Source organism: Nyctereutes procyonoides, unplaced genomic scaffold (assembly GCF_905146905.1).
Source record: "Nyctereutes procyonoides isolate TBG_1078 unplaced genomic scaffold, NYPRO_anot_genome, whole genome shotgun sequence".
In the NCBI taxonomy this organism is placed as follows: domain Eukaryota; kingdom Metazoa; phylum Chordata; class Mammalia; order Carnivora; family Canidae; genus Nyctereutes; species Nyctereutes procyonoides.
The window spans coordinates 72363129-72620668 of record NW_026575146.1 but is presented as its reverse complement, the minus strand read 5'-3'; the positions used below and the strand labels follow the sequence as shown (position 1 = coordinate 72620668).

At 51.6% G+C, this 257540-nt stretch overlaps 9 protein-coding genes across 16 annotated transcripts; 6 read left to right on the top strand and 3 right to left on the bottom strand.

Annotated features, from left to right (window-relative positions):
* Positions 1–18023: 18023 nt before the first annotated feature.
* Positions 18024–117903, top strand: MYH14 (myosin heavy chain 14). 6 transcript variants are annotated; one of them, XM_055310862.1, is made up of 43 exons: positions 18024–18099; positions 35671–36081; positions 40259–40415; positions 44139–44166; positions 44303–44405; positions 45018–45038; positions 46437–46529; positions 46878–46941; positions 49026–49124; positions 50113–50253; positions 61700–61795; positions 64023–64141; positions 65386–65538; positions 65656–65829; positions 66153–66326; positions 68444–68558; positions 70373–70471; positions 72019–72206; positions 75528–75649; positions 77274–77343; positions 77457–77617; positions 78701–78809; positions 81735–81866; positions 82858–83064; positions 85199–85336; positions 86945–87068; positions 87670–87841; positions 89802–90014; positions 90525–90669; positions 91482–91688; positions 95535–95639; positions 95734–95886; positions 96732–96980; positions 99678–99890; positions 102019–102231; positions 103027–103188; positions 104851–104979; positions 105553–105641; positions 105728–105851; positions 111879–112087; positions 114964–115072; positions 116830–117002; positions 117140–117903. In XM_055310862.1, exons 2-43 carry the CDS (start codon positions 35674–35676, stop codon positions 117288–117290), a joined length of 6111 nt encoding a protein of 2036 aa, XP_055166837.1. In that variant the 5' UTR covers positions 18024–18099; positions 35671–35673; the 3' UTR covers positions 117291–117903. The 6 variants fall into 6 exon arrangements, with proteins under 6 accessions (XP_055166837.1, XP_055166832.1, XP_055166833.1 ...); XM_055310857.1 differs by lacking the exon at positions 70373–70471 and having other exon boundaries at positions 18025–18099; XM_055310861.1 differs by lacking the exons at positions 18024–18099; positions 70373–70471 and adding an exon at positions 30856–30905.
* A 920-nt stretch (positions 117904–118823) lies between these two features.
* On the bottom strand, positions 118824–134220 carry KCNC3 (potassium voltage-gated channel subfamily C member 3). The gene is given in 6 exon segments (XM_055311707.1): positions 118824–121848; positions 126013–126118; positions 126120–126139; positions 126415–126606; positions 128080–129187; positions 133336–134220. Coding segments are annotated over 6 exon segments (2448 nt in total). The 3' UTR covers positions 118824–121711.
* A 4244-nt stretch (positions 134221–138464) lies between these two features.
* On the bottom strand, positions 138465–147800 carry NAPSA (napsin A aspartic peptidase). Its single transcript, XM_055309585.1, has 9 exons — positions 147497–147800; positions 143755–143896; positions 143543–143666; positions 143229–143347; positions 142691–142890; positions 141170–141292; positions 140713–140857; positions 138978–139076; positions 138465–138768 (listed from the first exon to the last, which is right to left on the bottom strand). Exons 1-9 carry the CDS (start codon positions 147571–147573, stop codon positions 138529–138531), a joined length of 1269 nt encoding a protein of 422 aa, XP_055165560.1. The 5' UTR covers positions 147574–147800; the 3' UTR covers positions 138465–138528.
* A 12554-nt stretch (positions 147801–160354) lies between these two features.
* NR1H2 (nuclear receptor subfamily 1 group H member 2) lies at positions 160355–167040 on the top strand. Its single transcript, XM_055312068.1, has 10 exons — positions 160355–160488; positions 160601–160734; positions 161327–161388; positions 161470–161601; positions 161957–162247; positions 162325–162593; positions 162807–162986; positions 163636–163735; positions 165634–165842; positions 166445–167040. The coding sequence occupies exons 3-10, from the start codon at positions 161346–161348 to the stop codon at positions 166589–166591; spliced, it is 1371 nt and encodes a 456-aa protein (XP_055168043.1). The 5' UTR covers positions 160355–160488; positions 160601–160734; positions 161327–161345; the 3' UTR covers positions 166592–167040.
* A 1375-nt stretch (positions 167041–168415) lies between these two features.
* On the top strand, positions 168416–197187 carry POLD1 (DNA polymerase delta 1, catalytic subunit). The gene is made up of 27 exons (XM_055311415.1): positions 168416–168453; positions 180429–180674; positions 181070–181183; positions 182897–183043; positions 183123–183248; positions 183320–183488; positions 183574–183655; positions 183727–183856; positions 184363–184529; positions 184856–184960; positions 186983–187123; positions 187207–187317; positions 187752–187943; positions 188118–188206; positions 188279–188395; positions 188593–188706; positions 189016–189163; positions 192225–192320; positions 192432–192569; positions 193703–193878; positions 194212–194364; positions 194505–194607; positions 195456–195588; positions 195680–195793; positions 196179–196231; positions 196318–196415; positions 197009–197187. Exons 2-27 carry the CDS (start codon positions 180473–180475, stop codon positions 197112–197114), a joined length of 3324 nt encoding a protein of 1107 aa, XP_055167390.1. The 5' UTR covers positions 168416–168453; positions 180429–180472; the 3' UTR covers positions 197115–197187.
* A 3967-nt stretch (positions 197188–201154) lies between these two features.
* On the top strand, positions 201155–203757 carry SPIB (Spi-B transcription factor). Its single transcript, XM_055311416.1, has 3 exons — positions 201155–201220; positions 202123–202273; positions 203459–203757. The coding sequence occupies exons 1-3, from the start codon at positions 201155–201157 to the stop codon at positions 203755–203757; spliced, it is 516 nt and encodes a 171-aa protein (XP_055167391.1).
* Positions 203758–207296: 3539 nt separating this feature from the next.
* Positions 207297–233196, top strand: MYBPC2 (myosin binding protein C2). The gene is made up of 28 exons (XM_055310408.1): positions 207297–207442; positions 208478–208570; positions 209113–209199; positions 209413–209561; positions 209967–210084; positions 210773–210821; positions 210997–211056; positions 213149–213342; positions 213630–213762; positions 216167–216291; positions 216385–216490; positions 217631–217803; positions 219859–220024; positions 221404–221510; positions 221850–221879; positions 222151–222290; positions 223372–223531; positions 223616–223720; positions 224173–224361; positions 225209–225343; positions 226851–227018; positions 227179–227267; positions 227353–227548; positions 227782–227921; positions 228631–228790; positions 228968–229104; positions 230872–231058; positions 233075–233196. Exons 1-28 carry the CDS (start codon positions 207424–207426, stop codon positions 233083–233085), a joined length of 3426 nt encoding a protein of 1141 aa, XP_055166383.1. The 5' UTR covers positions 207297–207423; the 3' UTR covers positions 233086–233196.
* Positions 233197–233708: 512 nt separating this feature from the next.
* On the bottom strand, positions 233709–238849 carry GARIN5A (golgi associated RAB2 interactor 5A). Of its 2 annotated transcripts, XM_055310407.1 has the most exons (5): positions 238632–238849; positions 238299–238417; positions 237815–237945; positions 234487–234769; positions 233709–233885 (listed from the first exon to the last, which is right to left on the bottom strand). In XM_055310407.1, exons 1-5 carry the CDS (start codon positions 238690–238692, stop codon positions 233826–233828), a joined length of 654 nt encoding a protein of 217 aa, XP_055166382.1. In that variant the 5' UTR covers positions 238693–238849; the 3' UTR covers positions 233709–233825. The 2 variants fall into 2 exon arrangements, with proteins under 2 accessions (XP_055166382.1, XP_055166380.1); XM_055310405.1 differs by lacking the exon at positions 238632–238849 and having other exon boundaries at positions 238299–238624.
* Positions 238850–238909: 60 nt separating this feature from the next.
* EMC10 (ER membrane protein complex subunit 10) lies at positions 238910–245470 on the top strand. Of its 2 annotated transcripts, XM_055310404.1 has the most exons (8): positions 238910–239124; positions 240037–240109; positions 241013–241122; positions 242007–242111; positions 242454–242635; positions 242847–242940; positions 243831–243917; positions 244151–244221. In XM_055310404.1, the coding sequence occupies exons 1-7, from the start codon at positions 239011–239013 to the stop codon at positions 243915–243917; spliced, it is 765 nt and encodes a 254-aa protein (XP_055166379.1). In that variant the 5' UTR covers positions 238910–239010; the 3' UTR covers positions 244151–244221. The 2 variants fall into 2 exon arrangements, with proteins under 2 accessions (XP_055166379.1, XP_055166378.1); XM_055310403.1 differs by lacking the exon at positions 243831–243917 and having other exon boundaries at positions 238911–239124; positions 244151–245470.
* Positions 245471–257540: the final 12070 nt, after the last annotated feature.

The following is a 257540-nucleotide window of genomic DNA, read 5'->3' as shown; positions in this document are numbered from 1 at the left end:
TATACCCCATGTGGGGCTTGAGCCCACAACCCTGAGATCAAGAGTGTCATGTTCTTTCTACTGAGCCAGCCAGGAACCCCTCATTTGAACCATTTTTTAAGTGTACAGCATAGTCGGAGTGCCTGGGTGGCTCAGTGGTTGAGCATCTGCTTTGGGCTCAGGTCATGATTCCTGGGTCCCAGGATCCAGTCCCACATCAGGCTCCTCAGGGAACCTGCCTCTCCCTCTGCTTATGTCTCTGTCTCTCTGTGTATCTCATGAATAAATAAAATGTTAAAAAAATAAAAATTTGGGACGCCTGGGTGACTCAGCAGCTGAACATCTGTCCCAGGTCAGGCTCCCTGCGTGGATGCTGCTTCTCCCTCTGCCTGTGTCTCTGCCTCTCTCCCTCTGTGTATCTCATGAATAAATAAATAAAATCTTTAAAAAAATGTTTTAATGTTATGTATTTAAAATATTTATATATTTAAAATATATAAAATTTTATATAAATAAAAATTTTGTGTATCTAAAAATAAATACACTTATTTAAAAATAAATAAAACTAAATAACATGCAGTGCTTTTTGTTGGTTAAATGGCACACATACACACATAGTCACACTGTGGCCTAGGCCTGGGTGTCACCTTGAGACAGAGGTGGGGCCCATGACCTGTCTCCTGGGGCATTTCTCACACCCACGGGGTGGGGCGTGGTCACACCTACCCACCAGCTTCTCTCCACTTCAGTCACCTGCCCTGAGGGGGCTACACCATCTCTGCTCAACTTCAGGTCCAAGTGGCCTCTGGGGCCAGGGCACCTCAGGACATTCAGTGCCTACCCCAGCCCCAGGGCCTCTCTGCAAACAGCTCCCCTCCCCCCCACCTCCTTTCCCAGCGCAGTTGGGCTCCTGAGGTGACCCCAGACTCAGGCTGTCCACCCTCCTACAATCCCAGCTTCCATTCCTTCTGTTCCTCAAACTCGGTCCCTCACTGTTTTTCTCTTTGGCTCTCCCTCTCTTTGGGTCTCTGTCCCCCATCTCTGGATCTCCATCTTTCTGTGTCTTTTTTTCTTGGCTTGCTTTTCCTTTTTCTGCCTTCCTGCCCTTTTATATATATATATATATATATATATTTTTTTTTTATGATAGTCACAGAGAGAGAGAGAGAGGCAGAGACACAGGCAGAGGGAGAAGCAGGCTCCATGCACTGGAAGCCCGATGTGGGATTCGATCCCGGGTCTCCAGGATCGCGCCCTGGGCCAAAGGCAGGCGCCAAACCGCTGCGCCACCCAGGGATCCCTTTCCTGCCCTTTTTTGACCACTGTTTGAGGAGCTGTCTACTCTCTGTGTGACCTCAGACAAGAGCCTTTGCCTCTTTGTGCCCTCCCAACAGACACACCATTTGGGGCGAGATGAGTCTTCCTTGTGGGGGGCCATTCTGTGGGCTGTATCACAGTCAGCAGCATCTCTGGCCTCTACCCACCAGATCCAAGTAGCACTCCACCCCCAGTTGTGTCAACCACAGTTGTCTGTAGGTATTGCCAAGTCCCCCATTTAAGAACCAGTGAATAAACATTAGTCAGTAGAGTGTGGGGATCAAGAGAAGGGGTGAGTGAGGACTTAATCACAATGTAAAATTTTGGGGTTTCAAAAGACACCATCAAGAAAGTGAAAAGATGGGGTCACCTGCCTGGCTCAGTCAGTAAAGCATGTGATGCCTGATCTCACGGTTTTAAGTTTGATCCCCATGTTGGACATAGAGCTTACTTTAAATTAAAAAGAAAAAAAAAAAGGGATCTCTGGGTGGTTCAGCGGTTTAGCGCCTGCCTTTGGCCCAGGGCGTGATCCTGGGGTCCTGGGATCAAGTCCCGCATCAGGCTCCCTGCATAGAGCCTGCTTCTCCCTCTGTCTGTATCTCTGCCTCTCTCTCTCTCTCTCATGAATAAATAAATAAAATCTTTAAAAAAAAAAAAGAAAAAAAAAGTGAAAAGACCCACAGGATGGAAGAACATATTTGCACATCACAATTATGATAAGTGATTTGTATCCAGTGTATATAAAGGACTCTAAGAATTCAACAATGGAGAAATTAAATAACCCAATTAAGAAATGGGCAAAGAATTTGAACAGACATTTCTCCAAAGAAGATGTACAAATGGCCAATAAGCATGGAAAGATGCTTAATGCCAACTAGTCATCAGGGAAACACAAAACCAAAACCACAGTGAGGGACCGTCTCACACCACTGGGATGGCTATGGTCAGAGAATCAGGTGCCAGTAAGTGTCGGCCAGAATGAGGAGAGACTGGAACACTCATGCATTGCTTGTGTGGGTGTAAAATAGAGCAGCTGCTCTGTAAAAACAGTCTGGTTGCTCCTCAAGAAGTTCAACATAGAGTTACCATCTGACCTAGCAATTCCACTCCTTGGTAAATATCCAGAAGAATTGAAAGCATATGTCCACGAGAAAGAGTGCACATGCATGTTCAAAGTGGCATTATTCACAATAGTCAGGAGGTGATAGTGGCCCAAGTGCCCATCAGCTGATGAATGGATAAACAAAATGTGGTCCATTCATGCAGTGGAATATCATTCAACCACAAAAAGGGAATGACACATTGTCACACGCTACCCTATGAATGAGTTTTGAGAACATCGTGCTAAGTAAAAGAAGCCAGACACAAAAGACTATGTATCATAGGCTTCCATTCGTATGAAAGGTCCAGACTAGGCAAATCCATAGACTTAGGGAGCCAGAGTAGTGGTTGCCAGGGCCTGGGAACTATTGCTAATGAGTTTGGATTTCCTTTTGGGGTGACAGTTCCCCCCAGAACCCTGGTGTTCCCATCTGTAAAATGAGGATGAATCAGTATCTCTACAATACTTTTATTGTGAGGGGCAAGTGGGATGATGCATTTAAAATCCTTGCCCCTGGGGCACCTGGGTGGCTCAGTCGGTTAAGTGTCTGCCTTCTGCTCAGGTCCTGATCTCAGGGTCCTGGGATCAAGCCCTGTGTGGGGCTCCCTGCTCTGTGGGGAGTTTGCTTCTTCCTCCCCCTTCTGCTGCTCCCCCTGCTCTCTCTCTCAAATAAATAAATAAAATCTTTAAAACAACAACAAAAAAGAAATTCTGATTGGTGAAGACTCAGCCCCCCTCCTCTGCCTCTCCCTCTGGCCCCAGCCTCCTCCCTGGCCTCCCTGCCTTCAGTCTCTCCACTCCAGTCCATTCCCTCCAGGGCCCAGAGCTGGCACTGCCCCTCCTTTGTGCTTAACCCTACTCATGGCTCCCTACTGCCCTCCCTGGACAGAGCCTGGCCTGGCAATGGAGACACCTGGCCATACTCTCCCTTGCATTACCTTCACTGTTCCAAGGACTCGGGGATGGCCTAACTCACAACTCCATACCCTGGTCCATGCAGGTTTCCTCTGCCTTGAATGCCCTCCACATTCTCTCCTTCACCACCTGCCCAGTGAACTCAGTTCCATGCTATAAGACATGTCCTTTGACCTAGTGACTCCAATTCTAAGAATCTAGCCTTCAGATAACACCCACAAATGAGCTCAGAGAACTAGGCACAAGGACATTTGTTTGCTGCAGCGCTGCTAATCATGGAAGAGGGGAGAATAGTCTAAACGTTCATCAGGAGGGGATTGCCAGATAAATCCCAGGAGGAGGCTGTTAAATAGGTGAAGGTGATAGATGCACATGGGTGCAAGGAGATGCCGCTTCAAGATGTTTTACCAAGTGAAAAACACAAGGCATGAAACCCCGTGTTTTCTGTGCTCTGTCCCTCCCTACTTCACTGTGTGACCTTGGGAAAATCACTTTGCCTCTCTGAACCTCCATTTCCTCATCTATAAAATGAGGTGTTCATAATCTCTGAGGTCGCCATAAAGATTAAGTGGCAAAACATGCAGGGATCATACAGGGAAACAGGGAACCATACAGGGAAACATACATAGAGCAAATGGTAAACATTCAGAAAATGTTAGGGTTTTTTTTTTCCTTTTTGGGGTGGGGAGGGGCAGAGGGAGAGAGAGAGAGAGAGAGAGAGAATCTTAAGCAGGCTACATGCCCAGCATGGAGCCTGAAGCAGGGCTCAATCCCACGACCCTGAGATCACGACCTGAGCTGAAATTGAGTCAGACATGTAACAGACTGAGCCACCGAGGTGACTCCAGAAAACATTAGCTTTTAATATTAGGGCTGAGCTTGGAAACTTTTTCTGGGAAGGGCCAGATAGTCAATATTTTTGCCTTTGTAGACCATATGGTCCCTGTTGCAACCACTCTGTTATTGTAGCGCACAGGCGGTTACAGACAGTGCATCAGCAGATGGATGCAGCTGTGTTCCAAACAAATTTTATTTAATAGGACAGCTGGTCCCTGGGCCATCCTTTGCCAACCCCTATATTAGAATTGAAAAAGAAGGGCGCCTGGGTGGCGCAGTCGGTTGAGTGCCAGATTCTTGGTTTCGGCTCAGGTCATGATCTCGGGGTTGTGGGATTGAGCCCTGTGCTGAGCTCCGTGCTCAGCACTGAGTCTGCTTGAGGATTCTCTCTTCTCTGCCTGTCCCCCACTCCTAAGCTCTTTCTCTCTCTCTCTCAAATAAGTAAAGAAATCTTAAAAAAAATTTTGAAAAAGAGACAACTATTTATTTTTTATAGGCTTTGTATGCCCCTCCAACCTTTGAACTCTTCTCTTTCACTGTCCTTATCAGACAGCATTGTGTTATCAGTTTTTCTTTCCCTATGAGGCTCCAGCACTCCCCACCACTAGACATTGAACTCTCCCAGGGCAGGAGCCTTATCAGAACTACATGGGTCTCTAGAACCCAGCCTCCATTCCTGTTCTAGGAGCACAGGCGATACATCTATTGCATTCATTCATTCATAGAGGCAGTACACACCCAACTACATGTCAGGTGCTGATATAAACCCTGAGACTATAACACAGACACAAACTCCTGGAGCTTATGTTATAAAGGGGGAGACAGTTCATCAGTCAAATAAACACCTGAAATATATAAACTGTTAGATGGTCCCATGCACCAAATTGAAGTAAATAAAGCAGGAACAGAGGATGAGAGGTGAGGGAGGTGTCGCTAATTCTCATGGTTCGGCCTGTAGAGGCCTCACTGTGATGGTGAGGTCAGGAAGGAGATGAGGGAGTGAGTCATGAGGATATCTCAGAGATGAACCTTTGGGTGGAGGAAACAGCAAGGGCAAAGGTCCTGAAGTGGAAACAAGCATGGAATTTTCAAGGAACAACAAAGAAATCAATGTGACAGCAACTGAGTGCATTGGGGAAAGAGTTGGACATCTGAGGGAGGGTCACAGGGTTCATGGGGGCATCATAAGGACACATAATCTCAATCGTGAAGGCTCTACCCTCATGACCTAATGACCCCACCACCACCAAATCTCATTTCCTAATACCTTTACTTTGGGGATTAGGATTTCAACCCACAAATTTTAGGAGGACGCAAGCATTCACACCGTAGCAAGAACCAATATTGTCTCCAAACATTGTCAAGTGTCCCCTGAGTGACCCAATCACTCCCAGTTAAGGGAGCATCACTAATCAAATGCAATCATGCCTATAGCAGTCAGAACAAAGTAGGGTATGTTGCAAAACAAACCAGCCCCAAGTCCCAGAGACATAAAACAGCAAAGGTCTGCTTTTCACTTATCCTTGTGACTTTCACTGGCAGCTGAGGACTTCACCTCCAAATCCCCATTGTTCCCCGCTATTAAACTCAGGCTGACCAAAGAGCCACTCTTGGGGACTTTGCTGCCAGTTAGAGGAAGACCATGTGCTTACTTCATCCCAGGAATGAGGAGTATTCCTGCTATCATTTCATGTGCCCAAGCAAGTCATGCAACAGGAAGTACAATCTTACCATGTGCTCAAAAAGAGAGAAAAAACTAAATATCTGTGAACACCCTACTATACTGCCTCAACATTTGCATGTTGGAATTCATATTATTTTACTATCTGTTATTTTCACTGTATTTTTCCTTTATTTATTTTTTTTAAGTAGGCTCCATGCCCAATGTGGGGCTTGAACTCATGATCCCGATATCAAGAATCGCATGTTCTGGGATCCCTGGGTGGTGCAGCGGTTTGGCGCCTGCCTTTGGCCCAGGGCGCGATCCTGGAGACCCGGGATCGAATCCCACATCGGGCTTCCAGTGCATGGAGCCTGCTTCTCCCTCTGCCTGTGTCTCTGCCTCTCTCTCTCTCTCTCTGTGACTATCATAAATAAATAAAAATTAAAAAAAATTAAAAAAAGAATCGCATGTTCTGTTGACTGAGCCAGCCAGTTGTGCCCCCTCTTTTATTTTTTAATTGTTTTTTAAAAATTGATTATGTTAAAAAATTGATTATGTTAATTGATTTTTTAGAATTACCTGTACAGATTGGTAATTGATTTTTTAGGTCATGTTACTTGTAAATTCATTTTAGCAAAGTAAAAAAGGCTATGAGAAACATTTTTGTTCTTGTCGTTCTTTAAGGATTTATTTATTTATTTTAGAGGTGGGAAGGGGCAGAGAGAGAGAGAGAATCTCAAGCTGACTCCATACTAAGTATGGAGCCTGATGCAGGGCTGGATCCCACGACCCTGAGACCATGACCTGAGCTGAAGTCATGAGTCAGACACTTAACCCACTGAACCACACAGGTGCCGGAAAAATGTTTGTTATAAAAAGGGGACATGGCACACCCAGCAACAGTGTGTACATATGTTCACTGAAATCCTCATATGGAGATAGGGATTGGCAGATTACAGCCTGGAGGCCAAGTATTGTCTGTATTGAGTGGCCCAGAGCTAAGAATGGTTTTATATTTTTAGAGTTGTAAAAAAGAAAAAACAATGAATTAGAAGAATATGTGACAAAGATCATATGTGGCCCATAAGACCTAAAATATTTACTATCTGTCCCTTTACAGAAAACGTTTCAGAGCTTCTGTACTACAATGTTCTTAGCAGCCCTATTGTAATAAACCCAAACTGGAAACTACACAAAAAACCATTCACAGTTGGATGAATAAATAGTGTTATATTTGTACAATGGAATGCCATCCAGCAGGGCATTCAAAAGCAGGGGTTGACAAACATTTTCTGCTAAAGGCCAGATAGTAAATATTTTCGGCTTTCTGGGCCATATGGCCTCTGCCACAGCCATTGTAGTGAACAGCTATAGACAATAGCAAATGAAGGAAGAGCTGTGGCTGTGTTCTAATAAAACTTTATTTATAAAATAGGCAACAGGCTGGTTCTGGCCCACAGGCTATAGTTTGCCAACCCTCACCACCCAGAAATGAGAATAAACAATCTACAACATAAACCCACGTCGATACATTATGTTAAAAGAAAGGAAAAGAGCTGTTGGATTCCCTTTACATGAAATCCAAGAGCAGGAACATCTCATCCATGCTTTTAGATGTTCATATGGGGCTGGATTGTTCTATCTTTTTTTTTCTTCTTAAGATTTTATTTATTTATTCATGAGAGACACACAGAGACATAGTCAGAGGGAGAAACAGCTTCCCTGTGGGGAGCCTGATGCAGGACTTGATCCCAGGACCCTGGGATCATGACCTGAGCCAAACACAGACGCTCAATCGCTGAGCCACCCAGGTGTCCCTGGAGTGTTCTTTTAAAATCTGGCTTCATTGGCATGCTCACTTTGTGATAATTCCTTGAGCTGTACCCTTATGAGGGAAGTCAGTCCCTCTTTTGTGCACGTTATTCCAAACAAATGCTGGCAGGGGCGTTGGCTGGGATGGTCTGAGGTCCTGCACCGCAGCTGGCAGCAGCAGTGGCCCTCAGCTTCTCCCTGCGGGTGGGATCTGACAGCTTCTCAGCCCCGCAGCTGTTGGGGCTTCTCAGAGGGGCTGATGGAGTGAATTCGACACAGCAGAAAAATTCTCAGATTCTTACGAGGACCACGCCCCTGTGACTACTCCCTCTTAATCTCTGCAGTTTCAAACAGGAAGTGATCAGGGGGCCACAATCACACTAAAATACCTCCTAGATGCCAAGGGAGGTGTCATAAATGCCAGGCGATGACATTCGCGTTCATCACTGATAAGAGAGTGTTGTTGTTGACTCCTCTCCTTTGGGCTGTGACTTGAGTGTCCCCTACACACACAGAGACCTTCCCAGGCCGCTCCATCCTGGGGAGAGCTCTTACCCCCTCACCACCTGTCGGCCTGCTCTGCCTTGTGTTCTGCCTTAGTCTGTTAGGTGTTGAATTGTTGAGGTCCTAACCCCCGGTTCCTAAGAATATGAACTTATTTGGAAATAGACTCATTGCAGATATAATTAGGATGAGCTCATCCTGGGTGCCCAAATGGCTCAGTCGGTTAAACATCTGCCTTCTGCTCAGGTCATGGTCTTGGGATCGAGTCCTACGTTGGGCCCCCTGCTCAGCGGGAAGTCTGCTTCTCCCTTTCCCTCTCTCCCCGTTCTGCCCATTCTCTCTCTCTCTCAAATAAATAAAATTTAAAAAAGTAAAGGATGCACTCATCCTGGATTAGAATGGCTCTAGATCCCATATGCCTGACTGGTGTCCTTATGAACAGAATGCCATGTGAAGACCAAAAGGCATGCAGGGGGAGTGCCATGTGACAAAGCAAGGGCAGAGACCAGAGAGGCAGCCGGCAGCTGGGAAGCCACAGGGCGTCAGTGGTCCAGAAGAATCAAGGAAGAATTCTCTCCCCTGGATTTTGAAGAGGGCATGGCCCTGCCAACACCCTAATCTCAGGCTTCTAGCCTTCCACAACTGCAGGATGACACATTTCTGTTGTTCTGTGCCACCCAATCTCATGGCACTTTTGCATGGCAGCCCTAGGAAAATGAGCCAGTATGTGTTACCATCTGACTTATTATTTATCTCACTTATTCTCTCCCCATTGGGATGTGAAATCCACAAGGGCCAGGATTTGTGTCTGTCCTGTCCACTGCTGCATTCCCCAGGGCTAGAGCAGAGCTTGTCATTATAGGTGATCAATAGGTGTTTGTTGGGGCACCTGGGTGGCTCAGTGGTTGAGCTTCTGCCTTTGGCCCAAGGCATGATCCTGGGTCATGGGATTGAGTCCTGCATCGAGTTCCCTGCAGGGAGCCTTCTTCTCCATCTGTTTATGTCTCTGCCTCTCTCTGTGTGTCTCATGAATAAATAAATAAAATATTAAAAAAATAAATGTCCAATTAATTCATGTAGTCATTCTGAAAACACAGAGGAACACTTCTTTGTACAGATGCACAGTGGGAACAGACGGGGTGTCTGGGCATTGATGCTGCCCTCAGCAAGCTGCCGTGCTAATAAGACAGGCACAAAACAGAATCGAAAGTAACCAGACTTGTCTGCATGGAATGAATCTGGAGGAGGAGCTATGCGGAGTCAGCAGACAGATTAGTGAGGGTTGGGCAATGAGGAAACACTTTCAGAAGGAATCAGGATTTGAGGTGAGAATTGACAGGTTGAATTATGTCTCCCTACAAAGATATTGATTGAAGTCTTGATGCCCCAGGACCTACGAATGTGACCATGTTTGGAAATAAGGTCTTGGCAGGCTCAAGTTAAGATGAGATGTTAGGGTGGACCCTAATCCAGTAGGTCTGATGTCCTCATAAAAAAAGGAAGGTTGTGGGGCACCTGGCTGGCTCTGTCGGTGGAGCATCTTGATCTTGGGGTCCTGAGTTTGAGCCCCACACTGGGAGTAGAGTTTACTTTAAAAAAAAAAAAAGCGAGCAGGGGAAGGGGATGGACTTGGACAAGGACACTCACATACAGAGGGAAGATGATGTGAGGACAGAGAAAACATCACATAAAATTTAAATTTAAATTTAAAATTTAAAAGTCAGAAATGGGGGATCCTTGGGTGGCTTAGTGGATTAGTGCCTGCCTTTGGCCCAGGGCGTGATCTTGGTTGGAGTCCCGGGGAAAAAGTCCTGCATCAGGCTCCCAGCATGAAGCCTGCTTCTCCCTCTGCCCGTGTCTCTGCCTCCCTCTCTCTCCTCCCCCCACCTCTGTCTATCATGAATAAATAAATAAAATCTTAAAAAAAAAAAAAGTTAAAAATGCCTGAAGACTAAGCTGCCAGAAACTGGGAGAGATGACGGAGACAGAGTCTGCCTCAGCACCTCACAAACAACCCACCCAGCCAACACCTTGGTTTTCAGCCTCTAGATTACAGAACCGTGAGACGTGAGACAAAACCCGTCTGTTGTGAGTGTGTGGAGCTGGTTATGGCAGCTCTAGCGGGCAGATCTGGATGTATAAAACTGAGATATGTGGGGAAGAGAGAGTAGCCAAGGCTCAGAGGTTGAAAATATCTGCCTCTGCTGTATTGCTCCACTCCTATTCTCAGAGTTCAACTCCTGCCGGTGTTCTCTCTCTCCCCTTGCTCAGCATTTTAAAAATCTTATCACCACTAAATATTATATCACATATATTTTATTGTTTATTTGTTCATTATCTGTCTCCTCCACCCCTAGAAGGTGAGATCCAGGAGGAGAGAGACTGTGTTGTTTGCATTGATATTCTCAGCTCCTAGTAGGTGCTCCACAAATTCACGTTGGATTTTTTTTTTTTTAAGATTTTATGTATTCAGGAGAGACACAGAGAGAGGCAGAGACATAGGCAGATGGAAAAGCAGGGTCCCTGCGGGACTCAATCCCAGGACCCCGGGATCATGCCCTGAGCCAAAGGCAGATGCTCAACCACTGAGCCACCCAGGCACCCCAATCATATCGGGCTTTTAAGAATGCAGGCACGGAGCACGATGCTGTGGGTTCGAGTTTCAGCTCTGCCGTTCCCCTGTTTCTCTCTGAGCCTGTTTCTACTTTGGCAAAATAGAGACAGTGGTATCAAGAGAGTTAGACCAAGATGTTGCACGTGAGGTTCTTGCCACACACATGGCTCATTTTCTTTTAATTTATCATTTTGAGATAATTTCAGAAGTTTCCCCAAAAGTTGCAAACATCATGTGAAGAATTCCCATATATTTCTCACCCAAATTTCTCCAAATGCTAACCCCTTACATAACCACAGTAAAATTATCAAAACCATGTAAACTGCCTGTGAACCAACACACAGGGCTTATTCATTTCACCACTACCCCAGTCCTGTTCTTTTTCGGATCCAGGATCTTACAGCACAATTATTTTGTCATGTCTCCTTGGTCTCCTCCAATCTGTGATGCTTCTGTTTTTCATTGTCTTTCATGACCTTGACCCTTTTGAGAAGTCCTGGCCATTTATTTTATAGAATGGTCCTCAGTTTGGATGTTTTCCTTATGATTAGGTTCAGGTTATGCACTTTGGGCAGGAACACCTTGGAAGTAATGCTGTGTCTTTCTTGGTGCCTGACATCAGGAGGCCCACGAGGTTGGGAGGTCCTATTACCAATCATATTAGTTTTGGTCACTTGCTTAAGGCACTGTCTTTCTAGTGTCTCTTCTGTAAGCTTACTATTTTTTACAAGGGCTCCTTTGATGTTAACTATTATTTTTTATTTTTTTCCAACACACATTTACTGAGCATCCACAAGATGCCTGGAGCCCTTTCCAAAATATTGTAGTGGCCAAGACTTTTCTCCACGGGAGTATCACACTCTCAAGAGGAAGACTGCAAGATGACCAGAAATTCACAACAGAGAGAGACCAGTGGATGACTAAGGTCTTGAAGGGCACTGAAGGGATGCAGGGGTTGTGTACTGCTCTATCTGAGGGAGTCAAGAGAAGGCTTCCTGGAAGAAGGGATATTTGAGTTGGGTGTTGAAAGATGAATAGGAGTTCACCAGGGAAGGGGGAGAGAATTCTGAGTAATGGAAGCAGTGGTGGTACAAAGATGAAAGAGGCTATTTCCAGTGCCAAGTTGAAGAGCTGGGATATTGTCCCAGGAGCACTGGGGAGCCATGGGAGGACTGTGAGCAGGGGATGGGCACAATCAGCTCTGGGTATAGAAAGATATTCTGGAGCCGTATGGGGGACAGTCCAGAGGGGAGACCCTGGAAGCGAGTGAGCAAGGAGGAGAGAGGCAGTGATGGTGACACCCCTGTTATCTAACCTAGATGACTGGATATAGAGAGAGGCCATTTACCAAGAGGGGGAGTACAGGTATTAGAGCAGGTTTGGCAGGAAAGATAATGAGCCCTGTGTAGTGCATGGCACTTTTTTTTTTAAGATTTATTTATTTATTCATGAGAGACACAGACTGAGACAGAGAGGCAGACATAGGCAGAGGGAGAAGCAGGCTCCTTGCAAGGACCCCGATGTGGGACTTGATCCCAGATCCTGGGATCATGACCTGAGCTGAAGGCAGGCACCCAACCACCCAGGGGTCCCCCCCCTTTTTTAGGTAATCTCTACACCCAACATGGGGCTCGAACTCATGACCCTGAGATCAAGAGTTGCATGCTCTTCTATCTGAGCCAGTTGGAATCCCCAATGTACATGGCACATTAAGGAAGATTTCCTTAAAAAAAAAAAAGGAAGGAAGGGAGGAAGGAAGGAAGGAAGGAAGGAAGGAAGGAAGGAAAAGAAAGAGAAAGAAAGAAAGAAAGAAAGAAAGAAAGAAAGAAAGAAAGAAAGAAAGAAAGAAAGAATAAAGGAGAAAGAAAGAAAGAGACAAAGAGACAAAGATTAAGGGAGAAAGAAAGAGAGAAAGATTAAAGAAGGAGAAAGAAAGAAAGAAAGAAAGAAAAGATTAAAGAAGGAAGGAAGGAAGAAAGAAAGAAAGAGAAAAAGAAAGAAAGAAAGAAAGAAAGAAAGAAAGAAAGGAAGAAAGAAAGAAAGAAAGAAAGAAAGAAAGAAAGAAAGAAAGAAAGAAAGAAAGAAAGAGAAAAGACCAATTTCCTGGATGGCTGACCCCCAAGAGGTGTGTGGAATTTAAAGAGTTAATCCCTCTGCTATTTGGGAAAGAAAGGGCTTGGCCCGAGTGTCTTTTTCTCTTACTCCTCCTATTTCTCTGGGAATAAACAGAAGTCAGATAATATGGTCAAGAAAGTATCTGGCACTCAGTAAATACTCATTAGCTGGCAGTTCTGTGTTTTTTTTTTTTAACGTAATGAGTACCTACCAAGTGCCAGACAATTATTATTATGGTGGAATTTTTTTTTTCTCTTTCTTGTCTCTTCTTTATGTCTTCCTTTCCTCACCCCCAGTGGTTAGGCAGTTGTCTGGCACAATGATACATCTGTGTAATCTTGGGAAATACAGTTACTTCTGTAAGAGATGGGTTGGTTTCCCTGTAGATACTTCTAGAACTTTCCATGACAATGGAAGTGTTGCCTATCTGTGCTGTGGAAATAGTAGCTACCAGCCTCATGTGGCTACTGAGCACTTGAAATATGGCTAGCAAAACTGAGGGACTGAATTTTTTTTAAGTAAACTCTACCCCCAATGTGGGGTTCAAACTCATGACTCAGATCCAGAGTCACACACTCTACTGACTGAACCAGCCAGGAGCTCCAGGAACTGAATTTTCTTTTCTCTTTTCTTCTCTCTCTGTCTTTTTTTTTTTTTTTTAGATTTATTTATTTATTTATTTATTTATTTATTTATTTATTTATTTATTTATGAGAGACCCAGAGAGAGAGGCAGAGACATAGGCAGAGGGAGAAGTAGACTCCTCGCAGGGAGTCTGATGGGGACTCGATCCAGGACCCTGGGATCACGCCCCGAGCCATAGGCAGATGCTCAACCACTGAGCCACCCAGGTGTCTCCAGGAACTGAAATTTCAATCATATTTCATTTAATTCTTTTAAACTTAAATAGACTCATGTGACTGTGGGCTCCCGTATTGGATAGTGTGGTCCTAAAATTAAGCCTACTCACCCCTCACCCCTCAACCCCCTCCCAATTCCCTCACCCCCACTTCCAGGAAGTATAAAAATTTGCCTTGTTTTTCCCAAAGGCATAAAGTCTCTAGTAGTGCTGAGGTGGCAGGGGAGTGGGAGCTGAAAAGGGAGAGAAGAAAAAAAAAAGGGAGAGAAGAATATAAAAAGAGGGGGAAAATGGGAACTTCCTGTGTGGATGTTGGGAGTGTAAAGTAAATGAATCAAATACAGAAAGGCTCGCATCCTGGGGCACCTGGGTGGCTCAGTGGTTGAGCGTCTGCTTGCCTTTGGCTCAGGTCGTGATCCCCGGGTCCTGGGACTCGTGAGGAGTCTCACATTGGGCTCCTCACGGGGAGCCTGCTTCTCCCTCTGCCTGTGTGTCTCTGCCTTTCTCTCTGTGTCTCTCATGAATAGATAAATTAAATCTTAAAAAAAAAAAAGAAAAAAAAAAAGGCTTGCATTCCTTCTGGAACTCAGTGATTAAAAGACAAACAACCAAATTCAAAAATGGGCCAAAGATCTGAACGGACACTTCACTAAGGAGAAAATACAAGTGGCCAGAAAATACAAGTGGTCTATTAGCCCAGGAAGAAAATGCTCAACATCATTAGTCATCAAGGAAGTGCAAATTGAAAACCACCAGGAGATACAACACACCTACCACAGTGGGGAATATGAGACAGTGTTAAAAGTTGCAAGGATGGGAAGCAGCCAGAGCTCTCAGACACTGTTGGTGGTAATATAAAAGGCAGCATTTGGGGGCACCTCGGTGGCTCAGGGGTTGAGCATCTGCTTTTGGCTCAGGGTGTGATCCCGGGGGTCTAGGGATTGAGTCCTGCATCAGGCTCCATGCAGGGAGCCTGCTTCTCCCTCTGCCTATGTCTCTGCCTCTCTCGGTCTGTCTCTCATGAATCAATACAAAAAATCTTTTAAAAATTAATAAATAAAAGCAAGCATTTCATTCAGTCTAATCTAATCACAATGATATGTAATCATTTAATAATATCTAATAATAATAATAATCTAGTAAGACAGATATCTACATCCTAATCTCCAGAACCTGTGAACATCTGATTACATGGCAAAAGGGACTTTGTGGATGAGATTAAATATGGGTCTTGAGCTGGGGAAATTATCCTGGATATCACCCTGGAGATTGTCTTGGGTACTATCACAAGAGTCTTCATAAGAGGGAGGTGGGAAGGTTAGAGTCAGAGATGTGCCGGCTGACACAGAGGTTGGAATGGTCAGGTCACAAGCCATGGAATGAAAACAGCCTTGAGAAGCTGCAAAGGGCTAGAAATGAATTCTCCCTGAGAACCTCCTGGAAGGGCCACAGTTCTGATGGTACCTGGATTTTAGACCTATAAGACCCACCTCAGACACCTGACCTCCCGATCTAGAAGGTAATAAATTTATGCTGTTTTAAGCTGCTGAGTTTGTGGAAATCTTTTTTAAAAAGATTTTATTTATTTATTCATGAGAGACACAGACTGAGAGACAGAGACATAGGCAGAGGAAGAAGAAGCAGGCTCCGTGTAGGGAGCCGGATGCGGGACTCGATCCCAGGACCCTGGGATCATGCCCTGAGCTGAAGGCAGACACTCAACCCCTGAGCCACCCAGGTGCCCTGAGTTCATGGGAATTTGTCACAGCAGCAACAGCAAGCTAATACAGTCACTGTGGGAAAAGGTCTAGCATTTTCTTCTAAATTAAACTCACACCAACTCCATGACTGAGAAGTTCCACTCAAGAGAAATAAAAACATATGCCCGCAAAAAAGGCTGGTATAAGAATTTTGATAGCAGCTTTCTTCACAATAGTCCCAAACTGCAAATATGCCAGGTGTCCACCCACAGAAAACGAGTAAGCCCATGGCTACATCCCTACAGTGGAATGGTACACAGAACAAACTACTGACTCATACAATAACATGGATGAGGATCAAAAGCATCTCACGGAGTGAAGGAAACCAGACACAAAAGATCAGCCCACACTAGGATTCCATTTATAAAAAGGTCTATAACACACAAAACTCGTCTATCGTGATAAAAATCAGAACAGTAGTTGCTCGGGGTAGGATTATGGGGAAGGAGGTAGGCATTGTAAAGGTAACTTCCTGGGGTGTGGAAGTGTTCTGTATTTTCTTCCTCTTTTTTTTTTTTTTTTTTTTTTAAGATTTTACTTTGGGGCGCCTGGGTAGCTCGTTGGTTGAGCTCCTGCCTTTGGCTCCGGTCATGATCCCAGGATCCTGGGATCAACTTCTGCATCGGGTTCCCCGCAGGGAGCCTGCTTCTCCCTCTGCCTGTGTCTCTGCCTCTCTGTGTGTCTCTCATGAATGAATAAATTTAAAAGTCTTTAAAAAAAAAAAAGATTTGGGCAGCCCCGGTGGCTTAGCGGTTTAGTGTCGCCTTCAGCCCAGGGCCTGATCCCAGAGACCCTGGATTGAGTCCCATGTCGGGCTCCCTGCATGGAGCCCGCTTCTCCCTCTGTGTCTCTGTGTCTCTGCCTCTCTCTCTCTCTGTGTGTCTCATGAATAAAAATAAATTTTTTTAAAAATAAAAATAAACAAATAAATAAAAATATTTTATTTTTAAGCCATTTCTACACTCAACATGGGGCTTGAATTTATAACCCTGAGATCAATAGTCTCAGGCTTTACTGACTGAGCTAGCCAGGCAGCCCTGTTCCATATTTTCTTATAGTGGTATATACATATGCCAAAATTCATGGAATGGTATATTTAGGAGTTTGCATTTTACTGTATGTAAATTCTAACTCAAAAGGGAACCATTGACAAAGAATGACCTCTAGTTAATAAGGTGTGTGCTGAAGTGTTGAGCACTGAAGTGTATGAAGACTGCCAAGTATTCTAATGAGTGGCTACACTGCAGGGTTTCTCAGCTTTGGCACTATTGACATTTGGGGCCAGGCCATTCTTTGTCCTGGGGGCTGTCCCAGGCCCTGCAGGATGTTGACTGGCACCTCTCCCACCTGCCCCCCTGCAGGTTATAACAACAAAAGAGTCTGTTTCCAGACATCGCAAAAATGTCCCCGGAGGGGCAAATTTGTCTCTGGATCAGAAGAGCGGATATAGGGAGAGAGACATATGGACATCTTGTAATAAAATAAATACAGGAAATACCAATTATAGAATGTTGCCAGTGGCTACTCCCATGTTCACTGGGCACTTACTCCCCCACCCCTAACATTTCTATATGCTTGAGATGATTCATAATAAAATATTAGGAAATGATGCACATGCCCTAAGGTCCATCTTACGAGTGTCTACCCTAGGGAAAGACAATTGGTTTGTGTTCACAGGAAGGATTCTATTTGAACATTCACCTTTCCTCTCATTTCCTTGTTTATAATATGAAAACACTGGAAACAATCTAAATGCCCATCAGCCATTGATTGAAATAAACTCCGTGTTGCAGAGTTCTGTGCAGTCCCTTTTTGGTTTCGTTTTTCATGAGAAAGTGCTGACATATTTAGTGCTGTGCTGCCCGTGGACCTCAGCAACAGGGCAAACATCACGAGAGAATTTCAGGGCTGATGGATTAGGCCTGCATCTTGATCGTCTGTCTGCATTTGTCAGAACCCAAAGAACTGTGTGCTAGAAAGGGTGAATTTTACCTTGCCTAGAAAAATAATATATGTGTCTGTGATATAATTACATATTTGCATATGGATTATACCTCAATATGCCTGACTTCCATGGAAAAGCTTGTGGGTTTTATTAGATGGCAGAGGGAAGAACAGGAAGGGGCAGCGGGCAGGTACCGGAAGGCAGGCTCATAAGGCTTAGGTGTGGGCACTGCGTGTGCACATCTGCATCACCTGCCGCAGCACGAATGGAAGAAGGAGCAGGAAGGACATCCCAAGGTGAGGGCCCTGCATGGCCCAGGCTGAGGCTCAGAGGTGGGTCCTGGGGCAGGTGTGCCAACCAGGAGGCTGGAGTGCAGGGAACAGGGAGGGGAGTGGTAGGGGGAGGAGGCAGGAGGTGAGGTGAAACCAGATTGGGGCTCTTAGCATTTATGGTTTCTAACCCTGTCACCAGGCTGTTAACATATACAGCCTGCCATATATTCGTTAATTATACACCTGCCTTATCTGCCCTCCCAGCCTGCATTCCATTCAGGTGGGCAGATGATTCTGGAGCCCTGAGAGATACTGGCAGCTATGCTGGGCTCTGGGGAAGCCAACGCGAACCGACTCAGGCCTGTGTCCTGGAAGAGCTCCCAGCCCAGCGGGAGAGACCAGCAGGTGAGCAGGCAATGCCCACACCTGGGGAGGAGGCTTTACACGAGGGGCCACAGGCATGGGCAGAGTTCTATGAGAAATCATGGAAGGCTTCCTGGAAAAGGAGACGGGGGGGGGAGTACCTTTCCCAGTGTCCAGAAGCCAATCGTAACAATAACAACGATATTAATAATGATAATAATTGATGGCAACATTTATTGAATGTTTGCAATGTGCCAAAATCATGGCACTAAGCACAGGGCAGAAATCGGTTGAACCATCCAGTAACTCAATACGGTAGATACTCTTATCATTATCATCATCCTTCTTCTCATGGATTTAGGAAAATTGAGGCACAGACTTGGTTTCCTGCGCTCAAACGGCATGTGCTGTGGTTGGGGAAACAGCGGCAGAGTCTCAATCTAGGGAAATGTGTCTTTACTGGTGGGAACTGAGAGTGGACGTGATTGCTTCTGGCTGGGGAAGGCTGTGGGGGCTTCCAAGAAGAGGACCCCCTGAGATGGATCCTTTGTGGGGGGTGGAGCTGGGCGCATAGAGTTACATCATATTCCTGGTTTTGCCTTCTTTTTTCTCTCTCTCTTTGATCCTCTACCCCCACCCCACTCCTAGACAAACCCAACAGGCTGCATCCATGCTCCATTGGGTACTTGTAAACACAGGCTTGCAGACCAGACCATCTGCTTTGTATAACTAAATCTTCTACACGGATAGGAAAGATACATTTTATCTCTTAAATTGTGCTATAGGACCCGGGTTTGGTTCTTACTTTTTCTACTCAGTAGTATGTCTTTGGGATCCTCCTGCATTTCCATATGTAACCCTGATCTGGGGCTTCTAGAACACCTGGAGAATCCCCCTCCCTTTTACTTACCCACTCCCCAAGTAACAGGGCCCATGACCCTGTCTATGTTTCCAGTCCCACCTCAGAGGCTGCCTTGGCCATCTTTGGACACATCCTATGTCACCTGTGCATGCCTTCCTGTGGGTACTTGGAAATGCGACTGCTGGGACATAGTGTAAGTGCATAGTTAATGTCACAAAATTTCCTCTGATCCTCTAGGGTGGATCTTGAGGCTCTCACAGCATTTCACTGGGCAGACAAGGGTGGAGAAGAAACAGCCAGCTCAAAGAGCTGAGCAAGTCCTCCGTGTATTTGGGGGTCAGGAAATTACAGGTGAAACTCCCCGAAGGGTGGAACCTTTTGCAGAATAGCCGTGTAATAAATACCTGATGGGATCAGTTTCTTTTTCCATTTCTTTCCTAAAAAGGAAACTAGGGTTGTTGTGGGTGGCAGTTTGGCAACATTTATTGAAATCTTAGCTGCTTTATACTCTGACTCAGCAATATCTGTGCCTGAGCATGAGGAAGTAGGCAGAAAGATGTTCGCTAGATTGTCATTTATAAACGCGAATGATGGAAAACCACTGAAAGTGCCATCAGTAGGAGGAGGGTGCTACAGATTGATGTTGGAGTGCTATGCGGGTGTGAAAAAGATGAAAGTGAAGTTAAATGTAGGGGTCCAGAAAGTTCCCACGACATATGGTTAAATAAGAAAAGTAAGTTCAGTGTATCGACTATGATCCTATTTCCTAAACACAAGAAATCATAGGAAGTATTTTTCAGTTACATATTTATCTATCTATATAAATCAGAAGTTGGCAAACTTGGTTTTTTTTTTAAAGATTTTATTTGTTTATCCACGAGAGACACACCGAGAGAGGCAGAGACACAGGCAGAAGAGAAAGGCTCCCCTGCAGGGAGCCCAATGCAGGACTTGATCCCAGGACTCCAGGATCATGCCCTGAGCCAAAGGCAGATGCTCAACCACTGAGCCACCCAGGTGACCTGGTTGGCAAATTTCTCCTGTAGTCTCTAAATAGTCAGAATTTACAGCTTTGAGCCTCCCACAATCTCTATCATAACTCCTCAACTCTGCCCTTGTGGTGTGAAAGCAACCATGGATGATGCATAAACCTATGGGCGTAGCTGTGTGCCAATAAAACTTTATTTACAAATACAGGCAGTGGCTCCCTGATGTTAATAAATAGTACATGTTTTTGATAGAGTATGCACCAAAATATTATGAGGGGTCCATCTAGAAGGGGATGTGAGAAGGAAGGTGCTGGTCAAGGGAAATATTACCCTCTTACTCGATTTTTTCCTACCTTGCATAATTAAGATGGTTTTAGTCCGAAAAGAAAATAATGTGTTAAAAATAGCTTCAGGGATCCCTGGGTGGCGCAGCGGTTTGGCGCCTGCCTTTGGCCCGGGGCGCGATCCTGGAGACCCGGGATCGAATCCCATGTCGGGCTCCCGGTGCATGGAGCCTGCTTCTCCCTCTGCCTGTGTCTCTGCCTCTCTCTCTCTCTCTGTGACTATCATAAATTAATTAATTAATTAATTAAAAAAATAAAAATAAGAAAATAGCTTCAGTGGCCTTTTCTCCCTTTCTGGTTATAAGGTAGTGATGATTGTTTTAGAAAATGCAAGCAGCAGGTAAAAGTAACCAGGAAGTTGAAGTTCCCCATTATCATACCAGCTTGAGCAGAATTCCTTTTTTGGTTTGAGTTTATTTATTTATTTTTAGTAATCTCTATGTCCATTGCGGGGTTTGAACTTAGGACCATGAGACCAACAGTCATGCTCTTCAACTGAGCCAGCCAGGTGCTCCTCCAGCAGAATTTCTTTCTTTCTTTCTTTTTTCTTTCTTTCTTTCTTTTCTTTATTTCTTTTTTTTTCTTCTTTTTAAAAGATTTTTTTTTTTATTCATCAGAGACACACAGAAAGAGGCAGAGACATAGGCAGAGGGAGAAGCAGGCGCCCTGCAGGGACCCTGATGCAGGACTCCATCCTGGGACCCTGGGATCAGAACCTGAGCCAAAGGCAGATGCTCAACCCCTGAATCACCCAGGCACCCCTCCAGCAGAATTTCTTAAAGGATTTATTTCCATTACAAAACAGATATTTACCCGGGCTCACTCTGAGGCCAGAGCAGTAAACAAAGCGAAGTCCCCAACCCCTGTAGCCTGGTGTTCTGCAGTCAAAGACAGAGGATTAAAAAAGAAACGCAGTAAATAAGTAAATAATGTAATATGTTGGAAGGTAAAAAGTACTGTGGGAAACAGAAACGGGACAGCAGATGAAGGAGATTGGGGCCACCTGAGGGCTGGTATGCTATTAAGCAGAATGGTCAGAGACGATCTCATTGCCAAGGTGACATTTAAGCAAAGACTTGAATGAATAGAGGGAGAGAGCCATGGGGATTCTGGGAAGGAGATGGCCTGTGCAAAGGTCCTGAGGTAGGAGCATGGCAGGTGTGTTCAAGGAACAGCAAGGAGGTAGGGCGAGGGGGTAGGAGATGAGGTCAAGGAGGGGATGTAAAGGGGCCATATCCTGCTGGGTCTTGCAGTCATAGTAAGGACTTTGTTTTTTATTTTTATTTATTTATTTTATTTTTAAAAAAGATTTTATTTATTTATTCATGAGAGACACACAGAGAGAGGCAGAGACACAGACAGAGGGAGAAAGCAGGCTCCCTGCGTGGAGCCCAAAGCTGGACTCGATCCTAGGACCCCGGGATCATGCTCTGAGCCAAAGGCAGAAGATATTCAACCACTGAACCACCCGGGCATCCCAGGACTTTTTTTTTTTAATTTTATTTACTTATTCATGAGACACACACACACAGAGAGAGAGAGAGAGGCAGAGACACAGGCAGAGGAAGGAGCAGGCTCCACGCAGGGAGCCTAACGTGGGATCGAGTCCCCGGGTCTCCAGGATCATGCCCTAGACTGAAGGCAGCGCTAAACCACTGAGCCACCGGGGCTGCCCAGGACTTTGTTTTTATTTGGAACGAGATAGGAACCACCAGGAGGGCTCTGAGAAGAGAAGGGACATGAGCTGACTTGGGGAATAGACTGAGAAAGGCAAGTTGCTGAAGCAGGGAGAACAGAGAGGAGGTGACTCTAATAGTCCAGGCAGGAGACAATGCTGGGTTGGTTAAACCAGAGTGATGGCAGCAAGGGGTCAAGGTGGATCTGTTTTGAAGGTCAAGTTGACAACATTCACGGAGGGACTGGATGTAGGGGGTAAGGAGAAAAGAGGAATCAGGATGATGTCATGTGTTTTGGTTAGAGTATGATCTAGAACCATCTGCCACCAGATCACCTGGGAACTGTAAACATGCAGATTCCCAGGCTCCCCCAGGTCTACTCAACTGGCACCTTTGGGGAAGGGCCCAGGATCCTGCCTCCTGAGCAAGCTGCCCAGCTGAAGACTGGTGGGGACTGGTGACCCCAAGGTAACCAGGGTGGGCCCCTCTGGGGGAGTCTACTCAGGAATAGAATATCAATGGATGAGAGAGAGGCTCCCCATTCCCTAGCTGTGTGACCTGGAGTGACACTGGAAATTATCCCAGCCATGACTTCTTCATCTGCGATATGGGAAAATTGATGGGAGCCTGCCTCACAGAGGTGATGTGCGATCCGAATGAGCTCATGTGTATAAAATATTTAAACCAGTGCCAGCGCATACAAGCTCCCAATAAAGGGCAGCTATAATTAGCATCTTCTTTCAAAAATGATACATACTTGGTAAAGGATCAAATTGATCATAAACAAGCCACGATCTCCTGCAGACTCTAGCTCACCTGGCCCCACATCGGGGAGTACAAGGATAAGATGCTACACCAGACCCAGTCCTGGCCTTCCAGAGTTCCCAGTCTTGTGGGCAGGGCAATGCCAGTCCCAGATGGGCATGACCCAGGGGTGTCAGGGTGACAGAGAAGGGGCAGAGCTATGGAATCCCAGAGGGAGAGCAGGAACTCTGGGGAGGGGTGTCCCTGACTGGCAGTGAGTACATGAGTTCTAGGCAGATAAGGCGGGCAAGAGAGGAGTGCTGGTCCGTGTGTAAAGGTTAGAGAGGCCTAGAATGGTCCTGCGAATGTGATGGGCTTCAAAAGCATCAGAGTAGCGTGGTCAAGTGCATGAACTTTTGAGTTAGACTGCTTGAGTTCAAATCCCAGCTGTGCCCCTTCCCAGCTGTGTGATCAAGGACAAGTTTCTTCACCTCTCTGTGCTTAATACCCAAACCCTTTTCGTTCTCCATCTGTGCATAACAAGTGATTCCCCCAACCGACAAAACTTCATGATTTAAAGCAACACACATTTGTGGTCTCATAGTTTTTATAGGTCAGGAAACATGAAATTTCATAGTTTTTTTTTTTTTTTAAAGAAGAATAAACACCAAAATATTATCAGGGGGATGTGTGTTTGGAATGGAGTTGGAGGATGCTGGTCAGGCAAAATGTTACCCTATTGTTTGATCCCCCCCATCTTATGTAATTAAAGTAGCTCCAACTTGAGGAGAAAATAACGTTTTTAAAAATAGCTGTAGTGGTTCTCTGCTTCAGGGACTCCCACAAAGCCATAATCAAGGTGTTGCTGGGAGCGCAGTCTCATCTCATGGCTCAGCTGGAAAGGGTCAGTGTCCGGGCTTGCTCTCATGGTTGTTGGCAGGATTCGGTTCCTTGCAGGCTCTTCACTAGAGGCAAGCTTCCCTTCCTTGCCCCTGTAGCCTTAAAGGTGTAAAGTTGCTTTATCAACACCATCTAGAGAGGGGACCCCTGGGTGGCTCAGCGGTTTAGCGCCTACCTTTGGCCCAGGGTGTGATCCTGGAGTCCCGGGATCGAGTCCCGCGTCGGGCTCCTGGCATGGAGCCTGCTTCTCCCTCTGCCTGTGTCTCTGCCTCTCTCTCTCTCTGTGTCTCTCATGAATAAAAAAAAAAATCTAAAAAAAAAAAAGAAATAATCAAATCTGACTCTAGATGCTTGTTAAACAATGCAACCTATATGCATAAGAGAGCATTTGGGATGCCTAGGATATAACAAGTATCATAAAAATATTAATTGTTAGTTAAAATGTTAATTAGTTGCTATCTGGCCAGCCAGGAGGAGTCAGAGAAGTCTTCTCAGAGGGAATTTTCTTTTTTTTTTTTTTTAGGTCCTTTTGTTGTTTTTTTTTTTTAATTTTTATTTATTTATGATAGGCACACAGTGAGAGAGAGAGAGAGACAGAGACACAGGCAGAGGGAGAAGCAGGCTCCATGCACCAGGAGCCCGACGTGGGACTCGATCCCGGGCCTCCAGGATCGCGCCCTGGGCCAAAGGCAGACGCCAAACCGCTGCGCCACCCAGGGATCCCCCAGAGGGAATTTTCGAGTTGGGGTTTGAAGTATGAGTAGGAACTTACCAGGTGACAGGCCATACATCCATTCATTTTTCTTAGCCAACAATCTTTCTGTGAGGCATCCTGTGTTCCAGATCCTGTGCTGGGGGATCCCAGGGATCCAGTGAGTCAGACTCTGACCCTTTGTGGAGCTACTGGTATGAGGAATGTTGCTCAAACCCAAGACTTGTCCTCTAAAGGCTCCAAGCTGGTAGAGGAGGCAGAGAGGGATAAAGTCCGGCGTGATCAGGACAGCAACAGAAGAAGGAAGAGAGTGGGTGAAGGACTCCTAGAAGGTTGGTACTGAACAAAGGCCTTGAAATGGCTGGTCTGATTCCCTACATTTGCTGAAGCCCAGAGAGGGAAAGGGACTTGCCCAAGATCACACAGCATGGAGGAGTCTCCTGATCCTGGACTCTGGGTGTCTTGAGGACTAGGTGAGATGCAAGAGATGCAGACCTGCCTCATTGCAGGCCCTTAACTCAGAGACACCCTACATACCCACGCCCCGCACTCCAATCTGCACACCCCCCACAGACAGCGATGTTGTCAGAGTCATGTGCCTCTAGACTTGATGCCTCACCCACATGCACAACATTGGTCTCTGGAGACCCTTCCCATCCCATGTACCAGTGGGGTTCTGGGTATACTGGGAACACAGGCATGACTTGGAGTCAGGCCTAGCCCTAGAGGGGCTGCTGGTCTGTAAAGCTACCAGCAGACAGATTGTTCCAATCTAGTGTCATCAGAGCATCAATACAAGGGAGAGGATATGGTGGCCAGGCATAGGGTGGGAGTGGAGTGAGACTAGCGGGTCTTTTTTTTTTTTTTTTTTTAAGATTTATTTATTGGGGAACCTGGGTGGCTCAGTGGTTGAGCATCTGCTTTCGGCTCAGGTCATGATCCCAGAGTCCTGGGATCAGGTCCCGCATCGGGCTCCCCTCAAGGAGCCTGCTTCTCCCTCTGCCTTATGTCTCTGTCTCTCTTTCCGTGTCTCTCATGAGTAAATAAATAAAATCTTTTTTAAAAATTATGATTTATTTATTTATTTATGAGAGAAGTGGGGGAGGAGGGACAGAGGAAGAGAATCTTCAAACAGACTCTGCTGAACATGGAGCATGGAACTTGAGCTCACAATCCTGAGATCATGACCTGAGCTGAAACCAAGAGTCAGATGCTCAACTGATTGAGCCACCCAGGTGTCCTGACTGTGTTAAAAGGTTTTAACACCCAGTACAGACTGAGCCTTGGAAAGTTGGCCTAGAGTTCTTGGGGTGGAGAGACAGAGAGGAAATAAGGAGCAGGAGGTATAGCATGTGAAAAGGTACGGGGGCATAAAAGACCATTTATCCATTCATCTGTCTGTCCAGCCATCCATTCATTCATCTGTTGATCCATTTATGCATTACTTGATTCTTCCATCCATCTGCCCACTTATTTATTCATTGTGTATATACTCCATTCATTCGTTTATTCTTCTAGCCAGTCATCCATTTCCTCACTGATCCATTTATTGATCTACTCATGCAGTTGTTCATTTATTCCTTCAGTTACACACCCATCCATTCATTCAATTAGAGTACCAACTGTCATATCATCCTTCTACTCCAAATGTCATCTCCTCAAGAAGCCTTCCCTGACTCCCTTGCTAAAATAACAGCCCAGGTGACTGCCTTCTCTTACTCTCTTCGACTTTTTCTTCCTAGCACTTACCCTGATTTGCCAATATGCTCTATAATCATATGTTCACTTGTTTGGTTTATTTCTACCACTGGAACACATTCATTCCTTCAGCAAGAGTGTGTAGGGTGTCTCCTGTGTGCCAGGCTCTCCTGTGTTTTAGGCATTGGGAACATGGCAGAAGATGAGACAGACAAAATTCCACACCAGCATGTGGGTGACATTCTTGTTGGGGGCATCGGACAATAAATAATGAATGTAATAAGCAAACTACTGGCAGGTTGTAGGATGCTGAGTGCTGTAGAAAGAAAAAAAAAATTAAAGACTGAGCAAGTGAGGGGTATTGGGAGTCCAGGGGAAAAGGTGCTCAGAGAAGCACTCATGGAGGAGGTGATATCTGAGCAAAGACTAGAAAGAGATGAGGGGGCCAAATGGTTACCCAGGAGAAGAGGATGCCAGTAGAGAATGGCATATGCAAAGGACCTGAGGTAGGGCAGAGTGTGGTGCGTCTGGAGCACAGGGAGGAAACAATGGAGAGATGGCAGGAGATGAGGTCAAAGAGGGAACAAAGGGGGCTACCTGGTGGAGAGCCTATGGGGCCCTGGTGAGGACTTTGCTTTAACTGAGTGAGACTGGTTCCAGGGGTGGACTCTGAGTGGAGGAAAGACAGGATTTAACTCCGGTGTGAGCAGTTTCCCTCCACCTGCCTGTAGGAGTAGATTAAGATCTGAGTTCCGTGAGGGCTGGGATTATGTCTCTGTAACCTCCATCTCAGATTCCAGAAGTGGTCTGAAAACTACGGCCCACAGATCAGACCCTCCCACTTCCTGTGTGTGTGTGTGTGTGTGTGTGTGTGTGTGTGTGTGTATAAGCAAGGGTTTAGGGAAACACAGCCATACACATACATACATACATACATACACAATGTATGTATTTACATGTAAATACATGTAAAATGTATTTACATTTTATCTATGGCTCTTTACCTGCCATAAGGGCAAGCAGAGTGTTACAGCAGAGACCATGTGGCCCTCAAAGCTGAAAATATTTACCGTCTGGCCCTTTCCAGAAAAAGTGTGCTGACCCCTGGTTTTAAAACAGGTCTGGCACGTAGTAGGCGTTCAATAAATATTTGTTGGCGCAGAACTGAACCCGTCATTCATCTGTGACCCTCAAGATGCCGCCAACATGCTCTTGTCTCAGAGCCAGTTCCAACTCTGAGTCACATGCAGGAAAACAACAGCCCAGCAACCAAAAATAAAATACGAGAACCATTCAAATCTTCACCACAGAGAGAAAATGCCCAGGCAGGATTACAGTCAGGGCCCACAGTGAAACTTAGCATGTTCTTTGTCCATTTCATGTTCTCTATTAAGGCTTGGGATACCTTGATTCTTCATTTCAGCTCAGGTGGTGATTTCAGGGTTGTGAGATCGAGTCCCACTTTTGGCTCTGTGCTCAGTGGGGAGTCTGCTTGAGACTCTCTTTTTCCCTCCACCCCACCTTCTCCTTGCTCTCTCTATGTAAATAAATAAAATCTTTTTTAAAAAAATAAGAAAGTTTTAGAGTGCCTGAGTAGATCAGTGGTTGAGCATCTGCCTTTGGCTCAGGTTGTGATCCCGGGGTCCAGGGACTGAGTCCTGCATCAGGCTCCCCGCAGGGAGCTTGCTTCTCCCTCTGCCTGTGTCTCTGTGTCTCTCATGAATAAATGACATCACTAGTTGCCAGGTAGAATATGGTTAGAATGGGAGTGCCGCAGCCTTCTTTCCTGTTTGAGTTTTTTTTTTTAATATTTTATTTATTTATTCATGAGCGACACACAGAGAGAGGCAGAGACATAGGCAAGGGAGAAGCAGGCTCCCTGCGGGGAACCTGATGTGAGACTTGATGCCAGGACCTCGGGACCACAACCTGAGCCAAAGGCAGACGCTTAACCATCCAGGTGCCCCTCCTGTTTGAATTTCTGTTGTGTCCCAGTTCACACACTCTTCCCTGGTGCCCTCACGTACATGGAGTTTCATCTGTTTTAGCCTTATTTTTCTATCGGTCAAGTGGGGATAATGAAGGTATCCATCTCATCGAATTGTTGAGAGAATCCAGTGAGTTAATACACATAATGGGCACAATGTCCAGCACACAGTTGCTACTCAATAAATAGCAGCTCCCGTTGTCTTTTTTTTTTTTTATTTATTCATGATAGTCACACAGAGAGAGACAGAGAGGCAGAGACACAGGCAGAGGGAGAAGCAGGCTCCATGCAGGGAGCCCGACGTGGGATTCGACCCCAGGTCTCCAGGATCGCGCCCCGGGCCAAAGGCAGGCGCCAAACCACTGCGCCACCCAGGGATCCCACTCCCGTTGTCTTTACTGCAGGAGGCTTCCATGGAGAACACTTCAGCCAGAGTAACAGGGGCCACAGCTCTCTTGGTTAACCGCATAGATTCACAGGTCTGATCTCCTGCAATCTAAACCCAGATCTGCCACCGGGAGCAGCAAGGGGACCCTAGGCATGTTGCTGGCCTGTAAAGTGGGGGTAATGACAGTGCCAACCTCATAGGGCTGGCATGAGGATGCACTGGGATAATGATGGGCATGTTTCAGGTCCCATACTTGTGAACTGTATTATCACTTCAGGTGCCCTCGGAAAAGTTCTCCCCTCCCTGGAACTCACTTTCCCTATCTGCAAAGAGGTGGGCTGTGGCTACGGCAATCTCAAAGCTTCTTGCCCGCAAGGACTAACATTTGCCCTTTGCCATTGCCAAGCAAATGAGTTGAGAGTTGGATGCTTGCACCCGTGTCTGCTCCCACCCCAATTCCATCTCTCTTTACCTGTGTCTGTATTCTCTGTCTCTTACCTGTCAACCATTCCCTTTCTCTGACTTCTTTCCCTTAAGGTAGATTCTCTCTCTGTTGTTTCTCTCCATACTATCAGAAGGGTTTGTAGAGCACTAAATAACAACTGTAATAATAATCATTGTTTATTCAGCCTCTTCCCAGTGCCAGGTCCACACTAAGTTCTTTGCATGAATTAACTCATTTAATTCACACAATGCAAGGATTTCTTACTATTGATTAAACAAAAACATATGGAACACCTACTGTGTGCCAGGCCCTGAGGATCCAGCACTGAACAAAACAAAGACCCTTGCCCTCTTGGGACTTATATTCTAGTGAGGAGACAGATGATAAACAGATAAACATATAAATATTTCCAGTGCTACGACGAAAAACAAAGTAAGGTCGGGGAGAAAGTGATGAAGGGAATCAGTTTATGTAGAATAGTTGGGACAGGCTTTCAGGAGCAGGTGACATTGGAGGAGACCTGGCAATGTGAAAGGCAGACAGCCATGTAGAACCAGGAGGGAGGAGGATTCCTGATAGAAGAAGCAGTGAATGCAAAGGCCCTGAGGCAGGACCATGCATGGGAAGTGTTTGTGGAATTTAGGAACACCCAGGAGGCCAGTGTGTCTGGAGAGGAGTGACAGGAAACAGGGAGGGAGATGAGATCAGACAGGGCCCCAGGGGACACATCACACAGCCTTGTGGGCCATAGTGTGAACTTCGGCTTTTATGGAGAAGGGACCATGAAGCACAAGTTTCTGGGCAGAGGAGGGATATTGTCTTAGAGTTTGACAGGATCCTACCAGCAGTAGACAGTGTGTGTGTGTGTGTGTGTGTGTGTGTGTGTGTGTGTGTGTGTGTGTGGCTGGTAGGGGAACAAGAGTGGAGAAAGGTAGATCATCACCTCCTTTTACAGGTGCAGAAATCAATGGAATTTCAAAAAAGTCCAACAACTGGCCCAAGCCCACACAGCTGTTGAACAGCAGAGCCAGGCTAGCATACTAGCTGGAGCTTGATTCACAAGCAGTCCCCCGCCGCCACCCCAGCTGCTCACTCCTCCTGGAGTTCAGTGTACACCTGTAAAATGGAGACACAGCTCAAAAAACAATGTTGCAGGGCTGTCCAGCAACAGAGTAGCTTCAGAGTGGGTTCCATCTCTGGGTTCAGTGGGACTTTTGCTCTGTGACCTTGGGAAGTCATCTGCCTCTCCCCGAGCCTCAGTTTTCACATCTGAGAATTGGGCAGCATTAACCACCGTTTGGGTGTATCGTGGTGGTTAAGAGCACAAGCTTTGTAGTCGGATTTGGCGGGATCCAAGGCCTTGCTCTGCCACTTGCCAGCTCCATGACTTTCGACAATTAACGCCCTTTTTCTAAGCTTGGGTTTACCTCATCTAGAAGATGAAGATCTTAATTCCAAGGGGTAGTTGTAAGGATTAAATGAGATCATGCAGGTAAAGCGCTTAGCACAGCTCCTGGCATCCATCGGGCACTCAATAAATGATCATTATTATTACTGACGGTATCGCCCACACCTCCCCGGTGGGTGAGAGTCTGGGAGAGTGCCTGGTACGCGGTCGGCGTTCGACAAAAGTGAATTCTCTTTTCTGCCTCTCCTGCCCGCCGGCTCCCGGGGGACCCAGGCATTCCGGCCTCCAGCCGCCCCCCCCACGCCGGCCCTCACAAAGGCCCTCATTCATGCCTCGCGCACAAAGCGGCGCATTCACCCGTGTCCCTTGGGCCTCCCGCCCCCGGCCGCCCCCCAAAGCTGGCCATTGGACGCCTCCCCTGCCCGTCAGGCCTGGGTCCTGCCCACGACCGCGCAGCCTGGCTCCGCACTCCGGCGCCGTTCTTTTCCCACGGCTGGCACACTCCGACAACTTCTGATTGGTCCGGTCCACCAGCCGTTCCTCTTGATTGGCGGGCGCGTCCCCCACGGGCGGGGCCGTAGCTTGTCGCAGCGGGCGCCGATTGGCCCCTGCTGCGCTCGTATGGGCGGGGCTTTCCTGACGGACCCGCCCCTCTTTCTCCCCAGGCCGAAGCCTCGGGACGGCCCTGGAAGCCGGTGAGTGCCCGGGGCCCGCTGCCCGCGGGAGGCGGCGGAGCGGGACTGGGCCCGGGGAGGCCGGAGCCTAGGGTCTTCGGATAGGGGCCCCGAAGGCCGGCGCGGGCGGCAGGGGAGAGACGGTGACGCGGCCCCTCACCTTGGGCGCGCAGCGGGACGGCGGCGGGGAGGGGGGCGGGGGGGCGGGGCGTCTACATTCCCCCACCTCTCCCCAACTCAGTTCCAACTGTGTGTAAGGCCGGGTGGAGGTCCTCGATGGAGGCCCCGGGCCCATTCCGCAGACGGGGAAACTGAGGCTTGCTTTGGGACCTTAGACGCTGTAATACCTGAGTCATCGCCTTCAGTCCTCCGCCCCCGGATAACAGTGTCTCTGTTCTCAAGTGTAAAAATCGCAGACTGGAGACAGGGGTCAGGACTGGCAGAGGAAGAGGGGTAGGGAAAGGCATATTTGAGCGCTTAACTTGTATTCGGGCGCTTTTATTTTTACCACTAAATAGTTTAATTGTGTTCACTTAAGGTTATATTGTACCCATTTTACAGAGAGGGGAACACTGCGGCTGGACAGAGGCGGTGACTGCAGGGAGACGGGGTTGAGAATAACACTTTGGAGACCAGCTGTGCGCTGGGTCCCTTAACCTTTTTAATCTCCTAGTAGCTCCCTAAGGAAGGCTGTGGTCCCTATGGCTTAGATGGAGAGGCAGGTTCGAGAGAGTTAAGCAACGAGGAAGAGGAAATTGATCCCTTTGAGGACCCGGGACGCGTTCTCCCTAAATCCGTCTTTAGAATCGCAGCTCTCCCTCTTGACCGTGTGGCCGTCAGCCCATTACCTCCCCTCTTCATGCCTCACTTTCCACGTTGAACAAATGCAGATGCTGCTCGTCCCTATCACATTGGTTTTTGAGATCATTCTATAAATTCAAACCCAGAATGTTGTTCTAGGATCAGAAAAACACTGGCACAGAGTAGGTGCGCTTACCAGTACTTAGTCCTCATTCCACCCAGGAGAAGACTGAAGCTCCGGAGGCCAGAATAACACTTTGTGGTCTTCTTTGGTACTCCTAGTATTCCTTGTGGATTGTGGTGTCCCGTTTCGGGGTTGGGGAAACTGAGGCTCAGAAAGATTAAATGATGTCGTGAGGCGCTGCTTGTTTAAGCACTGGGCTGGGGGGGGGGCAATTTCTCCCAAATTATCTTATTTATTTCCTTGGCCTCAATTCACGGAGAGAAGAGGGAGGCCCAGAAAGCTTGAGCGGGATTCGAACTCCCGGAGTCCTCAGCCCTCTGCGCCACGCGGGTCCTTGACATTTGCCTGCCCGGAGGAGGAGGGGCGCCTGGTGCTGCAGCTGCGGCCGCGGCCCACCCGGCATCAGACTCATCCCCGCCCACCCGCCCCCCTCTCCATCCCCCGGTCCAGGGCCCAGCAGCTCCAGGACCCGCCCCCTTCCCCGAGCCGGCAGGTGCTGGGTGACATCAGAGCCGGGCTCCCTCCGGGTGACGCAACGTGGCCCCGCCCCGCGCTGGACCGCGGAGGTAGTCGCACCTGAGAGCTCAAGCGGCCAGGGCATTCCCGTGCCCCCTCCCCATCTTCCCGATCCCCGCGCTGGCCGGCGGCCCCAGGTAGCTCCGAAGATTCGAGGGTTGAGGGGGCGGCTGGACGCTTGGGTCTCAGGGAAAATGGGGGTTGGGCGCTCAGATTCCTGGATCTGAAGAGGGGAGCTGGGGGCCAGGAACCCTAGGTCTGAGTGAGGACAGCATTGGTAGCCTGGACTCCTAGGTCTTGAGGGAGAAAGGCACTGGGTACAAGACACTGGGTTTGTGGGCCTGGACACCTTGTTCTGGGAGAGGAGGGGCTGGGGGCCTGGATTCCTGGTTCTGGGAGAGGAGGGGCTGGGGGCCTGGACTCCTGGTCCTGGGGGAGGAGGGGCTGGGGGCCTGGATTCCTGGTCCTGGGGGAGGAGGGGGCTGGGGGCCTGGACTCCTGGTCCTGGGGGAGGAGGGGCTGGGGGCCTGGACTCCTGGGTCTAAGGGAGGAGGGGGCTGGGGCCTCTCACTCCTGGGTCTGAGGGAGGAAGGGGCTGGGGGCTTGGATTCCTGGGTCTGAGTGGGGAGAGGCTGGAGGCCTAGGTCTGAGGGAGGAGGGACCTGGGCACCTGGACTGCTGAGTCTAGGGGGTGAGGGGGCTGGGGACAGGACTCCCTGGTCTGAGGAAGGAGGGGGCTAGGAACTCCCACTCCTGGGTCTGAGGGAGGAAGGGCTAGGGGCTCCCACTCCTGGGTCTGAGGGAGGAGGGACTGGGGCCCAGATTTCCGGGTCTGGCCATGGAGGGGACTCTTGAATACTAGCACTAGGCTGAGGTCAGAGGGCTGGATGCCAAGGGCCCGGCCCCTGCCCCAGGGGCGGATCCCTGGCTCCTTTTTCTTTTCCAGCACAGCAGCCTCTGCCCCTCCCAGGGCAGGTGAAAGCACCTGCCCTGGTGACGGTAATGAGCCCCGGCAGAGGTGTGTTCCTACGGGCTAAGGAGGGCGGGGCTGCTGGAGGGGCTCAGCCATTTGAAGCAGAGGCCTGCAGGCCCTCCCTGTCAGGCCTGTGGTCAGTCCTCAGGCTTTGGATGTGCCATCATCCTCACCTCTAGCCTGGCTGCAGTGAGGTGAGAGAGCCCTCTGGGCTCATGGGTCCAAGGGAGGAGGGATTGGGGGTCCAGACTCCTGGCGCTAGGGAGGGGAGGCAGAGGACCAGATGATTGCAAAAATTCTCAAACCTTTCCTGGTCAAAGGTCCAGGGCTGCAGGGGTGGGGGGAGTGGGTGGGGTGGAGTGAGGGTTGGGGCAAAGTCCCAGCGATGGGGCTTGGCTCTGGGTGGATCAGTGCCACACTGGAGGCCGGGGCTTAGCATTGGCACGTGGGGGCCTGGGGACTGGGGGGGATTAGAACTCTGCTGCTTGAGGGCTGGGGCCATTCGTGTGAGTCCTGAGAGCACCACACCTCCAGGATCAAGGCTGCCAGTTTGGGGGTCTATGTTGGGGGTCTGGGTGGAGGTGGGAGGTGTGGTCTGGAGCCGAGTTTCCAGGTGGGAGAGGCTCTGAGTGAAAGGCAAGGGCCTGATGGGACCGATGTGGGGAGGCCTCAAGGGGAGGTGGGTGTTTGGAGGGACCTCTCCGGGGATATATTGGAGGTGGGGGCCCTGGAGGGCAGAGGCAGAAACATTGGGGTAGAGGTGGCGAATATCCAGGCCTTCCTGTGCCTGGTGTGGTGGGGCAGTGAGGAGGACTCTGAGGTGCAGGGAGAGAATAGAGACAGACTCTTTGGCAACAGGGCACAATGAGGAACGGGGTTGTGTTCTTCCTGAAGGCACTCAGACTACCCTGGAATCGCTGTGGTCTGTTCACTGCTGGTCTGTGGGCCCTTTGAGGGTGCGGAGGGGTCTAGCACATTCTCGATCACCCAGTGTCTCCATTCCAGCACATCGGTCACACTGGGCTGTGGCCAGCTGACACCCCAGCTGGTCACCCCCAGACCAGGAGCGCCTCAAGGCAAGGCCCCCTCTGAAGCATCTCTGGGTCCCCAGAATCACTCTAGGCAGAGGCTGGTATCTGAACAGCCCCGTGGAATGTTGGATGAATGCGGAAGTAAATGAATGGGGGCTGTTCTCCCCATCATAAAGAAAAGGAAGCTGGGTTGCAGGGAAGGAATGAACTGATAACTAAGGCATGAGATTGGAGTGTTTTGTTCTGCAGTTGTGGGGTAGACTGGAAATGGTCAAGGAACCTGAGTGACAGAAATTAGACTGACACCTTCCTAGGGCTCACATCTCAGAGCTTGACATCCCCATCATGACCCAGTCTGGCCCTCTTGGTCTCCAATGTAACTTCACCTACCACCTCACGATGCCATGGACACGGGGGCACATTCTTGCCTCAGGGCCTTTGCACTGGCTGCTCTCTCAGCCTGGAATGCTTTACCTCTCAACATTCCCATGGCTCACTCCCTTCATCTCCCTCACGTCTTTATTCAAATACCACATCAGAGAAGCCTGCCCTGGCCACCCCAATTAAAATTGCAGCACCCCTCAATCCTAACATCCCCTGCCCCCTCCTTTATTTTTCTCCTTGGCATTTATCACTTTTAACATACTATATAATTTACTTATTTATCTTTTTATCTGGCTCCTGGGATGACAGCAGCGCTATCCAGTAGAAATATAACGCAAGCCAAATGTGTAATTTAAAATGCCACAGTAAAAGTGGAAAAAACTCAAAAGGAACAAGTGTTGTTAATGTTAATGATATATTTTATTGAACCCAGCATATTCAAAATAACTATCATTGGCATGTATCAATCATCACATATAAAAAAATACTAATGAGTTTTTTGTTGTACGAAGTCTTTTGAAATCTGGTGTGGTGCTTAGAAGCCCATCTCAGTTTGGACTCTCCATTTCAAGTGCTCAGTAGCTGTGTAGGGTAGTGGTTCCCAAGCTGGCAGCACTGGGCTGGCAGGTAAATGTGTTTGTAGGCAAGGGTTTTTTGCTGGCTTGTTCTTGGATGCATGGCCAATGCCTTGCCTGGCTGGGCCAGGCTTATTAGAGAATTATTGAATGAATGAATGAATGAATGAATGAATGAGTGAAATTAGTAAAGGAGATCCATGGGCCCATTTTGCAGATGTGTTGAAAGAGGTCTGGCGAAGAAAAGCTGCGGGGACTGATGAGGGGGATCTGGGCTGGGGACAGAGCCCCACCTGACCTGCACCCTTCTCTCCCCTTGCAGACCATGGCCGCAGCGACCTTGTCGGTGCCTGGGCGGAAGGTGGCCCCCAGGCCCAGCCCAGTGCCGGAGGCCGCCCAGCCCTACCTGTTCACGCCCAGTGGGCCAGGCATGGGGGGCGCGCCCGGGGGCGCAGGCACCTCGCCGCAGGTGGAGTGGACGGCGCGGCGCCTGGTGTGGGTGCCTTCGGAGCTACACGGGTTCGAGGCGGCGGCGCTGCGGCACGAGGGCGAGGAGGAGGCCGAAGTGGAGCTGGCGGAGAGCGGGCGGCGGCTGCGGCTGCCGCGGGACCAAATCCAGCGCATGAACCCGCCCAAGTTCAGCAAAGCAGAGGACATGGCAGAGCTCACCTGCCTCAACGAGGCCTCGGTGCTGCACAACCTCCGTGAGCGGTACTACTCGGGCCTCATCTATGTGAGTGGCGGTGCCCCGGAGGCCATGGCCAGGGGTGGGGAGCTGGGGGTCTGTCCCCACCTTGAGTGGCCTCAGACATTCTCTACTTTGTATCCCGGGTCATGCGACCGTTCCTACACTTAGTTGCCAAATTATAGATTATTGGGTTGCCCAAACTGCCTTGGGCCCCATTGAGGGCTATCCCAGAATATTATACTGTAGATGCTGTGCACCTTATTATTTTCCCTAAAGTGTAAAAAATCCCAGATTTCCAAATAGGACACATCCAGAGGGTTTTGAGAAAGGGATATGGGTCTGCCATAATAATTAATAACAACCACCGAGTGTGGAAAACTGCTCGCCAGGCTCTGTGCTAAATGCCTTCCATGTATTAATTCACTTCCTCTCACTTTACACAGAGTAGAGCCTGTGATTAGCCTCGTTTAATCTAAAAGGAAACTGAGTCCCGGAGAGGTTTTGTAACAATAAACAGTGACATTTATTAAGCAGACACTAGGCACTTGTAAATATATTGTTTTTATACATTTTCTCAATTATAAAGCATTTTGTACCCATTTTACAGATTGGAAAAAACCCGGAGGCACTGAAAGGCCAAGTTCCTTGACTGAGTTTACCCAGTGGGTCATGGTGGACCTGGGTGGTCTGGCTGTAGGTGCCATCCATCTGCTGTGGCATCTCTCAGGATAAAGATGGGATTGATGCTAGTGAGGTTGACTACAGTGATGTCGTGCCTATTGAGCATTTAGGATCTCTCGCATTATTTAATCTTTACAGCAAACAAGTAGAATAGTGAAGGCAGTGGTTCGCAAGCCCGTCTTTGCGAGTTAGAATCACCTGGGGGATTTTTTTTTTTAACATATTAGCTCCCGGGCCCCACCCTACCCGTTAAAACAGATTTCTGGGGCTGTGACGTGGACAATGGTATTTTTAATAAGCTTCCAGGGTGGTTCTAATGGGCAGCCAGAGCGTTATTAGCACAAACAGGATTAAAGGGATTGACAAAGAATGTAGACAATAATAACGAAAAATAATAATAATGGTGGTGAGCAAATATTTATTGAGCACTTACCGTGTGCCAAGTACTGTTCTAAGTGCTGAGTGTGGGTTATCAGCGCACCTCTGGGCTGGAGACTGTTGTTATCACCTGATGTTCAGGAATGTCAAGTGACTTGGGTCCTGGCTCACACAGATAGGAAGGAGTCAGGGTGGGATTTGAACCCAGACAGGTGGCCTCAGAGTGCTACTCGAAACAGCAAGCTTAGAGGGCTGGGGTCTCACCACCTCGAGCTGGCTCCCTCACCAAGAAAAATTTCTTGCTAACACCCTCAAAAGAAAAGTACTAGTTTTATATTTTATATTTGGAAAAAAAATGACAAAACTTTTATACATTGAAATCAATGATGAGATGTACCAATTTAAAAATAAATAAAGTGGCCCCAATATTGCCACTCTGTTAAGGGTTGCAGATCACAAGCTCAGTATATTTTTGTGAAGTCTGACTCCCGTTTGGGAAGGAGGACACAAAGGCTGTGAGAACCAGTGGCTGGCTCGGGGCCCCTCAACTGGAGGAGGCGGTTGTGGGATTGGAATCGAGGGCTGTCTGACCCTGGATGCGGTTGGCACGCTCCCCAGGCTGCACTGGCCCCTGCTGAGTTCTCGCTTGCTTTTTTTGCAAGCCCTGGGAAAGAGACCTCTGCCCAAGCCACTCCCCTGGATCTCAAATGGAAGTGCGATGGAAGATTCCAGAAGACTAGATGGGAAGCTAATTGGATCTTAATAATAATCATTAGTACTTAGTGAGTGCCTGCTTTCTCTGTCAGGTGCTGTCCTGAATTTCCTGGTGTGATCTTGCTGACACCCCCCCCTCAATCCTAACCTTGGGGTGGTGAAGCCATTGGCCCAGCCTTGGGGTGGTGAAGCCATTGGCCCAGCAGTAGTTAACATCTCGTGTTAAGCACGCACCATGTTCCAGGGCCCTTGCCTGCCCCATACGTGCAACATGACGGTTCCCAGCCATCCTATGTGGAAGTGCTGTTCCTGTCCGTCCCCGTTTGATGAGAAAGCGAGATCCAGAAAGCTCAAGGGTGCTTGCTCGAGCCACCAGCCAGAAAATATTAGAGATGTGATCCGGCTCCACCCTGCTAGTGTGCTTTAGAGACATTTGTTGGACTGGCTGACTGGTGATGGGGGAAGGCAGCGTTGCCCAGTGGAAAGTAGAAAGAAACCCAGTTTCTGCCGTCAATGTGCTATTTGGCCTGGTGTCTTGGTCCCTTTGCCTGGATGCTTTGGGCAGGAGGGGAACCTGTCTTGTTGAGCACACACTGTGCTCCCGGCCCTGGGAGGCACCAGAAGGTGCACTGTGGCAGCTCACTCAGAATCTTTCTAGATGGTCAGGGTCAAAAGCCCATGTTCCGGGGCCGGGGACTGAGGCTCAGCGAGGGCAGATCCCTGGTGCGAGTCACACACCAGCTGGAAACCCAGGCTCATGTGGCTTTGAAGCCTGAGCGAGCTTTTAGTGCCCATTTGGGATGGGTAAAAGGAGAGTCTCAGGTCCCATACTTGGAGTACCTTTTAAGGGCCCCGCCTTGGGCTGGCTGGTTTTTATTCATTATCTTCCTTAATCCCCACAGCCTCTGTAATGAGGTGGGGAGGAAACTGAGACTGTGGAGAGAGTCACTGGGCTGGGCAGCTGCTCCAGACCCTTCCAACTGGGTGTCCCCAGCTATGCCCCCTCCACTCAGGTGTCCCCAACCCTCTCTGCGTGCACCAGCCTCTGCCCTTTGCACCCTGGCCTTGGCAGCCAGCTCAGGTTGCCATTGGGCGGTGGGGGGGAGGGGGTGTCCTCCTGGCAACAAGGGGGCTGAGGTGGGAGGGTGGCTTGGGGAGTGGGTTCCCCCGCCAGCCAGGAGTGGGGGCCGGGGCGCCAGCAGCCATGAGATACCCTCCCAGGGAATGTGGTCCGGCTGCCCCGCCCTCTGCCAGCCAGGAGCTCCTGGGAGCAGCTCTTCGAGGCAGGGAGGGCAGACACCCAGCAAACCGGTTGTTCTGCTCCTGGCCCGGCCACCCACCCTCCCACCGTTAAAAGGTTGGCACCTGGGAGCTGGGCAGCCTGTGGTGGCCACACCCTGCTCTGCTTGAGAAGCGCAAGCTGTCTGGGGAGCTTAAAGCAGTCCTGCTACGAACCCACCAAGTAGCTGGCTAGCTGGCTGCATAGCCCAGTGGTTTAACAGTTAACTAGTGAAGCCAGTAAGCCTCTAACTCTTTGGCTAGTTTCACTAGCCAGTTCCAGCTAGCTGAGCCGGTTAGCTCTCTGGGTTGGCTTAGCTGGATGGGCAACTAGCTCTCTAGCGATCCTCCTGTCTCTGTGGCTTGAGTGCCTCCCGTCTACCTGATGCTCCGTGTGAGCTGGAAGGGCTCTTCACCTGTGCCAGGGTCCTGAGCCCGGGCCCATCAGGTGTGAGGTTGAATTCAGGGAGTCTGTAAATTTGGATGCAAGAAAAATGGCATCTTTATTTTCATACAGCTTGATCCTGAAATGTAGCATTTTCTCCAATAGGAGTGTAAGCAGGGCCTGTGACTCTTTTTTGGTAGAAACTACAGATTTGTTCCTGTCATATTTCAGCGGCAGACACTGTGATATCTTCTGTACATTCAAGCAAATACATACAAATATTCCTCTTCCGCCTCATTCAGCGCAAACAGTCCTCACCTTGTTTTCTGTATTCAGTAATGCTTTGGAAAGAATTCCAGATCCGTACACCGCAAGTATCATAGGAATCCATTGTAAGAACATGCATGCAGGTCATTTCCAGACTTCTGCCATTATAAAGAGTGCTGCAGCAGATGAGCTTGCACAGGGTCATTTTATGTGTATGTGTGTTCAGGTGGTAATGGGCTATGACCCAAGTCTGGCTTGCTTCAAAGGCCGCGTTCTCTATCAGGGTGAATTCTTATCCTTATAGCACATTTGTGCAATTTCAATAGATTCTCTTCTACCATCAGCCTGAAAGCCTTTGTAAAAAATGGTCAAGTCTACATTGTCATGATATGAATGGCAGCCACTTTGATGGATGTTATTGTGCAGTGCACAACCTACCCAGCTGTACACAGCAGTCCCATGCTACCCTATGGGCCTCAGACAGCCAGCTGAGGCCCTCTTTTTTCTTGCCCACTGCAGACGTACTCTGGCCTTTTCTGTGTGGTTATCAATCCGTACAAGCAGCTTCCCATCTATACAGAGGCCATTGTGGAGATGTACCGGGGCAAGAAGCGCCATGAAGTGCCACCCCACGTGTATGCGGTGACCGAGGGGGCCTACCGAAGCATGCTCCAGGGTGAGTGTGGCGCTGGGACTGCTGGATATGTCTCTTTGGGGTGGGGAGGGGCAGCCTGGAGGGTCATGATAAGATGACGATAAAGGATTTCAGACTCTCTGAGTCTTCATGGGGCAGGAGGAAGCACAAATATAGGGCTGAGTGGACAAGCTCTGGGTCCTACCAGACAGGCCCCATTTTGCCTTTGTGTTCACCTCTTCTCTCAACAGTATCATTTGGGAGCCATTGCTTCTGCAAAATTTTCTTTTGAGACAGTAATTTCTCGTGTTCGTTCATTTAACATTTATGTTGTTGACATGATCCACATTGTCATGGAATTAATCAGTCCCTTAGATGATGGGCAATGTGGGGTCACTGTGTATAGCTGGGCGGGTTTCACAAGAATGTCCAGACAAAATTACATAATTCACATCTACTACATATAATCTAATTGCTATAAATTATTAGATATATATTTTAATATTTTGTTTATATTAAAAAGCATATTAAATATTTAAGAATGCATGTCTTACCATCATATGATATATAATAGTATGCAGCAATATATTTATATGGTATGTATTATACTTCTATCACAGATCATATGCTATAGCTCTATTGTAGGTTCTTTTTAAAAAAATTTTATTTATTCATGAGAGACACAGAGAGAGAGGCAGAGACATAGGCAGAGGGAGAAGCAGGCTCCCTGCAGGAAGCCCAATGTGGGACTAGATCCCAGGACCCTGGGATCACGGCCTGAGCCAAAGGCAGATGCTCAACCACTGAACTGCCCAGGCACCCCTATTGTGGGTTCTAATGATGCATTTATATTGCATAATGCAGCGGTTCTCAGAGTGTGGTGAGAATCAGCATCCCTGGGAACTTGTCAGAAATGCGAACCTGGGCCCCACTCCAGACCTGCTAAGTCAGAGAAACTCTGGGGGTTTTACAAGCTCCCCGGGCTCCCTTTGGAGATCCTAATGCTGGCCCCAGGTTCGAGAACCACTGATATAATATCCAATATATCATACACTTGCATTGTGTAGTAGAACACATTTATAGGCAACGTTTTTGTATTCACATTATGAATTTATATTTGATCATTGGTCACACTTATTTCCTTCGGTTACATAATCTAATTTGTTATATACTTATTTCTGCAATAATTTTTAGCCATTATTATATATTAGTTACTATACCTTAAGAATAAATAAATGTACGATAAAGCTGAGGTGAGTGGCTACTCTGTGCCAAGCACTTTTCATGAGTTGACATGTTTAACCTCAGAATGAGTGACCTCGTAAAGTAGATGTGCTCATTATCCCTGGTTTCCAGATGGGGAAACTGAGGCACAGAGTAGTGAAGGCATTGTCTACAGTCATACTGGTGGGTGGGTGGCTGAGATGGGACTTGAACCCAGAGCCCCCAACCTCCGCCTCCCTGTATTTAGGGAGTGTGTGTTACATCCTCACCCTGGGCTGGGTGTTGTGGGTTTTGCTGTTGTGACCCACCTGCTCCACCCCAGCTCAGCTTCTTGCTTGCTGTGTGATGCTGGCACAGCAGCTGTCCCTCTCTGAGTCTGTTTTCTCAAGTGTAAAATGGAGATGATGAACCTCAGCTAAACAGAATGTGATTCATTCAACCAGTTACAATTTGAGTCCATACTATGTGCCACTTCATGCTGGATGTGAGAGATTCCAAGATGCAAGAGGGAGATCCTTCTTTAACACCAAACAGGCCACAAAACAGCATTATAGTATATAAAAACTTTTTTGGACGTTCTCTGAGTTCTGACTACAGCCCTATAAGGCTGTTTGAGCTCTGTTTTTTTTTTTTAGCTCTGTTTTTGAGATGGAGAAACTGAGGCACAGAATATCTCAGAGACAGGCCCAAGGTCACACAGCAAGACAGAGGGGGTGCTGGGCCTTGAACCCACGTCCATATGGCTCCCAAACCATCTGGCTCTCCCTTGGGCTTAAAACCACCTGGAGGCCTCCTGCCCCATTTAAAAACTGTCCAGAAAAAAAAAATAAAATAAAAAAATAAAAACTGTCCAGATTTTTTTTAAAAGATTTATTTATTTGAGGTGGGGGAGGGGCGGGGCAGGGCAGAGGGGGAGAGAGAGAGAGAGAGAGAGAGAGAGAGAGAGAGAGAGAAACTCTCACGCAGACTCCCTGGTGAGCATGGAGCCTGACATGGGGCTCAATCTCACGACCTCAAGATCATGACCTGAACCAAAATCTAGTTGCACACTTAACCAACTGAGCCACCTAGGTGTCCCCAAAACTATCCAGATCTTTTAATCATGGCCTCCAAACCCATCTGCACAATGTCCAGCTCTGCCCTGTCCCCCAGCCTCTCTGGTGTCCTTTCTGTTTCTCTGACATCTCCAACTTGGTCTCGCCTCAGGGCCTTTGCACTGGCTGTATCCTCTGCCTGGAATGCTCTTTCTCTGCTTCCTCATCTTTTAGGGCTGAGCTGAAACACCCCTTCTGGGAAGCCTTCCTGGCCCTCCACCCCTCAGTCTTCTTACTATGTTACACCAGAGCTTCTTAATTCTGGCTTTTTTTTTAAAGATTTTATTTATTTATTCATGAGAGATATGCAGAGAGAGAGAGAGGGAGGGAGAGAGAGGCAGAGACACAGGCAGAGGGAGAAGTAGGCTCCATGCAGGGAGCCCGATGTGGGACTTGATCCCAGGACTCCAGGATCATGCCCTGGGCCGAAGGCAGCACTATACTGCTGAGCCACCCGGGCTGCCCTTAATCCTGGCTTTATTGGCATTTGGGGCTGGATGATTCTTTATATAGGGGCATCTCATATGTTGTAAGATGTTTGGCAGCCTCCCTGAGCTCTACTCAGTAGACCCTTGTAAGGATCTCCCGGTTGCAACAACCAAAATGTCTGCAGACACTACCTACTGTCAAATCATCTGTGGTTTTATATATGTGCTTTGTATCCCCCTGACTTGAGCAGAAGCTCCATGAGGACAGGGACTTTGCCAGTTCCCACTGTTGTAGGTGCCTGGCACTTAGGAGGCTGTCAGTCACATCAGATGCAGGGCGAGTGCTCGGGGAGATGGTGGGAACCATGCTGTGCCCTCTGCTGGGCAGAGATCCCCCCGGACCACCAACCACTGTCACTACGCTGTTGTGGCCTGTTTTCCATCAGAGGCTGAGCCTTGGGGTCCAGGACATTGCTGTTTTGTCTTTTGCATCTCACGTACCCAGCATGAGGTGGCACACAGTAGGGGCTCGGATTGAAGGTTGTTGAATGCATTACATTCTGTTGAGTTGGAGTTTATCAGCTCCATTTTACAGGTGAGGAAACAAGGCCAAGAGAGGGAGAGCTACTTTGCCAGCATCACATAGCTGAGTTGGGGTGGGGTGTTAGAATCCAGGAGTGTCACACATCAAAACGCTTTTGCGAGGAGGGGTGCCCGGATGGCTCAGTTGATAAAGTGTCTGCCTTTGGCCCAGGTCATGATCTCAGGATCCTGGGAAGAAGCCCTACGTCGGGCTCCCTGCTCAGTGGGGAGTCTGCTTCTCCCTCTGCTCATTCCCCTGCCCCCTGCCCCACTTGTACATGCTCTCTCTCTCTCTCAAATAAATAAAATCTTAAACAAACAAACCTTTTGGGGGGCAAAAGACTTTTCCTTACCCCTTTGAAAAGGGTGTGGTATAAGAGGTCAAGGTCCCACTAGAGAGACCCTCCAGCTGACATGTCCACTTCTGTCCCTTACAGATCGTGAAGATCAGTCCATTCTCTGCACGTGAGTAATCCTGAAGGGCTTCCTGGAGGAGGCGGGGCCCTGGCTGGGTGTGGCTCTGCTCAGAATGGGCAGGTCTGACCTGGCATCCCTGTCAACCCTTTCTGCTTCCTCCTTGCACCCCACCCCCACCCCACAGCGGGGAATCTGGGGCTGGGAAGACAGAAAACACCAAGAAGGTCATCCAGTATCTTGCCCACGTGGCATCATCACCAAAGGGCAGGAAGGAGCCAGGTGTACCGGTAAGTGACCTGCCTCAAGACACTCTGGGCCCTGCCACCAGCAATACCCCCTCCTCTGTCTGAGACCCTGCTTGTCCCCATAACCCCCTGCCTCCCTTAGGAGGCCCGTGACTGTGAGCCATCTCTTGGCTACCTCTGCTGCCTGTGCACCTAGTGTGTGTCTGATACAGGGCTAGGAGTGGAGGTAGGATGGAAATGGAAATTTCAAGGGCCTGATCTTGGCTTCATCAGACCTTAGGACAGTACCTGGCACCCAGTAGGTGCTTATGGTCCTGAGCACCTACTATGTGCTGGGCCTGATTTAGTGCACACTTACATAGTGCCCATCTCTGCTTCCATTGACTGAACACCCCATGAGCGGGTGGTGTTTTCTTGTGGTTGAGATGAGAAACTGAAGGCATGGCTGGGCAGGAGTCTGCTGTTGGAGAGTCTGCTAGAGAGGATTCAGACCCGGGCCACCCTACTCCACCTGCCCAATTCCTCCTGCACCCCATGTCTCCCCTGCTGCCCGCCACTCACGACCGCCGGTTCACCTGTGTGTCTGTCCATGTTGCATGTGCCGTGTCCTGGTCTGTGTCCCGGTCCGTGTCTCGCGTCCCGTGACTTCCTCAGGCTTCCAGCATCGTGTCTTATGTGAGTAGCAGGGGACCACCTCAAATCATGCCACCCCTCATGCCCCCTGGGTCAGCCCCCTCCATGGGCTTCCTGGCAGATAGGCCCCAGGGCACTGATGGCCATCAGGGAGCCATACTGCCACTTGTAGTGGTCCTACTGTGTGCGTGTTAGGCCCCATGCTCTCATCTAATGCAGCCCTAGCGTGTGTGCACAGGGCTTCCTGGTATTTACGGCAGCCCTGTGCATGCACACATTCACAACCCATGTTGCCATGAAGGGCTGTCCAACTGTGTGCATGTAGCCTGGCCACAGATGCCAACGTGAAATTACCCGGGGTCTGAACTGTCATTTATTGCTGATCTGCTAAATGTGTGTAGATCAGGCCGATGGGTGCAAAGATTCCCACAGCCCAGAGCCTCACACTGCCGTTATCACAGCTGCCTGGATACACCCAGGTCAGGCTAGTGTCTGAGGACTCACAGGAATTTACGGAAAGAGTTGATGCCTTCGAGAACCTACCTGGGGGCAGGAGGGGATTGCTGTCTCCTGAACACCCATGGTCCTCCTGGCTCTGCCACTTAGGTGGCCACAGGGAAGTTCAGAGTCAGAGCCCTCCCATGGAGCAGCCTGACTGGGGAAGGAAACTGCCATCTCATGAATGCCTACTCTGTGCTGGACAGTTGGAAGGACATTCATACTGATGGTATAGTTGTTTTTTTTAAAGATTTTATTTATTTATTCATGAGAAACACAGAGAGAGAGGCAGAGACATAGGCAGAGGGAGAAGCAGGCTCCATGCAGGGAGCCCGATGTGGGACTCAATGCCATGACCCCAGGATCACAACCTGACCCAAAGGCAGATGCTTAACCGCTGAGCCACCCAGGTGCCCCTAGATTTTTTTTTCTTAATGAATCCTGCAAGCGATACACAAGTGCTTATCTCTTATAACAACAGAAAAAGATAAAATGAATTTCCCCCTTTGTCTTCTCCATTGCACTCTTGGCAGTTTGGTGTGTGTCCTTGTAGACCTTCCACTCAATGCTTCTAGATGTGTGTCTATACCTGGAGAAGTAGGAGTCTTGTTTTTGTGGTGTTTTTTTTTTTTTCCTCAATTTATTTTTCATTAATGGAATCACACTGGAGGTATCGCTCTGCAACAGGTTTTTGCTGTTTTGCTGTTTCTACTCCACGATGTATCCCGGAAACCATGTATCCCGGAGACATTTCCTGTTCCCTTAACAGTAAACTAAAGGGCAAAAGCCGGATGCGGGGAAGCAGCCCCCATGCAGACACACAGAGGCCTCTCACACTCAGACCCCAGACAGTTGTAACACAGACCAACAGACTACCGCCCCCCCACCCCCTGCCCACCCCAGCCCCTGTTTTCACTAATGGGTCCTCTCCCCGCCCCACAGGGTGAGCTGGAGCGGCAGCTGCTTCAGGCCAACCCCATCCTAGAGGCCTTTGGCAACGCCAAGACTGTGAAGAATGACAACTCTTCCCGATTTGTGAGTGCTGGGGGAGGGCAGAGCCTGGCCCTGGGAGCTCTGGAGGTGGTTAAGCAGGAAGGGTGGGCTGACTGAGGGAGGAGGGGCTGGGGGTTCAGACTTCAGGGTCTGAGGGAGGAGGGGGCTGAGGGCCTGGGTCCCGTGGAAAGCAGTCAAAGGGGCCCAGACCTTGGATTCCCCAGGGAGCCCCTGGCTGGGACTTCACAATTAGGGTGGGGTTCAGGTGGAGGGAGAAAGAAAGTGAGATGCAGCCCTAGCTCTAGGAGAGGTGAGTGTGGGTTAGGGATGCCCTTCAGGTCCACTGTGGGGAAGAAGCCCCTCAGCTAACCCCAACCCCTTCCTTCCCAGGGCAAATTTATTCGCATCAACTTCGACGTGGCTGGGTACATTGTGGGCGCCAACATCGAGACCTGTATCCTCACATAGCCCACAAGACACCTGGTGGCCAAGGAGGGTGGGCCTTGGGATCTCACTGCTTACAGGAAACAGGTGTCTACACACACGGGGAAGCCTGGCTCCCTGATGTTTGGAAACTGTACCTCAGTTTCCCACTCTTGAATGGAGAGGAACCTGGGGAAGGCAGAGATGCATTATCTCCCGGTGCAGGAAGGAGGGTAGGACTGCAGTTGCCCTGCTGTGGGGCGGCGGGGCAGCTGTGGCTTATCACAGAGAGAGGACATAGAGCACAGGCCGCAGGGGGTAAGGCATGCGGGGCCAAGTGGGGGAGAGACCAGGGCCAGCTTCCAGAGTCCCCTCCCCGTGGAGTCACACAGGATGGGCAACATGTGAGGTGTTGTCCACCAAGGACGCTCCTTAGAGACCCTGTCAGCACCCCCAGGTTTTCAGTAGGGGCCGGTCATGTCAGCTCCCCTGGCCTGGCATGTGCCAACATTCCAGACTCCCCGGAGGAAAGCAGGTGTTCAGCAGAAACCACATTGTTTGCACAAACTGCTTAGGCACAAGGAGCCCCCTCCTGTCATTCGGGGAGTGTGGGAACTCTCCCGAAATCCAGCTTCCCAGATCCTAGCCCTGGGCAGCTGTGGGAGCAGACCATTTCAGACCTGTTGTGTCATTCCTTCTCTGCATAGGCTACATGCAAGCTCACTGGGAATTTTTAATTTTTTTTTTATTTTTAAAAATATTTTATGGGGCAGCCCGGGTGGCTCAGCAGTTTAGCGCCGCCTTCAGCCCAGGGCCTGATCCTGGAGACCCAGGATCCAGTCCCACGTCGGGCTCCCTGCATGGAGCCTGCTTCTCCCTCTGCCTGTGTCTCTGCCTCTCTCTCTGTGTGTGTGTCTCTATGAATAAATAAAATCTTTAAAAAAATTTTTATGTATTTATTCATGAGAGACACACAGAGAGAGGCAGAGACGTAGACAGAGGGAGAAGCAGGCTCCCTGGGGGGAGCCCGATATGGGACTCAATCCCAGGACCCCAAGATCATGCTCTGAGCCAAAGGCAGATGCTCAACCACTGAGCCACCCAGGCACCCCTAGCTTCTTTTTTATATACTCACATTTGTCTCCACCGGCTGCTTCCAGAAGTGAACTTTCTTCATCCACACTCCCCTCTAGTTGTGGCTCCCCGCATGGGGTACGGGGCTCTCAGGCATGGCCCTCTGTGCCTGGGGCCACTGAGCAGCCTGTGGGGAGATGCTCACGGGGCAGGTGCCACCCCCAGGCCAGTCGGATGAGTCTCGGGCTCAGCCTGACCCCTCAGCCCTGGTGTCAGCCTGGGCAACATTTCTTGAGGGTTTATGCTGCACCTAAGGCTGTCCTGAGAGCTCTCGCTCTGTGATCCCAGCCCCTCTTCCCTGTACCCCTCATCATCCCATTTAACAGAAGTAGAAACCAAGACTCAGGGTGTGTGCTTCCCCCACGCCCCATCCCTGGTGGGATCCCCTCCCTAAGTCCTCCCCATCTTACCTGAGCAGGTTAGTGAACCAGGGCTCTTGGTCAGTGATTTGCAGCAGACCCTGGGCAAGGCTCCCCGGGGTAGGTCCTGTGTTACAACTGTCATGCTGAATCGGTGCTGTGTGGACTGTGAGTGTGGGGCATGGAAGGGCAAACAAGTCATCAGGTGTTTTATTTTAAGGTGGCTTTCCGATTTCTAGAGCATAGCTGTGCCATGTGACTTTCCTAGAAGGGAAGAGCCCATAGCCTCACTATCCATCCAGGGAAACTGAGGCCAGCAGGGTAGCTATGGCCAGAGATACTCTTCACTATGGTTAACTACAAGCCATACGCTGCTCTTGGATGTTTGACACATAATAATGCATTTACCCTCACAGCAACTCATTCATGGGTGTTACATGGAGCCTCTTGCACATATAAGGAAACTGAGGCACGTGTGTGCTTAAGTGACAGGCCCAAGGCCTGGGCTGTGAACAACTCCACGGCTTCACAGGATAGCAGGGGGTGCAGCGTCGGTCAAGGGGGCTGGGTGGGCTCCCCTCGCCACCCCGCCCCTGTGGGACCTTGACTCCCAGCCGCCCAGACCTGTTGGAGAAGTCCAGGGCCATCCGCCAGGCCAAAGATGAGTGCAGCTTCCACATCTTCTATCAGCTGCTGGGAGGTGCTGGAGAGCATCTCAAAGGTCAGTGCTGTGGCTCCCAGGGGGACTGGGAGGGGGCCCAGGATGTGCCCCAGGAGGAGGATCTGAGCTCCTGAGAGGAACTGAGTAGGATTTGTTGAGCACCTGCTGTGTAGGTCAGACTCCTGCTGAGCAGTGGATTTTGGTACCACCCTTCCCCAGGGAGCCCGCTGCCCCCGGTTTCTGCTGTGTCGTGACTCTGCCATCAGTGATTTTGACTGAGTAGAGAATCCTGCCACCCCTGGCCCACTCTGCTGGCTGACCCCTCCTGCTCTCTGATCCCACCTTCCCCCCATGTGGCTCCTGCTCACATTCCTTCTCTTCTGAAACTCCAAGGCTTCTGCTTATTCCAGCTTGTGTTACACCCATGACTCCAGCTCTGCTGCAGGTCCTGCTGCCTCATGGTCCTGGAGGTCTTGGTAGTCCTGGTGGTCCTGGTTTTTGTGGCTTTCGGCACCCTGTGCTTCACCTGGTGCCTCACCTTGTCCCTTTACCCTTGCTCCTGCCTGAGCTTCCTCCTGGCTTCTCATTGCTCCTCCTGGCCTCTGGCTGAAGAAAATCCAGGGCTCTTCTTTACAAGGGTGCCTGCTGTCCCGAGGCTCCTTTCCCCAGAGCTTTGGCTGCCTCCTGGCCCCTCCTTCCCAGACCCCAGGACTCACATATCCTCTGCTGCCAAGCCCACTGCTGTCCCACAGCTTTTGCTAACTCAGGCACCTATAGCTTCGTTGCTCCTGCCTGCTCTGGACTGTTCTAGGACTTGACAATCTCAATGGAAGGAGGGAAGATGAAAGGGTCCAATGTGGGCTAAGCACTCCCTCCAGGCCTGGCCCTTCCCATCAAATTATGAGGAAAGGATCCTCACTCATTTGACAGAGGAAGAGACCAAGGTCCCCATTGGAGGAAGAGAACACTGCCCCAGGGTGGCCATCGGACGTGAGTTGGACTCCACAGCTCACCCTTGACCTTCGCCTCCACTCATTACCCCCTGCAGCTGAACTCCTCTTGGAGCCATGCTCCAACTACCGCTTCCTGACCAACGGGCCGTCATCCTCTCCTGGCCAGGAGCGGGAGCTCTTCCACGAGACGCTGGAGTCACTGAAGGTCCTGGGATTCACCCCGGAGGAAATCACCTGTGAGTGAGCCCTGAGCAGCCCCTCCATGAAGGGTGGAGCTGGGGTGGCGTATGGGCAGGTGGTGAACCTGGACACACGGTCCTCAATTGGGAAAAAGAAACAGGCCAGAGGAGGGAATCGGGAAGGGGACACCAAGATGATGACCTTTGAGCCAAGGCTTGAGGAGCTGAGATGGTGAACACTGGTGCTAGCACGGTGTTACCCCACAAAAATAAAACAGTGGGTTATTTTACCAGCCAAATGGATTTATCCAGGAAAGCAGAGAATTGTAAATTGGGACAAGTAAGCTGCGGCAAAACCATAGACAAATCTAGCAAGGGACAGGAATTTTATCTTAAGGAGAAGAAAAGGAAATCGGAAGAGGTTGTTCTGAACGAAAGCCCTCTGGAGAAAAGCAAGAGTTCAGGGTGTTGACGGTTTCTCTGGCGGCCAATTTCTTGTAGGCGATGCAGTGTACATCTTTCCCTGTTGGGGCCTGTCACTGAGGATTCTTTCCTGTTGAGGATTCTTATGTTGAGGTGTTTACTTGATGTTGAGGCGTGTGGCTCCTCCTTCCAGCTTCCCCTCCTAGCCTCCTGAGTCTGCCTTAGTGAGGTTTCCCTTACTAATTTTCAGAGAGAGATAGAAGAGCATTCTAGGCAAGGAGGGATCAGTCTATGCAAAGGTCCTGGGGCAGAAAAGGCATGGCGTATTGAAGGAATTGAAACTTCTATTTTTTTTTAAGATTTTATTTATTCACAAGAGACACACACAGAGAGGCAGAGACATAGGCAGAGGGAGAAACAGGCTCCCTGCAGGGAGCCTGATGTGAGACTCGTTCCCAGGACCCCGGGATCACAACCTGAGCCAAAGGTAGACACTCAAACACTGAGCCACCCTGGTGTCCTACTAGAGCATATGTTTTGACAGTCGTTCTGTTGAAGTACTGTATTTGTTTGCTTGGGCCGCTGTAACAAAGCACTGCAAACTGAGCACCTTGAACAACAGAAATGGATTGTCTCCCTGTTCTGGAGGCCAGAATTCTGAGCTCAGAGTGTTGGTAGGGTTGCTCCATCTTGGGAGAATCTGTTTTTTCCCTGTCCTGCTCTCCCAGATTCTAGTGGTTTGCTCGCAATCTTTGGTGTTCCCTAGCGTGTAGAAGCATCACCCAAGCTCTGCCTTTATTTTCATGTGGCTTTTCCCTGTGCGCATCTGTGCATTCAAAAGCCATTCGTCGTGTTGGATTAGGGCACCCCACTCCACTGTGCTCTCATCTTGACTTAAATAATTAAATCTGCAATGACCCAATACCCAAATAAGGTCACATTCTGTTTTTTTTTAATTTTATTTTATTTTTATTTAAATTTCTATTTATTTATGATAGTCACACAGGGAGAGAGAGAGGCAGAGACATAGGCAGAGGGAGAAGCAGGCTCCATGCACCGGGAGCCCGACGTGGGACTCGATCCCAGGTCTCCAGGATCACACCCTGGGCCAAAGGCAGGCACCAAACTGCTGCGCCACCCAGGGATCCCCAAGGTCACATTCTGGAGAAGTCTTGGGGACTTAGGACTTCAGCGTACCTCTTTTTGGTGGAGAGGGTACAATTCAACCCATAACATATACATAGAGGGGACCTCAGACTTTTTTGCAAGTCCCCGACTGTTGATTATTTGGACCAACCCTGAGTCCTGCTGAGGCAGACTCTGAGGTCTGGGGCTGGGTGGTAGACCCGGGTCTCTTACTCCCCGGGTCTCTAACACCACGAGAGGCCCCGGGAACTCTTGTGGGCTCCAGGGCCAGCTGGGAGGGCTGGAAACCGAGCGCCAGCTTGGCTGTCTCCCCGGGCTGCAAACAGGCCGGCCTTCTTGGGAATATTGACACAGGGTCCCAGGCCTCCCCTGCTGGATTTCCCAACCATGGTTGCGAAACTTCCTCCGCCTGGGAGTCTCTGTTCTCCTCCCTGGGGCAGCTGGCAAGAAAATCCAGATGGTAGCCATGGTGGGGGCCTGGCCTCCCGACAGAGATCACCTCAAGTAACCCTCCCCGCGGCCGCCCTGCTGTGTGGTGGATGCACGGGGCAGCTCCAATTTTTGCAATTCTGAAGCAAAACTTTCGAGATGACATGTGTGTGGTGACATAATCCGAAGGTGCCAAAGGTCATAGTGTAGAAACTAGGTCCCATGCAGCGCCCTGAACCTGACTTTCCCGCTCTTTGGCTTCCCTCATCTCCTCCCAGGAATATTTTAGACATCTAAGAAAGGACACACACTTTTTTTTTTTTAATAAAACCAGGCATTCCATAGCCCCAGGGCTGGTATTCAGCTGTACTGGTGATTTTAAAAGAATGGTAAATATTTCTCTACTGAATTTGAAAGTTTCCTCAAAGGGGCATCTGGGTGGCTCAGTCAAGGAAGTGTCAGACTCTATCTCTGCTCGGGTCTTGGTCTCAGGGTCATGAGTTCAAGCCCTATGTTGGGCTCCACCCTGGGCATGGAACTTACTTTAAAAGGTGTCTCTCCCCTCTCCCCCACTCCCTGCCCCAGGCAGCTGTTGCTCCAAGTGGGCCTTATCTCCCTGACCTCCCTCCCAGGACCATCCCAGATACAGCAAGGAACAGTTGAAAAACACTTGACACGTGCTCAGGTGCTCAGGTTAAGGACTCAGCTCATCACCCCTGTGCTAGTGCACTTCATTCCCACTTTTCCCAGCAGACAGTATATTTTAGCAGTAATTCTCGTCTTGTAAATATAGGTAAACTTCAATGTGTGTGTGTCTGCGTAAGGTTTCATTGTTTAAATGGACTATGATTTTTTTTTTTAAGATTTTATTTATTTATTCATGAGAGACAGAGAGAGAGAGGCAGAGACAGGCAGAGGGAGAAGCAGGCTCCCCACAGGGAGCTGAACGTGGAAACTTGATCCCAGGTCCCCAGGATTACACCCTGGGCTGAAGGCGGCATTAAACCACTGAGCCACTCAGGCTGACCAACTATGATTCTTTTTTAATAAAGATTTTATCTATCTATCTATCTATCTATCTATCTATCTATCTATCTATCTATTTGAGAGAGAGAGACAGAGAGACAGAGAGAGAGCATGAGCAGGGGCAGAGGCAGAGGGGAGAAGCAGACTCTCCACTGAGCAGGGAGCCTAGGTCGGGGCTTAATCCCAAGACCCCAGGATCATGACCTGAGTCCAAGGCAGATGCTTCACTGACAGAGCCCCCCAGGCTCCTATAAATAGACAATGAGGATCCCTGGGTGGCGCAGCGGTTTGGCGCCTGCCTTTGGCCCAGGGCACGATCCTGGAGACCCGGGATCTAATCCCATGTTGGGCTCCCGGTGCATGGAGCCTGCTTCTCCCTCTGCCTGTGTCTCTGCCTCTCTCTCTCTCTGTGACTATCATAAAATAAATAAATAAAAAAATAAAAATAAAATAAATAGACAATGATTCTTTTAACCAGTCTCTGTCCCTTGTGGACAAACTTTTATTGTATTTGCACTCATTGCTATTAGAATGATCCCTCCCCCACCCCCAAAAAAGGTGCCAATAATATCCTTGTAAGTAGCTCTCTCTGTATCAAAAGAACTGTAGGATCAATTCTTCAAAAAATGCTGGATCTAAGGAGAAGGTGCAGTTTTGTTCTTAATCCAGCTTTTTTTTTTAATTTTTTTAAATTTATTTATGATAGTCACAGAGAGAGAGACAGAGAGGCAGAGACACGGGCAGAGGGAGAAGCAGGCTCCATGCACCGGCAGCCCGATGTGGGATTCGATCCCGAGTCTCCAGGATCGCGCCCTGGGCCAAAGGCAGGCACCAAACCGCTGCGCCACCCAGGGATCCCCTTAATCCAGCTTTTACAGAAGTGTAACAACCATACTGAGCTACAATTTGCAGACCAGACCACTCACCTGCTTAAAGCTTACAAGTCAGGGGCTTTGGGTCCATTTCCAAGGTTGGGTGCCCATCTCCAAAGATGAGTCTAGAACATTTTCAGTGGCCCAAGAGGATACCTGGCAACCATTCGGTGGCTTCCTGTGTCTCTGGATTTGCCCATCCTAGACCTTTCATGTCAATAGGATCACACAATACCTGGGTCTTCGAGGCTGGCTTCTTGTACTCCACATGACAGTTTTGAGCTCATCCATGCAGTGGCATGTCGGCTTCATTCCTGTTTATTGCTGAATAGTTTCAATTTTTATCTTTTTATTATGGGCACCAGATCTGATAATCAACCATTCACTGTGGCTTCTTGGGTTTCGACTCCATCTCCCATCCCCCCACCCCCACTCTGACCGTTTTTTTTTAAGTTGTAGGGAATCCACTCTATCACTGTCCAGAAGGTGGCGCTAGTTTCTGTTTCCACTCGCTGTGTCCTTCCAGTGGTTTTCCTACATGCATGCCAGCAACCACTGTTGTAAGCTTTCTGGCTTTTGCTGGTGTGGCATGTGGATGAGGCCTCATAGTTTTATTTGGTGTTTTACTTACAAGGAGTGGAGCCAGCTGGTCACCTTTTTTTTTTTAAGGTTTTATTTTTTTTTATTGTTATTATTTTTTAATTTATTTATGATAGGCACACAGTGAGAGAGAGAGGCAGAGACACAGGCAGAGGGAGAAGCAGGCTCCATGCACCGGCAGCCCGACGTGGGATTCGATCCTGGGTCTCCAGGATCGTGCCCTGGGCCAAAGGCAGGCGCTAAACTGCTGCGCCACCCAGGGATCCCTAAGGTTTTATTTATCATTTATTTGGGAGAGAGAGAGAGTGAGAGAGCGAGCGAGAGCGGGGGGAGCAGAGGAAGAGGGTGAGGGAGAGGCAGACTCCATGCTGAGTGGGGAGCCCAACATGGGGTTTGATCTCATGATCCTGAGATCATGACCTGAGCAAACCAAGAATCCAATGCTTGACTGGCTGAGCCACCCAGGTGTCACACAGTTACCTTTTCATAGTCTCCTTTTGACAGAAGAGAAGACAGGGGTCCAGGGAGATGGGGTATCCACCCTACAACTCACCCCAGTTGACAAGGAGATGATGGAACCCGGGTCTGACTCCAAAACCAGCCCATGATCCGTTTTTAGAGAGACAGGCAGGCACCTCTGTGAAACTTTCCCAACCATCTCTGGGAAGGTGGTTGCCAGTGGGAAACCCAGAGAGGAGAGCACTGGGACCAGTCCAAGCAGCTCCCTGGCTTCCTGTCTTCACCAGTGCAGGCACCATGAATGCCACTCAGAGAGTTTGAGCAGAACTCCGCATCACCAACCCCACGCCCCCCTCTTTCCTTCCCCTGCAGGCCTGGGCTTGCTAGCAATCGGCTGGTCTGAAGTCACCAGCAAAAGCTAACTGCCAACTTCTCAGGTGTCAGATTCACCCGGGTGCTTGGCACGGATGTGAGTTCCTAAGCCAACTGTCAGAGGCCATTTTAAAGGCCACTGAGGGGACTGAAGGTCTGGGCTGGATCTGAGCTGACATTAAGGAATGATCATTCAGTTTGTTAGGTGATGATGCCATTGTGGGTCTGTAAGGAGAGGTCCTTGTTCATTTGTCTTTTGGGAGGGCTGCTGTCCCCTAGGAAACTCCTATAACTGCCAGAGCCCTGGGCTGTCCGTGACCACCCAGTCCCCCTATCCCCAACCCCAGGTGGGCAGAACCAGACATCTCTGAGCCCAGCCCTTCTCACTGCCCAGCCAGGGAAACTGAGGCTCAAGAGGTCAACCAGCTTGTCTAGGGTCACACAGCAAACCCCTACATCCAGGATGTATCCCCCATTAGCTAACTCTTTGCCCTTTATCTGTTAATATATTGATTTATTCAACCCTTGATGGGGTCAATTTGTGGGCCAGGCCTCTGCAGGTACTAGGTAAAGTTCACCATGACCAAGATAGAACAAGCCCCTGATCTGTGGAATTCTGAGACCCAGAAGCATCATATCACACAAATGGATTAAAGTTGAGCCCATGGAAGGGTGACTGGTGGAAGGTGCATGGAGCAGTGACCACGTGTCATGGGGCTCCAGCGCAGTCTGGGGAGGGTCAGGGCAGCCCCTGGAGGAGGTGGCCCTTGCCTGAGCACTGACAGTCTTGCAGGAACTAACCAGGCATAGATGGTGGTGGTGGCAAGAAGAGTGTTGGAGGAGCTGTTGGAATAAGCAAGGGAACCCTAAGGCCAGAGGGACTGGGAGTGTCAGAGACATGGTGCCCAAGACCCTGATGAGGGCTTAAATTGAATCCTAGAAGCAGCAGGGACCACAGGATGAATTCTTCCCTGGGAACAGGCAAGCTCAAGTTCATTCATGAAAACATTTATAGGGCACCTAGTGTATGTAGAGCACATGGGCAGGAGATAAGTAAGGAACATATACTTTCCACAAGGAGTTATGATCTCAGTGGAAATGGAGAAAAATTAGTATCTGTTGCACATCCTGCCTTGCCCTGCAAAGTATACCAAAACTTGGTTTTGGATTTGGTTTTGTTGTGTTTTTTTTTTTTTTACTTCTTTTTATTATTATTGAATGGTATGTCAGTTTCAGGTATATAACATAGATTTGACAGTTCTGTCCATTAGTTAGTGTTCATCCCAAGTGTAGTCACCATCTGCCTTTTTTTTTTCCTTTGAGATAGAATCTACTTACTGAAAAATTCACCATTGGAAAGTGCACAGTGTGGCAGCATGTGGCGTGTGCACAATCACTGTACTGCAATCATACTAATTCTAGACATCAAGTCCTTTCTTTAAAAAAATTTTTTTTTTATTCATATGAGAGACAGCATAAGAACAAGAGCATGAACACGAACAGGGGTGTGGGCACAGGGAGGGAGAGAATCAAGACTCCCCACTGAGCAGAGAGCCAAAGTGGGGCTCAATGCCAGGACCCTGGGATCCTGACCTGAGCTGAAGGCAGACGCTTAACTGACTGAGCCACCCAGGCACCCCATGCTAAGTCCTTTCTTAACAGCCTTTTTTTTTTTTTTTTGGTTTATATCTGACACTTCAACAGATAGGAGGGGACACCTAGGCGGCTCAATCAGTCAAGCATCTGCCTTTGGCTCAGATCAGGGTCCTGGAGTCCTGGGATGGAATCCTGCATCAGGCTCCCGAAGGGAAGCCAGCTTCTCCCTCTGCCTGTGTCTCTGCCTTTCTCTCTGAGTAGGCATGAGTGTCTCTCATGAATAAATAAATAAAATATTTTTTAAAAGATGTATGGAACTCAGAAAGAATATAATCACTAAGGTGTCCTGGGCTCTCAAGAAGCCACCTCTGTCTGCAGTTTCCTGTGTGTCCTTCAGAGCAAGGCCTCTTGAAGCCATCAGGCCAGTGACCCTTCTTCTGTTTTCAGGGTTTGTTCAAAAAACCTTTGTATTTGGAATAATTTCAGACTTACAGGAAAGTTGCAAAAAAGGTACAAACCATCGCTACTCTCTTCTTGAAGATTCCCCAGGTGCTAAAGTCTTGCCACATTTGTTTCTCCTTGTCTGTCTTCCTAATTATTTGTTCTGAGCAGTTTGAGAACAAAGGGTGTGGATGAGCGTGCAGCCACACCCCAGCAGGCTTTACACCTAGGGCAGGTGACGGTCTGGTGAGGCGGAAGGGAGGAGCCGGAGGCGGGGACAGAGGCACAGGTGTACTGGGGGGACTTCCATGCAGGAAGTCCAGGGGTAGCCTCCTGGGCAAAGCTGGGATCCACATGCAGCTCTTCTAGTAGCAACGAGGTAGCAGCTCTCTGCAGCCTGCCCCTCCTTGCATGGCTGGCCTTCCCAGGAATTCAAGGCCCGCCATTTGGGCACGCTTTGTCACAAAGGAGACGCTCTGGGTTGGCCACCTCTGAGCCCCTGACCTTGAACATCAAACAACACACTCTTCTATGTATTCTGCTTGATGGGCATATAGAGAGCTCTCTATATTCTCAAGACAACAATTGACAAAATCAGTCTTAGGGGCAGAGTTGGTTCCTTCTAGAGGCTCCAAGGGAGAATCCGTTTTCTGGCTTCGAAGCAATCACTCTAACCCCTGCTCACGTGGCCTTCTCCCTTGGCCTCGCTCTTATAAGGACCCTGCCATTAGAGCCCACCTGGGTGATCCAGAATTAATCTCCCATCTCAGAATTCTTAATTTAATCACATTCATGAAGTCCATTTTGCCCTGCCAGGTAACATTTGCAGGTTCCAGAAATTTGGATTTGGACCTCCCTGCAGGAGGCTGGAGGGGGGAGGCACTGTTCAGCTACCACCCTGTTCAATCTGTTAGTGCATCTTTTTAAAAATATTTTATTTATTTATTTATGAGAGACACAGAGAGAGAGGCAGAGACATAGGCAGAGGGAGAAGCAGGCTCCCTGTAGGGAGCCTGATGTAGGACTTGATCCCAGGACCCCAGGATCACTCCCTGAGCCAAAGGCAGATGCTTAATCACTGAGCCACCCAGATACCCCTGTGTATTTGGTTTTTTTAAGTAGGTTCCATGCCCAGCATGAAGCCCAACACAGGGCTTGAACTCACAGCTGTGAGATCAAGACCTGAGCCGAAATCAAGAGCTGGAGGCTCAACCAATTGAGCCACCCAGGCCCCTCTGTCAGTGCATATTCTTAAAGAGCGTTCTCTTTGCAAAAGCACAGGATGGTACCATTATCAGGAGCTGAGCACTGGCTTTTTTAGTACCGTTATTTATTTCACCGACCATATTCTCCCAGTAATGACTTTTATAGCACAAAAATGTCTTTTTGCAGACTGTATTCCAGTTTTCCTAACAATGTCCTTTACAGCAAAAAAGATTTTGTAAGTGACACACACATGTGCTCACACATTTCCCCAGGCCAGGATCACACACATGCCCAGCACATTTTCTTCTCCGTCTGTCTGGAACTATTCTTTCTTTATCATTCGTGACCTTGACACTTTTGTAGATTACAGACCAGTTGTTTTGTCTCAACTCTGGGTGTGTTTCCTTGCGGTTAGATTCAGGTTACACATTTTTGGCAGGAGGATAGGTCCTCGTCCCTCCCCCTCCTCCACCCCTTTTTCCTAAGTAAGCAGTGTAGAAGCATAGACACCAAAAAATGTTCCCAGAGCCTAAGCCTCTATTTCCAGGGGCTTTCTGCAAGTGAATGCCCATCTAACCAGTACCTGGAAACGCCCTTGTGCCCCTTCCCATCACCTGAACCGCCTTTCTTGAATGTGGTCATTAATCTGGCATCTAAGAGCATAGAGTTGTTTCACTTTTCCTTGAATTTGGTACAGACTCATACAGCACATGTGCTTTCATGTCTGGCTTCATTCACTCCACCCTGTGGCTGTGAAATTCTCCCACGTTCAGGGAGTGGCCAAGAGGGGCTTCCAGGGAGCTGGCTTCCTGGGTGCATCCCCTTCATAAAAACTCATCAAGCCTGATGGGCATGAGTTGTGCACTTTTCTATATGTGTGTTATACATACGTGTTTACATTAGAATTTTCTGCCAGAAGAGGGAAGAAAAGAGAAGCATTAAGGATATAGACCCTGGGGTCAGACTGTCCAGGTTTGCATCTTGGCTCTGCTGCTGCTGAGCTGAATGGTCTTGGGCAAGTAGGTTTCCCGAATGTGCCTTGATTTCCTCATCTGTGAAGGGGTTTTATTCCATTCCCCACCTATAAAATGTTATTGTAGGATCTGCCCCCGAGTTGTTACGAAGGTTTAATGACTTCATTTTTAAGTGTTTGGAACAGGACCTGGAATGGAGTTGAGCAAAAATAAAATCAGTGTCCATTTGAACCTCTAAGTTGTGAGAATTGTTCTGGAATTTGTGGTTGATGGGGTAGCTGGGCATTCGCTCTCATCTGTAGGGTCACCATGAAAGCAGCAGATACAGACCCCACCAAGGAAGGCGTGTCATATGGTCCACTCCAATGCCATGTGCCACTTTGCTGTCGGAGATGACAGAGTTCTGAGGTGATGCCCAAATCTTGATAAAATTCCAAACAAAACCAACCACAGTCTTTCCTCAGATTTTACAGTAGCTACCTTCCTGTGTATTTTTTTAAGATTTTATTTATTTATTTATTTATTTGAGAGAGAGAGAGAGAGAGAGAGATTGAGCAGGGGGAAGGAGAGAATCCCAAGCAGACTCTGTGCTGAGTGTGGAGCCCTATGCAGGGCTCAGCCTCATGACCCTGAGATCATGACCTGAGCTGAAACCAAGAGTTGGAGGCTTAACCAACTGAGCCACCTAAGCATCCACCCCCAAAATCCACTCTGTATGAAAACCAAACACAAAGCACTTGTGTTTATACATGAAACAGTTGGGATTCAACTCAGATAATTACAGACCATTATTTCACGGACTCAGATGTCCAGTGGGATATTTAGGAGTCAGATGGGGTGTGGGCAGTTCTTTGTGGTGTGGAGGGGCGTCTTCATCTGGGTCCCCACTTAGATCCTGTGATACCCAGAAACACCGCACAAATTGCCCCATGGCTTCCATGTTTATGCCAGCCAACCCCAGGAGTTCCTGAGATGTCTCTAAGGGCAGCTCTGTCCATTCTCCATCAGCTCTCTGAAAGCTCTGTGCTGACAAGCACTTAGAGTCCATCCTCTTTTGCGGTTTCTGCATTTGCGACTTCAGCTACTCGCTAGGTTTATCCGGAAACACCCAAACCAGTACTCCTGGTGCTTTTGTGATCATCATGTCATTCACATGGGGTGTGGAAAATTTGAATTGTCCAGCGCACACGCAGCTGAGGTTCACCAAAGTGGTGCTCTGCTTCCCGTCTCAGCTCAGTCCGTAACCCGGTATCCTTTTTGCCCGCCACTGAGTGCCACATTTTTCATATTTTTGTGCTTTTCTTGTTGATGGGTTCACTGTCTAAACCCCGCCCCCCCCAAAAGCACTGTGCTTAGTGCTGGCTAGCATCCCTAAGTGCAAGAAGGTTGTAGTGTGCCTAGAGATTACTTAAAAATAAAATCTTAAAAAAAGAATCTTTTCATATTGCCAAAGACTTTCTTCATTCATCTCCACACGTCCCTTTAAATCTTATGTGCATTGCTTTATAAAACGGACACGAGCAGACACCAAATGGTGCTAAAACAAACCTTGAATACAAAATACAGAATTTATCCATCTATTTTTATGTTTTAAGACCTGCCCAGTGTCACAGATGGATTTTAAGCAGAGGTGCAGTGGTGTAATTTGACATAGAGTTGGGGGGTTTTCTTAGAGGTTTTATTTGTTTGAGAGAGAGAGAAAACACATGCAAGTGGGGGGAGGGGCAGAGAAAGAGGAGACTCTCAAGCGGACTCCACACTGAGGGTGGAGCCCAGTGCAGGGCTCGATCCTATGACCCTGAGATCATGACCTGAGCCAAAACCAAGATTTGGATGCTTAACCGACTGAGCCACCCAGGTGCCCCTGATGTAGGGTTTTTAAGCTAGATTTCTAAAGGGCTATTTAGGACCACGCATCAGGGTCCGGAGCCCCATGCCATTGCTCTCTCTGCCCCTTAGCCATGCTGCGGATGGTCTCTGCCGTTCTCCAGTTTGGCAACATCGTCCTGAAGAGAGAACGGAATAAGGATCAAGCCTCCATGCCTGACAACACAGGTATTCCATCTGGCCCACAGCCCACCTGCCTGACCCTGTGTTCCCCGTTCCCCTGGCAGAGCATCCCTCTCAGCACTCCCTGCTCCCCAGCTGGGCATGTCTCCAAGCTGTGCTAATCCTTTACCAAAGTGTCACTTCCCACTCTTTTCCTGATTCTAAAAGGTGTCATCTCTGCCACTGGTTTGAACAATACCAGCATGCCAGAGATCCCTGGTTATCTTGGCCCCTCTGAGAAAATCACCATTAGCATTGGGCTTATCTCCCTTGGCCTCTCTATTCTGCATATATATACTTTTTTTGTTTTTTTTTTTTTGAAAGCAGAATTATAGTTGCTATTCCTTTTATTCTCAAACTGGAAATAGCTCTGCTTTATTATCATAAAATAATGCAAACTGAGTGGGGGAAATATCTGGCAATACAAAGAAGTATAAAAGCAAGAAAATGACCCACAGTTATACTCCTGAGAGGTAATTACTGTAACATTTTAAGGGTAGTTCTCTCTGGGCTTTATTCTCTGCCCATATCAATGTGGAAATGTCACAGAAGTGGGATCATGCTTTCACACCCCTTCCCCCTCAAGACAGCAAGGGCTTTTGTCCTGATTATAAAACTCTTTGGGCTCATTTTCAAAAGCTATATAACCACAGAAAATATGAGAAAAGGGGCCCCTCTCACCATGCTGTTGATCAGAGTATCATCTGTGGCGCTTGGGGAGTTCTGTTCACACTCCCAGCAGGTGTGCTGTGCACACTCATTTATTCATCTAATCTATGAAGTTGGCATCAGACCTTGTAGACTGTTTTAAAATTTGCTTTTTTCCCTTAGTGCACTGAGGGTAACTTTTCAAAGTTATTAACTCCAGCGCTACTGGGGTTTCTTCCTCTAGTCTCTGTGGGTAGAACCCTATGTCAGCAGAATTAATCTCCTGGGAAGTCCTGTATGTTTCATTCTTTGCATTTGCAAACAGTAATTGGAGACGCAGTCCATGGGCTTCACCAGCTGCCAGAGGACACAAATCCTCTGGCTTTCGAATCCTACAGAAAACCATCCTGTGACTGGCAGCATAGTGCCCCACTGTACATTCCTGCTATTTTTCAAGGCCACTTGTAGTTCTCAAATACTTTCCATATAATGCAGAATCACCATAGAAGAATTGGAAACTGCAATTGCACCCAAAGGAAAAAAAAAAGAGGAGAAATGTAAATGCTCATCACCTCACCTCTCAGAAATAATCTCTGTTTATTTATTTTGGTGTTTCTTCTTCTAAATGTTTTCTCTTCCTTTCAATTTTCTGCTGGAGCTGAGCATTTATAGTTTCCGTCTTCCCATTACGAGAGTGACAAGCAGGAAAACATTTCATAATCACCATTTTTTAAAATGCCTTTTTCCCCCTACCAAAAAATAAGGAAGAACAAGTCGTTTTAACATATTTGTTTGGGGTTTGGTCTCTTACTCTAATAGCTTTTCCCCCAATATTTTATTAGGAAATTCGTAAACACACAGAAAAGTTGAAAGAATTTTATTGTAAACATCCAGCAGCCATCACCTAGATTCTGCCCCTGACATTTTACTATCTTTGCTTTTTTTTTTTTATCTTTGCTTTATTGCATATCTTTCCATGCACTCTTTGTCCACCCTCTTGTCTCGTGCATTTCAAAGTTGCACATTTCCATGCATTTCAAAGCGTATACACGAGTCGTTCACATGTACATGCTTTGGCTTGTGTATGCATGTGAAACATACCAGTCATGAAATGCATACATCCTAAATGTACCATTTAATGAGTTCACATGTACATGCTTTGGCTTGTGTATGCAAGTGAAACATACCAGTCATGAAATGCATACATCCTAAATGTACCATTTAATGAGTGTTAATAACTTTCAGTGACTGTGGAACACTTATTCAAATGGAGGATCCCTGACTCTATAACCAATCCCTAGTTGCTGGGCATTCAGGTTGTTTCATTTTCCTCCATCATACACAAGGCTGTGATGAACATCGTCCTGGTCCAGTGTATGATCACCTCTGGGATTATTTATCCCATCTTGGAATCCCAGAGAGAGAAGTGTGGAGCCAGAGGATGTACACACTTATAGGACCTGTAATGCATCTGGTGGGAGAGGTGGGGCCCCTCGTCTGTTCCACCAGCAGTGGGGGCGCCCCCCTCCCCTGTGCTCAGTGCCCCCTGCTGCTTCCCAGAGCTGATCAGACTCTTAACCCTCAGCTGCACAGAAGCTCTGCCGCCTCCTGGGAGTAGGGGTGACGGACTTCTCCCGAGCCCTGCTCACCCCCCGCATCAAAGTTGGCCGAGACTACGTGCAGAAAGCACAGACCAAGGAACAGGTAGGTGGGACGGGGGCAGGCAGGGTGCAGGGAGAGCCAGGCGCCAGGATCTGAGCCTGTAAGCAGTGTATGATGGTTTTTCTCTCACTCAACAAACCGTTGCTGATTGTTCGCTCCATTACCAGGTCTGGTTCTGATGCTAGGAATAAAAGTCATAATGGAAACAGAGACCATATCTTCATGGAGCTCAGGCCAAAACAGGAAACAGATCATAAAGGAAGATACATAAACAGTGAGGCCTTCTAGGAAGAAGAGGGTTCGTGTGGTCAGGAAAGTCCTCTATGAGGAGGTGATATTTGAGTTAGACATAGATAGTTCAAAGCAGAGGGAAGAGTATGAGTGAGGGCCCTGGGGCCAGAACAGGTTTGGCAAATGGAGACTATCAAAGAGGCAGTGAGGCTAGAGAGTAGAGGGGAGGATGCAGAAGGATGCAGAGAAGTCAGAAGGGACAGATCACGCAGGGCCTTAGGGGCTACAGTAAGGAGGTGAGTTTTATTCAGAGTGCAGCAGGAGACCAGTGAGGGTTTAAGCCAGGGAGCAACTTGATTCAGTTTGCCTTTTATAAAGATTCCCTTGTCTATTGCATGGAGAACTGGATCCAGGGGGTGCAGGGCTGGGCGGGGTGGTGGGTAGGGAGACATAAGGAGGCTGCTGTCGTAGTCAGGCATGTGATGATGATGGTGGGAGTGGGGAGAAGTGAACCCATGCTAGAGGTTTTCTGAAGCCAGCTTTCGGGCAGAGGCCTCTGTCTGGCCCCAGGCTGGGCAATCCAACAAAGTACTAGGATAAAGAAGACACAGTGGGGGGACATGAGAGCCAGGTTCCACTCACAGTGGAGGTACTGTTGTTAGGATCCCTTTTACAAATGAAGGAACATGTTTATTCACATGCCTGAGGCCACAGAGCTTCTAAGGGGCAGAGCCAGGATTCAAATCCATGTTGTCAGGCTCCACAGTTCACTTTCTTAACTGTTAGGCTGTTGAAATTGGTCCAAGGGATGGGGGATGATTAACGAACTAATGTGCCCCCAAGCGATTCACACGCTGCCTGGCACATGGTAGGGCTCTGTACTGGTTGGCATCATCATTAATATCATCATTCTTGATGAACTGTGATGCCTCCCCCCACACACACACACACCGGTGTCTCCTTGCAGGGGTGGGGGTGGGGGTAGGTCAGGCTGGGGATGTGGGGGCAGGGCCGGGCCCTCACCACGTGTCCTCACCATGTGCCCCGTGCCACAGGCTGACTTTGCGCTGGAGGCCCTGGCCAAGGCCACCTATGAGCGCCTCTTCCGCTGGCTGGTCCTGCGCCTCAACCGGGCCCTGGACCGCAGTCCCCGCCAGGGCGCCTCTTTCCTGGGGATCCTGGACATCGCTGGCTTTGAGATCTTCCAGGTCTGTACTTGGTGCCAGGCTGGGGCTGGGAGGGCCCTGTCTCCTTCCCTCTGGTCTCTATCCCCCACCCCACTCCATCTCTGTCCCCTCTCTCACCTGTTCCCTCATCCCCTGCAGCTCAACTCTTTCGAGCAGCTCTGCATCAACTACACCAACGAGAAGCTGCAGCAGCTCTTCAACCACACCATGTTCATCCTGGAGCAGGAGGAGTACCAGCGCGAGGGAATCCCCTGGACCTTCCTCGACTTCGGCCTCGACCTGCAGCCCTGCATTGATCTCATTGAGCGGCCGGTGAGCCTGAGGGTCCCTCCCGCCTCCACCGGCCTTGAGACCTCCGTCAGGCTCCTGCCTAGCTGGGCCTCTGGCCTCCACATCAGTTCATGACAGCGTCTGCTTCACAGATGCGTGGCTGCTACATGGTTAGGCCCGAGGAATGTGCCTGCCACAGGGGTTGGCTTGAACCAAAGCTCTAATCAACAGCCATAAATGTGACTACTGTTCTCATGTTTGGTTGTTATGTCCGTGTGTCTCTTACAAGAGCTACAAGTGAGCAGCAACCTAAGTGTCCAGTATGTGGGGATCTGATGTGCTCTTCCCCTCCTGTTGATGGTTAGGCTAACCCCCCTGGGCTCCTGGCCCTGCTGGACGAGGAGTGCTGGTTCCCAAAGGCCACAGACAAGTCCTTTGTAGAGAAGGTGGCCCAGGAGCAAGGAAGCCATCCCAAGTTTCAGCGGCCAAGGAACCTGCGGGACCAGGCTGACTTCAGCGTCCTGCACTATGCGGGCAAGGTAGGGGGCTGGCTGGCCATGGGACATGAAGGCAGGGGTGGAGACCCTTTGGCTACAGTTGAGGGGAGAGTGGAGAGGGGACACAGGGGCCACCTGATGTCCACTGGGACGAGACACTGGCAGGGGCCGGGAAAGCCCAAGGAGGAGTGAGGACTCTGTCTGATGAAGTCAGCAGAAGCTTCCTTACAGAAGGGATATTTACAGTAGGCTTGGAGGGGTGGATAGGAGTTCACTGGGAGAAGAATTATGTGCATTACATTCACTCATTCAGCAAAGATGTGCCTTTTGTGTGCTCAGCACAGGGCTGAGCACAGCTGGGGCCTTGTGCTGAACGTGGTTTTCGTCCTCACAAAGTTCTTGATCTGAGAGAGGGACAAACACAGGCCATTGGGATATAAGGCTGGAAGGGCAGCTAAGGGCAGCATCAAAGCCCGGAGGAGCAAGGCCAGGGGAGATTTCACAGAGGAGAGTAATGCTTGACCTGGAACTTACATCAAGGGTTGCACACATTTTCTGTAAACAGTTTCAGCTTTATGGGCCAGTGTCTGCCACAGCTTCTCACTTCTGCCACTGTAGCATGAGAGACACCCCAGGGAATACATAAATGGATACATTAGGGTGCCTGGGTGGCTCAGTCAGCTAAGTGTCTGCCTTCGGCACAGGTCTCAGGGTCCTGGGATTGAGTCCCATGTTGGGCTCCCTGCTCAGAGGAGAGTCTACTTCTACTTCTCCCTCTGCCCCTCCCCCCATGAGTGCTCTCTCTCATAAATAAATAAAATCTTTTTTAAAAAGTGGATATGGGGATCCCTGGGTGGCGCAGCGGTTTAGCGCCTGCCTTTGGCCCAGGGCGCGATCCTGGAGACCCGGGATCGAATCCCACGTCGGGCTCCCGGTGCATGGAGCCTGCTTCTCCCTCTGCCTATGTCTCTGCCTCTCTCTCTCTCTCTCTGACTATCATAAATAAATAAAAAAAATTAAAATAAATAAATAAAAAGTGGATATGTAAATGAAGGCTGTATTCCAACAAAACTTTATTTACAAAATAGTGGCAGGCAGGATTTGGCTCGTGGGCCATCGTTTGCTGATGCCTGGCCTAAGTGATGAGTAACATCCAGTGAAGGATGGGTGAAGGATGCGAAGGGCTGTCCTGGCAGAAGGAACAGCATACAGAGGCTGGGAGGCAGGAAACCCGAGTGCTCTGTGTCTAGCACTCCCTTCCTCTTCCACACATCATCTAACACTCACCGTGGGCCCAGCCCGGTGCTATGAGTCAGACTCGAGCCCTGGCCTCAGGGAGCCATTGTCCGGTGAGGGGGGCACGTGTGTGGGGGATTGTGCCCATCAAGACTGTGACTCTGGGAGACTCAGAGCAAAGCCCTGAATACTCAGAAGGAGCCAGCCATGTGAGGTAAAACTGTGAGGTAGAAATGAGCTTGCATATTTGAGGAACAGTGAGGAGGCCAGTGTGGCTGGAATAGAATGGATAAGGAAGAAGTGGTGGACGAGGTCCTGGACGTGGGCAGTGGACAGAGAAGGAAACTAAAGGGAGAGGGGCCAGGTGCCTGGGTGTCTTAGTTGGTGGAGCATCTGCCTTCATCTCAGGGTCCTGGGATCGAGCCCCATTTTGGGCTCTCTGCTCAGTGGGGAGTCTGCTTGTCTCTCCCCCTCTGTGCTCTTTGTCTCTCTCTTACTCACTCTTGCTCTCAAATAAATAAAATCTTTAAAAAAATATATATTTATTTATTTATTCATGAGAGACACAGGAAGAGAGACAGAGACATGGGCAGAGAGAGAAGCAGGCTCCCTGTGGGGAGCCTGATGCTGGACTCAATCCCAGGACCACGAGATCATGACCTGAGCCAAAGGCAAATGGTCAACTGCTGGGCCACCCAGGCATCCCTCAAATATATAAAATCTTAAAAGGAAAAAAAGGGGGGAGGGGAGGGGACCATGTTGGTGGAGGTGCAGTTCTGGGTATAGACGCAAGGTGGCACCGATGCTCATCTGTGGTGAGCCCTGGAGCTGGCTGGCTGGGAGCTTCTGGGAGGTTCCTTGGGAAATTGGGAGACCTGGTGAAGCTGCAAGCTCACCACCTTCCTCTGCCCAACTTCACCCAGGTCGACTACAAGGCCAATGAGTGGCTGATGAAAAACATGGACCCTCTGAATGACAACGTCGCAGCCCTGCTTCACATGAGCACAGACAAGCTGACGGCAGAGATCTGGAAAGATGGTGAGGTCCAGCTTCCCCCTGTCCCTGGAGCTCTGTGCATCCCCTTTCCCAGCCCACAGTGTGAACACCTTTGTTCTAGAGGCTAAGTTCTGAATATAAGTTGTCTGCGCAGATGCAGAACTGATGTAGGCAGGCCAGATGGTCTCCTGATAGTGCTTCTAATCAGTGATTGGTTGGTTACTATCTTAAGCCAGCATCATACTCATGATAAAACATACTTCTTAATCAGAAACGAGAGGGTTCCCATGATCACCACTGCTGGGAAACAGGGTTTTGGCAATACTAGCCTCTGCAATCAGACTGGAAAAAGAAATAACTATATGAATATTATAAAGAAAGAGAAAAAGTTATTCATTATAGATGTCAATATGGTCCCTTAGAAAGAAGAAATCAAGAGATTTGAATGAAAAAGAATTAATCACAAGAGAACTCAGCAGTCTGGTGTTTTTACAGATTAGTCAGTGTTGCAGCTTTGCTTTCTTTGTTCTCATAAAGTTCTCATCAGGGAGCCAGGGAAGAAGAAAAGAACAACAGACGGAGATGTAATCTGGGAGAGCTTTCCTGCCCCATGGCCATCAGTTTTTTTGGAATGGTATTTCTGGGAGGCATAGGCAGAAAAGCCAAATGTCTCTGGAGTGAGACCTTGTAGCTTTCCAAGCCTTGTCTGTTAATCCCCATCCTTAGAGGAGAAACTGTTTTAACAACCAGAAGAACTAGCATCTTGGTTTGTCCTGATTCAAGACTTCCAGACTCTGTCAGTTTGCCTTAGCCTTTTATTGAAGTGAAAAGTGTAGTTGTAAGTGTGGCCCATGCAATTAGACAGGAGAACAAAATAAACAAGATGCGTGGTTCCCAAATGAACTCACAGAAGGGTGTGAAGTGCCTTGATACTAGTGAGCTGATTTTAGACAGATTTGAGTTTGTGTCTTACATGATTTACACCTGAGGGATTGACAAGCAGTGTTTGACGTTCAGTAACAGAACTAGATTCTGCTATGAGAATCCTCTCCTCAGCCCAAAAATCCCCCCCACCCCCAGCAACACACACATAGTTCTTCAAAATCTGTCCCCTTCATGGACACATCATGCCCCCTACCCTTACTGGGATCCTTCACATGCCCCATCTCATATGTGCCTGGCTGCCTAGGGGTTGCAAGAGACAAGTGGAAGCTGGGAGGCCTCTCAAGTCCTGGACTCGAACCTGGCACAGTGTTATATCCTGCACGATTCTCCTGAACAAAGCAAGTTACAGCAGCCCAGATTCAAGGAGCTGCAAGTCCTTGAGGGTAGGACAGGAACGGGGGTGTCTTTTACGTATTAATCTCTATGAGAATCCCGAGCCCAGAGTTGGGTGCCCAGCATCTAGGTAATCCAAGGGGAAAGGCAGATGAGACAAGCTTCTTCTCAAGAGGCAAATGCAACAAACTAGGTAGGAGTATCGTGTTAATCCTGGAGCTTCCTGGCAGCCAGGGCAAAAAGGGATACCTAGTAAAACAGATTCAATCTCTAGGGAGAGAGATCTCCACCACCCCGGCATTAAATTTTCACAAAGGACACTTATGCTTTCCATCAACTTTTACGCCTTTTGTAGGTAGACACAAAGGTGAACGGGATAGTCTCCCTGGCTTTAGAAGTTCATGGCCAACAATGAAGTTTTCCCTCCTGCTCTGCCTTGTGCTATTGACTAATAACACTCTCCTCTTTTTTTTTTCTGCCACCATCTCTCCCTTCATGCTTCCCCCCTTCTCCTGCTGCTCCCTTTGCATCTCCCGCCCCCATCTCTGCCTCTCCCCTCATCTGTCCTCACCCCCCAGAACACGGGGGCTTCCAGCAGTTCTCTTTCCTTGGCTCCCTCCCACCATCACCCCCAGGATCTTCAGGGAGGCACGGCTCTGCCATTTCTCCAACAGGGGGTGGGTGTTGCTGTGCACCGACGGGTGAGATTTGCTGGATGAGGAGGGTGGGCCTGTTGGACCAGATACCGAACACCTGTCCCCTCTCCTCCATATGGAGGACTGTTGCCCCGCTTCTCCTTCCCTGTTGCCTCCTTCAGCAGTTTCCAGACTCTTGGTAGCAGCACACGCCTTCTAACTAAACTGCATGTGAAAGGACAAGCAACTGTGGCAATACCAGCTGGCGTTTACTGAGCACTTACTATGTGCCGCACACTGTGCAAAAGCCCATTTATGATTACTAATATTTGGAATCCTTTGAACAACCCAGTGAGTCAGGTGTTAGTGCTACTACCCCCATTATACAGACAAGGAGATTGAAGCACAGAGAGGTTACAGGGCCTGCCTGAGGTCACACAGCTAGTTAGGGACAGAGCTGGGATTTGAACCCAGGACACCAGGTCCCAGAGCCTCTGCTCTTATCTGTGCTGTAAGAACTTAATTATCGTTTTGATAATAGCTGGGAGCATGGTGGTAAGAGGGAGCATTGAATGTGGGAAGGAAGAGGCCAAGTGCGAGTCCTTACTGCATACCAGGCCCTGCCCTAAGTGAGGATTATCTGTTGGCTCCAATGACCCTTGCTATCCCAGGACATAAGAGTCAGCCCCTGCTGCACGTTCCTGAGAAAGCTGGCAGGTTTAAAACAGAATTGAGGTGAAGGAGTGGGTATTTCTCACTTGCTGGAATGACATCATCAAATGACAATATCAGACCTTGCTGGAAAAATGGTTCTTAGTGGATGCAGTCTCTGTCTTTTAAATACTGCACATAGGGGCTCAGTGGTTGAGCATCTGCCTTTGACTCAGGGCGTGCTCCTGGGGTCTTGGGATCAAGTCCCGCATCGGGCTCCCCACAGGGAACCTGCTTCTCCCTCTGCCTATGTCTCTGTCTCTCTCTCTTTGTGTGTGTCTCTTGTGAACAAATAAAATATTTAAAAAATAGTAAAGCAATACTGCACACAAAAGCCAGGCTTTATTACATTTTTACTGGGACACTGTTTTAAGTTCCTAAAAATGCAACCGTGTTGTGTTCATTATCCCTGCTGCCCAATCTGTGCCTGTAAAGTGGGAATGATTCTTCTAGGCTTGTAAGTGAGCAGATGTATGTAAAGTGCTTTGAACGGTGCCCGGCAGAGAGGAAGTCCTAGGTAAGCATATGCTGTCGTCATCAGCATTTGTCCATAAGGAACGTGGAGATCATGTCCTTGAGAAGACAAGCAGTCACAGGCCAGGCAGGGTTCCAGAGGACTCACACTCCCCGGGTTCAAATCTTAGATGTGTAGTTTCTAAGCCGTGTGGCCACAGGCACAGTCTTTCACCTTTCTGAGCCTCCTTTCTAAGTTTACACATCAGTCCAATGGGGCTGACGACACCTACCTTAATCGGTGTTTCATATTCAAAGTGCCAGGTCCTATAAATGATAAGACCCTTGAACTTTGACCAACCTAGTCTACTTACATCTGACCCCTGACCCTCTTCTTTCTCTACCTCTGTTTCCTCTGGCTGTAGTGGAGGGGATCGTGGGGCTGGAGCAGGTGAGCAGCCTTGGAGATGGCCCTCCGGGTGGCCGCCCCCGCCGGGGCATGTTCCGAACAGTAGGACAGCTCTACAAGGAGTCACTGAGCCGCCTCATGGCCACACTCAGCAACACCAACCCCAGCTTCGTTCGCTGTATCGTCCCCAACCATGAGAAGAGGGTAAGTGTCCAGCCTGGGGAGGGAGGCATCTCTGGCAGTGGGGAAAACCCTGGCCACTAAACTTGGCTGGAGACAGGCTCGCCTCTGACTGGCTGGTTGATCTTGAGCAAGTTGCTTTCCCACCCAGGCTCAGTGCTCTGTTAGGAAAATTCATTCATTCACGGGACTTAAATTTTATTGAGCACCTACTAAGGGCCAGGTATTGGGGATACTTTGGAGAGAAAAGCACAGCCAACTCCTAGTCTCATAGTCAAATGGGGAACACAGACATTCAACTGACCACCTACAATGAATGTCCAGTTGATTTTGTTGGGGTGGTAAGTATTACCTAAGGTTTAGTTTGGTCTGTGAAGTCAGGGAAGCCTCCCTGGAGGAGGTGGTGATTGAGCTCTGAAGGATAATGGTATGAAAGGTACAGAGGATGGAATGAAGGCTGTTGGGGCTAGAGGTGTCAAGTAGGGATGGAGAGACCTTGCCTGGCTTTCCAGGCCACCAGAAGGTTTCCTTTTCAGGAAAATCAGAGTGGGCCCTGTAGAGAAGGGTCAACAAGGGTGGAAAATGAGAATGCAAAATAAGGTGCCTGAGGTGTATCCTGTCCCCAGGAAACAGGAACTGTGGTTACTGGGGGGGGGGGTGGATCTGTATGAGTGAAAGAGATGTCTGCAAATACCATATTTTATCAAATTTAAGACACATTTATTTCTCCCACTTTAGTATCTCTGAAGTTGGGAGCATGGCTTACAATCAATGGCCTGTCAGAGGTTAATTGATAGGAACTTTTCTTTCTTTTTTTTTTTTTTTTTAAGATTTTATTTATTTGGGATCCCTGGGTGGCGCAGCAGTTTGGTGCCTGCCTTTGGCCCAGGGCGCGATCCTGGAGACCCGGGATCGAATCCCGCGTCGGGCTCCCGGTGCATGGAGCCTGCTTCTCCCTCTGCCTGTGTCTCTGCCTCTCTCTCTCTCTCTCTCTCTGTGTGTGACTATCGTAAATAAAAAAAAAAAAAAAAGATTTTATTTATTTATTCATGAGAGACTGAGAGAGAGAGAGAGAGAGAGAGAGAGGCAGAGGGATAAGCAGGCTCCATGCAGTGAGCCCGATGTGGGACTCGATCCTGGGGCCCCAGGATCACGCTCTGGACTGAAGGTGGCACTAAACCACTGAGCCACCCGGGCTGCCTGGAACTTTTCTTTCTTATGGTATATAAAGTAACAGCATGTTTTGCAACTGATGGGGGCTTATATTTGATGAAATAACAAGATTCACTCATTTTTCCAAGGAGCCCTGGTTCTTTTTAGTGAATGGTGCTTAGAGTCTAAAATCTGACAAGTGTATATACATGCATGCACACGTGCATACACATGTCTTCAAGTATGTATACACACACGTTTTTTTCTTAAGTCATCTCTATGCTCAACGTGGGGCTGGAACTCACGATCCCAAGATCAAGAGTCACGTGCTCCTCCGACTGAGCCAGCCAGGTACCCCTGTATACACACGTTTAGATCTCTATTTATTTCTCTAAGTATCCTTGCATATTGAAAACTATGAGTTCACACCAATGCGCCAAATTCTGTCTCAGCGTCACAGAGTTCATCGTAACTTTCTCCTCCTGCAAATTCGTAACTCTTTTTGCATGTGTGTGACAGTGAGAAACCTGGATCCTACAAAATACTACACATTTGGGACACCTGGGTGGCTCAGCAGCTGAGCGCCTGCCTTTGGCTCAGGGAGTGATCCCAGGGTCCTGGGATCAAGTCCCATATCGCTCCCTGAGAGGAGCCTACTTCTCCCTCTGCCTCCTCTCTCTCTGTGTATCTCTCATGAATAAATAAATAAAATATTTTTTAAAAAGTGAAAATAACTTAAAATAAATACTACACATTTTTGTGTTTTCTCAGTCCCCTTTAATGTAATCCATCTCCTGGCCCTCCTGGGCGTCTCCCCCACTCAAGCTTGTCCAGTATTTTATCAACAAATGGATTGACAGGAGGAAGAAAGAAAACAAAACATTAACGTGAGACCATCTTATATATTATTTCCAACTTACAGCTCTCCAGCTATTTCTTTGGGGCTGTTTTGATTATGTGACAGTCAACTGAGATGGCTTAAGCAAAAAATGAGAATTAGCATAAACTCACATAATTGAAATTCCACGGGTTGGGTTCAGTTACCGCTGGATCCAGGTGCTCAAATGGTGTGTCAGGGATCTTTTTCCTTTGCTTGGCTCTTCATTGTCTTCACTCTGAAGGAATCTCATTCTCTCTTTCTTTCTCTTACTCCCCTCGGGATGGCAAGGCAGCCCCCAGTAACTCCAAACTTTGGAACCTACTTTAAAAAAAGAAAAGAAAGGGCAGCCGGAGCGGCTCAGCGGTTTAGCGCCGCCTTTAGCCCAGGGCCTGATCCTGGAGACCCGGGATTGAGTCCCGTGTTCGGCTCCCCGCATGGAGCCTGCTTCTCCCTCTGCCTGTATCTCTGCCTCTCTCTCTTTCTCTCTCTGTGTCTCTCATGAATAAATAAATAAAATCATAAAAAAAAGAAAAGAAAAACTGGAGATTGTATTGCCCACTCTGGGGGCCTGGACAAGGCAAGAGTTGTTTTTTAGAATGTCCAGTTTGGACAGGCTCGGTGGCGCAGCGGTTTAGTGCCGCCTGCAGCCTGGGGTTTGATCCTGGGGACCCTGGATCCAGTCCCACATCGGGCTCCCTGCATGGAGCCTGCTTCTCCCTCTGCCTGTGCCTCTGCCTCTCTCTCTGTGTGTCTCTATGAGTAAATAAATAAAATCTTAAAAAAAATAGAATGTCCAGTTTGAATTTTTGTACTATGTAGATTTTTTAGAAGCAATTAGAGAGAGAAAAGAAAGAACGAAAGAAAGAAAAAAGAAAGAGAAAGAAAAAGGCAACAAAAGTTAGCTACTCCGAAATAATGATGTATGGGTTTTATTTATGCATCAGCTCCCCAGAGAGGCCTTTCCCCAGCTATCCTGTGTGCAAATTCAGCACTCCCAGACCTCCCTGCTCTTTTCTCCTTAGCAATTACTTGTTTGTCCCACGTTGACTAATGATTGATTTCTTGACCTCATTTATTGTCAGCCTCCTCCGCTGGACTCTGAGCTCCCCCTGGGCAGGCTTTTCGGTCTGGCACGCAGTAGGTGCTCAGTAAATTACAGGTTGTCCCTATGAAATCGCCAGTGATTGATCACCTGCCCGAAGCGCCCGTACTGGTCCCCCACCCCCCACCCCCCAGCCCCCGCGGCTGCCCTCTGGTGCATGGCGCCCCCGTGTGGCCGCCGCGGACCCCGCCTGTCCGTCCCCTCTCCGCAGGCTGGCAAGCTGGAGCCTCGGCTGGTGCTGGACCAGCTGCGCTGCAACGGCGTCCTGGAGGGCATCCGGATCTGTCGCCAGGGCTTCCCCAACCGCATCCTCTTCCAGGAGTTCCGGCAGCGGTGAGTGCGATGCTGGGGGCAGGGCAGGGCTCCACTTTGGAAGCCCCCCGTGACTGCATCCAGACAACCCCACTGCTACTTCTGAGGTCTGTGGAGTCAGTGGCGCGTTCCTTTAGTTCCTGTCTCAGCTTTCTCCTCTATGGGATGGGAGAGCAGTACCCTGCTCAGTGCACTCCCACAAGAAAGATTGCCTGATGTAGCCATTCTAGTGGGGCCATCTGCATTTCTCTACAAAGGCCATATAGAATGGGATAGAACAGAAGATACCAGAGTTGAAGGAGCAAGTAATAGGGGCCCCTGGGTGCCTCAGTCCATTAAGCCTACGACTCTAGGTTTCAATTCAGGTCGTGATCCCAGGGTCATGAGATCTAGCAGGTGTGGGTCTGCGTGCTAAATGTGGAGCCCTCGAGATTTTCTGTCTTCTTCTCCCTCTGCCCCCTCCACACACACAATGCATGCTTTCTTTCTCTCTCTAAAAAAAAAAAATTATTAACAAATCCAGTTCCTGGGGTGCCTGGGTGGCTCAGTCGGGTAAGCATCTTGCCTTTGGCTCAGGTCATAATCCCAGGGTCCTGGGATTGAGTCCCGCATCACATTGGGCTCCATGCTTAGCCAGGAGCCTGCTTCTCCCTCTCCCTCTGCTCCTCCCCACTGCTTGTATACACACACACTTTCTCTGTCTCTCAAATAAATAAAAAATCATAATAAAAAATAAGTAAATAAATAAATAATCCAGTTCCTCAGTTGGCCAGGCCACATCTCAAGGGCTCAGTAGCTACATGTGGCCAGTAGGTGCTCTGTTGGACAGGACATGTCTGTTAGTTTGCTCCTCAAAGTGTGTGGTCCCCGGAACCAGCTGCATGAGCATCACTCGGCAGCTCATAAGGCACATTTTCAGGCACTATGGCAGACTTACTGAATTAGAATCTGCGTTTTAACAATACCTCTGTTGATTGAGCAAGCCCAATACACACACACACACACACACACACACACACACACACATTTCTCAATCACCAGTCATAAAATATGCCATATTAACATAGGACATGTATTATATATCTGATACACAAGTATGTGTATATATATTGTATGTATAATATGCATTATGTTTTATGAAATGTCGGAATCCAGGGAAGGGTGCTCTGAGGACATACACGCATGTGTTTAGGAACCGTATCCTGTTTTATCCTTTGCGCTTACACATCTGGAAGATGCTGCCGCACAGTGCTTTGCTCAGGGCCTGACAAATAATAAGTCTTCAAACACATTAGCTGTCATTTGCAGTCATTCTCGCATTTCCACTCTGAGACACAACACACCTGTGTTCCACATCTCAAGGAGATGTGCTGGTGGGGCATCAGAACATTCATGATCAGCAGGTGCTAGTGTCCAGGGAGTGGCAGCTCCTGTGGTCAGTGCTGTCATTGGTGATATTAAGGCTCTTAGCCCAGCATATGGTGCTCCATAAATGATCGAATGTTCACTCTTCTTACTGTTCATATCATCATCATCATCATCGTCATTATTGCTATTTGTCACTCTGAGCCCAGTGCCGGGCTACGGCAGGAATTCAGTGATAGTGTGCCATAACTATCCACCCACTCCTCCCCACCCCCGGCAGATACGAGATCCTGACGCCCAATGCCATCCCCAAGGGCTTTATGGATGGGAAACAGGCCTGTGAGAAGATGGTGAGTTTGGGGCAGAGCCTGGGGGTGCCAAGGTCTTAGGCAGTGGAAGAGGAGGGCTGGGACCTCCCTCTCATTGCCTTTCCTCTTCATCACTCCTCTCCCACCCCTCACAGATCCAGGCCCTAGAACTGGACCCCAACCTCTACCGTGTGGGACAGAGCAAGATCTTCTTCCGGGCAGGGGTCCTGGCCCAGCTGGAAGAGGAACGGGACCTGAAGGTCACAGACATCATTGTGTCCTTCCAGGCAGCTGCCCGGGGGTACCTAGCTCGCAGGTGAGGCACTGTGCTGTCTCCTGGGTCCCCTTGGCCAAGGCTCGGGGGGGGGGCAGGGCAGGGTTGACCAGATGTCTCCAGGGTTCAAGGCCTCCAAGATAGTAGAAGGGCTGGGAAACAAAGGCATGGAGGCACCAGATGCCCAGGCTTCTTGCTTCTACAGTCCCCGAGGGCCCTCATAGACCAGGTTCAGTGTGAAGCAGAGCTAGGGACAGAGAAGAGGTAGACTTGGCCATAGGGTGACGGACCATCCTGCTTCACTCAGGACCAGAGATTCCCCGGGATGCATGATTTTCAGTGCTGAAACAAAGCAAGCCCTGGGCAATGGGGCATGGTGGTCACCCTAATGGCCAGTGCCTCAAGGGACTCCACTCTGGTGGGAGAGACTGCGCGGGCACAAAGTGTCACAGTCCTGGAGTGGGATGCGCTTGGATGGGTCATACAAGTGTAGTGTGGAGACCCCACAGCAGATCAGGACACCTCCAAGTCACACTTGATGACCAGAGAGACGAAGGATGGGGTAGGTGTTGCAGGCAGGAGCAAGAGCTGGTACAAAGAACCAGTGATATGAGAGCCTCACAGTGTTTCAGGAATGCGAGAAGTTTGCAGAAGAGTCTTCTTCCCCTTTGAAATGGTCCAGAGGAAGGATCCGAGAATAAAGAACTCAAACACCAGGCTGAGCAGTGGGGACCTTATTCAGGGATGCTGGGCAGCCATGGGAGAGCCATGAGCAGGGGAGGAGGAGTGGGTGAGCTCTAGTGTAGAAAGACCCCTTGGGAGGTATGTTGGGGATGGACTGGAGGCAAGAGATTAGAGGTTGGGAGGTTGGGGTGAGGGTCCAGGTGGGGGAAGGGGAGGCCTAAACTAGGGTTGTGTGGACAGAGGGGAAGAGGCAGAGCAGAGAGTCAGGGGCAGAGGACTGACACATTATATGCGACAAGATCTGCGAGTAATAGAAAGTGCTTGCACACAGTAGGCACTTAACAATGGTTGACTAATTGAAGGGAGCTTTGCTCTCTTGCTAAGGGGACAGGCTTAGAGGGGCCAAGCCTTCACTCTTCCACTTTTCCGTCTCCCACCCAGAGCCTTCCAGAAGCGGCAGCAGCAGCAGAGCGCCCTGAGGGTGATGCAGAGGAACTGTGCTGCTTACCTCAAGCTGAGACACTGGCAGTGGTGGCGGCTCTTCATCAAGGTGAGGGCACCTGGGGAAGTGGCCTGAGCAGCAAGGAGACAGAACCTTGGGGCCAGGTCTGCTTGGGCAACTGGCTTTCTTTGTTTGGGCCTCAAGTTTCTGCATCTGTAAAATGGGACCAATCAGCCCAACCTTTGTTAGCCAGGATTTTTTGGTGTAACAAGTGACAAAAGAAAAAAAAAATCAGACTCAAACCAACATGGTTAAAAGATTCAGGACAGCTTCAGGAATGGATAGACCCAGGGCTGAGTCGGGGGTCCCAAAGACCCCCTCAGATTCAATGATTCACTAGAAGGACTCACAGAACTTGGAGAGGCTGTTATACTCATGGTTAAGGTTTATTACAGTGAACAGATAGAGATTAAAGCCAGCAACAGAAAAAGGTGAGCAGAACAGAGCTCCAGAGAGACCAGGCAGAAGCTTCCAGTTGTCCTCCCAACATGGGAGTTGGGTGGACAAGGCTTAATTCTTCCAGAAACAATGTGTGACAACACATACAGGCTGTTGCTTACCAGGGAAGCTCTCCCGAGTCTGTGTCCAAGCTTGTTTTTGGGGGGTCAGTCTCATAGGTGTGGCTGACCCCCAAATGTGGTTGATCTCATTTAGTCTCCAGCACCTCCAGAGGTCAAAAGCCTGAGGTAACAAAGTCACTCTTACTAGAATATTCCAAGAGCTTGCAGATTATTTTCCAGGAGCCACCCAAGGGCCAGGCCTTTCTATGAAACATACAGGGTTTGGACAACCCAGGCCTACTTAATCAATCCTTTATTGCACAAGGACCCAAACAGTGATGTCAATTACCTGACATTCTGTGCCTCCCATTCGGCTTTCCTCCATGGTGATCACGTAGACTTTTCCACATGGGGCCCACCAACAGATTGAGTCTTGTCCCCCACTACCAGCTAGGCGGCCAGCATGGTCTCCTCCTATCCCAGAGCTCCAGCCAGAGCCCAGCCAGACTTGACCTTCACCAGCTGGGGTCATGTGACCACCCCAGACTCCTCACAACAAATCAGATGAGCCAAGCTGGTGTCACATGCCTACCCAGAGCCAAGGGGCAGGGCCAGGTCATCTGGCTCCCTGTGAGCATGGGGGCAGTGTGTTCCCCCAATGAGAAATTGGGAGAGGAGTAAGGAAAATTGAAATTTCGAAGCAAAAATACCACAGCTGTTCAGTGTAATTCTGAATATGTTGTGAGCAGTCACCTACATGCTCTCAGTTAGTGTTAACTGAGCACCTACTATGTGCCAATGACTTTTTCGAGGATCCTGATGAAATGGTGAAATAAAAACCCAAGTCGTTGGGCACCCCCAGTGGCACAGCGGTTTGGCACTGCCTGCAGCCCGGAATATGATCCTGGAGACCCAGGATCAAGTCCCACGTCGGGCTCCCTGTGTGGAGCCTGCTTCTCCCTCTGCCTCTCTCTCTCTCTGTGTCTGTGAATAAATAAATAAAATCTTAAAAAAAAAAAAAGTCGTACCCCATGGAGCCCACAGCCTAGAGCAGGCGTCGGCAAAGGGTGGCCTGGCCCAGCTGTCTGTCTTTGGAAATGCCCATCGGTTAACATATTGTCTGTGGCTGTTTTTGCATTCCAGCAACTCTGTGGAGTAGTTTAATTTTTTTTTAAAGATTTATTTATTCATTCAGAGAGAGCGAGAGAGAGGCAGAGACACAGGCAGAGGGAGAAGCAGGCTCCATGTAGGAATCCTGACGTGGGACTCGATCCCAGGTCCCTAGGATCACACCCCAGGCTGCAGGCAGCACTAAACCGCTGCGCCACTGGGGGTGCGCCACCGGGGCTGCCCTGTGGAGTAGTTTAAACAAAGACAGGGTGGCCTGCAAAGCCTCAGACATTTCCAAGCTGACCCAAGACTCCTAAAGTCTTGGGGGTGGGAGTTGACTGATATCAGTGAATGAGTCTCACAGATAAAATATAAAATTATAGGGGTGCCTGGGTGGCTTGGCTCAGGTCCTGGGTCCTGGGATTGAGCCCCACACAGGGCTCCCTGCTCAGCGGAGAGCCTGTTTCTCCATCTCCCTCTGCCTGCTGCTCCATCTGCTTATGTTCTAATAAGTAAATAAAATCTTTTAAAAAATATATATGTATATATATATATAATTATAGCTGTGATAAATGCATTGCGGTAGGGCAGAAGAGAATACAATACACTAGATAAAGAACTGAGTAGAATCAAGAAGAACCAAAGAGAAAGTAGGGGGATGGAAATGATCAAAGGAGACCCCATTCAGCAAGGGGGAGGGTGGTTCTGTGAGCCTGTCATTTCAGTTGATTATGTGTGTGTGGCACCTGTCGCCCCCACCGGAATCCGTGTAAAGTGCATCTATCACCCTGGATCTGCGAGTCGGGAACCTTGAGAGACATTGTGCTACAGAGTGTGACGCTGATGTCTCTTGTCCACCAGGGTTAGTTTAGCAAGGAAGGAACACGTTTAGTACCGCTGGCCTTGTGCCTGACTGTTCTAGGCTTTTCACTAGTGTCAGCTCATTCACCCATTGTGAAAAACCCTGGGCAGCAGGGGCTGCTCCCATCCCCTTTTGTTTTTTTGTTTTTAAACAGCATGTTTTTTTTTTTTTTTTTAAGATTTTATTTATTTATTCATGAGAGAGAGAGGGGTGGGGGAGGGAGAGAGAGAGGGGCTCGGAGACACAGGCAGAGAGAGAAGCAGGCTCCATGCAGGGAGCCTCACTTGGGACTCAGTCCCGGGTCTCCAGGATCAGGCCCTGGGCTGAAGGCGGCGCTCCCCTTTTGATAGATGAGGATGCTAATATGCTTGCCGGAGGCCACGCAGCTCATGGATGGCGGAGCTGCCCCTGGAACCCAGGAATGGGGCCTGCTCAGAGTGAGTGCTCACTCAGCTCCTTGGCCAAGGGAAGCCAGCCATTCTCACCTTTACCTCCCCCTAGGTGAAGCCGCTGCTGCAGGTGACGCGGCAGGATGAGGTGCTGCAGGCGCGGGCCCAGGAGCTACAGAAAGTTCAGGAGTTGCAGCAGCAGAGCGCCCGCGAGGTGGGCGAGCTCCAGGGCCGCCTGGCGCAGGTAAGGGGCGGGGCTGCGGTGGGGGGCGGCCCCAGGGTGTGGGGGCGGGGCTCCCGGCGGAGCCCTGAGTGCCGTGGAGGGAGGAGTTAGGGTGAGGGCAGAGCTCAGGTGTGCCGGGGCCCAGTGAGGGCGGGGCCATGGGTGGAGCCAGGGTGTGGGGGCGGGGCTGTGGATGAGGCGGGGCTCCCGGCAGAGCCTTGAGCGCCCCGGGAGTGTGGGGGAAAGGGTTAGGGTGGGGGCAGAGCTCAGGTGTGCTGGTGCCAGTGAGGGCTGAAACCCTGTGGTGCTGGGGGGCTGTGTGTGATGTGCAGAGGACAGGGCCCTGGGGTGCAGGCAGGGCATTGAGTGGGGGGCTGGTTCCTGCAGAGCCAAGATGCTCAGGGGGCTGGGCTCCGATAGGGGCCGGTCAGGGGCCGGCCTTGTGGCAGGGCTGGGGCTAGGTGGGTGGTGAACTTTTTATTGTCCAGTTTTTCTGGTGTCTTTTAAGTAATGCTGAAGCAAAACCCTCGAGCATTTTTTCTATTTGCTTTTACTGAGTTTTTTCCTTTGGTTAAATTTCTAGGCGTAGGAGTGTTAAATATGAGATAGTAGAAAGGCCTCACTGGGGCTATTCTGGAGGGTGAACTGGAGAGGCAGGGCCTGTAGGTGGGGAGGCTGGGGAGGAGGCTAGGGAGTCGGCTGGGGAGTCTACCCAGAGAGGATAAGGCCCAAGCTCAGTCAAGCTATAGGACCAGAGAGGAGGGGGCAGGGCAGAGGGTCCAGGGGCATGTCGACAGTGCTGGGGACTGATAGGCTGTGAGGAGGTAAAGGGAGGTGGGGGAGAGGCTGCACCCAGGGGTCTGACTTTGTGACTAGGGGGATTGAGGTCATGCTGAGATGGGGGCCTAGAGGAAGACCCTCCAGGCCTCAAAGGGCAAAGCAAATCAGTGCTCCACTGAGACTGCCCTGGGAGCACTGCCTGCTGAATGCTGACCTCCTGCCCTGTCCCCAGCTGGAAGAGGAGCGCACTCGCCTGGCAGAACAACTGCGAGCAGAGGCAGAGCTGTGTGCGGAGGCCGAAGAGACACGGGGGCGGCTGGCAGCCCGCAAACAGGAGCTGGAGCTGGTGGTATCAGAGCTGGAGGCCCGTGTGGGCGAGGAGGAGGAGTGCACCCGCCAGCTGCAAAGTGACAAGAAGAGGCTGCAGCAGCATATACAGGTCTGGCCCCTGTGTGCCCACAGGCCACCTCTCCCCATGCCCTTCCATCTACCCTGACAACCATTGCTTCTCCAAACCATGTCTCATTGGGCCACAAATTTGCAGAAAATTCAACTCAATTTTAGTATATGTGCTGCCGAAGCGAGCACATCAGAAAATTCAACTCAAAGTCACTTAGACAAAAAGAATACGTCTTTGGTTCAAATAATAGATTCCCTAATGTATAAGCTTCAGGCATGGCTGGATCCAGGTGCTGAGGTGATATCCTTTGTGCTCCTTCTCTCTCTGTCTCCTGGCTCCATTTGCCTCTAGGCTGCTGCATTCACAGGCAGGCCATCCTCATCTGTCTCCTCTTCAAAATCTGCTATGTGTTTTGCACTAATGGTACATCTTAATTCATATGCTCAATTTTCATTGGCAATACTTCATCTGCATTTATGTTTTATGACTTCTTCACTTGAAAAAGGTAGGTTTAGGTACCAAAGCGATTCCAAACATATTTAAAAATTATCCAGTGATTACATGAGTATCTGGCTTTAAATTTAAAATAAATAAAATTAAATAAAAATTAAATAAGTTTGAAAATTCAGTTCCTCGGGCATACAAACCACATTCCAAGAGCTCAGTAATGTTTTAATCACCTTCTCTTCGTTATGGGGTGGGGTGGGATGGGGGTGGTGATCCCAACCTATAGTTATGGAGATAGCCTAACACACCACGCCCAACTCAGGACAGATAAGATAGATAGTAGTTGATTAGTAAAATACAGGCAGAGGTAGGCAGACACCATTCCACACAGAGCCACACAGGGATTGCACTTAGAACTAAAATGAATAGGCCACAGATGTCGGAGGCAGGCTTTGTAGTAACAAGAGGATGGAGTGACCCCTGGTTCCTACAGGGAGATGGATCAGTTTGTTTAAATAATTCCAGGGCTGAAAGGCAACTGAAGTCTACCATGTGATGAGCATAAGCTGGTACTGTGCCTGTCCCTATGATATATAGTGTTATGTGGCCAGTGGACCTTATCCATGGGAGCAGAGTGGGTAGGAGGAGGATATGTGATTAGGCCATTACGGATCCTCCCAATACCAGATAGCAAGGCAGCACATAATACTGAATCTTTTTTTTTTTTTAATTGAGGTATTATTGGGACACTTGGGTGGCTCAGTTGGTTGGGTGTCTAACTCTTGATCTCAGCTAATGCCTGATCTCAGGGTCATGAGTTCAGGTCCTATGTTGGGCTTCATTCTCTGGAGCCTGCTTAAAAGAAAAAAAGAAGAAAAATTGAGGTATTGTTGACATGTAACATTAGTTCAGATATACAACATAATGAGTTGCTATTTGTATATATCACGAAGTGATTTCTATAGTAAGTCTAGTTAACATTATCACCTTATGTAGTAACAAAAATTTTTTTTCTGGTGATGAGAACTTTTAAGATCTACTCTCTCAGCAGCTCTCAGATATACAATATTTGAACTACAGTCACCCTGGACATTACATCCCCAGGACTTACGTACTTTATAACTAGAAGTTTGTACCGTTTGACCACTTCACCCACTTTGCTAATGTTTTCTTGCACCCACCCACCTACAACCACTCATCCGTTCTCTGTATCTATGAGCTCAGTTTTTTGTGTTTGTTTTGTTTTTGTTTTTTAGATTCTACATATAAGTGGGATCATACACTATTTGTCTTGCTCTGGCTTATCTCACCTAGCATAACGCCCTTGATGTGTCCAGGCTGTCGCATAATGTCAAACCTTAATTTCCAGTTTCACACCACATGTTGCCATGGTGGACAGTACCTGTCTAAATAAACAAACATTATATATTTATTTATTATGTTTATTGTTTACAATCTTCCTGCACACACAAGAACGTAATTTCCATAAAGACAAAGATGCCTAGGACATTGCCTGGCACATACTGGGCACTCAGGGAAGGCTTAGGGGTAATGAATGAAACAGGAAGACCAGAAAAGTATGATCCTTCCCAGCCTCACCCAGAGTATGGATCGGTCTGAGCCACAAGCCCTAGAGGTTTGGGACCGTCACCTCCCCTGTGTCCTTCCCATTGCACCCCAGCCCCCAGCCTCTGGGGCCTCATCCCTCCCACCCTCCCCTCTACAGGAGCTGGAGAGCCACCTTGAGGCTGAGGAAGGGGCACGGCAGAAACTGCAGCTGGAGAAGGTGACCACAGAGGCCAAGCTGAAGAAATTTGAGGAAGACCTGCTACTTTTAGAAGATCAGAATGCCAAGCTGAGCAAGGTCAGTGGCCTGTGGGCCATACATAGGGGCTGTGGGGGGATCTCTCTCTGTGTCTCCCCCAGCTCCTCCAGCTCGCACCATCTCTAGGGGCCTCGGGCTCTGAGTGTCAGCCATTGGCTCTCATGGGCAATCATCAGGGTGTGGTGGCTGGGTGTGGGTGTCTGCAGTCCTGATCCTCCTTTGTGTGGCTTCTGTCCTCACAGGAAAGCCTGAGTTTCTTACATGGCAGCTCAGGGCTTTAAGAATGAGAATGGAAGTAGAAGCATCCAGGCCCCTTAAGATGTTAAGCCTGAAACTGTTATGGCATCACTTATGCCCAATTCTGTAGATCAAGGGTTGGCAAACATCTTCTGTAAAAGGTCAGATAGCAGGTATTTCACTCTTTGCAGGCCTGTGTTTTGGTCACAAACGCTCAAGTCCACCGACGTAGTGTGAAAGCAGCCATAGACAGTGCATAATCGAACACATGTGACTGTGTCCCAATAAAGCTTTATTTATAAAAACAGGTGGTAGGCCAGATTTGGCCTGCACACTGTGGTTTGCAGACCACAGAGCTTAAAACAGTCATAGGCTCAGCCCAGATTCAGTGGTTGAGAAATTAGACTCCATCCCTGAGTGGGGACATGGCAAAGAATCTGCCTCTATCTTTAACCTGCCACAGCCAGGACTGGGCTAGGCACAAGGGATATGGTGTGGAACTAACTAGAAAACCATTTATGTCCTTGTGAGGGGCCAGGGACAAAGGATGCTAGGTGAGACACCACAGAAAATAAATATAACCACACAATATGACTTAATTATAAACTGTCAGCAAAAAAACAGAAGATGATAGAGAGGGGTCAGTCCCTTTCCTGTCCTAGGGGTAGTCAGGGAAGGCTTCCCCAAGGCAATGATGCCTGAGTTGGGAAGTCAAGGAAGCACAGGAGTTTTCTGGAATGTTCCTTGTGTGCAATGACTATTCCATTCTACACTGCTCTATATCTTTCTTTTTAAGCGTAGGTCCAACACAGTACGTTGGTTTCCAGAAGCACTTAGTTTGAAAAGTACGGCTCCAGGCCAGTGCTTCTCAAATGCTAATGTGCACAGGAGTCATATGGAGAGCTTGTTAAAATGCTGATTCAGGGGGTCTGGGGTGGAGCCTGAAATGCAGCATTTCTAAAAAGTGATCATTTGGTGTTTATGCCACTGATTTACAAAACTCCTACTTTGAGTGGTATGGATCCAGAACTCGCGTGAATGCAGCAGATGGGCAAGGATGTTCACTGCAATGTGTTTATAATCGCACATGAATTGAAATGAACCTCAGTGCTCATGAGTAGAATGGTGCCTTAGCGAACCGTGGGGTTCTTCGAGTAATGGGAGCCAACCCTGCAGTTACTAGGTGTGAACCTGTGCCGATGGGACGGGTCTGCAAACCCAAGAGGATAGGGAAGGGAAGGCTGGGGTCAGGAGCGTCTGCAAACCCAAGAGGATAGGGAAGGGAAGGCTGGGGTCAGGAGCGGGAAGCTCAGTGATGGGTGGAGGTGGAGGAAATGCACATGAGAACTCATCAAAGATGAGCTTTGTGGGGGAGCTGCTCTGACGGCCCCCACTTCCCACCACCCTCAGGAGCGGAAGCTGCTGGAGGAGCGTCTGGCCGAGTTCTCATCACAGGCGGCCGAAGAGGAGGAGAAGGTCAAGAGCCTCAATAAGCTTCGACTCAAATACGAGGCGACGATTGCGGACATGGAAGGTGAGCGCTGCCCACAGGGTGCAGCCTCTGGGGTCTGCGCATGCTGGTGGGGGGCGGGGGGGGGCGGGATGTTGGGTGTTGGGTGAACCTCCTGTGCTAACGAGCCTCAGTGGTCGTATCTGTTAAAGGGGGACAGGAAGAAGGCTCAAGACAGATTGAGAGCCCTCGTAGCTCTTTGGTTGTTTCTGTCGCTTGAAATGCAATTCTCTTGCCCTCTCCTCCGCATCTTGGGTGGCTCTCTCTCTGACTGCCCCATTACCTGTTTCAGACACCTTGTTGTCTCTGCCCCTTGCTGACTCAGAATCAGCAGCAGAAGGGAGAGAGAGCACAGGAGAAGGCTGTGGAGATAGGACAGGACAGGGCAGAGACAGTCCCTGAGCAGGAGCAGGGCTGCCACTAAGGGGTGAGGAGGAGAGGACGGCACCTGGGGGTCAGGCCCAGGGCTGGGGAAGCTGGAAAAGGGGCACAGAGGGAGATGCTGAGCCACAGCTTCACCCCCACCCCCACCCCAGCAAGTGCCGGGGGTGGGCCCTTGGGTGTCCGGGAGCTGCTGGGTGTGGGGTCTGGCGCCCTCCCGCATGGCCCCCACTCCCGCCTCCAGACCGCCTACGGAAGGAGGAGAAGGGCCGCCAGGAGCTGGAGAAGCTGAAGCGGCGGCTGGACGGGGAGAGCTCGGAGCTGCAGGAGCAGATGGCCGAGCAGCAGCAGCGTGGGGAGGAGCTGCGGGCCCAGCTGGGCCGCAAGGAGGAGGAGCTGCAGGCGGCCCTGGCCAGGTGCTGGGCAGAGGGGGTTGGGGAAGGGGGAGGTTGAAGAGGGCAAGGAGGCGCTGGGTGCCGGTGCCTGGGCCACAGTGCACCACCTGCCAGTGCCAGCGGGAGGGGCGCCCCAGGGAGACCACCAGCGCACACACGCCTCAGCCCCATGGAGCCTCAGTGTCCCCTCCTGTAAACTGGACCTGGTGAGAGTACCAAACCCGCCCCGGTTAAGGGAAGAGTGAAAGGAGGCCCAGTTCCGGAATTGGAATCAGGGATCAACTGTGATTTCATAAGTGCTCTGGCCATGAGTGGAATCGTATCATTATTACAGTCAGTAGCAATTATGGAGCACCTACTGTGTGCCAGATACGGCGCTCCATGTTGTGAATGCCTTTTACCTGCCGTGCTTCATGCCGTCCAGGAGCCCCTGATTATAGGTGGGGCTCAACTTCAGAGATGTTTAAATGTGAGAAAATGTGTGTCTTGTAGTCAGTGGTGCCAGCGGGGTGTGAGTGTGTGGTTAAGACCCCGCACGCCCATCAGATCTCTGGATTGGAGCCCAGGCCCCGCCCCTTTCCGGCTTGTGACCTCACTGAGTGCCCTCAGCCTGTGGGTGGGGGGGTGATTTTGAAGCTACTCCTAAGGTTCTTGTAGGGATAAAATAAAAAAGTGCGCTTTAAAGGTTTAGCATACCATAAGCCCTCAATAAATGCGGGTGTGTCTATTACTACTTTTCCTTGTTTTATTCACATGTTCTTTTTTTTTTTTTATGGAGGTGAACTTTACATAACAACCGTTTTATTTTTCTTTAAAGATTTTATTTGTAAGTAATCTCTGTGCCACACATGGGGCTTGAACTCACAACCCTGAGATCAAGAGTCACACTCTCTGCCAAATGAGCCAGCCAAGTGGCCCCCATAACATAACCAATTTAAAGTGTGCAATTCAGGGGCGCCTGGATGGCTCAGTCTGTGAAGCATCTACCTTTGGCTCAGGTCCATGATCTCAGGGTCCCAGGATTGAGCACTGTGTAGTCAGGCTCCCTGCTCAGCAGGGAGTCTGCTTCTCATGCTCCCTCTGTGCTCTCATGCTTTCACTCTCAAGTAAATAAATAAAATATTTAAAATAAATAAATAATACATACAATTCAGTGGCATTTGGTGCACTCCTGGTGTTGTGCAACTACCACCTCTGTGTAGTTCCAGAACATGTCCATCTCCCCCAGAAGGAAGAGTCCAGTACCCATGAAGCAGTCCCTTCCCTTCTTCCCCTGCCGCAGACCTTGGCAGACCCTTGCAGACCAACAGCCTGAGTTGTTTGACATGATTTGCCTCTTCTGGATATTTCACATAAGAGGAGGCATACAACATGTAGCCTTTTGTGCTTTTATTATCAGTTTTATTGTCATCCTCACAACAGCCCTGTGCAGTGGGGTAGTGTGTCCTCTTACAGGCCAGGAGCCTACAGTTCAAAGCAGTGGTCAAGTGACCAGGGCAGATGGCCGAGCAGGGGATCCAAACCCCAGTTTGCTTGGCTCTGTGAGCAACTTAACCTCAGCCACTGCTGCCACTTCAATTCAGCTTCTCTTTGCAAGAGGCTGTGTCTCTGAGGGGGCATGAGGCAGATCAGATGCTGGGGTCAGCACTTCGTATTGCTGACCGGATGACCTGGGCAAGTACTTTCCCACTCTGTACATCCGTTTTCTCATTTGGTGTGATCCCGAAACGAGATGATAAAGGAAAGGGTCCCACGTGGCAGGAGCTCAGTAACCCGCCCTGTGATTACTATTGGTGTCATCCCCATTTCACAGAGAAGGAAACTGAGGTTCTGAATACTGAGGCATGTTCCCAAGGGCAGAGGTGGGATTTTAACCTGGGATGGGCCCCCTCCCAATCCACCCTGGCCTCCCCACCCCCAGAAATCTTCCCTGCCCTCTGCCTGCCCCAGTACTGACTCCATGGTCCTTGTCTATCCCCAGGGTGGAGGAGGAGGGCGGTGCCCGGGCCCAGCTGCTCAAATCCCTGCGGGAAGCACAGGCAGGACTCGCGGAGGCCCAGGAAGACCTGGAGGCTGAGCGGACAGCCAGGGCCAAGGCAGAGAAGCAGCGCAGGGACCTGGGTGAGGAGCTGGAGGCGCTGCGGAGTGAGCTAGAGGACACGCTGGACTCCACCAATGCGCAGCAGGAGCTCAGGTGAGGCCAGGCTGCCCTGTGGCTGGCACATTCTGGGTGTGTACAGGGCAGGGTGCAGGGAGAGGAGGACTTTGGTGCTCACCAGTTGTTCATCAAGTATCAGCTCTGCACCTGGGCTAGGCTGGGGACAGAGATAAGTCAGAGCCAGACACTTCCCACAGGAACTCTTGGTCCAGGGGAGGCAGATTCGGGCAAAGAGGCCCGGTGGAGAACAAAGTATGCTCTAAGGGAGCAGCACAGGGCATTGTGAATGATAAGAGAAAGCCCTTAAACCACGTGTATGGAGGAGTCTGAGAAGACTTCCTTGAGAAAGAGCCTTTTGAACAGGGTTTTGAGAGATGAGTAGGAGTTCACCCTTAAAGCCGCATTGTTCCCTCACTTCCCACCCAGTTCCCTTAGAAATGTAGAGTGAGGTCCTCATTCTTGAAGGAGGCATACCCAAATGTCAGGAGGACCACCCCCAAAGTCCCTGCCTTTCTCTATTCTGAAATCATGCTCCCTCTACAAAAGGTCCAAGAGGGAACAGGAAGTGACAGAGTTGAAGAAGGCTCTGGAAGAGGAGACGCGTGTTCACGAAGTGGCGGTGCAGGAGCTGAGGCAGCGCCACGGGCAGGCACTGGGCGAGCTGGCGGAGCAACTGGAACAGGCCCGGAGGGTGGGTTGGGACAGGAATGGGGGGTTCTGGGGGGCGGAAGGCAGGATGCAGGAGGACGTGCCTCTGACTGGTTCTAGGCTAGCTCCTATTTCTGGAGTTCTTTCCTTGTGTATCCATGTCCTTGGTTCACCTTCCATTCTGCAAACATGGGGAAAATACTATGTCCCCAGGATGGTCTGGGGACCCAGCAGTGTGCAAAACAACCCATATCCCCTTCCGTTGTGGAGTTCACATGTTACCAGGCAAGCCAAAGGCTAAATAGCAACCCATTCCTCATGTATATTGGGGTAATAAATGCTCTGGGAGGGATGCCTGGGTGGCTCAGCGGTTGAGCGTCTGCCTTCGGCTCAGGGAGTGACCCTGGAGTCCCAGGATCCAGTCCCACATCAGGGTCCCTGCATGGATCCTGCTTCTCCCTCTGCCTATGTCTCTGCCTCTCTCTCTGTACGTCTCTCATGAATAAATAAAATCTTTAGAAAAAAAAAAGCTCTGGGAAAACAACAATAAACAAAGGGGCAGCAGAGTCAGGGTTGAGGGGTTGTGACTTCAAAAAGAGACATCACGAAGCACATTTGAGTAGAAGACTAAAGGAAGTAAGGAGTGAGCCATCTAGTGTCACAGGGAAATGTGTTCCAGGCAGAGAGAAAAGCCAGTCCAAAGGCCCTGAGGCAGAAATGTGTCTGAGTATTTTAAGGACCAGTGAGGAGTCCCAGGCAAAGAGAATAGCCAGTGCCAAGGCCCTGAGGCAGGAATATGCCTGCTCTGGTTGAGGGGGAAAGTATACTTCTTTACTGGTCTCTGTCACTTGCCAGAGCAAAGGTACATGGGAGAAGACCCGGTTGGCCCTGGAGACTGAAGTGTCTGAGCTACGGTCGGAGCTGAGCAGCCTGCAGGCCTCACGTCACGAGGGCGAGCAGCGGAGACGCCGCCTGGAGTCACAGCTGCAGGAAGTTCAGGGCCGGGCTGGCGACGGGGAGCGGGCACGAGCCGAGGCTGCTGAGAAGCTTCAGCGAGCCCAGGTGAGTGGGGCGGCCTGGGCAGGAACCCTCTCTGGGCTTCCGTTTGGTCCACAGCAGCCCTTCCAACTCTTCCAACATGATCACACATGAAGAGCTAGTATTCAGTGAGCAATTACTATACACCAAATATCCTATGTATTTCCCTAAATCTACCTGACTCTCCTTTTAAGGAAGTACTAATATTGTTCCCCTTTTACATATGAGAAAACTGAAGCCCAGCAAAGTGAAGCAGATTGTCTTAGACCCCTCAGAACCAAAACTCGAACCCAGGCTTACCTGACCCTGTAGCTCTTAACCCTACCATGACTCCCCACTCTCCTAGAAGCCTTAAATAATCTGGATTCTGATTAGAAAAGTCCAGTGTGAACACATGGAATACTGTAGGGATGATATCATACCATTACTGTTAAAAAAATGTGGACTTTTAAGTTTTAATTTTATGTTTCTTTAAATGGCCAACATTACTGAGAATACAAAGAAGCAGAACGGATGAAGGAAAAAACTACTTTAAAAAAATAATTTTAAAAAATATTTTAAGTGATCTCTACACCCAACATGGGGCTCAAACTCACAACCCTGAGATCAAGAGTCAAATGTTCTACCAACTGAGCTGGCCAGGTGCCCCAGGAAGAATGATTTTTAATTGTCCAGCTCCTCCAGGGGAAAACATCATTACAGTTTTTAGTTTCCAGATTAAAATAGCGTATTAGTGTAAAAGTTGCGATATAACCAAAGGCACCCCCATAATCCATCAGCTTTAATAAAGACCTGTGTCTCCCTGTTGAGAAAGAGACTCAGGGTAAGCAGTGGAAGCTGGTAGGATACTATGCTCCATGAGGTCACTCAAAATCCAGGTTCCTTGTTCTTGTCACGCCACCATCCCTGAGAGCATTGCCCTCATCTTCAGACTCAAATCTGGGTTATGGGTACATCTGTGCCCCTGCTTAGGAAGGGGGAAAGAGAGGAAGTGGTAAACTTGCTTATATCACTTTGTTTGTATTCCTTTGGTTGTCATCACATGATCAAATGACCACAACTAACTGCAAGGGAGGCTGGGAAATGTAGTTTCCAGCTGATAGCCATGGGCCTAGTGAATAGACTATCATAGTGGGACCAGAAAGAGTGGATTAAAGGGCAGCGGGGGTGGGGGTGGGGGGGCAGCCAGGATCTGCCCCAGATGAAATCATGCTACCTAGTGGTCACTAGTAAACATTTTACGTATGACACAAATGAAAGTGACACTAGAAGTAGAATTTGGTGGTTGGCAGTAGGAGTTCCAGCCAGCACTAGAAGTTTCTTCAGTGATGGAAATGTTCTATATTTGCGCAATCCAGCCACTGAACGTTGAAAATGTAGCAAACACAGCTGAGGTGGTGTATTTTTACTTTTATTTAATTTTAGTTTTTAAATGTAAGTAGCCACATATGGCTGGTGGCTACCGTATTGGACAGCACAGCCCTGGCTCAGTCCCTCTTCTGGTAGCTGTGTGATCTTGGGCAAATTTCCTAACTTTTCTGTGTCAGCTTCCTTTATGTAAACTGGGAATAGTAATAGTATCACCTCATAGGGTTGGTGTGTGAAACCAGTGGGCTTCCTTCCCCTGGAGAATAAGGTGAACCTGTGGTGGGCTGGTTAGACAGTCTTGTTCTATGATGTCAGAAAGACACCTAGCTTGAGGCGCCTGGATGGCTCAATCAGTAGAGAATGTGACTCTTAACCTTGGGGTCATGAGTTTGAGCCCCATGTTATGTGTGAAGATTACCTAAAAAGAAAGAAATAATACATAAATAAATAAATACAGGGATACCTGGTGACTCGGTGGTTAAATGTCTGCCTTCTGCCCAGGGCATGATCCTGGAGACCCCGGATTGAGTCCCGCATCATGCTCCCTGCATTGAGCCTGCTTCTCCCTCTGCCTTTGCCTATGTCTCTGCCTCTTTCTCTGTGTCTTTCATGAATAAATAAGTAAAATCTTTAAAAATAATAATAATAAAGTTCTTTAAAATAGATAGATAGATAGATAGATAGATAGATAGATAGATAGATAGATACAAAGAGAGAAAAGTACTTATACAATGGAGAACTCTGGCTGCTGAATGAAATACTCAAATTTAACATGGCTAATAATGAGATAAACTGGTCACATATGCCTCCTAATCTGATAGAGACTGGGGAGGGGAGGGAGAAGGATACCTGGTTATCTTCTTGTCTCATTTCCAAGATAAATTTTCTTACCAGCTGGAATTTGAACCCAACCTTGTTCCCTAAGTGAACCCCAGAAAGGGAGAACAGGTGGTCCAGGGCAAGACAACACCAGAGACTCTCATCCCACAAACATTTCCTGAGCACCTACTATGTGCCAGGCCCTTTCCTGGGCCTTGGGGACATAGCAGGGAACAAAACAGATGAGGAACTACCCTCCTGGAGATGACAGTCTGGGGGAAGGAGGTGGTGAGCTGTTACCCGATTCCCACTGGGAAGAAATGTGAGGCCAGGATCATTGTGAAAACTTTTGGTGGGGGAGGGAAATTGCTTTGTTGAAATAGAACTCATATGCTGGGGGCCCCTGGGTGGCTCAGTCAGTGAAGCATATGCCTTGGGCTCAGGTCATGATTTTGGGGTTCTAGGATTGAGTCCCACATTGAGCTCCCTGCTCCTTGAGGAGTCTGCTTTTCCCTCTGCCCCTCCCCCTCCCCTGCTCATGCATTCTTTATCTGTCTCTCTCAAATAAATAAATAAAATATATTTTTAAAGATTTTATTTATTTATGAGAGACACAGAGAGAGGCAGAGACATAGGCAGAGGGAGAAGCAGACTCCCCACAGGGAGCCTGATGTGGGACTCGATCCTGGGACCCCAGGATCATGCCTTGAACCAAAGGCAGACATTCAACCACTGAGCCACCTAGGCGTCCCAATAAAATATTTTTTTTAAAAAAAGAACTCCTATACGGATGCCTGTGTGGCTCAGCAGTTGAGCATCTGCCTTTGACTCAGGGCGTGATCCTGGAGTCCCATGATCGAGTCCCATGTCAGGCTCCCTGCATGGAGCCTGCTTCTCCCTCTCCCTGTGTCTCTGCCTCTCTCTCTTTCTCTCTCTGTGTGTGTCTCATGAATAAATAAATAAAATCTTTAAAAAAAACCCTCATATGCTGTATAGTTCACCCATCTAGAGTGTACAATTCATTGGTTTTTGGTGCATTCCTAGAGTTGTATAGCCATCACCTTAATCTAATTTTAGAACATTTTCATCACCCCCTGGAAGAAATACTGTATTCTTCAGCTACCATTCCCCAGCCTTCCCCCCATTACCCCCCCTCCCCCCACAACCACAAATTTCCTTCCTATCTCTTTAGATTCCCTATCCTGGGCATTTCACATCGGTGGACTCATGATATCTGTCCTTTTGGGTCTGGCTACTTGCACCCAGCAATCATGTTTTCAAGGTTCTCCCGTGCTGTAGCACATGTCAGATTCATTCCTTTGTCCTGTCAAATAATATTCCATCATTTGGCTATGCCACATTTTGTTCATCTGCACATCAGCTGATGGACAGGTAGGCTATTCGCACCTTTCAGCTGTGGTGAATGGTGCTCCCTGGACATTCCCATACAAGATTTTGCATAGACATAGGTCTTTAGTTCTCTTGGGTCCATGCCTAGGAGGCGAATTGCTGGGCCATAAGGAGACTCTGTGTTTCAGTGTTTGAGGAACCACTGGGCTGTTTTCTATAGCAGCTGCCCTACTTGCCATCCCCACCAGCCTGGTGTGGTAGGGACTGGAGGGGATGGAGTGGCTGGGGGCAGCCAGGTGGAAGTCACCATTGGAAGGTGCCCCTTCCCCGCAGGCTGAACTGGAGAATGTGTCCGGGGCCCTGAGTGAGGCCGAGTCCAGAGCCATCCGGCTGAGCAAGGAGCTGAGCAGCTCAGAGGCCCAGCTACATGACGCTCAGGTGAGGCCCGCTCCCCTCAACCCCCAGCACTGCCCCCACCATGGCTCTCCACCCTCTGCCTTCACCTTATCTCCATTTCCTCCACCACCTGTAGGAGATGCTTCAGGAGGAGAGTAGGGCGAAGCTGGCCTTGGGGTCCAAGGCGCGAGCCCTGGAGGCTGAAGTGGCGGGGCTGCGGGAACAGCTGGAGGAGGAGGCAGCCGCCAGGGAGCGGGCAGGCCGCGAGCTACAGACCGCCCAGGCCCAGGTGAGCAGTCCTGGAGGGAGACCTGGTGGGGCCTCCAGTCCCAACCCACTCCTCTGGGTTCCTCAGCTCAGGGATGGCCCCATTGCCTACCCAGTCCTAGGCCGGACCCTCGGGAGACCCCCATTCTTGTCTCTGACTCTCCCTCAGCCACAGCCTGCCCTTCACCACCCCACTCTGAGCTCCCAAGCCCTTTGTATTCTCATCCCCCTTCCAATCACCTTGGGCTGGAACTCTCTCTGCCCATGGGTCCCCACACACACCAGAATGGGAGCTCCTTGAAAGTGGAACCCATCAAAGTTAGGTCTTGGTCTTCAACACAGGCCAACCTAGTGCCTGGCATATAGGAGGCCTGGAGAAATGTCTGTTGAATGAATGAGTGATGACTGCATGCCTCTAAATATCCTTCTTCAACTGGCAGCTTCTATGCATACTTCAAGATCCATCTCAAATGCCCCCTCTTCCAGGAAGTCTCTCTTGAATGTTCTGAACAGATTCTAAATTCCTCCTGTGGGTTCCCATGGCTGCCATGCTGCTTCTCCCTTAGCCTCCACCACCCTGGCCTTGATGCTCAGTCTCCCCCATCAGAATGGAGTCCTCCCCAGGGTGGAATCCGGGTCTGATTCATCTTCTGGGTCCTGACGGGAGTAATTTTCATCTCCTGAAGAAGCTGAGGTTCATAGAACTCACAACCTCAAGCCTACTCCAAAGCAGAAGAACCCAGTACAACGAGTCCCTTTTCTCCTCAGGCCTCAGGCTCCTTGTCTGGGAAGTAGGGCACTACCTTGGTCTGGTCACAGCCATGACAGCCACCCACCCTTTCTCCTCATCCCATGCCCCACCCCCAGCTCTCAGAGTGGCGGCGGCGCCAGGAGGAGGAGGCAGGAGCCCTGGAAGCAGGAGAGGAGGCCCGGCGCCGGGCAGCCCGTGAGGCTGAGGCCCTAAGCCTGCGCCTGGCAGAAAAAACTGAGGCGGTGGAGCGGCTGGAGCGGGGCCGCCGCCAGCTGCGGCAGGAGCTGGACGATGCCACCGTGGACCTGGAGCAGCAGCGGCAGCTCGTGAGCACACTGGAGAAGAAGCAGCGCAAGTTCGACCAGGTAGGGCACCTCACCCAACCCGGTGGGCAGTCAGGATGCTCACTGGTGCCCCCATGGTCATTGTGTGCAGTCAGGAGGAGGAGATGTCAGGCTCCACTATGAACCTGGGGGGACCCTAGGGCAAGATGCTTCTTCCCTCTATGCCTCTGTAAAATAGGAACCCCTCATCCATCCTGGTTTATGTCTCCTGTCCCAAAATAATTATTGGTAGTACCCACTTTTTTTGTTGTTTTTGTTAAGAGAGGGAACTCGTGTATGAGCAGGGAGAGGGTGGGTGGGAGAGAACCTCAAGCAGACTCTACGCTCAGCACAAAGCCTGATGCAGGGGATCCCTGGGTGGCTCAGCGGTTTAGCGCCTGCCTTCAGCCCAGGGCGTGATCCTGGAGTCCTGGGATCGAGTCCCACATCAGGCTCCCTGCGTGGAGCCTGCTTCTCCCTCTGCCTATGTCTCTGCCTCTCTCTCTCGGTGTCTCTCATGAATAAATAAATTAACTTAAAAAATAAATCTCAGAATAATTTTGAGATTCATCCATGTTTTTGCATGGATTAATAATTCATTCTTCAGGGCATCTGGCTGGCTCACTTGGTGGAGCTTGTGATTATTGATTTTAGGTTCATGAGTTTGAGCTCCATATTGGGCATGGAGAAAACTTAATTAAAAAAATTTATAATAATGTATTCCTTTTTTTTGTATTCCTTTTTTTTTAACTGCCAAGTATTCCTGTATAGATAAACCACATTTTGAAAACCATTAACTTGTTGAACATTTGAGTTATTTCTAGTTTTTGCCTTTTATGGATAAAACCTTAGTCTTTCTAATAAGGTGTAGTGGTTTGAATTCACATTTCCCTAATGAGCAATGACACTGAGTGTCTTTCATGTGCTTATTTGCCATGTATACCTCTTTGGTGAAGTGTCTGTTCAAATCTTCTGTCCACTTTTTAAAATTAGGTTGTTTCCCCTTTTTTGTTTTGTTTTTGGGGTGGGAGTTGTTTCTTTCATTATTGAATTGGAAGTTCTTTATATATGGTAAATAAAAGTTCTTTAGCAGATCTATTATTTTGCAACTATTTCATCTAGTCTGTGGCTTGCCTTTTAATTCTTCATTAGAGTCTTTCAAAGAGCAGGAGGTTTGAATTTTGATGAAGTCCAGTTTATTAAATTGTTGCTTTGTGGACTGTGGTTTTTAGTGTTGTGTCTGAGGAGACTTTACCTAACTCAGTCACAGAGGTTTCTTATATTTTTTCCAGAAATTTCTACTTTTCAGTTTTATATATATGTTTGTGATCCAGTTTGAGTTAATTTGTTTATATTGTGCTAGTATGGCTCCAAATTAATTTTTTATACGTGGCTATTGAATTGTTCAGACACTGCTGAAAGAATCTCTTTACTGACTCATTTTTGCATTTATATTAAAAATCGGGTAGTGTCAGTTGTCCATTTTTTTTTCTTCTTTTTCAAAGTTCTTTTGCTTTTTCCAGGTCCTTCTCATTTCCACATGTACTTTAGAATCTGTTTGTCAGTTTCTACACACAGAAAGAAAATCCTCTTGATTTGGGATTTTATTGAATCTATAGATTAATCTGGGAAGAATTGACATCCTAACAATACCTAGTTTTCTGGCCTGGAGATGTGGTAGATGTGCCCATTTATTTACATCACCTTTACTTTTTGTACTTTTCAGTGTACATCTTTCTCATTTTTTATCAGATTTATTTCCAAGCATTTCATAATATTGATGCTATTTTTTTCTTTCTTTCTTTCTTTCTTTCTTTCTTTCTTTCTTTCTTCCTTTCTTTCTCTATTTATTTATCTATTTTTAAAGATTTTATTTATTCATAAGAGACACAGAGAGAGAGAGAAAGGCAGAGACACAGGCAGAGGGAGAAGCAGGCTCCATGCAGGGAGCCTGATGGGGTACTCAATCCCGGGACTCCAGGATGATGCCCTGGGCCAAAGGCAGGCGCTAAACCACTGAGCCATCCAGGGATCCCCTTTTTTTACTCTATTTAGATCATTTCTGTCAACTTGCTTTCAAGTTTACTGGTTCTTCTGAAGTGTCCAGTCTGCTTCGGTTTCCTCCAATGACTTTTTTATTTCAGATACCATGCTTTTCAGTCCTGGCCTTTCTAGTTGGTTCTGTTTTAGTTTCAAACCCCTCCTGAAATAACCTTGGGTCTTCACCCACTGTATCCATCTGGTCCTGAAATTTACTAATCTTAACTATGATTATGACTTTAACTATAGTCCTTGCGTGATAAATCCCAGTGATGAGGTCATCTGTTGGTCTGTTTCCATGGACTGGTTTTTCTCTTGACTATGATCCCTGTTCTCTTCCCCTTGTCAGATCTTGTAAGTTTTATTATTGTTGATTTCTGTGCCTTAAAAAAAAAGCCAACAAAGGTTGAAGTACATTGTAAAAATGGTATACGTGTCTTTTGTACCACTACCCCAGGAGCAAGAAACACTCTTTCCTCTGTCAGGCTTCTAGAATGAGGGGCTCCTCACTTTGATCCATTCAAGAGCTGGGCTGGTCAGGGACACAGTTGCAACTTTAATCCCTCTACCTCCGTCTTGTGTCTCTGCCTTTGTCTGTCTGTCTCTCTCTCTGTCCCTGGCTGCTCCCTCTTCCACATCCACTTGTACACTCCTTTCAGCTAATCTATTTCCCCCACCCCATCTCCCTCAACCTGGAAGCTCCTGGCAGAGGAGAAGGCAGCTGTCCTGCGGGCGGTGGAGGAACGTGAGCGGGTCGAGGCGGAGGGCCGGGAGCGCGAGGCTCGGACCCTGTCACTGACTCGGGCGCTGGAGGAGGAGCAGGAAGCACGTGAGGAGCTGGAGCGGCAGAACCGGGCCCTGCGGGCAGAGATGGAAGCACTGCTGAGCAGTAAGGATGACGTCGGCAAGAACGTGAGCAGGGGCCCCCACTCCACAAGACACACGTGTGGACAACTGCATGCACACCTGATGTTGGGAGACACAGACACACGTGTGTGCTCTTATGCATGGATCACAGAATCATCCATCAGAGTTACATGTTCATGCCAAGCACAGAATGATAGGAGAGCTGCTGACCAAACGTACATGCTCACATAACATACACAGAGTATGAGGAGAATCTTCCACCAGACACATATGTTCATACACACATGCAGGAAGTAAGGAGAGCCATTCCTCAACATGCATGTTCACATACACATGCATAACAAGAGGAGAATCTTCCAGAGAACATAAAGAGAATTTACACACTACGTGCAACCTGAGAACCACACCCCAAACATGAGTCTATGCACATGCACACACCACACGTACCATACACACCACACACACATACATTTCCTCACACACACCACACATGTACCACACATCATGTGTACATACTGCACACACACCACACACACATATACCCCTCACACATACCACACACATCACATACACATATACCTTCTCACACACATATATCCCCTCACACATCACACACATCCCCTCACACATACCACATACCCAGTGTGAGGACATCCCACCTTGCCACCCTCAACCCCACTGAACACATAGAGGCTCCCCCCAGGTCTCTCTCTTCCCCCCTGAATCACAGGTCAATGAGTCTCCCAGGGCCAACAGGGAGTCCCCTAGGCCAGTCCTCAGTCACCACTCACTCAGCCCACATCCCAGCCTTCTAGAAAGGTCCACCACACCCTCTATTGTATCCATTCTGCCCAATAAATATACTTATGGAGCAGCAGCAAGGACAGGCCCAGGGATACCCACCACCCTGACTGATGATAGGAGGCACTGACAGGATTTGTGTTTCAGTGAGGCTCTGAGCAGACACACTTCCAGTGCCCTTTCTTATTGCCAACAACACACTCTCATGGGTACAGCAGATAAGGGCTTTATCTTCTCCACACACTCTGGTGTTGATCTGATGGAGCTTTCAGCCAAGTCTGGAGGGAACCCCTGAACCCCATGACATACCCTTGGCCTGCAGTCCCAGGGATACCAGAGTTAAAATCCAGCTCATGCTCAAACTACTAAGGTCTCTCCTTCGGGAAAACTGTCAAGTTATTCATGGTTACTCCAAAAGGCCTACTTTGTTCGAATAGGATGTTGATGGGAGAAAATTTAACTCCTTCCAGTAAACAAAACTGATTGGCAGGTGCCAAATAGGAAAGGAGACCTGTTGGCGTCTTCCAAGGGCAGGAGGTAGACACTGTCACTGATGAGAATTTCCATGAGGTTCTTTGGGCAGTAGTGACACATAGATACAGTCCCTGCCCCATGAAACTCACAGTCCAGTGTAGGGGGTGGATGTTGCATAAGAAGACACATAAGCTCATGTTAAATGACTGTTGTGACTAAGGCTGAGTCAGAGAGGGGCTCGGGGCAGCAGCTTGGATAACAGAAAGGCCCGGACAAGCCAAGGGACGTTCCTCTGAGAAGGTGACAGTTAAAGGAGAAGCACAGGCACGGGACTTGGGGTCTCAGAACTCATAAGCCCAAATCTGTCTTCCAGCAGTGTTTAGGATTTTAATTTACAACTCCCCGGAAGTTCTGGGAACCCTCATGCTGAGAAAAAAAATCACAGTAGATGGTGGAATGGTACTATCCTGGGGAGTCCAACACACAGCAACACTCAACTCTGGAGCTATGTTCCTCCAACCCAGATCCGCACAGGATTCCCAGAGTTGAAGCTCCAGGGAAGTCAGCTCACGATGCAAAAATCTCAAAACCCACAAGGAAGTAATCCACTGTGAGTGAGAGTCAGCTGGCCTAACAAACACTTGAACCAGATTCTCAGGGCCTGCAGATAAGAGAACTTGCACACATCGGTTATTAATGAATTGTTTTAGGATGATTCGGCAGGAGACACAGAGTAACTAGCTGCCCTGGGCAATGGTGAATGAATGAGCAAACCAGAATGTGCACATCAGCTTGTCCATTAAAGCTTCCTTCACTCTGTCCTCCGAGAGATCTAGGATCCCCCTCCCCCACCTCCCCAAGACCCGGGAGCCCAGAGCTCACCTTCCCATCCCCCCAGGCGCATGAGCTGGAGCGATCCCGCCGGGCAGCAGAACAGACAGCCAATGACCTGCGAGCACAGGTGACCGAGCTGGAGGATGAGCTGACGGCAGCCGAGGACGCCAAGCTGCGGCTGGAAGTGACCGTGCAGGCTCTCAAGGCGCAGCACGAGCGCGACCTGCAGAGCCGAGATGAGGCTGGCGAGGAGAGGCGGCGGCAGCTGGCCAAGCAGGTAGGAGACCAGGCTGGAGGGCGCCTGCCCACCGAGCTGGGAGGGCTCTGGTGCCCGGAGGCTAAAAGAGGAGACAAGAAAGTCTTACCTACCTGCTGCTCAGTGTTTCTTCCCAAGGCCTTCCTGTTCCCCAGCCATCACCCACCATAACCCCTGAACCCACACACATGTCCCACTGACTGACATGCCCTGGATCAGATATCACCACTGAACCATTCACCCAGCCCCCCACCCACACACAGCCCCCCCACCAACCAACGCTTCTCTGCAGCCACATCTGTGTCCAGCTTCTCCATTTGCCCAACTAACCCTTTCCAGCAACTTCCTCTCCCCAGCCGCTCCCAACTTCCCCAGCCTGCCCAAGTGCTCATCCATCACTCATGGACCAGCTCATCTACACCCCTCTATCCACAGCCTTCCTCCCTCATTCATTTACTCATTCCCCCTTCCCTGTGGTCTGTAGCATCCATTTCTGACCCATCCAGTGGAGGGCTTTCTTGTGGTCTGAAGCTGGCTGGCACTGAGTGCTGAGCATGGGAGGGTCAGGGCAGCTCTGAATGTAGAAAGACCTGGAGCTGTGTGGGAATGGGCTGCAGGGGACAGTTGGGAGCAGAGCAGAGGCTGGACCAAAGGCAGGGAAGGATAAGCCCAGAGCCAGGGCTCTGGTGACAGAGCACAGGAGGAATGGCGCTGCTGGCCTGGACAGGGGCTGGTGGGTGGACATCTAGGTCACTAGCATGTAGAGGGAGGCTGGACCTTTGTCCCCTGAGCCTACCCCTTCTGTCTTCCCCACAGCTGAGGGATGCAGAGGTGGAGCGGGACGAGGAACGCAAGCAACGCGCCCTGGCTGTGGCCGCCCGCAAGAAGCTGGAGGCTGAAGTAGAGGACTTGAGAGCCCAGAATGCGATGGGGGTGCAGGGCAAGGAGGAAGCGGTGAAGCAGCTCCGCAAGATGCAGGTAGGGGCCGGGCTCAAGCCCACCATGAGCCAGTCCCGCTGTTCCCCCCACACACACATCTCCTCTGCACCGCTCTATAAACATCCAAGCACCAAAGGCTCACTTGCTCCTTTTTATATTTTTTATTTCCTTTACTTAGGATACTTAGGTTTTTTTTTTTTTTTTGGAGTCCAATATCCTCATTTTACTTAATTTTTGAGATGAAAATGCCTTAGGGTTCCTCCCCTAATATGAAATCTATACCTGGTTGTTTAAAATAAATTGGAGGGTGGGGGGAAATAGGTACCCGGCTGGCTCATTTGGTGGAGCTTCTGACTCTTGATCTCTGGGTCGAGAGTTCCAGCCCCAGACTGGAGTAGAGATTACTTAAAATTTTTTTCTTTCATGATAATGATGTGTCCGTGTAAAGTCTAATTTTTTTTTTTAAATTTATGAGAGACAGAGAGAGAGAGAAGCAGGCTCCATGTAGGGAGCCCTGTGTGGGACTCTGAGATCTCAGGATCACACCCTGAGCCAAAGGCAGATGCTCAACCCCTGAACCACCCAGATGTCCCAAGTCTAATTTTTTTTTTTTAAGGTATAGAACTGGGCTGTCCAATACAGCCAGCCCCATGTGGCTATTGGGCATCTAAGATGTGGTGGGGCTGAAATCCAAATCACATGCTGGATTCTGAAGACTTAGTACAAAAAAACAAAACAAAACAGTAAACTATCTCAATTTTTATAGTGATTGTAAATGGAAATAACATTTTGGATAGGTCAGGCGGAATAAAAATATTGTGTTCAAACTACTTTCAGCCATTTTTTTTTTTTACCTTGTTAATGTGGCCACTAGAAAATGTAAAACAACATATGTCCTTGCTATATCTTCCCAGTGAGCAACACGGGGATAAAAAGATCCCTCCCCAAAAAGTAAAAATTACCAATTATGTCATCCCTGAGAAAAAGTGCCTGCACTGAAAAGCTGTTATTATCAAGCAAGTAATAATATTAATAACAGCAATGATCCTTAATAAGAGCAATGATCCTGCTAGTACCACCCCCAGCGCTATCCTCACCATCCTTTCAGAGTTTTTTTTTTTTTAATAGTGATGGACGTCAAGTTTGGGTTTTACTTTTCTTTAAGCGCTATTGAAGAGAAAAGCCTTACACTGGCATCTTTACACACTTAGTGGTGTGACCGCATAGTAAAGTGACTAGAAGTGTAAATTCTGAGGCCAGATGGCCTGGGTTCAAGTCCTGACTCTGCCATTAACCACGCTCCGCTTATGGCGGAACCTCTCTGCGCCTCATTTGCTCCATGTGTCCACTGGGGAGGAAACTAATCCCCACTAGCTGGAGTTGTGAGGATTAAGGGAGTCAGTACATAAAAGGGCCTGGCCCGCGGTAAATGATCAGCAAGAGTGTGCCAGCATAATTATTACTGCAGAGTCCAAATACTACACCCATTTCATGCTGACTTTTAATTTTAAGGTGTTACTTATATAAACTGGAGGGAGCCGAGGCCCAGAGATGGGGAGGGGCTGGGGCCGGCTGCAGGGCTTTGCTTGTTTTCCGGGGGCAGAGGAGCTCCGGAGCACTCCCGCAGGGCGGAGGCGAGGGGAGGGGCTTCCCCGTGAGCCACCACCCGGCTGCACCGCTCACATGCTTTGTTCGGCCCAGACCCAGATGAAGGAGCTGTGGCGGGAGGTGGAAGAGACGCGCAGCTCCCGGGAGGAAATCTTTGGTCAGAACCGGGAGAATGAGAAGCGCCTCAAGGCGCTGGAGGCAGAGGTGCTGCGGCTGCAGGAGGTGAGGCCTGGATGGGCGTGGCCCTGGGAAGGGGTAGGTGGTGGGCGGGGCGCTGGGGATTGGAGGCAAGGGGTGGGGCGGAGCCCACAGGCTGGGCTCCAGGGCCCTAGGGAGCCCTGGGAGGATTCTGAGCAAAGTAGGAGGAGCTTGGAGTCAAGGAGGCTGGAGAGAGGATAAAGCCTGAGCTGGGGCGGTGGGGATGCAGACACAAGAGTAAGGGTGGGCATGGATAGGGCTGTGGGTTGTAAGGGGGCAGAGGAGGTGAGGAGAGCCCGAGGGTCAGGCCTGGTGCCTGGGGGAGCCTGGAGCAGGAGGTTTGAAAGGAGATGCTGAGCTCTGTGAGGCCATGCGGAGGGGGAGGGGCCTGGAGCCGGGAAACTAGAGGTGGTGGGGTCAGGGGCTCTGTGGAGACGGCTGCCTGTAGATAGAATTTCATTCCAAGGCTGCCCAGGGATGGGATGTTCATTTGCACTGAAGACAAGGCCAAGAGACCTGAGGTGTGAGGGGCAAGGAGGTCCCATGCTAGGATAGGGTCCCATCGCCACTGCTGACTACCACCCCTCTCTATCACAGGAATTGGCCGCCTCAGATCGTGCCCGGCGGCAAATCCAGCAGGAGCGGGATGAGATGGCAGACGAGGTGGCCAATGGCAGCCTTAGCAAGTGAGTGGCCAGTTGTAGTGTGTGGGGCAGGGCCCGGACCCTGGCCATTCGGCCTGCTCACCCTCCCCTATTCCCCTTGTCCTTAGGACGGCTATTCTGGAAGAGAAGCGTCAGCTGGAGGGGCGCCTGGGTCAAATGGAAGAAGAGCTGGAGGAGGAGCAGAGCAATGCAGAGCTGCTCAATGACCGCTACCGCAAGCTGCTCCTGCAGGTGAGCATAACTGTCACCCCCTGACGGCCTGGGCCTCTGCTGACCTGGGACCATAATCTTCAGTCCTTTTATTCAACAGGTAAAGGAGAAGGGGATATCTAGTTTGGGTTTTCATGGTTGAATAGGAGTTTTTGAGGGTGGTGGGGGTAGGCACTGATGCATTCATTCACTTGTGTTTCTGAAGCTTCTCAAGGGCTGGATCCAGACATGAATTATGTGGGGTCTCTGTCCTCCAGAGTTCCCTGGGAACATAGACCTGGAACTCAGTGTCTATGGGTGGGGTGGCATGTGTGATAATAGAAGTATGTGGGGCCCAGCAGAGAGACAGACAGAGGTAGAGAGAAAGGAAGGAGGGAAAGAACTCTCTGGAAAAATCATAAAATATGTGGAAGGAGAGATATTTGCTGGGATTTGAAAGCATAAGTAGAACCTAGGCAGACAGAAAAGCATATTTTCATTTGTGTATTTATTTATAAATACTGTTGGAAGCTTCTGGAGGCTCAGGTCCTATTCTGTGGGGTGTTGGGGACCTGGTGATGGATCATTCCAGGTCTCTGCCTTTAAGGAGACAGACTATCCCAATACAGAAGTATAAATGAAAATGGAGGAAGCACAGGACACTGTGAAGAGAATACTGACCCAAGCCTGGAGGTTAAGGGGCTATCAGGGAAGACTTCCTGATGGAGGAGATATCTTAAGTCTTGAAGAAAGTTAAGAGTTTAGGGCAGCCTGGGTGGCTCAGAGGTTTAGCGCCACCTTCAGCCCAGGGCATGATCCTAGAGACCTGAGATTGAGTCCCATGTCGGGCTCCCTGTATGGAGCCTGCTTCTCCCTCTGCCTGTGTCTCTGCCTCTCTCTCTCTCTCTCTGTCTCTCTCTCTCTCTGTCTCTCATGAATAAATAAATAAAATATTTTAAAAAAAGAAAAAAAGAGTTTGTCAGGCAGACAATGGAGGGATGGGATTTCCAGAGAGAGAGAGACACATGTCACCACTATTTAATTAATTTTTTTTTAATTTGAGAGAGAGAACATGTGAGCATGTGTGAAAGAGGGGGATGGTGGGAAGAGACAGGGAGAGAAGGAGAGAGAATCTTAAGCAGGTTCCATTCCCACCATGGGCTTGATCCCCCGTCCCTGAGGTCATGACCTGAGCCAAAATTAAGAGTCAGACACTTCACTGACTGAGCCACCCAGGTGCCTCTCATTAATTTTTTTTAAAGATTGTATTTATTTATTCATGAGAGAGAGAGAGAGAAAGGCAGAGACATAGAGGGAGAAGCAGGCCCCATGCAGGGAGCCCAGTGTGAGACTCGACCCTGGAACCACGGGATCATGCGCTGAGCCAGAGGCAGACACTTAACCACTGACCCACCCACCCAGGTGTCCCAATTTTTAAAGACACATTTTGAGGCCTCTCAGGAGCCATGTCCTGTCACTGCTGTCAGGATTCAGAGAAGAGTAAGACCCCAGCTCAGCCCTTGCAGAGAACCTAGACCAGTAGGAGAGGCAATCGTACTCCAGAATGATGACCTCACTCAGAATGAAAGCCCAGTCATAAAGGTTGCACACTCTAGTCCCTGGCCAAGGGCAGCTCAGACCTTATATCTAACCCTTTGTCATCCCTGGTTGACTCTGCTCTATCCACACCAGCCTTCTCGCTATTCCTTGACTCTGCCAAGTTTATTCCTACCTCAGGGCCTTTCCTTTTGCTATTCCCACCTACTGAGAGAAAGCTCTTACATGAGACCACCCATATCTCGTTCCTTCAGAAGAGCCTTCCCTGACCACCCTGGGTGAAACAGCCACCCTTTCTCCCACAATTACCCTCCATTCTTTCTGCTTTAATCTCCTTCAGATCACTTACTGCTACCTGGCACTATATTATATACTTACCTGTTTGTCTGCTGTCCATCTCCCCAACAGAATGTAAGCACTTTGAGGGGCACCTGAATGGCTCAGTTGATTAAGCATCTGACTCTTGATCTTGGTTCAGTCTCAATTTCGGGGTGGTGAGTTCAAGTCCCCTGTTGGGCTCCATGCTAGGTGTGGAAAGCTACTTAAAAAAAAAAAAAGGGCAGCCCTGGTGACTCAGCGGTTTAGCGCTGCCTTCGGCCCAGGGTGTGATCCTGGAGACCCAGGATCGAGTCCCACGTCAGGCTCCCTGCATGGAGCCTGCTTCTCCTGCCTGTGTCTCTGCCTCTATCTCTTTGTGTCTCTCGTGAATAAATAAACTCTTTAAAAAAAAAATAACGTAAGTACCTCAAGAGTAGGGCTTCTGTCTTATGATCACTACTCTATCCCCAGTACCTAAAACAGTGCTACGTGCTCATTAGAAATGAGGTAAGTAAGCCAATCCATGCTCTGGTGAAGGGAGCATAGGATTCTACAAGCATACAAGGAATGATATGACATAACCAACCTGCATCCTTTGTTGTTGATGAAAAGGAGAACGTCTTTAAAAATCAAAATGGGGGTGGGGTGCGCCTAGGTGGCTCAGTGGGTTAGCTGTCTGACTTCAGCTCAGGTCATGATCTCAGGGTCCTAGGATCAAGCCCCACATCAGTCTCTATACTCAGCACAGAGTCCTCTTGGGACTCTCTCCTCCCGCTACCCTTCCCCTCTGTGCATGCATGCATTCCCTCTCTTTCTAAGTAAATAAATAAATCTTTAAAAAAATCAAAGTGAAATTTTAAAAGACACAAAAAGGGATTTATAAGAAAATAGCAAATATTGAAGAGAAGCAAAGAAGATCCAACATATGGTAATGGGAGTCTCCAACGAAGAAGACCCAGGCAGGGGGATAGACCAAACCTGAGAGAATAATACAAGAAATTTCCTGAAATAATATAGCTGAAAGCTACATACTAGAAGAGCACACTGTGTACACAGAATATAATGACCCATCAAAACCAATATCAAGACAGATGCTAGTAAAACTGCACAAGTTGGGGGGGGGGGTTGGGGAGTGGCTATCCTTAACCATCTAGGAAAAAATGAGCACGTGATCTACAAGGAAAAGGAAATTAGATTTTTTTTAAGATTTATTTATTTATTCATGAGAGACACAGGCAGACAATGGAGAAAGAGAGGCAGAGACACAGGCAGAGGGAGAAGCAGGCTCCATGCAGGGAGCCCAACATGGGACTCGATCCCAGGTCTCCAGGATCACACCCCGGGCCGAAGGTGGCGCTAAACCACTGAGCCACCCGGGCTGCCCAGGAAATTAGATTTTCATCAGATTTTTGAGAGCAAGATTTCGTGCTGCAAGAAAATGGGAGGATATAGTTAAGATTCGCAGAGAAAGATGTGAGCTGTGGATTTTGCATCCAGCAAGACTTCCTTCCAAGCATAAAGGACACAGACGAGTTGTCAGCATGCAGCAGCTGGGGGGCCATGTTCCCACAAGTGATTCCTGAAGAATCTATGACAGAGGTGGTTCTCAAAGTGGCTCCAAGGCTGGCAGCATCAGAATTACCTGGGAACTTGCTGGGAACGGAAGTTCTCTGGCCTCAGCCAAGCCAAAGTGAGTGAGGAATGCCAGAAGTGAGGCCCAGCAATGTGTTTTAACAAACCCTCTGGGTTCTGAGGCTTGATATGTCTGAGGGCCGCTGCCCAGAGCCCCAGGTTCTGGTGATTCTCCAGTGTGAGAGCATAATGAACATGCAGTCTGCTCACTGTTCTAAGATGGAGTAAAGGCTGAAAAGGAGTAAGAAAGGCAATGGATATCTGTTCAGTTGTGTGCAGTGCAACTATTTTTAAATTAAGAGAATGGGCAAACAAGAAAAAAAATTGTATTACTATATTGAGTAATTATATTGGTAATTCGCATTGTGTTTTCTGAGACCATCCCATGGAATAAAGCACAAGAGAAAAGACACGATCTTTGCATTCTGTTGCCACCCGCGTCCATAACCATGTGAGCACCTAAATGTAGATGTGTCGTGGGCAGAGGTGAAATTAAAACCAAAGAGAACCCTGTGGCTCTGAATTTGACTGGGACTTGTTCACAGGGACTATTTCTGCTCATCAGGCCTAAGAACAAGAACCAATCCAGCAGTGGTGAGCAATCCCTGCTACCCAGGTTTGTGGTCCAGAATTCCATCTCCTGCTCAAAGAAACCGGAGCTTCTTTACAAATGGCCAATTGCAGATTGGAGACAGGAAATGAACAAGAGGAACGTGGAGCATCTGATCATACCATGCCCTAATCTGCTAAAGCTGCCATAACAAAATACCACAGATAGCAATTGGGGGGATGGGGTGGGGGATCACACAACAGACAATTATTTCTCACAGTTCTGTGAGCTGGGAGTCCAAGATCAAGATGCCAATGAGCTAAATTTTATTCTGAGGATAGCACCTCTTTTGGCTTGGAGACAACCACCATGTGTGTGCCTATGCAGAAATTAGAGCACTCCCTGGAGGCTCCTTATAAGGGCACTAATGCCATCATGGGGGTCCCACCCTCGTTGCCTCATCTAACCCTAATTACCTCCCAAAGGCTCATCCCAAGATACCACCATAATGGGGTTAGGACTTCAACATAGGAAATCTGGGGGGACACGAGCATTCAGTTCATAAGACATTTATCAAGGGAGCTAGTTTAGTTCTGCCAGAAAGCACCTAGACATCAACCGGGAGAGGTTCCTGGTGGCCACAGATGGAGCCATTGGAGTTTCTACAAGGATAATAATCACAACTGCTTTAAATGTATCTAATCTGTTTAAATCCATCAATTCACAGTGATTTCAATACTCATTAATAATTATATTAGTTTCCTAGGGTAGCTATAACAAAGTATGCCAACCCAGGTAGCTTTAAAACGACAGCAGCTTCGGAGCACCAGGGTGACTTAGTTAAGTGTCTGATTCTTGATCTCAGCTCAGGTTTTGATCTCAGGGTTATGAGTTCAAGGTCCACACTGGGCATGGAGCCTACTTTATTTTTTGAAAAGATTTTATTTATTCATGAGAGACACAGAGAGAGGCAGGGACATAGGCAGAAGGAGAAGCAGGCTCCATGCAGGGAGCCTGATGTGGGACTCGATCTCGGGTCTCCGGGATCATTCCCTGAGCCAAAGGCAGACACTCAACTGCTGAGCCACCCAGGCATCCCTGGAGCCTCCTTTAAAAAAATAAAGTATAGGGATACCTGGGTGGCTCAGTTGGTTAAGTGTCTGCCTTCGGCTTGGATCATGATCTCAAGGTTCTGGCACCAAATCCCAGGTCGGGCCCCCTGCTCAGTTGGGAGTCTGCTTCTCCCTCTCCCTCTGCTCCTCCCCCTGCTTTCTCTCTCTCTCTCTCTCTCTCTCTCTCTCTCAAATAAAATCTTTAAAAAGTTTTTTAAAAGCATATGCTAATCACCATGTCAATGTGTTCCTGTGAGGACACAGTGAAATAAAGTATGAATCAGACTGGAACTGACTCACTTCCTTAGACCCAGCACAGGACCTCACTTGGAGTACGAGCTGAATAAATAAATAGGGACTATTATTAGGGGTGTGTTTACACATTCTCAATGTAGTAGCTGCTATTTGTTGAGCTGGCATTTCTTAATATTCCACACGTCACCTGTATCAGAACCACCTGAGGTGCTTGTTGAAAATGCAGATTCATGGATCTGCTAGAAGCAGAATTTCTGGAGAGCAGGACCTGCAGTCCTCATCTTTTTTGCAAGCTCCCCAGATGATCCTGGTGTGAAAAGAAGTGTCATAACCTTTCAAATAGACTCATTCACAGTCCAAGGTAGAATTTATATCATTTAAACAAGTTTGTGATAGTCTTGTGGACTTACTAAAATAGCAGAAAGCTATCCAAAAGGTTAAAACCTGGGGCTGGCACTGCTGTTGGCTGATAAGCCAACCAGAAAAAATACATGCTGACATTTATTGGGTATTTAGTATGCACCAGGCTCTGTGCTGTTCACTTCACAATTGTCAACTCATTTAATTGTGGGAGGTACCTGAATTTACCTACCATCTTCCCTCTGAGACTCCACCATGACAGTTCTGCTTTTCCCACTGCTACAGGTGGAATCACTGACTACAGAATTGTCAGCTGAGCGTAGTTTCTCAGCCAAGGCAGAGAGCGGGCGACAGCAGCTGGAGCGGCAGATCCAGGAACTCCGGGGGCGCCTAGGTGAGGAGGATGCTGGGGCTCGGGCCCGCCAGAAGATGGTCATTGCTGCCCTGGAATCCAAGCTGGCCCAGGCTGAGGAACAGCTGGAGCAGGAGAGCAGGTAGGTGGGAGAAGAGGGCACAGCTGGAGGGTGATCCCCACATTCTGGTCAATGAGATGAAGGAGAGCTGTTTCGAAACATCCAAAAGGCATCATAATGTTAATGAGTGCTGATTTCCTATATTTTTTAGGATACTCTAGGCTGCAAGTAACTACAGTCTCACTAAGAATATGATTTAAACAGTAATGTAGGGGCGCGCCTGGGTGGCTCAGTCAGTTGAGCATCTGACTCTTGGTTTTGGCTCAGGTTATGATCTCAGGATCATGGGATCAAGCCCCGTGTTGGGCTCCAAACTCAGTGTGGAGTCTGCTTCTCCCTTTCCCTCTGCTCCACCCTGATACCACACACTCTCTAAAAAAATCTTCAGGGCAGCCCCAGTGGCGCAGCGGTTTGGCGCCACCTACAGCCCAGGGCGTGACCCTGGAGACCCTGGATCAAGTCCCATGTCAGGCTCTCTGCATGGAGCCTGCTTCTCCCTCTGCCTGTGTCTCTGCCTCTCTCTCTCTCTCTGTGTCTCTATGAATAAATAATTAAAATCTTAATAAATAAATAAATAAATAAATAAATCTTCAAACAGTAATGTAGCAGTTAGCTCTGGCTGCATAACAACCAACCCTAAATTTTAGTGGCTTAAAACAACCACCATTTATTACTGCTCATGAGTATTTGGCTGGCTGATAGGTTTTGCTGATCTGAGCATGAGGGCTTCATTCACACATCCATAGCCATGTCAACTAGATGGATTTGCTGATCTTGGTTGGGCTCTCATTGCCTAAGGCCATGCCTGGGAAAATGAGGCTAACTTATCTCTGCTCTGGGTTGGCCCAGAATTGTTCACATGGCAGAGCCCAGGTTCCAAGACTGAGGGAAAGTGTTAGAGGCTTCTTGGGGCCTAGACTTGAACGGGTACAGTGGCATTTCTGTCAGCTCAGATGTAAGGGAATGGTGAAATAGATTCTGTCTCATGGTGGGAGAAGCTGCAAAGTCCTGTTGCAAAGGCTGGAGGATAAAGAAAGAGGTGAGAACTGAGGCCATTTCTGTCCCAGGCAGAGCAACAACCTTAGGGACACATATGGGAGCCATCAGGGCATTTGGAGGAGTGTGACTGGTCCTGGGAGCCTGTGACTCAGGAGAGGGATGGGGAGGCAAGAGCCTTGAATGCCAGGTTGAGGAACTCCATCTGGGGGATATGGGGAGCCATGGGGGTAGGGGTTGTGAGCAGGGGAGGGGCAGGGCCAGTGCAGGGTGTAGAAAGTCCACCTGGAGCCAAGTTGGGAGCAGACTAGAGGTCAGACTGGGAGCTGGGGAGGAGGCCGGGTGATGGTCCAGGTGGCAGGAGATGAGGCCTGAGCTGGGGCTTGGGTGTGAGGATTGACACAGATGGAGGGGATGAAAAAGAAAGTTGGAGGCAGAAGAGGTAGAGCTGATAGGCTGTTGTGGGTGTAAAGGAAAGAGGGCAGTGTTTGGGGCTAAGTCCTGGTGAATTTGGGGGGAACAAGTTCACTGGGGAACATGATGAGCATGAGAGGTGTCAGGGACAGGCAGTGGGAAGCAGCCCTGGACGGGCATGGGAGAAAGTATTCGCATCCCAGGGCCTGGCCTGTGGCCCAGGAACTCATGGGAGATGTAGTTTAGGGTCTCTAGGGAAGACTTCCAGAGGCAGATGAATACACGGGTCTGAGCTCTCCTCTGTCCTATTATTCAGATGGAGAAACTGAGGCTCAGAGGGTGTTAAGGACCTGTTCAGAGTCACCCTGGGAGCAAGGAGTGGCCAGGGTATCTGTAACTAAATGAGCCTCCCCCACTGCATCCCCTTCGACGACTGGAGCCCTCCCACATCCCCCAGCCCTGTGCCTTCCCCTCAGCACATCTGGGGCTGCTGTGTACAGTGGTGGCTGCCAACCACTGCCCATCACTAGGGGCCCCATCATGTGGAGTTCACCCCAGGTGTGATGGTCCATGCAGGAGAGGGCAGATGAGCCGGGACCACACCGGGGATGGGGAAATTCGGGAGGGGGAGGGATAGGCTTTGAGGGGAGAAGAGGTGAAAATGGCTATGGTGTGTGACCTGCAGATGTAGGTGGAGCAATGGGAAGCAGGAGGAGGAGCAGGTTAGGGAGAAGGCATGGAGCCTAGTGAAGAATGTGAGGGTTGTGTGGGGTCTGGTGGACGGCCCAGGCTGGGGGCCGATCCAGGCCGGAGCCCAGAAGATTTAGATTTAGCAGTCATGGGGCCCTTGCTGGGCGTGGGGACCTGGGATGCAGATGGGTGTGTCCAGGGAAAGCATGTATGTGAGAGAGGGGAGAAGCAGCCAGGGGAGCTGAGGGGGGAGCTCTGGGCTTCCAGAATGTCACCCACATACTTGTGGACAGTGCAGAAGGGAGCTGAGAAGGAAGGGACAGGCCAGGTCAGGTGGGAGAATACAGGGTTGAGCTGCGGGCTAGAGGACAGAAAGGAGGGGACAGGACAGAGTTTAGGGGGCAATAGGATGGGGTTTGGGTGCTGACAGGCTGGTCATGGGGCCAGGAGAGAAGAGGCAAGGATCACACCCCAGATCTCACCTGGGCCTGGTGGTCAGTGAGTCAATTCCCTGAGAGGAGGTCTAGGAGTGCGCAGTGGGGTATGGTGAACTGGTTCAGGCGTGGAGACACTTTTAAGAATGCAAGGCATCTTGGTTTCAAGTCAAGAACTAGATGCCCTGGAGTCAGAAGCCTGGGAACCTTGTCTAGCCTGAGTAGCTTGTGGGAGCCACTTTAAGGTAGGAAAGAGGGAAAAAGGCCATTCCAAAAACAGGATGGCAGCCATTGGACGAGGCTGAGGGGACAGAACCCCACTGGCCCGCCTCTCCTGATTGTCTCCTTCATGCTTCTCTCCAGGGAGCGCATCCTCTCAGGCAAGTTGGTGCGCAGGGCCGAGAAGCGGCTGAAAGAGGTGGTACTCCAAGTGGAGGAGGAGCGGAGGGTGGCTGACCAGCTCCGGGACCAGGTGAGCAGTTGACATCAGTCTTGGGGGAGCAGTGGGGGGCGGGGGGCAGGAATGGTCTCCACTGACAGAGAGACAGCCCATCCCATCCATGGAGGCACTGCGTTCCCATCACAAGAGGCAACTTGCAGCCACCATCCTGGTGCAGCAGCATAGATCTAGAATCAGTGACTCTGCAAAGAATCTAAATTGTGGAACCTAGGCACGGTCCTGGTGGGGAGCTGAGGCAACCAGAGAGAAGGAAGAAGTGAAACCCTACCCAGAGGCGAGGCTGGGGCTAAAATCACAACATGTAGTGTTTACAGAGTGCCTTCTATGTGCTGGGCTCTGTGCAACAGACATAATGTGTAGTACATTTAGTTCTTATCAGAACCCTACAAGGTGGTTTACTAGTCTTTTCCCTCTTATTCAGGTGAGGAAAATGAGGCACAGAAAGGTGAAAGAACTTGTACAAATTACTGAGCTCATAAGAGATGGAGTCTGGGTTCAAACCCCAGGACTCTGGCTGCAGAGTCTGTGCTCTTGATTATTTACAGAGCAGCATCTGTGCCCCAAGTACTGTGCCACGTGGTTTCAAAATATTTATGTATAGATGTCTGCGTTCTCTCACCAGCTGCAAGGCACAGGTGGGAAAATAGAAACTTTGAAAGGGGACACAATTTGTGCCAAAGTCACACAGTTAGTAGAGACAGAGCCTGCATCAGATCTGTCTGACTCTAGACAGAGTCGCCGTGCCCTTAAAAGCTCAGCTGCAGCTTATTCGCCTTTCACTCCACAATTATCAGGTACCCATTGCTGTGTTTGGCATTGGAGATAGGGTTGTGAACAAACAGAGAAGGTTCCTGCATTCACATTTGTAGCATAGGAAAAGAAAGATACAAACCTATGAATAAGGAAAGATGATGACAGACTGAAGGGCTATGAAGGAACAAGAGAATGAAGAGAGGAGATGGGAGAGGATTAGGGAATACTCTGTAGATTGGGGGTAGGGGAGTGAGGTCAGGAAGACCTCTCTAAGGAGCTTACATATGAATTGAGAACTGAAGGGAGAGAAAGAGTCAGGCAGAGGTTGGGAACAGTAGGTCCAAGGCCGTGGGGGTGCAAAAAGAGCCGTGTGGCTGGAGAGAATGGGGAAGGAAGGTTGAGTGATAAGAAATGAGGCCAGAGGGGTTGGTGGGAGGCAGATCATGAGTGTCCCATTCATGGAGATAGAGGGCTTTGGGGAGGGTCTTAGTGAAGATGACCTGGCCAATGGGTTTATCGAAAGAAGACCCTGCATGGCCTGAAGGGATAGGGTCTTGTCTGAGGGCCACTGGGGAGCCACGGGAAGGCTTTGAGCAGAGGAGAGACATGGTCAGTTCTGGGCATGGACATACCCCTCTGAGGCCAAGTGGGGGACAGCCTCACACTTGAAGCTGGAATGGAGGCTGGCAAGAGGATGGAATGGGCACCTGGGTGGCCCACTGGCTGAGTGTCTGCCTTCTGCTCAGGTCCTGATCCCAGGGTCCTGGGATTGAGTCCTGCATCAGGCTCCCCTCAGGGAGCCTGCTTCTCCCTCTCCCTATGTCTCTTGCCTCTCTCTGTGTCTCTCATGAATAAATCATAAAATACTTTTTAAAAAAAGGATCTAGAACAAAGCATGAACAGAAGGCAAGGCACAGAATGTGTGGGGGGAGCAGGAGGGGATTGGGCTCTGGGGGCCAAGAGAGAGGGTGAGGACGGCCCCTGCACACTCAACCCCGCCCTCTGCACCCACCAAGCTGGAGAAAAGCAACCTCCGGGTGAAGCAGCTGAAGCGGCAGCTGGAGGAGGCCGAGGAGGAGGCGTCCCGGGCTCAGTCGGTCCGCCGGAGGCTGCAGCACGAGCTAGAAGATGTCACAGAGGCCTCGGAGTCCATGAACCGCGAGTTGAACACGCTGAGGAACCGGCTCCGGTAGGGCTGCTTGCGCATGCACACCCACTTGCCCCTGCCCTCCGCCCTCCGCCCTTGTGGTCTTTCCCCCTCCCTCGCCTCCTCCCCCCCTCGCCCTCCTTTAACTTCTGTCTGTCCGTCTCCCCTCCTCCCTGCAGGCGCGGTCCCCTCACCTTCACCACCCGCACTGTGCGCCAGGTCTTCAGGCTGGAGGAGGGCGTGGCATCAGAAGAGGAGGTCGAGGAGGCGGAGCCTGGGGCCGGGCCGCCCCCAGAGCCCGAAGGGCCCCCGGTGTCCCAACCGCAGTGACCCCACCCGTCCCCAGTCCTCAGCTGTGGCCCCTCCCTCCCTGGCCCCTGGCCACCCTTGGCACCCGCCCCAGGAACCCTCCCTCCAGCTTCTAGCACTTTGGAAATGGTGCCGCCCTCTAGCGCTGCAGCACTTATCAACCCTGTGGGGCGGGGGTCGGCACCAAGACCTCCTGTGAACCCCTAAACCCTCCGGGCAAGCAGGGAGACGAGGACCGGGGCTCTTGCTGGGAAGGAGATCCAGGTGGAGTAGGCAAAGCTGTGGTCCCAAAGGGCTCCCCAACATCCTTCAGTTGTGGCTCCCCTGCCGTCCAAAGCTAGGGTTCTCATTCCTTTCCCCCCTCCTCTCACTCCCCCTTCCTCTCTCTCTCCACTTAGCCACTGACCCCTGAACTTCTGAGTGATAGCAGCCTGAGCCCCAGGTCTCCACCAGACCGACCCCTGCAGAGGGGCGGGATAAGGAAATCAGCTCCCCCCTCCTCAATGCTCTGCCCTCCCTCTGGTTGCTCTTGTGTGATCAACTTTGGGTTAGAGTTTCCTGTGGGGGCTGGACGAGGCCCCCTATCCTCCCAGCCTCCAGGCTCTGACAGAAATAAACTCCGACCCCAACCAGACTGCCTTGGGGCTGTGTGTGTTCTTGCACGGGGATCTCTGATGGGGCAGGAGCGCACCGGCTCCTTCAGCCCACCTGCCGGGGCAGCAGGTGGGACAGTCTGCTGGTTCCGATCACAGCTGGCCAGTGTTGGGAGCCCCATTTCACCTTCCTTCCCAGGTGTTCCCGCCATTATACAGATGGGCAAATGAGGCTGCACTCTTCTGTCCCTTGCTCCACGCCTCCCAGGAAGTGGCAGGAGCGATGCCTCGCTCTGGCTGACCCTCAAGTCTTTGCAAAAACGGTGACAGAGTGACTGCTGAGCCATCTGTTGCATAGTGATCCTTTGTTTAGCTGAACATGGGCAAAACGTGGGACACTCGTCTCAACCTTCCGCACAGCACCTAGAACTTGCCTGGCTTGTAGTTGGGACTCACATATTTGCTGAATGAATAGATCGCTCCCTCCTGCCCTGTGAGTGGTGGGAACAAGCCCAAAGAGGTTGAGACACCCCAAAACACAGCTACCAAGCAGATGAACCCATAGTTTGGCTTCAGAGTAGGCCAATGTGGAGCGTGTGGTCCTCGGCCCCTAATGTCTAATTGAAGACTCAGCTCTACCCCTCTCCTGGTCGTCACCCTCACCTCAGAGCTCATATTACCAGGTGCCCTCAGTTTCAAGTTAAGGGTGTGGATCCCCATTTTTACCATCAGGGAGACTGAGGCAGGCCCTTGTGATTTTTCACCCTCCAGAAAAATCACAAGGTGAGAACCAGTGATCAAGAGGGTGTCTGGCCCCCCAGAGTGCACACCCTTGCTACTTGAGTATGATCCGTGCTCTTGAAGACCCAACCCCTCTGTCTGCTCCCATAGCCCCCATCCCGGCACAGATCAGGGGACCCTCCCAGCAAACAGGATGCACCTTGTAAATGAAAAGGAAACTTTTATTTTGGTGGGAAGTGAGAAGGTGGGGGGGGAGGGGGCATGACACTTTTTGTTTGGGGAGGGCAGGTGACATGCGGCAGCTTCTGCATTGGGCGGTTCATGCACCCAGGGTGGGCGTGGGGGAGACTTGGGGGAGGGGCCATCCCGACCCCTCCCTCCCTGCCCTGGGGGTGGGCTGAGAAGACCCGCCGTTAGCACCAGAGTTGGACGATTTTGCAGACCTCCCCTCCCCACACTGACTCCGGACACCCGCCCCCATCCCTGAGAGCGCCCCCCTCGCCACTCCTCCCACCTCCCACTTCCGACAGGCCAGGCCCGCCCCGCCCACGTTTGAGTGAGAGAATCTTATTGCTGTGTGTGATGGGGAGGAGGAGCCGCGGAACTCAGGAGGACCCCCTGCCGGCCGTTCCTCCCCAATCGCCCCGCCCCCCGCCCCGTGTCCGTGCGTTCCCGGAGCGCAGGAGGGGCGCGACATGCGTGTGGGGAGCGCGTCATGCAGCGCATGCGTGTAGTTGCAGGCACCCTGGCGGCCGGGGAGAAAAGGGGAGCGGGACTCGGATGGTGTCCCTTTAGCGCTCTCTCTCTTCCTCCCCGAATCCCACACTGTTGACTTGGGGGATTGGGGTGGAGGTGGCGGTGAGGGACGTGAGTCACGTTTTGTAAAGGTTTATGGTTGTGATTACTTTTAAAAGCTGAACTAAAAAGCTGGGTACGTGTGGCAGATTGGCGAGCAGGGGGAGACGTTGGGAAGAGGTCTGTACCCTTTAGAAAAGATCCTCACGCCCTTTCCCCGCACTGTTCGGCTTCCGGCTTCCGTGAGGGTTAGAGGAATCTGGGGGCTATGTTTTTTGTTTTTGTTTTTTTTAAGAAGTTAAACCCTTTGGCAATATGATCAGTCCCCACCCCCATACCCTGGTGTCTGGAGCCCCTAGCCCTTTGCCTCGTCCCACCCCGCTCCCACCAGAACCTGCCCCACCCCTCACCCCTGATTCACCAGGGTTTAGGGTCCGAGGGAAGGATGGGGGGGACTCAAAATGCCCCTTGCATAGGAATCGTTGCATCAAGAATCGTCCTCAGTGACACCCCCCCAACCCTCAGGTGGGTTGGGGGGGGGTTCCTGAGGCCATGGGAGCAAAGGGAGGGAGGTTGCTAATTCCGTGGGCCTCCAGCTCCAAAAGGTGGGGGAGTCCCCTCTAAGGATTCTGGGACCGGTGCGGTCTCTGGGCTTGGGGGAGGTAGCGCATCCTTGAGCCAGGATGGGATATGAGAAATGATCTTCCACCCGCGAGCATGGCAGGATGAGGAATGCCGGGGAAGGGTGGGCTGGCATCCCAGCCCCGGTAGGCTTGTCGTTTCCCGAGCTTCTGATATGTTCCAGTGTCCCTTCACGGGGGGCACAGCCTCTGCTTTAAGTGGAAACACTCTACCCTAAATAAATGGTGTCTGGGCCAGGCAGCAGTATCTGGACTTACCGGCTTTGAGCAAGATGCCGTAAAAGACAAAACTTTTTAGATTAAGTGTCCTGTACTGCCTAAAACCTTAGCGCATCACCACGGGTACAAATATAACCCTCTGGGAAACACTGATGTCCATGAAGAGGGTCCCTTTTGGGCACCATTGAAGGGGAGGGGCTCTTGGAGGAGGCAGGGCTAGGCATAAGAAAGGGGATGCCGGGGAGAAGGTCTGGTTCCCTGGAATTGCCGACAGGTTGAGCCTATCCTGGAAATTCTAGCATCAGGAGAACCTGAGGTGGATGTTTGATGTCGGAAATTTTGGGACATCGGTGGGGGGGGAGGCCTGAGGATTTGGGGGTGTCCAAGAAATGTCCAAGTGTGGGAAGGATTTGGAGCATCCCAAAGGCTGAAGGGCTGGGTCAAGTCTTGGAGGTTTGAAGTGCTGGGATGCAGTCCAGGCAAATGGGTGGGGTGGGGCTTGGGGGGGGGGCAGCATCTGTATGCAGAGGTGAAGTCCCAGGACCTGGTGGGGATTTAGGGGATGTGGGGTGCCAGGGTTGGTCTCAGGAATCCTGGTGCAGGTCTCATGTCCTGGTCATCTGGAGGGGGTGTTGGGGGAATTTTGTGTGCTAGGGTCAGATCATCCCAGAAATTCTGAGATGGGAGGTCTGAGTCCATGCAGCAAGAACAGAGGCGAGCAGATCCCTTGGGGGTGTGGGGGTGTGGAGGGATGAAAGGGTCATATTCATCAGAGGGATCCCCCTAAAGGCTGAGGGAGCAGCTGTCCACAGCACACCCCCCATGCCTCTGCTCCTACCATCTGAGCTCAGCTCATTTTGTTGTTTTTGGCTTGAGTGACTATACCTCCTTCCCCCACATTGTTGCTAATATATTTTTTACATCAATGTGATGGATTGCCCTCCTGGGGTGAAGGGTAGAAGGCGAGGAGACCCTCCTGACCCCCTTGAGGTCCCTGCCCCCTTCCCAGAGTGCCCCTTCCCTCAATGGCGTGGCATGCAGCCCCTGGCGGCTTATTGCTGAGGTGGAGTTGGAAGGGGGGGTCCAGGCTGAGGGAGGCATGCAGAATAGGGAAGAGGCGCCCCAAAATGTAATTGGCATAATTTGGACGTATTTACAGGAGTTTATGGGAGCGGGATGTCCTATGGCTCATGGAGACCTGAGAAGGCTTTTTATTTGGAGGGGGGGAAGAGTTGGGGGCGGGGCTTGACTTTGGCTCCTTCCCCTCCATCCTGGGGGCCCAGGTGGGGGTGAGGGGTCCGGGGGTGTCTGCTGGCGTCGTCGTCTCGGTTGCATATTATTAATGACTTTTTGATTTTTTTTAAAAAAAAACCCTTTCCCCCACCCCCCACCCCCAGCTCCTTTGACCTTCTTCCCTGTCACCCCCAGTCCCCCCACGGGGGGGAGGGGAGCGCTAGAGGATGGAGGGCAGGGTTGGGGGAGCGCGGCGGGCGGCCCTGGGAGAGCCAGGGGGAGTGGCAAGGGGCGCGAGGCGCAGGGACACCCCGCTCAGGCCCGCGATGCTGCTCAGGCTGCGGGATTTCTCGTAACCTGGGGGGAGGGGTCAGAAACACAGGAGGAAGCATGAAGATGGGGGTGCAGGGGGAGGACCCAACAGACAGAGAGACCCCGAGGCAGGGAAGCAGGGGAGAGATGGCCAGAAAGGACAGGAGATGGAGAGAGAGAGAGAGAGAGAGAGAGAGAGAGAGAGAGAGAGGAACAGGCAAGAGACAGAAAGGTAAGTAGAGAGAGGGTCAGGGATAGAGACAGGGAGACAGGGGTGAGGGAGACAGAAGGGATGACAGAGACAGACAGACACCAAGACGGACAAGACAGACGGCAGAGGCAGAGAGATGGACAGAGGTGGACCAAGGAGATGAAGGGAGAGAGGTGAACAAATCGGACAGTCAGCATCAAGGAGAAAGGTTCAGACATGGGGAGGGGGGAGAGACTCAGGGTTAGGAGGCAGGGTGGTGCCCACCGAGCCTCCCGCACCCCCACCCCACCGAAGCCCACCCCTCCCCTTCCTCTCCCCCTCCCCCGTTGGCCCCCCTTATCTGAGGCAAAAAGGTGGGGGGCAGCGAGGCAGATGGTGGGCAGCAGGGGCATGGGGAGGGAGCTCGGTGGAATGCATGTAGGGGGAGCAGCCGGAGGGGAGGCTCGGGTGGGGGCTGACCTAGTGGTGGGGAAAGGACAGGCAGGTGATGGGGCCGTGAGGGGTGGGAAGGAGCAAAAGCTGGCAGTGCCCCCAGGGTGGGGGGGCGGGAGAGCAGTCTGAGAGGGGCAAAGCTCACCTGGAGGTTGTAATGGGGTATCTTTAAAGGGTCATGAAGCCTTGAGGTGGAAACCTTCTGATGGGAAGGTTCTAACAGGGTCTTGATGGCCAAAAGGGTCTAAGATTGGGGAGCAAGTGTGTGGTTTCTCAAAAGCTTGGGAAGACCTCAGAGTCCTGCCAGTGTCTGGTGGGGAGAAGTTCTAGTGCTTTTCTAGGCGATGCCAAGAGGTCTGTCTGGATGAGGGTGTCTTGACCAGAGGAGAGAGGGCCTGGGGGGTGGGGGGTTGGAAACCCAGTATCTTGGGGACACCCCCTCCCAACCATTCCCAATTGCTAACCTGGGGGGAAGGGGCAGGGGGGGACCGAGGGTCTCGCGAGGTCTCAGGCGGTGACAAGAGCTGGGGACAGAAATACACAAAGTCACGGAGGGGGAAGGGTGGTCAGGGGGAACCCCCCAACACAGCCTCACTGTTGGGGGGACAGAGGAACGCCGGAATCTCTTCCTCCTCTCTGGTGCTTTCCGGGGGAGGGGAGCAGTGAAATGGGGGCGGCCAGAGACATCAAATATGGGAGGAGCTTCCGGGGTGGCTGGGAGGGGGGACTAAGGAAGGGAGGAGGGGGAGGGGTGGGGAAGAGGACCAAAGAAGGGAGGAGGGGGAGGGATGGGGAGGGATGGGGGGAGGATCACGGGAGGGAGGAGGGGGAGGGATGGGGAGAGGACCAAAGAAGGAAGGAGGGGGAGGGAAGGGGAGGGAGGGGGAGGAGGACCACGGGAGGGAGGAGGGGGAGGGATGGGGAGGAAGACCAAGGAAGGGAGGAGGGGGAGGGATGAGTAGGAGGACAAAGGAAGGGAGGAGGGGGAAGGATGGGGAAGAAGAAGGAACAGGTGTCAAGTGTTAGACTCAGGTGGTTGGAGAGAGAAGACAGAGAAAGGAAGGGTCAAGGGTAATGGGGCCACAGGGAAGGGTCTTGGGAGAAGGGGGGGGAACAACAGTGGTGGGATCACCCAGGAAGGATGGAAAGAAAGAGAGAAGCTTGGAAGGGAAGGAGTAGGGAGGGATCCAGGACCCTGGGGCAGAGAAGTCAGCCCCATCAGCTCCAGCCATTATTTGAGTTCAATGAATGGATTTTGGCATCAGAGGCAAAAGAAGCAGAGACCTCCACCCACCCACCCCCACTCTACCCTCCCTCCCATTCCCAAATCCTCCCCCCTCCCTCTGCCCCTCAATTCTCTGGGGGCCCATCCAGACCTGGGGGTAGAGGACGAAGGGTGAACAGGATGGGGTACAAGCAGGGGGAGAGGTGAGGTGGGAGCAGGGAAGGGGAGATGAGATGAAAATGGAGGATGAATTGGGGGTGGGGGAGGGTGGAACGAGAAGAGCCACAGTCCCTTCTGGAGTAGGAGCCTGGAAGCCTGGGTTCTCATTGCTATCTGCTCTGTGGCTGGGGTTGCTCATCCCCTGCCCCCGAAACTTCTGTGAAACAAAGAGCTTGAGACAAGGATGTGCCCAGAGGCTCCCCAAGTCCCACTACAGCAGCTTCCTAGGCTGCAGGCAGGGATTCCCTGGGGTATCTCTCTCTATTTCTAAAGAAGTTTCCACAGGGCTAAGTGATAGATCAAGTGGCTCCAGGTGGCTTCCCATCAGTTTGAAGATCAAATACAGCGTCTCCTCAAGGTCAGAAAAACCTCTCAGGATCCTTCCCCCACATACTGTCTGCACCCCTTCTGGCACCCCTCTCCCCTCGGCTACTCAGTTCCAGCCACACTTCCCTCATTGCTATTCCTTTAACAAACCAAGCTCACCCCACCTCAGTATCCTCGGACCTTTGCACTTGCTGTTCCTTCTGCCCGGCTGGCCCTTTTTTACCATTCAGGTTTTGTGTTACCTCCGCAAAAAGGCCTCTGCAGACCCCCTCATTCAAGTGGCCAGAGTAATTCTCTGGTTCACTCATCTGTTTGATTTTCTGCTGCCTCTGATCAGGGGGTGGCAAACTTTTCCTGCAAATGGCCAATGACTGAAGATTTTCAGCTCTTTGGGCCACCCGTTCTCCGTGGCAACTCTTCCACTCTACTGTCACAGCATGACAGTGGCTGTGTTCCAATAAAGCTTTATTTACAAAACAGCCTGCTGGCAGACCTGGCCCGTGGGCTGAAGTGTGCCAATCCGTGCTCTAGCGTGAACACTCCGTGACGGCAGATTCTTGCTCTGTGCTCTGCCAAATCTCCAGTGCCTGGCACTGTGCCTTCAGTAATGAGGTGCTCAATGGATGGAGGGAGGGAGGGAGGGATGAAGCCACTCTGTGCATTAGCTAGGGTCGCTGTGAGGACTAGAGAATACGCGTGAACTTCCTGGCATGAGATAAATGCTTGACTGTTGAAAGATTCCTCTACTACCTTGAGGCTCTATCCTGTCTCCTGCCCCCCAGTCCCCAGCCCTGTCTCTCCTGCCCCCCACCAATCCCTGCCTGCCTCTACCTTGTCCCTTCATCTCCATCCCCACAGCCCCAAACCGGGCCCAGGAGGCCTCCTCCCCCTGGACCTTCATCTCAGCCTCCTCTCCAGCCTCCCAGCCTCTGGTCTCCTGCCTCCAGTCCATCTGCATGCAGCCCAGAAGCTGACCTGCCCTCCCGGGGTCCCTGAACAAGGCCCTGGCCTTTTGACCTGGCCCTGCTTTCCCGCCTCATGTCTACCTGCCAGTCCCCAGTCTCCTCAGCTCTGCTGGTGCTTGTCCCTCTGGTCACTACCGTCTAATGGTATCACTTTTTCACCTGACATTAGAACCTCAGACATCAGTTCCTGCAGGAAGCCTTCCCTGCCACTTCCCTCCTACCCTGGGGATTTTGGCGTGTTCCTCTTACTGCATATCCCTGTGCTACCTCCACTTCCACATTATGTCCCCTCAAATTGGGACATTCTAGAGTGGTGGCTGCCTCTGCCGGGGGCAGTGGGGCTGGTTTTTTCCCTATTGATTCCCTTTGCCTAGCATCATGCCTGCCAGTGCCCAGCGGGGACCCTGTAAGCACTGGCCAATTCACAAGCGACTGGATGACTGACTGAGTCTTCCTCACCCATCCTGCACCCAGAAGTCTCCTTAGTTTATTCTTAGTTGAATAAAAATAAAACAAAACAAAAAAGAAAACCACCGGGGGGGGGGGGGGGAGGCAGGGAGAGAGATGTGGATGGGGGTGAGGATGGGTGACAGTCGTGAGGGCAGGGGAGGGAGGTCAGGCACATGGTGGGGAGGGCTGGGTTAGTTCTGAGGGGTTAGTGAGAGCAGGGAAAGTTCTCAGCAGGTGGGTGTGGGGTCAGTGTCGTGGCTGCAGGTTAACTGGATGGAGCTGTTCACAGGGAGGGGACAGGAGTCTCAGTCAGTGGGGCTGCATGTTCTCCGAAGGGTTAGTCAGGAGGGGGTGGGGATCACAGGGTGCAGGCTACTTACCCTGGGGGGAGGGGATTCGTCCACTAGGGGGATATCCAGGCTGCAGCGTTGGCGTTGAGGTCGGGCAAGAAGCTTGGGGGCCCTGGCTTATGCCAGTCTGGGGGGGGCAGTGGGGGAGCACCAGTGGCTGGGGGTGGGGGAAGAGGCCAGAGGGTCCAGGGTGGGGTGGGGGGAGATGGAGATGGAATAAAGACAGGGAAGGATCAGTGGTGAGGAAATCTGGGAGTGGGGGGGGGGCAGGAGAGGAAGGGGGTCTGGGAGGTAAGGGAATTTGGGGCTAGTGGATGGGGAAAGGAAGTCCAGCACCTCCTCCCTCATCTTCCCCTCCTCCCTCCCCTGAGGGAGGGAGAGAGAGGGAGGGAGGGTCCCGGGGTTGGGGGGGGGCCGTGGAGGGCACCTCACCTTTCCGGATGGAGCCATCAGGGGAAGGGGCGTAGTCGGTGAGAAGGAAGCAGGCTCGGTCCCGGCTGTAGCGGCCACGGCTCCCAGGGGTGATGGGGCTCTTGTCTTCTGGGGACATGGCGGGCTGGTCGATGGCTGGGCAGTCCTCGTGGGCCAGTGCAGCTGCTGCAGGGTCCCCATTGGGCCGGGGATCTGCACCCGAGGGTCAAACAGGCACACAAAGGAGAGAGTAAGGTGTGGAACCCAAGGTGTGTGTGTTGGGGGGATGAGCAAGGAGGGTGTTGAAGAATGTGGGGTACTGGATGGAGAGGCTCAAGGGGCAGGGTGTCTCAAGGCAGAGACAGGAGGGGCACAATTTGGAAGATGGTGTTGGGGCACGTGGCTGGTGGGTTTAGGGAGCAGGTCATTGAGGGAGGGTGTTGAGTGCTGGCAAGGACAAGGATAGGGAAGGGTGGTTGGGGGTGGGTATGGATGGAGGGTGTTGAGTGGTCCAAAGTGGTGGTCAGGTCAGGTGGTGGGTGCTGGGAAGGGCAGGACGGGGCCTGGGGTGCTGGGTTGGTAGTGCGCATGGGTTGGGATGGGTTTGGAGGGACCGCTGGGGCATGTGGGGGCCCGGAAGGGAGTTGTTGAGGGAGGGTGTTGGGTGCTGGAGAGGGCACAGTGTGGAAGGGTTGGGAAGGTGACAGAGGAGGGAGGGGGGGAGGTAGGGGTCCCCTAGGCTCTGACTTAAGCTATTTTTAATTGGTGTGAAACTGGGTCAGTGGCTGAGGGAGCAAGTTGAGGGCTAGGCAGCCCAGCTCCCTTTCTTGACCTACTTAAGTCATGGGGGTGGGGCCCACCAGCCTCTCCCCGCTGGGGACTGCTGCCCCCAATCATCGCCTCAGAGACAGAGACTCTCGGGCAGGGGGATGCGTGCAACACTAGATCAACTTTCTTCTCCCTTGTCTCCTTCACTTTACCTCTTCATCTTGGCAGTTTTCCTGCAAATCTCTGACCCCTCTCAGCAGGGCCAGAGACAGGGCCCTGGGTCCCAAGTCACTGTCACATGGCTGGCTTGCCCCCTGGGCCTATCTTCCCGGCCTCTAACTACCTCTGGGTTTTAAGTCTTCTCTCCTCTCTTGACCTCACTGTTATTAGAACCTGAACTCTCAGTCACTGACCCCCCAACCCCTCTCTCCATCTCTGTCCTCTGTCTCCAGCTCTCAGTGATGAGTGCTTGGTTTCTGACCCTGTCGCTTTTAGATTGTATTCTCGGGGTCATTGTTGGAAGATGCAGATGGTGCAGGTGTCCCTTGGCCAAGTCCCCAGCCTGCCTGTAAATCCCACATTAGACCTATGTGCCTGTTTGATGCACCCCCCTTCTCTCTTTGTATCTAAGTTCCCCTCGCCTGAGGCTGATTACTCTGCTTCCCTGGTCCCCTTGAATATCTTATCCTGGCTGCAAGTCTGTCTCTCCCAAAAACTGTCTCTTGCACAGAATCTACCTCTCTGCTTCTGGACCTTTTCATAGACCTCAGCCAGAGCTGTTCACTTTCCTCTCTCTGGTCTGTCCTCTCTGGTCTGTTGTAACTCCTCCCCCCCATCTCTCTTAACTTCAGCAGTGACCTCTTGCCCTCTGGAAAACTCTCCGCCTCCTCCCACCAGCCCCCCATGCACCCTTCTCACCTGCCCGGTTGATCTCAATTACTTCCTCCTGAGCCAACGGGCAGGGCTCCCCAGGGGCTGGCAGAGGAGGCAGCCCCATGATCCCGAGCCCACCCGCTCCCCCCCTGAGCAGCCCTGGGTGTGTGTGGGGGCCCGCTGGGTAGGCCCCAGCCACAGTCACCCCCACAGAGGGTGGGGTGATGGGGGGCGGGGGGCTGATGCCGCCACTGCCATGGTGGGGGTGGTGTGGGGGTGGCGGCGGAGGGTCAGGCTTGCAATAGTTCGGAGAGCCGGGCTGCGGGGGGCGAGGGATGTGTTTGTTCTTCTTCTTGGGCAGCTTCTGTTTGGCCATGGCCAGCGAATAGTACATGCCAAAGTTGTTGACAATGACGGGCACAGGCATGGCGATGGTGAGCACCCCTGCCAGGGCACACAGCGCCCCGACCAGCATCCCTGACCATGTCTTGGGGTACATGTCTCCATAGCCCAGGGTAGTCATGGTGACCACGGCCCACCAGAAGCCGATGGGGATGTTCTTGAAGTAGGTGTGGTTGGAACCCAGGATGTCATCGGGGTCGGCGCCAATGCGCTCGGCGTAGTAGATCATAGTAGCAAAGATGAGCACGCCCAAAGCCAGGAAGATGATGAGCAGCAGGAACTCGTTGGTGCTGGCACGGAGCGTGTGGCCCAGGACACGCAGCCCCACAAAATGGCGCGTGAGCTTGAAGATGCGGAGGATTCGGACAAAGCGGACCACCCGCAGGAAGCCCAGCACGTCTTTAGCGGCCTTGGAGCTGAGGCCCGAGAGTCCCACCTCAAGATAGAAGGGCAAGATGGCCACACAGTCGATGATGTTGAGGCTGCTCTTGAGAAACTCCACCTTGTCTGGGCAGAAGGTGATGCGCATGAGAAACTCGAAGGTGAACCAGACCACGCACACGCCCTCCACATATGTCAGGAAGGGCTCTGTCTCCACCTCCACATTGGTGATGTTCTCTGGTGGAGCCCCAGGGATCGGGGAGGCCTGTGTCACGGTCTTGTTGCTGATATGGATGAAACCTTCGTGGGTCTCCAGGCAGAAGGTGGTTATGGAGATAAGGATGAAGAAGAGGGAGGCGAAGGCCACATACTGTGAGGCAGGGCAGGAGAGAGAGGGCAAAAGGTGACCCACGCATCTGGTCAACCAGCCATATCCACAAGACCCTCCCAGTTGTCCCTTTTCCCAGCCCCAAACTCCAGGGAAATCCAGGAGTCGCAACCCCGTGCCTCTGTCACAGCCTGCCTCCTGCTCTCCCCTCTAGCTTGAGAAGGGGGAGGAAAAGGATCAGAGGCAGCTCTCCCCAGTTTGGGATAGGAGCTGGCTCTAGCAGTGGCAGCAGATGGGCACCTGTTTTCATGGAAACAGCAATTTCTGGTCCTTTACTCTGTCTCCCAGATCACTTCCCCACACCCTGTGGCCCATCTCAGGACTCCCCAGCAGGGTCCAAGGATTTGGGGGGAGGGATGGAATGGGGTGTGGAGGAGACAAAGACCACTTACCCTCTGTGTATCAGAGGCTTTGGAGCTCAGCTTGGAGCCAAGGGAAGGGGAAGGGGAGAAGGTGGGCAGAGGACGCAGAATCCTGAGAGGGTTAAGAAAGCCTGGATTTGAATCCAGCTTTTCTTTTGCCTAATGTGGGCAAGGAGATTAAGCTTCCCGAACCTCGGGGTTTTTGCCAGATTATTATGAGGATTACATTAGATGAGTATACAAAAGTCCTGATTCCAGAAACAGTGCTTGGTCCAGTGTCTGGAACTCAGTAAGAAAGTCTGAGCTCCTATTAGGGTATGTGGGCATCAGTTATTGGGGGGCAAGGTCAAGGCCTTCAGAGAGGAGCTAGGGCTTAAGGACCCTAATGTTCTGGCCCCAAAGAAGGGAGAAAGCTGGGATCGCCCTCACCGAGGAAGGACAGCAAAGGGCTGGAATGACAAGTGTTAATGCCATAAATAGGAAAAGAAGCGAAGGGTCAAGTCTGCAAAAAATGAAAAGGAAAGAAGCAAGGAGGCTTGGGGTTTCAGGCTCTGGAGAGGAAGGGAGAGTCAAGGTGAGGAGGCTTTAGCCACAAGTGCAGAGAAGGGCCTTGGGAGGCACACATGGGTTATTTCAAGATGGGGAGGACCAGAGTCCTGCATGCAGTGGTGTGGATTTTGAAGAAAACCTTGAGGAGCAGAAGAGGTGCGGTCAAGATCTTCGAGAAGAAAGGGGACAGAGTTGGCCCCTGGAGATGACAGTGGGCTTTATCAAATATGCAGAGAGAGGAAGAGTGAGGTTAGTGCCTTGGAGGGAGAAGGGGATGCGTGTCGGGGCAAACAGGAGCTTTAGTCAGATGGACAGAAGAGGAAGGAGGGCCTAGGAAACTTGAGTTTTAATCAGGGATGCAGAGACGAACGGGAGCCCAGGGTCCAACTGCAGACAGGACCCTGGACAGAGGGTGGGCTGGGGGCCAGCACAAGCCCTCAGCAGCTCCTCTTCCTCCACAGGGCTGGGGGGCGGGGTCTGGGATTGGGAGGGCTTAACTTTAATCTGAACTGCAGGGCAGTGCAGAAGGGCCCCCCCCCCGGACCCTACAGTGGGCTGGGGTCAGCGCTGGCCCTCGCTGCCCCGCCCCCCTGCTCGTTTCTCCGCAGTGGTTTAAGAGGCCAGAGGCCGCCGCAGAGCGCATGCCCGGTGCTCCCCCGCCCCCTCCGAGCCGGGTGCGCGGCGCAGGCTGCGGCACCGCAGTGGGGGCGGGTCGGCCGGCCCGGGGGGCGGGGCGCGCGGCGGCCAGCACCTCGGCCAGCTCCCCCGCCGCAGTGCGCAGCCGCCGCGGCGGAAAGCGGCCTTAACCCCTTCCGGGCCGGAGCTGAGCAGGCGGGGCGCAGCCGCAGTGCCACCGCTTTCCCGCCGGGAGGCCGCGAGCCAGTTTTAACTCTTTCCCTCCCGGGGCAAGGAAGAAAAGGTGGGCACCCGTCGCAGTGCGCAGCTGTGAGGCTGGACAGCGTTGGGACTGGTTTAACCCTTTGCCCGAGGTGGTTCCAAAGCCGAAGGGATAGGAGCGTAAGGAATCCCTCTAAGAAGGAAAGGAAAAATGACGGGGAGGGAATCGAGGATGAGACAGGGCCATACTCTCCAGGTTGCACTGGCCTCTGCTCCCAACTCGGTCAGGCTAGCTCACTTGTACTTTGGAAAGTACTTGGAATGCCGATACTCAAAAACCATTTGTGGAGTAAGTGAGTGACAACCCCCCCCCCAAGCTGTCCCGAACACCTAGTCTCACCTCAGCACCTTTCAATGGGGTCAGAGAGAAGGGCGCCCCAGGCCATTGGGGGAGGAGGCCACTCAGAGGCCTGAGGAAGCATTTAGGGCCAAGTCCCTTCGGAACCTCTTCCTCCCCACCTCCCCCCACCCAACCCCAAATCTCGCCTACTCAGCGCTTCCCGGGACCAAACTTTATGCAGTGCCACTGGGCTGCCCCCGCCCCCCCCCTCGCTCCCTCCCCTGGCGTGAATGCGGCACTGCGGCTCCACGTCCTTCCCGGCCCAGGACAAGGCACGGTGGGGGGAGGGGGCAGACTGGTTCCTCTGGGTGTTTGGGTCCCTGGGAAGCGAGGAGGGGGGCCCCGGAGTTGTTCCTCTTTCCCCTTCTTTCTGACCCCCCCATTTTGAACGGTCCCCCTCTCTTCCAACACAGGGAGGAAGTTAGGAGGAGGAAGAGGTTCAAGGGAGAACCAAGCCAGAGGATAGCTATTTAATCTAGGAAGTTAGAGATGTTTGAGGGAAGTTTTGGGGGAAAGATGTAGGGAGTTTGGGGGGGAAATCTGAGATTTTGAGGAAGATAAGGGTAGAGTGTGGGCTCTCCAGTTCACTTTGGGAGCAGAGGGGCCCAGTCCTGGGCTTTGGATGGTGGGGGTGTCTGGAGCTTGGGAACGGGGGAGTGAGCAGGGCTGGGGTAGGGGCCAGTGGAAAGATACCAAGGCAGAGTGGAAAGAATTGGGAGCTATTTTGAGAAGTTTGGGGACAGATAACTTGGTGATGGGGGGGGGACGGGGGGGGAGGCCCAAAGATTGAGGTTCCGTAAAGTTCTGGAACAGGAAGAAAAGTCAGTTGATTGACTTGGAAAAGGACCTGGAGGGCTCTGGATGGGGGATCCCAGTAGATAAAGAGTGGGAAGGGAGAAGAAGCTGGGAGAATCTGTGGATGAAGAAGGAGGCATATGGGAGCTTCTGGAGAGGAAAGACATATTATGGGGGCTCAAGACTCTTCTGGAGACACTGAGGAGGAGTGTGAAAGGCTTGGGGGAAGTCTGGAGCTTTATAGGGAAAGTCCTTGGGATGGGAGTTGGCGTGAAGGATGCAGGAAGATATGTGAACATAGAATTGGAGGGTCCCAGGAGGGAAGGCTCCCCAAGACTTTCGTGTTGCAGTGGGCAGGGGCGGGGGGAGTGTTCTAGCCAGAGCAAGTGATTTGGGGATTCACAGGGGCCCAGGAGGCTCTGAGACTGAGGCAGAGTCTTCTAAGACTTTGAGAACAGAAGTCAGGTTCAAAAATAGCCAGAAGCCTCAAACTTGGAGAGAGGGGGAGGTGCGGGGAGAGAGGGGCATAGGGACAAAGAATCAGGGAGGTGTTGGGAGAACCAGAGGGACTCAGGGCTGGAGATGGGGCTTCAGAGGAGCTGCAGGGGGCAGGGAAAGGCAGGAGCAGTGTTCACAGGGTCTGGGACACTGAAGGTTAAGGAGGGAGGTCTTCTGAGGGTCTGGGAATGGTCCAAGAAACTGAGGGCTGCAAAGGGGTTCTCTGGGGCTGTAAGGGGTGACCAAGAGGGGTGGAAAGGATTTACAGGGGCTCAGAAGACTCGGGACTGGAGAAAGTTCTTCTGAGGGTCTAAGAAGGGTCCAGGAAAGGAGGGAGTGAGGTTGTTTAGAGAAGCCCAGGAGACTCACAGTCAGGGCAGAAGTTTCTAAGAGTCTTGGGTAGCCTAGGGAAGCCAGGTGGGGTTTGGAGGGATCTGGGGGATTCTGAAGGTTGCGGAAGCGTCTTCTGAGGATCTGGGGAGGGCAGGGAGAGGGGGTGTGTTCTGAAAAGTACAGGAGGCTCAGGGTTGGAGAAAGAGGCTTCTAGAGAGACTGGGAGGCCCAGACACCAGGAAGACCAGGAGGGGCTGGGACAGGCCAAGGGATTCTGAGGGTTACGATGGGCACTCCTAAGGGGCTGGGATCTCCAGGAAAGGGGGGAGGGATGGGGGCTCCGAGAGCGCGCTCACCCTGGCGGCCCGCGACGAGTAGGGGTCCTCGAAGAGCGCCCACACGCGAGGCTGCCAACGGCGCCACCACGTGCCGCCTGCGCCGCCCGCGCCCCCTGGCGGACCCCCTGCGCCGCCGCCCGCGTCCTGGAAGCAGAGGCGCTTGAGCTCGCCGCCCGCGCCGTCCAAGCCGCCGCCGCCCGCGCCCGCCTCGTCGTCCAGGCCCGCGTCGTGGGCGCCGGCGGCGTTGGCGGCGTTGGCTGCGCCCGCTGGGTCCGGAGCCTCGAAGGAGTCGAGCGCCTCTTCGGCGTCGCGGTGCTGCCGGTAGGTCATCCAGCAGCAGGCCTCCACGTCGGTCTCGTCGATGCCCCAGAAGCCGAGCTCCTCCTCGAAAAGCGGCCCGCACACGTCGGCCGGACAGTGCAGCTTGCCTGTGCGGTAGTAGTTGAGCACGTAGGCGAAGACTCCCGGGTGCCGGTCAAAGAAGAACTCGTCAGCGCCGGGATCGTAGTCGAAGCGCGCCGCCGCCTCGGGCTCGGTCAGGCCGGCCAGCCGCGTCCCCGGCAGGGTGCGCAGCGTCGAGCGGTACGTCTCATGGCGCACGCCGCCCACGTTGATCACGATCTTGCCGCTGTCGCCACCGCCGCCGCCGTGCCGCCCCATGGCCGCCGCCGGCAGCCCGGGGCATGGCTCGGCGCGCCGGCCCCCGGGCCCGCGAGGTGCCGGGGGGCCCGCCGAGGACGCGGCGGGGCCGGGCTGCGCAGACTGCTGCTGCTGCAGCGGCGGCGGTGACGGCGGCGGGGGCAGCGGCGGCGGGGACTCGGGCGGCTGCAGCGGTGGCGCCGGCTGCTGCTTGCTGGCCCCCTGGCGCCCGCGGAAGGACGAGACGCAGACTGAGCTCAGCATTGGACGGGGGGCGGGGCGGGAGGGGCGGGACGTCGGGGGCGGGCCCGCAGGGGAAGAGGCAGCCGGGATTGGGTGGAGGAGGCGACGATGCAGGGGGCGGGGCCGCGGCGGGGGGGGGCGGAGGTGGAGGAACAGAACTGATTGGCCTAGGAGGGGTGGGGTGGGGCTGAAGCAGCGAGGAGGTCGGGGACTCCACACCGCCTGGCTGGACGGGGCGGGGCTGCAGGTGAAGCACACCGATTGGATCTTTCGGAGAGAAGGGGCTGGCAGAACAAGGTGTTAAGGGGGCGGGCAGGGCAGGGAAAACGGAGGAGGTGGGACTAGATATGAGATAGAGATCTGATTGAACTGAAGAAAGGAGCGGGCGGAGCAGAGGAAGGGGACACGTCCAAACTATTTAAAGACTCCTGACAGGCATGGGGGAGACGGTCCTGATTGGACAGAGAAGGGACCTAAAGCGCTGGCAAGCAGAACCCGGTGGGGAGGGGCGGATGGAGACAGCCGGGTTGGGTCCTTAACTCTGCTTGGTCGCGACAGGGAGGATGCTAAGAAGAGGCAGGGCCTAAGAAAGTTAGCAAATCGTCTTAATTGGGCTGGGAGAGTGAGGGGGCGATACTGAATGAGGGGCGGGAGCTGGAAATGAAGAGTAGAGAGTACTTTCACGCGAATGGCACTAGGCTGGCCTGAAAGGAGGAAGAAGGATGGAGACCCAGTGAGAAAGAGGGGACATTAGCGAGGCCTGGGAACCCGAGAGTGTCTGGCTAGGACTAAGAAAGAGGGCGAAGTGAGGAAGGGGAGGGGCCGGGGCTGCCAGCTTGGCCTGGTTAGACAGGGCTGGGCCGGGAGAATGATCGTCAGAATGGAGAAGGTGGGTGGGGTCTACGAAGGGTAGAAAACCTCTTGAAGGCGCTGTGGGAAGGCGAGACTAAGGGAGGAGCGGGGTTCTAAGAGGCTTGGAAGCAACCAGGCTAGGCGGGGGTGGGCAGGGTTCAGAGTAGAGAAGGAGTAATGGGGACGCTATGGGGAAGGTGATACCTGCAGGGTACAAAGCTACTGGGCTGGTTGAAAGAATGGGACTTGGAATGGGGAGTCTTGGGGCTCAGAGAACCGGGGAGAGAGTCATAAGAGTCAGCGGGGCTTTAGATAGAGAGACAAGAACTTTCAACTGGTGATGACAAAGGGACCAAGTCTACAAAACAGCAGACTGCAGACTGGAGAACTAGGGGATGAATGAGGACCGGTGAAGAGGGAGCCCTAAGGGCTGCGGAGGGGAGAAACCTAAGAGCAGGGAAGCCTTAGACTAGGCTGAGGAAATAGGGCGGGGCCAATGAGAAATGGGGAGGAGCTAGGTGGCCGATCGTCCCGGAGGGAGGGGAGATACGGAGAGCTGGGCGGGACTAGCTGAGGGGCGTGTCCGGCCCCGCCCCCCGGCTGGCCGGCCGCCGAGTGGCAAGGAGCAGGCTCTGGGGCGGGGCCAGCGGCTGCTGCCGGGGCTGCGGCGGGAGGAGGCGGTGCCTGCGGGAGCGAAGGGGGAGGGTCAGGGGCTGCAGGCTTCCTCCCGCTGCACCGTCCCTGGCCCGCCGCCTCTCTTTGCAGGTGCGGCGGCTGGTTCGTATCGCCTACCCACTCACCCTCGCTCCCGTTTCTGCGTCTCTCGATGTCTTTCTCTCCCCTTTCTCTGAGTTATTTGTCCCCTCGTCTCTGTCCTCGCCACTCTGGGACTCTGGCCCTTTGTTCTCTGAATCTGTCCCCCCCTCCCTTGAGTCTTTGCCGCCTTCGAAGGCTCAGTCTCTCCTCTCCCCCAACTGTGTCTCCTTCCCCCCACCCCCAGTCTCTCCTGATCTCTGTACCTTTTTTTCAGGAATTTGCCTCTGGGTCTCTGTCCCTCCTCGTTGTGTCTCTGTCCTCCATGCCCGAACCCCCGCCAGCCTGTCCCCTCTCTGGATCTCTGTCCCTCCAGCCCTCTGTCCCTCTTCGTGTCTCTATCTTCCACTCCCCTCTCCCAGTCTGTACCCTCCACCCCGTCCCTGCTCATTCATTTGCGTTTCTGTCCTCCTTGCTCTTGTTCACTGATAACGTCCTTCCCGGTGTCTTCTTCCCCTCCTCTGTAAAGTGCCTTTTCTCCTTCTGATCTTTCTCTTTCTCTGTCGCCTTATGCGGGTCTCTATCCCTGCTCCCCTTGTCTCTTTCACCCCCTCTGAGTCTTCATCCCCACTTCCTTGGGACTTTGTCCCGCCGTCCTTTGGTTTCTGACCCCCCCCCCCATCACCCTCTTTAACCCCCATCCTGGCCAGGACTCGAGGCTGCGTCACTGCGGAGAGAGTTGCAGAAGTGGGGCCTGTCCTGCAGACCAGGGAGGTAGTTTCCCTCACTCCCCAGACCCTGGGCTCCCCCACTGCCCGCAATTCACTATCCTTAATCCAGTATCCTTGGGCAGCCCTCAAGCCCCCAGTGGGACCCAGGAAGGCAGAGAAAAGACATCGGAGCTTCTTACTCCTCTCTGCCCTGGATTCTGGTGTATCCCCAAGCAGAAGCAGTGAATCTTGAGGTGAGGGACTGGGCTTAGGTTGAGGCTTGGGTTGAGTTAGGTTTCTGAGCAAGTTGGGAGTGGGGGTGGTGGCTGGAACAGGGGTTGAGTAGGCACTGAGGGGTGGGAGTAGGGGCTAGAGTTAGGACCTAAATCAGCCACCCTCACTTATATCCTCTCCCCTCCCCCCAACTCTACTTTTCTCTTCTGCTTTTGACAGCAGCCAGGCACGGGATCAAGTTACCAAATCAGCATTTTTTTGCAGAGGTCAGAAGGTGTGGGAGAAGGTGCGAGGGAGGGGGAGGGGGCTGCCATAGGGGAGAATATGGGATAAAACTCCAGATTAGAGACCATGTGAGCAAGGAGGAAGACCCGGGCAAGGAATAACAGAATAGTCCAGACTCACTCCATCAGGCCCTGGGAAAACTGAATGCCATCCCTCCTTCATGGCCCTCCCCAGACCCTACCAGGATATGTGGGGGTTTTGTGAGCCTCGATTCTGTACCCATGGGGTAGGCTTCTGGAGGCATAATGTGGGCTCCGGTTATGGGGTACCCAGCCCTGCCAACAGACTAGAGGGAAGTGGACTCAATTTTTGGCGATAGACACCAGTAGGGTGTAAGCCAATGTCTGTCCTCGTCTTCAGACCTTTCCCACCCTTCCTCCTTCCCAATCTATCCTTTCTCTGGTCCTCCAGGCGCAAAATTACTGAAAACTCCAAACTCCTACCTCCGTCATCCGCGGCGCCCTCTCCTAACCCTCCTCCCCCATTCTCCAAGGCGCTGGAATTGGGAAAGAGTCTTCTGCTTCCCGATTTCTAGGACCCCAGCCTTGTGCGTCCGCTCCCATTCCCATCAGATTCCCTAAATCTAGGAAAGAGAGTCTCCCGAACACTAAAGCTGGAAATATGGAGACTCTCTACCTAGGATCCATGTTCCCCTAGACCCCTCTAAGAACCTTGGTCCCCAAAGCTCGTTATTAAGGAAGAATCTCTCCGCTGAGATTTTTGAGTCCCCATCTCCCGGGTCTCCCGCCTCCAAAACTGGGATTTGGGCCGTCTTACCGCCCCCGGACCCTGTGCCTTCTCCCCCTCCCCCGTACTCACCCCAAGTCGAGGCGGGGCGGGGATGGGGGAATCCGGGGCTGGCGTTGGGGGAGGGGTGACCCAGCCCCGGCAGCTCAGGGCAGCAAGAGGCTGTGGAGGGGGGGAATGACATCATCGCCGGAGGAGGGACAGCACAGCTCCCCCCAACCCGGGGGCTTCAAGCCCCGCCTTTATGGCGGACCCAGGGGTCTCCGAATCCCAAAGGGAGAGAGAAAGGAGATGAAGTCTGCGGGAATCATATTCCATCCCCTTAAAACAAGGGTTGAAAAGCCCTTTACGATTTAGCCACCACCCCCCACTGCCACCTGTCGCTGCCGTCGCGACCTGTCGCCTCCCACGCATGTTGTGGCTGCGCCCGCCCGCGACAACAGGAAAACGCGGCCTGGCATACAAGGTCCATGATGCTCCGCGATACCGAGCTCCTTTTTCTATGGGCGGCATAGGTGAAGGGCTTCATGGGATTCGTAGTACAAGACCCTCGCACCGCTGTGAGCCCTGCCCTGGAGAAAAGGAGTGATACCTTTCTCCTTCCTCAACTCCAGATTGTTGAACACTAATTTATCTCTCAAAAAATAGTGTATTAAAAAAAAAAAAAAAGGAACCCAGGTAGGGTCAATGTAAATAACGGATTTTTACTGAGCAGCTGGGCCTCGGCTACTACTCGGTGCGCATGCGCCTAGCCAGGGCGCCAGCCGGAGAACTGCGCCTGCGCGGACCCACCCCCTTGTGGTCCGGCTGCTGGAGGGCTGGCGCGCGCCAACCCCACTCGGGCACCGCCTGTTAGGTTTCCGCGGTCGAAGACTGCAACGTGGGCCCCCAAGAAGACATCGCCGAGAATCCAGAGGGGCCCTGTAGGCGGAGGTATGTCCAGGGCCTGGAAGCCAGACAAGCAGAGACGGACACCACCCCGAGCAATCTGCAAGGCGACAAGACAGGCCGCTCAGTGCGTGTCACGCGCACGGAACCCTCCTCTTCCCTGGGAGCCAGAGCTTTTCCCTGCCCACTATTCCGGGCACCAGAAGTGTTTCTGGGGGCCTCTGCTCCGGCCTCGTGACGTCTCATACCCAGCTCCATCTTCTCAAATCCCATCTTATTGTATCACTCTGACTTGTGACGGCCACCTACCTGGATGACATAGTCCTGGGCCGTGAGGTTAAACCAGACCCCCCCAAGGAGGAAGGAGATTGGAGGGAGCGTTGGGATTTCTGAGCACTGGATGAGGTACTGAAGAAGAAGAGGAACAAGTGGAATTAGGTACTCAGGGCCTTGTATGGTCAAGCTCTGCTGCCTTCTCTGGCCTTACCGGCTCTTCTGCCCTCATGTAATTATTGCTACTTCCTTTAGGCGCCCTTTTGATCAAACCTTTTACTCCATCTACTTGTAGATCAAAAACTGCTAGCCCAATGAGGCGCACTGAGCCCATGGTGTATCTAAGTTGTCTTACACTGTGTCAAAAATGTGTTGAAAATTATTTAACAACTGTACACCACGGTGGTACAGACTCCAAGTGATATCCTTGGAGTCTGCTGCTGTGCAACCTTAGACGAATTGCTGAATCTCTCTGTGCCCCGTTTCCAATTTGCAGGTGTAGTTGATGGTAATACTTCACAGAGATGTTGTGTAAGAAATAAATGAGTTTGGAAGACTGCCCGACACATAGTATCATTATTCACAAATCATGAGGTTTCAAATAATGTTTTCAGCTTTCTCCCAACAAAGCATAAGATCTGACTTTGCCTACATGGAAACATGGCTGGAACTGAGTGGCTGGGAGCTGCCCTTTTTAGATTGATGGGGCACCTGCTTTCTAGTTTGCCTCCAATCCCACCACTCCCAGCTACCTAAGAATACAATATTAGGCTACTGTAAATGACTACCAGGAAGTTTATCTTCCTTAAAAACCACTACTAATTGCCTTGTTGGGAAGGCAAGGAATGGTGAGAAGTTAATTTCCAGTGTACATCTCTCGAGAGATAACAGCATCACAGTATTATTCTAAGTACCTTAAGTGGGTTAATTGATTTAATCCTCACAACATACCTAAGAGGTGAGTTCTAGTGACCCTACTTCAGAGGTCAGGAAACTGAGGCCAAGGAACATTAAGTGACTTGTCTGAGACAGCACAGCTGTTAAGTGGCAGAGCTGGATCCCAACCAGGGTAACCGAGCCACTATGATCTACCTGGTTCCCTTGGCTCATTACAAGTCCAGGCTTTAGGCATTTGGCTCAGAATCCCCACAAACTGCATTTTCTCTACCCTCTTAGAAGTATCAAAGAACACAGAGAGCCACAGAAATTCTGACCTGGAAGGACCCTCCCCCCGCCCAGGAGCTGCAGGGCCTTGTAGATGTGAGTGAGCAGCTTTTATGTTGCGCTGTGGCCCCCTCCATGCTTGAAACTCTTTGCATGGCTTCTCTGAGCCTCCTTCACTTTCCAGGGGCTCCTCCCCTGCCTCTGGCTGCTCCTGCCCTGTCTCCACATCTACTCTACATGGATGTTCCCCAAGGCTGCTCCTGCAACCTCTTCTCCCATGGCAGAAGGGCTGTCTGAGGGCTGATGGCCCCTAAATATTCCTGAGCTTCCTCCACACCTTCCCAGACACCCCCAGGCTCCTTAGGCTTCTCACTCCCATCCAGCCCTGAATAAACATGCATCGCCATCTCCTCCTGTCCACAATCATGCAGCCGATGTCTAGGAGGTGTCCTTGCTGCCTCCCACTACGCCCCCCCCCCAGCCTGTCACTTATGATGGGCAGTGCCTTTTGCCCTGGGATACCTCTTAAGCACCTATTCCCACCCTCGGGCCCTAACATGGTGCCTAGTGTTTGCCATCAAAACTCCACCAGACACTGGGTCCTCACCTCCCCCAACAGCAAGGAGAATCCTCCAATGGCTGCATTCAGGGCCTGGATCTCTTCAGTGGGTCCTGTGATGAGGGATGTACCTGTGTCCAGGATGGCAGCACAGCCCTGGGCACAAAGAATCAGCCCAGTGCCCACCTTCACACTGTGAGGGGGCAAGGGGTTGACATTGAAGCCAGTGTCCTAGGAGTCTAGGCCCTCAGCCGTCCTTCCCTCAAATACAGGAGCCCTAGCCCTGTGCCTTCCTCCCTTAGACCCAGGAGTCTGGGCCCCCAGCTCCTTCTCCCTCAGACCCAGGAATCCAGGCCCCCAGCCCCTCCTCTCTCAGATCCACGAGTCTGGGCCCCCGGCCCCCTCCTCCCTCAGACCCAGGAGTCCGGGCCTCCAGCTCCTCCCAGGATACTGGAAATCAGGCTCTAGCCCATTCCTCCCAGACCTAGGTGGCCAGGTCCCTCACCGCTCCATGTGGATCTGCCAGTAGGCAGGGACCGTGACTGGCAAGAAAGTGAGGGGTGGGATATAGTGAGCTGGATCGGAGCCACCCAGGACCAGCTCTCCTCCATCCACTGCTTCAGGATCCCTGCAGAAGCAAAGTGCTTTCAGTGTCATGGGTATCTGCCTTGCCAGCCCCAGAAGGGGCCAAGGAAGGGAATTCCTGCCAATGCAAGGTCTCCAGGTTCTAGATGGGTAAGTGGGATGCAGGCAGGGTCTGATGTTGGGACTGGAAGCAAAGCAAGAATTGAAGAGAAATAGGACCGTTCTTGATGATGATCAGGACCGTAGGGTGCTGGGGGCTTCTGAAGTGAGGGTGGGACCTCTAGGTTTGGCTGTGGAAGGTGGAACACTTGGGGTGGAATTTAAGTGGAGCGTCGGGGTTTGTGAATTGGCTCTGGCCGGTGTGACTTGGGTAGAAGTGCAGTGGCTTCCTGGGTGCGTGGTGAGACTTTCTGAATTGTAACTCTCACAGTTCAGAGGTGGTAGACTTCCTAGTTGGTTGAGAGGGCAGGAGGGAGGGCGGTGATTTCTGGAAGCGTAGGAAGAGAGGATCTACCCAGCGGTAGATGGGGCTTCCTGAGTGGGTTGGACATCCGGGTAACTGAATAGGCATAGGATTTTATGCCTGTGGGGGATGGGCCTCCAGAAGAAAGGTGGGGACTTCCTGGGTGGTGGGTGGGGCTTTCTGAGCATGTGGTTGAGCTTCCTAACAGGTAGGTGGGACTTCTTGGGTTAAAATGGGTAACTTCTGGGGCACCTGGGTAGCTCAATTGGTTAAGCATCTGCCTTCAGCTCAGATCGTGATCCTGGGGTCCTGGGATTGAGCCCTACGTCAGGCTCTCTGCTCAGGGAGAGTTAGCTTCTCCATCTCCCTGCCTTCTGCTTGTGCTTTCTCTCGATCTCTTCCCCACTCTCTCTCAAATAAATAAATAAAATATTTTTAAAAATAAAATAAAATGCAATACTTCTGGAATGTATTCTTAAATGGCATTTGGACTTTATGGTGAAGAGGAGATTCCTAAGTTGAGTAGGTAGGGCATGAAGTTTCCTGGTTTGGGTTTGAAACATGGAGCATTTGAAATGATAGTGAGAGGGACTCCTGGGTGGCTCAGTGGTTGAGCATCTGCCTTTGGCTCAGGGCATGATCCCAGGGTCCTGGGATTGAGTTCCACATTGGGCTGCCTGCAGGAAGCCTGCTTCTCCCTCTGCCTGTGTCTTTGCCTCTCTCTCCATGTCTCATGAATATAAATAAATAAATATAAATATAAATATAAATATAAATATAAAAGAAATGATGGTGTGTCTTCAGAAGGTCTTAAGTTTGCTTGGTGAGTGGGATTTTTGAACAAATGTTACTTATATTGGGTAGGTGACTTGGTGAGTGGAGGATGAGACTTCCTTTATTGGGTAAGGGACTTTCTGAAAATAGACAACCCTACTTCTGGGGGCTAGGACTCATAGGAAGGTGACCCTTCCCCTTTACCTGTTGAGATAGAAGGAGAAGACAGGCTTATCCAGTAGCCCCTGGTCCACCAGTAAATCCAGCGGGGGCTGAACTCCTCCCACAGCCAGAATGGGGAAACCGAGGCCCAGTATTCCATCGAAGTGGGCTAAAGTGAAGACCAGGCTGGGCTCCCACAGCGCCTCTCCAAAAATCACTGATGCACTCTTAACTCCTCCAATCTAAGGACAGATTCACATGGGCAAATTACTTCTTGGAAGACATAACCCTGAGATCTTCCAAACCAAGGCATGAATCTGGAGACATCTGAAAACAACTCCGACTGTCTAGAAAGCTTTGCTTCCCTACTTAGGAAGCCCACTCCTTTAACCAGAAAGCCCCACCCCCACTTCAGAAGCCCCGCCCCCCACTTCAGAAGCTTCATCTATTTGCCTAGGTAGCTCCACCTCCTAAACCACTTCCCTAAGCCAGATCATATTAGTCTGGCTAATATTAGATCATATTAGAAACATTAGGGTTCTCCCAGGCTCAAGTCTTCCTGGGGTCAATGGTCACGCACAGTCAGCTTGTCCTCACTCAGGATGCCATCTAGCCTCCCAGTTCCATATTGAATGGCAAACTTGGTCCCATTGGGTTGGAATGAGCTGGAGGCTTTGGAGTTGTAGCGGTGGTGGAACCCTAGGACAGAAGATCAGGGCAGTGTCACTGGGGAAAGGGAATCTCCCCAACACCTCCTGCCTTGGTGAACTTGTCACCTGTGAGGGCATGTCAGAATAGAACAGTGCCTCAGATATCCTTGGCAAGCCAAGAACCAGCCTCCTCCCCTTCTCCCATCACCCCTGTTCAGCCTTATTCTCCCCCATGAAAGCTCACAGCAGGGCAGACTGAAGAAGTGGCATCTTATGGATGGGACCCAGAGATTGGAGGAGCCAGTGTCAAAGATGACAGAGAAGTTTTGCGGGGGTGTTCCCAGTCCAATTTCCCCGTAATACTGGACCTGATGGCAAAACGGGAGAGAAGGAAAATGAAGAGCTTGACTTCTTAAGCGCGGAGAAGGGGAGGGACTCTTTGGGACTGTGACTCACATTCATGTAGTTAGAGAGAGGTACAAAGACAGGCTTGTCCCCAGAGGATGGGAACCCCAAACTGGGGGGCACTGTTGGCTTCCCCCATCCCCTCAGTGAGTTCAGGGTCTTGAGTCCAGGGTAGACTCGGCGGAGAGGGATCCTGTAGGAGAGAATACTGACAGTTAGGAAACTACTCTTCCTGGAGACCATGTATAACAGAATTTCCCAAATAGGATGTAATGACAAAGCAAATGTCTCTATGGCCCTACAGTAACTGTCATTACCAGAAACCCTACAATAACAGCCTCCCAGGAAAACTAACCAAACATATCAAACCAAGGTGACAAATTTCCCCCAAAGACTCTACAAGAGTGAGCCATCCCAAACAGACCTTCCCCAAAAGTTTTCAATAAGAGACTTCTAATTAAAATAAGTCATTCTCAGGAAACGGGTATTCACAAAGGTTCTCAAAGACCCTAAACATAAAACTAGCCTTTGTAAAGATCCTGGCATGCTTCACATCATGATGCTGAAGACTATTTCCCTCACTATTCGTGGGGGAGGAGAGTACAAGCTTCAAATCCCAATTTCACTCTTCACACTAAACTACATTCCAGATAATCAAAGACCTAAGGTGAAACGTAATATCATAATATTGCAAGAGCACTAGAACGAAGTAAAATGTTTCAGTAACTCTGGCTTTTCAAAGTATGATAAGAAGATCAGAAATCACTGGGGATTTCTGATCCCCACCTGGGTGGCTCAGCAGTTGAACGCCTGCCTTTGGGCCAGGGTGTGATCCTAGAGTCCCAGGATCAAGTCCCACGTCGGGCTCCCTGCATGGAACGTGCTTCTCTCTCTGCTTATGTCTCTGCCTCTCTTTCTGTGTGTCTCTCATGAATAAATAAATAAAATCTTTAAAAAGAAAGAAAAAAATCACTGGGGAGAATATTGATGAATGGGACTCCAAAATTTTATTTATTTTTTAAAGATTATTCATTTATTCATGAGAGACACAGAGACAGAGAGGCAGAGACACAGGCAGAGAGAGAAGCAGGCTCCATGCAGGGAGCCCGACATGGGACTTGATCCCGGGTCTCTAGGATCATGCTCTGGGCTGAAGGCGGTGCTAAACCACTGGGCCACCCAAGCTGCCCGGAACTCTAAAATTTTAAACCTTTGTACTTCCTTCCCCCAACACACAAAGCTGTTAAAAAAAAAAAGTTTTTAAAAATCAAGGGGAAATAATTACAAGTTATATGTCAAAGAGTTAATATCTCTAATATGCAAAGAGTTCTTTTTTTATTTATTTTTATTTTTTTTTTATTTATGATAGTCACACACACACACACACACAGAGAGAGAGAGAGAGAGAGGCAGAGGGAGAAGCAGGCTCCATGCACCGGGAGCCCGACGTGGGACTCGATCCAGGGTCTCCAGGATCGCGCCCCGGGCCAAAGGCAGGCGCCAAACCGCTGCGCCAAACCGCTGCGCCACCCAGGGATCCCCAAAGAGTTCTTATAAACAAATAAGAATAAGATAAACCACCCAGCATTGGGAGACAATTCTCCATGCTTCTCTCACATTTTCACAGAGGGACTGACTACCTTTGCCAAAGATTTCGTTTAATGAACAGCCTTGGGAGAGAGAGTGTCTCCCTTTGGGGCAAAAAGCAAACAGGTTTATAATCCATTATAAAAGGTTCAGGGTCCCTAAACTTAGGGTTCCTCTCCTGTATTGCACCTCACTGCATGTGCAAGTCAAAACAAGCCCTCTTCATCTCACCCTGTGGGTACTGGGGCTCAGAGAACTGATGCCCTGGCTACTACTGTTGCCAGGAGTAATAACCTGTCCTTGTCTCTGACCTAGGAGTCTTATGCCTTCTATGAGCAGCCATGAAACTGTGGCAAGCTAACTTCACAGTTCTTGACATTTGGTAGGAAAACAGGCAAAGGACATAAACCGGTAATTTGCAAAAGAAATCAAACCAATTTCTAAACAATTAACATCTTTTTATGTTAGATGTTGAACCCCAATTGTCATCAAAGGAATATAAATGACAAGAATCAGAAACCTTTTTTTGAACCTGCAAATTGGCAAAGAATTAAGAATACTCACTGTTGGCTAGAAGCTTAGATTGATATAAAACTCTCTGGAGGAGGATTGGGCAAATATATATCGTAGGGTTTAAAATTGTACACACCTCTTAACCCAACTTAATTTCAGTGAATTCCATCTACAGGAGATCACTGGACAAGTGCACAAATATGTTTATGAGGATTTATCTAATTTTGAAAACTGGAGATGGGGCACCTGGGTGGCTTAGTGGTTGAGCATCTGCCTTTGGCTCAGGTCATGATCCTGGGGTCCTGGGATCGAGTCCCACATCGAGCTCCCTGCAGGGAGCCTGCTTCTCCCTCTGCCTTTGTCTCTGCCTCTCTCTCTCTGTCTCATGAATAAATAAATAAAGTCTTAACAAAAAAAGAAAACTGGAGATCAACTAGGTAGGACTTGGCTCTGTGATGGAACACGCATAGAATGGAGTCCATTCAATCACTAGAAAGGAGAAAGGAGATCTTTATGCCAGTGGTTCTCAAACTAGCAGGAAGAGGAATCACCTAGAGCAATGAGCAAAGTTTTTTGTAAAAGCTTTGCCTGCTGTTTGTCTCTGTTGAAACTGCTCTACTCTTACTAGTATAGCACAAAGGCAGTCCTAGACAACATGTCTGGGTTTTGTCAAATTCCATTTGCAAAACAAAGACAAAAGCAAAACAAAAAACAAAAAAACAGGTGGCAGGATGAATTTGGCTGTGGAGCTTGGTGTTTGCCAACTCCTGACCTAGAGTTGAAATTCAGAGCTTGTAGTTTCTGATTGACTAGGTCTGAGGTAGAGCCTGAGAATTTGCATTTCTAACAGGTTCCTGGGTCATGTGGATGCTGTTGGTTCTGAAATAACTCAGAGAACCACTGCCCTTTGCCCTGGCTTGGGAAATGGTTGTGATTTATTAGGTTCAAAAAGCAGTTTAGCAAACATCCTGTGCAGTAATATTTTTGTACCTTCTTATTGTCATTCCTGAGAGCCCTGCTCCCTCCCTCACATCTTTGCCACACACTCCCCTGCCCCCGTTGCCATGACCAATCATTGAGAGGCTCAAGAATGTCAAGTGGAGAAAATGTTTCCTGGAAGAGGACCCTCCTTCTCCCCATCAAGAGTTCCAGGAGATGGGAGAACAAAGGAGAGGAAGTGAGAGGTGGGGGAGAGCATCAGGCCAGGGGAGTGGGGAGGTCACTGGGGCCCCCAAAACTGGACTTCCTGAGACCTAACCAGTTTGGAAGATGTGAATCTGGGGGAGTCACAGCTCTGAGTCTCCAAGATCTTGTTGGGCTAGGGGTGTGGGGAGTTGTATGTCTGGAGACCCCAGGACCAGTTCATCAGAGCTCAGGGTGGCATCTGGAGGGTGCTCCCAAAAACTTGTCAGGAGAGGCGAGAGAATGGGGAGTCCCCCAGTTGAAGGTCTCAGAGTTGGAAGACCTCGGACTGAAAGGGTTTCCCTAAGGTTTCGCTCTTAGGTCATATGGGGTAGAAGCCCCGCGGGGATGAGAGCCCCTGTTTGGAGATCTGCAAACCCAAGAGATAGGAGTCATGGGTCTTGGGGTGCCAGGTTTAGGAGCCAGTGAACTGGGTCTGGGGGTCCCAGACTTAAATGGCGAGAAGGGAGAGTCTGTCCTGGATTTGGGGTGGTGATAGGGTCCCCAGTACCGGATCAGCGAGGCCCGGGCAGGCTCCACGATCAGCGGCAGTGGCAGCAGCGGCAGCAGCAGCGCTAGCGGCAACATCTTTAGGGACCCGATGTAGACGCTTCGGTTCTTTCCCCAGAGACTCCACCCTGTGCACCGCCCACCTCCGGGGTCCGGAGGCGAGGTGACCAAGAAGTGAAGTCTCTTAGCGGGTGAGGGAGGACGGAGTGGAGGGAGGGTGCGGTCAGAAAGCGGCAGGTGTTTTTGGAGGGATGTGTGGAGTAGTTTTGTAGGGTCGCCAGAAGGGTCAGCTGGTGTCGTGGGCTCGCCTCCATCGCAACTCCAAGTGGCGGGGGAGGGGAGGTCTCCTGCGGCCCCACCCCCACCCTCCCTCAATCCTTCAGGTACTGTCGCTTTTATTTGTGACTTTCATTTCACTTCACTTTTCTGAGACTCATTAACCACAAGAGTTTTCTTGGGCAAGCGAAGAGATGGGCGGGCTTTGTGAAGAAGATGGATCTGGAGGGAAGGGGAAGAGGGTTAGACTAGAGGCGCTCTGTCTCATAAATGGGACCCCCAACTCTTAAGAGGTTTATTTGGAAAATTCTGAAACACACACCAATTAAAGTAGCCCATAGCCCCATCGCCATCGAAAGAGCATCAAAATAATTGGCAGTGTCTTTATCTCTGGGCCTACCCCCTTTTTCATTAACTAAATTTCCCAAATATTAAATGAGAAAAATCTGGTTAGGGACGCCTGGGTGGCTCAGCGGTTGAGTGTCTGCCTTTGGCTCAGGGCGTGATCCCGGAGTCCCGGGATCGGTCCCACATCTGGCTCCCTGCATGGAGCCTGCTTCTCCCTCTGCCTGTCTATCTGTCTGTCTGTCTGTCTGTCTCTCTCTCTCTCTGCATCTCTCATGAATAAATAAATAAAATCTTAAAAAAAAAGAAAAAGAAAAATCTGGTTAAAAGGCAGATTCCTTGGCAAAACGCACCTCCCCCCACCTCATTCCCCCCTTCCCCCCCCCATCCCCTCCCAGGGATCCTGATTCCAAAGACATAGAGCCCAAGAACCTGCATTTTTTCTTAAGATTATATTTTTAAAGATTTTCTTTATTTATTCATAAGAGACACAGAGAGAGGCAGAGACATAGGCAGAGGGAGAAGCAGGCTCCTCAGAGGGGGACTCGATCCTGGAAACCCAGGATCACACCCTGAGCCAAAGGCAGAGATGCTCAACCACTGAGCCACCCAGGTGCCCAAGAACCTACATTTTTAAACAAGCCCACTGATCAGGGAGCTGCAGGCCTTTCTAAGAAACTATTTGACGTGTTGGTTTTCTAACTTAGATTTACATATCAATATCAGCTGGCATGATTATTAAAGTAAGTAAAAGACTTTACTTATTGATCAGTAAGGTTTCTTTGTCTTCAGTTAACCATATATCTTAAGAAAAATTTAGATGTAAAAAAAAAGAAAAATTTAGATGTAACTTACATATAGTAAAATGCACAAATTTTAAGTGCATGGCACTATGGCTTTGTTTATTTTCCCTGACAAATTATTATGAAAGATTTTTCAAGTGGATAGCAAAGTTGAAAGAATTGTAGGCCGAACCCCATTACATACCACCTCGGTTCTACAGTTCACTATTTTGCTGCATTTCCTCTGTTACACACATATCCAGCTGTCCATTCCTCTATTCACCCAACAACCCATCTATATTCATTATGTGTATTTCAAATAAGTTGCAGGGATCCCTGAGTGGTGCAGCGGTTTGGCACCTGCCTTTGGCTCAGGGCGCGATCCTGGAGACCCGGGATCGAATCCCATATCGGGCTCCCGGTGCATGGAGCCTGCTTCTCCCTCTGCCTATGTCTCTGCCTCTCTCTCTCTCTCTCTCTGTGACTATCATAAATAAATAAATTTTAAAAAAATTTAAAAAATTCAAATAAGTTGCAGACATTATATTCCTTACCCCTTAAGACTTAGCATTTACATCGCCAGCTTGATGGATTTTTGCATATGTATATGTGCTGGTAAATACCACCCAGATCAAGATATAAAACATTTCCAGTTCCCCAGAGTGAGAAGGTTCTTTCTCCCTCTCTTCCATTGTGTGCCCCAAAAAGTAACTAATACTCTGACCTCTATGACCACAAGTTATTTTTGCCTGGTTTTGAATGTTACATAAAATGAAGCACATGAATTTTTCCTTTGTGTCTGGTTTTAGTACTCAATTTTATGTCTTTGGATATATTTATTTTTATAACGACTTTATTTATTTATTTGAGAGACAGAGAGAGAGAGACAGAAAGAGAGCAGCAGAGGGAGAGGGAGAAGCAGGCTCCCCAATGAACAGGGAGCCAGACTTGGGTCTTGATTCTAGGACCCTGGGATCCCAGGAACTTGAGATCATGACCTGAGCCAAGGTAGACACTTTAAGCAACTGAGCCACCCAGGTGCTCCTTTGTGTATTTTAAAAAACTAGATGGGGCACCTGGCTGGCTCACTCAGTAGAACATGTAACTCTGGATTTCGGGGTTGTAAGTTTGAGCTCCATGTGAGGTATGGAGATTACTTAAAAAGTAAAATCTTAGGGACGCCTGGGTGGCTCAGCAGTTGAACATCTGCCTTTCGCCCAGGGTGTGACCCTGGAATCCTGGGATGGAGTCCCACATTGGGCTCCCTGCAGGGAGCTTGCTTCTCCCTCTGCCTGTGTCTCTGCCTCTCTCTGTGTGTCTCTCGTGAATAAATAAATAGAATCCTAAAAAATGAAATATAATCAACAGCTACATTGTATTCCAGGGGCACCTGGCTGGCTCCGTAGGAAGAACCTGGGACTCTTGATCTCAGGGTGATGAGTTAAAGCCCCATGTTGGGAATAGAGATTACTAAGATAAATAAATAAACAGACTTTAAACAAAACAAAACAAAACACAGCTACACAGTATCCCAGGGTATAAATGTAACACTATATATCCCATGCCCTACGTCAGTCCTTCTCCTTTTCAACATTATAAACAAGGTAGCAGTCATCTTTTATATATGTATTTTTCTGTGTACTAGTTCCAGGACATATCTGCATGATAAATTCTGATTTTTTAAGTGATCTCTACACCCAAGGTGGGCCTTAAGTTCATGACCCCAGAATCAAGAATCCTTTGCTCTACCCACTGAGCCAGGCAGGTACCCATGCATGACTATTTCTAGAACCATAATTGCTCCAGCAATGACCAGATCATCTAAATTATAGATCTGAATACATATTGCTTTTTACTCCCCAGAGTACTTGTAGTGATGTAGGCTTCCAATAGCAGGGGTGTGTGTGTGATAATAACCCCAATTTCCCCACAGCCTTGCCAAGCCTACATGTTATCTGATACGTAAAGAAAAAAAAATTCTTCCATTGTTCTTGAAGCATTCATTCCTTGACTATTAATGCTGTTGAGTATTTTCCTTTCTCTTTTTTTCTTGCTCTTTTTATTTCTTCCTTCAGAAATTTCTTTTATCTCTTGCACACAAGTGTATCAACATGTGCAGCCACACACACAGGTGAACACACTTCAAGACTCTTTAAAAACTCAAATAATTCTGTAAGACTTATTATGACAAGTCCTGCCCCACTCTTTCTCCCATTTTTTTCCTCCCAAGGGACAAACACTTTCATTTGTTTTAGTGAATAAATTTGGTATTGTTTCCACGTCTCTAAGTAGCACGTTTATATCACTACTTATTGCTTTGTCGGTTTTAGACATTATCTATCAGCACAGAAGTTCTGCAGATTCAGAAATTCAGGATTCAGCTGTCTTTCCTCCCTCTACCCACACTTCTTTTTTTTTTTTAAGATTTTATTTATTTATTCATGAGAGACACAGAGAAAGGCAGAGACATAGACAGAGGGAGGAGCAGGCTCCCTGTGGAGGGAGGCCCATGCGGGACTCAATTCCAGGACCCCAAGATCATGACCTGAGCTGAAGGCAGACCTGAGCCCAAGGCAGACACTCAACCACTGAGCCACCCAGGCGCCCCCCTCTACCTACACTTCTTATACACACTCTCCCTATTCCTGTTTAATATGCTCATGGAATCATTTTGGTTAGGTCACTCAGCATTGGGGCTCCTGAGTTGAGTTACAAGGGGGGTGGGTTAGGGGGAACTCAGGCAGGAGAAGCAGGTCTACAATCCCCAAGTTTCAGGAAGTATTCTCTACAGCACCATGAGCACATGTGGGCGTTTGGGGAAGGGGAATCCTGAAGGAACCATGAGTGGCTCAAGAGCTCTACAAATAATGATGCAAGAGAGAGAAGGAAACATTACAAGAGGCCAAGTTTGGAGTAGGGAGAAGGATTCAGTAACTAAATGGAGGGGTTGGTCCCCTTAAGCACTGTCCAAACATGGTTGTGGGAGGGGCAGCGGTGCACAAGGACCTCTGCAGGTGAGCTAGCAGTGTCCCTGGGGTAAGCACAGGGAAGGTTTCTTCTGGTGCCCCCCCCCTTTTTTTTTCAGCAAAAGGAGAAGTGAGAATGAAGAGGGGGGTGCTGGAGATTTTCAGAGAGGTGAGAATAGGACTTCTTAGAGAATGGAGAACAGAACCGGAGAGGCCTTTTAGGCTGGTTCTGAATGTTCCCTTGAGGTTTGGTGTCAGTGCAGCTGAGGTGTGTCTTCTGGCAAGCTCTGCTGGGGGGTGGGGGGAGTAGGCACAAAAAAGGCAGAGTCCATTTTAACCAGGCTTGAGGTTTGGCCAGGCAAGTGTGACCCAGGGAGAAAGAGCAAGGAAGTTGATGTAATGTGTGCAAGGACAGAACTGTGGAGTGTCTGGGGGGCTCAGTTGGTGAAGCGGCTGCCTTCGGATCAGGTCATGATCTCAGGGTCCTGGGATGGAGCCCCACATCAGGACAGGGAGCTGCTTCTCCCTCTGCCTCTCCCTCTGTTGGTTATCTCTCGTGCACACTCTCTCAAATAAATTAATTCCTTTAAAAAATATTTTATTTATTGATTCATGAGAGGGACGGCTGAGTGGCTCAGTGGTTGAGTGTTGGCCTTGGGCGCAGGGTGTGATCCTGGGAGTCCCAGGATCCAGGCCCACATCGGGCTCCCTGCATGGAGCCTGCTTCTCTCTCTGCCTATGTCTTTGCTTCTCTCTTTGTGTCTCTTATGAATAAATAAATAAATAAATTTTTTAAAAAAAGGGTAGGATCAAAGGATCAGACATACCAGTGGCATAAGGAATTGAAAGTCCCTTTATGATTTTGGCCCCCTTCTCTTTCTGACATCATCTCTCCCCTCCCTCCCTCACTCATCCAATCTAGTCACATTGGCCCCCTTGCTGTTCCACAGGCAAACCCAGGCATGCTCCTGCCTAAGGGCCTTTGCACAGGCTGTTCTGCCTGAGTGTTTTCCCTCCAGAAAAACCCTACTCAGCCCATCTCATCCTTCAAATATTTGCTTAAATATCACCTTCTTAGTGAAGTCTACTCTACCTTCCTTATATATATATAATTTTATATACATATATATAATTTTATTTATTTATTCATATGAGAGACACACAGAGAGAGGCAGAGACACAGGCAGAGGGAGAAGCAGGCTCCATGCAGGGAGCCGGATGCGGGACTCGATCTCGGGTCTCCGGGATCACACCCTTGGCTGAAGGCAGACACTTAACCGCTGAGCCACCCCGGCGTCCCGTTTCCCCCATTATAATCTAACCTCCACGAGGGCAGGGATCTTGGTTTGTTTCATTTGCCGCTGTGTCCCCAGCACCTAGGACAGTGCCCTCAAATGCTCAAGTAAATACTTCCAACAACCCAGTCTGAGCGCCCCTTCTTTAGGGGGTTTCCCAGACACGGAAGATGGAGAGGCAGTTTCTCTACAATAAATCTGACCACATCTCCCGCTTCTCTGTCTTGGCAGCTGGGATACTCAGTCTTGACCCCTCGGAGTCCCCTCGCTTCCAGTCCCACTGCCTGCTTGCCCCCAAGTAAGTGATTTCTGAAAGGGGGTTCTGCCTGCAAATCCCCAAATGGCCACACGGTGGTGGTGTGGGCCTATCTTCCCGGCCAAGATGCCTGTCTCCGCCCACCTCATCAGCTCTCCTTAGAGTCCAAGTCCAATTCACTCTACCAATCATACTCTCAACACCTAGAAATGAAAAGCCTTGTGATCATTCCCTACTCGGTATGGGGTAAAAACATTTCTGATCACTCTAGTTTACGTTACTTCTGATAATACAGTTTTGTTTTTTTCACATCGATTTCAATGTACATTTTCTAAAAGTCTTGAAAACTTACTGGACGGGGCACCTGGGCGGCTCAGTGGTTGAGCGTCTGCCTTCGGCTCGGGAGTGATCCCGGGGTCTTTTTAAAATTTTATTTATTTATTCATGAGAGACAAGGAGAGAGGCAGAGACACAGGCAGAGGGAGAAGCAGGCTCCCTGCAGGGTCTCCAGGATCACGCCCTGGGCTGAAGACGGCGCCAAACCGCTGAGCCACCTGGGCTGCCCAAATAAATAAAATCTTAAACAAACAAACAAAAAACCTTAGTATACATGGTATAAAAATGGTGAACTCCACACACAATATTTTTACATTAACAATAACACTCTATGAGCTTTGTTGCAAATACAAAGAAAGAACCAGTCTCTCTCTTAAAAAAAAAAAGATTTTATTTATTTATCTATTTATTTATTTATTTATTTATTTATTTATTTATTTGAGACAGAGAGAGAGAGAACAGGGGTGGGGGAAGAGCAGAGGGAGCGAGACAAGCAGACTCTGTGCTCAGAACAGAGTCCTACTCGGCTTGATCTCACAACCCCTGAGATTGAGATCTGAGACAAAAGCTTAACCAGCTGAGCTATCTGGGCATCCCTTGAAAAAACAATCTCTTAATTAGACATAATTGACTGCAGTCCAACAGGCATTTTTTCTTAAAGATTTAGTTTATTTTAGAGAGACAGAATGAGGGCTCGAGTGGGGAGAGGGGCAAAGGGAGAAGGAGAGACAACCAAGCTCCTGGCTGAACATAGTGCCCCATATGGGGCTCCACTGTATACCCTGAGAAGATGACGTGAGTTGAAATCAAGAGTGGGATGCTTAACCCACTGAGATACCCAGGTGGCCTGGCATTTTGGTTTTTTAAGATTTTTATTTTTAAATAATCTCCACCCAACATGGGACTTGAACTCACAATCCTGAGATCAAGAGTCTCACAGTCTTCTGACTGAGCCAGCCAGGCATCTGCTGACAAGCATTTATTAAGCACCTGCCCCATGGAAGCAATTTAAAAAGTTTTTTTTTTTATTTTTAAACTTTACTACCCCAGTTTCTTGAGCTGAAATCCTGAAACATCAGGGTCCTTCCAGTCTTGGGTCCATTGTAGAAAACGCAGAATAAATGTTTCCTCCCTGGCTACCCCCTGCCCAAGGTAGGTGGGAAATGTCTTCTGAACACACTCAACAAATGGGACCCAGATCACCCCTATTTTGTCACAGTGTGGTTTAGGGGTAGATCTTCACTACCAGACCAGGAGGCCTTGAAGGTAAGGCTCTGTTCTCATCCGTTTCTGGGCCTCGTGACTCAGTTTACCATAATTGCACCAGGGGACTCAGGATTTGACTGCATAAAGGATTACCAGATTTTTCAAGCCACCATTTTATACAATCACTCAGCAACCTTGTAAGAGAGGGACTATTGTCCACATTCAGAAACGGAGGTGTAGGGATAGAGGAGGGAATAGCTCTGGTGTGCTTGGCAGGATTTGAACCTGGATCTTGAGGCTTCAGACATCTTGGAGTGAGCCCAGACATGGCTTCCTCTCATGTCCCTTATTAATTTTGATCTTGTCCCATCTGGGCAGAATCCAGTCACGTAGTTGCACCTAGCTGCAAGAATATGCTGGGAAATGTAGTTCGCTGGGGTCACCCAGGGTAAGGGATCATTTTGGGCAACACTCACCCAGTGTTGGACACATCTGACCCACAAGACCTCATAATCCTACCACCCTCTGGTCTGAGCTTGCCTTGTACCCTCTGCCATCCCACCTCACTCATCTGCTTCCATCCTAGCCTACTTGCTGCTTTTTAAAATATGCCAAAAAATTATTTCTACCTTGACTTATTGATAACTTTATTAGGAATTGGCCACAATTTTGGAAAAATTGTGTTGCACAAGGCAATGCTGCCTGAGGCATTTGAACCGATGATACAGCCCTCCTGCTCCAGACTGCTCTGTCGCTTTTAAATTTTCAATAGTTCTACCTTTTGAAGTAAGATCTGGTTGCCATATTGTGTCTCTTGGGCACCTATGTTGAAACGAGTGTCACTTTATTACAAATTGGCTTCTATTGGGACACCTGAGTAGCTCAGTGGTTGAGTGTCTCCCTTCAGCTCAGGTCAGGATCCCTGGATCCCCTGCAGGGAGCCTGCTTCTCTCTCTGCCTATGTCTCTACTTCTGTGTGTGTCTCTCATGAATAAATAAAACCTTAAAGAAATTGACTTCTATTTATACATCTTTTGTCTTGGCAGTTGGCGGAGTAAAATGGTATTTTGTTATAGGGACATAGTTCAGCTATATTATCTTTGGATTTCACTTCAGAATAGTAAAGGCAGGGGTGCCTGGGTAGCTCAGTTGGTTAAGCATCTGACTCTTGCTTTCAGCTCAAGTCTGATCTCAGAGTCATGAGCTCTGCACCCAGTGGGAGTCTGGTTGGGTTTCTCTCTCCCCCTGCCCCTGCCCTGTCCTCAAATAAATAAATAAATTTTAAAAAGCCAAAAGAATGGTAAAGGCAGAATTACACATTATGAAGTATTTTTGATAAAAAGAAATAGAATTAGCCATCAAGGAAGCACAAACTAAAACCACAGTGAGGGATCCTTGGGTGGAGCAGCGGTTTGGCGCCTGCCTTTGGCCCAGGGCGCGATCCCGGAGACCCGGGATCGAATCCCACGTCGGGCTCCCGGTGCATGGAGCCTACTTCTCCCTCTGCCTGTGTCTCTGCCTCTCTCTCTCTCTCTGTGACTATCATAAATAAATAAAAATAAAAAAATAGTTCTAAAAAAAAACCACAGTGAAATATCACTTCACATCCACTAGAATGGTTATAATCAAAAAGACATAAAAAAAGTGTTTAGAGGTGCCTTGGTGGCTCAGTCAGTTAAGCATCTGCCTTTGGCACAGGTCATGACCTGGGGTCCTGGGATTGAGTCCTGCATTGGGCTCCTTGCTCAGTGAGGAACCGGCTTCTCCCTCTCTCCACCCTCTGCTCATATTCTCTCTCTCAAATAAATAAATAAAATCTTAAAAAAAAACCAAGTGTTGACAAAGATGTAGAAAAATGAAGTCCTTAAAAATTGCTGGTAGGAATGTAAAATGGTGCTTGCAGTTAGGCAGTTCCTGAAAAAGTTAAACATACAGTAACCTCATGACCCAGTAATTCCACTCCTAAGGGTATACTCAACAGAAATGAAAGCATGTGTTCAAACAAAAACTGGTATTTGAAAGTTCGTAGCAGCATTGTAGCCAAGAACAGAAACAATCCAAATGTCCATCAACTGATGAATGGATAAATAAAATGTGGTCTCTCTGCACAATGTAATATTCAGCCACAAGAGAAATTAAGTCCTGATGTGTGCTACAACATGGATGAACCTTGAGCACATTATGCTAAATGAAAGAAACCAGGCACTACGAACATACTCTAAGATTCCTTTTATACAAAATGTCTAGAATGGGGAAATCCATGGAGACAAGAAATAAATTAATGCTTGCCTGGGGCTTTGGGGATGGGATAATTGGGGGGTGACTGTCAGTGGGTATGGCACGTTTTGGGGGGACAGGTGATGCAAGTGTTCTAAAAGTGATTGTGGTAATGGTTGCAACAGTTCTGTGAATATACTAAAAACATTGAATTTTACACTTTATTATATTTTTGTTTATTTTATTTAAATTTTTATTAAATATTATTTTAAATTAAATATTATTTAAACTTTTTAATCTTATTTAAATTCAATTTGCCAACACATAGTATAACACCCAGGGCTCATCTCATCGAGTGCCCTCCTTAGTGCTCATCACCCAGTTACCCCATCCCCCCACCACCTCCCCTTCTGCAACCCTTTGTTTGTTTCCCAGAGTGAGGAGTCTCTCATGGTTTGTCTTCCTCTCTAATTTTCCCCCACTCCATTCCTCTCCTTTCCCATATGGTCCCTTTCATTATTTCTTTTGTTTTCCCTTTCATTATTTCTTATATTCCACATACAAGTGAAACCATATGATAATTGCCTTTCTCCGATTGACTTATTTCACTCAGCAATACCCCCCCCCAGTTTCATCCACATCGATGTGATAAGTATTCGTTCTTTCTGATGGCTGAGTAATATTTCATTTTATATACAGACTACAGCTTCTATACCCATTTGTCTGTTGAAGGACATCGTGGCTCCTTCCACAATTTGGCTATTATGGACATTGCTGCTATGAGCATTGGGGTGCAGGTGTCCCAGCATTTCACTACATCTGTATCTTGGGGTAAATACCCAGTAGTATGATTGCTGGGTCATTGGGTAGCTCTATTTTTAGCTTCTTGAGGAACCTCCACAGTTTTCCTGAGTGACTGCACCAGGATGCATTCCTACCAACAGTGCAAGAGGGATCCCCTTTCTCCACATACTGGCCAACATTTGTTGTTTCCTGTCTTATTAATTTTAGTCATTCTCATTGGTGTAGAATTATACACTTCAAATGGGTGCATTGTATGGGTAGCTGAATTATACTTCAATAAAACAGTTACCAAAATATTAGAGGACATTGGATCAGTCATAAATTAAGATATTGGTCTGAAAATAGGTTCAGATAACAAAACTGCCACTGACAGGGTTGACTGGAAAAATAAAAGTTACTTTACCAGCAAAAAAAAAAAAAAAAAAGTTTATTTGGGAATAGGAGAGAGCTGCAATACTGTAATTTCGGATCGACATGCTCTGGCAAAACAAAACAAAACAAAACAAAACAACAAAACAAAAACCCAGGTAAGCTCAACAAAAGAAAGGAGTATTATTTTATGGAGAAGAAAGAGGAAGTTGGGAGGAGTTGTTTTGATCGAAAGTCCACTGGAGAAAAGCAAGAATTCAAGGTGAAGATGGTTTCTCATTTGGATGAGTCTGGGGTAGCTGGTTTCTTATAGGAGATGTGATGTACATCTTTCCCTTTGGGGGCTTGTAATTGAGGATTCTTTCTCGTTGAGATTCTTCTGCTGGGGTCTGTAATTGACAGTCCTTCCTGTGATTGACACAGGAGTGATAACCCAGGAGAGCTCCCCCTGCTGGTCTACCCCTTTCAATTTACTGAGGTCTCCCTTTACGAGTTTTCACCCTGGAGGCTTAGATGCGCCAGGCACTGTCCTTCCTGAATCTTCACACCTTTCTTAAGAAATAGGAATAACTTCTCCTATTTTCAGATCCATCAACTGAGACTGAGGGTGATATGCCTTGCCCCAAACTGCTGTAATTCATTTTCAGTCTCTTTCAGCCTTTTGCACTGTTCTAGGGAAGTTAAAAACAACCCGAGCATCCCCAAGAATAAACATAGTTCTCACATATTAGGCTCTCCTTATTTGAACCTGACCTGACTCATTCTTTTTACCTTATTTGGTTGTAATGACAACCCAACTAACTCTTATTGGGCCCAATTTATTTTTTTTAAGATTGTATTTATCTATTCATGAGAGACGGAGAAAGAGGCAGAGACACAGGCAGAGGGAGAAGCAGGCTTCCTGCGGGGAACCTGATGCGGTCTCAATCCCAGGACCCTAGGATCACGACCTGAGCCAAAGGTAGGTGCTCAACTACTGAGCCACCCAGCCTCCTCGTTGGACCCAGTTTAGAAAAGGAAACTGAGGCACGGGCAGGGTCAATAGCCTGGCTCAACATAACACAACCAGGAAGTGACAGAGACACGAGTTCAGCCATTCTCTCCACTCTATGTCCATGTAATCACCCCTTTTAGTGGTAACATCCTCCGATTCCATAGCTTCAAGGTCATGTCGGAATGGACAAAACAAATTATAAAAGAGCATGACTCATACGTTGCAATAAAAAACGGATATATGCTCAATATAGATCTGATTATCATCAAGGAAAGACCAGAACAGTTCCCTTTTTCTACCTATTCAAGTATTGTAAGTTATCTTTAAAAGCTATTATTTGTATCACTTTGGTTATGAGGTTATGCTGCTTCTTTTTAAATCTTCATATCAACAAGTTCTTTTTTATATATATAAAGATTTTATTTATTTATTCATGAGAGACACACAGAGGGGTGGGCAGAAACACAGGCAGAGTGAGACGCAGGCTCCATGCAGGGAGCCCGATATGGGACTCGATTCCAGGACTCCAGGATCATGCCCTGGGCCAAAGGCAGGCACCAAAACGCTGGGCCACCCAGGGAGCCCTTAACAAGTTCTTTTTTAAATAGATTTTTCCTGGGTCTAGGTTTGCAATTCAATTTATTTCAAACCAGTAAGCAACGTGCCTCTAAAACCAGAAAACTTGTTAATCAAACAAGGACAAACATGCTTCAAATCAAACGTGTGCGAAAAGGAGCAGAAGGTCGGGAGCTTCGTGACCAGTAAACCCCCAAGCTACGAGCCCAGAGAGGAACAGGGCTGGAGCGAAAGCAGCCCAGCTCCCACTGGGGAGGTTTGGGACAGGCTACGCCCCCTCCCGCACTACGTTCAAGGAACTGGTCCGGAACTCTCCTGCCAGGCCTCGGTGGAAATACCCCGGACGGTAAGCTTCCGGTGAGAATACGACTTCCGTGCGGGGCAGCCGATTTGGCTAGTTAAGCGGACCGGAAGTCCGTCACTCCTGACTGCCCGCCCCCTTCCTAAAGTGACGCACGGCGGGGTTGCCGGAAGAAGTGGCGAAGTTACTTTTGAGGGGATCCGAGAAGCGGCGGTGTGCCAGGGGATACAGAGAAGGAGGAGGAAAAGCAGAGCAAGGGGACAGAGGCAGGTGCACTAGAGTGTGGGGAGACTCGGGAGGCGTCCTGGGCCCGGGGCTTCCCGGCGTTCCCCGCGCTGCTCCGCTCAGCCTCCTTCTCTCCTTCCCCCCCTCCCTTCCGTAGCTCGCGCTGTCTCCGGTTGTTTCCAGGGCAACGGGAGTAGGAGACCCCGCGAGAGGCCGCCCACAAGACCCTCGCGCGCAGCCATGAGCCCCGCCCCCCACTGGTGTTCGGAGAGGGGCGGGACCTGGAGCGAGGTGTGGGGGCGGAGCGTGAAGGGAGGGGGTGGAGGCGTGGCCTGACGGGAGGTGGGGCGGGGCCTGCAGGGAGGGGCACCGGCGGGGCGGGGCAAGGGGCGGGGCGGGGCGTGATGGCTGCAGGGAGGGTGGGACCTGGTAGGCTTGGGCGGGACCTAGATGGAAAAGATAGGGGTGGGGCATGGGGAGGTGGTGGGGTCAGGGTGGGAGTTGGGGGTGCTATTTCCGCGGAGGTGGGGAGTTCTTACTCGTGGGTAGGGTGAAACTGGGTGGGATGGAGGAAGTGAGGGGGGAGCACGATGGAAGCAGAAAGGGCAGTACCTGCAGGAACGGAGTGGGCGGAGCCTACGGGAGGGGCGGAGTCTAGGTGAGGGCAGGGCTGAGAGCCTGTGGAGGCCTGGAGCGGTCGGGGGCGGGCTCTGTCCCAACCTGAGGAGAGGTCGCGCAGGCAGGCAGGGGCTAGGCGGGGGTCTCTGCAGTAAAGGAGGAGCCTGGAAAAATGGAAGAAACAGGTGCCCGCATCAGGACTTGGGGCTGGCCTAACCTGAGCCTCCCTGGCTCCACAAGGCTCTTGGTCCCCCGTATTATGCAGGTTTCTCCGTGACTCCACCATGTCCACCCCCACCACCAGTTCTCTGGACACGTCCTTGCCTGGTGAGTGAGCTCCTTCCCGGCCCAGCCCCGACCCCCGTGGCACAGTTGTCAGGAGAAACTAACTGTGCTTACCTCTCCCAGGAAATGGCCCGCCTCAAGCCAGCGCCCCGTCTTCTTCACCAGCGATAAAGGAGGAGGGTCCCGAACTGTGGCCTTCGGGTCCAGATCCTGATGTCCCAGGCAGCGATTGGGCCCACTCCGCTTGCAGCGGGGGTGAGATGGGGGCCAAGGACAGGGGCTGGGACAGGGTTGGGGAAGGATCCAGAAAGGGAGAAAGATCAGAAATGAGGATGGGAGGCTCCCAATTTCTCGTTAATTTTTTCTTCCATGCTTACTTGTCACTTTTTTTTTTCTTTTTTTGCCCGTGAGCATATTTTTTTCTTACTTGATGCCTCTTGTCATTTGTTCTTTGGGGTTCACTGATATGCACGGTTTTGTTTTTGAGACACCCTTTCCCTGGGTCACTGTCTGTATCCTGGCTTTTTGCTTCTCTCTTGTGGGGATGATCCTTGGGCTGCAATTTCCTTCCGAGGCCCTGTGTCTCAGGGTTCCTGACCACCCACCCCAGTTGTTCCAGACCCTGCTGAGGAACCTGAGCGCAAGCGAAAGAAAGGCCCAGCCCCAAAGATGCTGGGCCATGAGCTGTGCCGTGTGTGCGGGGACAAGGCTTCTGGCTTCCACTACAACGTGCTCAGCTGTGAAGGCTGCAAGGGTTTCTTCCGGCGCAGTGTGGTCCGAGGCGGGGCCAGGCGCTACGCCTGTCGGGGTGGCGGGACCTGCCAGATGGACGCCTTCATGCGGCGCAAGTGCCAGCAGTGCCGGCTGCGCAAGTGCAAGGAGGCCGGGATGAGGGAGCAGTGTGAGTGCTGGGGGGAGAGCCAGCCGGACCCCTGCCCAGCCCTGGGGCCTCTGCTGAGGCCTCTGTCTCCCGAACAGGCGTCCTCTCGGAGGAACAGATCCGAAAGAAGAAGATTCGGAAGCAGCAACAGCAGCAGCAGCAACAGTCACCCGTAGGGCCAATGGGCAGCAGCAGCACAGCCTGTGGACCTGGGGCCTCCCCAGGAGGATCTGATGGAGGCGGCCAGGGCTCTGGGGAAGGCGAGGGTATTCAGTTAACAGCTGCTCAGGAACTAATGATCCAACAGTTGGTGGCAGCTCAACTGCAGTGCAACAAACGCTCCTTCTCTGACCAGCCCAAAGTCACGGTACCTCCCCTCCCACAGCCTTGAAGGATGATGAGCATGGTGGGGTTGAGCCAGTGGGGCTGTAGCCAAGGGTATGGGGAGGTAACGAGCCTTCGGAGGGCAGGGCCTTGGAGAGGAGGGTCTCCTAGGGTACAGTCTTTGCTTCAAGGTGTCCCTGCAGCCTTGGGCTTGAGGGAGAAGTCCTGAGAATAACCCTGGCCCCTGTTTCCCCAGCCCTGGCCTCTGGGTGCAGACCCCCAGTCCCGCGATGCCCGCCAGCAGCGTTTTGCCCACTTCACGGAGCTAGCCATCATCTCAGTCCAGGAGATTGTGGATTTCGCCAAACAAGTGCCTGGCTTCCTGCAGCTGGGCCGCGAGGACCAGATCGCCCTCCTGAAGGCGTCTACCATTGAGGTAATGGGCAGTGTGCCCATCCTCTACAAGGCCCTTCCTTCCTGCCCATGAGGAGCTCCAGGGATAAGCCTCAGGAAAGCTGTTGGGAGTATAGTGATGAGCCATATACCTCCAGTTGTTGCCCTTGTGGAGAGGATACCCTAAGGGGAAGGCCAAAATACTAAACAGATAATCAGAGTCTCCCATGAGCCAAGGAGAAAAAGGAAAGGGGCTGGGGCTGGGAAAAATTGAGGATTGGGCTGGAAAGAATGTGGTGCTGTGGTGCTGGGAAGGCTATTCAGATGAGTTGGCATTTAATCCAAAGCAACCATAACAAATAAATATTGAATTCTTAGCATATATGAGGCTCCACTCCAAGTGCTGAGTATGTGGCAATGAAGAAAACAGACAGACTGCCTGTCCCCATGCCTCATAACCACCTGGGAAGAGTATCCCAAGTGGAGGGTGCTGTGGGTGCTAAACCTGGAGGAGAGAGAGTTTGGGGTATCTGACATGCTGACCGTAGGCTGGGGTGACTGAGGGAACAAGGGATGATTTCTGGCGAGATTAGGTCCCCCCACAGGCCAAGAGAGGGGAGACCAGTGGCTAAAGGGTCATAGGGACTCCTAGAGCCCCTGCCCCTGCCTACTTCTCTCCCTGCTGTCCCCAGATCATGCTGCTAGAGACAGCCAGACGCTACAACCATGAGACCGAGTGCATCACTTTCCTGAAGGACTTTACCTATAGCAAGGATGACTTCCACCGTGCAGGTACAACAGAGAGTGGACTGGCAGGGTGCAGGGCTGGTGCCCCTGCTGGGCCCCTACTGGTGGGAGACCTCAGTCCCTCATTCTTGTCTGCCTCATTTCTTTATTTCCAAAGCATGGGGAGCTATCCTTGTGGTGAGATAAGGGTACAGAATGCCGAGTCTGTGCACTAGGATGCAATGCAGGATGAGGTGAAGGGGGCTCTACTGTACATAGGGCATTTTGATTGGAATTAAGAAAAAACGCTCCCTCCTCCCAAAACCTGGTGTCACTGGAGGAAGACTGCATCTTAGTCCATTGCAACCTACTCAACTGTACGGGGCAGTCCTGGTCCCTGCCCTCCAAGAACATTCACCTGGGGATGTGACCTAGGTGGTGGGCTTTTGGAGGAAGTTGAGGCCTTAGGGGTGAGATTTATCACCTAGGAAAAGGGAATTGGGGAGTAGCATTGCCTTCTGGGAACCCCATGTACAAAAACGCTGTGCTCGTTCAGTCTCTGGGATTTCTCTATAAGTCCTGCTCTCCCTCACCACCTCTTCCTGGGGCACCTGTCTGTACTCCCACATGTGTGTTCCTAACCTCATCCTCTTCCCTTCCTCAAACCCCTGGCCATCTCAACCCCCTTTGAATATGAACTTGACAGGGGAGCAGTGAGTGGGGAGAATGATTTTGGCAGAGGGCCCTGAGGTAGGGGAAGACCTAGATGGTTTTAAGGAACTACAGTGAGGCATAGGGAGCTGGGGCTGGAGAGAAAGATGAGGTCCTACCAGTGTCTCTTCCTGGAACATTGCCAGGTCCCCTCGCTGGGTTCTCTTGAATGTCTGTTCACACCACAAACAGAAGGATCCTGTTAATACCAAGTCAGCCCATGTCCTTCCTCTGCTCACTAGCCTGCATGGCTCCGGTCTCACTGGAAGAAAAGACAGAGTCCTTGCCATGGCCCACAGGCACTGCAGGAGCCTCTCTGTGTTCATCTCCCATTCCCACTCTCCTCCTACCACACTGGCTTCCTCCCTGTTGTTGGAACCCAGCAACTGTGCTCCTGCCTCAGGGCTTTTGTAGTTGCCGGTCCCTCAGCCAACATGGGTGCCCAACTCACCCCTGGTTCATGTGGGACCTTTGTAGTTTCAACATTTAAAGACTTGAGGCCCTGAAAGCTGCCCAGTCCTGGGCAAAACAGACAGTGGTACCGACCTGGAACACTTATACATCCTTGTAACTTGTCCCTTTCCCTCCTTGGGTTGTCGCTCAAAGGTCACCCTACAGTGAGGCCTTCCTACAACATCACCATGCAGTGGCCACCTTGTCTAAGATGCTGATTTGGTTCTAGATGCCTCCATTGCCCTTCCTTATGTTAACCTTGATCCAGCAGAACCCATCACTCTCACAGGCCGAATGGCTCACTTACATGTTTGTCTGTTGTTTCTTCTCCTCAACCCCCAAATGCAAGTTCCACAAGAGGGGAGGCTTTGTCTTGTAAACAGCTCTACCCCGGAGCCTGGCACATAGTAGGTGATTGATAATGTTTGATGAATGAACGAACGCTCTTGGGAATAAGTTTAGGCTTTACTCTGAGCAGGGGTGGCTACCACAGGAATGACACAACGTAACCAAGGTTTAAAATTTTTTCCTTTCCTGAAGTCAGGAAGGAAGTGAAGGTAGGGTGGGGTCATAGAAAACACTGAAGAAATGTTCACTTTTGGTTACTCCTTCCTTTACTCAAGCAGGGGTTATAGCACACTTACCATGTGCCAGGCACTCATATAGGTGGTGGAGAAAGGTGAACAGATGTGACAAAGACACTAAAATTGCTGCCATTCTCAGTAGCAGGATCAGGACTCGGGAGTGGGGTCAGTCTGGGGCTGGGGGAGCTTATCAGGCTGGGCCTCCTGCTCCCACAGGCCTGCAGGTGGAGTTCATCAATCCCATCTTCGAGTTCTCTCGGGCCATGCGGCGGCTGGGTCTGGATGATGCCGAGTACGCCCTCCTCATTGCCATCAACATCTTCTCTGCTGACCGGCCCAATGTGCAGGAGCCCAGCCGCGTCGAAGCCCTACAGCAACCCTACGTGGAGGCGCTGCTCTCCTACACGCGCATCAAGAGGCCACAGGTACGGGATCCCTGGGTGGCGCAGCGGTTTAGCGCCTGCCTTTGGCCCAGGGCGCGATCCTGGAGACCTGGGATCAAATCCCACGTTGGGCTCCCGGTGCATGGAGCCTGCTTCTCCCTCTGCCTGTGTCTCTGCCTCTCTCTCTCACTGTGTGCCTATCATAAATAAATAAAAGTTAAAAAAAAAAAAAAAAAAAAAAAGAGGCCACAGGTAGGCGGCTCCTGGAGCTACCCAGAGCCCAGCCCTTCCTGCAGCCCTGGCAGGGGGACAGGAAGCCAAGACCCATGTGGGTAAGCCCAGGGCTGTGGTGTTACTTCCTCATCTGAGCCCAGCTCCCTTGGCAGCAGAGCTCTGAGCTCTGGCTGACATCCTCCCCGCAGAGTCTGTCCTCAGGCCCCCGTCCCCTGGCCAAGGAGCCAGGCCTAGTACAGGCATAGGGGTGGGGGCCCCCACGCTCTGCCCAGCCACTCCCCACCGTGCTGTCCTGGCTTGGCCCAGGGAGGGAGGCCCTCCTGGTGGTCCTGATGGGCCAAGTAGGCTGAGCAGAGCCTCACGAGTCACGAGACCCGGCCAAAGCCCACCTTCCTCCTGTCCCCATGCAGGACCAGCTGCGCTTCCCTCGAATGCTGATGAAGCTTGTGAGCTTGCGCACCCTGAGCTCTGTGCACTCCGAGCAGGTCTTTGCCCTGCGGCTTCAAGACAAGAAGCTGCCGCCTCTGCTGTCTGAGATCTGGGATGTCCACGAATGAGGGGCCTGGTGACCCTGCCCCACAGCCCTGTACCCTTCAGCAAATGGACATTGTTACCCCTTCCTCCTCCTGGAGTGGGAAGGGGCCCAGCCTGGGGTCCCACCTTGTGGCTTTTAGCACAAGCCCTGGCCCCACCAGCCCTCAGCCCTCGGGCGAGCCCCAGTCAGGGTCCAGGAGGCTCCCCCCTGCCCACTGAGTCTTCCTGGGAGGGCTGGATGGGTCATAGATCCCAACCTCTGACTCTCCTAGCACTACCAGCCGCCCTCCCCACCCAGCTTACACCTCAAGCTCACTGCGCACCTTGAACAGAGGGATTGGGGGACCTGAGGCTCTCCCCTCCAGCCTGAGAGACTGCAGGCCTCTTCCCCCTGTTCCTTTTATTTAATAAAAACTAAAAAAAAAAAAAAAAAAGACAAAAACAGGGAAATAAAAGTATGAATAGAAACCTGCCTTGAGCCAGAGTGAGTCAAGGATGTATATAGGTGTTGGGTGGTCAGGGTCTTCATTGATATCAGCCCCAAATCTTGTTGTGCTTCCAGGCTGGTAAAGGGTTTGAGGTAATGGGACTTGAACTCGGGGGGTGGGGGTGGGGCAGTTCCAAGGGGCTAACCTAATAGCCTTGGGGGTCATCTCCCTACAGGTGAGTTGCAGCCTGTTGAAGGAAAAAGAATTTAAAGTGATGGAGGGACTCGGGCTTTCACTACTCAAAAAATATTTGCTGAAGCCACTGGTGGGCTAGTCACTGTGCTGGCCATTCTGGGAATGCAGATATTCATCCAACAAATGTGTATAGGGCACTTACTGTGTGGCGAACAATTGTGTGCACTGGAAACGGGAGAACAAGATAAGGTTCGCTGGAGGTGGCTACCAGTCGGCTGGCCATAGGGGGTGATCAGGGTCAACTAGAATGTAAGTGTTATTAATAGGGGCTTTAATGGGGGCAGCTCGCAGCTGTGTGTGCATCTAGATGTACAAGGTACACAAGTCCTCATCAGGGCATCAAGATACCAAGACCAGGGTCCCGCCCCCTAAATTAAGGAAAGGGCACTGCCAACTTTGGATGGTAAGAGGCTGTGGTATGTTCAGAGTAAGGGCGGACTGCAGAGTTTTCAGAGTTCCTTTTTCCCCAGGGCCAGGCCCTGAGGGGTCACGGAAGTGAGCTGTTGGACAGTCCTGGCCAAGGGTGAAGGAGGTGTTGCCTGGAGGGACGGGCTGGGGACCGAAAGCTATGTTTTTTAGAGCAGGTAGGGGGAAGTAACTAGTTACAGGCGTCGTCCCATTCTAAGCAGTGTGCCTGGCTCCCCCACATGTGCCCACCCTGCGCTGAGTCTAATGCGGCTGGGAAGACTCAGGCCGTGAGACACAAGTGACCAGACCTCCCCTCCGCGGGGACGGCAGGCGTCAGGTCGCCAGCGGAAAGAAGGACAGCGCGCCGGGATCCATCCCGACTTGGCCTCCCACCGAAAGTGGGCTGAAGAGACCAGCGCCGCGCCGGCGGGCGAGGGGGCGGGGCCATGAGGACAGGGGGCGGGGCGCGCCGCTGCGCACACAGGTAGAAATCGACGAAGACGACGCCAGGAGGGGGCGAGGCTTGGGAGGAGTCGGACCCCGCAGGACGGGGCGGGGTTTGGCGAGAATTATGGAAAATAGGGAGAGGCCACATCCCAAGGTGGAAGGACAGGGCGTGATCTCTTCTCAGTTGAGCGGAGGGGCGTGGCCTGAGACCGCGTCGGGGCGTGGTCTCGCCCTACGGGCGCGGGAGGGGCGTGGCCCCGCTCGGCGCGCAGCGGCTCTGAGTCTGCGCGGGTAGAGTCAGGGGTCACGGCGGCGTAGACTGTGGCGGGAAAGGCTGTTTGAAGCGGGTCAGTAAGGGGAGAAGGGGGATTGCAGGGTTTCGGCCCGGCGGGGAAGGAGGTTGGAGGAGCCGGGCATGTAGGCCTGAGGAAGGGTTGCGAGGGGCGCGGAAGCGGGAGGGATCCCTTTGGCGCGCTGTACAGGGGCAAGGGCCGGTGGTCGTGGGAACGCGCGGGAAGATGACCGGGCCTGGGGGGCCCTCGGAGTGCGGGGGGGGAGCTTGTGCTTGGCGCCTGGCCCCCGGGGCGAGCTGGGGGATGGACCCCTGGAGGGTCTTTGGGGCGACGGGATCTCGGACGCGTTGGAGGACTGAATTGGTGCACGTGGGAGCATGGTGTCACGCTTTATTCACTAAATATTGAGTACCCTGTGCCAGGCACTGTTCTGGAAGCAGAGACTACAGCCTGAATAAGTTAGGGGAGTCCTTGCCTGGGGAGAAGATAGACAGGAGCCTAGTGATAAGTATTAATGTTAAAGCAATGCTCTTGGGGTCTGATACATTGTCCAAAGTGAAATAAAACAGGGTAGCCAGGCTCTTTAGCTGGAGTGATCAAAAATCGCCTTTCTGGGGATGTGACATTTGACAGAGAAGTCAGCCATGTAAAGAAAAGAAAGGTCTGGACAGAGGGACCATCAAGTGCAAAGGCCCTGAGGCAAATTTAGTGTGTTTGTAGCTGGACCCAAGAAAACAAGTGAGGCTGGAGACATGTTGGGGAATCAGATCCTTGTAGATGTTGGTGTGGGGTTTGGCTTTTATTCTAGGTTCCACCGGGAAGCCATGGGGGGTTTTGAGCATCAGAGCAACAGGACCTGCCCTGCCTTTTGAAAAACTTACAGGCTGCTGAGCGAAGATGGGATTGTAATGGGTACAAGAATGGAAGGAGGAAGGCCAGTTGAAAGGCAAGAGAGGATTGTCGGTGCCTCAGACTGCCGTGCTGTCAAATTGTCTTTGGGGTTTGAGCCAGCAGAACATGAGGGTGTAAGGAAGAAGAGCTCAGATGACTGGGTTATGTGGTTTGAGCAACAGGCTGAATGGAGAAGGCTAAGGCGGAGCAGGTTTGGGGTGCCACTCTGAGGTGGCAGTGAGTGGGCAGGGTGATAACAGTTTCTCAGCTTCATAGCCCCACCCGTGCCAGGAACCTATGGATATCCATATCCATCTCTCCCCTTCCTTGCTGCTCATCACCACTCAGGCCTCCTGTCCCATAGAGAGGTTCCTTCCCCACTGATGGCCTCTTGGCCACGCTATTCCCTTCTCTTGCAATGCTTTTTCTCCTCTTCAGCCCTTCTTGCAGTCAGCTGCTTTTATGGCAGATCCTTTGCTGGGCATTGGGGAGCCAACGAGAATTCAGTTTGGTGGGGAGGAGCACAGATCTCAGTCCAGAGTGCTCAGAACCAATGCGAGGCAGCACTAGTCTTTGGGAGGCGAGAGAAGTGGCAGAGGCTGAGGGGAGACTTGTGGGGTTGGTGTTATTTAACAGGAGTCTAAACCAACATAATTTGAAGTGGCCTGTGTTCCAGGCACTGTGCTGAGTGATGATGCTGGGACCCCGACTTGACTGACACCCTAACCCCTGTGTTTTGAGGAGCTTATGTTCTGAAGCAGTTCCGGCTTCAGAATATGAACATGGGTATTGAATGTGGGTGCACATGTGCAGTAACAGAAGCAGTACTAGCTGCAGTGAGTGCCCCAAGGGGCCACCGAGTATCCTGGAAGAGTTAAACTGGAGCTGAGTCTCTGGAAGAAGAGGAGTTTAAGTGACTGAAAAAAGGGGTGAGCTCATCCAACAAACAACTTCCCCACAGCCAGGCCTTGTGCTGGGCATTGCCAAGGACTCAGAGAAGCGACAGACCCTACCCTGTCCTGAGGGGGGTTCCTGTCTGGTGAGATGTCAGACACAGGCCCAGATGGTTCCTGACATGCAAACAAGGGTAGCGGAGTCAGGGAGGCCCCCAAGGAGGGACAAGGCCAAAGCATGAAAAGTGTAGCTTTCTGGGGGATGGGGGGGAGAGGGGTGCATAGTTACTTTTGTAAACTGATCATTCTGTCACTAGATGTGTATGAGCCAGGACACGGGGATGAGCAAGCAGAGGTGTCCACCTCCAGTCTGTGTCTACTGCTGGGCAGAGAGCAGTTCACCCCTGCATCTCGCCTGGCACCCCTGGCCACCGGCAGTCTGTAGTACTGGTTAACAGTGGGGCTCTGGATTGAGCCTGCCTATCTTTGAACCCTCCGAGCTAGCTGTGCCACCTTGGGCAGGTCGCTTCATCTCTCTGGACCTTGGTTCTGGTCACTGTTTTGGAAGGTAACAGCACCTATCTCTGAAGTTTTTTTGAAGATTCTGTGAGTTCCTTCATTCTTCATTTGGTAGATGTTTATTCAGCACATCCTCTGTCCTAGGCCCTCTTCAGGGCGCATGAAACATAGCAGGAAACAGGACAAAATCTCTCATAGTTTTCATTCGCATTGTGGGGATGGACAGTGAACAAGATAAATAAGCAGTGGTTCTCAGAATTGAGTGGCCTTGGAATCCCTCCAGGGCTCGTTACCATAGATTCTGGACCCCCCAGCCCCCGAGAGTTTGATTCCGTTGGGCCTGACCAATTAGCATCCAGCACATTCCCACGTGAAGCTCAAGCTGCAGGTCCAGGACTATGCTTTGAGAATTCTAAGAACTGATACAGTGCATCACGCAGCGATAAGTACCATCTGGAAAACGTAAAACAGGAAAAGGGGTTGGAGGGTATCAGTGTGGGGCAGTGGAGATTGTTCTTTTAAACAGGCCTTACTGGGGTACCTGACTGGCTTAGTCGGTGGAGCATGCAGCTCTTGATCTCGGGGTTGTGAGTACGAGCCCCATGTTGGGTGTGGATTACTTAAAAATAAAAATCTTAAAAAAAAAAAAAAAAACAGGCCTCACTGAGAAGGTGACATTTGAGCAAAAACCTGAAGGAGAGGTGGGAGGAAGCCATGGGAACATCTGGGGAAGAGTATTTGTCAGGGCAGAGGGAACAGTCTGTCAAAGGTCCTGAGGTAGGACCAAGCCTGGAGTGCTTAAGGAACAGAGAGGAAACAAGTGGCTGGAACCAAATGAACAAGGGGGAGAGGGCAGAGATAAGTGTCTAAAAGGGAAGGTCTTGTGGGCCACCCTGAGGACTTGGCTTTAGTTCTGCATAAGGTGGAACCTAGGGCAGCTTCTGAGCAGAGCAGGGATGGGATGATCTGACACATTTGTACAGGATCCGTCTGGTTGCTGTGTGAAGAATACACTGATAGGGGGCAGGGTGGAATGAGGGACACCCTAGTGGAAGGCTCTTCATTTATTGAACAGATAGTTCAATAAATGTGTGCCAGGCTCTATTGTAGACTCTGGAACGCCTCCCTGACAACACACACCAAATCCCTGCCTGCGCTGGGCTCATGCTGGGCTCAGGTTCCAGCAGGGGGAGACAAACAGCAACCACAACAGAAAGCTGCAAACAATCCTAGAAAGTCAGAGGACCCTGGGCTGGGAGCCGGCAGGGACTGGAAAGTGGTGAGACTCAGGTCTCATAGAGCCTATGAGATTTGCAGGGGAAACAAACATGTGGTATGAGGGAGGGGAAGAGAGAAGCTGGGGTGACTCCCAGGTTGTTGGCCTGGTAGGAGCTGCCTTTTCCTGAACTGGGGGAGACTGAGGGGTTCAGGGAGCAGGTTTGCAGGGAGATGAGGGGCCTGGCTATGGAGTGTGGGATGCCTAAGCAGACGTCCTCATAGTAAGCAGCTTGCCTCTGTTGGGCTGGGCCTTGGAGAACGGTCTGGGCCAGAGATAGGCAAGCCGGATCAGATGAGTATAGAGGTGGCAGAGAAAGCCCTGGGTTGGGAGATAGGACGAGAACACTGATGAGGGGGTGTCACAGAAACTAATGTCTAAGCCAGGGGGCGCTCAGCATTATCTGTTTGTAATGAAGGGTCTGAACCAGGAGAGATCACCCTGTTTTGTGCCTCGGCAGCTGAGAGGGTACACACAGGGGCCTCTTTCCTTCTCTCTCTCTCTCTCTCTCTCTCTTTTTAAAAGGTTTTATTTATTTATTCGTGAGAGACCAAGAGAGAGGCAGACACAGGCAGAGGGAGAAGCAGGCTCCATACAGAAGCTTGATGCGGGACTCAATCCCAGAACTCTGGGATCACGTTTTGAGCTGAAGGCAGATGCTCAATCACTGAGCCACCCAGGGGTCCCGGCCTCTTTCCTTCTAATGCTCCCTTGCCCGACTGTGCTTAGGCGGTGCCTACAATGGGAAACTAGCACAGGAACCTCTATTTTGCTTGCAAAGCGACCTTCCCTCCCACCACACCCTCCTGGCTACAGCCCACTGACCTGGGGAAGCCTGTCTGCCCAGGAGCCCTCCTGCCTCCCTCTGCCAGGCCAGGTGTGGCCACTCCTCTGGGCTCCTGGAAGCCAGAGATCCTCTACTCCACCCAGGTCTCTCCCACTGCCACCCCCCTCCCCAGGTCAAAACTCTATGTGTCTCTCTGGCCGCTTGCAAGGCTGAAGCAAAGGCCTCCAGGCTTTTCCTTTCCTGTGAATTAAGCCACGTATAAACAGTTTGCACTCAAAAGTCGCCAAAGGAGAGTGTTCCAAGTCTTCCTCCCTATAGGAAACTCGAAACTTGCGTGTCCTCTGTCAGAGCAGCACCACTCGTCACAGGCTATAGGTGCAAACAGCCTGATATCAGTTTACTGACGGACAAATGGATAAACACAGTGTTCTACAGCCACATGGTGAGGAAGTGTTCAGGCATGAAAAGGAAGGAAGCACTGACCCCTGCTGCATCATGGGTAGACCTTGAAAACATGATCCCAAGTGAAACAAGCCAGACAACAAAGGACACATATTCTAAGGTTCCATTTATAGGAAATGCCCAGAATGGGCAAATCCACAGAGACAAAGTAGATTAGTGATGGCTTTGGGCTGGGAGAAGTTGGGGTGGGAATGGGCTGAGAGGCTGGGGTGAGGGTGATGACCAAGGAGTGTGGGGTTTTGTTTTGGGGTGATGAAAGGGTTCTAAGATTGTGGTGATGGTCACACAGCTCTGAGTTCACTAAAAATCATCAAACTGTACACTTGATCTCATGAGTCATATGGTGTATGAATTATATCAATAAAACTGTCCCCCCCAAAAAAAACTGTCCCATACTGTCCCGTTCCCCCACCCCCGGGAATCCAGGGTTATCAGTTTATTACCTATCTCTCCAGAATTATGCATTGAAAACAAACATGTGGGATGCCTGGGTGGCTCAGCGGTTGGGCGTTTGCCTTTGGCTCGGGGCGTCACCCTGGAGTCCCAGGATCGAGTCCCACATCAGGCTCCTTGCATGGAGCCTGCTTCTCCTGTCTCTGCCTCTCTCTCTCTACCTCTCTCTGTATCTCTCATGAATAAGTAAATAAAATCTTAAAAAAAAAAAGAAAAGAAAACAAACATACTTTGGGGCACCTGGGTGGCTCATTTGGTTAAGTGTCCATCTCGTGATCTCAGCTCAGGTCTTAATTTCAGGGTCATGAGTTAAGGCCCCGCGTTGGGCTCCATGCTAGGCGTGGACCCTACTTAATAACATCAAAACACAAACATGCTTTACATACTCTCCCATGTACCTTGTAAAAATGTTATTTTTTTATTTTATATGTTTTCTTCCAACTTTTTAAGATTTTATTTATTTCAGAGAGAGCACATAAGTATGAGCAGGGGGAGTGGCAGGGGGAGAAGCAGACTCCCTGTGGAGCAGCGATCCTGATGTGGACTTAATCCCAGGACCCTAGGACCACGTCCTGAGCTGAAGGCAGATGCTTAACTGACTGAGCCATCCAAGCGCCCTCAACTTTTTTGTTTTGTAAGTAATCTCTATACCCAACAACATGGGGCTCAAACTCACAACCCCAAGATCAAGAGCTGCACACACCACTGACTGAGCCAGCCAGGTGCCTCTCCAACTTTTGTTTTGAAAAATTTCAGGTTTGCAGAGAACTTGCAAGACAAATACAACAAACACCCATGTCCCCTTTGCCTGGATTCACCAGCTAACACGCTGTATCATTTGCTTTATCTAGACACACATAAATACTTTTTCTTTTTTGGCAGAACTATTTACAGGTTGTAGTCATCATGACACTTAACTCCCAAAACTCTAGCTGACCAATGACATCCTACATAACTGGCATAATTATCACAATCAGGCCATTTACCCTGAGGCAACACCATTATTTCATAGATGATCTTTTTTAATTTATTTTTTTTAAGATTTTATTTATTTATTCATGAGAGACACACAGAGAGAGGCAGAGACACAGGCAGAGGGAGAAGCAGGCTCCCTGCAGGGAGCCCAATATAGGACTTGATCTGGGATCCCGGGATCATGACCTGAGCCAAAGGCAGACGTTCAACCGCTGAGCCACCCAGGCGTCTCTCATACATGATCTTTATTCAATTTGTCCAGTTGTCCCGGTGACATCGTATGTGGTGGCTTTTGATTTTTTTTTTTTAGGATTTTATTTATTTATTTATTTATTTATTTATTTATTTATTTATTTAAAGATTTTATTTAGTTATTCATGAGAGACAAAGAAAAGGCAGAGACATAGGCAGAAGGAGAAACAGGCTCCTTGCAGGGAGCCCCATGGGGGACTCGATCCTGGAACCCCAGGATTGTGCCCTGGGCTGAAGGCAGATGCTCAACTGCTGAGCCACCCAGGCATCCCTAAAGATTTTATTTACTTATTTATGAGAGACAGAGGCAGAGACATAGGCAGAGGGAGAAGAAAGATGCCTGTAGGGGGCCTGATGTGGGATTCGATCCCAGGACCCCGGGACTATAACCTGAGCTGAAGGTAGATGCTCAACCACTGAGCCACCCAGGTGCCCCTGCTTTTGATTTTTTAATCCAAGGTCTGATCTGGGGTCACACCTTATACTTAGTTGTCAAGATATGCAGTCTCTCCTTCAATTTATAAGCATTCACTGAAGTGTCTGCCTTCAGCTCATGTCATGATCCCAGGGTCCTGGGATGGAGCCTCAGGTCAGGTTCCCTGCTCAGTGGGGAGTCTGCTCCTCCCTCTCCCTCTGCCCTCCCCCTCAAATAAATAAATAAAATCTTTTTTTTTTTTAAGGATTTTATTTACTTATTCATGAGAGAGAGACAGAGACATAGTCAGAGGGAGAAGCAGGCTCCATAAAGGGAGCCTGATGTGGGACTCCATCCCGGGACCACAGGATCACGCCCTGAGCCAAAGGCAGACACCCAACCACTGAGCCACCCAGGTGTCCCAATAAATAAAATCTTAATAAAGAATAAATAAAAGTTTCCTGCCTCCTTGTCACCCACCCCCTTTATGACATTGACATATGACATTAAGATTCCAGACAGGTAGTTTTACAGTCCAGTCCTTACTTTGGTTTGATTATTTCCTAATGCAAAGAATCAGGAGAAACTTTTTTTAGACTTTTTTTTTTTATAATACAAAAAAGATAACTAAGTACACCATTCTGCATCTCATGTTCTCTAACAATGGGTCTTTTGAGAGCCCTGCGCATCAATACGTAGAGAGCTTCCTCATTCCTTTATACAGCTGCATAATATTCCATGGACCAGAGTTGATGTAATTTATTTAAACAGTTCCCCCAGGGTGGATGAGGACATTTAGGTGGTTTCCAGTCTTTTGTGATGGCAAACAATGCTGCCGGAAACAACCTCATAAATGCAGATTTTTTTCTGTGATAGTATACCTCTATTATAAACCCCTAGATGCAGGATTGTGGCCTTCCAGCTCTCATGTTTTAATTGAGGTAGAATTTACAAACAGTGAAATGCACAGGTTCTCAAATGGGCAGCTGTAGGTAAGGCACCCTAGAGAATTCCTCATTCCCCTTCTCAATCCCTCCGTTCCCATAAGCAGCTGCTGGCCTGATTGCTAGCACCACAGATTAGCCTATTCAAAAACTTTGTATAAATGGCACCACACAGTATGTACTCTTACTGTAAATTGAGGTGAAATTAACCATTTTTAAAATTTATTTATTTAAGATTTTATTTGAGAGGGAGAAGCAGACTCCCTGCTGAGCAGGGAGCCCAACATTGGGCTCGATCCCAGGACCCCGAGATCAGGACCTGAGCCCAAAGTAGACGCTCCACCAACTGAACCCCCCAGGTGCCCCTGAGGTTAACCATTTTGTTTTGTTTTATTTATGATAGTCACACAGAGAGAGAGAGAGAGAGAGGCAGAGACACAGGCAGAGGGAGAAGCAGGCTCCATGCACCGGGAGCCTGACGTGGGATTCGATCCCGTGTCTCCAGGATCGCGCCCTGGGCCAAAGGCAGGCGCTAAACCGCTGCACCACCCAAGGATCCCTGAGGTTAACCATTTTGAAGTGTACAGTTCAGTGGCATTGAGTATGTTTTTTGTTTTGTTTTGTTTTGTTTTGTTTTTGAGTATGTTTATAGTGTGGCACATCCACCACCTCTGTCTACTTCCAGAACATTTTTATCCCCCCAAAAGGAAAACCTATACCCCTGACCAGTCACTTTCCCATCTCTCCAGTGCATACGTGGGTGTCTGGCTTCTTCTGCATGGCATGTTTTTGAGATTTGTCCATCCTGTGTGTTTCTCGGTAGCTACCTGTGGTCTAATGTGGAGAAGTATTCCATTGTGTACCAAACCAGACATTTGAAACAACACATCCCCGGTCAGCCCTAGGCTCAGCTGGTGTAACCCTACAGCGTGGTGGCTCAGGCAAGACATAAGTATATTTCTCCGCGTAACTTCCCTAAAGTAGAAACTCTGCCCTCAGGAGGTTGTCGAGGGACCTGGGTCCCTTCTGTCTTGTAGCCCTGCATTCCCTGTAATGTTGTCCGTGTCCCTGTGGTCAAGTTTGGTTCATCACCACTATATCCATGCCCCAGCCATGGAGAAGAGGGAAGAGGCTATAGAGGTAAGCTTCCTTTGAAGGCTCTCCCAGAAGTTGCACACCTCGCATTCTTTTAACAAGAGAACTCAGTAACGTGATCGTCCCTCGCAGTGCACCCTGGGAAACGTAGTCTTGGGCTGGGCTTCCTATGTCAGCTGCGAGGCAAGGGGTCGGTCCCTAAAAGGAAGAAGGGGAGACTGGATCTAGGGTGGTGTAAGGGGAGTTATGGGATCAGAGGTGTTCACTGGAACCCAGGGCAGCTGACCTGTCCCTTCCCTGCCCTCCTTCCCAGCTGGGTCTGGGTTCTGCCCTAGGTTCCTGTAATCTCTCTGTAGGCCTGGATGCTGGGAGTCATGTACTTTTAAAAAACTTCTTTCTCTTTTTTAAAATAATTTTAAACTTGGAATGCCTGGGTGGCTCAGCGGTTGACCATCTGCCTTTGGCTCAGGGCATAATCCCAGGATTCTAGGATCAAGTCCCACATCAGGCTCCCTCTGCATATGTTTGGCCTCTCTGTCTCTCATGAATAAATAAAATCTCTAAAAAAGTAATAGTAATAATTTTAAACTTAAAGGAAGATCCAAAGAGTAAGAATAATGCAAAGAACACTTGTATACCCTTTACCTAGCTTCACATGTTTTAACATTTCCCCTCTGTTTTATGATTTGCATGTACACAAGCTTCATTTTCCCCCCTCTCTGCACATATGCCCCCTAAAAACTTTTTTTTTTTTCAGAATAGCTTTCATACATCATGGCTATTTACCCTCAAATAACTGAGTGTGTATTTTCTTAGAATATTCTCTTATTTATTCATGGTGAAGTTACTAATCTCAATGGGCTTCACTTGAATATAGTCTTTTGTCAAACCTACCAGAGGATATATACTTTCTTTTTTTTTTATGGTGAAAAAATTTATATTTAGATTTATAGCCGGCTGGACTCAGTTTAGATGATCCCAATTTTGTTGGCAACATCCAAAGCATCATAGTCAGGAGCCAGTCAAACATATGCTTTCTTCTCTCCATCAGGCCTGATCAAGGTGTTGACCTTGGCCACATCAGTGTCATAGAGCTTCTTCACAGCCTGTTTGATCTGGTGCTTATTGGCCTTGACATCCACAATGAACACAAGTGTGTTGTTGTCTTCTATTTTCTTCATGGCTGACTCAGTAGTTAAGGGGAACTTGATGATGGCATAGTGATCAAGCTTGTTTCTCCTGGGGGCACTCTTTCAAGGATATTTGGGCTGCCTTTGGAGACGCAGAGTCTTGGGTCGGAATGTAGGTGACGTGCGGATCTTCTTGTTTTTGTGACTGCACGCCTTTCAGCACCACTTTCTTAGCTTTCAAAACCTTTGCTTTGCCTTCGGCTTTGGGAGGGGCAGGGGCTTCCTTCTTCGCCTTTGGTGCCATCTTCATGAAAGGGCGGATATATACTTTCATATCAATATATCTTATCAAAACCTACCATAAAATAATTTCTTATGTGTTGCAATTAAGAAAACATATAAACAGGGGTGCATGGCTGGCTTAGTCAGAAGAGTGTGCAACTCTTGATCTCAGGGTCGTGAGTTCAAGCCCCATGTTGGGGCATAGAGCTTACTTAAATAAATAAACTTTTTTTTTTTTTAAGATTTTGTTTATTTATTCATGAGAGACACAGAGAGGCAGAGACATAAGCAGAGGGAGAAGCAGGCTCCCTGCAGGGAGCCTGAACTCCATCCCAGGACTCCAGGATCACACCCTGAGCCAAAAGCAGATGCTCAACCACTGAGCCACCCAGGCACCCCATAAATAAACTGTTAAAAAAACAATTTTATGAAAGAAAAGAATAAAAAAAATGTGTACATTTGCTTTTTTTTGTTGTTGTGTTTGCTACATTGGATCCTGGTTTGGAGGGAAATACTATAAGGGAGATTTGGGGGGACAGAGTAATCAGGAAATGGACACTTTATGTTATTATTGAGTTGTTGAAAGCCCTGGATTTGATCATCATCCCATGCTTGCTTAAGAGAATGACCTTGGCAGGGGGGGGGGGGGGCTGGGGGGCTCAGTTTGTTAAGCATCTGCCTTTGGCTCAGGTTGTGTTCCTGGATTCCTGAAATCAAGCCTCACATTGGGCTACCTGCTCAGCACAGAGTCTGCTTCTCCCTCTCCTCCCTGCTTGTGCGCTCACCCTCTCTCTCTCTCTCTTTCTCTCAAAGTATTTTAAAAGAGAGAGAACATGTCCTTGGGGCTCCTGGCTGGCTCCATTGGTAGAGCAGTGACTCTTGATCTCAGGATTGTGAGTTCAAGCCCTGTGTTGGGTGTGGAGCCTACTTAAAAGAAGGGGAAAGAGAAAGAATGTCTTTGTCCTTCAACAATATGTGCTAAAGTATGCAGGGGTCAAGGGCCATGGTATCTAACTGACAGGCAACTAACTCAAATGACTGGGGAAATAAATAAGTGATGATGTGTGCATATCACATATAGGGGCTGATAAAGCAAATGTGGCAGCAAGTTGATACTTGGGGAATCTGGGTAAAGGGTATACAGTTCTGCAAATTTGAGATTATTTCAAAATAGAAAGGGCTTCTGTTTTTGTTTTGGTTTGAAGGCGGATGGGAAGCCTCTGAGGTGTTTTGAGCTGGGAAGGGACCAGATCAGATTTGTCAGGCCACTGCCTGGCACCCGATACAGTGTGACGGGCCTGAAGGGTGCCTCCCAGCTGTTTGTAGAACAAAGGCCTGGGCAGGTGGGGAGACGTGGGTGATCACATCAGAAACAGAGGTTTATGGGAAAGAAAGGGATGTGCTAAGGGCCAGGTCTCTGGGTGGGTGGAGGGCATGCAGACAGGTGGCAGGGGGCAGGCAGACAGGTAAAAGGATGTAGAAGGTTTGAACATGTGAAGAAAGGATTAAACTGAGATGGAGAGTGGGTTGTAATTATATTAACTACATGTGGAATGTGCCAGCACCCCGTGAGCCTGCGGGTGGAGTCGTGTTACTCCTGAGGCATTCTGGAGAATGAGAAGGCTCATGGTCATGGTGGGTGTATGTGGGGCCAGGAAGAAGACAGAAACCTACCCCCAGCCCTGACTTGTCCAGCAGGATGGATGGGAAGCGACGACCAGGCCCAGGGCCTGGGGTGCCCCCGAAGCGGGCCCGTGGGGGCCTCTGGGATGAGGATGAGCCATTTCAGCCATCCCAGTTTGAGGAGGAGCTGGCGCTGATGGAGGAGATGGAGGCAGAGCACAGGCTGCAAGAACAGGAGGAGGAGTTGCTGCAGCCGCCCCTGGAGGGAGCCCCAGATGGTGAGACCTAGAGTGGGAAGAACCCCCTGCACCCCCATACTCATCCTGCCTGTGAACTGAGTCAGCCACAGAGCTCACCTGTAACCTCTGACTTCTGGCCCACTTTGAGCCCCACAATGTGCTGACTTTTGACTTCTTGCCAGTATGCCACCTTTGTTGCCTGCAGCTCCTTGGACCCTGACTCTTTTTTTTTTTTTTTTTTTTTTTGGACCCTGACTCTTGATCCCATAATCTCTCCTGAGTTACCTGCCTGAGCCAGAGCACCATGCCCACCTGACTTTCCTTTCACATATCAGATGCTACCTGAGAGGTCAGGGGGAGGGAGGGGGGCATTACATATTTCCAAGGGAGGACTACGACTCCATGTAGCCTGCTTCTCTCTCCCACCTGCCCAGGGCAGTTCTCCCCAACGGCCATAGATGCCCGCTGGCTTCGGCCCACCCCGCCCCCCCTGGATCCCCAGAAGGAGCCCCTCATCTTCCAGCAGTTGGAGATCGATCATTACGTGGGTGAGCTTGGTAGACAGAGGCCTGGTGGGTGGGAGGAGGGGTCCCAGGCTTTGAGGGAGGAGATGGACAGTACCCATGTAGGTGGCCAGGGCTATGGGTGACAGTGGGCAGCAAGAGGGGAAGGGGGTATGCAGGTGGCCAGCAGGGCTTCATGGAGGTGGGGAGTTGTCTTCCAACTGAGGCTCCTTGCTGGGGGGAGACAGGTGTGGTTTGACACCCATCCATCCGGAAACAGCATCTGCACTGAGCCAGGCCCTGTTCCGGTCAGACCAGGTCCCTGCTCTTGGAGGTTCACCTTCTAGAAGGATAGGCAGAATAAAAAAGGAAGTGGCTACTCACATAGCCATGTGGGTTGTAAAAAGACATGAGGTAGGGTGGAGGAGCCAGATTATGCATCTTGGGGGTCTGAGGAGGCTTCTTGAGGAGGTGTCAAGGAATGGGGTGGGATGGGGCTGTCTGGGGGAGAGATTCCAGCAGAGGGTCCCAAGGAGGGAGCAGGTCTGGAATATTTAAGGAACATCGAGATAGGGGGGCAGGAATGGGAGGGCATCTGAGGTCCTGTCTGCCAAGGCAAGGACTTGGGGCCTCCATTCTGAGTGGGCTGGAAAGCCTTTGGCCCTGGAGAGACCCATGCCACCTCGCAGGTTAGAAGCCTCCCCTGTAAGAGAGCAAAGAGACAAGCAAGCTCCAGGCAAGGAGGAAACATTGACAATCTTCCACGTATCTGACAAAAAAAACAGTACTGCGAATAAGTAAAGAACATTGAGATGTCAGCAGTAAGAAAAGGATCCAGTCTGCGAATGGGCAAAACACTTGAACAGACAATTCACTCGAGGATACAGAGTGGCAGATAAGCACTGGAGATGATGCTCAGTGTCACTGGCTGTCGGGAAGGTGCAGATAACAGCCACAGAGAGACCACACACACACACACACACACACACACACACACACACACACTCTCACCCCAAGACCAAGTGCTGAGGAAGACACAGAGCAATTGGAATGCTTGCTCACGAACACCTGGTGGGAATGCTCTGTGTTACAGTCCCTCTGGGAAACAGCCTGGAAGTTTCTTAGAGTTCAGCACCCCGCCCCGTTTCTTGAGATACAAGAATTACTCTACCTTTTTCATAGTACCAGGCAGTTCCACCCCTAGATATTTCCCCCAGAGTGACAAGAACCAGGTTCCATTTATATGAACAATCTCAAAAAGACAAAAGTAGAACAATGGAGAGCGGACAGGCCACTGGTGCCCTTGGTTGTGGTGGGAGGGGTTGTGGTTACAAAAGTACCTCCTGCTGGAGCTGTTTGGAGTGATGGAACCAGCTGGTACCCCGATTTTGGTGGTGGTTATGTGAATCTGTATGTGGTTAAAACTTATAACACTGCAAAAAAAAAAAAAAACTTATAACACTGCACGCACAAAGTCTTATTTAAAAGAAAATTTTTGCCCCCCCCCAAAAGGCAGGGGGCTCCCTCTAGCTGTACAGTGGCAAATGGACTGTAGAGGGACCAGCGGGAAGGTGGTAAAGGTGGAGCGAACAGTGTATATTAGCCTGGTGCAGGCAGAAGCACCCCAAGCTGCCCCTACCAGGGGCTGTGTTCTCAGCAGAGGGAGGCAAGCCTTTGAGGCCTGCCTCAAAGCCTGGGGAGGCAAGCCTTTGAGGAATCTGAGGGGGTAGCTCCTGCCTCGTCCTGTGATACCTGCAGGCCCAGCACAGCCCCTGCCCGGAGCACCCACGCCATCCCGCGACTCCGTGCCTATCCTGCGAGCCTTTGGAGTCACAGATGAGGGCGTGTCTGTCTGCTGCCACATCCATGGCTTTGCACCCTACTTCTATACCCCGGCGCCCTCTGGTGAGTGGCCCCAACCCACAAGACCCCCTCTGCCCCACCAGAGGCTCCCTGTGCTTCTGACCAGCCTCCCTGCCCTCAGGTTTTGGGTCCGAGCACCTGGGTGACCTGCAGCGGGAGCTGAATGCAGCCATCAGCAGGGACCAGCGAGGAGGGAAGGAGCTCACGGGGCCGGCAGTGCTGTCTGTGGAGCTGTGCTCCCGGGAGAGTGAGTGCTGCCTGGGGGGTCCAAGTGGGGGAGGCTCCCTCTGGTCTGGTGCCAGCCTCATCTGTCCGCAGGCATGTTCGGGTACCATGGCCATGGCCCCTCCCCATTCCTGCGCATCACCCTGGCACTACCGCGCCTCGTGGCCCCCGCCCGCCGCCTCCTGGAGCAGGGCATCCGTGTGGCAGGCCTGGGCACCCCCAGCTTCGCACCCTATGAGGCCAATGTGGACTTTGAAATCCGGTACAGCCCCCACCTCACTTCTGCAACCTGGACCCCCCCTTCCATCCCCAACCAGCTTCCACCCACTGATCCTTCCCCCTTGCAGGTTCATGGTGGACACAGACATCGTAGGCTGCAATTGGTTGGAACTCCCAGCAGAGAAATACATCCTGAGGCCTCAGGGGAAGGTGCGGGGCTCTGTGGGGGTGGGGTCACAGAGCGGGGACCCTGCAGCTACTGACATGCCCCATCCCTGTAGGCCACACTGTGTCAGCTGGAGGCAGATGTGCTGTGGTCTGATGTGGTCAGTCACCCGCCAGAAGGGCAGTGGCAGCGAATCGCACCCCTGCGTGTGCTCAGCTTTGACATCGAGTGTGCTGGCCGCAAAGGTCTGTCTCCCGGGCCTGGAGCTCCTCCTGCTCTCCCTGTATGTGTTAATGACATGCCAGTCTTGCCCCCGGAGCCCCCATATTTCTTGAGCCCACTCGGGAAGGAGGGAGTGGACGTGAAAATAGGTTATTGTAAGATTCTCAGTGGAAGGAGGATGGTGGTGGACAGTGACAGGGCAGCTCAGATAGGTGGGCAGGAAGGGCCTCAGGGGTGATGGGGTAAGATTTGTAAAGAAGGGTGAGCAGCCTCCCTACTACCACAGTGGCCCTCCAGAGAATAGCAAGTGCAAAGGCCTTGGGGCAGAACCATCCCAGTCTGTGAGGGAGAGGGAGAGGGCCAGAAGATGAAGGCAGAGGGGAACCAGGGTGGGTTTTGCAGGGTCTGCAGGCAGTGGGGATAGAGAGGAGTAGACAGGCTGGGGAGATTTGGAGTTGCAGCCACCCTGATGTGTCATGAAGGAAAAAGAGGAGTCCGGTCCCCTGCATCCCCTTTCTTCCCTGTGCAGGCATCTTCCCTGAGCCCGAGCGGGACCCCGTGATCCAGATCTGCTCACTGGGCCTCCGCTGGGGTGAGCCGGAGCCCTTCCTGCGCCTGGCACTCACCCTGCGGCCCTGTGCCCCAATCCTGGGCGCCAAAGTGCAGAGCTACGAGCGGGAGGAGGAGCTGCTCCAGGTGGCTATTGTTCCATGTGCCCTCATTCCCTCAGAACACCCCCCACCCCCGGTCCCCGTCTCCACATCCCAGGTTCAAGCCATTTTCTCTGGATGCTGAGATGCTGAGTTTTTGGGTTCAGATCCCTTTGCTGTGAGGGGTGAACATTTCCCCTCTGGGTTCTGTGTAACTTTCAGAAGCACCTGCCTAATCTTTCTACAGTGGGGAGGAGGGCTCTGGGGTTGTTGCTTTTGGGGGTTTCTGGAATGTTCCAGGAGTGGGGAAGATCCATGCCAGGGGGACGATCAGGATGACAATAGGGGTGACCCAATTGCTCCCATCCCCAGGCATGGTCAACCTTTATTCGCGCCATGGACCCTGACGTGATCACTGGCTACAACATCCAGAACTTTGACCTCCCATACCTCATCTCCCGGGCCCAGACTCTCAAGGTAGGGCAGGCAGCCGGGGGATGCTTGCTTTCAGAAGCCCCACTGGGAGCTCAAGAAGTGGGTGGCCACCCTGATCCTTCTTGCTGCCTCCTCCCTTGTGGCTCTCTCCCTTGGGTGGTCCGTCTTGCTCTGTATGGGCAGCCTACCGCCCCCAGTAGCTCCGGAGACATCACTGAAAACCCAGCTCTGGCCCTGCCCCTCCCCTGCTCCAAGTCCAGAAGGTTATCATGGCTTTGGCAGAAGCAAGGAGGGCATTTGTGGTTTAGTAAGGAAAGGATTGTGTGTTTGAGGGGCAGATGAAGTACCAGGGTAGAGTGTCTTGTCTTCTAGACTTGAAAATACATCAGTGAAAAATAAGGAAAAGGAAGGGGGGTTCCTTGAAGCGTGTGGCAAAACCTTGGTGCTTGGGGTGTGCTAGTTTGCTAGGACTGCTGGAACCCAGGGCTGCATACTTGGGTTGTCTCAAGCCTGAGATCAAAGCTTCACGGGGCTGGTTTTTCCTGAGGCCTCTCCTATCTTCTGGTGGTCTCAGGCATTCCTGGGGTGTAGAAAGTGGTCTCCCTAATTCTTCAGCCTGTCTTCCTTCTATGCATGTCTCTGCTCAAATCTCCCCTTTTCCTAAGGACACAGTCCTATGGGATCAACACCCACCCTGGTGACCTCGTCTTAACTTGGTCACCTGTAAAGACCTTATTTCCAAATGAGGTTATGTTCTGAGGTGTGGCAGGTTAGGACTTCAACATCTTGGGGGCTGTGCAGGAAGACACAATTCAACTCACAATGGGGTTATAGGTTATATTGTATCCTTTCTTCCTTTTCCTTATGTTTGGTTGGTTTTGTAACGAAAAATTAAAAAAATAAAAGTCATGCTTGAGGCAGTCATGCTGGCTGGCTCAGTCAGTAGAACAAGTGACTCTTGATCTCAGGGTGGTGGGTTCAAGCCCCATGTTAGTCATGAAGCCCACTAAAAAAATTAAATCAAATGCTATTTAAACTCTTTTTTTTTAATTTTTATTTATTTATGATAGTCACAGAGAGAGAGAGAGAGAGAGAGAGGCAGAGACACAGGCAGAGGGAGAAGCAGGCTCCATGCACCGGGAGCCCGACGTGGGACTTGATCCCGGGTCTCCAGGATCGAGCCCTGGGCCAAAGGCAGGCGCTAAACCGCTGCGCCACCCAGGAATTCCCCCAAATCAAATGCTATTTAAAAAAAAATCATGTCTACAGCCCCCAACAGCTCCAGGAAGAAGTCCATCCCTATTGATCTGGCATTTGTGCATAGGGCAGTCTCCTCTCCCTCTGTCCTCTGCCCTGCTGCTCCGCCAGCTCAGGCCTCTCCTCTCCTTCATGGCCCTCCTGCCTCACCCCTCCCATGCCACTCTGTGTCTTGACCTCAGACCCAGCTCTCTCTGCCCTTGCTGTGCTCCCACCTAGCGGCCCCCTGGACACCGCCTCCCCATGCACACACTGCCTCCCCAGTAAGCTCAGCACACACTGCCTCACCACTAAGTCCTCTAATCTGCTGCCCATCTGAGTGCAGCTTCCCAGCCACTGGGCACCATTCTTGCCCCCCTTAGTCCCATAGTCATCAGGCCTCTGATTCTCCCCATCCTGTCCTCCTATCTTTCACTTCTGGTCCATGCCTACCTGGCCCCAGAGGGTTTTTCTGCATCAGAACTGCCCCTGTGCCTGGGTGGCACAGTTGGTGAAGTATCTGCCTTTGGCTCAGGTCATGATCCTGGGGTCCTGCGATCCAGTCCTGAGTGAGGCTCCCTGCTTAGTGGGGAGCTTCCTTCTCCCTCTGCCTCTGCTTCTGGGGTCAAATAAATAAAATCTTAAAAAAAAAAAAAAAGAACTGCCCTGCTTCTGGCCACCTAGCCCTGGGCTCCCAGCAGGAAGAGTGGCATCATGGGTGTCATGACTTGCTGACTCTCCATTCCTGTGGCTCGGCCCCAGGCATCCCAAATCCGGCCCGGCCACTCCCCACCGCAGCTTGGCCCTGTCCATGTGCTTCATCCCCAGGTGCACACCTTCCCCTTCCTGGGCCGCGTGTCTGGCCTCCGCTCCAACATCCGGGACTCATCCTTCCAGTCCAAGCAGACCGGCCGGCGGGACAGCAAGGTGGTCAGCATGGTGGGCCGCGTACAGATGGACATGCTGCAGGTACGTGGACAGGACCGGGCTGGTGCCCCCACCCCCAGGGCTGCTGCCTGTGTCCCGGACCCACCTTGCACCTCCTGCCTCAGGTGCTGCTGCGTGAGTACAAGCTCCGCTCCTACACGCTCAACGCCGTGAGCTTCCACTTCCTGGGCGAGCAGAAAGAGGATGTGCAGCACAGCATCATCACTGACCTACAGGTGCCTGGCCACGAGCCTGGGCCCTCCAACCCCTCCTGCTGCCTGCCCTGCCCTGCCCTTTCACCTCCACCTCCACCTCCTGCCCCTGACCTCCAATCTTTCTCTTTTGTCTCCTCCTCTGACCTCAGCCAACCAACCCTTCTCCTGACTTTCACCTTGACCTCTTGCTTTTGACTTGTGACCTCCCCCTGCAGATGTGACTCCACATTCCTGTCTGCTCTCGTGACCTCTGGCACTGCAACCTTTATTCTGCTCTCCTGCCCCCACCTCTGGTCCGTGCTCACCCTTCAGACTGTTCCCTCCTCCCTCTGACCCCTTCGGACTCCCTAACCCATCTCCCTGCCCACTCCATGCCCCAGCCCTTGCCCTCTCCCTGACCCTGAGTTCCCGCAGCCACCCCCACGTCCCCTGATGCCACCGGTGCCTGTCCCCAGAACGGAAATGACCAGACGCGCCGCCGGCTAGCTGTGTATTGCCTCAAGGATGCCTTCCTGCCCCTGCGGCTGCTGGAGCGGCTCATGGTGCTGGTGAACGCCATGGAGATGGCACGTGTCACTGGCGTGCCCCTTGGCTACCTGCTCAGCCGTGGCCAGCAGGTCAAGGTCGTGTCCCAGCTGCTGCGACAGGTCAGCAGGCAGAGCTGAGGGTGGGCCCAGTCATAATGCGCCTCAGCAAACCCCTCACTCGTGGCCTCTGGTCACTTGCCATGACAATCCGATGCTCTTCCCTGCTCTTCCTCCTTCCTCTCCGGGTCTGTCCTGCCTATGCCTGCCTCCATTTCCCAACTTCTCCCCTCCCAGGCCATGCGCGAGGGACTACTGATGCCCGTGGTGAAGACAGAGGGTGGCGAGGACTACACGGGGGCCACAGTCATCGAGCCCCTCAAAGGGTGAGGCCTCATGGCTGGGGTAGGGGGGGGGCTCGGGGTTCCTGGCCCTGACTCCCCCCACCGCCCTCCCAGGTACTATGATGTCCCCATCGCCACCCTGGACTTCTCCTCTCTGTACCCATCCATCATGATGGCCCATAACCTGTGCTATACCACACTCCTGCGGCCGGGGGCTGCCCAGAAACTAGGGTATGGCACCTTCTTCATCCCGTGTACCCCAGGGGCCATTTTCAAGGCAGGGCAGGGCTGGGGGCCCAGAAATTGTGGGGAGGGGCATAGAGGGGAGACTTGAGAGGTGGGGAGAGCCTGAGGGGTCTGGAGGAGGAAGAGATGGGGAGGCCAGGTTCATGCCCTCTCCACTCCTACCTCTGCATTCTCCGATCCAGCCTGACCAAGGATCAGTTCATCAAGACGCCCACAGGGGATGAGTTTGTGAAGACGTCAGTGCGGAAAGGGCTGCTGCCCCAGATCCTGGAGAACCTGCTCAGCGCCCGGAAGAGGTGGGTTCTCGAGCATCCCACCCACCCCTGCTCAAACTTGCTGAGGCACCTTGTCAATCCCTGTCCCTTGTGGGTCACCCAGGATTGCCACGCCACACTTAACTGCAGCTTTGTGTGAATTAGAACAAAATGGCCCTCCAGACAGCTCCCATTTGCCCTTTTTGCTGGGTGCCTCTGTGCAGTGCACAACCTGGACAACTGTACATGGCACCCATTTCTAGAAAGGCACCCTGACCAGTGCCCAGGCCTCTCATCTTTCCCTGAGATCTGGGACACTGCATCAATGGCCTTTGTTTCCTGTCCTTCCAGGGCCAAGGCCGAACTGGCCAAAGAGACAGACCCCCTGCGTCGTCAGGTCTTGGACGGGCGGCAGCTGGCCCTAAAAGTGAGTGCCAACTCTGTATATGGCTTCACTGGTGCCCAGGTGGGCAAGCTGCCATGTCTGGAGATCTCCCAGGTGAGTGCTCAGTTTCTGCATCAGGCAAGGGGTGGGCAGACTACCCCTCCCTAGGAGAAGCAGGTGGCTGTGTGGCAGAGGTCCCATTTCCCCAACTTGCTGAACGTCCTCTGTGGGTCCAGCAGGTGGCAAAACGGATAAGGGTTCCTGCCCTCCTGCAGTACACAGCCTCATGGGCACACAGATGGTGACAGCAGTAAATGCATATAGAAGGCACTTGGTGCCAAGGGCTCTGCAGACAGATGAAGCAGGGGAGGGACGGGGAGTGGTGGGGTGAGCAGAGGTTTTGTTCATTGCTCATTCATTCCATCTGTCTAGTCAGTCTGACAGACCCCACCCACCTCCTCCCCTGGTCCCTGTGAAGATGGGGCTACATTAGGCCTCTAGCCTAATGGGAGTACAGGGCCATGTCTCCACTCATGGGGGCTAGGGCAGTGCCAGGGGCCCACCAATAGAATAGCCAGGCTCTGACGTTTGATGCACCGTGTGTGGTCCATCGCTGAGGGAGCTGGTGCAGGGGTGCATCCTCCCCGCTCAAGGTGGGAAGATGCTTGGAGGGTGCTTGGTCAGCGCTCTGCTCTGAGAGGGACTGCAGGCAGAAAAGCCCACTGCCTCCCTCCTTGCTGCACAGCAGTGTCCTAGGCCTGTTTACCAGAGGCAGCTCTGCTGCTTGGACAGAAAAACAGATCCATGGTTTTAACAGAGGATCTGAGTCTGTGGCTCTACCAAGCTGGGATGGTGGCCTAAGAGAGCCTTAGAAAGGTCTTCTGTCCACCTCTGCCCTGGATTTGGGTCTTGGCACATTCCAGACTTGGTTACTTGCAGCCATGGGAAGCTCCCTTTGTATCTGGGCACTATGTCAGTCCTCATGTGGCTCTGGATGGAAGACTTGGAAGAACTGCCAGTGGCTGGACTTTTGGTGGGAGAGGTCTATCCACACACCCACCCACCTTCAGTTCAGGGGCTTCTCCCAAGACCACCTTCTCATCCAGTGATCCACTAGAAGGACTCAAGGAACTCCGGAAAGTCATCAGACTCACGATTATGACTTCATACAGTTAAAGGATAGGGATTAAAATCAGCCGTGGGCAAAGGCATAGAGTTTCTGCTTCGTCTCTCACAGTGGAATCACACAGACCGTGCTTATTGCTGCTGGCATTGATGTGTGACAACACGCACAGAGGGTTTCCCACAAGGGAAGCTCACACGAGCCTCAGGTCCTGGGCTTTTACTGGAGCCAGTCACGTAGGCATGGAACATCTGTGGGACTGACCGTCGTTACTCCATGCCCTGCAGAGGTCAGGCTGAACCCATGTGGCCCAAGGCCTCACTGTGAGTCATGTTGTTAGTGTAGTCCAAGGGCCTACGTGAACAGAGACACCCTCTTAGCTGGACATTCCAAGGGCTTAGAGGTTCCCTCTATGAGCCAGGCCTCTTTTGGGGGCAAGGTTCATCCCACAGTGCATCCCACCTGTCCTCCAGTCACTGGCCTTCCATAGTTCCCCAGGGGCCTCCCCAGCCTCCATGGTGGAAAGAGGTGGGTGTTCAGCTATCAGACTCTAGCCCCTGAGACAGAGGCCAAGCAAGGAGGGTTTGGCTTTCCTCCCTGTGGAGCTCCCTCATCAGAGCTGCTGCTTCCTGGTCTTATCTATCTTTTCTATATATATTTTTAAAGATTTTATTTGTTCATGAGAGACACAAAGAGATAGAGTCAGAGACATAGGCAGAGGGAAAAGCAGGCTCCTTGCAAGGAGCCCATGTGGGACTTGATCCCGGATCCTGGGATCAGGATCTGAACCAAAGGCAGACACTCAACCGCTGAGCCATCCAGGCATCCCTATTTTTTTTTTAAGATTTTATTTGTTTATTCATGAGAGATACACAGAGAGGCAGAGACATAGGCAGAGGGAGAAGCAGGCTCCCTGTGGGGATGCGGGGCTCGATCCCAGGACCCCGGCATCACACCTTGAGCCGAAGGCAGACGTTCAGTCACTGAGCCACCCAAGTGGCCCTCTTATCTGTCTTTTCCTTGCTCACCTTCTCTCTGTCCCGCTGTCATGTTTGTTTCTTAGCTTCCTTCCTTATTGCTGTGTCTCAGGCTTATAGGCGCAGGGAGATGGAATAATAAAAACAAAATAAAACACAGAGTCGTTCCAGGAAAAGATGAAGGAAAGCAAAAGGAACAGATAGAATAAACAAGGGAAGTAGTAAAGTGGTAGATTTAAGCCCAGAGATGATCAATGATTAAACTAAACATAAGTCATCTAAATGCTCTAGTTAAATGACAGAGATCTGACTGGATCCAATCAAACCAAAACAGAAGAGTCACACCCATTCCTCCTTGGTTTGTGCCCCCTGGCCCCCACTGCCCCGGCTTCAGCTTCTTATAGACTTTTAGAAAGTTTCCCCATGAAGCTAGCACAGCTCCCTATGCTGCAGGACACTTAACAGCGTGTAGGTCATTTCCAGTTGCCCATGGATGTGGGGGTGTCAATGCTGGCTTTCGGGAAGGGGCCAGGAGTGCCAGTGGTCCTGCACCACAGAGCTGCCTGCAATGTTCCCACATGCCATGGCACCTCTGTGGAGGGAAGAGGGGTGCAGATGGCCTCCTCTGGCTTCGGCCTCTCCAACACACATCTTTTGCAGTCATTCCTTTTCTGTGCCCAGAGCCTGGGGCCAGGGACCCAGTCCTTTCCAACAGATCGTTAAGGAGCAGCCTAGTAGCCCCATTTTTTAAAAAAGATTTTATTTATTTATTCATGAGAGACATAGAGAGAGAGAGCCAGAGACATAGCAGAGGGAGAAACAGGCTCCATGCAGGGAGCCTGATGCGGGACTCAATCCTGGACTCCAGGATCATGCCCTGAGCCAAAGGCAGATGCTCTACCCCTGAGCCATCCAGGTGTCCCAGTAGCCCCATTTTGTAGATTTGGAAATCTACAGAGAGGTTGGGTGACTTACTCAAGTCCACACCCCCAGGAAGTAACAGAAGTGGCATCCTGAGCCAGTGTTCGGTGTAGATGGCTCCTGGGCCCTCACTGTGTGATTCTCTTCCTGACAGAGCGTCACTGGGTTTGGGCGCCAGATGATTGAGAAAACAAAGCAGCTGGTGGAGTCCAAGTACACAGTGGAGAATGGCTATAGCGCCAACGCCAAGGTCAGAGGCCCCCCCACCTGCTGCCTAGAGATGGGCCTGGGGCTGGTTGGGGGAGTGCAGGGGTTGGTTCCCATCTCCCCTTGCCTCCCAGTCACACACGCTCCTCCCCAGGTGGTGTATGGTGACACTGACTCAGTCATGTGCCGATTTGGTGTCTCCTCGGTGGCTGAGGCAATGGCCTTGGGGCGGGAGGCTGCAGACTGGGTGTCAGGCCACTTTCCCCCGCCCATCCGGCTCGAGTTTGAGAAGGTAAGTGGGAGCTTCCCTCAGGGCTTGGAGTGGGCAGGCGTGGGTCTCGCAAGTTTCAGAGGGTCTCTGGGTCTTGGTGCCTGCAAGTTTTAAGAATGCATTTGTGTGAGGTTCCTCTGGTATGGGAACCCTGGTGTTGCTCAGGGTCCCTCCATTTCAGGGAGCCCTGATCTGGGTACTCTGGGTATCCCGTTCTTTACATTCATATGCCCCAGTTTTGAGGTATTTTGCTGCCTGGATGCCCCAGAGTTTGAAAACCTCTAAAGCCTTGGGCTTTGCTACTACACAGGATAGGATAGTGTCTACTTTTTGAAAACCTTGTCAGTCTTAGAGTATCTCTGTTTCTGGGTTTGGGGGCTGCCTTGGGCAGTGGGAACCCTAATGGGATGGTGAATCCTAGATCAAGGCACCATTGCCCAGGGCTCCTTGGCTTCCTTCCAGCAGCAATCAGGCTGGGGTCTGGGGACTCACACTGCATTTTATTCCCAAGGTTCAAACTTAGGGTCAGGTCTTGGGTATACCTGCTCTCAAATTTGGAGCCTCCCAATTTTGAGAAGCCCCTACCTCAAGGTTCACACTGGGGCCTTAGTCTCAACTCCTTGAGGGAGTGCTGCTGTGTATCCCTGTCTGCCTCAGATCTGTCCCCAGATCCGATTCGGGGCTCTCCAGACTACACCCCTGTGTCTGGATCTTGTGTGTGTGTGTGTGTGTGTGTGTGTGTGTGTGTGTTTTTGATATTTTATTTATTTGTTAATGAGAGACAGAGAGAGGCAGAGACATACGCAGAGGGAGAAGCAGGCTCCATGCAGGGAGCCCGATGTCAGACTGCATCCCAGGATCCTGGGATCACGACCTGAGCTGAAGGCATACGCCCAACCATTAAGCCACCCAGGCGTCCCTGGATCTCGTGCTTTAGGGCCTGTTTCTAGGTTTATCCCCATGTCTGATTCAGATCTGAGGCCCTGGGAATGCTGACAGTGTCCCTGGGCTCAGGCACTGGGGTCTTAGGGTCTATGTCCCCTCAGAGTCCCCAGTCCCACATTGCACAGACCAGCCCTGTGTGTCCTCAGTTTCTGAGGGAAGTCTCAGGACTCAGGAAGCCTCAGGAAGTCTCAGCCATGGGTCCCCCCCAGGTCTACTTTCCCTACCTGCTCATCAGCAAGAAGCGCTACGCCGGCCTGCTCTTCTCCTCCCGGCCGGATGCGCATGACCGCATGGACTGCAAGGGCCTGGAGGCCGTGCGCCGGGACAACTGCCCCCTCGTGGCCAACCTCGTCACTGCCTCCCTGCGCCGCTTGCTCATCGACCGGTGGGTGGGCCCCTGCCCCCAGCGCTGGAGGCCATGCCCCTCCCCCTCAGACCCCGGAGCCCCGGCCTCCAGCCCCCTCCTCCCTTGGGGACACAGGTGTCGGGCCCAGGGCCCAGCTCATCCTCGGTGGTGGAACGGTGGAAAGACTGTGGGGTCGGAACAGCTGTGGGTCGAGGCCCCGCCTCTGCCACCTTGCAGCCTGTGGCCAGCCACGTCCCTCCGCCTTGGGGCTCAGCCCCCAGGGCACATCCTGGCCCCCCAGCCTCGGGGGTGGGTGGGGTACCGGCCTGGTCCTTGGCGGCCACTAGGGACACCCCCATCCTGGCCCTGCAGAGACCCCGCGGGTGCCGTGGCCCACGCACAGGACGTCATCTCCGACTTGCTGTGTAACCGCATCGACATCTCCCAGCTGGTCATCACCAAGGAGCTGACCCGTGCGGCAGCGGACTACGCCGGCAAGCAGGCCCACGTGGAGCTGGCTGAGAGGTGCGCCCGGGGGAGGGGGTGTCGAAGCGCCACCCAGAAATAGGCCGGCTCCTGCCAGCTGGGCGCCTCTTCCTACGCCCCCGCCCGCCCCCGCCATCCCACCTGCCCTCACCCGCCCGGCTGCCCCGATCTCCCCGCAGGATGAGGAAGCGGGACCCCGGGAGTGCGCCCAGCTTGGGCGACCGTGTCCCCTACGTGATCATCGGCGCTGCCAAGGGCGTGGCTGCCTACATGAAGTCCGAGGTCAGGCCCACCTGCCCGCTCCGCCCAGCTCCCCTCAGCTCTCACTTCTGCTTTCCAAGCCTGGTGGGGAGGGTGCTTCCCTCTGTGGGCCCCACAGGGCCCTGAGAACCGCCCCCAACACACCCCTGGGAGTTGGCTCCCTGATGTCTTTCTCCCAGGCCTCTTATACCCTCTGGAGGTGGAGCCAAGGAGCCCTGGGCGATGGTGTCTCCCTCCAGGATTTTCCCCATCAGGGTCCCCACTGCTGGATGCAGCCCCCACACTCAAAACCAGTTTTTCAAAAAGTAGACAGTGGAGGGGGCTGTGTTACTCTGACTCCCCCTGCAGGAGATCCAGCCTAGGGTGCACACCCCATTCCTCCATACCTGTTTCTGTGTGTCTCTCCCCTTGGTCCTTGCTTTCTGACCCATCACTCTAGGATTCACATCCTCCCCCATTCCAACTGGAGGGTCCAGTGACCTTTGACCCCCCCACAGCCCCTTCCTCGGTTTCCAGTTCCTGTCCTGCCCCCTCATCTTGGCTTCTAGCTTTCACCTCCAGTTACCATCCACCTTCACCCCCAACCCCACTATGAACTCTGACCCTTGCTTGGGAACCTGTGGACTCCCACCCACAGACCCCAACCCAATATGGGTCACAGCTTATGGCCAGGGACCCCTCAGGATCTGTGCCACCATCCCAGACCCATGCCCCAGCATGCAGGGCAGCACCCGTGCCCAGTGACTGCCCCACCCCACTACCCACATGCATGCCCGAGAGACCTACCATCGCCTGGCTCCCAGTGCCCTTTGGCCTGTGGCCTGCTGCTGACCCAAGGATGTGACCCCACCCAGATGCTCTGTTTGCAGGACCCCCTCTTTGTGCTGGAGCACAGCCTGCCCATCGACACACAGTACTATCTGGAGCAGCAGCTCGCCAAGCCACTCCTGCGCATCTTCGAGCCCATCTTGGGCGAGGGCCGTGCGGAGGCCGTGCTGCTGAGTACTGAGGGGGAATGCCCAGAAGGGGGCTGGGCAGAGTGGGACCCTGGGTCATGGAGGACACCCAGTCCACTGTCTGCCCTCACCTGCAGGGGGTGACCACACACGCTGCAAGACGGTGCTCACAGGCAAGGTGGGTGGCCTTCTGGCCTTTGCCAAACGCCACAGCTGCTGCATCGGCTGCCGGACTGTCCTCAGTCACCAGGGTAAATGCTGGGCCCCAAACCCCAGACCCCAGGACTCAGGACCCAGGCCTCAGGACCCAGGACCCAGGACCCAGGACCCCACCCTCCACCAGCTCCTCCATTGCTGAGATTCCCGGCACCCGCCCTACAAGCTGGCAGTGCCACCCGGATGGGCCCTGGCTCTTGGGTGGGGGCTCCCATTACAGGCACCCCCTTGAGGGTCCTGGGCCCCTCGCCCCGGGAGTTCCCCGGGGACTTTTCCCTACACACTTGCTCCCTTGTTCTCTTGTCTCCCGGGGACTTTCAGAGGCCGGGATGGGCAGCGGGTGGGGAAGGGGCAGGGATAGGGCAGCCTAGGCCCTGGCTGGGCCCCAGCTCCCCTGTGCCGACCCACCCCCTCTCCCAGGAGCCGTGTGCAAATTCTGCCAGCCTCGGGAGTCAGAGCTGTATCAGAAGGAGGTGAGGGCATTGGGGGGAGAGGAGGGGATGATGGGAGGAGGAGTTGACTGGGGTGAGGGGCCCCCTTTGAGCCATCTCATCCCCAGGTATCCCACCTGAACGCCCTGGAGGAGCGCTTCTCACGCCTCTGGACCCAGTGCCAGCGCTGTCAGGGCAGCCTGCATGAGGATGTCATCTGCACCAGGTACACAGAGCAGGCCCATCACCCTCGCTCTAGCCTGCCCAGGTCCCTCCAGGCTCCCAAGGCCTGTGGACCAGAGCCCTAACCCCAGGGTGCCAGGTGGCGCCCTGCCCCACATCACTGACTTTTCTCAGTGCCCTGGCCTGAGAGGCCTGTGAATCGAGCCAGGGCTCATCCCAGCCTTGGGGGGGGGGTGCTCAGTGGGCAGGGCTCACTCTGCAGGCCAGCATCTGCCCAGGAAATGGCCACAGTTCTCTCTCTCCTCTTATACACACACACACACACACACACACACACACACACACAGAGAGCAGTCCGGGCCCCCTCCCCCAGGGCAGGCCAGGCTTTCCCCAGGGAACGGGTGGGCGGGGCTGGTTCCCACGCCAGGTGACAGGTGATATACGGCTGGTGGCCCAGCGCTTCCGCGGGTACCCGCTGTTATGGCTCCCCCCATGCCCACTGAGCAAACAGCCTGCCACTGGAGGGGGGGCTGGGTGGGCAGCAGACGGGGACCAAAGTCCTGGGAACAGCCCTGGCCCCATCACTGGGCTGGGCAGCCGCCCCAGCCCTGACCCTGACCCCCACCCCACCTGCAGCCGGGACTGCCCCATCTTCTACATGCGCAAGAAGGTGCGGAAGGACCTGGAGGACCAGGAGCAGCTTCTGAGGCGCTTCGGCCCACCTGGCCCCGAGGCCTGGTGACCTCCGACCGCGTTTCCGGCCGCCAGGAGGGCAGTGGTGGAGAATTAATAAAGTTCAGGCCTTTTGTTTCCTAGTGCTTTGTGGTCTCTGGTGGGCAAGGTCCACTGTCATGAACCTGGGTCTGGGTGGGTCATCTTCACTCAGCAGGGTCCCCTGACCCCCGGGAAACCCCCTGCTGACTTCCTCACCTCTTTTCCAAGACCTCTGGGCTCCAAGCACTGCTGCCAGCCCCAGGGAAGCCAGGCCTGCCTCAGTGTCCCCCTGTAACCCTCCCTCAAGCCCCTGGGTGAACATCAAACCACATATCCTCTGGTGCCTGGACTGCCCCACCCTTCAGGTGCTGACCTGTTTCCTCCGGGCCTGGGGCAGCCCCTCGCACAGAAGCTCCCACTCCCCGGCACAACCCAGGGGACCCCCCTCCCATGTTACACACCCACGATGTTTCCACCTCAGGGTCCTCATAGGCCCTGGGCCTGGGTTTTCCTCAGAGATGCCCCGCCCCCCCAGCCCAGTCCATGTCCACTCATGAGTGTCCCAGCAACCCCATCTGTGCTTGAGTCCCTTGATGGCATGTGCCCCCTGGTTCCTGGGCCTGGGTCCAGGGCCCCCCCACTATCATTACTGACCTCCACTTCACTGACTACAGGACTCTATGGCTTTTCTACTTTCTTAGGGTCCCCCTCGAATCCAGTTCCTTTCCCATCTCCACGCCTCTGGGTCAGCCCCCTATTCCCACCCCAACTGTGGGGATCCCCAAATCCAGATGGCCCCTGGGCCTGCCCTCTCCACCACGTGACCAATGGGTTGTGCAATCCAGCCCCCTCCCCTGATCCTCCCCGAGGGGATTTTCGAGGAGGGCTGTGCTCTGTGCCGGCGGCACCCCTGCCCCCCCCCCAGGGGGCTGGGCCAAGGTATAAATAGAGGTGGTGGCTGCAGCAGGCAGCAAACCCAGCCCAGCACTACCCCACCATGCTTGCTCTGGAGGCTGCACAGTAAGTGGGGGTTCCCTAAAGGAAGGAGCCCCCTTGCACTTGGGACCCCTGCCAGGCCTCCCTCAGGGGCGGTGGTTGGCCCCACCCAGGGGGCAGGGGGCTGGGAAGGAAGGGGTCCACCCTCCCTTTTACCCCTTCTAGATCTCTTCCTCTCCCGACTGCTGCCTTCCTCCATCCTATCTCTCTCTCTCTCTCTGACCTCAAAAGTGTCTCCATGGGATGCTTGCCTGTGTCCCATCTGGCTACCCGCCTCCCCCAGGTGGCTCTCCAGGCCTGACCATCCCCTGGCCGCCACCCTCCCTATCCCCTCCCCGCACTGGGCCTCAGCCAACCTCTGGCCTGCCCACCACCCCCCACTCTGCTGCTCAGCCACCTCGTTTCTGTTTCTGGGCTCTACTTTCTGCCTTCTTTTTTTTTTTTTTTTTAAGATTTTATTTATTTATTTATGAGAGACACAGAGACATAGGCAGAGGGAGAAGCAGGCTCCCTATAAGGAGCCCTATGTGGGACTCGACCCTAGGACCCTGGGATCACCGCCTGAGCTGAAGGCAGACAAGCTCAACTGCTGAGCCACCCAGGCGTTCCTACTCTCTGCCTCTTGCTCCCTCTCTGTCTCTGTGTCTCTGTCCCAGTCTCTTTCCGGTTCTTCCTCTGTCTGTCTGTCTGCCTGTCTGTCTTGTCTCTCCTGCTGTCTCCCTGTCTCTCCCGCAAGCCCATCTTTCTATCTATGTGACTCATAACCACTCCTTGTACCCGCGAATGTCTCTCTCCACACTTTCCTCCCTTCTCTCCTGTCTTCTTCCTGTCTCTGTCCGCGGCTACCTCCCCTTGGCACAAAGGGGGGACCTGTTTAACCCACTCTCTCGAGGTCTCTGAAGGAGGCTCCTTCCCTGCCCCCACCTGCCCTCTGGCGCCCACACGGCCTCTCCAGGGACTTTCTCTCCCTCACTTTCCCTGCCCCCCAACCAGCCTCTGTCTATGCAAATCCCAGGGGAGGGGGGATATTTGCCTGCCCCCCCCACCCCCACTTCCTGTCCCGCTCGAGTGTGGTGGGGCTGGTCTCATGCAGGGACACACAGCAGAAGAATTGCGGTGGTCACAGCTGCAGCCACCGCCCCCCCCAATGGCTCCCAACCACTCTGAGACTCAGGTGGCTGAAGGCACCCCTGACATGCTTCTGTGTCTCTCCCCTTCCAGGCTCGACGGGCCACACTTCAGCTGTCTGGTGAGTCTGGGCTCTGGGGGCCAGGGAGGGTGGGGGGACCCACAGGGCCCACCTGGACCCCCTACCTCAGCTTCCCCTTCCACTCCTTCCTGTCACTTTGTTTTTCTGACTCTCCCTCCATATCTCCCACCAGCACCCTCCACCTCACCTGCCCCATGTCCTTCAGGGACCTTTCTGTGCTGGCTCTTGCCAGCTCTCAGGCTCTGTCACTTCCTGGCCCTGGGAGGGATGGGGGTCTTTGTGTCTTTGGCTCTGTGTCTCTTCCACATTCCACATTTATTCCTTCCTTCCTTCTCTTTTTTTCTAAGTTGTATTTTCAAAAATATACTCTGTAATATTTCAGACACACAGAATACTCCACTCTCTACCCATAACCCACAACCCAGTCCAAGAATGAAAACCTCACTCCTGGGCTTGAAAGACACCCCCCCCCAACTGCACCCCACCGCCCTCCTGTCTGGCCCTCCCCCAGCTTGACAAGTTTTGCTTTTTTTAAAAAAATGAGGGTATAACATACCAGTTGGTAAAGGGGCCAATCCTGCGTACAGCCCAATGACGTTTTACATTATGCCTGCACCTGTGTTAACAGCTAATCAGACCAAGACATAGAACATTTCCACCCCTCTGGAAGATTCCCAACCAACAACCACCCCTCCCCCACGGGCTGTTTTCCAACACGGGTTAGTTTTGCCTGGTTTTGAACTTGACATTTGTGCATCATGCAGGATGTTCCCTTTTGGGTCTGGCTTCCTTTGTCAACATTCAGTGTATGTCAGGCATTGTTTTGTTGTTGTTAAGTAAACTCTATCCCCAACATGGGGTTCAAACCCATGACCCGAGAGATCAAGAGTTACATGCTCCATTGACAGCCAGGTGTTCCAGCCTTGGTTCTTTTTTTTTTTTTTTTTTTAAGATTTTATTTATTTATTCATGAGATACACAGAGAGAGAGGCAGAGACACAGGCAGAGGTAGAAGCAGGGTCCCTGCGGGGAGCCCAGTTTGAGACTTGATCCCAGGATCCCAGGATCAGGACCTGAGCTGAAGGCAGATGCTCAACCACTATGCCACCTAGGTGCCCCCATCCTTGATTCTTTTTTCTTGCTGTGTAGTACTTTGCTGTCAGGTGCCACCCCACCCCCCTGCAAACATACACACCAACATCACCAGTTTATCCCTCCTCCTGTCCATGGGCTATTTCTCCCTTGGGGCTATTAAAAAAGCTGCTCTGGTTGCTCCTGAACAAGTCTGTTTTGTGGACAAATGTTTTCAGACTCTTGGGGGAAAACCTGGGAGTGAAGCTGCTGAGATGGCCAATGTCTAGCTTTGGTCTTTATCATAATTGCTAAAGCAACACATGATTCTTGGGAGAGATCAAATCGATTCAGAGGTGGACAAGAGAAGCATTGAGACCTGCTTTGCCTCTGTAAAAACACTCCAGACCCCTGGGACAGGCGAGCCTGGGGTGATTCTTCCCCACTTTCCCTACCCCTTCCTGGGAGCCCACAGTCTTAGTGGGTACGGGCTGCTGTGTTCTTCTTGGAGACCGTGGGTCTCAGGGTTTCTGTGTGTCTCTGCTTGTGTGTTTCATGGGGGGGGGGGGGCTTCCTGCTGTGTTGTGTCTGTCCCCTCCTTATCTCTGATTGTCTCTCTTTCCCTCTGTCTCTGGTGCCTGGTCATCTCCGTGTCTCTTTCCTTCTCCCAGCTGTGTCCTCTTCTCCCCTGTCCCTGTCAGAATCCTCCTGCCAGCCCAGGCTGGGGGTGGGGGCTCCTCAAAGCCTGGGATGACTGACCCATCTCCCTCCCCTACCCCATCAGTACCCAGATGGCGTCTTCTATGACCTGGATAGCTGCAAGCACCCCAGCTACCCCGACTCAGAGGGGGCTTCCGGTGAGTGGCCCTGGCCTAGCCAACCTCCTAGCCAAATGGACCTTGGGCCCATTTCTCAGATGGGGGAGCTGAGTCCTGGGGATGGATGTCACCTAGTTCAGCAGGATAAGGCTAGCCAGGCCTAGAAGCCAGGCCACTAGACCTCCTCCCCTTCCCTCTCCCACCCACCCTCTTGCCCATGTAAATTCTGGGGTCAGAGATTTGCATGGCCCACAAAGGCTTCTCTGTGGGGGGGGGGGGCTTCGAGTGGGCGGGGCTGAGGCCAGACCTGGCTTCTGACTCAGTGCCCTCCCTCAGACTCCCTGTGGGGCTGGGACCTCAGTCCAGCTGTCCCAGCCACCTCCTATGAAGCCTTCAACCCAGCTGTGGCCACCTTCAGCCACCCCCAGGGTGTCCAGCTCTGTTACGGACCTTCCGGACCTTCAACCTACAGCCCTGTGGGGAGCCTCGAGCCGGCCCCCAGCCTAGAGGCCCCGGGGCCCAGCTTCCCTGTGTACCCCACGGAGGACTTCACCAGCCAGGTGAGGGGCAGGGACACAATTAATATGCCCATTGTTTAACTAAGGTTTACTAGGGGCCAGGCAGCATGTTAAAGCCTCTGACAACCCTCTGAGGTTAATTAAGTACCAGGTTTACTTCAAACAGACCAGCCAACAGAAGCACAGATGTTAGGCTAAGGACAGCATAGAAGGCCACGATCTGTGTTGGGCAGGCTTTCGGGGAGGTGGCCTGGGCATCCTTTGGCCATGTCATGGAGATCTGAACCAAGGCCAGAGTGCAGGCTGTCAAGAGAGTGGAGAGGGCCACGGGGGGACCCAGGAGGAGGAAACTGAGGGAAGAGAGCAGAAGGAGGGAGGGTAGGGGGGGGTCCCTGGACTGCAGGTGATCCTGACCTTTTGCAGACCGTGGTCCCCCCGGCATATGCCCCATACCCCAGCCCTGTGCTGTCGGAGGAGGAGGATCTCCTGCTGGACAGTCCCACCTTAGAAGTTTCAGACAGCGAGTCGGATGAGGCCCTCCTGGCAGGCCCGGAGGGGAGGGGGTCTGAGGCTGGTAAGTAGGAGCAAGTGGGGTGGGTGGGGTTCCAGATGGAGATGGAGGAGGGGCTGAAGGAACCGTGGCTTCTCTAGCACCTGCCCTATACTCTAGTGCTGAGGGCAGTTCCCTGTGACCTTGGGCAAATGACTCTACCTCTCTTTGCCTGAGGTTCGTGTCTACAGTGGGGATGACAGTGTTTATTACTGGTGGTGGTGGGCCGTGGGAAGGCTGTTAAGTAGGACCATATGGGTAAATGAAAGCAGTGCTGGGCATGGAGTGGGCAACCCAATCAGTAAGTCTTCACCATTACTGACATAATAGCAACAGACATAATCACCCAATCAACACCCAGCTATGGAACCCCTACTTCTGCCCATGTGCCTGTCCCATAGTATGCTCAACTCCTGGGAAGTTAGGATCATGAGGTTTTTTTTTCCTATCTGCCTCAGTCTACCATCTGTAAAATGGAGCAGCAGCCCCATCTTCTGGTGTTCTGATGGAGATGAAATGAGCTCATAACTGTTAATGCCTAGCACTGAGTGCTTCACAAAAGTCTGTAAAACACACACACACTTACAAGCCTCATTTATGGCTGCCGAGACAGATGCCAGCTCAGAGAGGTTAAGTTGCCACCTGAAGGTCACTGCTGGAAAATGGCAGATGTCGGGTTCTTGTATCCAATGCCCTGCTATGAACAAACAGAACTCCCCCCAGCTCTGTGGGGCCCTTGCTGCTTGCAGAAGCCCAAGGGTCAGACCCCTGGTTCTTCCAGGATCGCAGTCCCCCTGCAGGCTGAGAAATGGCTAGGCGGATTCAGACCCACTTCAGATCTCTTCACCACCGCTCAGCGCCCTGTGATAAGCCTTTGAGGAGCACTGACAGCCCATTTCACAGATCCTCTCATCCACAGGCAGGACAGATGCGTATTACTGTGTGCGGGCCACGGCAGAGCAGTGGCATATACTGAAAGATAAACCAAGGCAGGGGGATGGGAGTTCAGGGTGACAGCTTCGGGGAGGGAGGAGAGCGTAGGGCCTCCCAGGGAAAGCCAGGCAGATGCCACCTCCCTGGCCCCAGAGCTCTGGGCCGGGGAGACTGAGGCTGCTCGCGGCCCCGGGGGAGGGCGCGAGGCGGGTGTGGGTGTGGGGCCGGCGGCCAGGGGCGGCCTCCCCTAACGCGTCCCCACCACCACCACCGCAGGGGCCCGCAAGAAGCTCCGCCTGTACCAGTTTCTGCTGGGGCTGCTGACGCGCGGAGACATGCGCGACTGCGTGTGGTGGGTGGAGCCGGGCGCCGGGGTGTTCCAGTTCTCCTCCAAGCACAAGGAGCTCCTGGCGCGCCGCTGGGGCCAGCAGAAGGGCAACCGCAAGCGCATGACCTACCAGAAGCTGGCGCGCGCACTGCGCAACTACGCCAAGACCGGCGAGATCCGCAAGGTCAAGCGCAAGCTCACCTACCAGTTTGACAGCGCGCTGCTGCCCGCTGCCCGCCGGGCCTGAGCCCAGGGCGGGGCTCTCAGGGGCTCCACGTCTGCGTCCTGTCGGCGTCCCCGCCCCCTAGGTCAGAGGACCCGTGGATTCCCCAAGCTGCGGGGAGGGGGGCTGCCATGATCCCTAAGCCCTGCCCAGGGTCCCTCTGGGACCCCTCCCCGCCAATCGTGTCTGGGGCTCCTCTGGGATTTCCTTGTCATGTTCAGGATTCCCAGGATCCTCATGTCGTGGGCCACAGGACCCATGGAGGACTATACTATATGTCTGTGTGGAGGGGGTGGGCAGGAACCTGCTTCCAGAATCCCAAGAGCTTCTCTGGGATCCCCTGGTAGTGTCTGAGGTCGTCCAACCAAGCCTGGGACCTCTCTGAACTCCTTTGTGCGTCTGAGATCCCTTAATCTCACCTGGAGAGGGTGAGCCCACAGATCATCACACAGGGAGGGGGATGCCCTGCTTGTAACTCTAAGCCCTGTCCCCCCAGGGTCTCTCTGGGATCCCCTTCGCATGTCTGACGCTCTCCTGTCAGATCTGAGATCTTCTACTTATGTCTGGGGCCTTCTGGAAACTTTTTATGATGTCTCAGATCTCTGTGCCCATCTGTGACTCTCTTGTCCTGTGCCCCCAAATACGTCTGTCATCTTGAGATCCCCCAATTCTCCGGAACCACTGTGCTATCACTTTTGGTGTGTCTAGAATTCTCCAATCACATCTGGGGCCTCCCTGGGATCCCCCAACTGCTATGCCCCTTTGGGGACCTCAGCAGACCTGAGTTTTCACAGGGACCCTCCCCTTCCTGGGGTGCCCTCTGGAGGGCCAAACTAGGGATCATTCTGGCCAGTCAACTGATTTCTGAGTGATCTTGGTAGCCCTCCCATGTCATCTCTAACCAGAGGTCTCAAATTGGTACCCCCACCCCTCTAGCTCCTTTTGGGGCAAGTCACATCTCTAGTGGTGGTTCCTTCTTTAATTCACTGTAGCATGAGGGAGATTTTGCAGATTCCTCTCTGCAGACTTTGCACAATCCAGCAAAGGTGGGCAGCTTTGCAGTGCAAAAGAGGCTGGGGGAGGGTGGTAGGACATCTGTTCTCCAGTCTGCCCCAGTCCCCACCACCCCTGGGCTGTCAGACCCCCCAGTGTCTTCTCTTAGTGCCTGGTGGCCCCCAGCCTTTTGCGTTTCGCACCTGGTGTGAACCCACGGAGGTGAAGCTTGGGCTCACCGTGAGAACTCTGCTTTGAGCCCTCTGGGGGTGTCACAGACTGTGGGCTAAGACACCAGAGTCCCAGGTCCTTGAACCTTCGGGGCTGGGGGATCTAGGGTGAAAGACTTGCTACTTCTGGGCCTCAGTTTGTCCCTTCTGTGAAAGGGGAGAGGAGGACGAAGAAGATAGAAAAAATCCCTTGCAGCCCTGCTGAGCCTTTGATACATCTTCTGGAAATCTACCCACCACCCATTCATTGACGTCCAGGAGGAGGAGGACAAGGAAGGCACTTCAAGGACCCAGAGAGGGAAGAGGTCCTTATGGGGGTACAGAGCTGCTGGTAGCAGAGCCCAGGCTGGGACCTGCCCTCCAAAGGACAGCACACACACACACACCCTGGAATGGGGGCAGGGTGGAAGAGAGTGCCAGGGACAAAATGTCCCCAGGGCCTCCCCTTGCAAATGAGGTACCTTTTGCAAAAACTATCATCATCACCCCAAGTGTGGAATAAAATAAAATAAAATAAAACAAATCAAGGTAGACAGACTTCCTAGGACCCTTTATTAGGGACGGCAATGCGGTGTGTCCGCCCAGGCCTGCTGACCTTCTGAGACACTGCAGTGGCAGGGAGATGGACCATAGAGAGGAGATGGAAGAGGCATAAAAGCCAGAGCAGGCTGGGGCTTGAGATGGTGTTCCGGTTCAATTTTTGTCTCTCTTTCTTTCTTTCTTTCTTTCTTTCTTTCTTTCTTTCTTTCTTTCTTTTTTTCTTTCTTCCCTTCCTTCCTTCCTTCCTTCCTTTCCTTCCTTTCCTTCCTTCCTTCCTTCCTTCCTTCCTTCCTTCTTTCCTTCTTTCTTTCTTTCTTTCTTTCTTTCTTTCTTTCTTTCTTTCTTTCTTTCTTTCTTTCTTCCTTCCTTCCTTCCTTCCTTTCAAAGATTTTTTATTTTAAAGCAATCTCTACACCCAACGTGGGGCTCCGACTCACAACAGGATCAGGAGTCGCCTGTTCCTGCTGAGCCAGCCAGGAGCCCTCCCTCTCCTCCCCATCGTCTCCCTGCTTCCCTTTCCATCACGGTCTCAGTCCCCCCTTCTGAATTTCTGTCCTCCTTCTCCGTTTGTCTGCCCCCCACCCCCACCCCCCGCGCCCTGCGCCCGGGTAGGCTGGGCGGACGGGAGGGACCCCGTGGCAGCGTCGGCCTCTGGCTGCTGCGCGGCACCACCTAGCTCGGCCCGCGGGAGCGGTGTGGTAGTCTGCCTGGCAACCCGTGACGTCACAGAGGCTGCCGCCGGGTTGGCTTGGCGCTCCCTGGAGGCGGGGCAGTTTCCGGCTCGCCGGGGGTTTTGGAAAAGCTGGGGGTGGGGGGGAGCTCGACAGGAAGAAAATCTGGAGGGAGTTGCCTTCGCTCAAACCTGCTCCCTCAGCCGGTTACTTCCTCTCCCGTCCTCCGCCTTAACCCTAAGCCCCCACACCCTTCTCCCTCTCACACTCCCCTTGCCTTCCCATCACACCTGCTGCCCCTCCAAAGAGCCCTCTCCCCCAATCCCCTCTGGCCTCCTTCACCTCCCCCCAGCCGGCGTCAGCCACCACCACCCCCATTCTGAAAGCCACAGGTCCCCCTGCCGGGAAGGGCGCCAACGCCCGGGCAGCCCTCCAGGGCCTTCCCGGTCTCCCCACCCGCCCCGCGGGGGGCACCCGCCCCCTCCCCCGCGTCCGGTGCCCGCCGCCCCCGCTCCGGGAAGCGTGGCGGGGAGCCGGCAGGGCTCGGTCCCAGGAGGGGCAGCGGCCAGTCCGGGGTCCCGGGTGGCCGAGGCCCCAGGCCTTCGGATGTGCTCTCGCCGGAGTCCCTGAGCGTCCGCGCCCTCCCTGCGGGCACCGAGACCTCCCCCCGCCCCCGCAGCCGTCCTGCCTACGCTGGGAAACCGGACCCTCCCTCGCAGCTCCGGTTTCCCCAGAACTCCTGACTTGCAGATGCTAAGAATGGCTTTCTAGACTGTCTTCTCCCTTTGCCCCCATGGCTGAGTTCTGGCTGTGAGCCCTCACCCGTTTTAGACCCCAGCCCCTTCCTCTCCGCCACCCAGGAGTCAGGAGTGCCGGGCCTCATCCTTCTCCATTTTCCTGGACCCAAGCATCTGAGCCCCAGACCCAGGAGTCCAGGCCCTCCTCCCTCAGACCTGGGAGTCCTGGCCTCCAGCACCCCCGACCGGGGACCCGGGTGTCTGAGCCCCAGGCCCTTCCTCCCCAGGACCTGGCCTCCTGCCAGCTCTGCTGGTCCAGATGTTATTTCTCACCCTTTAGAACACGCCCTCGGAATGTGGGGCAGCCTGGGAGGGTGGGGAGGCAAGTCTGAGGCCTCCCACAGCCCCCTGGGAGTCTCTGGACTCCTTAAAGGGCTCCTCCTGGGGGCCCACGTGTCCTCCCTAGGGCCCTGAGGGACAAGCTGTGGTCAGAGAAGCTTCGAGAGGAGGTCTGCCGACATGCCTGAGGCAAAACCAGGTCGCTTTCAGGACTGCCCTCCCTATGTGGAGATGCGGTCCTCTTTTCTGGATGGGGGGGCTAAGCTCTCCTCTCCTTGTAGGTTTGGGAGAGTAGAGTGTCTTCTCTGTGTGGGGAGGGGTTCCATATCTGTGTTGGGTCGGTGGGTCTCCTTCCCTGTGCAGTGAGGGTGTTCCTATCTCTGTAGAGATTTGAGAGGAGGGCCATCTGGGTGCAGATAAAGATTCTCTGAATTTGAGTCCTTTTTCTTCATAGGGATGAAAGTGCTTTGTATGTAGACCTGGGCGATCCTTGCATGATGATTGGGGGCCTCTACATTTGGGAATGGAGTCCTCTCCGTAGTGATTGGGGTCACTTCTCTGAGGGAGGACTGAGTCCTTTCCATAGAGTTTAGGGGTTCCTGTCTGTGTGAGGAGAGCTCTTGTCTGTATAAGAATGAGGGGACCTCCTTTCTATAGGAATCTGGGCTTCCCCATAAAGGAATTAGGGGGCCTTCTCTATATAGGGACCCTTTATGTGACCCTTTATGTGCAATTCATTTCTTTGAATGGGACTGGAGACATTTGTTTACATGGGACTCTCTCTATGAAGAAGTAAATAGAAGAGACGCAAGTCTCTGGGAGGGACCCTCCTCCTGGGGTGTCCAGACCACTGGCACCAGGCCCACCGGGCCATGGAGTGGGGGTCCAGCCCCTCATTGCAACTGGGGTGCCAGCGGGCCAGGAGCCAGCAGGCAGAGCAGGTGAAAGATGCTGTGGTCAGCGAGAGGTGTCCAGTTTCTAGCCCAGGGGAAGAGCTAATTATACCCCCAGGACCCAAAAGGTCAGGGCCTGGTGGCCTGGTGGATGGAGTTTGGCTTGCCTGGGGCAAGGGGAAACCTGATCCTCAGACTCTCAGGATTAGAGATAAATTTACACCTGAAGGAGCAGGACTTCTTGGTCTCTGGGAGGAGGGGCCTGGGGGCCTGGACTCCTGGGTTTTGGAAGGGGAAAGCACTGACCACGTGCTCAATTGTGAACATCTTTTGCCTCACAGTAGCCAAAAAGGCCCCTGCCAAAGGCAAAGACGCTGCCCAGCCAGCTCCCAAGGAAGCCCCCCCTGAAGCCGCTCCTGCACAGCCCCCCGAAGGTGAGCCGGCGTTCCTGTGTGATCTGCAGAACCTGGCTCTCCACCCGCCAGGCTCCCCTTCCTCTCTGCACCCACCCTGCTCTGTCTCCTTCAGTCCTGCCTCCAGAGCTGATCCATCTGCCCTCTGCTCACAACCCTCTGTGGCTCCCCAGTGCCCCCAGGTGAAAGCCCAGCCTCTCAGCCTGGTGCTCATGCCCCTAGCAACTGGCTGATTTATCACTGAGTTCTGCCCGGCTCTGGATGCTGCACAGTCTATCTCCATACCTCTCCTACCCCAAAGCTGTATTCAAACAATCCAGTCTGCCACCCTCCAGTTCACAAATGAGAAAACTGAGGCCCAGAGGGGGAGGAGGAGACTGGCCAAGGTCATGCAGCCACCTCTGTGACATGTGGTCTTTCCCAAGTCAGGAAAAGCTGCTTGGTTTCGTGGTCTTTGGCATCTGAGCAGAAGGTCCCTCACAGGCTCTAAGCCCCACTCCTTAAGTGGCCTGCTGCCCCTTCCCCAGCCTGCCTTAGACCCCCTAATCCTGTCTCCTGAGCAGAAGCCCCACCTGAGGACCAGTCCCCCACTGCCGAGGAGCCCACTGGGATTTTCCTGAAGAAGCCAGACTCTGTGTCAGTGGAGAATGGTGAGGAAGGGATGAAGGAGGAGGGGTCGAGGACCTGGACTCCTGAGTTTGAGGCAAGGATGAGGCTGGGGGCCTGGGTTCCTGGGTCTGAGGGAGGAGGGAGGAGGGACTGGGGGCCTGGACTCCTGGGTCTCAGGGGGAAAAGCTCACAGTCCTCTCTAGAGTTTCACGGCTCCTGTCTGCCACTTCCTCCCATCCTCCACCCCTACCCAGGAAAAGACACGCACATCGTGGCCAAAGTGAACGGGAAGGAACTTCCAGGGAAACCAACCATCAAGTGGTTCAAGGGGAAGTGGCTGGAGCTGGGCAGCAAGAGCGGGGCCCGGTTCTCTTTTAAGGAGTCCCACGACTCTGCCAGCAATGTGAGGACCCCGTGGGGACATTGAAGGCATATGGGCTGGGGATGGAGGTCCTGCAGCCCTCAGTTCTCAGCAGGCCTGCTGCTTGCTGCCTGAGGCCTGGAGCCCTCATAGATGGAAAACCCAGATGAACCTGCTTGGTGGAGATTGTGGGGGTCAGGAGGAGAGAATGTCTAGGTTGTGGCAGGTGTACTTGGTCCATTGTATGCATTCCCAGAAAGGTCTCACGGGTCAGGGAGGTGGGCCCCCCCAGGGGTCAAGTTTGTCCAGGCTTGGCAAGAGACAGCTGGCCCCTCCTGTGGGGTCAGGGTGAGGACCCAGAGAGGGAGATGTGGTGAGGTGGGCTCTGGGAGGGTGGTGTAGTGCTGGGGACCCACGTGCACCCACACCCCTGGCCCTGGCCCCCAGGTGTACACCGTGGAGCTGCACATTGGGAAGGTGGTACTGGGGGACCGTGGGAATTACCGCCTTGAGGTCAAAGCCAAGGACTTCTGCGACAGCTGTGCCTTCGACATCGACGTGGAGGGTGCGCTGGCCACGGGCCGGGTGGGGGTGGGGGCGAGGAGAGCAAAGGGTTGTGGGGGGGGGCTGGGGTGGATGTTTCCGCCTGGTGTAGGGGAGTGTACAGATGTGGGGGTGAGATCTGGGGAGGAGGAAGTAGATGCAGGGGGAGGGGCCGTAGAAATTGGGGCAATAGTCTACGCACTTAGGCCACTAGGAGGTGTGGACTTGGGAGTGAGAGGGTGCAGGGTTTTGGGTGTCTACAGGAAGGCTGAAAAGGTTAATTAAGTAAATTCTAGGGTCACAGTGCACAGCCATAAGGGCTTGGGAAGCAAGGGTGTCCACTTTTAGGGAGAGGCTGTACAGGCTTAGTGGGAGGTTGTTACAGATTTGAGGGCGTAAGTGTGGACCCCTGAGGGTGTACAGGCTCTGGGATCTGCATCCCAGGCTGTGTGGGGCTTAAGTATGGAGGACACAGTGAATGGGATTGCCCAGGCCTGGGGAGAAGAGCGTGTTGGCCCAGGTGTGAGTGGTGAGAGGCTGCTCAGAGCTGGTGCACAGCGGCTATGGAAACACGAATCCATGCCCAAGTGACAGGGTATGCTGATCCAAGATCGGGGGCCTGGGTGGAGGTTGTGCACGTCTGGAGGGCACTCTTGGTCTTAGATCAGGCCTTGCCTCCACTCATCTTCTGTTCCCCCATCTCTCCCCAGCGCCGCGTCACAACACCTCTGTACAAGGTCTAGAAAGCTTCAAGCGTACGTAAGTGATCCTGGGACCTGGGAAGAGGTGGTGGGTGGTTTCTGCTGGTGGCAAGGACTATGGGAGTGTCTCCCTTGGGAGGAGGAGCTGTGGGAGAAGGGAGGAATGGGGAGCCAGGGCGGGCCTGAGGGCACAGGACCTCTGTGGGGTTCACACACTCTCTTAATGACAACAGGGGCGAAGGGAAGTCAGAAGATGGGGGTGAGCTGGATTTCAGCAGCCTGCTGAAGAAGAGGTGAGCCTACCCCACCTGGCATGCAGAGGGGTGATGGGGACTCAAAGAGGAGAAGGATGGTGGGTGAGGCTCCACTGCCAGCTCTGGACTCCGTTCTCCCCTCTATGACCTCCTAAATCTACCCATTCCCCACCCACCCAGCCATCTGTCCATCCACCTATGCACCATTCACCTACACCTTTACCTACAACTGCACCCACTTAACCATCTGCCCACCAATTCACCTCCTACTGACCCTTCAATCCATCATCCTCATATCCATTTTCCTGTTCGCTTAGGTTCCAGTTTACCTACACATCCCCCTGTTCACCCAGCCAAACATCCATCCGTCCTTTTGTCCACTCACTCATCCACCAATCTCATCCATCCATTCAACCAGTTACTTATGTATCCATTGACTAAATCCATCCATTCTCCTACCTGCCCATTTGTTCATTCATCTGCCCACATATCCATCCTTCTACCCACTTCTTCCCACCTATCCATTCACCTGTCTGCCATTACACTCAGCCTTCCATTCATAAACATCCATTCATCCTTCATCCACCCACCCCGTAATCCAATTTACCACCTATGGAGGCACCCATCTATCCACTTTCCACCACCCATCTATCATCCATCTTCCTTGCCACCTGTGTATCTATCTGCACCTGCATCTCTCTCCCAACTGAATCTGTTATCCCACCTGCCTACCTAGCCAAGCATTCCTTTATCAACTCTTCACCTCTTCACATACCCATCCACCCAGATAGCTCTCTGACTGATCCACGTGAAATTGCTGTTCTTTAGGCAAAAATAATTAGATATTGGCAATTTTATATTGTTGAACATGATGCTTGTCCATTCGCTTGGTTATTCATTATCTGCTGGTCTACCCATCCATTCTTCTACTAATTCTACTCCCATAACCAAATCCCCAACAACCCCATTTACTGATTGATTCATCTGTTTGTCTTTACCCAGCCAGCCCCATATCCCGCCATCTCCCCTCAACATATCCACCCAATTGCCTACCCAACCATTTGCCACCAACTCATCAGTCCATCCACTCACCCAGCTATCCTCCATCCATCCACTTACCTATCTTCCTGCCGCCCATCCTCCACCTATCCACCCATCCATAGACCCCACATATCCATCACCTTAGTCATTCATCAACCCCTTGACTCATCTCTGTATTAATTTCCCACCCAGTGCTCTGTACACCATTCCAAATATGCATATGTCCCGGTTTCTCTTCTCTTTGTTCCTTTCCCTTCCTTCCTTCTTTCCAGAGATCTACTCACTTTCTCACTCAGCAAACATCTTCTGAGGCCTCCTGTCTACCAGACCCTGGGCTGAGACCAGGGTACAGAGAGAAGTTTGACTAGGTCCTTGACATTGAGTCACTGATTGGTTTGGGGAGATGGGTCTGATCCAACCAACATGGACACAGACCAAGACTGTTTAGTGTTATCAGAGAGAGGGTCCCACAGGGGCCTTGTGAGAACCCAGAGTGAGGGCAACTCATTGCCTGGGAAGACCAGGAGTGCCTCACAAAGGAGGGAGCTTTGGTGCTAGGTTTGAAGAGGAGTCCATCAGGTAGAGAAAGTAGGGAAGGATCATCTGGGCTGGGACACATCTTGTGTAAAGGCTGAGAGGCAGGAAGGGGGCTGGGAGGGTTCAGAAAAAGGAAAGTAATGTGCTTGGGTGGTTGTGGGAGTGGTGATGGCATGATGAGTGGGGTCGTGACTGCCAGGCTGAGCTGTTGGGGCATCTTCCTGATGGCAGTGGGAGACCCATGGAAGAATTTTGAAAAATGAAAGGGTGGCATCTGATATGGAAGTTAGAAATACCCTCCTGGGGCCATGTGGGGAATAGGCTGGAGGGGAAGAGGTGAAATAGAGGCCAGGAGCTCAGGAAGGAGGCTGAGGCCATGGTCCAGATGGAAAGGATAAGGGGCACCAGACCAGGCCCAGAGAGGCAGAGCGGAACAGCGAGTGGGTAGTGAAGGCTGAGGGAGGGCCAAGGTGGAGGGAGCACCTCATCTCCTAATCCTAACTGCTCCCCCGCCGCCCCCCGTGGCCCTTCTGCCTACTCTCCCTGTCCTCAGGGAAGTGGTTGAGGAGGAGAAGAAAAAGAAAAAAGATGATGATGACCTAGGCATCCCGCCTGAGATTTGGGAGCTCCTGAAAGGAGCAAAGAAGAGCGAGTATGAGAAGATCGCCTTCCAATATGGCATCACTGACCTCCGGGGCATGCTGAAGCGGCTCAAGAAGGCCAAGGTCGAGGTCAAGAAGAGTGCAGGTCAGCGCTGCTCTGAGGGGAGATGGGCCCTGCCTGGGGGACCCCAACATCATGGGTATTGGATGTTTGGACCCTGGACCTACTCTTGAAGGTCCCAATCTGAGGAATAGTAGAGCCCAATTGTCAAGCACTTCCAAGTTCATGGGAAGGTTCCTGACCTTGACCTTGGAGATCTTGACCTTGACCTTGGAGAGTGTATGGTCTGGGAGGGAGACATGGCAGCTCTGGGGGTGACCAGGCAGTGAGAACCTCTCAGCTCCATGCCCCCTGCATCCCTCAATCTCCAGCCTTCACGAAGAAGCTGGATCCAGCCTACCAGGTGGACAGAGGCAACAAAATCAAGCTGGTGGTGGAGATCAGTGACCCGGACCTTCCCCTTAAGTGGTACAAGAATGGACAGGAGATCAAACCAAGTAGCAAGTATGTGTGGAGGGACAGTCCCCGGGGGTAGGAAGAGGGGAGATCGGAGTCCCAGAGAGAGCCCAGATATAAGGCTGGCCACTCTTAACCCAGAAAGAGCATTCCCTCATCCATATGAAAACTGTGAATACCTCAGTAAAAAAATTGACAGGAACGCCTAGGTGGCTCAGCGGTTAAGGATCTGCTTTTGGCTCAGGCGTGATCCTGGAATCCTGGGATCAAATCCCACATTGGGCTCCCTCCATGGAGCCTGCTTCTCCCTCTGCCTATGTCTCTGCCTCCCTCTCTGTGTCTCTCATGAATAAATAAATAAAATCTTAAAAAAAAATTATCTCTCAAAAAAATTGACAAAGGAGGGGCACCTGACTGGCTCAGTTAGTGAAGCATGCCACTCTTGTGGTCGGGGTCATGAATTCTAGCCCCATGTTGGGTGTAGAGATTACTTTAAAAAAATCTTGGGATCCCTGGGTGGCGCAGCGGTTTGGCGCCTGCCTTTGGCTCAGGGCGCGATCCTGGAGACCCAGGATCGAATCCCATATCGGGCTCCCGGTGCATGGAGCCTGCTTCTCCCTCTGCCTGTGTCTCTGTCTCTCTCTCTCTCTCTGTGTGTGTGTGAATATCATAAATAAATAAGTAAATTTAAAAAAAAAATCTTTAGGGGCACCTGGGTAGTTTAGTTGGCGAAGTGTCTGCCTTTGACTAAGGTCACAATCCCAGGGTCCTGGGATGGAGCCCCACATTGGGCTCCCTGCTCAGCAGGGAGCCTGCTTCTCCCTCTCCCTCTGCCCCTCTCCCAGCTTGTTTTTTCTCTCTCTCTCTCAAATAAATAAATCAATCAAATCTTTTTAGACATTGACAAAGGTAATGAAAACAGGAATTTGGTTGAGAAGAAATCCAAATGGCCAATATATTGTGGAGTACTCATTCAACCTTACAAATAACAGTGACAACAATAATAATAATGATGCAAATAAACAATAGTTTTTCTGCTCTCCAAATGGGCAGATTTTACAAAATGATAAAACCCATTGCTGGAGATGACGTAGGGAAATGGGTACACCAGTGCTGATGGTGGGAATGGTACTTGCTAAATCTCTGAAATGACAGTGTGTTAAAAATATTTCAGATTGTGCAGTTGGAGGTATTTATCCTAAGAGAATTATCATGGTTGTGCATGTTTAGCTGCAAGGATATTCACTAAAGCACTTGCTATTCTAGCAAAAAATGGAAAACAAGCAAAATGTATGATTCTTTACTAAAGGGCTGTGTAGTCACTAAAAAAGAGATTCTAAAATATATACTAATATGAGAAGCTGGTTAAGGTAAGCATATGGGAAGAAGCATGGTTCCCATTTCTGCTTCACAAAATGTTAATCTATGTGTGTATAGATAAAAAGATTGCAAAGAGGGATGCCTGGGTGGCTCAGTGATTGAGCATCTACCTTTGGCTCAGGTCGTGATCCCAAGATCTTGGGATTGAGTCCCACATTGAGCTTCCCATAGGGAACCTACTTCTCCCTCTGCCTGTGTCTCTGCCTTTCTCTGTGTCTCTCATGAATAAATAAATAAAATCTTTTAAAAATATATTGGAAAGACAGAGGCTGAAGTGTTTGTAACAGTTATCTCTTGGATAGGTTCTATTTTTATTATTTTTTTCTTGGCTGTGTGTGTGTGTTTTTTTAAGTTATTTGTTTATTTAAGTAATCTCCACATGCAACGTGGCACTCTAACTCATGACCCCTGAGATCAAGAGTCTGGTGTGCTTCCAACTGAGCTAGCCAGGTGCTGTGGCTGTGTCTTCTAAGTTTCTCAGCAGGAGCATGTTGAATGAGATAAAAAGTTAAGTTAGTTAAGATACAGGTTAAGTTACTTTAAGTGGGAGAGAAATGCATTTCTAGCTGATTGAGGCTGGTAGGTGGGCTTTCTTCTTAGAGATTGTTTGGGGACCCGGGTTCCACATTTTTGGCTACACCATTTCTTGTGGCATTGTCCTCATCTGCATGATTGGAGCTGGGTCAAAGGGGAAGGAGGAATTGTCTTGAGCAAGGAACTCAAAGGTGGAGATGACCTAGCAGTTATGCATGTCCTATCCACTCACATTCCATTGGCCCAAGTTCAGTGGCACACCATCCCAGCTGCAAAGGAGGCTGGAAAATGTGGTTCTCTAGGTGGGTAGCTATGTGCCACTGCTAAATGGAAGGGGAGGATGGATATGGCGGGTGTGGAGGGACAGAGGTTAGGATTTCTGCTGTGGTTATTTAAATATTAGAAATTGGACCATCTGTCCCTTCCCTCACAATTTGGCTCTGAGAGGGAGTGACTTGTCCTGAGAACTAGTGAGCAGATCTACCCCAGGGCTGGGCTCTCCTCCAGGATCTAGGCTGAGGTAAGATTTTTCCACCAGGTACGTGTTTGAGAATGTTGGTAAGAAGCGAATTCTCACCATCAACAAGTGCACGTTGGCAGATGATGCTGCTTATGAGGTCGCTGTCAAAGATGAGAAGTGTTTCACCGAGCTCTTTGTCAAAGGTGAGGCTGAGATTTGGGCCTAAGCCTGAAGAGTGGGGCTCTTCAGGAGGATATCCTGAAACTACTGACCTCCTGTCCCTCCATGTCTCACAGAACCTCCAGTCCTGATTGTCAAGCCCCTCGAGGACCAGCAGGTGTTTGTGGGTGACCGGGTGGAAATGTCAGTGGAGGTGTCAGAAGATGGTGCCCAGGTCATGTGGTAAGTAACTCATGATTCCTGAGCTCTATACAGGTGCCCACAGCTTGTTTGCCTCAGCTCTGATCTTTATGACTTCTCTTGGAGATTGTGAAACGTTACCCAATAGTCACCAGACCTTTCTCTTTAAATCCCGACCTTCACCCATGACCTCTTTCTGGAACTTCTGACCTCTACCCATCTCATCTTCTTCCAATTTCTTCTTCTGATTTTTGCTATTTCAGATTCATTTACTCATCCATTCAATCAATGATCCATCCTTTGGTTCATCCACTCATATATCCATCCATCTATTCATCAACCTATCCATCACTCCATCCATTTATCCTTCCATCCACCCATCTATCCCATTGGTTTATCTGTCCATCCAACCAACCATCCATCCATCCATCAATCCATCCACTCACCCACTTACCCATCTCCTCATCCATCCATCCATCCATCCACCCACCCACCCATCCAACAAATATTTATTGAGCACCTATTATACAATGGCACTCTTCAATATATTGGAAATATAAGGGGATATATCAACATGGCACTTGCTAAATTAGAGTTTATAATCTGGTAAAATTCTGGGGTATATGTGTAGGAGACAGAGATATGTGTTAGTCAAGTCATCACATGAATAAATATAAACGTTTTTTAAGTGTTTCAGAGGAGCACTGACTGAAGCTATAACCACGTTTTAATAGGGAGAAGGGACTCAGGAAGTCAGATAAGTCTTCCTGGAGGAGGTGACAATGCAGCTGAGATTTGAGTGATGAGGAGTTAGAAAAGAAGTGAGAAGGGAGGGGTTTCTCAGGCAGGGAAGTACCATTTGGAGAGGCCACAATATCTGGCATCTCTCTGTTACCCCAGGACTTCCTCCATGCTCTGACATCTCCCAATGATCTGTCTGTGTTCCTTTAACATCCAGCCAGGAATCTGTGGCACCTCCTTGTGGCTCATGACTTCCTGTGACCCACCATCCCACCTGTGACCCATCTATTCAAGATGCTTCTGCCAACCTTAATCTCTCCTCCCTTCTGACCCCTGACCTCTGCCCAGGACTGTCTCTCTGGCCCTTGACTCACTGTCTGATATCCAGACCCAGGGCTCTGCGGGTCCTTCATTTCTCCCCTTCGCGTCCCCTTCACCTAGGATGAAAGATGGTGTGGAATTGACGCGGGAGGATTCCTTCAAGGCTCAATACCGCTTTAAGAAGGACGGGAAGCGTCACATTCTCATCTATTCGGATGTGACCCTGGAGGATGGGGGTCGCTATCAGGTCATGACCAATGGCGGCCAGTGTGAGGCTGAGCTCATTGTGGAAGGTATGGGACCCCCAGGTGGGGTGGGGGCCACATTGGCTCATGCTTCTCCTCACAGCTCAAAATTGCTCAAGCCCTGGGGCACCTTGCTGGCTTAACCAGAGGAATATGTGACTCTTGACATCAAGGGTCATGGGTTCGAGCCCCAGGCTGGGGGTAGAGTTTACTTGAATAAATAAATTAACTTAAAACAATTGTTCAGGAGCACCTGGGTGGCTCAGTCAGATAAGAGTCCAACTCTTGGTTTCAGCTCAGGTCATGATCTTGGGGTTCCACACTCAGCATGGAGTCTTTGTTCTTTTCCCTCTGCTTCTCCCCCTGCTCTCTCTCTGAAATGCATTAATAAATAAGATATTTTTTTAAGCAATTGCTCAGGCCCCAAATCTTATAGTTGTCCCTGACTCCTCTCTTGGCCTCCCACCCTGCATTCCATTCACCAGCAAGTCCTGGCAACTCCCCCATCAAAGGAGATCTAGGATCTGATCACTTTTCCTCACCTCCATTACCCTCACCTGCTCTAGGCCTCCACCCCTCATGCCTGAATGACAGCAGTGGTCACTGGGTGCTCTGTTTCCATGGCTGCTCCCCTCCCCTACTTACACACACACAGTGGCCAGAGTGATCCTTGTGAAATGTAAGTCAGATGGTGGAAACAGCTCACCCTGTGTCTAGGGCCTAGGTCAGTTTCGTGTTATGTAAGATGTCACCATTTCCACCAGGGGAAGCTGGCTCAAGGCTACATGGGACTCCATGCTTTGCTTTTGCAAACGCTCGTGAGTCTATAATTCCTTAAACGTAAGAAAAAAAAGACAGACCCCAAACCAAGGTATTTATGAGCCAAATCAATTATGGTATGCCCATATGTACCCATAAAAAAATTGAAAGATTTCCAAGATGCTGTATAGTTAGGTGAAAAAGCAAATATGTTCTAATTTGCAAGGAAGGGAGGAGAAGAAAGGAGGGAGGGAGGGAAGGACAGATAGAGAAGAGAAAACATAGATACTATTGGCTTTCATAGCGATAGACTGAATGGATAGATAGTGCCTTAGGATAAAGGAGAATTGGAGGTGGGTAAGTGGGAGATATCTCGTCTATATCTGTTTTTTGATTTTTTTTGTGTGTGTGATTTTATTTATTTATTCATGAGAGACACAGAGAGAGAGGCAGATACATAGGCAGAGGGAGAAGCAGGCTCCCTGTGGGGAGCCTGATGCGGTACTTGATCCCCGGACCATGGATCATGACCTGAGCCAAAGACAGAGGCTCAACCTCTGAGCCACCTAGGTGCCCCCTCATATCTGAATCAATTTTCTTTATTTTTCAATCATATAAATGCATTTTGTTTAAAAAACTAAAATTAAAAAAAAAAGAAAGTCAGATCCCAGCCATCTTCCCAACACGCTTTAGTGTCTCCTGCCTCGCTGGAGTCCTCCCTGGGACCCCCAAGGTCTGTGATCCAGCCCCATTTCTCATGTACTACATTTGCTTTGCCTGCTGCACACTGGCCCCCTTGTTGTTTCTCACATCAACAAACCTGCTCGATTCCATAGGGCCTTTGCACATGTTCTTCCCTCTACCCAGGGGGACTCTTCTGCATTCTCCCATGGACTCTTCCCTGCCTTCCCTCAGGCTTCATCATTCCCTCTTGTTGTTGTTGTTGTTTTAATATTTTATTTATTTATGCAAGAGAAACAGAGAGAAAGAAAGAGAGAGAGAGAGAGAGAGAGAGACAGGCAGAGGGAGAAGCAGGCTCCATGCGGGGAGCCAGACATGGGACTTGATCCCGGGTCTCCAGGACCAGGCCCTGGGCCGAAGGCGGCGCTAAACCACTGAGCCACCCGGGCTGCCTTCCCTTTTGTTATACGTTGATGTGTGTCCCCTGTTCACCAACTATCTCCCCACTGGCATCTGAGCTCCACAGGGCCAGTGGATGTTTCCAGGTTGTTCATGGCCATATCCTCAGGGCCTGGCACAGTGCTTGGTGCATAGTAGGTGCTTGCAACTATTTGTGGGCTGACTGGAGTTTCGATGGCCCCATATCCTTTTCTCCCTGTCCAGAGAAACAGCTGGAGGTCCTTCAGGACATTGCGGATCTGACGGTGAAGGCCTCAGAACAGGCCGTGTTTAAATGCGAAGTGTCTGATGAGAAGGTGACAGGCAAGTGGTATAAAAATGGGATCGAGGTGCGGCCCAGCAAGAGGATCACCATTTCCCACATGGGGAGGTGCGGAGTAGACTATGGAGGTAGCTGGGGGTGGGGCAGGGTGGAACATGTGTATCAGTTAGCTATAGTTGTGTAACAACCATACCGATCCTTAGTAGTTTAAGGAGAAAAGGATGTATTTAATCACAAGTCTCTGTGTTGGTGGAGGGCTGGCTGATCTAGACGGCCTTTCTCATGCCTCTGTGGTCAGCTCAGCGTCTGCTCTGCTGATCTTCCTGGGGTCCGTCAGGACCTTGGCCAGGAAACCTGGGCTGCCTTTGCTCTGGTCCATGTGATGTCTCATCCCCCAGTAGGCCAGTCCTGGCATGTTCATAGGGCAGACGCAGGAGTCCCAAGAGAGAGAGCAGAAGCAAACCAGGCCTCTGTGGCCTGGCTGGTCACTGTTCCAATGTCTGCCATATTCTATTTGGCAAAGGAAGCCACAGGTTGCAGGGTCTCATTGCAAGGGGCATGGATACAGGGAGGAGAATCACTGTGGCCACAGTTGCAAACTGTTTACTACAAAGTGGAGGAGATGTCCAGCTGGAGAAACAAGGGATTGGAATTCAATAGGTAGCACAGGGTTACCTGAGAGAAGTACCTGGTGATCTGAGGACTATGGAGAGCCACTGTGAGCATGCCCAAATTTAGTTGTGCCCAAATACAATGGTGGATTGCATTTCCTGACAATAGCTCTTGGCAGAATGCAGGCTTTCTCTGGGATCTGTGTAAGGAACACTGCCTGCCAGAGCTGTCAGTAATTATAAGAATGAATCTTAACGCTTCTAGGGCACTTATTATGTGTTAGGGAGTTTTAAAAAATGCTTTACAACAACACTGATGTAGACTGTTATCATTATGTCTATTTTATAAATGAAGAAATCGAGGCACAGGGAGCATAGGTAGCTTGCCTAAGGTCACACAGCTGATAAGTTGCAAAGCTGAGATTTGAACCTAGATGATAGCATTTCAAAACCCAAAATAAAAATGGTGGATATGGATGTAGGGGTGGCGCTTGGGGGGCTCAGTCAGTTAAGCGTTTGCTTTGGGCTCAGGTCAAGATCCCAGGGTCCTGGGATCCAGTCCTGCCTCAGACTCCACACTCAGTGGGGAGTCTGCTTCTCCCTCTCCCTCTGCTGCTCTCCTGGCTCATACTCTTTAAAAAAAAATGGTGGCCATGGGCATGTAGATTGCATTGAAGAGGTTGTTTCTTGGGGCAGCTGGCTGGCTCAGTTGGAAGAGTGTGAAACTCTTGATCTCAAGACTATGACTTTGAACCCCACACTGAGTGTAGAGATTACCTAAGTGAATAAACTTAAAAAAAAAAGAAGACGACATTACTCCATGGTGGTCCTCAGGGTGACCCATCTGACCTCTGCCTTATCCCCCCAATGCCTTAGGTTCCACAAGCTAGTGATCGATGACGTCCGCCCTGAGGATGAGGGAGATTACACATTCGTGCCCGATGGCTATGCCTTGTCCCTCTCAGCCAAGCTCAACTTCCTGGGTGAGGATGCCCCTCTGTTTTCCCCGAGGGCCAGAGCACACACCTTCCCAGACCCTAGGGCCCAGATGCCCTCCTGCAGGATTAGGTTTACCTAGTATGTGTTAAGGGTCACAGCAGATGTCTGCTGAACTCATGGGAGGAGTCAGATGAGAAGATAGAGGGAGAGGGCACTGTATGTTCTGAAGTGTGTCCACCTGGGAGGAGGGGCAGTCATGGGCCTTGACCCATCCCTAGCCTCTCAGGTTCCTGGGGACCTTACCCTCAGTCTCTGGTGTTGGAGGGTAGGATAAGGGGCCCACTGGATTTAGAACTAACTGTGCCATCTTCTCTGTCCTCCAGAAATCAAGGTGGAGTATGTACCCAAGCAAGGTAAGGATCAGGGGCTGCTGTGGTAGGCTGAGGGCATGGACTCTTGGGTCTGAAGGAGGAGGGGGCTGAGGGCCTGGACTCCTGGGTCTGAGGGAAGAGGGGCTGGGGGTCTTGTTTCTTGGGTCTGAAAGAGGAGGGGCTAGAGGCAGGACTCCAGGGTTTCTATGGCTGTTGAAGCCCAGCTCTTAGGGAACCCAGTTTGCCTTGGTGGGGATCAGGATGACCCAGCTGCCCACTCCCAAGTTCCCCAGTATCTCTTCTCTGTCACTAGAGCCACCAAAGATCCACCTGGACTGCTCAGGAAAGACCTCAGAGAATTCACTTGTGGTTGTGGCTGGAAACAAACTAAGGCTCGATGTTTCCATCACTGGGGAGCCTCGTCCTGTTGCCACCTGGTTGAAGGGAGATGAGGTATGATGGGGCTCGCCGCATGCCCTGACTTCTCCCTCTCAGCTCTGCTGGGCAACTTTAGGCAAGTTACTTCCCCTCTTTGAACTTCATTTTCATTGTAAATGAGAATGATGATCTTTCTTCAGAGTGTTGTTTTGAAGATTAGATATTATATTTGTCTATCACATGGTACTGGCCTGCCACCTGGTGGGTGCTCCATCCATCCATTCATCCATCCAGGAGTCAGCCAACCGCTGTAGCCATCCATCAACTCAACCATCTACCCATCTTTCCATTTATAAACTAATTGATTACTTAATTCATCTGGCCATTTTCTCATCTAGTAACTAATCCATTTGTCTATTTATGGTGGGTGTCTAGTCTGGGACTGCAGTCAATCAATCAATCCAATTATCCATCCATCCATCCATCCATCCATCCATCCATCCATCCATCCAACAAATTTTTTTATCTTGTATGTTCCAGGCCCTGAGACAGTTCAGTGTTTCTTCTTTCCTCTGGGCTTTAGAGTTCCAGTCTGTAAAATGGATTTGACTCTGTTTTCATTCATTCCTTCAGTCAGCAAACACCCCTGAGGCTCTTGGGAGTGGGGGCACTCTGTGCATAGCACTGAGGATACCACCATGAGGAGCCTTCACTGTTGGAGGGAGGCAGATACATGCCCAAGAAGTCACAGTCCAGGGTGACTGGGGCTGAGATAAAGGAGGGTACTGGAAACTATGAGACTTCAGGGGGTAGGGCTGTCACTTTCAGCTGGGGGCTTCCAAGATGGCTTCCCAGAAGAGGCAACTTCTAGGCCAGTCCTAAAGGATGAGTAAGAGTATAGCAAACAGGAGTGAAGGAGGGCACTGAATGCAAAATCTTGGGGATTTTAATAAGGGTGATGTTTGGAGGATAAGGAGGGCAGCAGAGAAGGATGATGAGGCTGGGCATAGATCCAGTGGGTTCTCTTGTGCTGGGTCTAAGGCCTTGTGTGTTGTGAGGTGATGGGGAGCCGCTGGAAGATTTTGAGCAGTGGAGGGCAGAGGCAGGTCTGGGCTCGGGGAGAGGTGGGGCAAGGCCATCCTGTGGCTGTGTCTAGGTGTTCACGGCCACTGAAGGCAGGATCCGCCTTGAGCATCAGACAGACTCTAGCAGCTTCGTGATTGAGAGTGCTGATCGAGCAGATGAGGGCCGCTACACCATCAAGGTCACCAACCCCGTGGGCGAGGATGTGGCCTCCATCTTCCTGCGGGTTGTGGGTAAGCAGAGAGAGCTGGGGGTATGAGCCATGGGTGGTTCCCCGAGTCCCTGAGGGACCCCCCTAACCATCTTGCCTCCCGCAGATGTCCCAGACCCCCCGGAGGCTGTGCGTGTCACCTCAGTCGGAGAGGATTGGGCCATCCTTGTCTGGGAGCCACCCAAGTATGATGGGGGACAGCCAGTCACTGGTGAGAGCCCGCATGCCAGAGTCCGTATGACCTCTGACCTCTCCTGCTTCCCTGCCCCTGCCACCCCAATGAACCCTTGGCCTCTGAGAGTTTTTAGCATCCTTGGTGATCTCCCTCTGAGGCCTATTTACCATCTTGGATGTCTTATAGTTCCTTTTGTGTCCCCTCTCATTCTTTGCTTCCCAACAATCTAGGGTTCTTCACTTTGGCCAACAGCCTGGGGTTTTCTATGACCCCTGACTCCCAATTCATGACTTGTAACCCTTCCTGATCCCCAACCCTATGACTGGTGACTTCTGACTTCTCTGTGACCCTGAGATCAACCCAAGGTTCATGGCCTCAGACCTCTCTGGGTCATGTGACCTTTTGATGTGACTCTCATTGCTCCAACTAACCTGTGACCCTATAGCCTCCCCATGAGCACCCACTCCTCTCTGCTCTGGGGCATCCAGGTTATCTCCTGGAGCGGAAGAAGAAGGGCTCTCAGCGCTGGATGAAGCTGAACTTTGAGGTCTTTACGGAGACGACCTATGAGTCCACCAAGATGATCGAGGGCGTCCTCTACGAGATGCGGGTCTTCGCTGTCAATGCCATTGGTGTTTCTCAGCCCAGCATGAACACCAAGCCCTTCATGCCTATTGGTGATGCTCCTCTGCACCCTCACCAAGCCCCTCTCCACCTCCAACCCCTGCCCTGCCTGTCACTGATCTCTGACTTTACACCTGGCCTTTGACCCTCCAGCCCTAACCAACCTCCTGACCACTCACTGACCAAGAACATTAGTTACCAATCTCCATGATCCTAGACTCTGTGCACTCGCCCAAATACCTCATGGACCTCTGACCTACCAGACTAACACTTATCCCTATTCCTGGAGACCTCACTGTCCCTTGATATCTTGTTTTTATTTATTTATTTATTGAGTTATTGAGTTATTTATTTATTTATTTATTTATTTATTTATTTATTTATGAGAGACAGAAAGAGAGAGAGAGGCAGAGACATAGTCAGAGAGAGAAGCAGGCTCCATGCAGGAAGCCCGATGTGGGACTTGATCCTGGGACTCCAGGATCACACCCTGGGCTAAAGGGAGGTGCTCAACTGCTGAGCCACCCAGGCATCCCTATATCTTATTTTATTTTATTTATTTTTTTTAATTTTTTTTATTTATTTATGATAGTCACACAGAGAGAGAGAGGCAGAGACACAGGCAGAGAGAGAAGCGGGCTCCATGCACCGGGAGCCCGACGTGGGTTTCGATCCCGGGTCTCCAGGATCACGCCCTGGGCCAAAGGCAGGCGCCAAGCCGCTGCACCACCTAGGGATCCCCCTATATCTTATTTTAATGACTCATGATGACACATCCTGGCTCACTGACCACCATACTGATCCCTTTCCTGATCAGTGACTCCAGCTCTGATCCCTGACCCTCCCCATGACAGTGACCTCTCATTTACCTCCACCTCCCTTTTTCCTGGATCCTTACAGCGCCCACAAGTGAACCCCTGCACCTGATGGTGGAAGATGTGACAGACACCACCACCACTCTCAAGTGGAGACCACCAGATAGGATTGGGGCAGGCGGCATTGATGGGTACCTGGTGGAGTACTGCCTGGAGGGCTGTGAGTGGCCCCATCAGGCCTGGGGCAGGGGTGGCTCACACAGACCCTGGGTGGGTGTCCAGTCTGGGACTGCAAATAGGGCGGTGAAGGGAAAGCTTCTGGTGGGGTGGGCTGCCCTTGTCCTGTGTCTATACTCTAGTTGCCTGAGTCCCTGAATGGGATGGCTCAAGCCAGGCCTCCATTGACCAGCTTGTCCTCTCTCCCTCTCTCTCTCCCGCCCCTCCTACTTCCTCCTTTCCCTGTACCCTTCTTTCATACAGCAATATCTTTTCATCTATCCGTCCATCCATCATCCCTGTATGTATCTACTACCTGTATTCTTTCTTTCTCATCCATCCATCCATCCATCCATCCATCCATCCATTTGTCCTTCCTTCCTTCCTTCCTTCCTTCCTTCCTTCCTTCCTTCCTTCCCTCCATCCCTCCCTCTCTCTCCCTCCTTCCTTCTTCCTTCCTTCCTTCCTTCCTTCCTTCCTTCCTTCCTTCCTTCCTTCCTCTCATCCATTTGCCCATCATCAGTCATCTGAAAATCTTTTGGATAACCAACTGTCCATCCATCCTGTAACATGTTTTCCATCTGTATATTTGTCTCATCACCACCATCTTTCTTCCTTCCCTCCCTTCCACCCTCCTTTACTTCATTCCATTCATCCATTTCCCTATATGACATTGTCACCATCTGTCTACCATCTCTCTGTCTTTCTGTGTATCCATCCATCCATCCATCCCTCCATCCCTCCATCCTCCACCGAACAAACATGTATTGAGCACTGACTCCATGCCAGGCCCAGTGCCAAGGCTATGGGGAATACCTCCAACGTGGTCATCTCACTGGGAAGACAGGCATGATCATCTTTCGACACCGTATCCCAGGCCTTACAGTCAGACAGATGTGGGTTCTAATCCTGCCCCTACACTTTCTAACTGTGTGATCATGGGCAAGTCTCTGAGCCTCAGTTTCTTCATCTAAAAATGGGCGAAGACAGTTCCCTCCTTGACAGGGTACAGTGATGACTGCATTTGGTAATGCATGTAAATGATGGATGGTTGGACGCTCGTCAGCTTCTTCCCTCTTTCTCTTTCCAGTGCTCTTTTATCCCATTCTTGCCCTTGCCCACCCCTCCCTGATCTTTGTCAGTGCCACTATGACATCAGGACTGATCCTTTTTAGAGTTCACCCTGGTGATTGTTGGCCTGACCCATGTTGGTTCACCAACCTATGGCAATAAACCCAAGATGGAAATCCAGGAAGCAGGAAATCCAAGGAGCCGTCTCTAACCACCCCCATCCCTGAGCCTTGATTTCCCCATCTCTACAATGGGGATCGCATAGGACAGAGGCAGAAATTAATGAGCTAACTAACTTGTGTGTCACCCTTCCAACCTGGTGATAATAAGTGCTTAATAAATAGCTACTGCTGTTCATTGTGGTGGTCCCAAGGCACGGGAAGGGACAACCAGCTGAGGGGCTTCAAGGAAGTTTCCCCAGCATTGTTCCTTTTTTGCAGCCGAGGACTGGGTCCCTGCTAACACAGAGCTCACAGAGCGCTGTGGCTTCACCGTCAAGAATCTCCCCACAGGAGCAAAAATCTTGTTTCGGGTAGTGGCGATCAACATCGCGGGGCGCAGCCAGCCCGCCTCCCTGTTCCAGCCGGTCACCATCCGTGAGATCGTGCGTAAGTGCCTCGGACCCAACTCTCCTAAAGACCAAGGTGCGGTCATCTGGCCTGCCCTTTCCATGTCACCATCAGGGCCTCCCTGGAGAACGTCATCGTCACTGTGTCTCTGTCCCTCCTTCGAGCGTCCTCCACCCCATTCCTGTGTCTGTGTCCTCAGAGCAACCCAAGATCCGGCTCCCGCGCCACCTCCGCCAAACTTACATCCGCAAAGTGGGGGAACACCTCAACCTGGTCATCCCCTTCCAGGTGCTCCGAGCTGGGAGTTGGGGGGTTGGGCTCAGGGCTTAGGGCTCTGGCTGGACCCAGTCTGACATCTCGGCCCCGCCCCCAGGGGAAGCCCCGCCCCCAGGTGGTGTGGACGAAGGGCGGGGCGCCTGTGGACCCTGCTCGCGTGCACGTGCGCACCAGCGACTTCGACACCGTGTTCTTCGTGCGCCAGGCGGCGCGCTCGGACTCGGGGGAATACGAGCTGACTGTGCAGATCGAGAACATGAAGGACACGGCCACCATCCGCATCCGGGTCGTGGGTGCGTGGCCCGTTGGGGCAGGAGGGAGGCACTGTGGCCCAGGGAGCGGGAACGGGTGGAAGAGGTTGCGAGGTGGGGATGGGGAGGAAAGGTGAGGAAGTGGGAATGGGGAAAGATCAGAATCCGGAGAGCCGGTGAGGGGGCAGAGGTGGGCAGGGGTGGGGAGAGGAGGGGAGAGAAGGTGAGGGGCTGGCGTCTGACAACCATCCCCTCCCCGCCCCCCCACCTTCCAGAAAAGGCCGGGCCACCGGAGAACGTGATGGTGAAGGAGGTGTGGGGCACTAATGCGCTGGTGGAGTGGCAGCCTCCCAAAGACAACGGAAACAGCGAGATCACGGGGTATTTTGTCCAGAAAGCTGACAAGAAGACCATGGTGAGAGACCAGAAGGGCCGGGGGGGTGGGAGAGATTGTCCTAGCAGATGCCATTGTTCTTGGTTCACAGCCGGGAAAGGGAAACAGTCTTGGAGAGATTGGGAGGAAAGCCTTTTGGCTGAGATACATGCATGATGGCTTTTTTCTTTTTTTTAAATTGAGCTAAAATTCACATACAACTAAGCATTAACCAATTGAGAGCCTTTAGTCCGTTCTCACTGTTGTGTAACCACCACATCTAGTTCCAAGAGGAACTAGATCTGCCCAAAAGGAAATCTGGTACCCATTAAGCACCCACCCTGGCATACCCTCCCACCAGCCCCAAGCAACCACTAATCTCCTGGTTTTATGGATTTACCTATTCTGAACATTGCCTATAAATGGGATCATCCAACTTGTGTTCTTTTGCGTCTGGCTTCCTTCACTCAGCATAAAGTTATCCAGGTCCACCCACATTGTAGTGTGGATCAGCTTTGTTCCTTTCCAGGGCTGAGTGATATAGTCCACGGTTTGTATCTACCACATTTTGCTTCTCTGCTGATGGACACTTGGGTTGTTCCCACCTTTTGGGCATTGTGAGCAGGGCTGCTATGAATGGCAGGTTGTTTTAGCGGGACACATGCTTAGGTGTGCTTTCTTCACGCACCGGCCCTTCTCACATCTGTGTCCCCGTGTCTGACTCTCCTGGCCCCTCCCTGCCTCGCCCTAGGAGTGGTTCACTGTCTATGAACACAGCCGACACACCTCCTGTACTGTGCCTGACCTCATTGTGGGCAATGAATACTATTTCCGCGTTTTCAGCGAGAACATCTGTGGGCTCAGTGACTCACCTGGTGTCTCCAAGAACACAGCCCAGATCCTCAAGACAGGTACTGGCACCCCATTCCATGGGGCCCGGTCTCCTCTCCTGGCAGGGGTTCTACCTTGACTCCTGCCCTCCCCGGCCCCACCCCCAGGCTCAAAGCCGATGGCACCTGGTGACAGAGGAAAAGCAGTCAGGTATGATCTAGATTGGTCAGCTTACAGGTGAATCTCCCTTTCCCCAGGTATCACCTTCAAACCGTTTGAGTACAAGGAACATGACTTCCGAACACCTCCCAAATTCCTGACGCCTTTACCAGACCGGGTGGTTGTGGCTGGTTATGCTGCTGCTCTCAACTGTGCAGTCAGAGGCTACCCAAAGGTGCCGTGTGTGTGTGTGTGTGTGTGTGTGTGTGTGTGTGTGTGTGTACGCGGGCACACATCAGACCCTAGAGGGAAATCTTCACCCAGATGCAGCACACCACCTCCTTCTTCCCCTTGACTCTCTCCTCCATTGATGGGATTTACTCATTTTTTTTAAAAAAAGGATTTTATTTATTTATTCATGAGAGACACACAGAGAGAGGCAGAGACACAGGCAGAGGGAGAAGCAGGCTCCCTGTGAGGAGCCCCATGTGGGGCTCGATCTCAGGACCCGGGGATCATGACCTGAGCCAAAGGCAGATGCTCAACCACCGAGCCACCCAGGTGCTCCAGATTTACTCACTTTTAACCCACTTCCTGACTCTCGCCCCTTCAATCAGAGCCCAAGTCTTAGATCATTACTCTGGCTTGCCTTGGAAACAGAAAACTTGGTGGGAGTTGGGAGGAGGTCTGAACCCCCAGAGCCTACCAGCATCTTCTGCCCCATCCTGTTTCCTGACTACTGTTGGGAACGTGGACACTTGCAAACCTTGAGCTCTAGCCACTCACCTGGACCAGGGGCTGGCAAACGATGGCTCATGGGCCACATCTGTTTGCCCCCAGTTTCGCTAAACAAAATGTTATTGGGACATGGCTGTGCCCGGTTGTTTGGTACTGCCTGGGGCCGCAGAGACCACAAAACCTGCAGAACCTGAAATATTAACTACCTGGCCCTTTACAGATGAAGTTTGCTGACTTCTGGTCTAACTCCCAAGTTTTTGGCATCAGCCCCCGTAGGCATACCATGGATTCATTAGTTCACCTCCTCCATCTACATCTACCTACTTTATTTGCTGACTGTACTCATTCATTCTTTTTTTTTTTTAAAGATTTTATTTATTTATTCATGAGAGACACAGAGGCAGAAACACAGGCAGAGGGAGGAGAAGCAGGCTCCATGCAGGAGCCCCATGTGGGACTCGATCCCAGAACTCCGGGATCACGCCCTGACTGAAGGCAGATGCTCAACTGCTGAGCCACCCAGGCATCCCTGTACTCATGCATTCTGATCATTGACTCACCTACCAGTCCTTTTGCTCAGTTCACTTATTCACTCCATTTGCTTAGTTACGTCACTCTCTTATGCAGCCTGCTCATTCTTTCAACACACGTTTTCAGAAGCTGTGTGTGCTGGTGAATTGGGACAAGATGTTCCTGGATGTTGGGGGAGATCAACATGAATCCAAAGTCATGCAAATTACTATAAAACCATGAAGGATGGGATGCGTGCCAGAGCCATGCGGGTAGCTGAGAATGTACAGCGGGCATTTCTGCTACAGCCCAGGGGCCCAAAGTGCTGTGTCAGCTGAGACCTGGAAGATAAGCCGGCACTGATTAGGGGAAAAGAGGAGGGTAGAGCAGTATTGGAAGAGGGAACAGCCCGTGTGCCAAGGTCCTGAGGTGGGAGCCTGTCCAGTCTGTTTGAGGAATAATGAAGAGGCCACTGTGGATGGAGACGAGGGAGGGAGCAACAGGGTGGAGGTGAGGGCAGAAGAGTGATGGGGCCATGTAGGATCCCATGGGCCACAACAAAGAGTGAGCTCTTCCTCTCACAAAGAGGAGACTGATGGTCAGAGAGGAGGAATGAGTGGTTCAGAGTCATCCAGTCAAAACCAGGAGATGGCACAGCCAAGATAAGAATCCAGATCTGCCTTCCAAAGCCCCTTCTTGGCCATCACCCGGGGACTTCCCCTAAGCTGGCGTCTTCTCCCATTCCCCTCAACAGCCCAAGGTGGTCTGGATGAAAAACCAGATGGAAATCCGCGAAGATCCCAAATTCCTGATGACCAACTACCAGGGGGTCCTGACGCTGAACATCCGTCGCCCGTCCCCCTTTGATTCCGGGACTTACTCCTGTCGGGCTGTCAATGAGCTGGGGGAGGCGCTGGCTGAGTGCAAGCTGGAAGTCCGCGGTGAGCACCCTGCCTGGCGGCCCCTCATTCATGCTCTTGAACACAGCTACCCGGAGGCCCTGTGCTGAGATCAGGGTGGTGTCAGTGCTGGGCCCCTAGGCGTGTGATGGGGAAGCCAGATTCAGACTCCAACAAGAATGATGCAGGGTGACATGTGCTGGATTCAGAGCAGCACAGGGCATCATAGGGCTGGGGCTGGGGGAGCAGCAGGGGCAGTCATCTGAGGAAGTTTTCCAAAAGGAGTTTAAGGACAAGTGAGAGGTAGATGAGGTGGAGAAGAGCTGGCAGATGATCTCCAAGGCTCTGGTGGGCCTGGCGTCTGTAGGGAGATGTGCGGACACAGTGTCAGAAACATGGGTGCTGGCAGAGGACTGGGTGTGGGTGCCCAGAAAAATGCCACTCTTCCTCAAGCTCTGTTACTCCTGTCCCCTCCTTTCTACCCCAAAGGCTTAGCCCCATTCATCCCTTCTGGAATTCTTGCCTGGCCTCCCTGCCTCCCATCTCTCCCTCTAGCACCACCCCCCTGGCCCAGGGACCTAGGATGCTTCCTATCCCGGGCTGACCTGCCCCTCCCTTGCTTGGGACCCACGCTGGGGGCTCCCCAGTAGCCCTGAAGCCCCTAGGCCTGGTGTCTGTGGTGGTCCTGGACTCTGGCCTCATGTACCTCCATTTTCCTCAACACTGTTCCAGCCACACTAGGCTGTTGGCAGTTGGACAAACTGGCTGTGCTTTCTCTTTTTCCTAGACTTTGCACATGCCATTCCCTCTAACTGGAATGCTTTTCCTCGCCTTCTCTGCCTTGGGCTCTAGCCCATCAAACCTCTGCCTGTCAGAGCTCACTGGACAGGCTGCTACCAAGTCCCACAGATGTGACTGGCATTAATATAGGTTTCTAGGGGTCCTCCTCAGTTGTGACCCCTCCCCCGGCCCTGAGGACCACCCAGAAGACAGAAGTGGCCGTAGACCCTTAACAAGTGAGACTACCCCCCAAGCCTTACTTGCTGTCATTCTGAAGCTCTGCTCTTCCAGGCTGGCCCAATTTCTAATGTTTTGCTATCCCCTTTATTGATTATTGAATCGGCTTGGAAATATCCCTACTTCAGGATTCCAGTGACAGCTTGTTACCAGCAGCAGCTGCTTAGAAATCACTGATTGGGGCACCTGAGTATCTGCCTTTAGCTGGGGTTATGATCTCAGGGTCCCGGGAGTCAGGTTCGCAGCTCAGCATGGCATCTGTTCCTCCCTCTCCCTCTGTCTCTATCTCTAAAGATTTTATTTATTTATTCATGAGAGACACAGAAAGAGAGAGGCAGAGACACAGGCAGAGGGAGAAGCAGGCTCCATGCATGGTGCCCAACGTGGGACTCAATCCTGGTTCTCCAGGATCACGCCTTGGGCCGAAGGCAGGCACTAAACCGCTGAGCCACCCAGGGATCCTCATAAAACATTTTTTTATTTATTTTTTATTTTTTTTTAATTTTTATTTATTTACGACAGTCACAGAGAGACAGAGAGAGAGAGAGGCAGAGACACAGGCAGAGGGAGAAGCAGGCTCCATGCACCGGGAGCCCGACGTGGGATTCGATCCTGGGTCTCCAGGATCGCGCCCTGGGCCAAAGGCAGGCGCTAAACCGCTGTGCCACCCAGGGATCCCTAAAACATTTTTTTAAAAAAGAAAGAAAAGAGAGAGAGAGAGAAAGAAAAGAAGAAAGAAAGAAAAGAAAAGAAAAGAAAAGAAAAGAAAGAAGGAAGGAAGGAAGGAAGGAAGGAAGGAAGGAAGGAAGGAAGGAAGGAAGAAAGAAAAGAAAGGATCAGAAATATTCCAGTTTGGGATTCAAAGTTACAGTAATCACGGACCGTCACGTTGGTTGACTGCCCCACGGAGACATGAAGGATACACGTGCGCCTCCTGCTGGCCACCTGAATCCAGCGGGCAAACGGGCCTGGCGGGGAGGGGCCGGCGGACCCGGGAAGGCCCCACCCACCTAACCCACCCTGTACTCTTTTGCCCCACAGTGCCGCAGTGAGGCTGGCTCTTCCTCCCTCCAAGATGATTGGCTGCTGGGTCCTAACTGGACCTTCCTGAACACTGTTCATAGTTGGCCTGAGAAGATAATAATAGTCTTGTCTACAACCTGCACCTGTGTCCTTCTTGAATTTGTAGCTCTGCCTCCCTCTTCCTGGTGGGGGTTCCTGGCCTGGGGGTGGGAAATGGGGACAGCAGATTGGAATGGCAACAATGATAAGGCAGCCCTGATGAGAGAGACCACCTTGAGGCTGCCATCTTGGAACAGCTACTTTAGTGGCACTACCGTGTTGCCATGGCAATTACAAGGCACAGGTGAACCAAGACCTGGTCAAGGCAGCCCTCTCAGACTAGCTACTATGAGTGGGGAGGTGGCAAGTTGGCTGCAGGGGCAGCTACAACAAGTTAAAGGGGAAGCCAAAGCCCAGACGGGGAAGACTACTCTAGAGAGGTAGCCATGATGGAGTGGTGGGCACTAGGTCTCATGGTGGCCCCAGGAGCCACTCATGATGAACCCAACACCATGTTGAAGCAGCCATACTGGAAAGGCTACTTTGCCAGGAAAGGCTACTTTGCCAAGGTAGCCACGTTGAATTGGTGACGACGGCAAAAGTGCTCATGACCTGCTTGTTGGTTCTTAAGTGGCCGATCTTTATTAACTTTAATACTTCATCTTTCTGGCCCTGAGGTAGGGTACTTTGATCTCTGGTCCTTTGGTGACCTCAAAGGATATTGGAGGAATCAGAGTCCCCAGAGTTCAGAGGTCTGTGGGCCCAGTCTGGCTTCCATGTCTTCTTGAAGCTGGGTATAAGAAAGAGTTTGTCTCAGAGGCTTTGGCCTACAGGTGTATCAGCAATTTTAGGGAAAGTGGGGAGGGTTTTGTGCTTACCTAGAAGGTGGGGGGAGTGGGTGTCTCCAGAGGAAGAGGCCCCACAGGTTTCAATGCCTCCACCTTCAAGGACCCGTGCCCCTCCCTTCCCCCTGGCGGTATAGGGAACTGGGCATTTGGTTTGGTCAACCCCAGCCCTTCAGGGTCCAGGAGTCCCCTCCTCATATTCCACTAAGGTCAAAGGGAGAGAGGCTGGGGGTGGGGTGCCCAATTAGGAAACTATATAGTCACCTGGGCTAGTGTACCCAAGGTCCTGCAGACCCTGCCCGGCTGGCCCTGAGATCCTGCTGTGTCTACAAACATCTCATACCCTTTCAAGACTCAGGAGTCGGCCTTCATGATCACCTCCACTCTCAACACAGGAATCCGGGCTCCCAGCCTCTCCCTCATACTCTAGGTCCCCAAGCCCTCACCTCCGGTTAGTCCAAATTCCTAGCTGCTTCCTCCCTCGGGCCCAGGAGTCCGGCCCCAGCTCCGCCCCCTCCCCACCTCCGGCCCTGCCCCTCCCCACACCTCCTCCCGCTCGATCAGATCGTCCTCCTCTTCATCCTCGTCGTCCTCATCATCCTCTCCATCCTCCATCGTCGAGTACTCCTGCGTGAAGGGCACGGCTCCCTCGGCCGAATGGAAGCGCAGGCGGTAGAGCAGCCGCACCCACTGGCCGAACTCGCGGTCTCGGGTCTCGGGCGGGGCCCGCAGCTGCAGGTAGAAGGCGCGGCCGGTGCGGAACTTGACCTTAAGCTGCCAGCGACTTTCATCGTGGACGAAGAGCTGGACGAACTGCAAAGGGAACAGCCTGGGAGGGCGGGAGGGGCGGCCTCAGCTTCCAACGCCCCCTGGCCCGACAGCCTCGCCGTCCTGAGCACCTTCAGGGTCGGGGGCACCCACCTCGACGCCCCTCTCTTGGCCCAGAGAATCCTTTTTCACTTTCTCTGCCTCGTGAATTTTATCCATCCCCAGAGCACCTTTGTGCCTCCCGCTGATCCTTCTCGTAGATAGCTGCCTTCTAGAAATGTCCACTTGGATGTTGGAATGGCATTGGATACACAACAGGTCCAGTGACCAAATTCCTGACCTCCCCAACCCAAACCTGCTCCTGTCTCCATCTTCTGCATCTTGACTACATCCTCCCACTTGCTCGGTCAGAAATCGTGGAGTTGCGCCCGACCCAACTTCCTCCTATCTTCATCCAATCCTGCCACCAAGTCCTGATGGCTCTCCCGTTAAAATGTATCCACGATCCGACCTCATCTAACTCCTTCCGCCACCAGCCCAGGCCTTCCACCAGAGAATTTCCCGGCTGGGCGGTTTCCTCAGCCTTCTCCGTTCTTTTCCCACGGGGCCGCCAGAGGGCGCCCCTCAACCCCTGAGTTCAAGTCCCTCCCGTGGCTCAGAGTAAAGGAAAGTCTGCATGCACCTTGAGCCGCCAGGCCCTGCGGGGTCGGCCTTCTCTGTTTACCTCTCTGCCCACTCCCCTCGCTCACTCAGCCCCAGCAACATTGGCCTGGTTGCTGTGCCATAAACCTACCAGGCTTGCTCCTACCTCAGGACCACTGCACACGCTGGGAAATCATCCTCCAGCCAGCCCCATGACTTGACCCCATAATCTCAGGTCTTTCTCAAGAAGCACCTTCTCAGGGAGAGGGTCTGTTTACAAGCCGTGGCCTATTTGCAATCGTGCTCACCCATGCAGACCTCCCCACCCTTAACCTCTTCTGGTCTCCACAGACCTTACTCTGTTGGACAAATTGTCATTTATTCTGTCTGCTATCCCAGTAGGAGGTGAGTTTGCAGGCAGAAGTCTCATTCTGTTCACTGCTGCTCCCCAAGAACCCAGAGCTCACACATGGTAGGTAGGTGTTCAATGGATGCTCGTTGAGAGGGTTGATAATTTGGCACAGGTCCACAGCGGGGATTTGAACCCAAGTCTTATCCATGTTCTTAATCACCACACCGGATAGCCACATAGCACCCTTTGGCACAGCAATACTACCTCTAGGAAATGATCATATAGACACCCTCACACCTGTGCGCATGGATGCTCTCTGCCTGCCACACTGGCCATGATCCCAAGACACTGGGCACAACATCACTGTCCCTTAGCAGGTGGCTCCATCTGTTATGACACTCCCCAAATAGAAGAGTAACTGTGTCTACAAAGCGCTGGCCCTGTGCCAGGTGTTGTTCCAAGCACTCCACAAACATTTCCTCAGTTTATGTCCTGACAGACCCAGAAAGCAGGCTTTCCTCTTATCCCTGTTCCAGATGGGGAAACTGAGGCACAGACAAGTAGGGAACTTGGCCCACGCCAGTGAAGAAGAGGTGAAGCCAGGATTTGAACCTAGACAGGAAGCTGGGAATTTGTTCAAGGACATTCCCTATCTATGTGGTAACAGCGCCGGATGCAAGCTTGGTTTTCAAGCTGTGTTATGTCCAGAAAAGGATCTGGTGGTTGTTCTTAGGCTCGTCTGAAATGAATGTCGCTATAGTGCTGGTGAGGGAGTGAGCGGAGTGGAAAAGTAGCATGCATCTGCAGCTGATTTCAAAGGAAGGGCGAACACACACTTGTCATATGCTTGTCAGAACCGGCCCAGGATAGCTCCCAGCTGCAAGCAGCTTAGAACCGAGAGCCTAAGGGCAGGATGAGTCTTGATGCTTCGTTTGCAGAGCAAGCTCAGTGTTTTTACCTTAGTGGTATGTTTATTTGGGAAGAGGGGTGTTGAGGGAGATTATGGGGGTCCAAGCACCCCTCAGCATTGCTCTTAGTGTCCCTCTGCCTGCAGGTAATGACTCAGTGAGCAGTGGGATATGATTGGTAGGATAAGATCAGCACTGATGAGAAAAGGAGCGGTATAGGAGAGAATATGCCCAGAGCACCTGAAGGCATCAGCATGCTGCTTTGTGGAAGATTCCAAACTTCTACAGGGAAGATACATAAAGATACATAAAGGCTTTACATACATAAAGGTAGCCTTCCTTTAGTTTAGGTCAGAATCAGATTCTGCCACCAAGTTGGTTTCAAAAAAACTTTTTAGATTTCAGAATTGCAGACAAAGGACTGTGGACTCCTATGTGTGCGTGTGTGTGATGTAAGTCAGTCCTACCTTCCTTCCTCCTTCCTTCCTTCCCTCCCTTTTTTTCCATTAACTGTCATATGTGGTCAAAAAAGTGAAAGCCACTGGCAGAATGTTTTTGTAAATACACTATATGTATGTAAATGTTTTGTTGCTTGCAGCTGGAGTTGGAGGCAGGAGCTTAGGGTGGGCGGAAGGTGTTATTTTGTGCTATGTATGTTTTGTACCTTGGAGTTGTTTGCATTACTTTTTCAATGAGAAAACAAAGACCCAAATGGGGTAGTGTTTAGTGTGGCACTGGAGCTCAAGAATCTTGAAGTTAGTAATGATGAGGAGCCTGAGATTCCAATCCCAACCCAACCCCTGACCTGATGTGGGTCTCTGGATAAAGTGGCCCCCTCTCTGAGCCTCAGGTTATCCCTTCAAAGGATGGAGGGGCCACATCATATAAGAGTATGTCAGAGATGAGATTACTCACATGGCCTAGGGGGCTCATGGTATGCAGGAGGCACTGCATACATGGTTATTCTGATTCTCGCCAGGGTGGGGCTGAGGACTGTCCCTCTCATGTCCATCTATCTGATTTCTAATCCCTGTAGTACCCCTGCCTTTGTTCTTCTGGGTGTACAGCAGCCCACAGTGGGCTGGCAACCATCCAAGACTCCCGGCCCTGGGAGTCATCTGTGAAAGGAAATGCTGCAGGGAGGGGGCCCAGGATGCCCAGAGTTGGGGAAGGAGGAGGTCTAGGCTGGGATGGGGGCAGTCACCCAAAGAGCTGCAGGCGTCCGTTATCCTTGGCAGGCCCGGCCAGCAGCAACAGATCTGGGAGTTCCAGGGCTGGACTGGAGGCTGCCACCCCCATGGTGACCTTGTTGGCGACTTCTCCTAACCGGGTCACCTGAGGCCAGGGGTTAGAGGTTAGAAGCAAGATAGATGGAAGGCAGGATTGGCAGAATTAGGGGTCATGAACCAAGTGTATTAAACACCAAGTCCGGGTTCAGATATCCTGGGGTCAGAGGTTGAGCTATCCGGGTGTGAAGTGAAAATGAACCAAGGGAATTGGAGGCCAGGGTCCACAGAGAAGCTAAAGGTCTAGAGGCATGGAGGGGTGTGTGTGGGGGGTTGATCCAGAATCCCAGGATATGAACGTTATGGGCGAATGGTCAGAAGTAGGCAGAGCAGGGATTCCCCGAGTCAGGAGGTCAGGACTCAAGCCCAGGGCCCGTGTCAGGGGGTTCTGGGACTCCACACCTGCACAAAGTTGCTCTCAAAGATGGGGAAGTCTCGCAGCTGGTCGAACTCGCCGCTCAGGAGGTGGCGCTGGAGCCGTCCGGGCCGGCCCGTGGGATAGGCTGGAACCAGGGGGCATTCTACAGGGGCGAAGTTCAGGGGTCCAGTCCAGGAGACTGGGCCGGGGCCCCCCAGCTGGTAGGGCCCAGGGAGGTCCGGCTCTGAGGGTAGGGGAATCTGGGCTACCAGTCTTCGTATCGCGGGCCCCATCCCTCACTTGGTTCCCTCACCTGGCCCAACCCTGCCAGGCCGGGCTCCGCCTGTCACCTACCATCCCACCAGGTCCCGCCTCACCTGCTCCACCGGGGGCCGGCTTAGTCTCGTGCCCCCGCATCATCGCAACGCCCCGCCCCATGGGGAGAGCGGAGGGAGGGGCCGGCCGAGAAAACAGGTGGGTGGGGCCGCGGACTCTATCCCTTCACAGCGCGGCGGACCGGGCTTGAACGTCACCAGGGAAACGCCCGTTATTGTGACGTCTCCCAGCGGGCGGTGCCCAGAAACCTGGATGAGGTGCCGGCCACCTAGCTGACGTCAGACCCCGGGAGCGGGAGGGCACTGGTGCGCAGGCGCAAAGAACTGGCGCGCAGGCGCAAAGAACTGGCTCAGGCTCAGGATCACGCAGCTCCACAGCGCCCGGCTCAAGCCCGCCCCGGACTAGTGGGAGGGGGTCAAAATGGCGGCGGCCGGTGCTGTGGTTACTCGGCTGTTCCTGCTCTTGCTGATGGCGGCAGCAGCCCCCAGCCGGGCTCGGGGCAGTGGCTGTCGGTCCGGGGCCGCTCTGCGAGGGGTGAGTACTCATTGGCTCTGCACGGGGAGCGAGGCTGACGAAAACCCTGGGTCTCGGGTGTTTCGGTCCGGTAAGGTGCGAACGAGGCATTGCACGGCCAAGAGGGAAGAAGAGGTCAAAGTGAGTAGTTGGGAAGGCTCTGTCTGGCTCGTGAATATGCATGAGGGGGCGGGGCTCGGACGAGAGCTAGGTCCCCGGGCTTTCGGTGCTCTAAAAGCGAGAACAGGCCGAAGGAGGTTGGGGCAAGATCAGCGCGTTAACGAAGGAACGCTAGGGAGCCGCCGTCGTTAAATATGCATGAGGGGGTGTGGCCTGAGCGGAACCTTGGCCAATCAGACGTAGGGGCGGCAGAGACGAAACCGACAGGAAGGCTCTGGAGTGATTGGGTAGAGTTGTGCCTCCTGAACATGCTTTGAGGAGGGCGGGATCTTGATTTGAAGGATTAAAATCTGGTCCCGCGGTTCCGCAGGTGTGAGGGGTTGCGTAGATGCAAGGGCTTGGTTGGTGGATGCGGAGGTAGGAGAAATAGGGATTTGGAGAAATACACGGCGAGGAGCCTTGGATGTACTTGATAAGGGGCGGAATCCCGGCGGCGGCGTGGCTATTGTGGCTGTTAAGGTGAAAACGAGGCTACTTGTATATTAGACTGGGGAAGAAGCGCAGGTATCCTTTAACCCGCGAATGTTTATGATGTTAGGCGTGAAGATAGTTGCCTTGGAACTGAAGATGGTTGCCTTGGAAACAAGGAAACGCTTCTCTGCAGGCTTTGGCTTTCTAGGGACCGTCCAGATCATGAATTTTTATGAATGGACGGTTCCCGGTGGAATCGTGGGCAAGTTCTTGGGGTCCTTGGGTCCTGCCCTGCCGAGGGCTCTGATAGTCCTCACTTGGGGACCTCTCTCTCACCTGCAGGCAGGAGCAGAAGGTCGAGAGAGTGAGGGCTGCGGCACTGTGGGGCTGCTGCTGGAGCACTCATTCGAGATCGGTGAGTCCAGCAACGTCCTCATCTGGGCGTTTACCCGGTGCCACGTGAAGTCAAAAAGTTGGGTCTGGGTGCCACCCAGTGTGAGACACACCATCCATCTACTAAAAGCTTTGCCCCCAGAGTGTGTTTGCATTATTCCGGGGAGATTGGAGCAGGGAGGGCAGGAGAGAGAAGAACTCTACCTTTGAAAAACTCCCTTTACCTGTAAAACAAATCCTAGTTTCAGAAAGGCCAGTGCAGCAGTAATGACCTCAGAGCAGACTTTTCAGAGCAGTCACCCTGTGCCCTACACTAGGGACTCGCTGCTCTGCGTGTATTCGCTCAAATGCCCTCACAGGCGTCATGCAACGCAGGAGGTATTAGAGACAGCCACCATTTACCAGAAGGGGAAACTGAGGCTTGGGCGGGGTACCACCATGTAAGTGAATGGTAGAGCTAGGCCCTACTCTACAGCTCAGCCTAATTAACTATGATTCAGGTGTTCAGATTCCCAGGGCATAGATGTCACTATGGCCCAAAGGTCCAAGGCCCCAAAGTCTGGGGCTTTTGTTAGAAACACTAAAGTGGGGACCCCCCACAGACCTGACTCAGACCCTGGCATCCTCCTGGGAAAGCGCCACTGGTTCTCACGTGGCCCACTGGTTGGAAGCCCCTGGATTTTGCAGCTGGGAGAACTGAGGTCAGAGATTAGGTGACTATCCCTGGGTCACATGGAAAGGCCAAGACAGGGCTTAGGAGCTGTGATGTTCAGACATCTGCCCTGTGAGATAGGAGGGCAGGATACGGGAGGGTGTCCCCACTTTGCAGGTGGGTAAATGGGGGCTCGGGAGGGAAGCAGTGTGGTCATTGCAAGGGTTGAGGGGCCCATTGGTGGGGTGGCTGTTGAGCCCTGACTCCCCACAGATGACAGTGCTCACTTTCGGAAGCGGGGCTCCCTGCTCTGGAACCAGCAGGATGGCACTTTGTCCCTGTCGCAGCGGCAGCTCAACGAGGAGGAACGGGGCCGGCTCCGGGTGAGCAGGGGGCCCAGGGCTTGGCTGGGGTGTAGGGGAACCTGTGCCTTGGAGCATGACATGCATGCCTCACATGCCCGTGCCATTTCTTCTGCCCAGCACATCCCCTTCTCCCACAGTTTTCATATAGTTAGCTCCTCTCACCCTTCCAGATTCAGCCAAGATGCTTTATATTCAGGAGGAGATTTGCTTGGGAGGAGAAAGAGATCTCTAAGAGCTGTAGTTAAACAGAGGACAGTTATCTCGACCATAGCCTCCTTCATGGCTTCCTTGAGGGCCGGGCTGTGGCTAGGCCTGGCTTGGTCCTCTCTAGGGATGGTGCAAGGAGGAGGAAGTGCGGTAGGCCAGAGGAGGAGAAAAAGGAGGAGCAGGGAGAGAAGCTGTCTTTTAGAGACAGCTCACAGAAGCTGCCACAGTCCACTGCCACTCTCTCCCTTTGGCCAGATGTAGTGGCTGGGGAGGTGGGTTGCATTGTGGCAGATACATGCCCATGAACACCCTCCCTGTGGGGAGTGGTCCACCCCAAGCAGCCTTCCTGTAGGGTTCCCACGTGGTTCTTTGTCACAGCTGCTTCCCAAGAGAATTTGTTGCTCCTGTGACTGGGGAGTCCAGGTACAGGTGGGCCTGGGTGAAGCTGGATCCAGGTTTGAGGGAAGTGTCCCTGGGACTCATTCCATCCCTGGGCTGGGCTCTACTCCCCTTAAGATGGCTTCTCCCCCAGCTGGAGCACCCAGGGGCTCCTGGCCTCACTCACCAGCAGGGCCACCCACTAGGAAAAGTCCTGGGCTAGAGAGAAAGGGATGCTGGGTGAGCAGGACTGGTCTGGGCCTGGCGGGGGCCACACATCATCCTTCTCCCTGCCACCCTCCTCCTCTATCCTGCAGGATGTGGCAGCCCTGAATGGCTTATACCGTGTCCGGGTCCCTCAGCGTCCTGGGGTCCCTGATGGCGCAGAAGCTGGTGGCTACGTTTCCTCTTTTGTCCCCGCGGTGAGTCAGCAATGGGGACCATCCTCTCTTCTCTCCTACCTTCTCCTTCCTCCTATCTGCCCCAGCCTGGCTTCTTCTGTCTGTGCCCCTGTGTTTATGGACCTGGCCCTGCCCCCAAGGGTCTCCTGGGCTGGAGGGGGACATTCCAGGTGCTGGGCCCTTTAATGGGACAGTGTGGGCCCTCAGAGGGAGGCTGTTGCCCTTCGGCTAGTGTCCAAGGGAGGAGGGAACCGTGAGGGCTTTGAAAGATCCTTCTGGGCCCTGTGAGAGGGGCTGGGAGGCGTGGGTGGCTGGACGTGGGCAAGGTCTGGGTGGCAACCCCATCCCCCTCCCCCTCCCCAGTGTTCCCTGGTGGAGTCTCACCTGTCAGACCAGCTGACACTGCACGTGGACGTGGCTGGCAACGTGGTGGGGGTGTCAGTGGTGACGCACCCCGGGGGTTGCAGGGGCCACGAGGTGGAGGACGTGGACCTGGAACTTTTCAACACTTCAGTGCAGCTACAGCCGCCCGCCACTGCCCCAGGGTGAGGACACACAGGGCACATTTGCCCCAGGGTGAGGGTGTGCGGTGTGGGTGTGTGGGGTGCGGATGTTCCAGGGTCAGAGCCAGGGCACGGATGCAGGGCAGGGTGGCCACAGCCCTATCTCGGGCTCAGCCATCCTGCTGCTGCCTTTGCTGTGTCCCTGTCAGCAGCCCCAGCCCCTTACCCTGTCTCCTTCTCTGCCCACCCTTAGTCCTGAGACAGCCGCCTTCATCGAGCGTCTGGAGATGGAGCAGGCCCAGAAGGCCAAGAACCCCCAGGAACAGAAGTCCTTTTTCGCCAAATATGTGAGTGGAGCTCTGCGTGCCCCTGCTCCCTTCCCTCCTGAGTCCCCCCTCTGCCCTGCTCTCTCCCATGGCCCTTGGCCTGCTCCTCATCCTCCAGGCCTCCTGTGTGTGGGGCTTCCTTGTCGCCTCGAGGCGTGTCTCTCCAGCCATGTCCCTGGCACCTGGGCTTAGCCTAAGGCCTGGACAGAGTGGGTGAGGACCGTGGAGCCCTGCGCCCTGCCTCTGCCTGCTCACTGGCAGTGGTCATGGGGTGTCCAGGCTCAGCAGATGGGGCCGGCCCAGAGCCTGACAGTTCTGGGAAGCAGGGACAGCCTCTCAGGCTGGGGCTGATGGGTACAGGCAGTGTCAGTCTAGAACCGAGGCCTGTCTGGAAGTGCAGTGAGGAGGGCTGTGGTCAGGGGAGGGATGGGGTTGGTACTGGGAGGAGGCTTGGGTGAGGCCTGAGCTGGGCCAGTGCTTCGAGGCTGAAGAAGAGAGGGAGGCAGAGATTTCAATGGGACGGGGAGATTTGGAAAGGAGATAGTGGGTTTGGGGAGAGGCACTTAGGGAAGCAGGGCTGTGGGTGGAGGTGCTCAGGAGGCTGGTCTGGAACTGGAGAGGGGCTTCTGTGCTGCTGGGCTGAGGCAAGTAGGAGGAGCTTAGGGGCACCGGGGCAGAAGGCTGGTCCACCTGAGGCAAAGGCAGGGGCAGCGGAGGCCACTGTGGTTGGGAGGATGCCAAGGCCTACTGCCTTGAGTGTGGTGCCTGTGGGGCCTCAGTTAGTTTGCCAGTAGCTCCTGACAACTGAACTGCAGGGAAACTGAGGTGCAGAGAGACCAGGAACCCACTGCCTCAGTTCCACCTTCCCCGTGGGCGCCATCGGTCCTGACCTGTGCCCCCTCCCTCCTCAGTGGCACCTCGTCCTCGGGGGGGCCGTGTTGCTCACAGCCCTGCGTCCTGCTGCCCCGGGGCCCACACCGCCGCCGCAGGAGGCCTGAGTGAGGATTGAGCCCCCTCCCGCCTCTACTCTCCCTGCACCCCACCAGCCCTTCCCTATCCTGTAGTAATGTAGGGGACCTGGGCCCCCTTCCCTCACGTGGCCTCCCCTCACGCCGGCTTGCCCACCTTCCCCGCCTGGGTGAGGAGTGCAGTCATACTCACTCCTCTTCTTTTTGTCTCTCTCTCTTTTTGTCTGTCTGTCCATTGTCCTGTCCTCCCACCTGGCCCACAGTGGATGTACATCATTCCCGTCGTCCTGTTCCTCATGATGTCAGGAGCGCCAGATGCCGGGGGCCAGGGAGGGGGTGGTGGCGGGGGCGGTGGGGGGGGCAGTGGCCGCTGAGGGGCCTGGGGCCTGTCAGATCCCTGGTCCTCTCTCATCCAGGCTACTCCCTTCCTGCCCAGAGTGCTCCTGTCCTTGATCATCCCAAGAAGGATTTGCTAGCTCCTCCCATCTCCATCCCATGAGGGCAGGAAGACACCCCTCCCCAGGAGTCCTTTCCCTCTGGGTGGATGGGTAACCAGATTCTGGTGCACCCTTCCTGCCCCTGTGGTCCCTTTGGAGCCCCAAAGACTTCCTCTTGCCCATGGCGTGAAGCTCAAGCTCCCCTTCCAGCTCTGACCCTGTGTCTGTCCTCACCACCCCCAAGCCTCATAGTTTGGGAACATGCCGACTTCTCTCCAGCCTCTGTGCCTTTGTTCGTGGTCCTATCCTGCCTGTCCCGGCTGGACTAGATGGTCCTCCTAATTTGTCTGACACTGGATGGGGCCACGCACTTCCCACCTGTGTGCCCTTGAGGGGCCTGGTACAGAGCAGGTGCGGGCTGGCCCCATTCCTCCCAGCAGCCCTGCCTTGGGACCCTGCTCTGGCCTTTATCTGCCCATGGCTCTGAACGGGACTTTAGCTTTCCTGCCCTGTCAGCATGCCAAGCCTTCCATAGGATTTGGGGCATGAAGAAATGGTGTTTTGTTTTGTCTTTACATTTATTTATTTATTCATGAGAGAGAGAGATAGGCAGAGAGACAGAGACAGAGGCAGACTCCACACAGGGAGCCCAATGTGGGACTCGATCCAGGATCCCAGGATCACGCCCCTGAGCCGAAGGCAGTCGCCCAGCCGCTGTGCCACCCAGGTGTCAAGAAATGGTGTTTAAAGTGAAAACAAAGCAAGCTAACCTTTAGTATAGAGTCAAGGGCCGGATGATATAAATAGAACCCCTTCCCCTGTCTGGAGTGTCTTCCCTAGGAGGAGGCACCAGGAGAGGACTGCCTGGCCTTTCGTATTTATCACACACACCCCTTATCTATGTAAAAATATTGACAATATACTGAAATACATCAATGTTTTGAAAAGGTACAACTTCCAGCAACCAAATCCAACTGTTGATTTGGTTCTAAGGAAGTCCTGCTGTACAGACTTTATCGAACCTTGCTCTTTGCTTCACATGTTACTCGGAAACACAGAAGCGGCTGTCACGGTCGCTGTAATGCCTGCGTGATGCTCCATGGTGTTGTATGGCAGTTTATTAAACTGTTCCCCAGATGTTCAACATTTATTGTCTGACTCGATATGGTTATAAATAGCACTACAGGGAGTGCTGTCCAGTCTCTCTTCGGTGAGTTTGAGTGATTTCCTGGGGACGTGTGACCAGAAGTGGAGTGACTGTGACAGACTGGAAACACTTATGAAAAAGTAACACAGTCACGTGGCTCGACCGTTAAAACAGTATAAAAGGTGCATGGTGGACAGTTGTTCCCGCCCATTTGATTTGCTTATTTCCTCTCCTAGTGTGTTTGCCAGCACAGGCAAACAGGGACGCACATTCTCCTCCTTTCTCTGCAACATGGAAGTAGTGAATTCCCTACACTGCCTCGCACTTGACTTGCTTCTTGGCTCCTACACAGTATGTTCTGGTACCTTCTCCTAGTGGGGGAGTGGCCTTTTATGTCCCACCAGAGACATGCACCGGAGCTCATGCAACCTGGACTCCACCTACCGATGTCACTGTTGTCACTGGTGCAGATGTAACCAAGCTAAAACCCCCAGAATCCAAATGGCTGGGCAAAGGGAGGTGGCATTTGTAAAGTGATTCATATTGCTGAGTCGCCCTCCACAGAGCGAACCCCAATCGCCACTTCCCCCATGGCTGCACCAACATGGCTCAAACTTTCCCATGTCATCCTTAGGCTCTGCATCTGTCTCAAGAGGGAAGTGGAGCACGGTAGCACCACTGGGATTTCCTGAAAACTGTTCTTGTCCATTGTTCCAGGGCAGCATTTATGATTTTGAATGCCTCCTGTGATTTGTCTGATGTTGCTGACACCTCAGGCCACCCTGTCTGTTTTCTGGTACCTGTAGATCCCTGTCTGGTGGTGGCCCTTCCTCTGGCCCTTCTCTTCCCTCCAACCCCGCCAAGCCACTCCCTGCTGCATTGTGACCCAACCTAAGAGTCCCAAACCATCCCCGATTTGTACTTCCTCAGTATTTTCTTTGACTATGTTGTTGTATTACGTACCCGCCAGCAGTGGGAGTTATTGTTTGACCGGTTTCTCTGTGGCTTGAATACATAAAACAGTGTCCCAGAGGTGCCCTGACTTGGCATTTCTTTCTCAGCCAGTGTGTGCTGTGTTCTGTACTCCACGTGAATTCTTTTGCTCCCCCTCTGCGATTGCCCCCCTGGTGCTGCCTGGTGAACAGGGTTCAGACTCTGCCTTCCTAACCCTTTGTTTCACTGGCAGGTGCTTTTTTGCCCCAGGCATTTGTGGGTCCATTTTGTTAATTTTTAGTAGATGGAGATCGAATTCTTTACCTGTCTGATGGCCTTTTTTGCTCTAAGACTCTCTCTCACTCTGGGACCAGTAGAGTTAATCTTCTGGTATATTCCAGTCAATGTCTGAGCTAGTTCAGGCTCCTTGGGGCTCTGGCCTCATTAAACTTTTCTAATTCTCGCCTGTCCCTGGAGAGCTCATTTTATTGATGATTTCATCTTATTGACCAGGGGAGCCAGGGTTATAGCTTGGACCTCAAAAGATGCCATAAGATCCAAAGCAAAGAGCCTTCTGCTCACCCCAGCCAGGCACCTACCTGTTCCCCTTCACAGGGGGATGCCTGAGTTTCCAGCCTCCTGTGCATCGCTTTGGAGCTAGTCTCTCCATAAGCAAGCAGATATGTATGTAAATAGTTTTACCAAAGTGTGTCGCTCTATTTTTTTTTCCTCCCTATATAAGTTGGAGAGTTTTTTCCTCTCTATCTTACATCTTGGATATAAAGTGGGTCCTCATCCTGCGATGTGGCGGGCTTGGAGGTGATTTCAGGGTCCCCCTGGATGGACCTCTGGGCTGTTTCTGGCAGTGCTGTGGGAATCCCCACGTGCCTGCATCATTTGGCACACGCATGTGTGTGTCTCCAGGTCACATTGCCAGGTGAGGACTGGCCGAGGGTGGTCTCGGCGACCTCCCATCTTCCCTGGAGCCGCTCTTGCTGATCACCCCCAAAGCCATCTCCAGCCCAGACTCCCCTCCTGGTCTCCCGACCCGTGGCTACCTTCTCTAGGGTGTGCCTCTGGGAGAATTGGTGCCACCTGTCCACCCCCAGTCAGAGCTCCTCCAGGAGTCCTTAGCCTAGTAAGCGGTGCTACCACCTACATGGCCTCCCAGATCAGAGCACTGCTGTGCCTTACTCTGCTGTTCCTTCCTGCCTCACTCCTTTTCTTGTCCCCATGGCCCCAGCCCTAGCCTCCTCTTCCCCGACTCGGAACATCAGCCCAGTCTCTTTCCTGGCTTCATGGAGGGGAGTTCTGACACTAGGGCGGCCCCTACTCCTAGCCCTGCCATGGCTCCCCAGTGCCCTCAGGACAAAACCCCAGCTCCTTAGCCTTGCCCTTGAGGTGTGTTAGTTTCTGACCTATTCCTCCATTTCAGTTTCATTGTCAGCCACCCCCCAGCCTTAATGAATGAGTCCCTCAGATACCACCAAGCCAGGCTACAGGCACCTCCTACACCCCCATATCTCTCCCTCTCTGTCTCCATGGAACTTAGTGCCCATTCTCTCCTCCTACACCCTCACCCCGGCCTCCTGACTCTTGGTCTATCTAAGATGAAAGAGCACCTGCAAAGTAAATGCTCAGTGAAAGGATTGCCTCCCTCCCCAGTCTCCTTCCTCACTTTTTGATGCCCTTTGCCTGGTGAAATGTTACCAGCTCCCTGGCATTTAGGAAAACCCCTTTCCCAGCCCAGTGTTCCATATTGTTATTTAGGTGTACTTGGTGCAGTTATAGGACAGGCAATCTTTTAAAATATATAAGGCTGATTTTAATATTTTAAGACTCTCCTATCCCAGATTTGCATTGTAGCAAGTGGCTTTTGGAAAGAGTTCCACAGGCTCCTTTATTTAACCCATCAGAGAGAGACTTCATGGTGAGGATCAGGGTCCAATCCCTGGGGCCTCTAGCCGGCAGTCAGTCACCTTTGCCTGCACCCACCTTCCGTTCAGCAAGGCATGATGGCGTCATTGCAAAGGAAAACTTGATCTGGCCCAGTTCCTAGAAAAAGGCTCCCAAGCAAACTGTAAACCAAATCCCACTCTCCTTTGTTTGCCATAGTAGTTAGGTATACATTTCCATGGCAGTGCAGGAGAGAATCCACCCATGGGATGAGTTGAAAACACAACATCTGGAGGTTTAGGTTGACATACCAAGGAACTTGCTGGCTATGATGTTTACATACTGACTAGGAGTAAAATGTTCCCTTTTACAGAATTTTGCTTGACACCATTCCAGCATCTAATATAGCTGGGATACAGTCCTGTCTTCCATCAGCTGGTGGTGATGAACGATTCCACCTCGCCCAAGAATGCCTCTCAGGCCGATAGGATACTCTCCTGGGTGTTCTGGGGGAGGTCAGGCCCACATGGCCCTGTTGCTGAAAAGAAGTGCCTTGCAGGGGGGTCGGGGTGGGGGTGCTCTTGGCCCCTGGGAAGGTCGGGGTTTCCATGAAGCCTTTGTCCCAGCAGATGCCAGTCCTCTGGAACACGGGTGTCGATTTTCTCATCTGTGAACGGGGAGTCGGGAAGTCTTGTGCTCCATGCTGCTGCCTGAGGAAGAAAAGATGGTGGCGGGTTGGGGAGAAGAACCGGGCAGAAAGGAGGCAGCCCCCTTCTCACCAAGCTTAGGAGTCCGGGGATCAGCAGAGTGGAGAGGGAGCCAATTCCTGGCCCAGCCAGTCTGTCCTGCCACTTACACGCAAATCTCTTTAGGCAACTCACACCCCGTTTCAGGGCCAGTTCCTCACGTCCTCCTTCCTGGGCTGGGTGGCAGGCCTCATTCCTCCAGGCAGTGGCCAGCATCCAGGACAGAAAAGAGAGAAAATGGGTGTCACCAAGGCCCTTCCACCACCAGGGCCTCCTGGCGTGGGAGCCCTGCTCTTGCCACATACCCGGCACCTATCCCTAGGAGGATGTCAGCTCAGAACCTCAGGGAGGGAGAGGGATGGTCGGTCAAGGGAAAGGACCTCAGAGCTCACGTGGAGCATGCAGAAGCCTCGCTGACAGGAGACTGGGAGGCTTGGGTCAGAGGAAAGGAGGCCAGTAGAGGGGAAAGATCTGAGAGGAGAGGGAGCACAGGTGACAGACTCAGAGGGGGAAAAGAAACGGAGAGATACTGGAAACGAGAGAAGACGGGAGAGAAGGCAAGGAAGCCAGCAGGAGAGGGGAGCAAGGAGGCAGGAGATGAGAGAGAAGACAGGCTGGGGGGAGGTCCTAGGAGAAGGAGGCAAAAGGGGAGAAGAAAGGAGACCTTGGGACCTGAGAGCGAGGCTGGGGGCAGGAGAAGGAGGGAGAGGGACCGAGGGATAGAGTTGGAAATGGAAGGCAGAACAGAGGATGGGCAGGGAGGAGAGAGACGAGAAGGGGGGGTGCTGAGCAGGCAGGGAGCAGTTGGGAGCAGCTGAGACCCACGAGAGAGCCACGGAGTAAGAAGGCCGAGGGCCGAGGGGCAGGAAGGAGCGGAGAGCTGGCTGGCAGCCAGGGGGCCGAGGCCGCGGCCAAGCGGGGCGGGCAGGGGAGCAGGCCGAGGAAGGGGAGAGAAGCAGACGGGAAACAGAAAAGGATAGAAAGGCAGACTGGAGCGCAGCCCCGGTGGCGCAGCGGTTTGGCGCCGCCTGCCGCCTGCGGCCTGGGGTGTGACCCTAGAGACCCGGGGGGGTCGGGTCCCACATCGGGCTCCCTGCATGGAGCCTGCTTCTCCCTCTTCCTGTGTCTCTGCTTCTCTCTGTGTCTATGGATAAATAAGTAAAATCCTTAAAAAAAAATTTTTTTTAAGGCAGACTGGAGTGTGGAGAGCGGGCCGGCGGGGAAGAGAAGGGCAGAGGCGGCGAGAGGCTGAGAAAGGAGGGGTGAGGGAGGGGCGGGGAGAGGAGGTGAGAGAAGTGGCGGATAAAAGGTTGGAGAGGAGAGCGCGCGAGGACCAGGCTGAGAAGAGTGAGGTGTGGAGTGAGGGGTGACTGTGTCACAGCGGGTGTAGGGGCGGCGGGAGCGCGGCAGGAGCAGGAGGGCGATACGGGGGGGTCGGGGAGGAAAACGCGGGCGGGAAGAGGGGGTCCGCCGCGGCCACGGCACGCACGCGCACACAGGCAGGCACGGGCGCGCGCGCTGACAGGTACGGCACAGGCGCGCGCACGCCCCGAGGCCCGGGCCCGGCCAGCCCGGGAGGGAGTCCGGGGAGACGCGACGAGCCCGAGAGCGAGGGTAGAGCGAAGGGCGGGTGACGCCCGGCCGCGGAGACACGGCTCCCGCGTCAGCCGCCACCCCGGGGAAGCGGCGCGGAGCCCGCGGCGTGCGGAAGGAGCCGGGAGACGTAGGGGACCAAAGGAACGACGGCGCTAGAGCCCGACGAGAGGGAAGGGAGGGTTTGCAGCCTCCCGGGAGGTGACGCCCGTGCAGCCCCGTCCCGGTGCGCGAGGAGCTGCGGGGACCTGCAGGCCGCTGGTCCCGGGCGCTGGCGGGACGTGACGGGAGTCGCGTGAAACCATCAATCACGGGGCCACTGTGCGGAGGCAGGAGACGCGTATCACTAGCTCGCGGGCCGCCCCTCCCGCCCCGTTGGTGCCAGAGGGGCCTCCCCGCCGCCGTTGGAGGCGGCCGGGGCGGGGGGGGGGGGCCGCAGGGGTGCTGACCGCGGGGGGCAGGGGGCAGGTGTGGGAGGAAGAGAGACCGAGAGACCGGAGACGGTGAGGAAGCCGCTCGGGGAAATGGGATGGGGAGAGACGGGGCGTGGAGCGGGGTAGAGGCGCCGGGGCGGGAAGACCCCGGCGGGGAGAAGACCGAGGAGCAGGGAGGAGTGAAAGAGCGAACGAAAGAAGGCACAGGAAGAGCCCAGTGAGAGTGTGGAGGGGAGAGACGGGGTGGGGGCGTGGGGGGACCCGGTGTTTGTGTGAGGGTCGGGAGGGGAGAGGGAGCGGGAAGCGGGGAGCGGAAGGAACAACCAGGAGAGCAGGGGGCCGGTGTGAGGCGCAGGCGTCAGGGAGGCGGAGGCCGAGGCCGGGAGCCGAGGCAGAGGAGAGGCGGAGAGGCAGCCGGGGACCGGGTGCGGAGGCCGCGCGGCTGCGGCGCTGCTGTGGGACCCGGACGCGCCCGGGGCGAGACCGTCCTCACCTCCGGGGCCACGCGGCGGGTAGACGAGGGGGCAGCGGGGCAGGGGGCGTGGGGTGGACTCGAGTCCTGAGGAAAGGAGACGAGCTCCCAGACAGGGACAGGGAGCCAGACTGGCTGGGGGTGGGCGGGCAGAGGTGCAGAAGGGCAAGCGCCACGTTTCCGGAGAGATGGGGGAGTGTGTGGGAACTAACGAGGAACTCGGAGGAACACGATGACAGGAGTAAAGAAAACCCGCGCGAGGGTGTGCGGGGAGAGACGCAGGTCAGGAGCGAGAGGAGCGGAGGGGGAAGAGGAGGAGGGGGAAGGGAAGGAGGAAGGGGAGAGGAGGAGGACACAATCAAGAAGGCGTGAGCAAAAAAACTAGAAACTAGTGTGAGGAGGAAAGTGTGTGTCACAGACCAGGCAGAGACAGAAGGGGGGGGAAGGGGGGGGACAGAGGAACAGGTGAGAAAGAAAAAAGATGAGTGAGACATAGGGGATCAGAGTCAGAGAGAGAGAGTCTGAGAGTCAGAGAGAGGGAGAGTCTGAGAGAGTCAGATCTCTGAGAGAGACAGAATTGGAGAGAGCCTGAGAGATCTCTGAGAGACAGAGTCTGAGAGAGAGAACGTGTGACAGAGAGTCAGAGTCAGAGAGAGAATCAGAGAGTCAGAGAGAGATCTCTGAGACAGAGAGAGAGTCTGAGAGAGACAGAGACAGAGTCTGAGAGAATCAGAGTCACAGAGAGTCAGATCTCAGAGAGACAGAGAGAAGGTTAGAGTCAGAGAGAGAGACAGAGTGTGAGTCAGAGATCTCTGAGAGACAGTCATAGACTGCCTGAGAGCGACAGAGGGAGAGAAAGAGACAGAGTCTGAGAGAGAGACAGGAATTCAGAGAGTCTGAGTCTGAGAAAGTCTGAAAGAATCTGAGAGAGTCAGAGAGAGTGAGACAATCTGAAAGAGAGAGTCTGAGAGAGACAGAGAGAGTCTGAGACAGTCTGAGAGTCTAAGAGGGAGTCAGAGAGTCTGAGAGAGTCTAGAGAGACAGAAAGACAGAGTCAGAGAGAGACAGAGAGAGTCTGAGACAGTCATAAATCTCTGAGAGAGACAGAGAGAGGGTCAGAGTCTGAGAAAGAGTCTGAAAGACAGAGTCAGAGACAGAGTCAGAGAGAGTGAGAGACAGTCTGAGAGAGAGATATCTTTGAGAGAGACAGAGAGAGTCAGAGTCTGAGAGACAGAATCCGAGTCAGAGAATGGTGGAGAGAGATCTCTGAGAGAGACTGAGTCAGAGTCAGAGAGAGAGTCTGAGAGAGAGAGAGAATTTGAGAGAATCAGAGAGAGTCTAAGAGAGAATTCAGAGAGAGTCTGAGTCAGAAATTCAGAGAGAAAATCAGGGAGTCAGAGAGAGCCTGAGAGAGTCTGAGTGAGAAACAGAGAGTCCGAAAGAGAGACAGAGTCAGAGAGAGTCAGAGAGAGATAGTGTCAGAGAGTCAGAGATCTCTGAGAGAGACAGTCTGAGAGAGAGAGACAGAGAGAATCTGAGAGTCAGAGAGAGTCTGAGAACCTAAGAGAGATTCAGAAAGAGTCTGAGAGAGAGAGATTCAGAGAGAGTCAGAGAGAGAGATTCTGAGGGGGAGAGAGTCTGAGAGAGAAAGACAGAAAGTCTGAGAGAGAAAGAGAGTCTGAGAGACAGAGAGAAAGAGTCTGAGACGGAAAGAGAGTCAAAAAGAGAGAGAGAAAGTCAGAGGGTCTGAGAGAGAGAAAGAGAGAGACAGTCTGCGAGAATCTGAGAGAGGGTCTGAGAGCGTCTGAAAGAGAAAGAGTCTGAGAGAGAGTCAGAGAGTCTAAAAGAGAGAGACTCTGAGAAAGAGACAGAGTTTGAGAGAGAGAGTCAGAGAGAAGGAGTCTGAGAGAGCCTCAGAGAGAGAGAGAGACAGTCCGAGAGAGAGAGAGACATCCAGAGAGAGAGAGACAGAGTCTGAGAGAGAGAGAGAGTCTGAGAGAGACAGAGAATCTGAGAGACAGAGAGAGAGTCTAAAAGAAAGAGTCTGAGAGACTCTGAGAGAGAGAGAGAGACAGTTTGAGAGAGAGAGTCAGAGAGGAGTCTGAGAGAGTCTAAGAGAAAGAGAGTCTCAGAGAGAGAGATAATCTGAGAGAGAGACAGTCAGAATCTGAGAGAGAGAGTCTGAGAGAGACAGAATCTGAGAGAGAGACAGAGAGAGTCTGAAAGAGAGACTCTGAGAGAGAGAGACAGTTTGAGGGAGAGAGACTCTGAGAGAGTCTAAGAGAAAGAGAGAGACAGAGTCAGAGAGAGTCTGAGAGAGAGAGAGAGAGAGAGAGAGAGAGAGATAGTCCAGTCCGAGAGAGAGACAGAGAGAGAGAGAGAGTCTGAGACAGAGAATCAGAGAGAGACAGAGAGTCTGAAAGAGAGAGAGAGAGTCTGAGAGACTCTGAGAGAGACAGTTTGAGAGAGTCAGAGAGGAGTCGGAGAGAGTCTAAGAGAAAGAGAGAGAGAGAGTCTCAGAGAGAGAGAGAGATAATCCAAGAGAGAGACAGAGTCAGAATCTGAGAGAGAGACAGAGAGAGTCTGAAAGAGAGAGTCTGAGAGACTCTGAGAGAGAGACAGTTTGAGAGAGTCAGAGAGGAGTCTGGGAGAGTCTAAGAGAAAGAGAGAGACAGAGTCAGAGAGAGAGTCTGAGAGAGAGAGAGCAAGCAAGAGAGAGACAGTCCAGTCCGAGAGAGAGACAGAAACAGAGAAAGTCAGAGTCTGAGAGAGAGAGAGAGAGAGAGTCGAGAGAGACAGAATCTGAGAGAGAGACAGAGAGAGTCTGAAAGACTCTGAGAGAGAGACAGTTTGAGAGAGAGTCAGAGAGGAGTCTGAGAGAGTCTAAGAGAAAGAGAGAGACAGAGTCAGAGAGAGAGAGAGAGAGAGAGATAGTCCAGTCCGAGAGAGACAGAGAGAGAGAGAGAGTCGGAGACAGAGAATCTGAGAGAGAGACAGAGAGAGTCTGAAAGAGAGAGTCTGAAAGACTCTGAGAGACAGTTTGAGAGAGAGTCAGAGAGGAGTCTGAGAGAGTCTAAGAGAAAGAGAGAGACAGAGTCAGAGAGAGAATCTAAGAGAGACAGAGAGACAGAGATAGTCCAGTCCTAGAGAGAGACAGAGAGAGAGAGAGAGTCTGAGACAGAGAGTCTGAAAGAGAGTCTGAGAGACTCTGAGAGAAACAGTTTGAGAGAGTCAGAGAGGATCTGAGAGAGTCTAAGAGAAAGAGAGAGACAGAGTCAGAGAGAGAGTCTGAAAGAGAGAGAGTGAGCGAGAGAGAGAGAGAGAGAGAGATAGTCCAGTCCGAGAGAGTGACAGAGAGAGAGAGAGTCTGAGACAGAGAATCTGAGAGACAGAGAGTCTGAAAGAGAGAGAGAGAGTCTGAGAGACTCTGAAACAGTTTGAGAGAGTCAGAGAGGAGTCTGAGAGAGTCTAAGAGAGAGAGAGAGAGAGTCTCAGAGAGAGAGATAGTTCGAGAAAGAGACAGAGACAGAGTCAGAATCTGAGAGAGAGAGAGAGTCTGAGAGAGACAGAATCTGAGAAAGAGTCTGAAAGAGAGAAAGTCTGAGAGACTCTGAGAGAGAGACAGTTTGAGAGGGAGAGAGAGTCAGAGAGGAGTCTGAGAGACAGAGAGAGAGTCAGAGGGAGACAGAGAGAGTCTGAGAGAGAGACAGAGTACGAGAGAGAGTCTGAGAGAGAATCTGAGTGAGAGAGTCTGAGAATCTGAGTGAGAGAGAAGTCAGAGAGAGAGACAGAGTCTGAGAGTCAGAGTCAGAAAGAGTCAGAGAGAGATAAGAGAAGAGAAGACACAAGAGAATGGGGGTGGGCTGACGGAGCAAGGGAAAGGGAGAGATGGAGGGGGACAGCAGGCCAGTTACCTTCCCCTTCTGACTTTCAGTTTCCTTATCTGCTGCTCCAGGTGCAGGGTGCCCTGAGGCAGGGCCGGGAGAGATAGTAACTCATGGTTTAATGGCCAGAAGAATCAATGCCTCCCATATTCTGTTCTAGTACTTTCTATATTACTTTCTCTCTTGTTCTTAATTCAGTTCCTTTGTCCCTCCCCTATACCACAGAGTGACTATTATCCACATTTTTTTTTCTGATGAAGAAATCAAATGGGAGCCCAAATCTGTTGTCACCATCTCTGTGGGGGGGAAGATGATCTGCTGCTTCTCTGGTGGTGGTGACTGAGACTCCTAGAATATCCCTAAATCCCCTCTGCCTAGAAAATTCAGAGCTTCCACTACGAGAAGGAAGAAATAGAGGGAGAAGCCAGTGGAGTGGAAGAGGGAGGGCAGGACAGAAGGTTTTAATGAGAGGTGTCAGTGTGTGTAAATTACCTAGCATACAGTTGGTGCTCTATTAGTGCCCATTCCCTTTCCTGTTGGAGAGCACTGAGAACAGGAAGGAAGAGGAGGCAGCAGAGAGGAAGGGAAAGGGGGAAGGAGATTGTGAGGAAGGGAGGTTGTGCTTATAAAGGGCAAGCACACAGTAGGTGCTCAATAAATGCCCACTCCTATTTTCAGGAGAGAGGAGACAAGTCAGAAAGGTGAAGAAACCACCACAGAGGAAAAATGGGAGGAAAGACAGCCTGAGGAGAGAGAGAGAGAGAGAGAGAGAGAGAGAGAGTCATTGGTGGAAATTGCTGGGCATATAGTAGGTGCTTATTAAGTATGTGTTCTTTTCCCAGGAGAAACAAGAAAGGTGGGGAGGTGAAGTTCCAGCAGAGACAATGAACAGAAGTTGTGAGGGAAGGAGACAATACATGTAAGCAGTGGGCACACAGTAGGCACTTAATAGCCATTCCCCTTCCTGCTGGTGAGCACAGAAAAAGCAGCCAGGAGGAGGGAAGGAAGCAGAGAGGAAGAGAGAAGGAAGAACAGAGCCTGTGAGACAAGCAATGACAGGTAGTGGATATGAAGGAGCAGCACAGAGTAGGTGCTTAATATATGCCTATTTCCTCCCCCAGGAGAGAGCAGACAGGGCAGAGAGGAGGGGAGAAGCTAGGGAGAGAAAGCCCAGGTGAAGAAATGAAGAAGAGAGAGAGTGTGTAGGTTAGGCTGTGAGTACACAGGAAGCACTCAATAAATGCACATTGGCTTCCTAGAGGGGGAGAGAGAACAAGATGGAAAGGAAGGTGCAGGTACAGGCGAAGGGAAAGGAAGGTTGGCTGAGGAGGTTGAGGGCAGAGGAAGCCAGAGGCTGGTGGAGCAGAAGGGAGGAGGTGACCTTGAGAAGAATTGGCAACGGAGAGGAGACACAGAGAGGAGGCGGTGCAGGCAAATCGTGGGATACACAGCAGGTGCTTGGTAAATGCTTGTTTTCTCACCCAAAACAGGGCCTAGAGAACATAGGGAGGGGAGAAGCTGGCAGAGCAAGAGGGGGACAGGGAGAGAGGCAAGATGAGATAAAATGGGATGTTGATTGTCTGGCATACAGTTGGTGCTCCATAGGTGCTTGTTCTCTTCCCCAAGAAAGAACAGATGGAGCAGAAATGAAGAAATAGGGAAAACTGAGGGGGAGAGGAGCATAAGGAGATTGGCATACAATAGGTGCTCAATAAATGCCAAATTCTTTCCCTGGCAGAGAGCAGAAAGCAGCAGAGGGTAGCAGAGCTCACAGGTCAGTGAAATAGGTTGAGAGGAGAGAAAGGCGATTGCTTTAGCATACCATGGGTGCTCAGTAAATGTGTGTTCTTTGCCTTGGAAAAGAGCATAGAGCCCAGAACCACAAGGAAGGAACAGAGAAGAGACAGGAGAGGAAGAGGGTGGGAGGAAGGGAGAGATGTGTAAACTACCTGGCATACAGTAGGTGCTCAATATGTGTTCATTCCCTCCCCTAGGAGGGAGCAGAAAGAAAGGGGAGGCCATCGGGAGAGGGGGAAGAAAGGAATTGGGGGAGAAAGAGGTGTAGTAAGAGAGGAGACAGGGTTTGTAAATTTCTGAAGGCACAGTAGGTG

Excerpts from the sequence above, each read along its gene's own strand:
- MYH14 (XM_055310862.1), top strand. The coding sequence starts at position 35,674 with ATGGCCGCAGCGACCTTGTCGGTGCCTGGGCGGAAGGTGGCCCCCAGG. Across the intron at positions 45,039-46,436 it reads CTTCCAGCATCGTGTCTTAT|GGTGAGCTGGAGCGGCAGCT; the intron begins GTGAGTAGCAGG and ends CCCGCCCCACAG. Across the intron at positions 66,327-68,443 it reads TCCTGCACTATGCGGGCAAG|GTCGACTACAAGGCCAATGA; the intron begins GTAGGGGGCTGG and ends AACTTCACCCAG.
- NAPSA (XM_055309585.1), bottom strand. The coding sequence starts at position 147,573 with ATGTTGCCGCTAGCGCTGCTGCTGCCGCTGCTGCCACTGCCGCTGATC. Across the intron at positions 143,348-143,542 it reads CTTCTTCAGTCTGCCCTGCT|GGTTCCACCACCGCTACAAC; the intron begins GTGAGCTTTCAT and ends CTTCTGTCCTAG. Across the intron at positions 138,769-138,977 it reads CCCAGGACTATGTCATCCAG|ATTGCTCGGGGTGGTGTCCG; the intron begins GTAGGTGGCCGT and ends GTCGCCTTGCAG.
- NR1H2 (XM_055312068.1), top strand. The coding sequence starts at position 161,346 with ATGTCCACCCCCACCACCAGTTCTCTGGACACGTCCTTGCCTG. Across the intron at positions 162,987-163,635 it reads TGAAGGCGTCTACCATTGAG|ATCATGCTGCTAGAGACAGC; the intron begins GTAATGGGCAGT and ends TGCTGTCCCCAG. Across the intron at positions 163,736-165,633 it reads GGATGACTTCCACCGTGCAG|GCCTGCAGGTGGAGTTCATC; the intron begins GTACAACAGAGA and ends CTGCTCCCACAG.
- POLD1 (XM_055311415.1), top strand. The coding sequence starts at position 180,473 with ATGGATGGGAAGCGACGACCAGGCCCAGGGCCTGGGGTGCCCCCGAAG. Across the intron at positions 188,396-188,592 it reads GGGGCTGCCCAGAAACTAGG|CCTGACCAAGGATCAGTTCA; the intron begins GTATGGCACCTT and ends TCTCCGATCCAG. Across the intron at positions 194,365-194,504 it reads CACGTGGAGCTGGCTGAGAG|GATGAGGAAGCGGGACCCCG; the intron begins GTGCGCCCGGGG and ends ATCTCCCCGCAG.
- SPIB (XM_055311416.1), top strand. The coding sequence starts at position 201,155 with ATGGCGTCTTCTATGACCTGGATAGCTGCAAGCACCCCAGCTACCCCG. Across the intron at positions 201,221-202,122 it reads CGACTCAGAGGGGGCTTCCG|ACCGTGGTCCCCCCGGCATA; the intron begins GTGAGTGGCCCT and ends GACCTTTTGCAG. Across the intron at positions 202,274-203,458 it reads GGGGAGGGGGTCTGAGGCTG|GGGCCCGCAAGAAGCTCCGC; the intron begins GTAAGTAGGAGC and ends CCACCACCGCAG.
- MYBPC2 (XM_055310408.1), top strand. Across the intron at positions 224,362-225,208 it reads CAAGCCCTTCATGCCTATTG|CGCCCACAAGTGAACCCCTG; the intron begins GTGATGCTCCTC and ends GGATCCTTACAG. Across the intron at positions 227,019-227,178 it reads CACCATCCGTGAGATCGTGC|AGCAACCCAAGATCCGGCTC; the intron begins GTAAGTGCCTCG and ends CTGTGTCCTCAG.
- GARIN5A (XM_055310405.1), bottom strand. The coding sequence starts at position 238,547 with ATGGGGCCCGCGATACGAAGACTGGTAGCCCAGATTCCCCTACCCTCA. Across the intron at positions 237,946-238,298 it reads TTGAGAGCAACTTTGTGCAG|GTGACCCGGTTAGGAGAAGT; the intron begins GTGTGGAGTCCC and ends CCCTGGCCTCAG. Across the intron at positions 233,886-234,486 it reads ATCTGATCGAGCGGGAGGAG|CTTCAAGAAGACATGGAAGC; the intron begins GTGTGGGGAGGG and ends TCTTATACCCAG.
- EMC10 (XM_055310403.1), top strand. The coding sequence starts at position 239,011 with ATGGCGGCGGCCGGTGCTGTGGTTACTCGGCTGTTCCTGCTCTTGCTG. Across the intron at positions 241,123-242,006 it reads AGGAACGGGGCCGGCTCCGG|GATGTGGCAGCCCTGAATGG; the intron begins GTGAGCAGGGGG and ends TCTATCCTGCAG. Across the intron at positions 242,941-244,150 it reads AGTCCTTTTTCGCCAAATAT|TGGATGTACATCATTCCCGT; the intron begins GTGAGTGGAGCT and ends CCTGGCCCACAG.